This window comes from Myodes glareolus, chromosome 13 (assembly GCF_982192425.1).
Source record: "Myodes glareolus chromosome 13, mMyoGla1.1, whole genome shotgun sequence".
NCBI lineage: Eukaryota > Metazoa > Chordata > Mammalia > Rodentia > Cricetidae > Myodes > Myodes glareolus.
The window spans coordinates 11,576,670-11,865,027 of NC_142038.1; the positions used below are offsets into that span (position 1 = coordinate 11,576,670).

The 288,358-nt window shown below is 42.2% G+C and overlaps 5 protein-coding genes, 2 long non-coding RNA genes and 2 other non-coding genes across 20 annotated transcripts in view; 4 read left to right on the forward strand and 5 right to left on the reverse strand.

The window, feature by feature from the left end:
• Positions 1-5,321: 5,321 nt before the first annotated feature.
• Pias2 (protein inhibitor of activated STAT 2) lies at positions 5,322-89,732 on the reverse strand. 7 transcript variants are annotated; one of them, XM_085676405.2, is made up of 14 exons: positions 89,574-89,732; positions 57,445-57,919; positions 48,506-48,590; positions 42,914-42,964; positions 42,718-42,808; positions 37,528-37,662; positions 35,245-35,350; positions 34,490-34,563; positions 30,727-30,887; positions 29,901-30,034; positions 27,722-27,893; positions 19,456-19,595; positions 14,709-14,746; positions 5,322-8,251 (listed from the first exon to the last, which is right to left on the reverse strand). In XM_085676405.2, the coding sequence occupies exons 1-14, from the start codon at positions 89,595-89,597 to the stop codon at positions 8,189-8,191; spliced, it is 1,749 nt and encodes a 582-aa protein (XP_085532531.1). In that variant the 5' UTR covers positions 89,598-89,732; the 3' UTR covers positions 5,322-8,188. The 7 variants fall into 7 exon arrangements, with proteins under 7 accessions (XP_085532531.1, XP_085532532.1, XP_085532529.1 ...); XM_085676406.2 differs by lacking the exon at positions 5,322-8,251 and adding an exon at positions 8,926-12,066; XM_085676403.2 differs by lacking the exon at positions 5,322-8,251 and adding an exon at positions 8,926-12,092.
• A 5,037-nt stretch (positions 89,733-94,769) lies between these two features.
• On the reverse strand, positions 94,770-95,069 carry LOC148119948 (signal recognition particle RNA). Its single transcript, XR_015734790.1, has one exon.
• A 24,294-nt stretch (positions 95,070-119,363) lies between these two features.
• On the forward strand, positions 119,364-187,682 carry Katnal2 (katanin catalytic subunit A1 like 2). Of its 3 annotated transcripts, XM_048419665.3 has the most exons (16): positions 119,364-119,506; positions 143,041-143,111; positions 144,003-144,169; positions 145,705-145,750; positions 151,515-151,629; positions 152,617-152,715; positions 155,312-155,410; positions 155,593-155,670; positions 159,339-159,437; positions 161,791-161,854; positions 161,979-162,097; positions 166,665-166,756; positions 170,605-170,715; positions 185,151-185,313; positions 186,522-186,624; positions 187,334-187,682. In XM_048419665.3, the coding sequence occupies exons 1-16, from the start codon at positions 119,456-119,458 to the stop codon at positions 187,471-187,473; spliced, it is 1,617 nt and encodes a 538-aa protein (XP_048275622.1). In that variant the 5' UTR covers positions 119,364-119,455; the 3' UTR covers positions 187,474-187,682. The 3 variants fall into 3 exon arrangements, with proteins under 3 accessions (XP_048275622.1, XP_085532534.1, XP_048275623.1); XM_085676408.2 differs by lacking the exon at positions 155,593-155,670; XM_048419666.3 differs by lacking the exon at positions 143,041-143,111 and having other exon boundaries at positions 119,372-119,506.
• Positions 187,683-195,245: 7,563 nt separating this feature from the next.
• Positions 195,246-227,553, reverse strand: Hdhd2 (haloacid dehalogenase like hydrolase domain containing 2). Of its 3 annotated transcripts, none has more exons than XM_048418999.3 (7): positions 227,435-227,553; positions 218,908-219,018; positions 214,659-214,867; positions 210,973-211,057; positions 202,004-202,220; positions 199,698-199,761; positions 195,246-196,576 (listed from the first exon to the last, which is right to left on the reverse strand). In XM_048418999.3, exons 2-7 carry the CDS (start codon positions 219,006-219,008, stop codon positions 196,473-196,475), a joined length of 780 nt encoding a protein of 259 aa, XP_048274956.1. In that variant the 5' UTR covers positions 219,009-219,018; positions 227,435-227,553; the 3' UTR covers positions 195,246-196,472. The 3 variants fall into 3 exon arrangements, with proteins under 3 accessions (XP_048274956.1, XP_048274958.1, XP_048274959.1); XM_048419001.3 differs by having other exon boundaries at positions 227,361-227,489; XM_048419002.3 differs by lacking the exon at positions 227,435-227,553 and adding an exon at positions 222,842-222,985.
• LOC125390679 (small nucleolar RNA SNORA40) lies at positions 216,492-216,611 on the forward strand. The gene has a single exon (XR_007228850.1). It is a non-coding gene; the product is annotated as a small nucleolar RNA SNORA40 (small nucleolar RNA).
• LOC148119949 (uncharacterized) lies at positions 227,521-228,480 on the forward strand. Its single transcript, XR_015734673.1, has 3 exons — positions 227,521-227,615; positions 227,948-228,071; positions 228,260-228,480. It is a non-coding gene; the product is annotated as an uncharacterized LOC148119949 (long non-coding RNA).
• A 4,145-nt stretch (positions 228,481-232,625) lies between these two features.
• Ier3ip1 (immediate early response 3 interacting protein 1) lies at positions 232,626-238,609 on the reverse strand. Its single transcript, XM_048419004.2, has 3 exons — positions 238,435-238,609; positions 233,534-233,635; positions 232,626-232,825 (listed from the first exon to the last, which is right to left on the reverse strand). Exons 1-3 carry the CDS (start codon positions 238,523-238,525, stop codon positions 232,770-232,772), a joined length of 249 nt encoding a protein of 82 aa, XP_048274961.1. The 5' UTR covers positions 238,526-238,609; the 3' UTR covers positions 232,626-232,769.
• Positions 238,610-238,612: 3 nt separating this feature from the next.
• Positions 238,613-241,703, forward strand: LOC146891868 (uncharacterized). Of its 2 annotated transcripts, XR_015734674.1 has the most exons (4): positions 238,613-238,759; positions 240,227-240,332; positions 240,859-240,942; positions 241,278-241,703. It is a non-coding gene; the product is annotated as an uncharacterized LOC146891868 (long non-coding RNA). The 2 variants fall into 2 exon arrangements; XR_014996897.1 differs by lacking the exons at positions 240,859-240,942; positions 241,278-241,703 and having other exon boundaries at positions 240,227-240,516.
• Positions 241,704-252,634: 10,931 nt separating this feature from the next.
• The window catches only part of Skor2 (SKI family transcriptional corepressor 2), a 42,980-nt gene continuing 7,256 nt past the window's right edge, over positions 252,635-288,358 (reverse strand). Inside the window, exons 4-8 of the mRNA XM_085699679.2 lie at positions 277,273-277,338; positions 276,795-276,893; positions 266,052-266,119; positions 258,731-258,796; positions 252,635-253,306 (exon numbers count right to left, since the gene is read on the reverse strand). Coding sequence (XP_085555805.1) covers positions 258,734-258,796; positions 266,052-266,119; positions 276,795-276,893; positions 277,273-277,338 — 296 coding nt within the window. The 3' untranslated portion in view covers positions 252,635-253,306; positions 258,731-258,733. The remainder of the gene's footprint in view (positions 253,307-258,730; positions 258,797-266,051; positions 266,120-276,794; positions 276,894-277,272; positions 277,339-288,358) is intronic.

Genomic DNA, 288,358 nt, shown 5'->3' on the forward strand with positions numbered 1-288,358 from the left:
AAAGTAGGGAATGGTGGCATGTGCCTATAATCCCTGAGCTGGTGAGGCAGAGATAGGAAAATCCTTAGGGATAGCTGGCCAGATAAGCTAGTAGCATCCATAAACGCCAGGTTCAGTGTCAAACTCTGTCTCAGAAAAACAGGGTGGAAAGCAATTGAGGAGGACTCCTTAAGATTTCTGGCAAAAACATAATACCCATACAGGTGTACATACACAAAAGAAGAGGTATATTGCTGAATAAATATACAGTGTTCAGTCAAGAATAGTAGCATAAACCTGACATCTCATCTTATACTGAGTATAAGTAGGAGGATCAGGAGTTCAAGGTTAGCATCAGCTACATTGTTGTAGGATAACCGTTCTGTAAGCTGTGAAAATATATTGTTCTCATTGGTTGATGATAAAAGCTGCTTTGACCTATAACAAGGCAGAATATGGCTAGGCAGAAAAACTAAACAGGTAGAAAGAAGGGCATCGTTGAAAGATCCCAGTCAGCCTCTGGAGAACAAGATATATTTAGAGCACAGGAAAAGGCACGAGATACGTGGTAAAACACAGGTTAATAAAAATGGGTTAATTTAGAAGTAAAAGCTAGTCAGTAATAAACCTGAGCTGTTCAGCCAAGCATTTTGTAATTACTGGATAATTACTTAGAAGTGGCTGCAGACCAGGCAGGACAGAAAGCCTCTGCTTACACTACATAATGAATTCAAGGTCAGTTTGGGTTACTGAGATTCTGTTTAAAGAGGGCAAAAAGCTGGAGATGGCCCAGGGGTTAAGAGCCCTTTGTGCTCTTGCAGAGGACCTAGGGTCAGTTCCTAACACTCACAATAGCTACAACAATCTGTAACGCCAGTTCCAGGAGATCTGGAATCCTTTTATGATTTCCTCAGTCACCAGATACACAAGCAGTATACAAGCAAACACATAAGTCTTACAGAACATGCACGCACGCACGCACACACACACACACACACACACGCACACACACAGTGGTGTTTAAATTAAACTAGGCTGAATAACTGTTCAGATTTTTCTGCTTATCTGCTCTAGAAAAAAGTGGTTAAAATATTTCTCCCAAATTACACTTATCAATGTATCAGTAGGATAAAAAGCATTTATGCTTGTTTTTATTCATTAGTTCACATATCAACTAATAGGATTAACATACAACCTTCATTCCACTATTCACTGAATACCATAAATATCTTGCCTAATAAAGTTTTGTATAAAGACCTTGCCAATTTCTTTTAGAAAAGTTAGAGCACCTTAAGGAAGGGAGTATTTTGGTCTTCAGAGTCAAGGAATATGTGCCACCATTAGCAGGGCAGGTATGGGGGCAATATAGACGGCTGGTCATACTGCATCCACAATCAGGAAACAAAGAGCAATGAACGCCTGTGCTCAGCCAGTTTCCCCTTTCAATGCAGTCTTGGACCCCAGCCCACAGAATAGATTAGCTAAATAATACCTTAGAGACGCCCCTAGCCTTGAGATTTGTTTCCATGGTGATTCTGCTTCAGAGTTTCTAATACTTTCAACACTACACTCTAAAAAATAGAGCATATTGGTAAAGAAAAGCAATTGGTAAGGATAATGCCAAGTTACTAAAGCAATTAAAATAGAACCTGGCTAAAATTAGTAAAACACAGTAAGTTTATTACTACTGCATTAGACTAATGTATTTAAAAGCAGATTGCTTTTAAACTCAGTCTGTGAATACAACTGGCATACACTTAAATACATTTGGACTGCTAACACTGCCTCAGTACTTTAATACTTCAGATGCATTCATGGTCCTCATGAGGTAGAAAATAATGTTTGGGTAAAAATAATGTTTGGGTAAATTGAGGGCCATTTATACACCTCAGACCGTAATAACCCAGTGTTAGCCACTTCTGCAAGGGAACAGCTCTAAATAGATGATAAGTACTGATATAGTATCTTTACATGTGTTTTCATCTCAAAAATGACAATCCCCTGTGCTGGATACTTCAACTTGAAACAGACTAAAGTCATTTGAGGAAGGAACCTCAATTGAGAAAATGCCTCCATAAGGACAGGCTGTAGGCATGCCCACAGGGTATTTTCTTGGTGATTTATGATGGAGGGCCCAGACCACTGTAGATGGTACCATTCCCTGGCTGGTAGTTCTAGGTTCTGTAAGGAAGCAGGTTGAGCAAGGCACGTGAATAAACCAGTAGGCAATACCCCTATGACCTTTGTAACAGCTCCTGCCTCCAGATTCCTGCTCTGCTTGAGTTCCTGCCCTGACTTCCTTGGATGATGAACTGTGATGTGGACATGTAAGCCAAAAAACCCCCTCCTTCCTAAGTTGTTCTGGTCGTGGTGTTTCATCACAGCAATAGTAAACCTAACTAAAACACCTCTAAAAGAATTCAGTGAATCCCATTTTATGCAAGGAACTTGAATCACAGTGTGACTGACTGCCAAAATCCCAAGTGGCAGAGGCATCATTCAAATGGGACAGACTGGCTGGTACAAAGCACAACACAACCAACATCATATACTTTGAGTGACAGAATATATTTTCAACTTTAGTATTTTTATAGGCTTCCTGAGTGTCTGAATGAATGGGTCTCTGATTCTTGTCCCTGCTCTTGGAGCTCTTTTCCTTCTGTTGGGTTGCATTTCGTAGCCTCAATGGCATGGTTTTTATTTTATTATATTGCCATTATCTCCTAGAAACCTGTTATTTTCTAATTGGAGACAGAAAAGGAGTGAATCCTGAGGGAAGGGATGGAATGAGTAGAGGGGAAACAGTAATCAAAATATATTTTATGAGAAAAGAATCTATTTTCAATAAATGGAAAAAATTCAAAAATTTTGAAAAAAATATAACGGATCAGTTGCAAATAAAAGTTAAACTATGAAATTCTTACAAGAAATATGGGCAGTAGTGGTACATGCTCTTAATCCCAGTACCCAAGAGGCAGGTGGACATGAGTTCAAGGACAGCTTGGTGTACAGAGCAAGTTTCAGGAAAGCCAGTTACAGAAAAACCCTGTCTCAAAAAACAAAAACAAAACATTCTTACAAGAAGCACAAGTAAGTTCATTACTGTATTAATTAGCATTTCTCTTGCTTTAATAAAATACCATGATCAAAAGCAACTTGAAGATGAAGGACCCCAACTCGTTTTAACCACAGTTATACCGTTTTGCAAAGGTTCACAGATAACAAGCTCAGGACCTCCGGAATGCTGAGCAAATAACAGGCTTAATTAAGGGCCTCCGGAATTCAGGGCCTCCGGAATGCTGAGCAAAGATACCTGAGGTTAGAGCAAGGACAGCCTTATCTGGCTGCAAGACAGGAGATTTATGGCCTGATCATAGAAACAAAGAAAGAGAGAGGATTGCGAGGCCTAAGTCACGTATAAAGCAGGGCTCGTCACGAGTCAGGGGCTGTGCAATCAGACATCTGGTCACCAGCCAGGAAAGGGGGGGCAGGATAAGAGGAACAGTAAACCACTGAGTAGTCCCCTCATTGTTATTTAGGTTAAGAATTTACCACCCTGCATCTTGCTTCTGGAAACCTCGCTTTTTGCTCTCCTATAAAAACCCCTCACCCCCAACCTGCGGCACGCAAGTCCTCCGAGAGACTTTGTCGCCCCAGGTACCTGCGTATCCAATAAACCTCTTGCAGTTTGCATCCGGCTGCGTGTTTTCGACTGATCTTTGGGCACGGGGTCTCTCCCGAAGGAAGACGCCCACAGGAGTCTTTCAAAGAAAGAGTTCATTTCAGCTTACAGTACCAGGTAAAAAAATCCATCACTGAAGGAAACTAAAACAGGATATTAAAGCAGGAACTTGGAGGCAGGAACTAAAGCGGAATCCATGGAGGAATGCTGCTTGCTTACTGGCTTGCTGTCCACAGTTTGCTCAGCTTTCTTCTCCTTTTCCTCCTCCTTTTTCTTTTCTCCTTTCCTTTTGGAGACAAGGTTTTTCTGTGCAGGTCTGGCTGTCTTGGAACTAGCTCTGTAGACCAGGCTGGCCTCAAACTCAAAGAGATCTGCTTGCCTCTGCTTCCAGACTGCTTAGACTAAAGGCATGTACCTCCAATAAGCTCAGCTTATAAAACCCAGAATTACCTCCTCAGGAATGACACTGCTCATAAGGAGGGGTGGACCACATGAATTACCAATCACTTGCCTACAGGCCAATCATATATGGAGGTATTTTCATTAAGATAGATTCCTTCTTTCCAGCTAACTCTACTGCATGTCAAGTTGACATAAAGATAGTCAGCAAAACTATCTTCAATTTGGTAGTGGTGTTTTAATCAAGAAACCAAAAACATAAGCAGCATGGGAAAGAAATAAACTAGAGACTATCAAAATTTAAAACATGCCCTTGAAGGAGCAGTATCAAGGAAGTGCAAAGATACTCCTCAGACCAGAAGAAAGTATATGCAAATTAAGGGCCTAATAAGGGCTTGTATCAACAAACAACTGAACTCTTAACTCAGTTAAGACAAACAGACCAATGAAAATGTGGGCAAAGGAAATGAATAGGTTTCCCCCAAAGTCTACATACAAGAGACCAGCAGACAAAGAAAAAACAAGCATCATCAAAACTATTATAACAGTCTCAGCCACTAGGAAGGCTACAATAAAAACTAACATAGGTGAGGATGTGAAGAAACAGCACTTTCCTAATTTCTGCTGGGAATTTAAAATGGTATGCTTTGGAAAAGTCTGGCAACTCCTCAAAAAATTAAGTAGTTACCAAATGACCCAGAAAATTCTATTCATAATTTTTAAAAAAACTCATATATTCATTCTCTATGGAGATAGCTCAATTGGTCAAATGTCTGCTATGGAATCGCTAGAGTTCAATTCTGAGTATCCATGTAAAAATTCAGGCATGGTAGTGTGTGCTTATAATTCCAGCACTGGAGAGGTGGCAAACATACAGTTCCTTAAAACTTGCTTGCCCAGCTGGTTTTGCTTAATCCAGGAGCCCTGAGTCCCAGCAGGGACCTTGTATGGGGGGGGGGAGACACCCCCCCCAAAAAAAAACAGAAATAAGGTGTACTGCTCCTAGGAACAACCAAGATTATCCTCAGGCCTCCACACACATACAGATACATACACAAATGTATAAATGTATATGCATATATGTGTATGTGGACGAGCATGACATTATTCGTAACAGCGAGCACATGGGGATAGCTCAAATGTCTATGAGAAAATAGGTAAGCAAATGCATATATATTCAACACAGGAGCGTTCATTTACACTTGTGAATGACTCTTGAAGACCTAGGCCAAATGAAAGCTACCACCACAAACACCACATGTTCTCATTTACAAACACCACATGTTCTCATTTAATGTACACAAAATACTCAAACAGGCACATGAAACAGGAAGTTGAATAATGATTGCCACAGCTGGGTGGGATGGGAGTGTAGTATGACAGATAGAAAAATGGCAAAGTAGATGCTATTGAGTATGAAATCCTTTCAGGCTGCTGTAGGATATGCCTATATTTTGTCTAGGGTCATCGGGTTAATTTATTTTTGTACCATTTAAAGTCCCGGGTCCAACAGTGGCTCAGTTTCCCAGCCTCAAGACTAAAGTGTATTTATGCATGATACCTTCCTTCCAACTAGCCACATCTATTACCTCTGCCACCCACTCTAAACATATTTCTTCTTTTGCTTTCCTCTCCTGGTAAATGCCTGCTACTACTGAATTTTCAACAGGTATTGATTGAATTTCCATCCTCAGCACAAGTCAAATGTAAATGGCTATCATTGCTTCTTCATTAACAAATATTTAAGGAATATCCACCATGCATGACATACCATGTTACTGTGGGATACAAGCAAAACCACTCTGCCCTCATGGAGCTTACAGTCTAGTATTGTGGTGAACCAATACATAAAGTCATTACCATTAGCAGGATATGAACAGGATGGTATGACGGAAGATACTAAGGGAACACTTACTCATGATCAGGAATTGGAGTGTAGTTCAGTGTTGGAGCAAATGCTCAAAGGCCCTGGGTTTCAAGACAATGCACCAAAATTGTTAAGAAGGAATTTTTTTAAAAAAAAAATCCATCAAGAATGATCTAGCAAAATTAGCCCCTGAACAGATGGCTAAGAACTGACTCACTACTTAGTTACATGATCTTGGACAGGTCATTTTGACCATTTCCCTGTTTGTAATATAGAGGTAACGATGTGAGTTTAACAACAAACTGAAGAACTGTCTCCCATAGGCTGATCTATTTGAAAGCTTGGTCCTTTGCTGTTGATGCTGGTAGGGAAGGTTACAGAAACTTTGAGGCAGTAGAACATTGCTGGAGGAAGTACAACATTCATTTCCAGCTTTGAGGTTTCATAGCCTGGCCTCACTTCTTCTTTCTACTTCCTGTGCTCAAATGAAATGGGACTAGTCAACTTCTTGATGTCCTGGCCATGATGAACTGTATCTCTTCTGGAACTTGTAAGCAAAATAAATTTTTGTTTTCTGTTGGGGTGCTTCAACAAAGTAACAGAAAGTTAAATACACTATCCATCAGGAAGCTCTCCAAAGCTGTTCCATGAGGCCATTCAAGTTCTCCCTCTTGTAGGCAATGTATCTACAACAGCAACCCAGCAGCAACTACCTCGTGAGTAAGCAGAATTGTATGAATGCACCAGTGAGTAAGCTGTGGAGTAACAGACCCTAGGTGGTACTGTTCTGTACCATGGTGATTCCCAAAACAGATGACTGGTTAAGGAGGGAACGGGCAACTGTGAGTAGAATACACACTACAGAGAAAAGACAAAAATAGGTGACAAAGCAATTTGAACTTAACAGCAAAAAAACGGAAGGCCTGACAGTTCTTCCTAAGTATCTCATGCCTAAACCGTCTCCCCTAAATGACGTGCAATTGTGCCTGTCAACAGCAGCATGACTCTCCCAGTGAGAGTAGAGCAGAAACCTGAATATACTCCTTCATTTCTGTGGTCTTCATCTAAAACTAGTCTTTAAATTAGTGTTACCTTGAGACCAAGGATATTTTATCTTTCAGTTGATTTAGGTCAGACTCTCTAGCTTTCTAGGTCAGGGTCAGCACTTACCCTGTCAGGAAACATACTGAAATCTGTTTCATTTGTCAATGAATGAGATACTAGTTTAAGTTCGTAGCACAATTACTAAGAATCCTTGACTTTTCAGAACAGGATTATAAACCTTCCAAGCCTGGAACTAGTCTCAGTACTTTATGGCAAGTACACTTTATGGTGACCAAAAGTAAAGTACTCACACGGTGGCAAAACTGACTGCTGATACATTGTAGGTCTTCTGACCTCGACATGCCTGTTGTGGCACCTGTGCACACACATACACACACTGAAAGAATACATTAAAAAAGAATGCAAAGTGAAAGGCAGTAGTTCTGTCTTAGCTTTACCACCTTTACAGTTTATGTTGGACTGCCTTTGTCTCAGGAAATCCTACTGGCATTAGGAGATCAGAAAGGTGAATGGACCTTACAAGAGGTGTTCACCATTTAAGGGCTGTCCTTAGGCACAAAAGGTTTAGAACAAAATAAAAATCAAAATTTAGTCTGACATTCAGATGGTATCTTCACAGTGCTAAGTAAAGTCATGTGAAAAGTCAGTTGAGTATCCACATACAGTATCTTCAGGAAAGTGTAGTCAGCTCTCCATATCCATCCATCCTGTATCCAAGGATCCAATCAACTGCAGAGTTCTACTGCCAGAGGAAGGGCTGAAACAGCACTTTGAGAACAGACTCCTTGTATTCCCTAAATAGCATTTATATTAGGCATTATATTCAAGCTGAATATATTTAACATATGAATACTATGTCAGTTTTATGCAAAAACTATGCCATTTTATGAAACTCTGGCATTGTGGATTTTTGTATTGGAGGATTCTGAAACAAATCTCCTATACACAAAGCAACTCTCTATATTTAAAATTGAGAGATTGGAGCTGAAATGATGGCTCAGGGATTAAGAGCAATACTGCTTTACAAGAAGACCTGAGTTCAGTTCCTACCATCTCTATCAGGTGGCTCACAAGTGCTTTGTAGCCACCAGTTCCAGAAGATCCAAGGCCTTTTCTGGCCTTCACACAAGTATACACACAGACACATAAATATGGTTAAGAGTATTTTTTTTTTCAATTTCAGGAAGCTTGAGAAATTATCTTCCAATGATTGCCTCATGGTCCACTTCACTGGGGTCAGGAGATCTTAATGCTGATACCTGCAAAGACAAATGTGTTCTATGGGAAGAGTAGCTATACTATCTTTCCATGCTATCTGCTGGTGTGTATTATGTACAAAATATAATAGCTGCCTCTAACGCTGGTTCTCTTCTTTGTCTCAATTCTCTGCAAAGAGCAAATACTACTGGCAAACGAGAAAACAAAGCATGACTAACAAGACAGGCAGTGAAGAACAAAGGGCCAACATGCTGATCTAGCGCTATTTGCTGCTTTTGTAAATTATGATGTAGCTCCTAACAAAAGGAAGACACAAACAAGTCATTTACCAAGAACACCAATCTCAAAAACAGCAGAGAGCTCTTTCAAACCTTTCTAACATGTTGCATGAAATATAGGAAAGATGCTGAGTGAGGCTCAATGATTCATTGCCTGCCAAATGGCAATTCCAAACTGCCACACTACCTGGACCCAGAGCTACTAAAAATCAATGTCAGACTCAAGTTAAATGAGGACTCATTTATTTTTAAAGGTGAAAAAAAAGATGGGAAATAAGTTATGACTTTCCGTAAAAGTAGAGATAAACTTGCAGGAAAACAATGTTTACTAAAATAGTACTTTTTTTCTTTTAAATAACCAAGCAAAGGAACTGAAAAAAAAATACCTGAGAATAAAAAAAAAGTTTATGAAAATCAACTTTACTTAAAAACACAAATGCTAAATGAGTATCTTTATTGGCAGCAGACAAAGGTGAGTGTTCAAGACTGACTCAAGGCATATCAAAGTCAAAACAGGCTCTTTCAACCCCATTCAACATGACTTTGCTTAAAATTCTGCATCTTCCCTTCAAATTCATTAAGACTACTCTAATGGAAACTTGTTTAACATGAAAAGCTATGATCAACTGAATCACATTCACTATCCCTGATATCACTGTCATGGTTTTATTATAGTATTATAGAACGGATGAAATACAAGGTCATACATTTAAATTCACCTGACCTATTTCATTTGATCTTTAGAATTATCCTAGGACATATACCAAATATTTTTAATTTGGGGGCCAAAATGGAAATAAAATCTAAAATTGATTCTTCTGGGGGCCAGAAAGCTAGCTAATGAAAGCAGTCTTCATGAATAGAGAGAGAGCTCTGTGTAGCAGCTACATTGTCTCAAGTTACCAAAGTCCTTCAATATTTCCAAATGGGGAAAGAAAGATAAAGATGAAAATAGAGGTTGGCCAAGAACCGTAAGCATTAAGCACAATTCCCTAAGTGGAGATATCTGAAGATAATGGCCACCTGGCTGACACCTAACACCAGGATGACCTCTTCATTCTATCTAGTTAAACAGAAATTTGCATTAACAAGACACTGCTAAGCAGCCAGATCTTCCTAAGAATGTGACATAAAGAGAGACTGGCTTTACAACCACAGAGCCAGGGGCGGAAAGAAAGTACATGCCTTCAAAGATACCTGCAAAGTAAGTCCCAATATCAATATGAAAACCTTTTAAGTCTATTTTAAAGGTGCTAGTCACCTGAAATAAAGTAAAACTTTTTGTAATTTCATTAAACACCAAAAATGAACACTACAACTGTTCCTGTGAAAATGACAAATGTACACAGGTATCCATAATAAGAACAAGGCAAATAATTTCTATTACCATCTTCGTTACTAATAAGACTTCATTGATTCATTGTAAGGGAGTCTTTGATACTCTAATGGGTAAACAAAATGATAACAACTCTGCATCACTTTATTAACAAATTATACTACAGAAGCCAGGCTACTATTTCTGATTACAGAGGTAACAGAAACTGCATCTGTACTTACAGTAGCAACATAAAGTCCTACAAGAAGAAATTCTCTATCTGGACTGGCTAAGAAAGTAAAAGCCAGGGGCCATAGGGCCAAAGTACCATTGCCTACTGTGATCACAGGGGCTGTTTTTGCTTTCCTTATTGTTGATGATACAAAAGTCCTATCAAAAGGAAAAATATAGGGTGCTGGAGGCAAATAAGAAGCAATATGGAGAACTACACAGGCATTTTGTACAAAAAGTACACAAAGGCCACAAAAACTCGAAAGATAAAACACCAAACAGGGACAAGCCAGCTCTTTAGAACTGTACCAATGCTAAAGTAATAAGCCCCTGTCATGAGAGGAAGCAGAGAGTCCTTATGCAGGAACTTATTTAAGAAATTAAGAGTAGCCACTAAAAAAACCCTATGCTTTAGGTTGGACATAGCATAGGTAGAGAAAGCTAGGCTCCAAGAAAGTACTACATCTTTGAGAACTGAAAATTAAGAAACCCAAATGAAGCGAAAGGAAACCAAGAATGCTGAAAGCTTCTACAGTGAAACCCAGTTTTCTGAGTGACTCAAACATATTGGAGGCACAGTACTTTCCAAAGTTCACCCAGAAGAGTCACATGAGAGGTGTGTTTTAAAGGCAGCAGTAAGTGAAATTTTGGGCCCCTTCCCTTCACTTCAAGTCAAACATCCCTAATTTCTGTGTCTGTGTTTTCACAAAAGACTTCAATAAATAAAAAAAAAAAAATAAAATAAAATTTTTTTTAAAAAAAAGAAGAATGAGATCTGGTATGACCCTCCATGGACTTTTCTTTAAACTTGAAAAAAAAATCACTGCTGAAAATGAAATTACATTTGTAAGAATTATGATCAAAGACTTTAAATATAATTTCTATATCCGTGACATTAAAATGTGAAAAGTTTCACCCAAAGTATTCTGTATTAGTATATAAAATATATGAAACAAATTAAATTCATAGGAAGAACTTAGTTATTTCCACTTCTCCTAAATATGTTCTGGTTCCTCCCAAGTACTAAATATTTCTGAACACTGTAAAGAAAATTCTACCAGCTATTCCAGTCTTAACTCGACCACATTCTATCCAAACACTTTATACTTTTGCTTTCTAAAAAAACAAGTCTCAAGATTGTAGAAAATTCTAGAATAAGAATGTATAGTAACCAAAAATAACACATTATATCATAGGATAAAATCTGCCTAGTGTTCTTAAACATAGTAACTATAAAGAGCAACCAAACCTCAGCACTTAACTCTGCATATACCAGCATATAATGTCAAAGTATAAATGACAAGAGAAAAACACAGAACACAAAGACCATTATCTTTGATGCTATCATGAAGAGTGGTAAACCGAAAGAAGAAAAGTAGAGCCAAGTTCTGGCTAGTTACTGAAACTTCATTACTTCAACAAAATAGAACACATCTCTATAGAAAGTATTCATTCAGCAAACATGATTTCTTCCCATCTACTTTTCCTTCATTCTGGATTAAACAGAAGTGGCTGTTATTATAGATCAGTGATTACATTTTCTTTTAATTAAAAAAGTTTAAGTATTTACATAACTTTATTGCTGTTTATTGTAACAAAAAATTGTTTGTAGAATCCAGCCAGTAATGTAGGAACTGAAATCCACTGCTCAAGAAGACACCATCGTAGATGAAATATATCTGATGCCCAGTGTATGGCATAAGAAAAGTCCTTGCTTGTCATCTGGTTCTTGCTGGAGTCATCTGTGTTCATTTCTCAGAAAGCGAAGAATCCATCTGACATTTCAATAAATATTAAATTGCAAAAAAATAGCTTCCATGGACTAGATATCCAAGAGTAGTTCTGATGAATGATTCCCAGAATCAAGTATGGCCGCCTTTAGTCCAGTGAGATGATGTCAGGAATGTTACTTCCACTGCTGGTTATGACCCCTGTGTCACTCCTGCTGCTGGATGAACTAACATGAGTACTGCTTTCATGGGGGCTGGTGGTGGTGACGGACGTACTGCTTGTTGTTAAGGGTGAGCTGAGACTATCCAAAAACATAGGAGGACAGTACTGCTTGAAACAAACAATGATGCTGATGAGGAAGAGGCTACATTGGTTTAAATAAATAGACTAGAAACTGTTAAAATACCTAGAACTGACAGGTACAAAATTAAATCCTCAGGGGATTTAAAAGTAACAAATTTCATATTTAAATAAAAGGTGGCATGGGCTTAGCTATTTTATATTCTTTACTGAATGCCACACATTTTTAATTGTCTTGAATGTGTGGAACTTGTTTGTTGGCCATATACACAGGGAAAATGCAATGTCAACAATGTCTGAAATCATTTCATGTTAAATACTGACATCCCTAATTATGATTTAAACTAACCTCAAAAACAACTTAATAATTGAAACAAAGTTCACTGATTTTTCAAAATTTAGAGTCAAACAGACCCTTTAAGAGTTATGTTAAGAGCAACAAGCTGAATGACGGCATTGGATTCCTCTTTAAACAAAGACAACAATACACTTGTATAATTAGCATGTCAACATTCATTCTGAATTTGAGGCTATATGGTAATTAATTATCACAGGATGTTGAGAAAATAATATCATAACCACAAATTTAATATTCCTTATAACACTTCTTAAGATCTTTCTCGAAATATTCTTATTTCAAGTACCCTTCCATCTGGGTGGCTGATTCACATAAAATAAAAACCTGAGCACAGTAATCTTAAATTATAAGGAATTAAAATAAGAACTAACTAGAATTTTATATTTCACAATACGATGTTTTACATGAGGCACAAATGCACTGACTTTGGTACAGGTAATGTCTAATGCTACTAAGTTTGTCTTCAGTTAGACTACAGGAAAAAAAATCAACAAGGATACCTAATGTTATGTATCCTCTATATCATTTAGACTCTTAGAGACAATGAGTTATGGACAGCAATTCAAAACTAACTGTTCAGATTACATGGTTTTCAAGGCGCATTAAAAGAAGAAAAAGAAAACAGCTGAGAGAACAAGTAAAATTGAGGCTGCCTGTCCATTCATTCATTCATTCATTAGTTATTTATTGATTGATTTTTTTTTTTCCAAGACAGGGTCTCACTATATTATCTCCGGCTTTCCTGGAAAGCACAACATATGCACTACATAAACCAGGCTGTCCTTGGAACTCAGAGATCTGCCTGCCTCTGCCCCTCAAGTGATGGATTAAACAGGTGATCCACTATGCCCCACTGAAGCTGCCTTTTGACAAAGAAAGTTACTGGTTTTTCAGATGGTTAATTTCTGGCTTGTCTATAAAATTAATGCCACCCATGAAAAATTCGACAGACATTCATAAGAAACTCTGACAGTGAAATTGTCAAGTATTAAAAATTCTCTAAAATCAAGTCAATTATATTGAAACTAAGGAAAATATTTATAAAAAGCCTAGATGATTCCATTAAAATCTGCTACCATTCAAGCTTGTTTTTTTCCTATATCATAGCACTAATCTGTAAAAATGCTAAAAGCTGCCGTTCTGTTGCCAATGGATTCTGTGCCTTGAATACTTCAGACTTGGGTTGTAGCCATTGCAACTTTTACTCTAGATCCCTTAAGTATATACCTGCACAAAGGGTAACAGGGATTATGGAACAACATGGAGATGTAAGAGGAAACCTATGGGTTCTATAGTCAATAGAAGTGAGGTCACTCTCACCCTCCTACCAAGTTAACAAATAAATCAGTTTCCCACTAAGCATGTAAATAAAACTATGAAATAAAAACCATGGGTTCCAAGATTATTTTTCTTATAAACCACTGTTCACATAAAAGTATGTAATTCTCTTCAGCTTGTAAAACTTAAGTAACTAAAACTTAACTAAAACTATGTAACTTCCCCTGTAAGGTCTTACTCATAATTAAAGTCAGGATCAGAAGAAAATCCTCAGTCCGTATATATCTTGGGCTCAAATTTCCTGTGTTGTTTGTCCAATCAGATGCAGATACTGAGGAGATAGGAGGCTCATACTGGACCTGCAGTTAGTCAATTCTGAAATTGCTGAGACAGGGACAATTCTTCCCCCTCTCCCTAGGTACCACTCAAGTGCTTTCTTTGGCTGTTCCACCATGCCCCTTTCACTTTCTGTGCTTTGTCTCTGCTGCTAACGACTGTCAGCAGAATCCATGCTCACCATGCAGTCTTAAGGTTGGAATTCTGAGATGGTCCTAGAATCTCTTTCCTTTAATTGAAAACACAGTACTTTCAACTGAAGCCTTTTCAAAGTCTGACTCTGTCTTTCAAACAATGATCCAGTCTCAGTCAGTGATCCAGATCTGATAAACTTTAGTTGTCTGTTTTATATAAATGCTTTTAATGTGTAGAACCTTAACTTCTATGCATTTAGTATTGCTGTCACTCATTCTAATCACTCAAGCCCTTTTAAGAAAGATAAACTGTTTATGATAAATAAAAATAGAAAGTTAAGTAATAAGAACAATAAAAAATAAATTGAAAACCAGTAAGTTTATTCCTTTGATAAAATAGTACAATTTTTCTATGGTACTTCCTTTCTATCCACATGAGAACCAACTGTCCTGATTTTATGCAACTGGTCATTTTCAGTTAGTATGATATAATCAACAACCAAATACAAATTAGTTGCTTAAATTCAGGATACATACCTGTGGATCAACTGGAATAAGGGAAAGAAAATCCAAACCTAGAACAAAAATGCTTTGTTAATAGTTGTCTCATATTGTGGAGACAAGAATTATTTCCCAAGATCATTCTGCATTTATAAGCCAGGGAACATTTGTGGCAAATGCTCACCTTTCAGCAACACCTAAGTTCTATAATCATAATTGGTGATATCTAATGCATCTAAAACGAAAGGTGAATACATTCTTTGACCAAACAACTGGAAAGACTGCCTCCTGACAACTCAAAAGCAACAGTCCAAAGATTTTCAGAGTTGGACTAGTTAATCAAAATCTTTTCCTTTTGTAACTTAATATAGCAAGAAGCAATAAAAAAGAAAAGCATAATAATTATCTTTGGACCATTAAAAACAACATACTTAGGTTCTTACAATACTTCACATTTATTTTCAGAAATACACGTTAGGTGTGTCTACTACCAATTCTCTAACAGATCCCACACCAAGAGTTCTACAGAGAACAAGGCTCTGCACAAAGCAAGCACTTGGGAACTGCCACTCACTACTAAACCAGTTAACACTCAGTAGAGTCTCACTCAGCTAATGCAATTTCTAAACCAAGGAACTGGAACTACAACTACATTCTGGAAATAGAAATGTGAAAAAGATTTTCCTTAAATAAATACTCCAGTAACAGTAAGCTATAGAAAAAAAAACTGTCTGAAAAGTTTCCCAATAATCTTCAAAGTAAACTCTGAAGACTTCCCTGTGTGATCGAATGCTTCTAAGTTATTTTAAAACATTTTTAAAAAGCACACCCTGGACGGAGGCCATTAAGTTAGGGCAAGGTTGCCCAGCAATTTGGAGGCAAAGACAGGCAGGTCTCTATGAGTTCCAGGCCAGCCAGGGCTACACAGTGAGATCCTGTTTCAAAAAACACAACAAACAAACAAATAAACAAAATAGGCCAATGTCTATTCAATTCCATAAATATTTATATGCTGGCATTTAATATACCAACCACATGGAGTGAAATTCTAATATAATACTATATCACTATGAAAATAGAGATTAGTAAGAAAGATAATGGACACATTTAATAAAAACTATGAACAATTTTAACTAAAAATATTTAAAGTGTCATTATTTCCTTATTTACAAGTGAGTGTATTTTAAACACTTATGATACAGCAGTAACCCCAGCCATTTGGGAGGAATTACTGAAACAATTTCTAAAGCATATTTTAAACTTGTTGGTATAATCTGTTAATTAGCTACATAATATAGAACTTTAAACAGATGAACAAAGCAAGCCACAATTCAATGTTGAAATAATTTACCCACTAAAATGATAACCAAAAGGTGATATATTTAAATAAGGAGATCACTTTAAATTATTTAATAAACCTCTCTGTTTTTAAATAGCAATTCAAAACTGTCTAACTTTTTTATGTCTTCTGAAAGTTTTATATGACCAAGGCATGGAATATCATTTAGTAAACCGCGTTGATTTTTATTCATTGCTGTTTTTAATTCATTGTTGCTCCAAGTGGCATAACAATCTGTTCAATTTTAAAATAGTTCCTACTTTTAAAAGACATTTTAAATTTTATTTATTGAGTTTGTCTGTGAGTGAATGTGTGTGCAAGAACCCACAGTGTTCAGAAGAGGGGGCACTAGATACTCTAGGGCTGCAGTTAAAGGTGCTGGTGAGCTGCCACATGGGCACTATAAAATGAACTCAGGTTCTTTGTAGGAACAGTAATGTTCTTGTCAGAAAAGGTCCTACTCTGTAGCACAGGCTGATACATGAACTCATTGACCTCCAGCCTAGTTTCCATTCTGACTTTCCATTTTTATGTTGATTACTCAATCTATTTTAATAACAAGCTAAAGAAAATACTACCATTTCAGAAGATGTATCACAAATCAAAACAAATTATTTGAGAACGCTCATTTTCCCCAATGTTCAACTGTTGCCACTTCGTGACTCTAAGTGGACATGAAAGTTTGATAAAATATTACTACCATCTCTGTGGTCTCCTATACAAAATGTACACTGAGTGCCAATGGTTCCCAATACTGGTTATTTCAACCCAGCTTTCCAGATGGACTGACATTTTCTTTACTGGTTCTGCATGTCCCAGCAAATGCAAAATCTATTTAGAAAAGCTTTTAGATGAATTTGATCTATTTGTTTTAATGTCTCACCTACAGATAACTAGACTACAACTTACGCATGCCAATAAGATGTATAAACATTTTTCTAAAGTTTCGTTGAAATTCAGATTACCTTCCAAGAATCACACAAACTCCAAAAAGGGTTTAATGTGAATATTTCAATGAAAACATTCCCATGTAGTTTGAAAGTAATCCCTACTAATAAAAGAATAGACTATCATCATTTTTATCATTTAAGAACATCATTTTGCATATGAAATGGTTTCAACAGTAAAATTTTACTGCCTTGTTAGGAATACTATTTCCTTATTTTATTATGTTTCAATTGTAGCAACATATTGATAGCTTCTTTTTTGTCCTCAAGTATTTCAGTTGAAAATGCTGTTATCTTTAACTAAAAAAAGATGCTATTAAGAATTCTAACAATACAATTTATGCTTTTAATACTAATAAAGTTGTAATTTTTAAATTTTAAATTCATTAATAAAAAGGGCTGATCGTTTACTTTTTGTCCCCTCATTGACAAACACACAATTTTTCCTTACTTGAGCCATAAACTTCACAAAGAATAAATGCTACATGATAGAATATGTAAAAGGTTTTAGCACTTTAAAATTTAATCATACAACTTTTGAGCACCATTCGCACCTGACAATATGGCACTAGCAATAATAAGGCAGACATATTTTTTTCTTGAAATAATCAAGCTGTTTTCCACTCCATAAATACAAATTATGTTTTATTTTGTATTCACTGTTGCACAGTATCAGAAGATGTTCCAAGCTGCACTTCGTTATTAATATCATTTCTTCTTTGTTCTCCTGCAGATTCAGAAGATTCAGATTTATGATGTTTAAAAAGAATGTCAGAATCTATGAAAACTGTCTTCTCTCCATTCTTGTTGTTCTACTTAAATTTTTACTATAAAGCTATTAAATTTAGCAATAGCGAAACTTCACATTATGACTAATTACATAAAAATTATACAGTAGCTCACTAATTACCAAAAAGTGCATAGACAATAAAACAGGAGTAAAAAACTAAACTTCTTAGATGTCTAATTGCTATAAACTTTTAATAACTAACAATTTTTCCTAAGAATAACTGGATCTATTCTATTTAAGCTTTTCAACTGCTAAGAAAGTTTTTCAGTATTTAACCAGATTATTGGTTTATCAATATCAGCCTTGAATATAAGTATGATTTCCATAAACTTAATTTTTTAAATATAAAAGTCAGACACATTTAAGACATACCACCACAAAAAATAAAAAATTCACTTACGCTCAAAATCAGAACATTAATTCTCCCAAATTTAAAGAAACCATTCAGACTCTCATAATATGCAAACTAGCAGGACTAGTGACTCATACATTTTTTTGGTATTTCTACGAAATAGAGGTTCGCTTTAGTAAACGGAACTGTTCATATCAAAAACTAACTTTCAGCTAAAGGTCTTAAGCAAATCCTTTAGAAATACAAACTTCTAACACGTACAAAGACGATGAACATGCATTCGTCAGTTTAGCCAAGGTTACAACATACTGATTATTAAGAACTCTATTGTGAGACTGTGAACCCTCACACTACATCCTGGCAGTCTCTGCACACAATGAGTGTGTTCTGACTGGTCTTAGACAGTCTCACAAAGAATGTGAAAGTACAAAAATCACAAGCTGAAAGTGAAGCAAACATATGTTAATCTCAAATGTCATTTGATGGCTTTTAAAAGACATTTTTGGTAGGTATTATTTTTCATCTACTCTTTCCCACTAAATTTTATTCAGATAAAACTAAATTCAAGAGGAAAAACTATACAAGAATAAAGCTATCACTTTAAGAATAAAATGAAACAAAGATCAAAACCAACTTCCAAAAAAAACAGGAGCAAAGTGTGTTAAATTAAAATCATTAATAGATAGAAAACATGAATATATGATGTACTAGCTATAACTTTGCTCAGCCTTGACTGACAAAAAATATATATTTAAAAAAAAAGCCTCTCGGCACAGAGGAAGAAAGAAAAACGACTGGGAGGCTGGGGTTAAATTTTATATCATGGTCTTGGCTGCATAAATTCTTCTACTAAGGTAACTAAAGCAAATTTGAATTGCTAACATATGATTATACATATGGAAGTATCTCCAAATATTAAGACCTACTTTAGGGAAATACATGATTAACTCTATCCTTACAACAAATAAAATTAACAAGGTGAAGATCACTAAGCAAAAACAGGCCCAAATGTATTGAAGTTTTGAAGAAAGACTTTTAAGGAAACTCTGTCCCCTAAGCTTCCAAGAAAAAGCCTGGGTGCAAATTTTCTACAATTTTACAAAAACTTCCTACTTTACTCCAATATATCCTATTATTAGAAATCTATAGATTCTCATTAATGAAAATAATAACAGAATATGACATGCTAAGACAACAATACTTCTACATGAAGTCTTGAAATTTCTTTTAGCGTTTACATTCAAAATTAATTTATTTATATGTATGTATGTGTATACACACAAACAAGTATTTGTTCTGTTGATTAAGATTAAAAATTATAACTAAATCAAAGGAAAGAAAACTTCTCCACATACCTGGCAAATCTGATGACATGCTTGACACTGGCGTGTGGTGGAATGGTACTGAGTAGTCTGTTAGTGAAGGTGGGATAGCAGCAGGATCAACCGAAGTCACACTGGGCACCCTTACAGAAGACGGCTGATACATGAGAACCCTGTTTTAAAAAGTATGGGAAATTTCAAATAATCCAGTTGTTAGTTCACAAGAAAAAAGAGTTAAACCATTGGGCACTCTCAGATGTGTGATCACTTAGTCTCAGTCATTCACTATATAATACTTCTCTATTCTATTCCCATCTTTCCTAACAGCCTTCATTCTAACATGAATGCATCTTGGTTCTAAACACTGACTGTTGGTGTAGGAGCAAAGTGGAATTAAAATATACGATAAAGCAGTGGTTCTCACCCTATTGGTTGACCTTTGGAGGTCAAATGGCCCTTTTCACAAGGGTCACATAGCAGATACCCTGCATATCATTATGATTTATTTACATTATGATTCAAAACAATAGCAAAATTGGTTATAAAGTAGCAACGAAAATAATTTTATGGTTGGGGGGTCACAGCATTAGGAAGGTTGAAAACTATGATGTAATAAATCAATACTTTAATTCAAAAATAGAAAAATACATTTTCTGCTAATATAAACATAACATATTATATGGATAATAACAACTGGTCTATCAAGACATTTAAGACTGTTGGGTGTTGGTGGCTCACACCTTTAATCCCAGCACTTAGGAGGCAGAGGCAGGTGGATCTTTGAGTCTGAGGTCAGCCTGGTCTACAAGAGCTAGTTTCAGGACAGGCTCCAAAGGTACAGAGAAATCCTGTCTTGAATTCCTCCCCGCTCCAAAAAAAACAAACAAACAAACAAACAAAAAAAAAAAAGAAATTTAAGACTAAAATAAAATAGATGGCTATTAAGGTTTGCTTAAATTGCTGGACACAATGCACATGCCTTTAATCCCAACATTCTCCAGCATAATTTACATAGTGAGTTCCAATCCAGCCAGGACTACATAGTGAGATCCTGTCTCAAAAACAAAACAAAGAAGAAATAATGAAAAGATTTTAAAATAAGAACACCTTTATGAAAATACTAATACCAGTTTAATCAGTCTCTTCAGTTTTAATTATCTAATCACATTTCAATTACATAATTTGAAATCTGGATGTGATCTGAACTAAATTAATTGATTCTAAAGCTAGCCAGTCTGGTGGTACAATGATACAATCAGAAATTAAGAGAAAATGACCAGTCTTTGGGATTTAAGATCTTTATGATGTCCAGAAATAAGAATGTTGGCTACTACTGTAATATACTGCCACTCTACTTAGAGGACCTATGCCTTGAAGAGTTATTCAGGATACTACAAATACAAATCAAGCACACAACAAATACTTTACAATCTACTTTATATTAAAATATGCATACTATATAATTAAGCAGCATAATTAATAGGTTAGCCTATGTTTAGAAGGCTAGGCTTACAGAGAGATTGAATTCATATTTACCCAAATTTTTTTCATAGCTTGGAAAAGCCACAGCAACATTATGAACTGTTTACAATGGACATGGGTATTTTAGCAACAAGTATGAAGATATGAAAGAGAGTAAAATATCCAAATTAGCATCCCACAGTTGCCAGTTAACACCAAATTCAAAAGACCAAGACTGAAGCAAATTAGTATGAAGATGAAGGCAGCACAATTCTCTGGGCAGGGGATGCACCACCACAAAAGTCTGAACAGTGACCCAAGTCTGTAACCCTAGCATTAGCAGCATTTGAGAGGCAAACATCAGAAGTTCAAGGTCAATGCTTTCCCAAACAAACAAAACAACCAAAAAGGAGGGTAGGAGCAGAGAGGTGGGGGCAAGAGAAAAAAGGCAAGAAAAAAAAAAGGAAAGAAAAAAATACAACTTCTTTAAAAACTTTATGGAAAACCATGGTGACAAAGTGGGACTAGGATGATAATCCAGGCATCTAGACTTCTATTAGCACAGCTGAAACACGTTTCAACTATCATACTTGCATGATTCTTCAGTCAAATTTAACCAATAAACTTCTATAATCTTGACTTAGTGTGAAAGCCTTACGTAGTAGAATACAGTTAGACTCAAGAGTCCAATTGGTTTGTGTCATGATATAAAGATACTAAAACCTCCCTAGCTGCTACTCCACATCACTTGCCAAAAACAGATACTGGAAATGCAGAAAGTATACATGCATGATTATACTGATAATTATGACAATAGCAAAAAAAAAGGAGAAATAAAGGTTATAAGAGTTCAGACATTCTGTAGGGCCATATAATACAGGCCCATATTTCTACATTCTATGACGGCAAGAATTTCAGGCCACAGTTTGCACCTGCCACACAAAAGGTCGTCACCTACCCTTTCCAGACAAACTGGCACCATCCTAAACAAAGGGTCAGGATAAGCTAAGGTAGCTCTCCTCCTTTTTTGTAAATTTGGGAGATCGCCTGGGTAAGAGGTGTTAATTCAGAAACATTAGATATGGTGGGGGGAAAAAATATTGGTTTTGATTAGATTTGAATGTAACTATGTCCTGATTATCCCACCTGGGAGTAAGAAAGATTTAATTTATTTTACAAGAACACACAATTATGAGACCATGGCTATTTTAGAGACACTCTGGAGTTTTAGAGAAAGTTTGAACTTTTTAAGTCTTGAATTTCTTTAAAAACTGGGACTTTTAAAAGTTTGAGTAGGGGCTGAAAAGATAGTGCAGCAGTAAAAATCTCTGGTCACTCTCCCCCCCAAATACAGCTTGATTCTTAGGGCCATGATAGCTAAAAACTGTAACTCTAGCTCCAAGGGATTCTGGCTCCTGAGGTACAGGGCATAGACATATATATACAGATAAAGTAAGCACACACACATAAAACAAAATAATAAAAATTGAATTATTTTATTTTGTGATACTATAGTAATGTCGTCTTGGGAACAGACAGTCGTGTCTGAACAGTGGTGTGCTTGTGTATCAGGATAACAAGGGGTCAAATGTGCTGGTTAGTTGTCAAGTTGACACAAGCTAGAGTCATCTGAGATGAGGAAACTCAACTGATAAAATGCATTCATAAATGACCTCTTATATGAGGGCACAATACTGAATGATCATTATGGGAAGGCCCAACACTGCAAGAGGTACCACTGCTGGACAAAAGGCCCTGAGTGGTGTTTAAAAAATAATAATAATAATAATAATAAAAAAAACAGGCTGAGGAGGTCAGATGAACAAGTCACTAAGTAGCCTTCTTTCCTTCATGAAATCCGCCTCAGTTCTATCCCCAGGTTACTCCTTGAGTCCCTGCCCTGACTGCGATGATGGACTGTGATATGAAGCTATAAGCTGAATCAGGCCCTTACCCTCCACGTTGCTTCGGGTACTCATTACAGTAGAAAGAACCCTAACAAAGACAAGTGTTTTCAGTGAATGGGCTCAACAGAAATAAGATGGGGTAGTAAAGAGGAAAGAATGAAGATACTGCTTATGACTTGAAGAGATTCAAGTATTGATTAATTTTACTGTCTCACAGTATTGCTTTCTTAATCATAATTTTTAAAAATGTAATCTAAGTGAAGAAAATCTCAATTAAGAAAATGTCTCCAGGAAAAAAGAAAGGAAGGAAAGAGGGAAGGAAGGAGGAAGGAAGGAATTAAGAGATATTATTTTAAGTGTACGGTATACTGACTGCATGTAAGCGTGAGTGTCTGGTGTCAGTGGGGGCCAGAAGTGGGCATCACAACATCTGCAAGTGGAGTGTTATAGCTGTGAGCCAACGTGTGGGAGCTGGCAAAAGAACCCAGCTCCTCTGAACAGCAACAAGTGCTCTAAACCACTAAGATATTTCTCTACAGCCCTCAGAAAACAAAATTTTAACTCAATGATGTAGGTGGGTCTTCTATCTATCTGTTGCTTTCATTGGTTAATAAAGAAACTGCCTTGGCTTTTGATAGGACAGCAGCTTAGATAGGCAGAGTAGACAGAACAAGATCCTGGGAAAAAGAAGCAGAGTCAGACAGACCCATGAAGCTCCGGCCCAAGATGGACGAAGGTTAGAATCTTCCTGGTAAGCCACAGTCTCGTGGTGATACATAGATTATTAGAAATGGGTTAATTAATATGTGAGAGTTAGCCAATAAGGGGCTGGACACAATGGGCCAGGCCATGTTTAAAATAATACAATTTGTGTGTTGTTATTTCGGGTGTAAAGCTAGCCGTGCAGGAGCCTGACGGGAACGCAGCCCGCTGCTCCTTATGCAACACAAAACAGCAACTACTAGTGATCAGGAAATTTTCCATGTATCACTGTTCTACTGATCTGGACTCTGCTAACTGTCAGATAAAGAATAAAAATTCAGTCAGTCAATGGTTCTCTTTAAGAATCAGAATAGTTCTGGGAGCTGGAGAGATGGCTCAGCGGTTTAGAGTACTGGTTGATCTTCCAGAGGTCTTGAGTTCAATTCTCAACAACCACATAGTGGCTCACAATCATCTGCAATGAGATTTGGTGCCCTCTTCTGGCCTGGATGCATATATGCAGGCAGAACACAGCATTCATAATAAATAAATATATCTTTTTAAAAAAGCAATCAGAATGTTGTGAGTCTCCTTTTTTGGCTTAATACCATCAGTCCTAACAACATCCACTCATCCATCACATTCCAGACTCCACACTACTCACTTTCCTGCTGTTTTTTCTGGGCTGCATTCATGGGCATTTCTCAATGATCAGCACCGGCTAAAATACTAAGTACAAACACATGTCCTAAATGGAGCAAAACTGGTATGGTATGTTTTTATACACTGTTTCTTTTATTGAAACAGTCTAATAAGAACTCAGTTTAAGCAGAAAGCCCATCATCATTAAGCTTATCAGGACACACTTACTGAATACTTTTAAAGCATCTGTTAACGTCCTTATGACAAAACCAATCATCAATGTAGTTTCCAATACTAAAGAACTCCTAGAAAACTCTACTTATCTGTAGTGAATGTCATTTTAATACATAATCACTAACTTCCTAAGATTGAGCTAAGAATTCTCATTTATACTTCTATGTGTTCATTTTTGTGTGTGTTAATGTGCAAATGTGCTTTAGGTATTAAGGATTATGTCAACTTTATGAAAATAATCAAGTAGCTAAAATTTAGACTTTTAAGATATACACTTTCAAGTATCCTTGATATAATTACAAATTTTCATCTTATATTTACCAGTGTTGTGTTTTTCTTTTCAATCTCCATAGTCTTAATATCTACCTCTGTGGTATGTGACCTATTCTGATGCATAAAGTGGTCATTTTGAACCTCTCTCACCTCACGAATGTGCTATCCCTCCAGTCTCATGTCATCCTCAAGTATGGGGTTAGCAGAGTACAGGACACATGCGGTCCTGTTGTAGTATAACAACAGGCACCATCTACAATTGCTTCAATTTATGAGTCAGAATCGCTACACAATTTTCAGTCACACATGAAATGAACCATAAGACCTGTCACTCAGTATTCCTCATCTTCTAAAGTACAGTTTCTTAAACTACGGGTAATGTTCCCAATGGGCTTACAGGCAAAGGTGTCTGAATAAACACCCAAAATTAAATTTGTAAACAGATGCATAATTTAAGGTTTTTTTTGGCAATACTCACCCACGTTCCACCATGTGACTCCATTTAAACCATTCTTAACACAAATACATATGCTATGCACTGCGCATGCAGTTAAACCATTCCAACATGACAGCTGAAATGCCTTGGCTCAATTTCATCACTATTATGACCTGTCACGTTTTTACTGTACATATGAGGTCTCTACTGTTACTAGAATATAATAATTATGAAAAATAAAACTTAATTTCTCTGTGTCACTGTTTCTCAGGATATAAGAATCAAATTATAACATCTTTGGATAATACTGTATTACATAGTTTGACTTCAAATATTTCTTTTAGAGTTGTCCATTTGAGGTTCATTTAAAAAGTCATTAAATGAATTTTGGAGTAGGATTAGGAAAATTTTCTCAACAATTTCTGAACTGTTCCTTAACATACTAACGTAATCTGATGCTAAGTATTTAATGTGAATGAATGTTCTTGGCACTGATTATGAAATTAAAATAGTGATCAAATCTAAAACATGTTGAAGATGTTCTATACCCAGCAACACCAAATATTTAGCCAAAATTTAGTGTGTATGTATGTGCTCCCCTGTGTATATGTGGAAGTCAAAGGCAGTTACCAAGATATACTACTCTTCAATGACCTATTTATTTTTTAAAGCAGGATCTCTCATTCAACCTGGCACTCACTGATTCAGTTAGACTGGATGGGCAGCCTGTCCATCCCCTCAAATCTGTGCTGAATCACAGATGCATAGATTAGATTTTTATAAGGGTGCTGGGGACCTAACTTCAGAACCACACCCACAGAACCATCGCCTTGGCCTCCCACTTAATTCTTTATGAAAAATTAGGCACACCTACCTCACTAGTATCACTTTGTTTCCACTTTTAGTAAATGGTAAAGTCATATATATATATAGAACTGCTTCTAAATAAGTTTATGACTTATTATAAGTAAATGATGTGCATACTTAGTTCATTATTCCTGGGATCACATAACAATTTCTCAGGCAAAAACTCATTATGAGGGAGCTGGAGATGGCTCAGCAGTTAAAAGCACTGGCTTCTGGAGGACCCAGGTTCAATTCCCAGTACATACATGGCAGCTCACAACTATCTATAACTCCAGTTCCAGGGAATGAGACACCATCATGTGGACGTGCAAGTAGGTAAAACATCAATGCATATAAGATAAAAATAAATCATTAAAAAAAAACAAAAGAAATATTTTTTTAAACCTACATGAACAGAAAAAGTATGAAACTCTTACACTTAAAATGACAGGGTAAAATTTAGAAATACTTAAAACATATATTGATTCTACACCTCTGTAAGCACTTCAAAACTGGATCTTCATTTCAGAAGTATCAAACAAATTATGCAAAAAAACAGCAATAATCAGTATATCACTAAAAAATAGTACATAGTTTCCTCACTTTGTGTTGTTAAAAATAAAAACTTATTCTAATTAAATAGGTAAAAGAAAACATAAGCCTGTGTTCATAGTGTGATATATAAATCAAGTCCAAAACATGAATACTTTATTTTAGGATTTTAGGGGAGCAGGAGCTTACGTTGGTCTCAGAAACACTACTATCACAAGTGTTAGCCACCACACAGCTTAGAATAAGAGTTTTAATAGTGCAGAAAGCAGCTCAACAGTTTTAAGCCTAGTATTTTTTGTTGTTGTTTTTGAGACAGGGTTTCTCCATATAGCTCTGGCTGTCCTAGAACTCACTCTGTAGACCAGACTGGCCTCAAACTCAAGAGATCCACCTGCCTCTGTCTCTCAAGAGCTGTGATCCAAGTAGGAAAATCGACATTGCTCACATCTAGGGGACACACAACAACAAACAAGTGAGGACGTGGGGTTTTCCCACTGAAATACGCTGAAACTGTTCTGGAGTACTGAGCGTACAATGATATGATGTATGCTTAAGATGGGTAAATTTTTGTTATTAAAGATGCAGAAGAAAATACTAAATAGGCTGAAGACACAGTTAAGACTAGTTGGGCTCCAAAGGTCCCAATACCTTCCCCATATTAGTCCCAGAAGGTATATGATAAGGCGCACCCACACGCTTGCCCGTATTTTGATTTGTAAAGCGGAAAGGAAAGATGATGAATTTTCCTTAAGGAAATACCATGTTCCTGATATGGTGGCCAGGTTATTTTATAGTCTCATGAAAGCCTTAACAGTGATCCTATGAAGCAGGTATTTTTCCTCATTTTAACAGAACAGAAAGTGGGTAAAAGTCAATCAAGGATTATAACCAAAGTCAGCTCACAAGTATGCAAGTGCCAGAAATGATCTGTCCTTCCAAGCCTCCTGCATCTACATTCCATTATACTAACATCCTTACACTGGACTGAGACACCAAATTATACGAGCAGGTTCAAGAATATAACACAAGGTATAAACACTTAAATTCCCACTTCCCAGAGACGCTGAATATTTTTATCAAAGTTTGATTTCCTGTAAATAATGTTCTTACTTGAAAATATTTCGACTATACCAAAAGCAGATGAAAATTCCTTCGATAGTGACTCTGCACAGACATATTTCAAAGCCACCCCAAGAACAACTAGTTTTAAGTGCAATGAACAAGAGTGAACTATAAACTGACAAACCCTTTGGTTGGACTGCTTTGTGTTTCTGACATAAAGATGCATTTCCTTTTGGCAGGAGGGTCTTCTTCTTCATCAGAAGAGCTCTCTATTGTTAAATCAATAACATCTATCTTCTTCTTATTTGCATCACTGGATACAGTCATTGAACAAGGTTTACTAAAGACACTTGTACCTGGAGGTAGATCAACAGAAAGAAAAAAGAAATATCAAAGATAAAACACAAACTAGCTCTAAGTCTTAAATGCCTACATATATACATGACATTACACATCCAGGGAAGACATTTTACTCTAGTAGGGACAGAGTCCAGGAGACTACCTTGTCTGTTAAACATTTATGTGAGAGTCAAGGCCATTCCTGACAGAGGGCAGAGCCTCCTTCACAGTACACTTATTCTCTCCAGGACTATCAGCAGGTTAGTACAGGGCCTAGTACTGCTCATGCTGTCTGTCTGGTTAGTAATTATTATGCAGGGTTAGGGAACTGGTATTATGCCATGTGACAACAGTGTGGAATGTGCACAGTAAGCTGTGTGTTGTTATACACATGTGGCACCATTATGTCAGAGACATCTGGCCTCAAGTATGCACTATCAGCAGCTGCATATTTTTACATGTAGCATCACTGAGTCAGAATCTGACATTTCAACTGTAGCAATTTTGCCCATATTTAAAAAAGAAAAAAATTTCAAATTGGTTACCTAAGTAACTCTGATATGAATCATCTAGTCATCACCCATTATGTTTATATAAGCAATCACATTTATCATGTTATGTAACATTACACCCTCTCATCTATGAAAAAAAGAAAGAAAAAGCATCACGTATTAATCAATAAAACTGTCTGTGCACATTTTTTTAAATTATGTATACAATATTCTTTCTGTGTGTATGCCTGAAGGCCAGAAGAGGGCACTAGACCTCATTACAGGTGGTTGTGAGCCACCATGTGGTTGCTGGGAATTGAACTCAGGACCTTTGGAAGAGCAGGCAATGCTCTTAACCTCTGAGCCGTCTCTCCAGCCCCTCTGTGCACACTTTTACATAATAAGGGCAACCCTGGCAATTTATCTCTAAGAGGTCTGTGACAATCACAACAGAATAATGAACATAGTCATAAAGTCTTTATTTTCCCTTAGTATTCAGAAAATCAATTACTTTTTTAAGAATTTCAACACAGAAAAAAGTCAAATGCAATGAATTCAGAGCTTGAATGTGTACGTGGACTTCACTTCCTCAAACTCCTTCAGTGTGTTCTTTAGTGCAGGTTAGTGTAGGAGATTAAAAACAAGAGCACACGCGGGGTGACTAAAGCTATGAAATCCCTCTACCAAAAACAAAAATAGAAGAATTTGTTCAATAACAGCTAATTCATGACCACTGTTCTTCACACTAATAAATGATATAAAACCTCCCTAACCACACTGGGTTCTGTAAGGATACAAAAAACAATGTGTAACTTTTCTTGTTTGTTTCTCAAGTATGTATACATAGTATGCATGCATACATATGTGTCTGCACATATATGAGCATACATGTGAAGGACTGAGGTTAATATGAAGCACATTCCTCAATTGTTTGCTACTTTATTAACTCACACAGATTGAACCAATTTGGTTACTTAGTCTAGCTCAAAGGTTCCCAACCTTCCTAATGCTATAACACAGGTCCTCATGTGGTGGTGACCTCCAACCATAAAATTATTTTCATTGCTAGTTCATAACTGTAATTATCCTATTGTCATGAATTATAATGTAAATAAATACCTGCATATTTTGATGATGTCACACAAACTCAAAGGGGTCTAATCTACAGGTTGAGAACAGCTTTCCTTGGGGATTCCTGTCTCTGCACTGGAATCACACTAGGCTTACACATGGCCACCCAGCCAGTATGGGTGCCCTGAATCTGAATCCCAGTCTTCAAGCTATACCCATCCTCACAGCTTCCTAACTTTTGATACCTTTTACTTGTTTTGCACATAAAACACTTTTAGAAGCTGGTAAGATATTTTTAAAAGAAGAAAAAGAAGGACCGATGGCCCAAAGATAAAGCTAGCTAATTAAACCCTAAAAATATTCCTATTTTTTTAAATAGTTAATATTTAATAATTAAATATTAAATAACTTAATATTTAATAATTTGCACTTCTTTGGACACTCCTGCCATTCAGCACATACTTTCAATTTTTGTACAGGGCTGGCTGGTTACTTTCATAGCTTCTTTCTTGGGTCTCATTGGACACCAAGAACCATCTTCTTGGAACTTGATCTCATCTACATCAGAACAGTCACTGAGAATTTCCATGAAAAGCCTGTAAATCAATTAGAAGTACATACATGTCATAATAGTCAAAGATGGAGTAAGAAAATAGTATACACTAAAAACAAAGTAATAGTGCAAGACTTTAAAAAAAAACTTTTTTGGAACTCCAATTACTTTACACTTTATGATAATTACAATTCCTGTTTATGGGAGGGAGGCAAAATGATGGATGGATGGATGGATGGATGGATGGATGGATGGATGGATGGATGGATGGATGGATGATGGATGAACGGACGGGCGGACGAACAGGAATAGAAATCAGGTCTATTACTGTATATAATCATACTTAGGTACATATATATATATACATATATATGTACACATAATTAAAAACCAAATAAATCTTTACTAAAAAGACTTATTAAAAATCAGTTCATATAATTTGCCCGATTCTAATACAAACAATATAAGAAATCACATTTAGAACTTAACTCCAGAGTCAAAATAACCTAAGCACAGCCTTAAAACTTAGCAGCTATGTAACCACTTGTCCTATTACTACTTAGTGCTTTGATTTTTTTTAAGACAGCGTCTAATTATGCAGTCCTAACAAGCCTTGAATGCAGAGATCTGCCTCATCAGCAGGCTGTGTTTTGTTGTGTGTCGTCCCCGCCCCCACTTTTTCCACCTATTTCTTTTTTGAGTTGTTTGGCCAGTTAGAACCAGAGCTACACTTACCCATCTAAGATTAGACTTTCATAGGCAGCCTTTTTGTCACAAACGGGACAAATCCAGGTAGGCTTCTTCTCATTCATTTGAAGATAAAGGGCAGCATCGAAACACTGCAGGTGTGTACAAGTCACTGCACGGCATGGGATTGTCAGCCTCATTTTCCCTAACTACAAAACAGAGAACACAGAATGAAAGCGAGCTCAAACAGGACAAGAAGGCCTTCAGGAGAAGAGGTACTCATAAAGGTCTCAATAGCCAACCCAAGTTTGTTTTCATAAAGATAGTTTTATATTTTTATTTATGGGTAATCTCAAGATTTCTGAAAGATCATTTCACTTTAGTAATGTGCAAGTCCAAAGGCAGAGAAAGACATACACCAAAACAAAACAAAACCCAATCCTGCATCTTACCTGGCCCTAGTCTCTCTATTACGGAAAGCACTGTTAGACATTTCTTGCATGCCCTTTCATGAAAGTTCTAAGCAGAAATCAAACATGTATTTTAAAACTCATTTTCTCACAAACAATGGTGCATTTTACAAAATTTTATATCTTACTGTTACCCATTAGGTACTACATAAATCTGTATATAAAAAGCAACCACTAGAAGTTAGAGAGCAAGATCAATGGTTCAAAGCACATACTGAAGTTGAAATGACCTTAGTTCACTTCCCATCAACCTCATGAGGTGGCTCACAACCACCTGTAACTCCAACTCCACATGCCTCTGACCTTCATGGACACCTGCCCTCATGTGAACACAAACACATGAACACACGAACAAACACACACACACACACACACACACACACTTTAAAAAGTAAATCTTGTTTTAAGCTACCACAATACAAAGACATCACAGTTTACTTAATTAGTAGGTACTTAAGCGTTTCCCACCTTGTATCACTATAATGTTATAAATTAAGTACCTCAAAACGAAATATTTTTGGATCAAAAAGAACTCTTTGTGATCTTTGAACATTGACAAACTACCTTAAATAGAGTAATCTAATGATTTGTAAAATTCCCATACATAAACAGGCTTGACTCCGTTCAACCATTATCACCAGTGTTAATGAATGTTTGATTTCTACCAGTCTGGTTGAAAAGAAATATTTCAAGACAGTTGTGAAGTACATTTCTCTTATTTTCAGTGTGAACTGAAGCGTCTTCTACTTTTAAGAGCTATGTATGTTTCTAAGAACTCTCTATGCACTGATTTTTTTCACACAGTCACTAAATTTATTCAGAGGAGCTCTATACATATAAGCTTCATGTGTAACATAAATTTCAAATATTCATGAAAACTTTTACAATTTACTATTATATAATCAAATGTGTCAAAGTCCAGTATGTTTCTATATTGCTCTGCTTACTTCTTAGAAAAGAGGTCCACTGACACCCACACCTTCATTAGACCAGGTGAACATTCCTTTTATAACCCTTAAGACCTCCCCACATGTCATTTACAGAAAATATCTCCATTTATGAGCAGCTCTTCTAACAAAGGATAGTACCTATATCTATTCCTGTATATCCCCAGTGCTGGCTCAATACCAGCTCATAAAGTGTTCTCAGAGTTTGCTGACTAGGTAAGAGAATGTATAAAGACTAGAAGGGAGACAGAGAAAACAAGGGCAGGAGAAAGGATTCTTAAAAAGTTAGTAACCGAAGCCAGGTTGTGGTGGTACACACCTTTAATCCGAGCACTTGGGAGCCAGAGACAGGAAGAAGGGTCTCTGTGCGTTCAAGGCCAGCTAGTCTACGGAGTGAGTTCCAGGAAAGCCAGGGATACATGATGAAACCCTGTCTCTACAGAAACAAAAAAGCTAGAGACTTCACCATGTAGAATTAACCTGAGTTTAACAGAAAATGTGGTCTGTTCTCTTAAAGCATACATTTCCTTGTTCTTTCTTTGAAAACAGATTATCCCTTCGCTCTCCAGACTCTACTAAAGTTAAGAGCAACCCACAGTCCAGGAGCCACAAACTTCATTTCTATTTTGAGATAAAGCTGTAAATACTACAATAAACTACAGACAACTAGACTCCTGAGACAGCTAGCAGAGTTACATGCACATCCAAATGTTCCTCATTGCCATGATGTACCTCTAGTTTTTATAACATTAAATAGTAGAATACTGACCTAAGAATTTAATCCCTATTATTTCTGATTTTATTAAGTTTATGTCCTACTCAGAATCAAAGCTGACTAGATATACAACATTTTCAAGTATAAGATAAACAGTTTTAAGAATTTTTCTAAAAGCAAACTATCTCTGCAATCTTAGAAGGAATCCCTGTATTTATGTAGTACTGGGATAGTCCCTGAAATAGTCATATTCAATATAGAAATTCTGCATCAATATAAATGAGTTTACTTCTTTACACTATTAGTATGTGGAAAAAGCCATCAAAATAAGCTGAGTAAGTTACACTAACTTACTCAAAAAAATAGAAAATAAGACAGTGTAACTACTAATACATTTAGATAATTGAAAAACAGTTTTTAAAAAATGGGCTGGAGAGATTTAAAAAAAAAAACAACCAACTGAGTGTAGTAGCATATTTGTAATCCCAGTGTTGGGGTGGCAGAGAGAAGATTACTGGGTTCACTGACCAGAAACACTGCCCAGCAGGCAAGTACCAAATCCCAGGGAGATCTTGGCTCAAAAACTCAGAAGAAATAGTTCCTTAAAAAAATGACAACTTAGGCTTAGGTTGCCATCTGGCCTAACATGCAGACAGACAAGTATGCGCGCGCGCGCGCGCACACACACACACACACACACACACACACACACACACACACACACACACACAATTCTTTCTAAAAGAAAAAGCTTCATAAAGAAAAATGAATAAACAACATTTATCAAGACAGCAGGAAGAAAGCTATTAGAAACCAGTGCATTGACATTTTAGCCCAATCTGGCAAAAACTGTTGGAAACAAAATTGGAAGGATTACAGTTCTATTAGTGACCCTTTGGTTTGTGTTAACTATGCTTGAGCAGGATCCTCATCTACAAAATAAATATAATGCCTCACTCGCGCCTTGCTCCAACACTTACATGTTACAGAGCCCAACAATTATTTTCTTCCCTCTCCCTCTGACATAACTTCTCCATTAAATTTTTAAAAAGCATGTCTTACAAAGGTAGCAATCACCAAATGTTATCTAAAACTACACTAGAAATTCATGACTCAGTTTTTCTCATAAAGATCTTCTTGCTTGAAAAGGCTTTCTTCCACACACTTCATTTTACAGAAGCTTCAGCCACATCCTGACACTCCTCCCCACTTCACTTATCACTACATATAGTCTGCCTCTTTTTCATGGGATGTGTTCTCTAACTAGACTGTTTTTCTCTCAGTTAGCTCAGTGCCAACCACACATTATGCAGACAATCTCAGAGCAGCTGAATGATTTCTCACCTTTCTCTATGTAAGGAGATAAGAAATAAAAATTACTGTGTAACTTAAGGGTGCACTAAAAAGTTCTTAATATGCATACGAGACTGCATTCTTTACACCATTAATTATGACAGGTTTCCGAGCCTAAGGCTTCTTCTCTTGTAAGTCATTGCTTTATAATTGCTTAAAGGACACAAAATTCCCTAAAATATACTCATGAAGATATCTAATGGAAAAGGCAAAAATTTAGAAGTCTATCAAAATATTCCTTTATCTATCCCCACCCTAACTTTTATAAGATAACTAGTCATTTATGAAATGCAATAGCGATCAGAATATTTTGTCAGTTTACTTACAGGACACATCAAGGACACTCGAAGACTAGTTGTAGCAATTTCACTATCAGGATCTGCAGTAAGTTTTTCTTTAACTTTAAAAAGAAAATGGTAATAATAAACTTAAAAATTAATGATAACAGAGAAAAATTACAGAAGATATTTGAAAATTCCAACCCCCTTTGAATAGGTGAAGAAAGACAAAATGTTGACTATTAATGTAGTAAAAACACAACCACATTTCCGTTATTAGATTAAGGAATCACCAACAGGCAAACTCTGCATCACATACTGAATTTTTAAGATTTATTTTAAAAATTAAGGCAACTGGGAGGGAAGAGTTACAAACAAAAAAACCATTGTTTTAGGATTTAAGAAAACAATTAGGAGAGGAATAAGGAATGGAGCAGGGGCCTGCGCTTTAATGTTTTCCAACACACACTCATTACATTTTTATTAGACTGCATTAGCTGTTTCCAACAACTGGTAAACTTGCAGACAGAAAAGATATATTCTTTATTTCCTCTAACAACTGATAACAATGTGATATGTCTGAGGCTTCTTTCACTAAGTAATTCAAGTTACTTGCTACAATCACATGAACATACATACTGTGCATGTGGGGGTGGGATGTGTCTGTGTACACATATATAGTGTATATATGGTATGCATGTGTATGTATATATTAGTGATTAATATTACTGTATATTTTTATGTATGTAAGGACTTCCCTTCATCAATGTGTCTCATATGTTTAGTCTTAAAACATTACTTACTTAGCGCTCTGGAATGATCAGGATTCCTAATACCTTTCATTTTTAATCTCTGTAATAACATGGCTGATGTAAGCTGTCGTACAAGATATACAGACATGGAGTAATTCTATAAAAAAAAAGAAAATCTGTTTTAAGGACAAGACAGTTTTTTTTTTTAACTTATATAAAATACAAATGGAAGAAACTCCAGACTCTACAGGTAACACTCAACCCCCAAAAGAGAGTCAGCAACTAGGACAGGAACAAGATCAACTAAGCATTTAGGTTTTTCTCACTGTGAAATTACATTTCAGTCACTTGTCATTTTAAGACTTTCATGAATGGTAAATAGTGTGGACAAGTGCTTTCAGATTATGTTTTCTAACTCAGTAAAATGAGTAGCTTGGGGCCACTCAGAGAACATTTCCTCCCATAGCAACAAGAATTTTGTTTTTATTTACTTATGTAACAATGCTTGCTTTCAAACTTTCATTTGAAAACAGTTCACACTGCATAAACCAAGTTCAATGAGTGTTCTAAATTAACACTTCAAATTTAGAGTGTCAAAGTTCTAATTCTTTCAGAAGAGACTACCTGTTACATGGCCTTAGGCAAATTACACCATAAAGGCTATATTAGCTTTTTTCTGAAGAAAAGACTAACAAGTTAACTCCACTCCTAAAGAGCATTTTACTAAGGAAGGACAAATAAAACACAAAAACAAATTACAAAGATAAAAACCAGGAGCAGAAACCTCCTATGTCTGATTCTAAACCTAGATATTACAAAGAGAAACTGCTGTTAACTATTTATACAGGCCCGAGGGCTAAAATACTCTGCTCTGCCTCTTCACTCCATAATTCCACTCAATTTCACAATGGAGAAACCATTAAATAATTGCCAAACTAAATACTTCTAAATATTTTTGATGTTCTTTTAAGTATCCAAATTCCAACAGCATTGCTTAAATTTTAGGTTCAGTGATTACTTTAATTAAAAGAGAAAGTATTTCCATTATACAACAAAACTAGGATGTCTACAATGACTCTAACCATTTATTTAAAAATTTAAGCTATTTACAGATCTCTATCTTGGTAGCTAAAATGAAACAAAAAAAAAATCCTACAATAAACATAGAGCTCAATTTCTGCTCATAATACAGGAACATCACATTTTATTTCCATGAAATGGGAACACAACAGTTAACACTCAAAAATGTTTCTACTGTCTATTGTATAAACAGCGAACTCAATACAAACTGTCTGCTTTAGCCAATATCATAATTGATATCTTCATTTTGAGACTGAGTATCAGTAGAAAATCATGCTCATCAACCTGAAGCAATTCTGATTATTTTATGGCATAGCCTGGATCTTAACTGAACTACTAGCTGCTTATTTAAAGGCAAGAACAGATATCTGATTTTTAGTGCTTTTAGTGTTTTTGTTAGTGGGTTCAATTCCCAGTGTCCACATGGCAGCTCACAACTGTCTGTAACTCCAGTTCCAGGGCACACAGAGGACACAACACCCATGACAAAACACCAATGGACAAAGAAAAAAGAAAAGAAAAGCTTCTGAGGTTTTGTTTTTTTTTTTTTTAGACAGGTTTCTTGAACTCAGAGATCCGCCTGCTGCTGCCTCCCAAGTACAAGGATTAAAGACGTACACCACCAACCAGCTAGGAACAGGTGATTAACAGATCATTTTTAAGTATGAGTACTGTTAACCATTTCCCACAAGGACCAATAAGCTGTTTTATGATCTTCTTCATAAGTACATTTTCAGGTTGTAAAAATACTTCTTAGACACACACCAAGCTTAAATTAAACCACTATTTGAAGAAATATAAACATACATATATTTTTACTGTAAAATGAAAACAAAATTCATGAAATATTATAGTTAATCTCCACATTATCATCACTGCATAGAAAAAACTGCTTTTTAGAGGTTATAGTCGAAAAACAGAAGGAAATAACGTTCTTCAGTTTCAATATGAAGCATCCTTCATCGGCCCATGTGTCTGAAAGCTTGGTCCCCAGGTGGGAGTGCTGCTTTGAGGCTGTGGAACTTTTAAGGGGTAAAGCTGAGATACAATGCAAGGAGCTGCTTTTCTACCACACCATGATGGACTCGATCAACTCCAACTATGAATCACAATACGCTCCTCGTCATTGAAGGTACTTTTTTCAGGTATTTTCAGAGTAACAAGCAATCACTATACAAAGTTGGCATCATAAAAAAAAGAAATCAACTCCCAATGAAGACATGTTTTCATCCTACCCCGGAAAACAACTCTTACCTTTCCAATTTCAGATGCCCAAGAAATAGAAATCTGATTTGGCACAGCTGAAGACAATCTAACTAAAGATGTAATATTCAAGGGACGTCCAGGGCGCTTCTGTTCAATCCCATTTTTAGGTGGTGGTGCATAGCCCTATAACAAAAAATTAATTCTAAAGTTTCTGTATGACTTAACCATTTCCTTCAAGATACAAACAGGATCTTGCCTAATTTTTGTTAATTATTAATTTTATCTTACATACAAATAAACCAGAAAAATAAAAACCCATATTCCACCATTTAAATTAATGCTGACATTTTGGCATACTGGCTAATGAATCTTTTTACAGAAAACCAATCTATACGGATAAATTCATACCTCAATAATAGCTCATCTAAAGAGGGGCTGTCTCCTCCTGCCTTATATTCCACTCTCCACCCAGTTATATCACATCCTGTTTTCGCCTAGGCGTCAAGCACTGGAATTAAAGGGGTGAGCCACAACCACTTAGCTCTGTTTCTCTTTTAGATTGATTCAATCTCATTTAGCCCAGGGAGGCCTTGAACTGCCTCTGTCTCCCGAGTGCTGGGATTAAAGGTGTGCACACCATCTGGCCTCTATGATTAACTAGTGGGATTAATTCTGCACCCTGATCTTCAATAAGCTTTATTAGCTATAGTACAAAGTATCACCACAGGTTTCAGCCATGTTGAATTATATACCTTACAAAAGATAAAATTCAGACGGGTACAAAAGCAGAGCTACAGAATATACCCAAGTAAAACAGATCCTGAGAACATCCTTCACTGTGTTTTGTCACGGCACAGGTGTTGGGTTCACAGGGTCCGTGGAAAGAAGACTCAGAGACACCTGAAGAATGAATTTAGCATCTCACGGCTGTAGGGGGATCCAGGCTCTAAGGACTGAAACACTTTTCCTTCACCCAAAGCATTTCTATTGTCCTTCGTAGTTACACTTTAGCCAGGTGATTTTCATATGCTCTAAATAACCTGGCAAGCTTCCACAGGGAAAATGCTAAGTGTAAATTCTCAATAAAGGAAGATACCACGGTGTTCCAGGTTTCCGTCCCCAACCAACTTCTGCATAGGCTTTGTATCCTTGGGAACTTTCTCAGACAAGATTTTCATAGAGCACCAAGAGAAATAAAAATGTATGAGCTACACAAAAGATAAATTAGGGCTAGGTGTTAGCACTCTCAAGCCAGAACAAGGCTGTAGGCTCAATCAACAGTACTTACTGCCTCATTCTCTCCAGTGTGCGTAAGGCTCAGCTTTTATTTCTTTAATCTTGTATAAAATGTGTGTGTGCACGCATGCGTGGCATCTGCAGAGCAAGGAAGAATCTGAGGCAAGTGCTGGAATCTGGAATTGGAGTTCCAGGCCATTCACTGTGACATGCCCTTTGTGAAAACTGAAAACTAAACCCAGGTCTTCTGCAAGAGCATCAAGAGTTCTTAATCACTGAGTCATCTCTCTAGTCCTTGGGTTTGGATTTTTGGATACAAAATTTCATAGGGAATGTTGTGTCCTTCTATGGTATCACATCATGAAGCAAATGAAAGCTACTTGTCCCATGTAGCTTTCAATGATTCATCAACCCAAGAACTTTACTCTGCACTCTCCACAATAAGATTTCCCATCAAGGGGCAAATTTCTTCCTCAAGCTGCTTTTACCCAGGTATTTATATTATAACTGCAAAAGGAAAAGAAACTCAGACTGTTGGTGAGTTCCAGGTTAAGCAAGAGACTCTGTCTCGAAAAATTAAATGAAGAATAGAGGAAAACATTCCAATATCAACCTTGGGCACATGCACACCCACACAGAAATTTAAAAATTAGACACGTAGCCAGTTCAGTAGATAAACACTTGCTGTACAAGTATGAAAACCAGAGCTCTGGTCCCTGGAACACAGGAAAAAAACAGGATGGCATGGCAGCCTCCTAGGATCACAATACTCAAGAGGAGAGACAAGATTCCTGGAGCAAACTGGCAGCAATTGGTAGCTCTGGATTCATTTAGATGCCTTGCCTCCAAACATAAAGTGGAAAGTGATCAAATAAGACACCAAACATGAACTTCAGGCCTCTACATGCATGTACACACATCAATCTGAACACATGTCAACATGTGAACATAAAATACTACATACTTGCACATAACATATACATTTAAAGAAAAAATGAAATCATCTTTAAGTGGGTAAAATAAAGGTGCTTTTATCACTTACTTGATATGTGGGAGCTCGAGGACACAATACTATCAAAGCAATTAATATTTCTTATTCCATTTACTTTGTGCATGCAATATACCAGCCATCTGCAATGGGTCTACAATGACTGGATATTGTAATAGAGACACATATGTAAGGACTTGTGCGAAGTCATAGACAAGTTATGTTCAAACTTACCATGGAAAATTCCATAATTCTATCAAGATTATCCCTGCAGGATCTGTTTTCAGCAAATTGAGATCAAGGCAAGAACAAGTCACAATCTTTTGTGCCCTATTAATGCTTTTTACAATTAGGTTAAGGTCCCACAAGCTATAGAGCTCAATTCAACCCCCAAAGATCCACTGTATCTTTGAGGCTGTAGTATGCTTACAGGATTTCATGAACCTCAGAACCCTGCCAAGTACAAAGAGACCCTACATTTTATTATCCCAATGACCAGTAATTGGGGAGTAACAGGTATTTTGAGCAGTTTTTCATCAGCTCCATGTGAGCTTATGCCATCTGTTCCCTAAGATTTCCCACATATGGTGACACACATCTGTAATACTAGAGCTCAGAAGACAGGCAGGTAAATTAAAACTAGGACAACCTAGTCCACATACCACATATCAAGCCAATCAGGTCTCAAAATAACAAGAAAGAGGCTTTCGTGAAGCTTGTGGAGTTGACGCAAAATGTCAACCACCTGTTGCTTTCCCTCTTTGAAATGTGTCTGTATTTCTCCCAGTATTCACATTCTTCCTGATAGCATCCCTGGCTCAAGGGTGAGTGTCAGACTCTTCAGACAAAGGGTGCTGTATATAGAACTGCTATCTCTACAAACAGCCTAAAGTAAGAACTTAAGGTCATTGGTGTTTTAGGGCAGACACCAACATTGTCTAACAATGTCACAGGAATACTCCAAATATTTCATTTATTTTGTCTCAACTTGTCTAGAAGAGTAACAGAGACCTGTCATAGTGAAGTTACAGACCTCATTTAAATACTAAGCCAAAGCATGGTACTGACTGGGCCATTCAGAGTTTTGTGAAACTTACACAGATACACTGCACAGCCATCACAGTTACTATAAAAATGTCAAGTTTAGGAAGATCTGATACACTGCAAACAAATTCCACCAATGGCAGTCATATCACATTGGATAGGCTGAGACTGAGTCTATAAACACGCAAAAAGGCTCCAGTTTTATCTTTCTTCAAGGACAGTAAAAGAATTAAACAACGAAGAGTCAAACAATCTTAGCACATAATAAAAAGTAAAACGTAAATGTAGGGGGAAAATAATCACATAAAGTGTGCACAGAATCGTCCTATGACTTGTGATTTTGCCAGGCTTCCTTTTTTTCAAACATCCAACCACCCAACTGGCCATCCTTCAGCTCAAAGGAGAGGTGCTTCCTCCCCTGGTTCAGATGTTTGTGCAATACACTCAGAAAAGACAACTCTTTTGACTGTTAATGCTGAAGTCGGAAATCCAAGAGGCAAAATGTCCCATGGTTTTTGAGTCTCACAATGTATCTCAGACTAGCCTTGAACCTTAGATCCTTCTGCCTCAGGCTTCCACAAGATGGGATTCCAGGTGTGTTGCCATGTCCAACTTACATGGCTTTTGAACATGTACAGATCATGTAAGCAATCCTCCCAGATCGTGTGGACCCAGATTCTTTAATTTCCCCTTTGTCCTCAAAGGACTGTCTCAGGCTTCAGTCTCTCAAACGTCTTCTACAAGAGTCAGTTACTGGTACAGCAGGGCTTAAGCTCTGTAAAATTCATTGAGTAGGCCAATAAATGTATTCGTCAGGTAAAGGAGCTTGCCATATAAGACTGGTGGTCAGAGTTCAATCTCTAGAACCCATATAAAGAAGGAGAGAACTTAGTCCTCAAAACTGTCATCTGACGTCTACATGTTCACCATGGCACTCCTATGCAAGCACACGCACATACACACATATAAAATTCAAGGGATAAGCAATTTTTCAGGTCCCACAGCAATGAATAAGACAACTGACACGCTTAGCAACTACGAAAGGTCGGTTTTCTTGGGGAATAGAGGGTAGCCTGGGTCATGAACAGTAATAAGCACTTGGTTCTTGGAGAACTTAGATTCCTGGACTGCACTGTATGACTTGCTCAGCTTCTCAAAGGAATTACTCACATACTCATTCAAAGTCAAGTCTCAAGCCAAGCAGGGATGTCACACAGCTTCCTTGTCTCTAATAGTTGCTTTTGCTGAAAAGGCAACTTGGAATAGCAGTGGAGTCACAGAGGATTTCCATGACAAAAATGTACATCTCTGCTTTGTAGTGCTCAATAACTAGGCTTCTGCCTTGCTCCTGAATTACAGTATTGGTAGCATTCTACATACCATTCCAATTTAGTGATGTATTCCAGGCCACAGTGGGAAATAACACATAGTACAGTTCAACAACTGAAGTGTTTGTTATTTTAAGATGCAAGGATTTGAACATTCCAGTAATCTCAGCCAGAAACATGCTATCCAAGTTCACACTATATATATTCCAGAAGTTGCTTCACTGTTAGACAACAAGCCGCCAATCAATGATTCATTTCCTGGGATCCGAAGCATGATTCCTTGGGATCATCAAGGCCAAGCTTAGAATCCTGGATTCTGTTGCTATTTCTGCTTTCCTTGATAGACTCTACAGGCCAAACCCAGTTAATCCAGAAATTTACTACAGCATGCTTTTGTATGCTCAAGTGCGCCCAAGTTCAGCAGTTAGATATGACCTGAGCCAGTTAAAACTTGCTTGAATTCTAGAACATTTCAGGCTTATCCTTCTTAATCTTCCTTAGGCCCCAAATCAGCCATTTATTTATCCAAAAAGTTATAAGCATGTCTCTAAAGGTGGCTAGAAACAAGTTGTCACTGTTCCCACCCTTACCAGTGTTTACACTAAACTTACATAAAAATCTGGTGAACTGAAAGCAACTTACAGGCAAAGGAAAGAGTTTCCCATTTACTTTTATACACAAACTATTGGGATAGTTATCTTCTTGAGGGCAACTGGTCTCTGCCAAGCAAAGTCTGTATTTAAAAAAATAAAAAATAAAAAATTGTTAGAAAACCAAAACATGCTTACATGTTTTAAAACTCCAATGCACATAGCAATTAGGAAAATATCAAACTCACCGAAGCTGAACTTGGACTGTATAATCTCTCCTGCCACCTGGCAAAAAATCCCTATTGACAAGAAAAAAAAGAAAGAAAAAGAAAAGAAAGAGGTTAAGAAAGATCAATAAAATTTCACAGACCAAGCACCCTGTTAAAGCTGGGGTGCTGTTCAACAGTGAGCAACTACACCCACCCTCTATCCTAACCCTTGCAGGGGGGCAGGATTTAAGGAGACAGGATAATCCCTGAGACTTGCTGCCCAGCCAGTATAACTAGAATAACAAGTTCCAGGCTCACAGAGAGACCCTGGCTCAATGAACAAGGTAGAGACAACAGAAGAAGAAAACCAACAATGACCTCTGGCAACCACACAGATTGTCATGAGTGAGTTCATGGGTGATTATGTGTACACACACACACACACACACTTAAAAAAAAATTCAAAATGACCCTAACCAAACAAACAAAAACAATGCAATAATTATAACCCCTACTTACTAATCATTCTTCACATCAGTTTTGAGGTATATTTTCAGTTCATGGGAACTTTGGTGATACAATACTTGCTTTAATACATAACAAATTTAGCCCGAAAAGAACATTCTAGGTTCTGGAGAAGTTTACTGAATTAATCTACATGCTTGGTTGTTCTTCACCTTGACTGAACATTCTAACCACTTGGAGACTTTTTGGTATACTATAGTTTCATTCATCAGGTAATTCTTATTGGCTTGAGTATATCATAGCTTTTTAGAGCTACAAAGGTGATTCTTACACAGAACTAAAATTAATGCCTACAGTTTCAAAATGATAATAAGGGTAATTTCATAACCATGTATCATACCACAAACACAGAATCTTTTATTATTTCTGGAATATTTAGTATCAGAATGGAGTCTACACTCAAGATGAACTATTATTTTTTAGGAAATGATTAAACATGCAGAATATCAGACCTATACAATTAGAATCTGCATTTTCACAAGATCTCCATGGGCTGGAGAGATGGCTCCATGGTTAAGAGCACACACTGCTCTTCCAGACACCCAGATTCAATTCCCGGCACCTAAAGCCCAACTCCAGAGACTTCCAACTCCTCTGGCCTAAATCGGCACCTGCATATACTTATAATCAAGAAAAAGAAGAAAACAAAACAAGATCTCCAGGTGACATGCATGCACATTACAATTCAGGAAAAGTATCTTTCCTTGATGGATGTCTTAGGGTTACTGTTGCTGTGATGAAACATCACAACCAAAAGCAATTTGGGGAGGAAGGGGTTTATTTGGTTTATATTCCTGACCCATAGTCCATAGAGAGAAGTCAAGGCAGAAACTGAAACTGGGCAGGAACCTGCAGGCAGGAGCTGATGTGATGCAGAGACCGTGGAACAGTGTCATTAATTAAGAAAATACCTTACACTCTTACCCACAACCCAACCTTATGGAGGTATTTGCTCAAAGTTCCCTCCTCTTGGATGACTCTACCTTGCGTAGAAAAACAGAAAAGGAAAAAACTAGCCACCACACATGGTAGTATATGCCTGAAATCCCAGCACAGAGGTATGAAGATCAGAAATCTAAGGTTATCCTTAGCTAGCCCTCAGCTTTGGGACCAGCCTGGGCCTATATGACACCCTGTCTCAAAAGAACACTTTTTAAATTCAATATATAAAATCTGATAAAAATGAAGTATCGCTCTTAATTATTGTTCTAAGTGTTGGATTGTACCAGAAAAAGTATTAGAGTATTGAGAAAGCTAGTAACACCTTTAGCCTTCACCTTGCTCACTATTTTTTTATTCTGCAGTTCCCTAGAAGGCACAGCAGTAATTACTTAAACTCTCTAATCCCAAATTTTCTGACCTGGGGCAAATGAGTCAACCTTTCTGTATCCAATGTCTTTATATGTTAAAGACTTCATCAAGTTACTGTGATGACTCAAACACTGTGATGATTCAAATGCCTGGGCTTAAGGTGTCTCCTGTTCCTGCTGCTTCCCTTTCTTTGGGTGGCCTACATCTTCCTCAAGCATTTCTTCAAAATATTCCAATATTCTATATATTATTGACCCCTTCTAAGCAATTCTTGATTAAATCATTCAAATATTCCACTTACTCAAATCAAACAATTCAGTCTGGGACCTGAAGCTTCAAAGATAAATGAATTAGTTATCCTTAAAGATTCATGCTAGTAGATACAACCAAAATAAAATATGACAATTACTTCAGGAAAAAGGGAAATTTAATTGTCTTAAAAGATCAAGCTATGTGCCACAATCAAATTAGAGCACATGACTGTACAAGAGTAATTCTCTTTCTGTTTAGTGCTTCCAAGCATGAGGGGATTCTCACCCAGAGACAGACTCATGGGAACTTTGTGAGGCTGGGAGCTCATGAAAGAGAAACGCCAAGAGGCGAGTGCAGAGATGCACGAAATGCACAGCGCTAGGAGAGAAGACTGGAAGCCATGCCCCAGCAAAGGGGGGAGGGGGGCACAGAAAACAGCTGAGAGGAGCTGCAGATGACTAAATATAAAGAAGTCCTGCAACATAGGTTTTTAAACACCAAAGGGAGAGAAAAAAAAACAGATTTATTTTTTGATTACATGGTTACTGGGGGCTGGAGTGATAGCTCAGGTAGCTTGCAACAACTTACAACTGTGTACATGCGGGCACACGGGCACACACACACACACTAACTCAGTAAAGCTCCCTAAAACACAAAAATTAACAGTGATCTTGTCTCCTCACAGCAACTCATCTGCCATGACTAAACCAGTTTATTTTTAATATAACACCTTGCAGTGCCAATGGAAAATTTATTTAAATAATTCAGTTCATTAACAAGACTGCAATCTGCCGTTAATCCCAACATTTAAGAGGCAGAGGCAGGTAGATTTCTGTGAGTTCAAGGTCAGTCTGGTCTACAGAGTTAGTTTCACAACAGCTAGGGCTACATGGAAAAACTATGACTCAAAAAACAAAACAAACAAGACCGCAAGCAGATGTGAAAAAGTGATTATGTCATTGCATAGCTTGCCTTGTACCTAGCAATCACTTAGTGTTGACCTTAAGCAAAGATTTATCACTAGATAAAGATATTAGTGATACATTTTTATATAAAATGTACTTTTTTCTTTGGTGGCTTAGTAATATCTCAAAACTATTACAAACCAGTTTATTTATGTAAACATTACCCTATGAAACCTCAAACTTTATAGATTATAAAATCTTGAGGTCTTTTTTTTTAAAGATATATAATTTTGTCAGGTGGTGGTGGCACATGCCTTTAATTCCACTTGGGAAGCAGATGCAGGTGGATCTTTATGAGTTTGAGGCCAGCCTAGTCTATAGAGTTCTAGGACAGTCAGGACAAACCCTGTCTTGAAAAACCAAAAAAACAAAAAACATTATGCAATTTTAATTAAAACACTATGATTAGTCATCAAATACACACACTTTCAAATGTTAGGTGGATATAATCATTTAGAAGCTCAACAATGCACACTTACATAATAAGGACTGAAATATCTATCTATAAATACATATATGTTAAGCACAGAATTTCCCAAAGTTACTTGCTACGGTATCTTTTCTCAAAAAAAAAACCAAAAAAACAAAACAACAACAAAAAAAAACACCTCATGCAACCATCTCAAAAACATTCTTAAGGAAGAGGTTATAAAAAAAAAAAGAAAGAAAGAAAGAAAAGACCTCTCATTTGATTTCACATTTTCCCTCTACTTTTCCCTATGGTCCCAGGACATAATTTAACCTGCAAACCCTCAGTTCTCTAAGGCTTAGTCTTGTGAGAAAGCAGTTTTGGTGGCTGCTAGTGCTGCTCTGCAACAGAGCACTTGCTTAGTTACCTCTGAGGTTCCCTAGTGCCACAAGAGAAAGAAAGAGGCCATGAATAATGTATTAACAGCAAAAATAACTGTCTACTTTTCTCACCCTTTTAGAAAAGGTTGTTTTCCTGAGGATTTTGTCAGCACTTACATAGTGTACTTCTTGTATGCATGTAAGGCACCAGAATCCTGGAACTGGAATTACATTTGGTTGTGAACCTGGTGAGAGCTACGAACCAAACCTGGGTTCTCTGCAAGAGCAGCAAGCTCTGAACTATTGTGCATTTCCCGAGGACCTGCAAAATGACTCCCTCTTTAACTGGACATGATCACACTACAGACTTCCCTTCTCTTTCCCTTTTATCTCTTAAGTGCACTTTTGCAGAGAAAGAAAATGACTTTGAGTTTCTTCTTTTAACTTAAATTAAATGCCACAGGACCTCTTTTTCTCCATCCAAACGAACAACAGTATTTCTCCTGATTGGGGGTATGTAATATTTAGGCCAGGGAGGCACAGCTAGTTTTTCCCTGAACTATTCTGGTTTTTGTGGTTTTACTGGTTTGTGGTCTTCCAGAATGACTCTAACCTGTGTTAAGCTGACATAACCTGGCTAGTACTGTCCTTTTTAAGACCAAGTGTCAGTGTGTAGATCAGGCTGGCTTTCAGCTCACAGAGATCTGTCTCCTGAGTGCTAGGACTAAAGACAAGGGCCGCCAGGCCCAGTCCAGCTTTTGTTCTTATCCAAGAATCATTAATGTTATTTACATTTAGTCTCAAAAATGTTTGTTTAGTTACTTTATCTTTGAGCTATTATCAAGTTCATTTTACTCTGAAAGAGAATTTCCAGTAGCCAAAGTTGGCCTTGAATTTGTGACCCTCTTGAACTAGGCTCACAGGCATGCACCACCATGCCCAATTTTCACAAGATCTTGTATTATGCTGCCCTATTTGTAATAAAATTTTCCTTTGAAATATCGAGGGTGATAGGAGTCTTTGACCAGCATACAGAAGTTCCAAGGTTTGTTTCCAAGCACCAGAAAAACAAATAAAACAAAAAAAAAATACACCGGCATGTGACTAAAAGATGCTTGAGGTTTAATTCAAAGGTTACAATATTTTTTAATATACAATATCTACTATTTGACTAATTTTTGTCAAACTATACTCACATTAGTTAAGAAATAGTCCAACTGGGACTGGCAACATGGCTCAGTGGCAGCCAATGCTAAGCCTAACGATCTGAGTTCAGTTCCTGAAGCCACATAACAGAAGAGAACTAATTTTGAATTCTTGATATTCTCTGACATCACACATGTACCATGGCATTTGCCACAAACAAACACACACACACACACACACACACACACACACACAAAATAAATGTATAAAAAGTTTAAAAAAAAGTAATAGTCAACCTTTATAGACTGAAATGTGAGAACCCAAAAGTTTATACATGGAAGTCTTCACTCACAATATGACTGTTTTTGTAACTGTCATTATAGATGCAATTAAAATTCTTTAAAAAAAATCCTTAAGGTAACAGAAAATGGTATCATGACACTGTCAGGTTGCATAGTGGAATGCATTACAACAGAAAAAAATTCATGTGTTGACACAGGAAAATGTATAAGCCCTACGGAAAGGCTTTTGGAGTAACAAAACATCAATACCTCAATCTTGGAATAAACTTATATTTAACTCACCCAGTTATTGACACACACATAACCTTTGAGAGAAAACGTATTTAAAATATTCCTCTTACCTTGATATGCATATCTCTCTAACTTGCTGAGGTGTCAAAGCAAAAATAAAAAACTTCTCTTGAAACCGTTGAATACTGCTTTGAACTGAGGAGGGAAAAAAAATTTAGTCAGTAACAAATAAGCACCTGAAATAACCAGGAACTTGAGAAAGTGTTTGCTAAATCCTGGAATGTTCAAGGTAAAATTTAACACTCTAAACTCTAGTATTGTGTGAAATTGCATTCATATTTAATTCTAAGCAGTTATCCAAATGAGCTTACTTTTAAATACTTAATCATTCAGTATCTAAAACATTAACTATACTGTGATATCAAAAATACAATAAAACCATTCAAGATGACATTTCATTCCAGACTATCTCATGAGAGTCAGAAACACTCTCTCCCAGTAATGCAATACAAAAAACTGATGTTTTGAGTAATTTCTTTATTGGTTCCTATTTCACTACTTTATATTTAACTACTCACAACAAACAAAAGAAAATCCAAATTTTCAGAACTTTAGGTAAATAGCAATTATTGCTTATAAAAGATAACCTAGCTAAAAAGAATTACATGGCAAAGTCATACTGTTAAACTACATTATTAAAAGTTAAAATGTATTGATAACTTCACTAAGAACTGTAACATATCAATGCTGTTGAATTAATTATTCACTGATGTTCATTATAGGCACGGTGGCACATGGCTGTAATCTTAGCACTCACAAGACAGAGGCAAGGGGATCCTGAGTTCAAAGCCACCTTGGGTCATATACTGAGTTCAATGCTACAAGAGGCCCTGTCAACAAAAATAACAGAGCCCACTGACACAACTGCAACATCACCCAAGAAAAAGCAAAAGTAACTTCTGTATGTTAGTGTTGCAATTACCCCAGATCATGAACAAGGTGACAACTACAATGTCAAAGGTCAAAAGGCCCTCCTTGTCAGTCATACCAAACCAAGAAAAATACTAACTTCTTGAGTAAAAAGCATGGGCACCTTATTGCAGAATTTATGCTTCTTAGAAATATAATAATGCTAATTCATACTTTCTCAGACTACCTCTAAAATGAGAAAGGGAGGGGCTGTGTAAACATTACATGTGAAGCAGCTTACATTACACAATATAATTACAAGACATAAAACAAAGTAAGAGCTTCCACTTCCTCAGTTCCTTCTGGCTCTTCTGTCCCTTTTGTATAGTTTTCCCTTTCCTCTGTTAATTGTTAAGTTCATCCATGGCCTCTTAACTATCAAATCTAATACAATAACCCGTATTATGATATTGCAAGTGACCACAAAGTGATTAGAGGCTATAAAACGCTTGCTTAGTACATACAAGGCCCTAAACCTAATCACTATCACAAAGTGAACCAAGTGAACGCATACAGTGTTTTCAATCTTATTTAATAGTATAAGCACTGGGTTTCTCTAGTCATAAATGTGAAAACATGTAACACAAGTACAGAGTGCCCAAAGAACAATAAAGTAAAAATGAGGTGTTTGTGTGCACGCGTGTGCGCACGCATACAAAAGTTTAAACATAAAAGTTTAAATCTTTCTCGATTAATATGAGAACACCTTTTTTTGACTTTTTATGACTGTTTTATAAACCAAATGTGAAACACATGTGAAGGTGTTCGGAAAACAGAAAATATACAGGTATATTTCTGGCAGTATGTATTAAGTCCTTGGGAGGGAGAGAGGGAGGGATGGAGAGAGGGGGGGAGAGGGGGGAGGGAGGGAAGAAGGGAAGAAGAGAGGGAGGGAGGGAGGAGGAGAAAGAAGTGAGGGAGGGAGGGAGGAAGGGAGGGAGGGAGGGAGGGAGGGGGGAGGAGAAAGAAGGGAGGGAGGGGGGAAGGGAGGGAGGGAGGGAGGGAGGGAGGGAGGGAGGGAGGGAGGGAGGGAGGGAGGAAAATGAGGGATCTGGAAAGACGGTTCAGTAGTTAAGAGTGCTCGATGTTCTTACAGAGGACCAAAGTTAAAGTTAGACTTTTAACACCCACAACAGTTCCAAAAGGTCCAAGACCTCCTTCTCACTTTGAGGATACCCGCATACACTCAAAAAAAATTAAAATTTGGGCCAGATGGTACACACCTTTAATACTCAAAGGCAGAGACAAACAGAACTCTGTGAGTTCAAGGCCAGCCTGAAACACATGGTGACTACCAAGTTAGCCAGGGCTACATTGTTAGACCCTTGTCTCAAAATAAGTAAAATAAATGAACTATTTCAAGGAAAAAGCTATTGTCTGATATATGCATTTTGCCACCTACTTGATAATGACTCTGGCTTAGTAAAATTTATAGATTAAAAAATTAGCATCTTAGCATACCTTGTTAAATATTCTAAATAAAATATAAAGTCTGTTAAGCCATCCAGTCCATTCTCTGGAAGTATTATATTGACATATTATATTAAGCTCGCTTGTATTTTGGTCAAGACTGCTCTCTAGAAGTTGTACTCAGGTTGGGAGTGGTTTGTAAAGAAATGTAATAATTAGTTTCATTAGGGGCTGAAGAGATGACTATCAGTTAAGAGCACTAGTTGGTCTTCCAAAGGACGGGGGTTAAATTCCCAGCATCTACATAGAGGTTCAACAATCTGTAACTCCGATTCCAGGGGATCCAATGGCCTCTTCTAGCCACCATGAGCAACAGGTACGCATACAGTACACGGACATATGAAGACAAATATATATATATATATATATATATATATATATATATATATATATATATAATAAATTTTAAAAGATTTTAAAGTTTGATAGGTAGATTTGTGGCTCAGTTTAGGCTAACCCGAAATAGTGAGTGAGCTAATGTATTACATCATCTAAGACTGTGCTTGGCTCCCATCCCCATCAATCACTGCACCTGTCATCAAAGATCACTCTTTTGCTCTTTATTAGATTGTATCTCTGAATCAAAAGTAAATGGGTGTTAGGGAGCAGACATGGGGAGGTCCTCCTAAAATTCAACAATGAAAATCAAAGTAGTCCAATTCAAAACCAGGCAAAGAATTTGAAAAACCTTTTCTCCAAACAATATACCAAATAGCTAATAATCACATGAAAAGTTCTCAATTACTACTACTAATTAGAGAAATCCAAGTGAAAACTTTAATTCTATACTACTTTATAGCCACTGTGTTGGCTACTATCCAAAATAAAGCACTCCTCCCAAAAACCAGAACATTTTGGCAAGGGTGTGGAGAAAATTCTCATGAAAATCTGAGTTCACAGCAGAGCAAGACAGTGTACTTGCTGTGGAAAACAGTACCGTAGTTGCCTAAAAATTAAAAGCAATTACCATATAATACAACAATTCTACTTTTGGAAAGAGATACTTATAGTCATGTTCATGGAAGTATTATTATTCACAACAGCTAAACTGTGAAAGCAACCCCATGCCCAGACAGACAAGTGGACAAGCAAAAGGCAGTATTATACACAGTTGTGTGCAGCTTTAAGTGCTAAGGACAAGCATGGAGGACATTATAGCAACTGTGAAATAAATCAAGTAGCAAAAAGCCATACTGTATGATCTTACTTACATGAGGTACTTAGCATAGTGAAAATCAGATAAGAAGGCAGAAATGTGGCTGTCAGAAGCTGGAGGAGAAATGGAGAATGACAGCTCTATGGGTTCACAAGATGAAAGGAAATAGAGATGGAATGGTGATGAGTCACACGAGAATACACTCTGAAAGCCGGGTGGTCCGGCTCAGCCTTTAATCCCAGCACTCAGGAGGCAGAGGCAGGCAGATCTCTGTGAGTTCGAGGCCAGCCTGGTCTACAAGAGTTAGGTCCAAGATAATAGCTATAGCGAAGTCCTGTCTAGAAAAAACAGCTGAGGAAAAAACCAACATTGCTTGAAATAAAAGGGGATATTAAAGTTCAAAAATTTATAAAGATGAACAAAGGTTAATATTTACATACAATGGTAACTGGAGAAAATAAGGCCATTATATTATCAAATGTTACCAAAATATCAAATTATATTTTTTATAATTTGGTTCTTCCAAACAGATGTCATCACTATATTAATAACCAACCACTACAAAACTCAACTGAAGAGGTCAAGGAATTGAGATTTCTTGTATCTGAGAAATAGTGAATTGAAGTCAGAATTATGAAAAAAGGAAATAGCTACTAATAGTCCAATTCTCAGAAGCCCTAATATTGACTTCAGTATTCTTTATCTTCCAGAGTCCTGTGGTCTAACGTCTTCTTCCCTGTCACTGCCCATTCTCACTGACATCACTGCTCGTGTCTACTGCTGCCATCAGGTTCCCATGAGAACATGCGTGGAGTTAGTCCTCTTCAGCGTCACGTCTATCACCATTCCTCTGCTAGAGGGTCCCAAGTCTGAATAAGCCTGTCTAAATTCCGTTCAGTACAGTCCTCCATCAACAACAATCTTGGCTCTTTTCCAAGCAAACCTATACTTCACAAGCCTCCTGAAGCCTATTTACTTTCTTCACTATTTGGTTTTACAATTATCCACTACAATTTCAACTTTAATTAGTAAGAGCTCTCTCCTTTCTTGACATAAATTCCAATTATTTTATATATATATGGATGTATATATATGTCATTACAAGTTTCCTCAAGTCTCTATAAGAAACCTTAATTGAATTCCCCATTAACTAGGGCAATGCAAAATTTGAGCATAATTTATAGTACTTAATCATAACTACATACTCAGTTGTTACTCTGATCTGCTCACTTTTCAGTTCTGGGGATCAAATTTAGGGCCTCACACATGCTAGAGAAGTCCTTGAACCCTAATCTACAGTCCAGGACCCTGCTACATTTTTACACACCCTCTCTGACATGTCTTGCTGTGTAGTCCTTTTGCCTCAGTCTTCCAAATTATAGGAATGTACACCTTGCTCAGCTTTGTTTTTTTCTTTTTCGCTATTAATAACTCCTAAACTACATAACATTCTCCCTAAAGTTATCTCATATTTCTTCTACCTTCCCTATGACTAGACTACCTCCAAATTACTCCAAATTACCTCAAATGACTATGACCACCTCCAAATTAATATTCATTAATTATCTGAGTTATTAAGATATGTCTGTGTTTTTATTTATTCAAATAAGTTAAGTCATTCATTTTAATGGATTTAACATTAATGAGCACATCACTTTCTATTCATTTGATCAGGAGCTTACTGAGCATATCCTAATATGAAAGACGTAAAAGATATGAGAAGAAGCTAAACTACTAACTTGACAATCTTTGAGATTAGCAAGGATTTAAAAAACAGTAATACAATGTGAGGAACCAAGAACACATACTGTTAGAAAGAATAAATTAACACAAAGCCTTTGAGGCTGTTATTAAACTTCACTGAACATCAAAATTTTAAATGTTCATGCTCTTGGGCTCAACTTTTCATCTAGGCATTTTTTTATCTTTCATAAATATATAGTTATTCAGAAATATAAGTAAAATGCTCAAAGATGATATATATATAGAACTGTAGCAATAGTGCCTGACATTTCATATACTAAAATATTCTAAGTGAGCAAAATCTGAAAATGTACACCAGACTTCTGATAGCACCAAGGTAACAGACCAAGTATAATCTAAAGACAGCATATATACTTCCAAAAGCACTAAGAGACTGTCCTGGTGAGAATCTCTATAGGGCAGGACTCACAGCTATCTGAAAAAGAATAATAACCCTCCTCAACAGGAAGACAACACAATGGCCCTGCAACACCAAGTCTTTTCAAATAGAGAATGGGAAAAAAAATAAACAATACATTTAAAGATGGTCAATTCTGAGATGTCGCTGCCTGAACCAGAAATGAGATTCTAGGAGACCTTCCCTTCCTGTGTTTCTGATGTTTATCATCTGAGAAGAATGGAAGAAAAGGAAAGTATTTGTTTATGGAAACTGTGACAAACATGAATACAGAGAAACACATGAACAGATTAGCTTGAGGATGACAATAAAACAGGTTATACACATTTCTAGCGCTATAATCTATTTATGAGCAAGATACAGGCTTTCTTAACTACTTTCCAAAATAAAGTATCTTCAGCTGAGCATAGTGGCACATCCCTTTAACCCCAGCACAGAAGCAGCAGCAGACGAAATTCTGTGGCCTTGAATTCTAGAACAGTCAATGCTACATTGAGAGACCCTGTAAAAAAACAAAAACAAAAACAAAAAAAAAAAACAAAAAACTTTCCTGGACAGTTGGTGGTGGCACAAGCCTTTAATCCCAGAAGTCGGGAGGCAGAAACAGATGGATCTCTGTGAGTTCAAGGCCACCCTGGGTTGATCCAGTGAAAAAGAGAAACAGCCAGGTGGTGGTGGCTCACACCATTAATCCCAATACTTGGGAATCACACACCTACAGGCACTAGGAAGGTAAAGACAAAAAGAATACAGTTGGGAGGCGAGAGGAATATAAACCGGGAGACAGGAGCTCAGGGCATTCAGTCTGAGGATTCGTGGAGACAGAATTTTGCCTCCCTTCAGTCTGAGAATTCAGTAGAGGTAAAAAAAGTCTCTCTAATGAATGGCTCCTTTACTTCTCTGACCTTTCAGTATTTACCTTAATTGACTCTGGGTTTTTATTAAGACCAATCAGAACTCGTGTTACAGGCATGTGCCACTCACTGTATTCAGCTTTCTGTTACAGTGTTTTATGTTTATTTATTTCTATTGTATACGCACACAACAGAACACTTGTAGAGGTCAGATGATAACTTGAAAAGGATCGATTCTCTCCATCATGTGGATTATAGATATCAAACTCATGTCTTGAGGTTTGGCGATAAGTGTCTTTGATCCACTGAGGCATACTGCTTCCCTCTAACAATAATTTTCAAAATAAAAAGTTTAAAGAAGCAAGTTTTCATATAAAAATTTCAAGGATATGTACTTTTTTGTGGTGTTCGACATTATTATTACATATATCTGTATGTGTTCACACACGAACAATCAGAAAACAACTTGCACTAGCTAGTCAGACATCTACTAGGTGGGTTCTAGGCATCTAGGTTCAGGTTATGATGTTCCATAGCAAACACCTTTTACTCTCTGAGCCATCTCACTGTTCCCAAAGATCTGTTTTTAATAGCATTAATAATGGCAAAAAAGTCAATGAATTTCTTATTTTTCTTACAGAATTTAAACTGTTAAAAATAAATAAATGAAACAAAGTAAGATACCAAGTAGCCATCTTGGCATGTCAACAATCAGTCCATTCTAACCTCATTACCAGTCCTATCTGACGACTTCATCTGAGTCACCAAGATATACTGTACCACCTACATACACACAAAATAATAAAAATATGGTAAGAAATTGCAAAGTTTATCAAACACCTTTTCCCACTTTAGAAAAAAAAATATGTATAAGATGCTTTTTTTTTAAGATCAATTCTTTTAACTATGTGTACGTGCTTGTGTGTGGATATAAAGGTGTGCAGGAGGTGTGCAGGTCACCTGGAGCTGTAGTGCAACTGCTGCGAGCCACCCTGATCTGGAAACTGAACTGGGTCTTCTGCAAGAGCAGTACTTACTATTGCCCACTAAGTCATCTCTTCAGCCTCTAACAGATAAACATTTGTTAGGAAAGCAGCTGAAAACTACATTAAACAAAAGCTAGGGCTCTGGAACACGATCAAAACATGATAGAGACATTATGGCCTTAAGTCTATTCCCAATTCACATAAAAGCAATCTGAGTCCTTAAGACATAAAAAGAATATAGGAGGTAGTTCTAGCCACAGGAATTAAGAGGGCAGAAGAATTAAACAAAAGACACACAAATTTGAAAGGAAAAAGTTAGCCAGGTGCAGGGATAGATCTGTAATCTAAGTTCTTGAGAGGCTAACCCAGTTAAGATAGCATTCCAGTCTAGCCTGGGCTACACACTAAGACTCCAAAAGGCAAACAAACAGCTAAGGATAAGCTCTATATTGGCCTTGAACATCCCTCCCTATTCAACTCACACACACACAACTCTTAAAAATTAGAAAGAAAAAACTAAAGGACATTCAAATGATGTAACATTTTTACACTAAATTTCAGTTATGACTACAACAATTCTTTACTTGTACACTTAAATGTTCAGCAGCAATACCTCAATTTTTTAGTTCTAGTTTGTTCAGTTTCATTGTCTCATTTTGCTTTTGAGACAGATCTTACTACACAACCCTGGTTGGGCCACTACTATGTACCCCAGGCTGGCCACATTCTCAGTAACCCTCTTGTCTCAGTTTCCCAAGTACTGGGACTATAGGCATAAGAAACATGCCTGATTTTTTTTTCAACATTTATCCACATTCACATGTGCCAATGCGGGCAAGGGCATATAAGTTAGAGCAATACCTCTGGTATAAGTCATGTGTGTGTGTCTAAGATTTTCCATCTCCATTTCCCATCTCCCTGTAGGAACACTGAGATTACAGAAGTATGTGTCAAGTCTGGATCTCTATGGGTTCTAGGTATTCGGACTCAGGTCCTCAAGCTTACTGCTTTTATGAACTAGGGCATCTATCTCCCTAGTCCCTTGATTTTGGGGATGGGGGTGACTTTGTTTTTGCTTTTGAGATAAGGACTAACTATGTAATCCAGACAGGCCTGAAACCCAAAGATCTCTTGGATTACTGAAGATCACCGTGCCTGGCTATCAGCTCTCTTAAATATCTGTAGCATTTATTTATCTGTGAGAGCATGCAAGCTGTGATACGCGTATGCAGGATCAGAGAACTTGTTCCAGGAATAGGTTCTCTCCTCTCACCTGTGGGTCTTGGTAACTGAGTTCAGACTCTCAGACTGGGCAGCAAAGGTCTTTACCCCATGAGCCATTTTACCAATCCTCAGTATTATTTGTAAGGCATTAATAGAAAATCATTAATAAATAGTTGCAGGCTGATTTCTTTAAAACATTAATTATAAAGTAATTTTTCTTAATACTTACCTAAACTTGTGGGCTTGATGAGAACATCAAGGACATCATAAAAAGGCAGGTTTTTTAACTGCACATCAGGATGGACAGGAGGAATGGGAGGAGATGGCTGCTGCATCTCAAATGTGGGCTTAGTGTCCTGAAGCAGCACAGAACCAACAGGAGATGATGGTGAATGAGGTGTAATTGAAGTAGAAGGCAACGAGTGGATTCCAGCCACAGCCAAGTCAGGTTCTACAGGTGATGAACTACCATCCAAACTGAAAACTGATGATTTGATTGTGGATAAATCAGAAAGTCCTTCGAGTGTCCGTGGGTATCGGCGTCTATATAATTCTCGAATTTTAATCTGAACCGCAGGGCTGCAGCCACTCTTCAATAAATGCAACGCCCTCATCAGGAGGTCATGTTTGCGCCCACTTTTATTCCGTCCAGCAAAGCCCAGTAACACTTGTAATTCAGAAACCCTAAAACTAGAAACCATATTCTAAAAGGGAAAAGAGAAAAAAAGACAAGTCATCAAAGTATATATTAAAAAACCCATTTAATTATACTGTAAAATAAGATTTTTCCTGATAGTAATCAATATTTACATATACCACACCACTTAGAATACTAAGATTCAAAAAGTTATCTTCTCTTGAAACTTCCATTTCAGTTATGTTAAATCAGATTTTGTTTTCTCTTATGTTGGAAACCTACTCTTGGTTTTAATAAACAACTTATTGTTAGATTATGCTCCAAGATAAATCCCTATTTGCTTCTTCACTATAAATTCTTTAGCCAATGAAAATGTTCTTTTTCAAAACTGAGACCTCCTAATATAAAACACAGTCTTTGTACAAAATTGCTCACTAATTAAACAAACAACAAGCTGGATTTTTATATAAGATAAAACTTTTAGTGTTGCTTAGTAAATCTACAAAATCCAGCTGTAACTAGTATCCAAAGCCAATGCACTTTTAACCCATATTCAAATATTAAGAAACAGACAAAATATTTTTTAAAGATACTTTAAAATATTAAGAATAAGCCAGACTGATGACGCACACATTTAATCCTGGCACTTGGGAGGAAGAAGTGCTGTGGGACAATGGTTTTACCCTGTAAACATTTGTTTCTTGAACTGGCTTAATAAAAGGCTGTTTGGCCAGTATCCAGGCAAAAAGTAGAGGCAGGGCAAAAAGAACAGGAGAATTCTGGGAAGAGGAAAGATTCAGTCTGCAGTTGTCACCCAGACACAGAGGAAGCAAGATGAGAATGCCTTACTGAAAAGTCTGCAAAGACAATGGTGTAAGGGTCTAGGAGACACAGTGGAAAACCTGGAACCTGAAGTCTACATATAGGCGACAGGGACCAAAACTCAGAACCCTGGGTTCTTAGACATGGTTTGGTAATTAAGAGCACTGGCTGGTCTTCAGAGGACAAGGGCTCAATTCTCAGCACACACATCAAGCAGGTCACATGAGATCTCTCTCTGCAGACACCTATACTAATATATACATAGCTATATACGTATCTGTGTAGTTAAAAATAGGACCTTTTAAAAGATGCTATTTTTTTAAACTTGGTTTTAGCAGGAGGATCTTCGTGAGTTTGAGGTCAGCCTGGCCTACAAAGAGAGTTCCAGGACAGCCAGAGCTGAGAAACAGAGTAACCCTATCTTGAAGAAGGAAGGAAGGGAGGGAAATGGAAAAGATGCTGAACTATGTAAAATATTGATAAAACTTCAGCAAGTGAGGGTTATGTGTGACACAACTTTTTCTGCCTTTCATGAGAGACACGAAACAGGTGTCTCTCATCTCAGATAGGGCCCCATGACAAAGTACAAATACTACCAAAGTAGAATTTGGTGAACCAATGAGCTTTATTGGTTACCTACAGAAGTATGGGTTAGGTGTTGCTTCAAAAGCAGAAATGATTCAAAGACAGCTGTATCATCAAGGTCCATACCAGCATGGGTGACAGCTGACAAAAGCTGGGAAGCCTGGAGCACACTGCACAGCCTGTAGGCAGCTCACCAGGTTAAGAGTGTCCTTTCTCATCTAAACCTCTTCCAGGCAGATGGTGTCATCTCAGTCGGCTTAGCAGCTCAGTTTCCTTTCCTCTAAGAGGATCTCTCAGATTTTATGTTTACTCTGGCAGGGAGAGACTTGGTGAATCTGGTCAGTTTCAGGAACATCCTGAAGCTTTTTTGAGTCCTATACCTTTCTACTTAAGGAGCTCCCATGCAGAATGGAATGTTTCAATCACAGAGAAAATAGACAACAGAGATGCAGATCATTCAAAAGAACTTTTAGGCAAAAGTCTGACAAAACAGTAGACTCCCAAACAACTTTTTCGTTTTCCAAGATAAATCACAACAATCTGCTTGCTATGGTTTTAATTAAGTGTCCTCCAAAGTCACACATTGTGCCTTTTCCAGCGTCTGGCCATCAACTGGGTCCTGCTGGGCTTATTTGTCCATTGCTTGGAGGGAGGATGCACGCTTGGAGGGAAGCAGGAGGATTAAGAAATGGCAGGTAGAAAAAGATAAAGATACAAAAGAAAAAACAGAGAACAGGATAAGAGTCTGGAGGGCAACCCAGTGAATATCCCAGTCCAAAGAGGAGGGAGAAAACAAAAGACTTCTTTACCAAGAAGCAAGGAACAAAGTAATCACCTTCTCAAATATCCAAAGCATTAAGTACCACACCCTAGTTCAAAATATCCTGTTAGTAGCCACACCCTGGGTCAATTCCTGTCAATAACCTTGAAGGAGCAAGAACAGGCCTGACCTTGTGGAAGGAATCCTTGTCTGTGGGCTCCAACAACATTGAAAACTTAGTCACCAACCATGAAGGTACAAGGAAATGGTAATTAAGCCTTTAACAAGTGGAGGGCTGGTGAAAGGATAGTTGGGATTGAGGCCACTTTCTTTCCTGACTGCCATGATGTAAGCAGCTCAGTTTACACACATTCCTTGAAATGATGTTCTCCCTCACCACAAGACATAAAGACATAAAGAAGGTATCAAGGAACCACTGACTTAAATCTCTGAAACCCTGAGCTAAAATAAATCTCAGGTTGATTACCTCCACTATGGGTATGACATATACAATGACATTCTTTCAAATAGTTAAAAAAAAAAATTATAGTTGGTAATTGCTTAAACTGAGTAATAAGAACAGACACTTTGCAGTCTTTGAAAAAGCAGGAATGTTTCCTGGTTTGATTAAGCATGTCAAAGTTGGGATAAGACATACAAATGCTATTAGTCTCCAAACTTTTATTCAAATAAATAAAAATATTAAAGTTTAAGCCAAATACTAATTCATATAAAAGGAATCCAGGCTCTTTGGAGAAAATAGTTCATTATAAGTACTTCAGGTTTTGGTTTAAGACTATACAAAATGAATTTACAATATTTTACAACATTTTATCATAATAGAAAACAAAAAATATATACAAAACTGAGGAGATATTATTAGAACACAGAGGAAAAAAAGAAAAGAAAACTAAGTGGTCTCAGCCAGAATGATGTAATCTGAGAATTGGAAACGAGTAATTACACTGAATTGAAACATTAAACATACAATAAAATATGCTCATAATGACGCTTAAAAACCTCACTGATTTCCTTTAGATGACATGAAAAAACAAATTATTACTCTAAAGCTTATGAAAAGCAAACCGTTTAAAAAAATTACTGATTTAAGAACAAAAGCCACAAGACTTGGATAAATGACAGAAAAGCATCTGATAAATTTTATTTATTCATGATATAAAAAACTTTCTTAATTAGGTAATGAAAATCTCGTCAACATGATAAATGACATGAGAAATCAATAGCAAATATCTTATTAAAGATGAAACACTGAATCATAAATCTAAGGCCCATAAAACAAGTATTATTTTGTCATTAAATATTATTCCATATGTAGGACCAAGCCACAAGCTCAACAGAGGTCTGAGTCTCAGTTGTTTACCTAAGGCAATACCTGGTTTCAAGAAAGACCACAAACTGAGCCTACCCACATATCACACAGGAAAAGACCACCCAAAGGAAATTCCTAATGATCCAAATGTTGTAGATAGGATCACCTGCCAGCACACACCCATCGCTTTTCACCAGGACACTAGACAAATGTCAGTCAATCAGGATTGAACGCGTCACCCCACACACTGCTAATATAACTCCTGGGTTTTGCCTTTAAATGGTGTCCTCTAGAAGGGCACCTTCTAGAGATAGAGAGATAGAGAGAAGATACCTTCTCTCGCTGCTGCGCTGAGGAAGTCCTTGCCAACTTGTAACACACACACTATAAACCTTGCTTTTGCATTTCAGTGAGTCGATCTCCCAGGTGGTCTATTGGGGTCCCCACGGACTGGGCATAACACATAAATTCTTTATGTTAGGTAACATAACAAAGGAATAGAGTCTTTAAAGTAGGAGCTGGAAATGTAGCTCAGGTAGTAGATTGTTTGCTCAGCATGTATGATGCCCAAGGTCCCATCCCCAGAACTGCATTAACTAGGTATGTAATCTGTAATACATCTGTAATCTTAGCACTTGGAAAACTTAAGGCTATAAGACTGAAGTTCAAAACAGTGTGAGTCACAAACCATGAACCTACCTCAAAACAAAATAATTCTAAAGAATTCTACAAAAAAAAAAAACTACAAACCAATATCCCTCACAAATACAATCAAAAATTTTAACAGAATAATAGTAACTAAAATACAGCAATATGTAGAAAAAATTATGGACACATCAAGTGGGATTGCTAGGGAGGAAAGGCAGGGTTCAAGAAATTAACATAGGGGGCTGGAGAGATGGCTCAAAGGTTAAGAGCATTGGCTGCTCTTCCAGAGGTCCTGAGTTTAATTCCCAGCAATCACTTGGTGGCTCACAACCATCTATAATGAGATCTGGTGCCCTCTTCTGGCATGCAGGCATACACGTAGGCAGAGCACTGCATACATAATAAATAAATCTTTAAAAATAAGAAAATTATTTTCTTTTAAAAATAAAGGAAATTATTTAATTTTCCTTTAAAAATAAGGAAATTATTAGTATTCCATTTTAACAGCTAAAAAGAAAAGTCATGTGAACACGATCAACACAGAATTATTAACAAATTCATGATTTTATAAAGGAGAAGAAGGAAAGTTCTCAAATGAGTGTGTGGTGCATGCCTGTAATCATGGTGCTGGAGGCTGAAGCTGAGTCAGCAAGACTGTTACAAGTTCAAAACCAGCCTAAAATACATAGTTTGTATCCAACCAAGGACATACAGCAAAACTTCGTCTTAAAAATAGGAATAGAGGGGGCTGGAGAGATGGCTCAGAGGTTAAGAGCATTGCCTGCTCTTCCAAAGGTCCTGAGTTCAATTCCCAGCAACCACATGGTGGCTCACAACCATCTGTAATGAGGTAGAATATTGTATACATAAATAAAATATAAAAAATTAAAAAAAAATAGGAATAGAAGGAAAGTACTCATTTGAAAAATAGTATCCACAAATAGCGGGTGTAATGGTCTGTCCTGTCCCCTTAAGAAACAAGCCACACCCACTCCCTTCCTTTTCCACTGATGCAAACAGATCTTCCTTCCACTTCCAACCTGAGTTCCTTCCTTTCCGTCTCTCCAGAAGAGGCAGTTTTTGCCTCTCTCCTTTCTCCCCATTTCTCCCATTCCACCTTCTGTTTCTCTCTCTCTCTCTCTGTGTGTGTGTGTGTGTGTTTCTCTCTATGTGTGTTTCTGTCTGTCTGTCTGTCTGTCTGTCTCTCTCTCTCTCTCTCTTCCCCCTTCTCCCCTTTCCTTTTCCCCTCCATAACCCACTAAATAAATGCACACTTTCTCTGCAAGATGTGCCTAATAAGTCTGTCTCTCATCCACCATGTGGCTCCCAGCCTGGGACCAGCTGCCTTAGTGGTCCGCTGTGGTCTCATGCCTGCAGCCCACTGCTGCCACTCAGGGACATGTGCTGTTTTATTCTTACAGTAAAAGCAGGGCCCTCAGACTTTACTAATTGATAAAGTGAACATTTTCCCCAAATATTAGAAATGAGGCAAGGGTAATGTGGAGGTAAGAATGATAATCCCTGGAGGTTCCTATCTTTGAATGTTTAGTTGAATTGTTTGGAAGGATTAGGAGGCATGCTGTTGGAAGTGTATCATGGTGGTGGACCTTGAGGTTCCAAAAGCCCAGGCCAGGCCTTCAGTCTCTCTCTGACTGCTGCCTGTGGATCAAGATATAAAGCTTTCAGCTACTTCTCGAAAACCATGCCTGCTTTCTGCCATAATAATAGACCCACCCACTTTGTAACCAAGACCATGTCTTGGTCATGGTGTCTCTCACAGCAACGAAAGAGTAAATAAGAAAGACCAAAAAAACTAGAAGAGCTGCTCTGAATGTTGCTTTTTTTTTTTTTTAAGAACAGACGGGAGGGGGGGAAAAAAAAAAAAAGAACAGACGGCTAGGGATGTAGCTCAGAGGTAGAGTGGTTGCCCAGTACATACAAGACATTCAGTAAGTCCTCTGCACCAAACCACAAACAAATGGCGAGGATATCAGTCTATTCCAGTTTACAACATAGCTTCAGTAATCAAGATGCAAGACTGAGTTGTATTAGGTGAAAAATGGGCAGGTAGCTCAAAGGAACAGAAAAGAAACCCCAAAACAGAAACTGATCTACACAAATAAGCCTAAGTTATTTTTGGCAGTAGTGTAAAAACAACTTAATCAATGGCATTAAAGCAACTGGACACACATAGGTAGCTTCAAATAGATCACTTCTGTATTTATTTGCAAGAACAAAACCAAATGACTTGTTCCTTGTTGGGGTGGGGGGAGGAATCTTCAGGATCTAAGTCAGTATGACAGTAAAAAGCAAGACACATAAAAAGAAAAGTGACATGCTAGACTTCACCAAAATTAAAACTTATGTTTTTCAAAAATCAAATCAACCCACTAAAAGCAGAAACAAGACAAGGCTGTCCACTCTCTCCATATCTATTCAGTTCTAGTTAGAGCAATGAGAGAACTAAAGGAGATCATGGGGATACAAAACAGAAAGAAGTCAAAATATTGTTATCTGCAAATGATGATAGTATACATAAGCAACCCCAAAAATTCTCTGAGGGAACTCCAATAGCTGATAAAAAACTTTCAGCAAATTGGCTGGATACAAGATTAACTCAAAAAAGCAAGATATCAGTAGCCCTTCTATATACAAATGACAAATAAACTGAGAAAGAAATTAGGGAAACAACCTTCACAATAGCCACAAACAATATAAAATATCTTGGGTTAACTCTAAACCAAGCAAGTGAAAGATCTGTTAAGATTAAAAACTTCAAATCTCTGAAGAAAGTAATTTAAGACATCAGTAGACAGAAAGATTTCCCATGCTCATGAATGGGTAGGATCAACATATTAAAAATGGCCATCCTCCAAAAGCAATCTATAGACTCCACTTAATCCCCAGTAAAATTCCAACACAATTCTCTTTTTAGAAATTTATTTAACTTTATTTCATGTACACTGGTATAAAAGTGTTAGATCTCCTGCAACTGGAGTTACAGACAGTTGTGAGCTGCCATGTGGGTGCTGTGAATCGAACCCGAGTCTTCTGGAAGAGAGAGCAGCCAGTGCTTTTAACTGCTGAGCCATCTCTCCAGCGCCCCACCCTTCAACACAATTCTTTATAGACCTGGAAAGGATAATACTTAACTTCATATGGAAAAACAAAAAACCCAGGATAGCTAAAACAATCATGAATAATAAAAGAACTTCTGGAGGTATCACTATTCCTGAATTCAAGTTGCACTACGAAGCTATAGTAACAAAAACTGCATGGTATTGGCATAAAAGCAGGCACACTGATCAATGGAATCGAATCAAAAACCCAGACATAAATTCATAGATCAGTGGACACTTACTTTTAGATAAAGGAGCCAGAAATACACAATGGGGGGGGGGGCATCTTCAATAAATGGTGCTGGTTGAACTGGATATCTGCATATAGAAAAGTGAAAATAGATCCATATCTATTGCCCTGGATAAAACTCAAGATCAAGTGGATCAAAGACTTCAACATAAAACCAGATACACAGAACCTTATAGAAGAGAAAGGGGGGAATATCCTTGAAAGCATTGGCACAGGAGACAACTTCCTGAACAGAACACTGATAGCACAGGCACTAAGTAAGTGGGACATCATGATACTGAAATGCTTCTGGAAAGCAAAGGACGCCATCAAGAGGACCAAACGGCAACCTACAGAATGGAAAAAGATTTTCACCAACTCCACATCAGATAGAGGGTTAATATCCAAAAAATATATAAAGAAACTAAATTATCAAGAAAACAAATAATCCAATTTTTAAAATGGGTACTGGGGCTGTAGCGATGTTGCAACGGTTAAGAGCACTGGCTGCTCTCTCTTCCAGAGGACCCCAGTTCAATTCTTGGCACCCATATGGCAGCTCACAATCGTCTAAAACTTCAGTCTCAGGGGATCCCGCATCTTTACATAGACATATATGCAGGCAAAACACCAACAAACATAAAATAAAAATAATTTTAATGTGATACAAATCTAAACAGAATTCTCAATAAAGGAAACCAAAATGTCTGAGAAACAAAGAATTATGCTTGACATCCTCAGCCATCAGGGAAATGCAAATCAAAACTGCTTTGAGATTCCATATTACATTTGTCAGAATGACTAAGATCAATAACACAAGTGACAGCTCATGCTGGCAAGAATGTGGAGCAAGGGTGAACACTCATTCATTCCTGGTGTGAGTGCAAATTCAGACAACCACTATGGAAATCAATATGGCATTTTCTCAGAAAACTGGAAATCAATCTTCCTCAAGACCAAGTTATACCACTCTTGGACATACACCCGAAGGATGATACATCCTATCACAAAGACATGTGCTCAAATATGTTCATAGTCGCTTTATTCATAAGAGCCAGAAACTGAAAACAACCAGGATATCCCTCAACTGAAGAATGAACAAAGAAAATGTGGTACATTTATACAATGGAGTATCATTCAGCTATTTAAAAATAAACAAATATGGCATCATGAAATTTGTAGGCAGGCAAATGAATGGAATTAGAAAAAACATACTGACCCAAACCCAGACCCAAAAAGACAAACATGGTATGTACTCACTTATAATTAAACAGAAGCTGTTAAGTCAATTATAATCATGCTACAATCCACAGACCCAGAAATGCTAAGTAACAAGGAGGGTTCTAAGAGGGACATATGAAACTCCCTGGGAAGGGGAAACAATAGATTTTGCAGGTAGACTGAGAACAGGAGAGATCAGGCTGAGGAGGGGAGGGAGTGGGGGTTGAGGTGGAAACCTAGACCAGTAGAAACTCTCAGTTTTCTATAACGGTGACTCACAACCGAAATCGGAAATTCTCTATAACCAGGCAAGGCTCCCAGAGGTGGAAATGGGACACCAGGCCAGACACAAAACCTTCAGCATATAACCTATCCCACCTACAAGATGTACTGGGAAAATAGACACACAGAACATGGGAGTGGTCAGCCAATAACTGCTCTAACTGCCCACACAAGAGAAAGCCCATGCCCAACACTACCTGGATGACCAGGAATGGGAAGATGGATAGCCCAGAGACCTATGATGGGGGAGAAAAAAAAAAATCAATAGAATGATTCCTAACAATACCCTTATATACTCATAGATCAGTGCCTAGCCCAATCGACATTAAAGAGACTACCTCTGGCAGCTGATGGAAGCAGATGCAGAGACCCACAGCCAAATTAGGAGAGAGAGCCCAAACTGAAGATCTCCATCAGGTCCTTCCCCTTGGAGCTCGGGGAACCCTGTGGAAGACGGAGAGGAAGAAATGTAGGAGCCAGAGGGGTCAAGGATAACAGGAAAACATGGCCCACAGACTTCTACTAAGTATAGCTTGTAGGGGCCCACAGGTCAGTACTAAATACCCATATGATATGGCTGTTAGCTTGATATTTTATGAGACTCCTGAAGGTGGAAGTAGAGAATGTCTCTGACTCTTTTGTCTGCTCTTGAGACTTTTTTGCTCCTATTGGATTTAATGCCTGTTATTAAAAACCATACTGCTCTGTATGAAAGAACGGCTTCAAAAGATTAAAAAACTTTCAAGAGAGATCATAAAACAAATATTCTGATAAACTTCCATAAATGATCAAAGACCAAAGCTAACAATACAAATAAATGGCATTGAAATTGAGGGTTTGGTAGACTGAAGAGTAGAAACAACAATCATTTAAACAAAATCTTAGCATTCAGTTTGTCCTCTTCAGAAGGTAAATGTTCAGCTTCCAGGGATTAGAACTTTATCTCGGGTAAAACAAAATGCAAGATAGGTTGGGTGTATAGGAAAATTAAAACCATATGTTGCTAACATCGCAATGGACTGAGGGGGAGGGGGATACGATCTTTACAGCAATGGAAAACACAGATAAAAATTCCTCCAATCTCAGAAACAAACCATAAACTAACATGTGCTTCCGATAAAAAATATTAAAAGGAATTATCAAGGATGTACATAAGCAGGGCATGACAGCTGCTGGTCTTTCAAATGATTAACTGAAAAACCTGTGTAGGAAGAACAATGGCCTTCGACTTCAGAGAAATTACAAGCATTAGAACAGCTCATACAGGAGCAGTTAAATGCTCAACATATTGAAGAATCAATATTTCTCCTATATTTGTTACTAAAAACAAATCTGGAAAATGAAGAATGTTAACAAACTTAAGAGCCATAAATAAGGTGATTGAGCCAATGGGCTCTTGACAGCCTGAAACTCCCTTGCCTTCTTTATTACCTAAGGGATGGACTAAAACAGTGATTGATTTTAAAGACTGTTTTATTACTATACCTTCGCAAGAACGGGATAGAGAAAAATTTGCCTTTCATAGTGCTTACTTATAATGATTCCCAGCCTGTTAAAAGGTACGACTGGAAGATTCTTCCACAAGGAATGTTAACACCCCAATTTATTTCAATATTTTATACAATAGCTGTTAGAACTAATTTGTAAACAGTTTATTCAATCTACACTGTATGGATGCTATCTTATTGGCTGATTCAGAAACAGGTAATTTTAGAAAAAATTTCTGATTAAGTGAAGAGAATTTTACCTTGCTGGGGATTATAAATGGCTCCTGAAAAAAACACAAGAGATCCTATTATTTAAGATATAAGATAGATTTACATAAAATTCAACCACAGAAAGTACAAATCAGAAGAAATCAATTACAAACTCAGAAATTTTCAAAAATTGCTGAAAGATATTAACTGGCTATGACCCACAACTGGATTAATAACTCAAGAACTAAATCATTTACTTCAAACTTTACATGGTGATAAGGACTTAAACAGTCCAAGAAAACTATCAACTGAGACCCAGAGAGAATTGGCTCTGGTAGAAAAGAAGCAAAGGCTGTGCATGCAGATCACTTAGATCCAGAGCTTGTCTGCATTCTGATTACTTTACCTTCTACTCATTCTCCTGTAGCAATTCCCATGTAGAAAAAAGATAATTATCTTAGAATGGATATTTACCACACAGAGCAAAAAAATTAAAAATCTATGTTAAAAATAAAAGATTTCTATTCTGAAAGGAAAACTGAGACTTTAACAAAGAGCAGAAATAGGCCCAGCAGAAATTGTAATACCTTTAACCAATGCTGAAATTGCCTCATTATGGGCAAAAAATGAATACTGGCAAAGAGCTCGCAGTAATTTCTAGGAAGAAATTAGCAACAAACATCTCAAAAGCAAGAAACTTCAGATTATAAAAAGAACCAATTGGATTCTCCCTTAAATAATAAAGGTAACATCAATTTCTGGAGCCCCTACACTCTATACTGATGCAAATAAATCAGGAAAGGCAGGATGAGTCAGGAAAATTAAGAAAAGTGGCTCAAATCCCTTGATTCAGTTAAGAAATCAGAATTATATGCTGTTCTCATGGTGTTATTAAACTTTCCAGAATCTTTTAATACAGTTATTGACTTTCAATATACAGAATTGTTTTACATATTGAAGCTGCTGAACTTATTCCAGGTGATGCAGAATCAACTTTGTTATTTACTCAACTACAACAAATAATCAGAAACAGAAATCAACTTTTGTATATATCAGATCCAATACCAGGCCCTCTAGCCGAAGGTAATGAAGAAATCGATTAGCTAGCCAGGTGTTGGTGGCGCATGCCTTTAATCCCAGCACTCGGGAGGCAGAGGCAGGCAAATCTCTGTGAGTTTGAGGCCAACCTCCAAAGCTACAGAGAAACCCTGTCTCCCCCTCCTCAAAGAGAGAGAGAGAGAGAGAGAGAGAGAGAGAGAGAGAGAGAAATAGATCAACTCTTAGTAGCAAATGTGCTAGAAGCCTCTAAAAATTTCATAAAAAACACCACAGCTTTGCCTTTTCTTCAAACACAAAAGTTTGAAGATTTTGTATCACCTGTCAACAAGCCAAGAACTTATAAGGAAATGCCCTACTTGTTCTTTGCATAATCAAACTCCATTACTTGCAGGAAGTAACCCAAAGGGTACTTAAAGAACTGAAACTTGGTAAATGGATGTGTTTAAAATTTTTCAGAGTTTGGAAAATAAAAATATGTGCATCATACCATAGATACACATTCAGGATTTAATGGGCAATTTTCTTTAAGTTTTGAGAAGGCTGATTCCTTAATTAGACAATTATTAGAAGTCATAGCCATTATGGGGATATCTGTACAAATTAAGACTAACAAAGCATATGTCTCTAGTAAAATGAAACAGTTTTTTGCATATTACAGGTATACCACATAATCCTACAGGATAAGCAGTTATAGAAAGATCCAATCACACTTTAAAAGATATGCTTAATAAACAGAAATGAGCAACAAAGACTCTGAGAGATAGATTACACAGTGCTCTATTGACTTTAAAATTTGTAAATGCTAATGAACAAAGAACATCAGCTGTGAAGACACTGGATAACAGAAAAAAAACTGCTTATTTAAATCAGCCTATATATTTTAAAGCTATATTGACATCAGAATGGGAACCAGGATGTGTGTTACGCTGGGGAAAAGGTTTTGTCATTGTTTCCTCAAAGAAGAAACGCTATGAATACCATTAAGATTTAAAAAGACTAGATTTGGAGAGTCTCTTGCTTAGGAGAGGCAATAGTTCTTCAAAGAGTTTGATTGGTCATTCAATATAAACTATTATAAGACTAATGGTGAGGGCTGGAGAGATGGCTCAGCAGTTAAGAGCACTGGCAGTTCTTTCAGAGGATCTGGGTTCAATTCCCAGCAACCACATGGCAGCTTGCAACTGCCTATAACTCTATCTCCAGGGGATCTGACACCCTTGCACAGGTATACATGCTGACAAAATACCAATGCACATAAAGAAAGACTAATGAATGTCTTTCATATGATTAGATAAGAAAAAAATTTTAATTATTAAAAGATAATACATTTTCTGTTGTCAAAAAAACCTTTTGCCTTAACAAAGATAAACTTGACAAAAAAAGGAACTTCCCAAAGATAGGGTTGGGGAAGCATTTTGTTTTTGTCGTTACAAGAGAATAAAAGCACCTAACTAAAGAATCTGAAGACCACTGGAAATATGAGACATCCGAAAGACAAATCACCCAAAGAAAAATATCCCAAGAAAAAAGGAAATCTGACAACAATGGTATAGCACATTTCCAACAGGATATCCTTTGTCTTCTAAAATGGTCATGCCTTTTAACATAAAACCATAGCCTTTTGCTATAACACCAAGATGTAAATCTGTTCCAGCTGTCATACAAATAGAAACTGTAGGTTCCTGGGAGAAGTTCTGCTGCTGTATCAACAAATCTGGTCTGGTGAAACTAACAGTCTCCAGAGCCCATTTTGACCGTATCTTCGATTAACTTACTGAGAGGGTTCTCCAGATATGCCAGCACCTGCACCAGCTCCTGGGATTTCACTATTGGTTGGTACCACCTCTCCAGGCTCAAATGGGCAACATACCCTGCAACTGAAATCTGGTTTTAAAGAGCATATCTGCTTTCATATTGCTCATTTATCTGTGCCTCTCCTGTACAACCAGGGTACTTCTCTGCCCCATTCTTTCTGGCAGTTAATCAATTTTCCCATGACTAGCCCCATTCATAGGTTCAATAATAACAATCTATTTTTTTCTCCTAGCAACCTGCCTTCTCAGCTCTCTCAAGGAACAGAGATGCCTGAGGTCACTAGGGTGGCAGTTAGCCTGATGCCTCTCCACCCATACCTCCCACCAACTCCCAACTCTCCCCTCCCCCATGTCACCCCATGCCCACCGACACGAACTGCCATTCATATACCCAGAGTCTGGGATGTTTGTGTTGTATCCAAAGAGTCTGGGATATATGGATGGAAGCCTCACTCTGGCCCCAGCCATCCATATATCCAAAGAGCCTGGAATGTTTGGGTGGAAGTTCCATCCAAATCCCCCTCCCTTTGAGTTGCCTCAGTCTAGACTCTGCACCAAATAATGACACCTCCCCAGAGATGCTCAAAACCACTACACAAGGTATTTAAAACTGCCCCCTGCCAGGAGAACAAATGTGGTTTTCCAGTCTCCTATTTAGGCGGGCTGGAAAGCCATCCAGGAGCGTTTGTATCCATTAAATCTGTTTTTTTTTTTCTAATTTGCTTTGATTTGGTCTGATCTGGATTATTGTGTCAGCGCAAGAGGCTTATTGAGGTGTAGAAACTTTTCATCATGTGCATGCCCACCCTCTTCTTGATGAACTTGAGTGTGCTAGTCCTTGAACACCTTGAGCAGCTCCAAGGCACACCTCATAGGGTGCAAAACTACACACCTCAAGGATTATGTCTGGCATAAACTTGTTGTGCTTGGTGAGGAATCCATGGCACCGAGACTGCCTCAACTTGCTAACATTCCTCCTCAACTTGTGGCCCTTGCTGAGGCCCATGGCCATAAGTAGCAGAGGACCATGACTGCTGCTCTCCAATGGTGGCCACAACAGGAAGCACCAGAAGACTTTTAAAATCTGTATACTTCAGTGATTGACCATACTGTTTCAAAATCAATCCTCCCCTTCAGAGATAAATGAATGAGTATATTTTCACACATCTGTTTGAATGCATGAAGTACCTACCACAAGAGCAGCAAGGCCAGAGACCAAAAAGAACAAAATTCTAAAACAAAGGAGTCTACAACGTTGAATCTTTGGACTTTTCCACAGAGATGTTCATTAATGGAGAATGGGGAATAGAAAGGTTGAGAAGTCAAGCAGGTCACATATGGTGGCACATACCTTTCTTTAACTTCAACAGTGAAGAGGCAGGAGGATCTGTAAGTTTGAGGTCATCTTGGTCTACACAGCAAGATCTTTTCTCAGAAAGAGCTCTAGAGACAGAGACAGAGACAGAGACAGAGAGAGAGACCAAGTAAGCATTGAGATGAAGCTTCTAGACATTCACTCAATTATGAATGGGAACAGTAAGGACTGAGTTGCTAAGCTATGATACTCAATAAGTTAGGTTTATTAAATGCATTTACTTGATTATAGAGCATACAGAAAGCATAAAGGTAGCATAGGTTTTTAATTCTTTAAAAAAGACTTTCAAACTTTTTTAATTATGTGTTTGTCTATGAGTAGGATATATGAATATGAGTACAGGTGCCCATAAAGACCAGAGGTTTCAGATTCCCTGGAGCAGAAGTTACAAGTGGTTATGATCTGCCTCACATTAGTGTTAAGGACCACCTTAGGTCACCTGGAAGAGAGTAGTGCACACTTTTAAATAATGAGTCCTCCAATCAAGATTTTAATTTTTATTTTCAAGATAGGAATTCTCTGTAGCTTTAGATTCTGTCCTAGAACTCGCTCAGTAAACAAGACACACAAATCCACTCTGCCTCCTGAGTGCTGGATTAAAGGCATGCACCACTACCGGCTGGAAAATTTTTTATTTTATATATATTATTATCATATGCTTTACCTTCTCATAAATCCTCCCAAATCCCTCTCCAACTCCCTACCAACCCAATTTATGTACTTTTCAACTAAATTTTTTTAAAAATCCATTTTACATTGGTCAACTACTTCTGAAAATAAGATCTAATCAGGGTGGTAGACCCAGTGACACTCCATTGGAGAAAACTGATTTTCTCTCTACAATTCTTGTTTTTTAATTGATATTTATTGAGCTCTACATTTTTCTCGGCTTCACTCCTTGCCTCTCCCCCCACTTCAATCCTCCCTTAAGGTCCACATGCTCCCAATTTACTCAGGAAATCTTGTCTTTTTCTACTTTCTTCTTTCCATGTAGATTAGATCTATGTAAGTCTCTCTTAGTGTCCACATTGTTGTCTAAATTCTCTGGGATTGTGGTTTGTAGGTTGGCTTTCTTTGCTTTATGTTTAAAAAAATACCTATGAGTGAGTACATGTGATAATTGCCTTTCTGTGTCTGGGTTACCTCACTCAAAATAATGTTTTCTACCTCGATCCATTTTCCTGAAAAATTCAATATGTCGTTATTTTTTTCTGCCATATAGTAATCCATTGTGTAAATGTACCACATTTTTCTTATCCATTCTTCGATCGAGGGGCATTTAGGTTGTTTCCAGGTTCTGGCTATGACAAACAAAGCTGTTATGAACATAGCTGAGCACATGTTCTTGTGGCACAATTGAGCATCCTTTGGATATATACCCAAAAGTGGTATTGCTGGGTCTTGAGGAAGGTTGTTTCCTATTTTCTGAGAAATCGCCACACTGACATTCAAAGAGGATGTACTAGCTTGCATTCCCACCAGCAACACAGAAGTGTTCCCTTTTCCCCACAACCTCTCCAGCATAAGTTGTTATTAGTGTTTTTGATCTTGGCCATTCTTACAGGTGTAAAATGAAATTGGAATCTCAGAGTTGTTTTGATTTGCATTTCTCTGATGACTAAGAATGTTGAACATTTCCTTAAGTGTCTTTCAGCCATTTTAGATTCCTCTGTTGAGAGTTTTCTGTTTAGGGTTGTACTCCATTTTTTTATTGGATTATGTGATCTTTTGGTGTCCAGTTTCTTGAGTTCTTTGTATATTTTGGAGATCAGACCTCTGTCTGATGTGGGGCTAGTGAAGATCTTTTCCCATTCTGTAAGCTGTCGCTTTGTCTTGTTGACCATGTCTTTTGCTTTACAGAAGCTTTTCAGTTACAGGAGATTCCATTTATTAATTGTTTCTCCCAGTGTCTGTGCTGTTGAGGTTTTATTTAGGAAGTAGCCTCCTGTGCCAATGCATTTACGCGTATTTCCCACTTTCTCTTCTACAAGGTTCAGTGGGGTTGGCTTTATGTTGAGGTCTTTGATCCACTTGAACTTGATTTTTGTGCATGGTGGTAGATATGGGTCTATTTTCATTCTTCTACATGTTGAAATCCAGTTATGCCAGCACCACTTGTTAAATATGCTTTCTTTATTCCATGTAATATTTTTTGCTTCTTTATCAAAGATCAGGTGTTTGAAGATGTGTGGATTGATATCCGGGTCTTCTATTCGGTTCCACTGGTCCTCCTGTCGGTTCTTATGTCAATATCAGGCTGTTTTCAATACTGTAGCTCTGTAGTAGAGTTTGAAGTCAGGGATTGTGATGCCTCCAGAAGTTCTTTTGTTGTACAGGATTGTTTTTGCTATCCTGGGTTTTTTGCTTTTCCATATGAAGTTGAGTACTGTTCTTTCATGGTCTTTGAAGAATTTTGCCAGGTGTTTGATGGGCATTCCGTAGAATCTGTCTCTCTACAATTCTTAAGTGTATGTTTTAAATACTATGTATCTATTAACAGGGTGACTTAGCCTTTATAATTTACTCTATTAAAATAATGGAGAGTTTATTGAAGCCACAAAGTAAAATCAGTAAGTCTCTACACACAAAGAATATGGATGAGTACTGCAAACAAGACTGTCATGTCACCTATAACTCCTCCTGAACACTTTAGATTACTTACAATGCCTAAAACTGATGTAGGTGGGTCTTCTATCTATGTGTTACTTTCATTGGTTAATAAAGAAACTGCCTTGGCTTTTTGATAGGGCAGAATTTAGATAGGTGGAATAGACAGAGCAGAATGCTGGGAGGAAGAAAGCAGAGTCAGGTAGACGCCATGATTCCCCTTCCTGAGGCGGACACTGACTAGACTCATGCCAGTAAGCCACAACCTCGTGGTGACATACAGATTATTAGAAATGGATTAAGTAAGATGTGAGAGTTAGCCAAGAAGAGGCTAGAAATAATGGGCCAGGCAGTGTTTAAATGAATACAGTTTCCGTGTAATTATTTCGGGTAAAGCTAGCTGGGACGCAGTCTGCTGCTCCTTTTACATAAAACAGTGTAAGAGTTATGCAAAGAGTTATCATACTGCACTGTTAAAGGGGAAAAAAAAGAAAAAGAAAAAGAAGAAAAAGAAGACAAAAGAGAATTGAAAAGAAAAGTAAAGGAAAAGAAGGGCACTAAAGAGATGCTCAGCAGTTGGGAGCACTAGTTACTCTTCTAGGGACCTCAGTTTGATTCCTAGCATCCACATGGTGGCTCACACCATCTTTAACTCCAGTCCTTGGGGATTCAACTTTTCTGACTTCCTTAGGCACCAGAGGCACAACTGGTGCCTCCTCAGGCAAAACACCCGTACACATACTTTAAAATAAAAAATAATAAAAGTTTACTGCAAACATATCCTATTATGCCTGCAACAGCCTCAAAAACCACTTACTTTGCCACAGATTTTTATTGCTTTATTTTCTCTTATGCTTAATTTAATCGAATTGTTATCTTATTCATCATGGCCTTAGGAGCAACAGGCTATTGGATATCACATATGTACATACTTAGTAGGCCATCCCATCAATATCTGGATAATGTGGTGGCACACACCAGGAAGATCACAAGTTGAGAAGCATCTTCAGCTACACAATGCTCAAGACTAGCCTGAGCTACATGAGACCATGTCTTGGAAGGAAGGAAGGAAGGAAGGAAGGAAGGAAGGAAGGAAGGAAGGAAGGAAGGAAGGAAGGAAGGAAGGAAGGAAAAAAAATAAAAATAAAAGGGGTCTGAGAGATGACTCAATGGTTAAAAGCACAAAAATAGTGCTTTCTCTTCAAAAGACAGGTTCAATTCCCAGAACACAAATGTTAGCTCACAATTCACTGTAAATTCAGTTCCAGAGGCACCAGTACCCCGCTTCAAGACTCTGTGGGTGCAGACTTTCATGCAGGTAAAACACCCATACAATTAAATAAAATAGGAGAACATTTAAGAAAAGAAAAACCCAACCAGGCAGTGGTGACACACACCTTTAATTCCAGCACTTGGGAAGCAGAGGCAGGCGGATGTCTGTGAGTTCGAGGCCAGCCGAGTCTACAAGAGCTAGTTCCAGGACAGGCTCCAAAGCTACAGAGAAGCCCTATCTCGAAAAACCAAAATAAGAAAAAGAAAAACATAAGTCAACACCTTATGTTTCCAGACAATTGTAAATACCTGTCAACTTATTGTTCAGAATTCGATGTTGAGTGATACGTGGGTATAATTTCATAATCTGAAAGGGGAAGGAAACAAAGGAAGCTAAATGGTGTGGGCTAGGCCTGTAATCCCAATACTCAGGAGTTAGAAACAGAAGGACTAGCAATTTATGGTAGTTTGAATGGAATCGGCCCCTGTAAACTCATTCAGAGTGGCACTATTAGGAATTGTGGCTTTGTTGGAGTGGGTATGGCCTTTGTTAAAGGAAGTGTGTCATTGTGGGGACAGACTTTGAGGTTCCCTATGCTAGGGATACCACCCAGTGTCTCAGTTAATTTCCTGTTGTTTGTTAGATGTAGGACTATCAGCTACTCCTCCAACACCACATCTGCTGTCCATGATTATAATGAACTAAACCTCTGAAATTTTAAGCAAGCCACCCCAATTAAATGTTTTCATATATAAGAACTGCTATAGTCATGTTGTCTCTTCACAGCAATAGAAACCCTAAAACAGAAGTTGGTACATGAGACAGGGAGTATTGCTGTGATAGGCCAGATTATGTTTTTGTTTGAAGGAATATGGACCTTGGGACTGTGGATTAGAAAAGCAGCTGAATGCTTTAAGTACTACTTAATGGGCCATAACAGTAGGAGCCCAGAAGACAGTGGTGCGTAGTGGCATTTCATTTGTATTTTAATAAATAAAACTTGTCTGAGGATGAGAAAAATAAAACAGCCACAACTGCCCAGTCTTATAGACCAGGCAGCACTAACAAACAACACCTTTTTCCCAGTAGTCACACTAGCTTGCCATAGAAACTAGGCGGTAGTGGTGCACACCCTTAATCCCAGAACTAGAGAGGAATGAGAAGAGACTCAGTCACAGTCTCATTCTGAGGTTTCCTGGAGGCAGGCTCACCATTTTTGGACTGAGGTCAACTTAAGAGCCAGAGGCTAGCTGTTTTGTTTTTCTGTTCTTCAGGTTGAACCCCAATATCTGTCACTGAGTTTTTATTAATCATGCTTCAGTAGTGCTGAGTGTGACTTAATGAATTGTTGGAACCTTCCTCAAGAGGGCTCAGAGAAGAATTTGTAGTATGTTCATGGAGATTGTTCTTGTGATATTTTGGTGAAAAATGTGGTTGCCTTTTGACCTTGTCAGAAAAGTAGGCCTGAGGTTAAAGTGAAGAGTTTTGGATTAACTCCCTTGGCAGAAGATATTTCAAGACAGCCAAGTATAAACTGTTGTGTGGATATTAGTGATAAATCTATGAATATTTATAATGAAAAGGAGCACGCTAAGCAGGATAAATTACAAAAGAAAATTTTGAGGAGAAACAAAGTCCCAGGAAATGGAATGGAACTAAGTCCTGTGTTCAAGGAGATAAACAGATTAAGAAATGGAATAAAGGAAATGGTAAGGATGTAACTGAACAAGAGGATCATATTCTAGCCCCAGCAAGCAGCAGAAATTGGCAGCTTCGGTCATGTGGTTCTGGCTTAAGAGTTAAGGATAGAACAAATGGAATTGCCTCCATACCTAAGGAAAGCCACTGAGGCCAGGCATGTGTCAGGGTGTCCCCTGAAGGGAGGCCTAAAGAGGCCATTGCAGAAAGCTGTAAAGTTAAAGCCTGGATTGCCTTGGAGACCCCAAGATGTTAGAGATGCTAAAGTCATGGGATACCTACCTAGGAGAGCTGCTAACAGTGAGTGGAACCAGCCCAAAAAAAAATAAGTGTGTAGCAGTCAACAAAGCTGGAAGGAGTTGGAGAACTGAAGAGTGTTTTGACATTAGAGATAATGATCTCCAATGTCAAAGTGCTGGAGTTTGCCCAGCTGATTTTCAGTCTTGCTTTGGTCCAGTATTTCCTCACTATGCTCCCTTATCTACATTTTGGAGTGGTAATGCATATCCTGTGGCATTATATGTTGGAAGTATGTGATCAGCTTTTTGATTTTGATTTTTCAGGGGATTATAGTAAAGAGATTACAAGAATCTCAGAAGAAACTTTGAACTTTGGACTTTTAAACATTGTTGAAACTGCTATAGACTGTGGAGACTTTTGAAGTTGGACTAAATGCATTTTGCATTATGATACTGTTAAAAGCTTATGGGGACAGGGAGTACAATGTAGTAGTTTGAATGTAATTGGCCCCCATAAGCTCACAGGGAGTGGCACTATTAGGAGGAATGGCTTTCTTGAAGTGGATATGGCCTTGTTAGAGAAAGTGTGACACAGTGGGAGTGGGTTTAGACGTTTTGTATGCACCGGATATTACCCAGTATCTCAGTCGATTTCCTGGTGCCTACAAGATATAGGACTCTCTGGTGTGGGATGTCCTCTCTATAACAGTCTCCAGCTGCCACTCAAACTACAGAAGTACCTGGGTTCCAAACACCACAAGACCTACCCACCCTAGACCTGGTTTGCTCTGTCTTCAGGCAGCTTCAGCCACATGTGATTCTCCCACACAATCCCATGTAGGATTTTCAGACAGACAGCTCCCTCTCACCTGTGGGTTGTGAACCCCTTCCTTGAGCTGCTGCCACACTCAGGCTTCTACTGTTATTGCAACTGTCACACACTCTCAGCTCATGGCTGTTCACCACCTGTGTTCTCTGCTCAGACACGAAACACCTCACATAACACCAACATCATCAGCAGATTTGGTCAGACAACTGGGAATTCTTTAAAGGGGAAATCAGCTTTTTTTAAAAAAAAAAAAAATCTGTTTTTCCCACATAAAAAATGGGAAATAATATGATGAAGTGAGTTAGGTCTCTGTATGATTACACAATGGTTAGTTTAAAATTGGAACAATTAAGTGAAGGAATAATCAATTTAATAGATATTGACATAATGTTAATTATCATTTTCATAATCTTTATAGTTGGTTTGATAATTCTTGGTTTATCTCTAAAAGGTGGTTGATATGATAGCCCAGATACAGGCCTTAGAAAAACCTATTAGAACACATATTAGAGATATTCAACAGAAGAATTTAATGGAAGACCAATCTCAGTGTTGCATTTTAAGGTTAGAGAGGACAGCCTAAAGTTTTCAAACAACCAAATTTAATTTATCCAGTCACCTTAGTGGAACAACTGCCAAATGATTGTTATCCCCAAGGCTGTGTGTAAGAGTTAAATGGAATCCTGTGGAAATGTTAGATATAAGGAGATTCAAAGAAGTGATTGTTTCATGTGGTATGCATTCACCTTTTGTGAAGCAAATGTTAAATTCATGGTCAGATTGTAACAGAATTATCCCTCCATACTGGACTTGGTTACAACAGTTATGGAACATGGTCCTCAGTGACAATGGAGGACCTGGTGGGAAGATGGGAGTAAGATCATTGAACAATATAGTAGACCTACAAGTATAGAAATCTCCCAAGACCGACTTCTTGGAGAGGGAGATTATGCTGATGTACAAAGGCAATCTGTATATGATGACCACTGCCTTGACTTTTGCCATACAGGAGCTTTGAATGTTTGGGACAGAATTGAAGAAGTAGGAAAGAAAATTGAGTCATTAACTAAAGTTAAACAAAGTCCAAAGGAAATCTTCACAGATTTCTTATGAAGACTGACTTCAGCAGTAAATAGAATGATACCAAATTCAAAAGCTAGACAAATAATAATTGAATCTCTGGCTTTTGAGAATACTAATGCACAATGCAAAAGGGGGAAAAGGGCTGTTAAAGGCAAGATCAGTACTCTTGGAGGAATAGATCTGAGATACAATCAATACTGAATCTCATGACCATGATAATACTTAAAAAAGAGATCTGATTTCATTCCCAGAGGTTTGAAGAAAAATCGAAATGTCAAGTGTTTAAATTGTGGTACACACAGTCACCTAAAAAGGGACTGTAAACAGGGCAGGGTATTCATAGAAACAATGATTTTTCTAAGCATAATTCAAACAAAATACCCCTTCTTTCTAGACTATGCAGAATTTGTGGCAAAGACAGGAACTGGCTAATGAATGTAGATCAGCAAATGGACAGTTAATGTAACCCCTAGCCATCAGGAAACAACTTGAGGGTCCTTTTGTAGGCCACCATGCCAAATCCAGTTCAGTATTTACTGTAATCATAGAAGTAACTCCTTCCCAGAGCAATTTAATCAGAAGAGATGATAGTTCATCAACCAGTGTGACCATTTAATCTAAACTAACTTATATAACTAACAAATGCTTCTGATTTGATCAAATATAACTCGCCAAAAGGAACCCTCCCTAAAATTAAGATTGCGAAAGGGTTTTGTTTTGTTTAATCTTTTAAGGAGAATAAAGGCATTCAGCTAAGGAATCTGAAGAACACTAGACAAATGAGATTGGTGAAGAAAAAGGACAAATCACCTGGGGGGTGGAGGGATGTTTCAAGAAAAAGAGTAAATTAGTCTACTGGCATGTCACATTTCCAACAGGATAAAACTTCATAAATCTCCCCAAATGCTGTTCTCAACAGATATATAATGCAAACAGTCAATGTAGTGCCAGTCTAATTAAAAATTGGGGAGGGTGGTTCTCTCCTCTCTAAACCCAAGTATGTTTGTTGTAAAACCCAAAATCTCTGTCTCATGTCAGAAGACCTACCTTATATGAAACTGAAGAAAAAAATTTAGGGACTATTGTTATTGCCACTAACCTCATAATACTTTTGAGTTTGATTCTTTAGGGCTTGTCTTGATATATAAATATTATCTCAAAATTTTAAAGATATATATATCTTTAAAATTTGTATATATACACACACATATATTATTTACATAAATATAATTTAAACTTTCTGCCATGATATTATCATATGGAGTATTAACTAATTCTAGAAAAAGCTATCATCTAGCTTTCTATACATGATTTCACGTTTGTGTCTCTATCAGGTAACTAGGAATTAAGTTTTTGTACTCTGGATATACATAAAAATATTAATCCTTTAACCTCTTTGAGATCTGCTGCATATGACGTTAAAATGTTGTTTTGTACAGTGAATCAAGATCATGCCCAACAGTGACCTTTGAAGTCTCCAAAAGGATGATGAGGCCCTATAATTACAATTCCACCAGGACTATGATAATACCACTAAGCTGAAAAACACCACCTGAAGACCAGTTTTCCACTACAAACTGCTCAGAACAATTTCAAAATGGCTAGCTGAGATGATCCAGCCTCATAGACAACTCTAGCCAGGACTTGAGACAAGTACTGCACTTTCACATTATGCAGAGACTGGATAACAAATGATACAGTTACCTTTCCCAGGACTTGACAATTAACCCAAATTTTTCTTTTCAGGAACCCCTAAGGATGTCACTGTCCCCAGAGAGCAGAAAGAAACTTTAAGACAGACACCCACATGCCCGAGGTAGCATGATGGTTTTTGGTCTTTCATTAGGTTATGGATATTTGTCATTGTTGAGGGGGCGGCGGTTGGTTACAAGTTATTATTGGTAATAGTCAAGAAAAAAATGAACAAAAAAAGATTAGATTCAGAGTTGTTTTTAAAAAGAAAAAAAGAGGGGTATATAGACTTAAAGGTAGATATATTGAGTCTACTCTGAAAAGAAAAAGGAGGAATATAAAAACAGGACAAAAGTGTAAATTATTGAATATGCTTTTCAAAAAACGACCAACATCTATTTTAAATATCTTACATGGGTATGGATCTTTGCATATTGATACAAATTTGAGATTAATTTTGTTAGAAAATACAGTATATACATTTCTAATTGTGTTCAAGGTATTGTACCTATCTGCTCACTTAACAATTTGATGAAAATTGCTAGTCCTTGAAAGTTACTACTTAGGATACAAACAAAAACAAGTTAGTAGTTAGTCAATACAAACTTGTAGTCTTATTGGGTATGTTTTCAAGGCCAAAGAGATATATTTTAGATATATAGGTTGTCTTCAAACACTTCAGATATCTACAGAAGATGGCATTCAAAATGTTTCAATAATATATTCTTTTCTTTTCTCTTTTTTTATGACAATAAGACAAGTCTGCTCCTAGCAGCGTCAATCTACTTCAGAGAAGATGACAGACATAAAAGAAACTCCATAAGGAATTTATTTTCTTTGTGATAAGTCACTGGGTAAGAAAATGCCCTTGCCTCGACTGTTGATAGTATGCTATCTAAATTGGACAAGCAGGACACAAAGGAATAGACTGCGAAATTTTGCCAAGATAAGGAAGAACAGCCCTTCAGAATATCCAGCTTCACAGAAATGTCTGTCAAATATTTTACGTCTCTTGCCGAAGACAGGTGCTCCAACATTACAGAGAAAACTTGGGTTCAGGCAGTCAGATATTTCTGTCATATCTCACATTTTTTGGAAGTTGCTTGCATTTCTTGCTCACATTTCTTGCTCACTCAGGTAATATTATCTTTTCTTGGGTCTCTGATGGACTTGAAGATTTTATAGTTATAGTTTTCTTTGTTATCAGATTCAGAAAAGGAATTCATTAAAGAGGTATAAAGTGTATACGACTGAGAGACATTAAAAGATAGTTTTGGTAATACAAGTTAGAACAGAAACTGAATTAGGTACAACCTTTTAAACTTATCAAGATAGGATAACGAGTATTTTCTCTGAATTTGTCAACTGCTAACAGACTAAACGTTGTAGATGTATTTATTGTCTGTATGTAGTTATTGTACTTACTGCATATAGTTTTTCTTATAATCTTTTATTTTAGAAAAAAGGGGGAAAGTGGTGAAACTTTGGTGATAGTTTGTACTCTAATAAAGCTTGCCTGATGATCAGAGGGCAGAGCTAGCCACTAGTTAACCACAGAGGTCTGAAGGGCTGTACAAACAGGAAGTGTTATGACTGGGTAGAGAGAGAAAGGAATATAAAACGGAAGGAGACAGCAGTTCAGTCTTTTCGGCTGAGGAGTTAGAAGGTAAGAGTTGGATGTGACTTGTTCCTTTCTCTCTCTGATCTTTCAGCATCTGCCGATATCTGGGCTCTGGGTTTTTACTATTGAGACTAAATAGAACTGTGGGCAACAGAAGTGTGTGGCTGGGGTTGGGCTTTGAGGTTTCAAAAGCCTAGGTCAGGGCCACGTGTCTCTCTCACTTCCTACTGTGTATCAGCATATAAAGTTCTTAGCTCAGTAGTTCTCAGCCTGGGGTTCAAACTATCCTTTCACAGGGGTCATCTAAGACTATTGGAAAACATAAGGTGTTTACAATCTGTAATAGTCACAAAATTAGTTATGAAGCAGCAGCGAAAATAATTTTAGGATTGGAGGTCACCACTACATGAGGAACTGTATTAAAGGGTCACAGAATTAGCAAGGTTGAAAATCACTATTTTAGTTACTGCTCTAGCCTATGCCTTTCTGATTCCCACAATAATAATGGACTAACCCTCACGAACTGTAAACAAGCCCTAATTAAATGTTTTATAAGAGTTGCTTTGGTCATGGTGGCTCTTCACAGGAATAGAAGAGTAACTAAAACAATCTTGTAACAAGTTAATTCACAAACTAGTTGGTCATCCCTTCAATTTAAGCATCTAGGCAGCCAAATAATTTCCCCAGCACATGAAAGCTTCTTAAATCACACTATCATAATCACCTTTGACTACACAAGCCACCTCTTCTTCTTTCCTTACTTCAACCCTTAGAATGGTTTCCTATATCAAGTCTGTACCATGATTCCAAAGCCCTGGCTCTAGTTCAGAGAACTCTGGTCAAAGCTCTAGATTCACTATATTCTCTCAGAAGAACAGAAGAAAACTATACTGATAACCTCCTAGTCACTCTGGACTGGAAGGCAAAACACAGAGCTGCCATATTCTGTAGCACACATATGTCACTAGCTCTGTCACTGTCTTGTCTACAGCTACCTTATCAAATGATACCTCTCATCCCCAACCCTTTACCAAGCCTAAAAAGTGGAAAGGACAGGGACAACTAAACCACACCAAGAAGGACGATCTTTTTTTCCAGTATAGGCACAGCATCAGTCCTATGCAACAACTAATGCTACACTGATCCTCAGCAGCGAAACTGCAGTATCCAAATCAGTCTAACATATCTCCCACTGCCAAGAAGAAAACCAAAAAGTTAACACCCATAATTTTACATGGTCCTATAATTTGTCATTTTGATAAGCAGAATATAAACTGGACCAGAAACTATCATCTGAGAGTCATCCATATTTCTTCCCCTTCTTTTTTTTTCATGTTTCTCTTGCTTTCTAGCCTGCTCTCCAGTATTCCTTCCACTTTTATGTTACAAAATGGTAGTATTTATCATTTAATTTATTCTATAAATTTCAGTGATTAGGAGTTCCACTTAAACCCAAAGTCACGGGGACAATGAAATCTAACAAAACCCTGAAGTCAAATAACTGCTGTTTAAAATTTGATTATTTTTACTCTCAAATTGGGATCTAGGTCACTTAATCTGTTTTATTTTCTTCACAGAATTATAAAAGTAACAGTGTATATATGAAATATCTGAACCAGAGTTCAGCACATACAGGAACATACTAAAATGGATATGTGCCATCATCATCATCACTTTTTGCACTGGGAAGTAAGATAACATGTCTGCCCTAAGCAGCTAAGGCAAAAACATGGTGGATAATCTTCCAGCATCTACTCAGCCTGCAACCAACCTTCCTTTTCTCTGAAAACCCTCAGAGGTCAAGTCTCTAGTGGTCATCTGCTGTGGAACTAAACAGCTGAGGGACCAGGAAGGACAGAAATCTGTCAACAAATAGTGCCAACATGGATAACTGCATCCACATAAAACTGGAGAGAGTTCAGGAAGTAATTCTAACACAAAAGGACAGTTAAGTACAGCTTCTTGGTAGCAGCATTTTCTCATTTTCTTGCTACTTGCTAGAGGCAAGTGGGTCTCATTTAAGAGAGGCTTCTTGACTCAGTTTTAGCTGCAAAAACCTTGCAGCTCTTTTAAGAGGATCTGCCACAAAGTACTTAAATGGTGTTTATAAATAGGTGATAGCATGCTTCTTGGTGGTGGCAGAGACCTTAAATCTCCATAGAGCTGTGGCAAAAAACATGGCTCCAGTCAGTACCTCCAGGAGGCTAGACTCTCAGAAAGATAAGGAATGGGTTGGATCCAGTCATCAAAGTCATGGCTTTAATCCTAGCCATATCTCTTAGCAAATTAAAGACTCATGTGGTCAGAAAAAGAGAGCTATATAATAAAGATAGATTCAGATAAAAAAAAAAAAACTCTAAACAGTTTGGAGTGTGTTTAAAAATATATGTAGGCTTGGGAGAGAAAAAAAAGGAAAAGTCTTAGAAAAGAAAGAAAGAAAGAAAGAAAGAAAGAAAGAAAGAAGCAAAGAAGGAAAGAGAGTAGTTGGGTGTGGTGGCACTTGGAAGGCAGAGGCAGGCAGATCACTGTGAGTTCAAGGACAATCTGGTCTACAGAGAGTTCCAGGACTGTTAAAGATGCAGAGAAACCTTGTCTCAAAAAGTCAAAAAGTAAAAGTAAAAACAAAACAAAACAAAAAAAAAAAAAACATGAGTTTAAAATAAAGCCACATAAGGATGAAAAATATACAAAGAGTCTGGATACTGTATGTTATTGTGTTGTCTTTCTGAGGAAGGAGCAACAGCTACTAAATGACATTTGATTATAAATGCTGCCTGATTAATCTAACATATATTTTGAAAATGCCTTGACTTCAAAATTTAAGTCAAAAGATATGTTACTTTGGAAAAGAGGTTTTGCTTTTGTTTCCACAGGAAATGAGAGGCTGTGGATTCCTTCCAGGTTAAGAAAACAGATTTGATCAAGAAAGACCCCCCTGAAGCAGATGGCCCAGATGTCTAAGTTGTACATCCAGAACACTTTCAAGACTGCTAGCTGAGATGACCAAGTCTCACAGAATATTCCAGTCAGGACTTGATCATAATTCTAAATTTTCTTTAGGTCCCCATAAAATTACCAGCACCCCTGATCAGCAGGAAGTAGCCTGGAAAACTACACCCACGGTCCCAAAAAATATAGATTTTGGATATTTATCTTTGTTTAGAGTGTGGGTTACAAGTTGTTATGGATAATGGTCGGGGGGGGAGGAGACTAAACAAGGAAGATTAAATTCAGAGTTCTTGTTTTGGGGGAAAAAAGGGGGGGAGTGCTGTGAGATAATGTTCATGTACGCATCACTTATATTGTATTGTTTTAATAAAATGCTAATTGGTCAGTAGCCAGATAGGAAGTATAGGCAGGCAGACCAGGAAGGACGTAGAGGTGGGGAGACAAGAACAGGAGAATTCTGGGAAGAATGACACAGTCTGCAGTTGACACAGAGGCAGTAAGATGAGAATGCCTCACTGATAAAAGGTACCAAGCCACACGGCTAACATGGACAAGAATAATGGGCTAATTTAAGATGTAAAAATTAGTTAATAAAAAGCCTGAACTAATAGGCCAACCAGTTTATAATTAATGTAGACCTCTGTGTGTTTCTTTGGGACTGAACAGCTGCAGACTGGGTGGAACAGAAACCTCTGGCAACAGTCATCTACTAAAGTGGAGGGAGCCAAGAACATTACCTGATGTAGGAGGGTCATCTGTCTATGTGTTACTTTCATTGGTTAATAAAGAGACTGCCTTGGCCTTTTTGATAGGCTAGTCCTTAGGTGGGTGGAGTAGACAGAACAGGATGCTGGGAAGAAGGCAATGAGGCAGACGCCATGGAACCAGCCGCCAGGTCAGACATGCTGAATCCTTCCCGGTAAGCCACGACCTCATGGTGGCATACAGATCATTAGATATGGGTTAATCAAGATGTGAGAGTTAGCCAATCAGAGGTTAGAACTAACAGGCCAGGCACTGTTTAAAAGAATACAGTTTCTGTGTAATTATTTCAGGGGTAAGTTAGCAGGGATTTGGGTAGGAATGCAGCCTGCCCCTCCATTTTACTACAACTACCTTTTACCAAGTACAGGGAGATACAAACACCAGGTGATTCCAGTGATGGGAAAGTGAAGTTTATCCACAAAACAAAATAGAGAAGAAAGAAAAGGGATGCTTTGGTTTGCACTACTTTCAAGGTCCTGGTTCCACTTTCATCTGAGTCCTGATGCCCTTTCCACCCTATACCATTAAAGTTAGTTTCTCACTTTAACCAGTGACATTTCTAACAGTTTCCCACCAACCAAAGTTAAAAACAAACAAACAAAATGAAAAACCTCCCATCCCCGGAAGAAAAAATAAACATGTTACTATATAAAAGTTAAGGCAAGGGTCTAGAGAGATGGCTCAGAGGTTAAGAGCACTGACTGCTCTTTCTGAGGTCCTGAGTTCAATTCCCAGCAACCACATGGTGGCTCACAGCCATCTATAATGAGATCTGGTGCCCTCTTCTAGCATGCAAGCATACATGGAAGGAATGTTGTATACATAATAAATAAATCTTTTAAAAAAATAAAATAAAAGTTAAGGCAATATTGCGGGGCAAAATGAATCCAGTGTTCAGTTTACTGTAGTGAGGCATGCCGTTTCAAGAGCATCACTAAACACAGGACAGGTACGGTTCAATTATCCTTCACAATCACAGTTCTCTGTATAAACTGATTGGGGCTACAACATGGAACGCTAACTTTTTACCGGGAAAGTCTTTCATTTCTGAAACAGGAGGAAAATGGCAGGTGCTGTGCAGTCCCTCACATTCTTTTGTTGGTGTCCAATCAGACTACATCCTTTCCTAACAAATAACAGTCTTACAAAGCAGAACAGTTTACCAGTGAAGTAAAGTAATCCAAACATCACCGTGCATGGCTAATTTACCCCAACTGGCTGCAGATTTAACTTCAAATCCAGACTTACATGTCTCCACTTTAAAACACAATTTAAAAAAAAAAATCAGGGTTTCTATCTGTAAACATCCCACATATGTCGTAATTCAGGATTTAATCCTGGCTTGGATACGAATAAGATTTCTCTGAAGATCAGTCTGGTGGAGGGAAAAAAAATCTTTTTTCTGTGTAACGTCCAGCCTCTGTTTTGGACCCCCACTATAAAGGTATCAACAATAAAGTTATGACCTTGTTCGGAGGCTAAGCTAAGAAACAGTTTTTCCTCAAGAGCAAAAGGAGCGCACGAACTATATGACAACACGGACCCTGATGGTACCTTACCATGGTTACAAACCAAGTGACGGGTCTAAGGCCGACTACGGAAGGCAGTGTTCCCAAAAGAGCGCGCTTCTCCCCACGCCGAGGAAGCGCCGGTGGGAGGAAGGGGCCTTAGCTCGTGACAGACCCGCCTCGACCACGGCGGGGCGCGGCAAATTCCTAAAGGCGACCACACGTTTCCGCAGGCGATCTTCACCGGTGAACGGCGAACACGCAGCCCCGGCGATCGCCGCTGCCCGCGCCCCGCCAAGCCAGTCCGCCGGCCCTGGGCCGCCAGGTGCGCGGCAGCCACCCCGGGGCCAACCGCCCGCCCTCGCCCGCTCCGTCCCTCCCTGCGCAGCGCCCGAGGATGCGGCTCCGCCAACCGGCCGCACGCCCCGGCGCCGCCGCGCTGCTGCTCCCGCCTCCCCTCCCCCCGCCCGCCCGCCCTGCGGCCTCCGCTACCCCCCTCCCCGCCGCGACGCTCACCCTCAACTCCTCGAAATCCGCCATTTTATCCCGCCCGCGGGCGCCTCAGCCGTCGCCGCTCCTCCGCCCGCTGCCGCCAAAGACACCGCAGCCGTCTCCTGCAACATCCTGCACTGGGGCGCCGCTCTAGACGCCGCGGCCGTCGCCGCCGCCGCGCCGCCAACACCGCCGGGCCCGTCACGTGACCTGTGCGGGGGCCCCGCCCCCGGCGCGCGCAGGCCCCGCCCCTCACGGCGCCCCCAGCCCACCGTGCGCGGTCTTCCGCCCGAGCGCCCCCCACGCGCTTCCGGTGGTGGCCTGTTCCCGCTGAGCGTCGCCGGCCTGCGTTTTCCCCGGCCCCCTCCTCCCCTTTCCTCTACGCTGGAACGCTGGCCACCACCGAGGCTCGTGGGAGCGGGCGGAACCGCGGCGTTCTTCCCGGACTTGGAGGAAGGCCTTGGCCGAGCCAGTGGCAGGGAGAAAAGAGGTGGCGGGACTCGCGGAAACATTCGGGAAGATTCTTACTGTGCTCTTCCCAAGGTGGCTGAGAACACGGGAAGCGGCCTCAGTGCCATCCCCATAGTAGCTGTGGTGGGTTAATCCAAGTATGGGTGATGGGTAAGCCGTTGTTCTAAGATAATGGTGCTCACGGATAAGATTTTTTTGTGTGTTTTGTTTTGTTTTTGTTGTTTGTTTCTAAGACATGCTATCACTGTGTAGCCCTAGCTAGGTTGGAACTCTTGTAAAACATGCTGGTCCCCCAACTCAGAGAGATCCTCCTGCATAAGCCTGAACCTCTTGAGTGTGGGTGCCACTCAAGACCTTTTCATTTCTGTCCTTAAACTATTCACCTTGGCTGCTTTTTTTTTTCTTACTGACCTTGAAGGGAATGTCAATGGCCAAAACAACCGAGTTGAAAGGTTTGTGGGGTGAGGTTAGGAGAGAAAGTGAAGTAAGAGTGCTCCAGAGAACCGTGATGGAGTTGAAAAGTCAGGAAAATCTGATAGCTGGGGAACAAATGAAGAGAGATTGCTGATGCTCCCAAACATGATGAAAGAATGGGGGGAAAAAAGATGGGTACCTGCCTGCTCTTGGGAGGCTGAAGGAGGAGGATCAGGAATTGTCAGTGTAGCCAGGCAGTGGTGGCACATGCCTTTAATTCCCAGCACTGGGGAGGCAGAGGCAGGTGGATCTCTGTGAATCCGAGGCCAGCCTGGTCTACAAAGCAAGTATCAGGACTGGCTCCATAGCTACAGAGAAACCCTGTCTCGAAAAAATAAAAAATAAATAAAAAAAAAAAAGGAATTGTTATGCAACCAGGTGGAGGCCAGCCTGGAGTACAGTGTGAGACTGGAGAAACAAAAACAACAAATGGCAATGCAGAATCAACTGGCTGGCACACACAGTTCAGATTTCATTGATAAGGCTGGTGGAACCCCCTGTTTAATACTGCTCCTACCTAAAGCTTCTTGCCATTTGCATTCATTTTTAAGTGTGGATCCCGGGGCAAAGAATTCCTACTCTATGCAATCTTGAGTTCTCAATTACATACTAAGTGCTTCCTTGGTCCATTTTAATTCAAATGCCTTCTTAAGGTTAGGTCACATAGCTCAGTGGTAAGCTCTTGTCTAGACAATTAGGCTCTGACCTCCCATTCCCCACCACAGGAAAACAAAAAACAAAAATCTAAACCCTACAAAGTCTCTTCTTAAATCCTTACCCACAAGCTAACTGAGCCGAAGCCTAAACTGAGGAAGGTATCTGTGTTCCAGTCAATGGAATGTGTGCAGCTGACTGAATAAGGTGTGAAAACAAAAAGCTGCATCTTAGTCACAGTTCTTCTACTGCTGTAATGCAACACCATGGCCAAGACAACTGTTATACAATAAAGCATTTAATTGGGAGCTTGCTTACAGTCTCAGAGGTTAGTCCATTATCATCGTAGTAGGGAGTAAGGCACCTTGCAGGCAGGTGATGGAGCAGTAACCAAGAGGTACATCCTGATCCATAGGCAGAAAGAGGGGCTCTAGGCTTGAAATGGACTTTTGAAACGTCAAAGCCCAAGTGCTGTTGGTTGTTTTTTACTCTTGGCTCTCTAGAGGAGAGGGGGCTATGACTCAGCTCCCAAATAAATACACAGAGGCTTTTTGTTTCTTATTAATGACTGGCCTTAACTTGATTTGTTTCTTGCCAGCTTTTCTTGTCTTAAATTGTCTTGTCTATCTTTTGCCCTTGGCCTTTATCTTTCTCTATTCCTGTATACCTTTCTTTACTTCTTTCTCTGTGACTTTGTGTGTAACCGAGTGGCTAGCCCCTGGAATCTTCCTCCTTCTTTTATTATTCCTCTCTGGCTCCTAGACTCCCCCCTCCCAGATTTCTCATATTTATTTTCTTTCCCTGCAAGTCCCACCAATTCTTTCTCTTGCTTTGATATTGTCCATTTGGCTCTTTATTAGACCAATCAAGTGTTTTAGACCAAGTAGCACAGCTTCAAAGAGTTAAACAAATGTATCATAAAACAGTATCATTAAAACCAGTGTTCAAAGCATAACACATCTTAAAATAATATTCCACAACACCAACTCCCAGTGACACACTTCCTCCAACAAGTTCATACCACCTAATCCTTCTAAACCTTTCAAATAATGTCACTCTTAGTGACTAAGAATTCAAGTGAGTCAAAGGGGCTTATTCAAAACACTACATTCTATTCACTGGCCCCCATAGGCTTGTATTCATTTCATAATGCAAAAATGCATTTAGTCCAACTTCAAAAATCCCTATAGTCTGTCAGTCCCAACATTATTTAAAAGTCCAAAGTTGAAAGTTTCTTCTGAGGTTCATGCAATCTCTTAATTGTGATCCCCTGTAAAGTCAAAATTAAAAAAAAATCAGATTACACATTTCCAACATATAATGGTACAAAATATGTATTACTATTTCAAAAGGGAAGAAAGGGGAAAGAGTCAAGAAATACTGGACCAAAGCAAAACAAAACCAGAAGGGCATACTCCAAATTCTGCATCTCTATGTCTGATGTCAAAACACACTTCAGCTCTCCAACTCCTTTCAGCTTTGCTGACTACAACATACTTCTCTCTCTTGGGTGGGTTTCACATCCTGTTAGCAGCTCTCCTTGGCAGGTATCCCATGACTGGTATCTCCAATACCTTGAGGATTTCAAGACAGTCCAATCTTCACCTTTACAGCTTCACACAGTGTCCTCTCTGGGCCTCCATGCAGGGACACCCCTGCCATATCTCATCTCCACAGCTCTCCTTAGTCTCAGACGGAAATTCCACACCCCCTTCTTGAATCTTTAACTCTATAGCTGGAACCACATGGCAGAAGCTCTGCTGTTTGCTGGAGCTGGCCCCCTCCTTTAACTCAGTTTTCATCAGCTTTTTGTTGAAGGTAGTTTCGTTCACTGCCTAAACTCTTTAATTCCATTGCACATCTTGGAAGCTTAGCTGGACAAGGGCTTATACTGAGGTTAAACTCTCTTTATTTCATTTAGCATCATGCTTTTCTTTAAACTTTTTATCTCCTCAAGCACTGGTCTTAGGTTCATTACACTTTCTTATGCTCCTTTTCTCCCCAAACTACATTTGTACTTCTTTGTCCAGCTTACTCCTTTCCATCATTACAGGCCTGCATAAGAAGAATTACTAGTAACCACAGGACAGGGTCAATACTAAGCTATCTTGAAATCTCCTCTACCAAAGCCATTAAACCAAAACTTTTCAATTTAGCCTCAGGCATATTTTTCAGACAAAGACAAAAAAGAAGCCACATTCTTTGTCAAAATATGGCAACAATGGTCTCTAGGCTATCAGTTAAGGATCTCTATATAAGCGGCTCTGGTACACAATAAAGGGGCCATTCTTGGGTCATTTTGGCATCAAGGATGATCTTTGTCTCAGTCTGTGAGTCTTTGTGTGTCTCAAAATCCAGCCCCTTGCCCGGTTCATGAGCTGTATGGTAGCTGATGGAGCGCAGATGGGCGTGGTGTGCTACATTTAATGTCTTAAAGTTCTAGTTAGTAGAGTAATGTTGGACATGTGATATCAGCTCGAGCTACCATTGGGCATTTCCAGGCTTAGCCTTTTAGATCAAGTGTGCCTTATGATTGGTTGTCAGGAAAATTGGGAGGAGTCAATGGTTAGCCATGAGAGAACTGTTAAGCAGGGAATACTTTGCTAAGGTTCAGAAGCCAACCTTATTACCAGGCCTCATGATCAGAAATGACAGAAAATGCGAATTGCCTTTGCTGGTACCTTTCTTTGAGTGCTTTGAGTCTCATGTTCATTGCCACCTAAAAATCCCAGAATGGGTAATTATCTCCCTGAAGCAGATTGGAATGCCTTTCTGAAACTCCACCTTTAATAGTCATGTGATAGCCACTTAAAGGAAAGTCTTAATGGTAAAAGGTATAAAACACACCTGTTACTTTTCTTCAGTGTTGTGAGTTGTTCAGCTCTGATTCAGATCTGTACATCTCACTTGTCCAAAAAAGAAGGGGGGTAGGATGGGGGCAGTGGTAGTCCACACCTTTAGTTCCAGCACTAGCCCTCAAGAAACAGGAAAGTCAAAGTCTGAGTTCCAGGCCAACCTGGTCTACAAAGCAAGTTCCAAGACAGCCAGGGATACACACAGAAAGCCTGTCTCAAAAACAAAACAAAAAAAATGATTGCCCCGCATTTCCTGGTAGATTGAACAGAAGGAGAATGTCTGGGTGGTGCTGTGGTAATGGGAAAGGATCAGATCCTTTAAGCCCTAGGGAGTCGAATTGAGTCCACCTCGAAGTGCATTTTGTCAGGTTCAAGTGGTGCCTGACGGTTCTACAGAGCCTGGAGAGTGAATGTAACAGCCAGGTACTCTAGGACATGGCCAGCATTGCAGCTTTCTCAAGTCACCCAAAGGTGAACAACACCCCCAGGTCAGCAGGAAGTAGTCTTGAGAACACGGTGTCCACATCCCCACCTCACCTGCTACCTCTTTCTAACTCCTCACCTTTTTTGTTTGTTTTTGTTTTTGAAGACAGGGTTTCTCTGGATAACAGTCTTAACTGTCCTGGAACTAGCTCTTGTAGACCAGACTGGCCTCAAACTCATGGAAATCTGCCTGCCTCTGCCTCCTCAGTGCTCGGATTAATGACTGAGCCACCACTTCCTGGCTTACCTTTTTTCTTTTTTTTTTTTTTTTATTTTTTTTCTTTAGAGACGGGGTCTCGCTATGTTGCCCAGGCTGGAGTGCAGTGGCTATTCACAGGCGCGATCCCACTACTGATCAGCACGGGAGTTTTGACCTGCTCCGTTTCCGACCTGGGCCGGTTCACCCCTCCTTAGGCAACCTGGTGGTCCCCCGCTCCCGGGAGGTCACCATATTGATGCCGAACTTAGTGCGGACACCCGATCGGCATAGCGCACTACAGCCCAGAACTCCTGGACTCAAGCGATCCTCCTGTCTCAGCCTCCCGAGTAGCTGGGACTACAGGCGTGCGCCACCGCGCCCGGCGCCTGGCTTACCTTTTTATAGCAAATAAAAAGGGAAGGATGTTAGTATTCAGGTGTCTGTACTGGCCTGCCCTTGGAGTTCTCACAGGATACATCCTCAGCTGCAGACTGTGCACATTCACTATGTTCCCTTTTAAAAGGGCCCTGCCCTTGCCAGTTGGTGGCGGCACACACCTTTAATCCCAGCAATCAGGAGGCAGAAGCAGGGAGATCTCTGTGAGTTCAAGGCCAGCCTGGTCTACAAAGTAAGTTCCAGGACAGGCTCTAAAGCCAGAGAGAAACCCTGTCTCAAAAAAAAAAAAAAAAAAAACAATTAAAGAGTCCTGTCCAGTGGTGGCACAGCCTGGTCTACAGAGTGTGTTCCAGGACAGCCTGAGCTATTTACACAGAGAAATCTTTCCTCGAAAACTAAAAAGAAATAAATAAGTAGATAAATAAATTAAAAGGGCCTTGCCCACCTCCCAGCATTCAGATGACAAAGACAAATGGATCTCTGTGAGTTCGAGGCCAACCTGGTCTACAAGGGTTCCAGGAATGCTAGGGCTACAGAGAAACCTTGTCTCTGGTGGTGGGAGTAAGGGGAACACCAGGACACCTTCCACATTAACTCTGTCACATGGTATTTTTCTCTCTCCTGCTGGTTTTTAAATTACAACACAGGCTAGACACAAATCCTCCTACTTCAGCCTTCTGAGTGCTATGGTTACAGATCTGTACTGCCACACACCTAGTGATTAATAACTTGGTATTTTATTTAACTTTGAAAATATTTGTAAAATTGAGTATTAAGTTTTCTTTGGAATGTTTGTTGTTGTTTTTGTTTTTTGGGTTTTCCTTTTTTCTTTTTCTTTTTGGTTTTTTTGAAACAAGGCTTCTCAGTGAAACAGTTGTGACTGTCCTAGAACTCACAGAAATCCACTTCTCTCTGTTTCCCAAGTGCTAATGCTGGGATTAAAGGCGTGTGCCAGCCACTATCTCCTGGCAGAATGTTTGTACTTTTTTGTTGTTGTTGTTCAAGACAGGGTTTCTCTGTGAAACATTCCTGGCTGTCCTGGAACTAGCTCTTGTAGACCAGACTGACCTTGAACTCTTGAACTCATAGAGATCTACCCACCTCTGCCTCCTGAGTGCTGGGATTAAAGGTGTGCACCACTACCACCACCCTGCCTGAGAATGGTTTTTTAGTAAATATTTTCCACGTCATTAAATTTTCCATATAGAGAATTGTTGCACGGGGTTAGCTCAATTATCTACTATTATTTTGTTTTTGGTGTTTTTTTTTTTTGAGACAGGATTTTTCTCTCTCTAGCCCAGGCTGTCCTGAAACTTCTATTGTAGATCAGGCTGGCTTTGAACTCAGAGATCCACCTGCTTCTTCCTCTGGAGTGCTGGGATTAACAGTATACACCACCACACCTGGTTTATCTATTATTGATTCACTTGTTCAGTAATAAGACTTTTAACGTATTTCCACCACAGACAAGGTGAGCCCTATGTTCTGTCTGCTTATTATGCACCATGCAGAGCGGGTGAACATACACAGGAGAACAACACACACGGCAAGTGGACACACAGCAGAGCAGGTGAACACATACAGTAGGTATTGTTCTTTAAAAAGAATATGATGATGGGATGTCCCGGGTGGCTCGCGGAGCAGCTTCTAGTCCGACAAGGATGGCTGTGGGTCCCTGCAAGATCTCCAGGGTGGCAGCGCCATGCGGCCAGGGGAGTCAGGCAGGCGGTTACGGCGGATAAAAGGCTCACAGGACATAGTATTATTTAAAGAAGAGGGAGACATTTATTGCTTAAAGAAGAGGAAAACAGAGAAACATAAGAGAAACATAGAGAAAAACAAAAGACACATGTACACACGACACGAGACAAACACAAGAGAGAGAAAAGATGGTGATGGGGGAGGTCAGAAGTGGCTGGGGGGTGGGCGTGGCTAGCTCTTAAAGTGATCGCAAAGGAATAACATTCCTGGATCCTTTTTATAATAAAAAGTAGAAGGTTAGACATTACAGTTTGAAGGAATTGGGGCGGCGAATTCTCAAGGCTGCTTCTGGCTGATTTGTGGGCGTCGTCTATCGTGGGGGGGGGGGGGGAGATCCGAGAGAAGCTGGGTGTTGGTCACATCCTGGCATAGTTGGTCTCTGCTCCTGACAGGACAGGTGTCTGTGGCATGGAAATGTCTGGTGTTTCTTGTACCTAGTTAGGGTATTGGCAGAACAGAGGACAAAGTTAAATTGAGAAAAAATTTTTAGGACCAGGGAATTGAGGGGTTTGTATCTGACCTGTTTATGATGGGTTCTTTAATTTGGCTCCCTGGAACTTATAAGAAAAACAGAAGTTTTATATATATATATTGTATTAAGAACTCCTTGGGTTTGTAAAAACAGAAATTATAATGAAAAGTATTTTTATTTGGTGAGACAACCTGGTAAAACCTCTTAGCTATTAGACTGTCAGAGATCTTTGAGAAGGATAAGATTTTACTTGAGTTACTGATTAAAAAATGACAGAGAATGTACTTGGTTGGCATCTAGAGCTACTTACTCTTTTGGGTCCTCCCTGGTCGCTGAAGGTTGCATTTGACCTTTGTTGTTTAATGTAGAGCCTGCCAGGTTTTAGAAGACCCTGTGGGCTAAGAAATCTGTAGGAAGACAGGCCTACCTTACCTGGGCAGCTAGGCTGTTGATTCCAGTGATTTTGTCCACGTTTGGAGGTCTCCAGTTTAGGTGAAAGGCAGTTTTTGCCCAATGGTCAGCGCTTGGCAGTAGAAGCAAACTGCAGATGAATGCTGGTCTTTAACGGTTTGTCTTTTGTCTTTCGGAGGAAACAGAGTGCTTGCTGCTAGGAGCCAACCTGTCTCTTTTTGTTATGAAAAGTTTTTTTTTAATTAAACATTTAAATATCGCATTCCCCAGATCTCTGAGCAGTTGAGGGCTGATTATAAGGTATAGCTGCAGTATAGACTCTGTCTGGAAGGTTGGGTCTGATTTTGACTGTATCGACTCTTAATAGGTAAGATTTACATTTGTAAAAAGACAGACAGAAAGAATAAAAACTGTTTGTAACATTAAGATTAGTGGCAGAACTGACAATGGTAGAAAACAGCTTAAAAGTACATACCAGTTTATGATTTTGTAGTCTGAAACGAGATGAAATGAACAATCATTATACATAGAAAGATTGAACAGGAATTAGGCAGGGTGCATGCCTCTGATGGGCCCTATCAGAAGCGCGTCACTATGCAAAACACCTGTAATCACAGCTAAGGAGAGGATTTCAGTGAACACTGAGGAGGGGGAGGGGAAAACAGGACATACATAACAGTGGGAGAGCTTGGTCGCGTGATCTGGCTCTCAGTGAATCTAGCGATAAAGTCACCTGACCGCAATGAACATGGCGGCGGCCACGTGTTGTGGCTTGAATGGAAAAACTGGGAATTTTAAAAGCCGGGGGCCGCCTAGTTGTTATCCAGAGTCTGAATCGTGAAAAACCTGCATAAACAGACAATTTAAGGCATATTTAGGCTGGTACGACTTGCTTTCCCAGATCAAGACCGTGAAAACCCCGCAAAAACCGTGGCATCTCGAGCCTATGGGGAACGGCTCCCCGTTTGAGATGTAAGCGAACATCCAAAACATGTGCCCAAGGCGTCCGAGGTGCCCATGTGGGATGCTAAAGGCCGAACCGGATCAGCCCTTCCATCCGTGAGAAAGATAAGAAAGAAGAAAAGAATGAAATAAGAGAGGAAGAGAACTGGGGAACCCGGGTCCCCAGTTGTGGGAATGCATGGGCTTAACAGGATGCAAGCCATAATGAATGCCAGCGACGGGGCGGAGAAGTACCCCCCGAGCCCAGAAACACCGGGAGGATCGGTCAATCCCGGGTTAAAAAGGCTCAGATAAGCTGGCTGGAGTGAGGAAACTTACAATTAGAAGCCGGTGTTGTTTGTAGGAATGAGTCCAGGCAGTTGGCAGTGTTGAGGAAGGCCCTCGGTCCCGATTCAGTCCCGGAAGTTGGTGCTCAGAGTCCCGGACGAAAGGTGAAGCTGGAACCCTGGCCCTTGGCGGGTGAATCTGTCGAGTCCGCGGCACCAAATATTGTTCTTTAAAAAGAATATGATGATGGGATGTCCCGGGCGGCTCGCGGAGCAGCTTCTAGTCCAACAAGGATGGCTGTGGGTCCCTGCAAGATCTCCAGGGTGGCAGCACCATGCGGCCGGGGGAGTCAGGCGGGCGGTTACGGCGGATAAAAGGCTCACAGGACATAGTATTATTTAAAGAAGAGAGAGACATTTATTGCTTAAAGAAGAGGAAAACAGAGAAACATAAGAGAAACATAGAGAAAAACAAAAGACACATGTAAACACGACACGAGACAAACACAAGAGAGAGAAAAGATGGCGATGGGGGAGGTCAGAAGTGACTGGGGGTGGGCGTGGCTAGCTCTTAAAGTGATCGCAAAGGAATAACAGTAGGTCAATACACACAACAGGTCAGCATACACAGCAGGTGAACACACACAGTAGGTCAATACACACAGCAGGTCAGCATACACAACAGGTGAACACACACAGTAGGTCAATACACACAGCAGGTCAGCATACACAGCAGGTGAACACACACAGTAGGTCAATACACACAGCAGGTCAGCATACACAGCAGGTGAACACACACAGCAGAGCAGGTAAACATATACAGAAGGTGAACACATACAGCAGAGCACATGAACACATAGCAGGTTAACACATACAGCAGGTGAACACACACTGCACGTGAACACACAACAGGTGAACATGACATTGAAACTTGGATTCCAGAGTTCCTGCCTTTCCTTGGCCATGTGTTCATGTACATTTGAAAACTGGAAGTCATATTTGTTAGGAGTTTTTCCTACGCAAAGTCTCTGCTGACGCAAATTCCCAATCAAGCCAAATCAAAACAAGCCAAATTAAGAAATATCCAGGTTTAATGGGATTCCTGCACTCTCAGGTGGCCCCAAGCAGGAACTGCCAATGGGGATTATATGCTGTGGGGAACAGGAAAATTCCAAACCAGCAGTCTATATGCACACTGAAAATCCAGGTACCTGGAAAGTATATCTCTAAGCTATTACAGGATTGTCTGAAGACTATATTGCATAATAACCACAAAGTCTCCCTTGCCCTTGGGAACAGGAAATCAGTGGCTCCCCATTACCCAGAACTGAATTAAATAAAGACAGTTCCCTGCAATGTCTGAAAGTCTGACAGTACCATAGAACACAACTCTCTCACCCTCACTTTGGTGGTTGAAAATCAGATAAGAAGAAAGACTTTTCAATCAGGTTTACTTATGGGAATACATCTTATTCATCAATATGTCACCTTGGAAAGGGGTAAGAATCAGTGGCCACCAACATCAGACTAATTTGTTTTCCAGCTGTACTGTACAGTCCAATTCCAACTACAATTTCAATTCAATCAGTTCATTTCAAGCTACAGTCCAATTCCAACCTATCCTTGATCCTCCACCACAAAATCTAGCCCCTCTTTTCTGATCCATTTTGCTTTGGAGAGCTGTGATTTTGTTGAAATTGGTGAAACCCTGCTTCACCAGTTGTTAAGGACAAGTGTGATCAAATTTGGGCAGTCACAAATTTTTACTACTCTTCCCTTCAAAATGTACTTTGACCAGTATATAATATGACAGACATCATGCCATGTGAGTCACAAGTGACAATGACGAGAAACAGTTATGCGGTTGAATGCCTGTGACCCCAGCACTTGGGAGACAGCAAAGGGATCAGCAATTTAAGGTCATCCTCTGCTATGTGAGTTCAGCCAGCTTTGGCAGTGCAAGACCCTGCCTGGAAAGCAAACAAAGCAAATTTTGTATTTCATGTTTTCCTTAATACTTTTGTATTTTATGCTTCTTTTTATGATCCTAAGGAAAATGTAATCATCTTTTCCACCAAACCCCAGACTGATGTTCTCTCTAGTTGACTGCTGGGTTATATAGATTTTGTCAATTCTTTCTAGGCTCTGAACTGAATAAGAAAAGCACTAGCTATAGAAACTCACCCCTAAACAAAGACACTAGGCAACATTTAGCAAGATATGCATGTCATCATTGTTGATGATAATGAATACAAATTCATGAATCGCATGAATGGCTCTAAAACACAATGATAGATTCCTTAAAGAGAACACTATTTACAGGATAAGAAAAGTATGTAAGTAAAAAATACATGTGAAAATGGACAAATCTCAAAACCATTGCTAAATTGGGCTGGGTATAGTGGTAGATGCTTCTAATTCCAGGGCTTGGAAAGCTAAGGCAAAAGGATCACACCAAATTCAAAGTCAGCCTATATAGTGAGTTCTGGGCCAGCTGGGGCAACACAGTGAGACCTTGTCTATAAATAAATAAGTAAATGTTGGGACAGTTGCTAATATTCATGCAAAATTTAAAAAATACAAATGTTGTACCTCTGTAGACATATTCATTTGTGATAGAATTTCAGCAGCATACATTGTGAAAGGTAAATACCAAACTAGAAGAGTGAGTAGCCAAAGAGAAGGTAATTAGATCTGTAATGCTAGTGTGGAGATTACACAATATATAAGATTGTGGAATAATATATATGTTGTAGAGTGTACACACATACACACACACAAATATGTATTGTGGGTTTTTTGTTATTTTTAAGACAGGGTCTCACAGTGTAGCTCTGCTGGCCTGGAACTAACTATCCTAACTATGCTGGCCTTGAACTCAGAAAGATCCACTTGCTTTTTCCTCCCTCATATGTGTGTATATTTTAATTTTCTACTGCATTTTTGTTTATTTATTTTGTGTAGGTGTGGGTGACCATATAACACATCATGTATGAAGAGGTTGGAGGATAACTGTGGGTGTAGGTTCTCTCCTTCCACCATGTTGTGATTTGGATGGTGATTGATAAATGTCCCTCATAACCTATGATATTTGAATACTTGGTCATTAGTTGGCATCCATGTTGGAGAAGCATAGTTGGTGTGGCCTCCCTGGAGGAATTATGTCATGGCTTCAAGAGTTTAAATATTTACACTATTTCACTTCTCTCTCTCTTGCTTCATACTTGCTGTTCAGTGTGAGCCTCAGCTTCTGCTTTAGCTGCTGTCTTATTTACCCTTCTGTTGCTATGGTAAAGAACCATGACCAAGGCAACTTACAGAAGAAACTTTATTTGGGGCTTACAACTTCAGAAGGTAAATGCATGGCTACTATGACTGGGAGCATGGCAGCAGGCAGGCAGGCATGGCGCTGAAGCAGTAGCTGAGAGCTTTCATCCTGATCCACAAGCATGAAGCAAAGAGAGCTAACTGGAAATTGTGTCAGCGTTTGAAATCTCAAAGGCCATCCCAGTGACACACTTCCTCCAACAATGCATTGCATCCTAATCCTTCCAAAACAGGTTCACCAAATAGGAACCAGGTATCCAAACATAAGAGTCTATGGGGGCCATTCTCATGCAACCACTACAGCTACCATGCCTAATACTTGCTTCCATGCTTTCCCCACCATGATGAATTCTTATCCTCTAGAACCATAAGCTAAATAACTCTTCCTTCTCTAAGTTGCCTTCATGGTGTTTTATCACAGCAATATAAAAGTATATAAAAATAATATACACCTTGTGGGATCCAGGGATCAAACTCAGCTTGTCAGGCTTCATGGCAGATGCCTTTCCTTTCCTTTTTTGTTTTTTTGTTACATTGATAGAAGAGTCAGAGTTAACTGGGAAGAGGGAACCACAACCAACACAATGCCTCTGTAAGACTTGTTTGTGGGCAAGCCTATGGGGCATTTTCTTGTACAGTGATTGATTTAGGAAGGCCAAGGAGCCACCCAACCCATTGTGAGATGGACAGATGACCTTGGATAGTATTTGAAAGCAGGCATAGCAAACCATGAGAATCAAGCCAGTAAGCATGGCTTCTGCATCAGTTCCTGACTCCAGGTTCCTGCCCTGAATTCCGTGGATAATGGACTAAAAATTGTAAGATGAAATAAATCCCTTCTTTCCTAAATTACAAAGGTCATGGTGTTTTAGTAAAAGAGTGGAAACCATAACTTTTTTTTTTATGAGACAGAGTCTCATTATGTTGCCTTGGCTGCTCTGGTGTCCTCCCTCTGCAAGTATGTGCTCTTACCCACTGAGCCATTTCTCTAACCCAACTGCCATATGCCTTTTTTTTTTTTTTTTAATTTACTGCGTGCTGGGAACCGAACTCTTATATTTTTGGTTGTGAGCCTAGCCTTTAATGGCTGAGCCTTCTCTCCAGCCCCTACCTTGTTTTTTTTAAGTTGTCTTGTTTGTTAAATTTGTTTGAGGGTCTTACTATGCCCTGGCCTAGAACCTGTTGTATAAACCAGGCTGTCCTTGAGCTTATAGAGATCCTCTTCTGCCTCTTGAGTGTCAAAACTAAAGGTGTACACAACTATGTCTACCTCTTACCTTGATTTGTTTGTTTAGATTTATTTGATTTTTTATTTATTGTGTGTGTGTGTGCACGCACGTATGCGCGCTTGTGTATCTGTGAGTCAGTGTGCACCATGTACATGCAGAAGTCCAGAGAAGAATATCAGATGTCCTAGAACTGGAGTTGCAGGTGGTTGTGAACCACCATATGGGAGCTGAATCAGGATTCTCTGTAACAGCAGTAAGCATTCTTAACTGCTGAACCATCTCTCCAGCCTCTCCTGCCATCTCTTAGTGTAGGAGGTCCTTCTGTTTATGTGTTTCTTTCATTTGTTAATGAATAAAGAAACTGCCTTGGCCATTTGATAGGACAGAATTTAGGTAGGTGGGGAAAACAACTGAATGCTGGGAGGAAGAGGGCAGAGTGAGAGAGAGCCGCCATGGAGCCACCAGAGTCAGATATGCTGAATCTTTCCCAGTAAGCCACTGCCACATGGTGATATACAGATTAATAATGACTTAAATCAAGATGTGAGTTAGCCAATAAGAGGCTAGAGCAAATGGGCCAAGCAGTGTTTTGATTAATACAATTTCTGTGTGGTTATTTTGGGGCTAAGCTAGCCGGGTGGCTAGGACAAACAAGCAGCCTCTCCCTACAACAATCCTTCCTTCTTTTTGTTGTTGAGTTTCACTGTTTAGCCCAGGCTGACCTCAAGACTAACAGTTTTCCTGCTTTTGTCTCCCAAATTCTGGGTTTGCAGTCATGAGCTACCATGAATGCTTACTCTCTCCTGTTCTCTACTTTGATCCACCAAACTCATTCTTAGTAGCAAGAATAGTAGTCTATCAGTAAATCACATCCAACATACCCTTATTTAAAACTTCATCAGCTGATGGGTGATGGTGACCCATGCCTTTAATCCCAGCACTCAGGAGGCAGAGGCAGGCAGATCTCTGTGAATTCAATGTCAGTCTGGTGTACAGAGTGAGTTCCAAGACAGTCAGGGCTGTTACACAGAGAAACACTGTCTCGAAAAAGCAAAAATAAATAAATAAAATAAAAAACAAGAATAAAATACATCAGTTTGAAAAGGAGACTCTAATTCTCTACCACAGTCCTTTAGTTCAAAGTTCCATTGTCCTCTTCACTCTGTGATCATTATCTGTCTTCTTCCACTGCTTTATTTTCTTAATGAAACAAACCACTATCTTAAGTCATATTAACTCATGGATTACAGGGGTAATAGTCCTAACATCTGGTCTTTTCTAGAAAATAAGTTTCATGAAGGAAACTTTGTCTGAGTCCCTTTGCCAAGAACATTGATTCATAACAAGTATGAAACAAATCTTTTTAAATGACTAGATAAATGGATGCTTCTATTTTCACTTAAAGGAGGGAAGACATAAGGCATGAGTTTCATCTGGAACTCAAAACAGATGTAAGAGGGAAGGAGGGGAGATAGTGGGAGAAGGAAGGTCATTTTTGTAGTAAACATAATCTAATAAAACACAAAGGCTGAACATAACAAGGGAATCTACAGATACTAACAGTGGCTAAGATCCACTGAGAACTATGTGTTAGGCATTTCCAAGCATTAGTGCCAGATACTTTTAGGTTTGAGGGGACTCATCAGGGTTGCTATTCCTCCAGTAGGCTCTTGCAGACCTATTTCTATTATGAGATCATACACTATAGCCAGGGCTGATCCATCTGTCAGCCAGAGAGAAACATTCCATGTCTTGTAAGTTTGGGCTGAGTGTTACACTGCTGAAGAGGATTTAAAGTGAGTCATGCTAATGGCAGGACACTACTGAGTGACAGGAACAGCTGTTGAAGCTGCTTTGGTCACAACCCTTTTTGAATTGTGTTGTTCAATACTTTCTGGCATAATAATCCAAATAACCACAGTCGTTTGTTCTACTAACATATACTCCTCTCTCTCTCTTCTTTCTGCTACACAGAAAAACCCTGTCTTGAAAAACCAAAAATAGGAAAAGAAAGAAAAACCCCAGGTTGCGCAAGCAGCCCAGAGGAGGGAGACAGGGAAGAGTAAGAAAAAGCTTCAGAATTCAAGTTAACCTGACTGGGTGGGTAGCCACATGGTGGACAAACACGCGTGCACACATGGCACTGAGGAGAACTCTAGAGAGAGAAATCCAGAGTATTGGGGAAAGAAGAAGGTTGAGCACAGTGGCGCCAGCCTTCAATCTCAGGCCTGGGGAGGCAGAAGCAGCAGAGGCAGGTGGCTTTCTGTGAGTTCAGGCCAGACTAGTCTACATAGTGAGTTTCAGGGCAGCCAGCCAAAGCTACAAGTGAGACCTTGTCTCAAAAAACAAGACAAAACAAAACTAAACAGAGGAGGGAAGGGGAGGGAAAGTTAAACTTTTCTGAGTAAGGACTCGGGAAGGTGGGCAGACAAAACAGAACCTCATGGTGCTCTGGGTTGCTGCACAGAGGGCAGGAAAACTCTGGTTTGATTTTATTTAGTCAGGATCTTACTTATGTAGTAAGGCCTTGAATTCAAGATTCAAAATTCTTCCTTTTTGTTTGTTTATCAAGACAAGGTTTTTTTCTTTTTCAAAAAAAAAAAAAGGAGTACAGCCCTAGACAGAGAACTCTCAAAAGAGGAATCTAAAATGGCTGAAAGACACTTATTTTGCATTTATAAAAAGACATTTATATTGCATTGCTGGTGGGAATGCAAGCTAGTAGAACCCCTTTGGATGTCAGTGGGTTTGTCTCTTAAAGGAACAGGACAGACCATTACAGGTTTCTCTGTAGCTTTGGAACCTGTCCTGTAATCAGCTCTAATAGACCAGGCTGGCCTTGAACTCACAGAGATTCACCTGCCTCTGCCTCCTGCCCTGCAAGCTGGGATTAAAGGCGTTGCCAAGATTAAGCCATGCGGAGGAGGGGGGCGGAGCACAGAGTCTCTCTGTGTATCCTTGGCCAGTCTGGAACTACCTAAGTCAACTAGGATGGCATCAAAGTCACAGAGATCCACCAGTTTCTGCCTTCCAAGAGCTGGGATTAAAAGCCAGCACACCTGGCTCAAAACCAATCTTGAATGAAACTGGACCTTTGCCTGTTCCATTTGTTCTTTGCACAGCTGCACATTTTATGTAGGAAAACAAGGCTTCAACAATACCCAGATGTTTCCTAGAATAGAGCAATGACAGCGCAAGAGTCCATCCCTGACCTTGTATCAGTTTAGACAGGCGTTAAACCCTACCTGTACGTGAGGAAGGCCATGGTTCTGTGGTTTAGGATAAATAAGAAAATGGGCTGGGTGTAGTGGCACACGCCATTGATCCCAGCACTCTGGGAGCCAGAGGTAGTTGAATCTCTGAGTTTGAAGCCAGCCTGATCTACAAAGCATGTTCCAGGTCAGGCAGGACTTCGCAGAGAAACACTGTATCAGAAAAAAAAGAAAGAAAGAAAGAAAGAAAGAAAGAAGGGAGGGAGGGAGGGAGGGAGGGAGGGAGGGAGGGAGGGAGGGAGGGAGGGAGGGGAAGGAAGGAAGGAAGGAAGGAAGGAAGGAAGGAAGGAAGGAAGGAAGGAAGGAAGGAAGGAAGGAAGAACATGGTACATGGAAGTAAGGCTTGATGGTGCACACTTGAAAGCCAGGGCTCTTGAGAGGTAGAAGCAGAAGGATCAGGAGTTCAAGGTCATCCTCTGCTTTGTAGCAAAGACAAGGCTGGGTTTGATCACCACATAAAAACATTAAAAAATGGGCAGTGGTGGTAAATGCCTTTAATGCCAGCACTCAGGTAGATCTCCACTGTGAGATCTGATCTACAAAAGCAAGTTCCAGGCCAGCCAGGGCTACACAGAGAAACCCTGTCTCAAAAAGACCAAAATCAAGCAAACAAAAAAGTTGAAAAACAAGTCAAAAAAGAAGGAAGAGAAGAAGGAAGAAAAAGAGGGAGGGAAAAAGTAAAGTGGAAGAAAGAATACAATACTGGTAAAAACAGCAAGTGACTCAGTCCTGTGTCAGAGTCAAAGACTCGGCATCGTAGGTACTAACAACTACTGTCAGAGAGGGATACATCAATACAGGAAGCCCCAAGGATGAAAATATTTCTCCTTCCTGGTGGCAAAAGGTTGGCAGGTTTGATAGTTGTTTTTAGTATCATAAAGACCCATTTTTAATAATTTTTGCTCAGAGATGGCTTGTAGGGAGGGAGTCAAAAAGCAAAGATTATGGAGATGGATAGATTGTAATGATTTTTTCCAGGATTTATTTATTTTTACTTTATGTATATAAGTATTTTGTCTGATTGTGTATTCATCACGTGTATATAGTACCCACTAAGGCCAGAAGAGGGTGTTGGATCCCCCAGGAACTGGAGTTACAGATAGTTGTGAGCCACCCGGTTGACTACATAAGCATGTGCTTGAAATAAAAATTAAATCCTTTTGTAAAATGCCCTTGCTATATCAAAAGGAAAAGAACAAGTAGAAGAGCGGGGTTGTTTTGTTTTGTTCAGAGACAGGGTCTCCCTCTATAGTCCCGGCTGTGCCAGAATTCACTATGTAGATCAGCTGTCCTTAAAATCCACATGCCCTTGCCTCCTGAGTTCTGGAATTAAAGGCATGTGCCACCACCTTTGGAAATGATGATGGGCTGCAGTTTTTCAATACTTAGTAAATTAATGTGGAGAAAGGCCAGTGTAGCCAAGCATGGTGGTGCAGTACTTGTGAGTAAGGAGGACTGCCCCAAGTTCTAGGCCAGCCTGGTCTAAACAAACAAACACACATACCAAAAAAAAAAAAAGCAAAAGAAATAAAAAGAGGTAGAAAAAATGTCTTTAATTCCTGTAGAACACTTAACTTTTTTTGCTTTCTTGTTGATGTTGTTTGAAGAGGGTATTTTTATTATTTATTTTTTAATGCTTATGGTCGAACCCAAGTCTAAAGCATGATAAGCTTGAACTCTAAAACTGAGCCCATCCTCAGTCTCAAAAGACTTTTTTTTTGTAAACAAGTCTTCGTCTTACATTTTAGTGTAAGCTGGTCTTGAACTCACTGTGTATTCTAGGTTGGCCCCAAACCTAACACAATTCTGCGTCATCATCTCAAATGTTGGAATTTCCTCAAATTATAGGATTGATTCCACCACCCCCCAGCACAAATCATTTACATTTTTTAAAAAATTTATTATTGGTTGTAATGAATTAAGTAAAAATCCTATGGATCCCAAGTGGCTGCAGTGGGCAGTGGGGGCAGGCAGTGGGCAGGGAGCCATGCAGCGGGCAAGAGACAGAGACATGGATAGGCACGCCATACAAAGTGAGGTTGGATATTTATTTAGTGGGTTATGGAAAGGAAGGGGAAGGGGGAAGGGAAGAAGGGGGAAGAGCAGAGAGAAACAGAGACAGAGGGGAGATGGGGAGAAGTGGGGAGAATGGAGTGAGGCAGAAGCTGCCTCTTGAGGGAGAGATGGAAAAGAGAGAGACTCAGGCTGCAAGCAGGAAGGAAGATCTGCCTGCCTCAGCTGCCTGGGTGGGGGTAGTGGGCACGACTGGTCTCTTAAAGGGACAGGGCAGATCATTACATTGGTGTATGGGGATTTTACCTACATGTATGTAGACGCCACATGTGTGCAGTGTCTCTGGGGACCAGAAGAAGATGTCAGATCCCCTGGACTGAGTTACAGGTAATTACTAGCTTCCATGTGGTTGCTGGGAATTGAACCCAGGTCCTCTGGAAGTGCAGTCAGTGCTCTTAACTACTAAGCCATCTCTTCAGAAACCCCCAAATCACTTTAAATATTCATTTAAAAATGTTTATTTTTATTTCATGAGCATTGGTGTTTTACCTAAATGTGTGTCCATGTGTAGGGTGTATAGGTATGAGCTGCCATGTGGGTGCTGGGAATTGGATCCAGGTCCTCTGGAAGATCAGCCTGTTAGCATTCAGGCATTTATACTGGCCTGCTCTCAGGGTCCTAGCAGGACACATCAACAGCAGCAGCCAAGATGTGAGTCACTGTAGCTAATGCAGCCACCAAGTAGAGGACTCTCCCTAAGTGCATGCACTATATCCCCTTATAAAAGGCAAGCCCTTCAGCCCTCTTTTCTTCTTCTTTCTTCTTTCTGCTCTCCCTCAGAGATCGTCTCTGCACCTCCCCCAGTAAGCTTCCCATACGAGCTGTTGCATGGTACCTGTTTGTGGTGCCCCTTGGCTCTAACCCACCATGGTTGCCTTCCCTTCCACTGCTAAACTACCACACAGCCAGTGCTCTTAAACTGTGGGTCTCTTCCTTCTCCACAGTCCTTTGGCCACCGACTATAAGGGCTGACACAAGACAAATAGCCTTGGGGAGACTACTTCAGTGTCACAGCTCAGCTTTATTCCAGATTGAAGGGAGATATAAAGGCTGGGGACAGTGCCTGGGGCATTACCTAATTTGCATTAAAAAGCACACTCCTATCAAAAAGGCTCAGTGTGGGGCAGCAGGGTCCTATAGCAAAGGGCCCAACTTGATTTCTAATTACCATATGGACAACAGGGGAAAAACTTCTGCAGGTGATGCGGGAGAATTGTCTGTATTCTGTCAATCATATTTTAATAAAATGCTGATTGGCCAGGCAGGCAGTATAGGCGGGAAAACCAGACAGGAAGTAGAGGTGTTGCAATGAGAACAGGAGAATTCTGGGAAGCAGGGAAGTTCCTCGGCCACTCGTGCGCAGACCACCGAAGAGGCAACATGTAAGCTGACAACTGAAAAAGGTACTGAGCCGTGTGCTAACGTACATAAGGATAATGGGGTAACATAAGTTATAAGAACTAATAAGTAGCCTGACCTAATGAGCCAATCAGTTTATAATCTTATGAAGTCTTGTGAATGATTTTCTTTGGGCTTGCCAGTTGTGGGGTACTGGGAGGGACAGATACCCCAACAAGCCGGCCCTCATGCTACATATGGCGCCCACATGGATAAGTGAATCCACAGAAAGCTTGGGAAAGAATAGAGTAAAGCATGTTTTCTTGGTAGCAGCAATTTCTCGGGTCTGCTCTGTTTGCTAGAGGCAAGCAAGTGCTCTCATCTAAGAGAGGCTTCCTGACTCAGCTTCAGCTGCAAAACTTTGTAGCTCCTTTAAGAGGTCCTGCCGTGAAACACTTTTTGATGAAAAGCTGAACACATGCTTTTCAGTTTTCAGCTGTAGCAGGAGAAAAGCTGTGCTGTTTTAAAATGCCGGCTTTCTGGGCTGTCCTGCCAGAGCAAACTGACTCTTTCAGGCAGGCAGTTCGACTGAGTGTGGTCTGTGAGCAGAATGCTGCAACTTGCTTGCTAGCAAGGACCTTGAAATGCCATAGAGTTGTGGCAGTGAACACAGTTCTGACTGGTATCTCAGCCATGAGACTGGAGAGCTGGGGAGTGGGCTGGATCTAGCCGTCAAAGCCACTGCTCTCCATATTGCTTAGTAAATTAAAGGCTCATGTGGTCAGAAAAAGAGAGATATACAGTAAAGAGAAATTCAAAGAGGAAGAAAACCTCTAAATGGTTTACAGTGTGTTAAAAATATATGCAGGCTAAAGGTTAAAGTCATTAAAAATAAAAAAAGAAGAAAACGGAGACATGGGGTGTGGTGGTACACACCTTTAATCCCAATGCCTGGGAGGCAAAGGTATATTGACCTTTGTGACTTCAAGGGGCAGAGGTAGAATGACCTCTGTGAGTTCAAGGTGTGATAGTGCACACCTTTAATCCCAATGCCTGGGAGGCAGAGGCATATTGACCTCTGTGATTTCAAGGGGCAGAGGTAGATTGACCTCTGTGACCTCAAGGTGTGGTGGTACACACCTTTAATCCCAATGCCTGGGAGGCAGAGACAGATCTCTGTGAGTTCAAGGTGTGGTAGCACACACCTTTAAGCCGAGCACTGGGGAGGCAGAGACGGAAGGATCTCTGTGAGTTCAAGGACAGCCTGGTCTACAGAGTTATTCCAGGACAAAGATATATACAGAGAACCTGTCTCAAAAGCCAAAAGTTAAAAGTAAAAATAAAAGAAATAGAGGTTGAAATAAAGCCACATAAAGATGGAAAATACACAGAGAATCTTGATACTGTGTGTTATTATGCTCTCTTTGAATTGTTTGAATGCTGAGGAAGGAGCAATAGATGCTAAAAGACTTTTGTTTATAAATGCTGCTGAACTAACCCAAGATAGGTATTTTGAAAATACCTTGGTTTCAAAACTGAAGTCAAAAGGTTTGTTACTTTGGAGAAGAGATTTTGCTTTTGTTTCCACAGAAAATGAGAGGTTGTGGATTCATTCTGAGTTAAGAAAAATCCAGTATGATCAAGGAAGGCCACCTGAGAAATCTCCGACAGGAACAGATGGCCCAGATGTCTGAGTCTACATCCAGAACAGATTCAAGACTGCTGCCTGAGATGATCAAGACTCACAGGATACTCCAGTCAGGACTTGATTATAACTCTAAATTTTCTTTATGTCCCCATAAGATCATCAGTGCCCCCAATCAGCAGGAAGTAGCCTGAAATACTACGCCCACATTCCCAACAAATGGACTATGGGTACTTTCCTTTGTTTAAAAAAAAAAAAAAGAGGGAAATGATGTGGGAGAATTGTCTGTATTCTGTCAATCATATTTTAATAAAACGTTGATTGGCCAGGCAGGCAGTATAGGCGGGAAAACCAGACAGGAAGTAGAGGTGTTGCAATGAGAACAGGAGAATTCTGGGAAGCAGGGAAGTTCCTCTGCCACTCGTGCGCAGACCACCGAAGAGGCAACATGTAAATTGACAACTGAAAAAGGTACTGAGCCGTGTGCTAACGTACATAAGGATAATGGGGTAACATAAGTTATAAGAACTAATAAGTAGCCTGACCTAATGAGCCAATCAGTTTATAATCTTATGAAGTCTTGTGAATGATTTTCTTTGGGCTTGCCAGTTGTGGGGTACTGGGCGGGACAGATACCCCAACAAGCCAGCGCTTGTGTTACATGCAGGAAACTGTCAAAGGTCACACTAGAGAGGTGAGTCAGGCAGCTGGGCCTAGGGGTCGAAAGTACCGGGTGCTCTCCCAGAGGACTCAGGCTGGATTCTATGCATCCACAATGAGGCTCAGAACCATCTGTAACTCCGTTCCAGGGGATCTGACACCCTCTTCTGACCTCCTTGGGCACTAGACGTACATGGTGCACAGACAAATGTGCAGGCATAACACACACACACACACACACACACACACACACACACACAAATCACAGAGTTGATATGGCACTTAGGCTACTGTGAAGCTCTTGTGCTCAATCAATCAATCCTCCTGCCTCAGTCCTCTGGATAGCTACGATAGTTTTCTTACAAAGCAGGGGAATTCTTAATTTATCTGTAGGTGTTAATGGTTTAGAAGGTAATAAATTGATATTTTTAGTTAATTACATTTATAAGAGTTCTTTCATTCCCCCGTCTCCTATGGTTCTAAGAGACAGTTTTGTTTCCAGTGGCCATTTGGCGAGTATCTGACAGAAACAAATGAGGGAGGAGCTGTCCTTTTGGCTCACTTATCAGCCCATTATGGGGAAAGCTACAAGAGGAGGCTCTGGCCCTGGCTGGGTATGTGAGGCGACTGACAGGAAGTAAGAAGAAGCCAGAACCAGGGCTTAGAGGCCTGTCCTTAGTCACTTATTCCATAACCCAGCCCATGCCTGTCAAAGTCCCCACAGCCTTTAAAACAGCTTTGACTGCAGGCTGGGGACTGAACGTTCAGAACAACAGCCCAAGATTGGGTGGTGTCCGGGGTGCATTTCCAATTCAAACCCTGACAGCCATGCCTGAAGATGTTCTTTGGTTGTTACAACTTGAAGGCAGAGTACCAGCATCTAGTGGACAAAGGGGAGAACTTTCTCCATTGCGCACAACTGCCCACAACAAAGAAAAGTGTGACCCCGGATGTTGGTAGTGATGAGACTGAGAAACTTCATCCAAACCAGCCAAATCCAGCTCCAGAAAGCTTCAAGAGAGCAAAGTGTGTGCTCATACTCATCATTCCCATACTCAGTGAAATTATGTGGTGAGAGTGAGAAGGAAACATGGAACACACAACAAGCCCGCTTAGGAGTTTATTAGAGGGGGTACATACACGCCTGAGGATCAGTGTGCAGAGAGAGAAAGATGGCGTGTCCAGCTTTTTAAAAGCTGCCTAGTGCATATGCTAATAAAGCAGATGACAAGTTCACGCATGCACACAAGGGTTTAGCTGAGTCCTACGTGGATGTAACCACGCATGCACATGTACGTAGGTCACGCAGGGCCCTTTAACACTCAGGCAATTGCCTGAGGGCCCATCTGAACATGCAGGGTTCTAAAACCCAGAAGTGCAGCCTTATCTGTGGTTGAATAATACACTCAGAGACAGGATGGGTCACATAATGAGCTACGTAGTGACACCCTGTCTCAAATGTTCGGAACTGAGGATTTGGTAGCATGTGCAAACACCTCAGATCTTTATCTCTGCAAAATTCAAACAAAACTTCCCACCGCGAATTCTAATTGGTCTTAATAATAAAAACTCCGAGTCAGATATCAGGGCAAATGCTGAAATATCAGAGAAGTAAAAGAGTCAACTACTTAGAGAGACTTTTTAACTCTACTGAATCCTCAAAACGAATGGCCAAGATCCTGTCTCTACGAACACTCTGACAGAATGGGTCTGAGATCCTGTCTCTACCCATCTTATATTCCTTTCTCCACTTCATTAGTGTTAAGATTATGCTTTTCAAGTGTTAGGAACAAAGGCATGAGATCCCAAATGCTGGGATCAAAAGTGTGAGCCACCATCGCCTTTATTTGTTAGAGCACACACACACACACACACACACACACACACACACACACACACACACACACACACAATCACTACAATCTAGGCTGGATTCGAACTCAAGGAGGTGCTCCAGGTTCAGCCTCCTGAGCGTTCAGAAAGCAGGCATGGGTCACCACAGCCAGCTCATGAGTGCTATTGATGGTTTCTAGAATAGCAGATCCCAGTGTGTTTCATTTTATTTTGCTCAGATCCTCAGGAAAAAGTTCTGTGGAAGCAATCACTGTCTATGCCACAAGAACTTTACGTATTTCCTAAATACAACTCGAAAATTAAATGACTGATTTACCCATGGACTGAAAACAAGATATCTTTTTCAAAGACATGAAAATGACATTAGTCTTGTAGGTCTCCATTGGAGCACTTGGGTAACCACAGGAATTATCAACGAGAAATATTATTTCAAAAGAGTCTCTTTTCTTCTGATCAGTAGTTCTGAAAAGTACTTAAAATACAGAGTAGACCGTATTGTAACCAGAGGTACAACTATCCAAGCTGTGTTATTCCAATTACAGAGCACAGAGATTTAAGAAAATGGTGAAGGGCCCTAGGAAGTTTTGAGTGGGAAATAAACATTGCTTTCTTCTTTAGTCCTTAGCCCTCCCCCCCAGAGGAGTGCTATCCTGTCCTTTGAAGTTTTAGGCTAGGCATTGCCTTCTGTCTACACATCGAAGTTCTAGATAGCATCCTTTCTGTTGGGAGCTCTTGGGTTTAGCCACTTAATTGCTGTGACTTTTCTCAGCTCAAGGTTCTTTTGTAAGTAGTGCTATGAGGACTCAGTGCCGTTCTCCCCAGAGAGCGATGCGTAACTAGACCAAGCAAGAGAATTGTCTTTATAATGATTCGTTATTAGTTATTCTATATCCAATGCATTAAGGGGGTTCACACTCTTAGTTTGCATGGGAGGACCGTGATAGGCAACACACAAACAATTCAATATCACAATTGTTAATCCTGCTAATACTAATACATAAGACCAATTCCTCACCTCCATTTGACTTATCAATTATCCATAAAGCACTCCTTAACCTTAATACAACTTATCAATTAACATTTCCTAATCTTACCAATTATCCATAAAATATCTCTTAACATTTCACACACTAAACACACGCATTAATACATCTGTGCTCTTCTAATTATCATTTGCGACACGCACTCCTTGTCCAGCAAGAAGGAACGATCACAAAATCAAGAATCCTTCTCAATCACAATTTATTGGAGCCACTTGATTAAAAAGGGGAATGGGGAAAAGGGATGACGAGAGAGAGAGAGAGAGAGAGAGAGAGAGAGAGAGAGAGAGAGAGAGAGAGAGGAAAAACCCAAAGGCAGCCGCTTTTCTAGGGTGAGAGGCTCGAATGCTGATTGGTTGATGCCATTCTGCTAGGGCCCAAGGCCACAGGACCAAGGCTCTGAAATGCAAAACAAGGCCCCAAGCACTCTGGCCTGCGCTGCAGCATCAAAGGATTTGTATACCTCCAGGCTGTAGGACCGCTGGCACTATCTCGCCAAGGCGACATCTTGGCGGCTCCTAACAACTAAACACACGCATTAATACATATGTGTTCTTCTAATTATCATTAATGAATTAATCTCAGATTTATGAAGTTCCATACTTGAGTGTAAATAGCATCACACAACCTGACATCCTCTGTCCTAGGCTATCAGTATCAACTGGACACAGAACGGTGGGGTCCTTCTCGTGTGGCAAGATTACTTTTGTTACCAAGGTTACTGGATGCAGCCTTCCCGTATGGCATAGCCAGATGGGTGTGGCAGCCTCTAAGTGGGCAAAAATGTTCTCTTAATATTTCTCCTTAATAATTTTCTACTTCACAAAGTTTTCTTACTTAATTTTCTATTGTCTATATTATACTTATCCTTATACTGTAGATTTCCTATTCTACCTACACTATAGATTCCCCTTTTTTTACTCATTCAGAGGGATCTGTTTCCATGCTCATTACACTTTCCCAATAAAAGTTTGCTTCATCTGCGTTGAGAATCACTTCGTTGTTTGTTTAAGACAGGGTCTCACATAGACTGCTTTAGACACTACCTCTCTATGTAAGCAAAAGTGACCTTGAACTTATGTCTCAGCCCCTCAGTGCAGGAATATCAGCATGCACTACCGGGCCTGGTTTATTCAGCTCTGTGAATTGAACCCAGCTTCTCTTTTTATTTATTTATTTATTTATTTATTTATTTATCTATTTATTTATTTATTATGTATACAATATTCTATCTGTGTGTATGCCTGAAGGCCAGAAGAGGGCACCAGACCTTATTACAGATGGTTGTGAGCCATTATGTGGTTGCTGGGAATTGAACTCAGGACCTTTGGAAGAGCAAGCAGTGCTCTTAACCGCTGAACCATCTCTCCAGCCCCTGAACCCAACTTCTTACGTAGTAGACAAGGCTCTAGTAACTGAGCTACATCCCAGCCTGATAATTTGTTTACTATAACCACTCTCATCAAGACTCTTAACCTTTTCTAGACAACTTGCTTCATTTTCAACATCAGGCTTTTGCTTCCCTGGAAATTCTTTCTAGGAACACAGGATACTTTTAAACAATATTTATTTTAATTTTACATGTGTGAATGCTTTGCTTGCATATATGCTTGTACACCACAGTCATGCAGTGCCTGTGGAGACCAGAAGAGGGCCTATCAACCTCTGGAAATGGAACTTCGAACAGTTGTGAGCCACTGTCTGTGCTGGAAACAGAACCCAGGTCCTCTGTAATGGCACAAGTGCCCTTAATCCCCGAGACTCCAGTTTATTTCCTTAATCCTCATGAACCAACCTTTGAGCTTCGGAGTTCTTGTCTGTTGCTTCCTTACCTGTCTTGGTTCTCATAGACCTGAAGGAGGGCCTTGCTCAGGATGAGATGTTGACTTGGTGCTGGGTTCAGGGTGTTTGCAGGAAGTGAGCTGCCAAGTAACACTTTCAGTTTCCTATAAAAGCTTCCCCTTCTCATTTACAACTTGGCTAGCCTGTGTAAAAGCTCTACCTTTCAACCAATCTTGTCCTCATTGGTTAATTCATGTGTTTAGTTCTACTGGGGATTGGATTCAGGGCTTTCACAGAAGCTGGGAAAATGTTCTATTACTGAGCTAGAAGACCCAGCCCATTTTGGCTTTTGACACATCTTCCTTACTTAATCATTACAGCCTTCTGTCTCTTGGACAGTTAGAGGCCATTGTAGTTTTTTAATTGGTTTGACTTTAATATCATTGTGTATCTAGGAATCCATAGGCCAATTAGTAGGGGACAGTATGAGTGCACGTACCACATACCAATTTAGTTCATTATCTTCTACGGGTACAGTCGGAGATTACCTCCAAGCAATTATAATAGTAACATCACAGACCATTAGTCACAGGTCATCATAACAGATATGTAATAAAGAGAAAAACTTAAGTATCATGATAATTATGAAATGTGGCATGACTATAGCAGATGCTGGGGAAAATGGGACCAATAGTTTCCTAGCTACAGGGCTGCCACACATCTTCAGTTTTTAAAAGCAGGGCTAAAAGGATGGTTTAGTGGTTAACAGCACACACTGCTCTTGCTGGGGACCAGAGGTTAGTTTCAGCTCTCACGGCACCAGCTCACAATTACCTGTAACTGGTTTCAGGGGATTTGACATCTTTGACTAACTCACAGACAGACACATACACTTATATAACTAAAATGAATGCTTTGAAAATACGGTTGCTCCATAGGGCCACAAAGAACTGCACAATAACATGCGGGAGGACTCCAAATCACGTAGTGCTTGGGTGTTGTAGATGTTTAATAAAGTATAGATGTGGGAGGGGGAGGGAAATGGGAAGAGGTGGAAATTTTTAATAAAAAATAAAAAATTAAAAAAAATAAAGTATAGATGTTAGTACTTCTAACATAATGGGCAACAGCTTTAAACAATGACAAATTTGAATAAGAAGACTGGGTGTGGTTGCTAATGCCTATAATACCAGCATCTAAGAGGCTGAACAGAAGGACTGCCACATGTGAAACCCTGTTTCCCCATCCCAACTCCCCTGGAAACATGAGTATAAAATCATTTGTTATTGAATTTTACAAATAGGAAAGAATTTAAAAAAAATTCAGGAATAATATGTGTTGAGTAGTGTATGGGAGATGAAGTAATGAAGAAAAACGACTAGTTATTCCAGAATGTTCATAGTGACTGCGAGGCGACTCATTCAACAGTTAAGAAGGTAAGCTGTTTTTTGCTTGTTTGTTTGTTTTATTTAAGATTGAGGACACTTGAGTATTTTATATCTGAATGAGAGAGAATGGACGAAGAAGGCAGGAAATAACAAAGAAGGAAAACTCCATGGGGTCAGAGGCCCTCTTCTGGCATGCGTGGGCACCCCCCCCACACACACACATACAAATAAATTCTTTTAAAAAATGTTCTACTGCATTACCTTCGAGAGGTGGGGGTGGGGGAAAGAAAGGAAAAAAGGGAAGACAATGAGGCTATAAATGAGTTAATATATTAAGAAAACGGAGGGAGAAAAATCGCAGAGCCTGTGGATCTCGGACTGATGTAAAGAGAAGGGAAACGAAAAGCTTGGTGCGCGGTTGTATTCCTGAACGCCTCTGACAGCCAGAGTGTTGGCAGTCTTCCACCTTGGGGCAGGATTTCAAAGAAAAGCTGGGGGAACTCCCTAATCTTTACCCTTTGAAGCTGAGGCGTGTGTCAAAACCTAGCCATTGGGCCACAACCGCCTCAACAGCTGCCCAGACCCAGGGCAAGTGCGAATTGGGAGAACCCAAACAATCACAACGCCCGCCCCCTTTCCCTACCAATCACAACCTCTCAGTGTCTTGATTGACTGAGATCGCGCAAACGCTCTGGATCAAACGTTTCCTGTAACCTTGACTGACTCTTTAAAGAATCTGTCTGAGGCCGGTGATTGGCTGGGGAGTCTGGGTCCTGGCCAATCCCAAAGGGGGCGGGCTAGTTGAGCGTCGGATTTCCAGCTGCTGTCCTTAGACACCGGTCCGCTGGTGGCGGGCTTCTCTTCACTCCTCGTGGACCCTGGCTCAGTGTCTAATGGAGCTTTCTTATCAGACTCTCAAACTCACGCACCAAGCGCGGGAAGCGGTAAGGAAAGCTTTCCCAAACAAGCAAGACCTAGGATCATGCCAGAAACTCTTGTTGCAACAGGCAGATTCGCGAGTCTCCGGTTGCTATGGTGACAGAGGCGGCTGCCCAAGTGGCGCAAGCGCAGTGGCTCTAGTTTCCCCTGTTGAAGGAGGCTGGGTTTGAAGTGGTGATCCCTGCAGGATAAATCTGGGATCGAACCGTTGAGGGTTTGGGGATGAAAGTCGGTTTGTTATTACGGAAACTGAGTTTTAAGGGTCAGGTTAGGCTGCTTGTGGATGTGAGTTTGGACCTGCGCAAAAAGAGACTGACAGGTTGGGCGTGGAGATGCAAGCTTTTAACGTTAGCGCCCTGGAGGCAGAAACAGGCTAGTAGTTCTTAACTGCACTTCTTAACTAGTGCAGTTCAGCCAGAGAGGATACATAGTGAGACCTCGTCTCAAAAACAAAACAGAAAAACAATAACAACAACACAATGACATTGTTGAAAGCGCCTCCTCCACCAAAAGGAAAACAGACACACATACACACACTCACACACACACACACACACACACACACACACTGACCTGAAGGTAGAATTCTAGGTTTGGATGCTCAGCTTTACCAAGGCTAGAGCTCATAGGCACTAATTCGCTCTCCCAACCCCCTTCAGGGTCTCCTTGTGAAGTAGGAGAATTGGCTGTGATTCTATTCACACGAGGGTTTTGTGAACTTACAATACTTCCCATGGTTTCCTGTGGTCTGGGTCGTCTGCTACCACCAGCAATATTTCCACAACAATGAACATGAATTGAAAGCTTACCATAAATGCAGGCACCGGCCGTGAAAACAATAGTGCGTACTGGGGGGCGGTGCGGGGGTGGGCGGTGCTGCGGGTGCCGGGGCAAGATGAATAAAATTAAAGCTAAGAAAATAGGGACATCTGGCGCCTGCTGGGGGGGGAGTCAGGATGGGTCCTTTTTATTGATAGCTTTTAAAGCTCCACAGGTGACCACTCCATTATGTAGCTCAGGCTATGAATCATTGCTCTAGAGTCTTTTTACCTTAAAAAAGATATTTGTTATTTTTGTATATGAATATTTTATCTGTGTATGTCAGTGCATCACCTGTGTTCGGTGCCTGCAGAGGCCGGAGAGTGCGCTGGAGCCCCAGAGAGTGGAGTTACAGACGGTTTTAGCTGACATGTACGTGCTGGAAATTGAACCCAGATCCTCTGGAAGAAGAGCCAGTGTTGCTCTTCTTCAAATTATTATAGTTATTATTTTTTACCCGGTTTCCCCTCCCTTCTCTATTCCCAGCCCCTCCCTCCCACTTTCCCTCTGCCCCCTCCCCTATCCACTCCTCCTGCATTTCAACTGAGAAAAGGGCAGGCCTCCTATACATACCAGCCAAATATGGCATATAAGCCTAGACACACACACACCTTTCTATTAAAACTGGGCAAGGCAACTCAGTATGAGGAATAGGGTCCCAAGAGCCAGCAAAAGAGTCAGATACAATCCTTTTTCCCACTACTAGGAATCCCAGTAGAAGACCACACTATACCACTGTCACATATATGCAGAGGGCCTACACAGTCCCATGCAGACTCCATGGTTGTTGATTTAGTCTCTGTGAATCCCTGTGAGTCCAGGTTAGTTGATTCTGTGTTTTTTTTTTTTGTTTGTTTGTTTTTGCTTTTTTTGTTTTGTTTTGTGGCATCTTGACTCCTCAGGGAGTCAAGAGTTCTTAACCACTGAACCATCTCTCCAGCTTTTCTACCTTTGAAGTGCCGATAATACCACACACACACAACACACATCCTTTTGTTAGTCAAGTTCTATAAGGAGTCAACTGCCCTTGGAACTTCCTCACCCAGGAAGTTTAAACCCACTCCACACTGAGCCTGAACTACCAGCGTCAGAATCAGAAGCACCACATGATGATAAAGCTGATTCTAGGGCTTCAACGGGACTTGCCGAAACAAACCGAGATGGGGCTTGTGAAACTGGCGTCATACACACGTGCCAAACTGCTCCTAAAGCACTCTGCTCAGTGGACTCGTGTCTTAGAAAGACGCTGCTCAGAGAAGAAGGATGCTGAGGACTTGATACAGCCAGTGGGGTAGGCTAGGTGTCTTCATTTGTTCAATAGCTGACCTACAACCTCCCTTATCAACACCTCTACCTTTTCCATCTTCCTGACTCTGAGATCGTGCGACAATATACACCCAGTTATCCCAATCAAAATCCCAGTCATCCACAGTTTCACTTATAGAGGGGAAAACATTACCAAATATTCTTTATTCTACCTCTGTAACGTATCTTTAATAGTTCCTGTCACCACCCACGTTCTGATGCCCAGGGAGCCCTCGCGACTGCCCCATTACGCTAGCCTTGCACTTTTCTCTGTTGGGTTTGCTCCCTCCAGTCTTCCCTCAGTGTTACTCCGCTGCTGGGATCCTTTTAATGACTTTCCATTACACTTGGAAAAGCAAACCCAAACTTTAACAGGACATACGGAGCACGACAGTGAGACAGAGAACCGTCTGTTCAGGGTTCATCCTCACTGCCTTCTGCTACGTCTCCCATAGCAGCAGATGCGTTCTTTCTGATCAGAAATATTTCCAAACTGCACAGTTTGCGCATTGTGGTTAATGCATTACCTGTTGAGAGTATGTAACATACTCTCAAAAACGAATTTTCTGAAGCTTAAAGACAAAGATCCGAGTCTTTTTTGTTTATTTCGTCGTTTTGTTTTAGGCCCTAGATGGCGCTAAAGCAGTGTTTAGATGAGCTCAGGGTTGAACATGGCAAGATTGTTCTGCTTAGGAGTTCCAAGGAGGGGGAAAGGTAAAGCTGGAGGAGGTGCGGGGGGAGGGGGGTGGTAGGGAGAGGCGGAATCCGTTATAAAGAGAACTGACTGTCCACCGGAATTTCGGTCCCCTAATTCAGATACTGTATTAGGATTTCCAGAATGTTTTCTTTAAGATAAGTATCTTGTGTGGTCCAGGATGTTCTCAGATTTGCCATATGTTATTTAAACAAAGGAATCCATGCCCTTAGTTCTGAAAAATAATGTAGCATAGTTTAAGATACTTTTCTCTTCTCGCTCCTCCCCTTTCTCTCCCCTCCTTTAGGAAGAATTTATAATGAAAAAATAATCTAGAGATGACTCTAGGTCTAGGGGGGAATGTGTATGGGTTATGTGCAAGCACTGTTACATTTTACATAAGACATTGGAGATGCACAGATTCTGCCATCTGAAGGGGATCGTGGAGCCAGTTCACCCTCCATCCCAAAGTGTGTGTGTGTGTCTGTGTGTGCAGGCATATTTGTATCTTACAAGTTTTGGTCCTTTGGAGGACCCTGATAAATACAGGTTTGTATCACAAGAGTCTGTGAAATACTGATGCCATTGGTGTCTTTGGGTGGCAGATTTTCTCTTACAGTATTTTAAATTTAGTGCTTCATTAAAATTAGACTATATGCAGGGGTTAGGAATATAGCTCAGTTGATAGAGTGTCTTCGTAGCATGCATCTCCAACACAACATGGACTGAGTATGATGGTGAATGCTTGTAATCTTAGATAGGTGTTCAGGGTCATCTTTAGCTACACAGTGAGTTTGATGTCAGCCTGAGATACCTGAATGGGACCTTGTCTCAAAAAAGAAGAAAGAAACTAAAATAAGATTGCATACAATTTGTGTACCTCTGCCAGTTTTTTTTTTAAAATTTCTTTCCAAATTGAATATAAGAACCTTTAAAAAGCTCTGAGACCAGGCAGGTTGTAATGAGCAATAGCATAGGTGTTTTAAATGTGAACACATGATTAGAAACAAATAATGACCGGACCAATGTCCAGGAATGGTTTTTGGAAAACCTTGTGTACACACACTCATGTGTACACTCAAGATAACTGGGACACGAACCCAGTCTTCCTTTTTCTCACCCAATCTCAGCTGATTGGAAGAGGCCCTTCTCCTAGGGTTAGCTCTTCTTTCTCATGTACTTTTTAAGAGGTTTCTGCTTTGCCTAGGGTGAGCCTTTTGTATTAAAAATTATTTAATATATGTTTAGCTAATTGATTAAGCAGTTGACTAACTTTTAAAATGAGTGTTAAATGCCTTAACTTTTATTAATTGCATGGATCCCTAAAAAAACAAGTAATTGAAAATCTAATTACTTCAGTGTTTTCCTTCAAAGAACTGAGGCTTATTAAACTTTAAATGTTAAAACATTTAAGCATCTATTGAAATACCAATAACTATAAACAATGTTCAGTTCTAAATACTAATTAAACAAGTTCTAAATCACCATAAAGCTAGGCTGAATTGTAAGTAACTCATGCTTTATGCTCTGCTCTGTCCTTACACAAGGAAAATTAACTACTTCAACGCTGACCACTGCTGCAGCATTGTGGACATGTTCCAAACTCCGTGGCTTTAAAAGCTACGCGCTGGGATGCACAGCTGTAATCCCAGCACCCTGGAGGCAGAGGCAGGAGGGCTGCTGAGAGTTCAAGGGTAGCCTAGGCTACGTATAGTAAGTTCCAGGCCAGCATGGCCTATTTATAGCTAGACCATGTTTTTAAACAAAACAAAACAAAATAAAAACCCAGAACATAAATAAATAAAGTGCTGTTATTAAACCACATTCTACTTGTAAACCTGGACTGAGAAAGGGAGACTTATCAGAGAAGCCGGAACACTTTGCCAACATCATGCTGTACTCATGGAGATGTATTACCATCACTGCGAATATCCAGGTTTTGTATTAAAAACATCCTTACTGGCTTTCTTTTGCACAAATAACTTAGTTTTTTGGGGGGGAAGGGAAAGTTGAGATAGAATTTTTACAATCAAACTCACTCTGTAGATCTTGCTATTCTCTAACTTTGAATGATCCTCCTTCCTCTGCCTCCCACGTACTGGGATTACTGCCATGAGCCACAGTGTGTGATCAGGTTTTACTTCTAACCACCAAGAAATAAAAATCTCATCACCCAGATATATCCTTTTTTATATTTTATTTTTTGTTATGTGTATATATGTGTGTGAGTGTGTGCAGGTATGAGTGCAAGTATTCGTGGAGTCCTAAATCCCATGGAGTGGGACTTAAACAATTGTTGGTGCTAGGAACTGAACTAAGGTCCTCTGTTAGAGCAGTGTATGCTCTCAACCATGGATAAAAATATTTTATTTTTATCTATATGTCTGTGTGTCTGCTGTGTGTGCAGATGCCTGCAGAGGCACAGGACCCCAATAGCTGTTGTTCTAGGTAATTGCTAGTCACCCAGTCAGGGTGCTGAGATCTCAGGTCCTCTGGAAGAGCTGTAAGTTTTCATAACTTATGAGCCACATCTCCAGCCCTACCCAGATACATTTAAAAACTGGTTTGTGGCTGGGCATAGTGGCACGCACCTGGTAACCCTAGCACCTGGGAGGCAGAGGCAGGCAGATATTTGTGAATTCAAGGCCAGCTTGGTCTATGTAGAAAGTTCCAGGTCAGCTAGGGCTACAAAGTGAAACCTTATCTCAAAACACTGGTGTAACCTTCTACTCTGAACTGTGGTACTGGTTTCTGAATTAGCTCTCTTGCTGTAAGGACCCAAGTTTGATCCCTAGTACCCATATAAAGAGAGGAGAGTGGTGGTGAGTGCCTATAATCCTAGAGCCAGACAGGCAGAGACAGGAGGTTCCCTAAACCTTGTTGGTCAGTCAGTCTAGCCAAATTGACAAGCTCCAGATTCAGGGAGAGACCCTGTCTTATAAACAACAACGGGCAGAGCTGGAGCACTTAAGAGCACTGACTGCTCTTCCAGAAGTCCCAGGTTCAATTCACAGCACCCATGTGGCAGCTCACAACGGTCTGGCTCCAAGATCTGACACTCTCACACAGACATACATACAGAAAAAACATCAATGCATATAAAGTAGAAAAAATTTTAAAAAAGCAAAAGAACAACAACAAAAAAGCCTAAGAGCAGAAATAATTAAGGAAGAAGACACCTGAGTGGATCTCTAGCATGTACATGACTGTAAACACAAACACACACTCACACGCGCACACACACACACACACACACACACACACACACACACATGCACACACGCGCACACACGAGCAAAGAAAACTGAACTAAATAGGCAATGCTGGACTACTGTCTTTAGACAACGTGGTGAGATGATTTTCTACTTGGGAGCAGTGCCTGGACACAGGCGCAGGACGGAGACCTTGGAGCATGACAGGTTTGATGAGTCAGATTGGAGTTTGGGGTGCTTATCATTGGGATTTGGGGATCGAAGAGTCCTAGAGAAGAGAGAGCTAAAAATCGCCCCCATAGTTCTTGGGTTTGGGCTGAATACTAAGTCGCACATGGCAAACTCCATGTGTGAGATTGAGAAAACCAGTTACCAGGGAACTGTAAAAGGCACACTCATTGGAGCTCTCACTGGGAGATGTCTGAGTTCTGAAGAAACCTCATGAGTAGAGATCCCAGAAGAACTGCAGAGGGACAAGCAAAACTAGCTCAGGGAAAGCTTACTTCAGGCGCTCTCCCCAACAAGCCCGGAAACAGCTACCATGTCTGCCAAAATAAAACAGTTTCAAAAAATGCCATAAAGTGCTGACCCTCTGAACTGTGCCAGTGGCCTGTGATCACAGCACCTGGTAAACTGGGTTAGAAGTGTCTCTAGTTCAAGGCCAGCCTGGACTACCTGGTAAGTGTTGGGTCAGTCTAGACCTTATGTTAGAAGACAGCTAACGGTGCCTGCCTCTGAGCCTGACAGCCTGAGTTCAGTCCTCATGTCCTTTGTGGTTAGGGAGAAAGCCAACTCCCCTGGATTCCCTCTGACTCTACTTGTACCCCCACCAAAATAAATACAGTTTATTTTTTTTAAAAGAGAGAAAACAGAACGAAATATCTTGATATCCTCAATGTCTGTACCTGATGAAAAATTGCTACAGCCATAAGAAACAAGAAAATCCAGGATAAAAACAACCCAGCACCAAATTAATCTAGGAATATTACCAAAAACAAAATTAGTAGAATTGGACTTTAAAAAATACCTAGTCAATGGGGCTGGAGAAATGGCCCAACAATTAAGAACACTTGTTACTCTTGCAGAGACCTGGGTTCAGTTCCCAGAATTTACACAGTGGCTCATAACTGTCAGTAACCGTCATTATGGAGGATCTGATGCCCTCTTCTGGCTTCCATGGGTACCAGGTACATACATGGTACACAGTCACACGTGCAGGAAAGACATGCATAAAAATACCCTGCCAGTATATTTAAGAATAAGAAGGAAAACGGCCACAGGCAGGAGAAAAGCACAAGGCAGAATAAAATGGGAAGCTGGGTGTATGGCACACACCCTTTGCTTGCTTTTTGAGACTGAGTTTCTCCATGTAGCCTGGCTGTCCTGGAACTCACTCTGTAGACTAGGCTGACCTCTACCTTCCTAGTGCTGGCATTAAAAGTGTGCGCCACCAATCTGGCTAACCCCAACATTCTTGTGGCAGAGGCAGGTGGATCTCTCTGAGTTCAAGGCCAGCCTTGTCTACATAGTGAGACCCTGTCTTGGAAACAAAGAATGAAATGGGACTTCAAGAATTGAAGATACAGTACTGCACCTGAATGCCAGACTCCCTGGAGGGCGGGAGAGGTACATCAGTGAACTGAAGAACTCACCCCAGATATGATCCAAACCGAGTCACAAAGAAAGGACTGAAGAAAAAATTGAAGGACATGTCCCAGGGGAATGCAGTTCATATCCAAGAGTGAACTTGGGGAGGGGAAGTAAGTTATGACCAAACATGTTCATATAGATCATAAAACACCCCAAAGCATACAGGAGAAACACTCGCTGACTTTGACAAAGGAAGCTACGTTGTGAGCAGCTGCTTCGAAGCCAAAGTGACAAAGAATTGAAGACAGCTTCCAGCCAACAGGTGACTAGGAACAGGTCCTCAGCCCTGAAACCCATAAGGAACTGGATTCTGCTAATAACATCCAGACAGAGGGGCTATCTTACAATGATAGGAAAGTTCTAAATTTCAGGCAGGTATTGATTATGTGTGTGTGTGGTTCTTAAAACTCATTGATCTGGCTCCCCCTCCCCGTTTTATGTGTCTGTGTGTACCTGAGTGGAAACAGGTGCTCATGAAGGCCAGAAGAGAGCATCAGATACTGTGATATTTGACAGACTCATAGATTTGAATGCTTTGGGAATGGTATTAGGAGGTGTGGCATTGTTGGAGTAGGTGTGGCCTTGTTGGAAGAAGTGTGTCACTGGGGGCAGACTTGGGAGTTTTGAAGCTCGGCCAGGTCTAGTGGCTCACTGTCTCTCTCTGCTGCCTTCAGATCCAGATGTAGAATTCTCAGCCACCTCTTCGGCACCATGTCTGTCTGTGTGCCACCAGGCTTCCTGCCATGATGATAATGAACTAAATCTCTGAAACTTAAGCCACCCCTAATTAAATGCTTTCCTGTATAAAAGTTGCTGTGGTCATGGTGCTTTATTTTGTTTTGTTTTGTTTTTTCACAGCAATAGAAACCTTAACTAAAATAGATATCCTGGGACCGGAGACGCTGGCAATTGTGATATGGGTGCTGGGAACTGAAGCCAGGTCCTCTGCGAAGGCATCAAGTGCTCTTAGCTGCTCAGCCTGTTTTCCCATCCTCTCTGTAGTCTTCACTTGGATGCATTTGGTTGTGTAGAAGGGTTAGAATTGATATAGTAGATGTTGTTGTTGTTGTTTTTCCTGTTTTTCGAGACTGGGTTTCTCTGTAGTTTTGAAGCCTGTCCTGTCACTTGTCCTGTAGACCAGGCTGGCCTCGAACTCACAGAGATCTGCCTGCCTCTACCTCCTGAGTGCCTGGATTAAAGGCATGTGCTTCCACTGCCTGGCGATATAGTAAATTTTTAAAAAAGATTTATTTGTGTGAGTGTGTGTGTGTGTGTGTGTGTGTGTGTGTGTGTGAGAGAGAGAGAGAGAGAGAGAGAGAGAGAGAGAGAGAGAGAGCAAGCATGTGAATGTACACCATGCATATGCACCAGGCAGTTGTGAGGGGACCACTGTGAATACTGGGCACTGAACTCAGGTCCTCTGGAAGAGCAGCAGGTATTCTTAATCACTGAGCTGTCTATGCAGCTTTAATACAGTTTGATTTTTAGAAAGACATAAAGATGCAAACAGGCCCAGTGCAGGAGCACACTTTTTTTTGAGGGGGAGGGGATGAGACAGGGTTTCTCTGTAGCTTTGGAGCCTGTCCTGGAACTCACTTAGATCCACCTGCCTCTGCCTTCCGGGTGCTATTGAAAGCGCTCACCACCACCACCACCGCCTAGCTCAGTAATACACTCTTCAAATCCTGGGGCTTGGTAACTGAGGTGGAAGGATCTACCTTTGAGAGTTCAAAAGTAGCAGGGCTGCAAACAATAGTTTGTTGATAGACTTTGTTGGCATTTGTCTACATGTTTCTAATACTGTCACTCAGGGGACAGAAGCAAGAAAATCATCGCTAGTTTGAGGGCAGCCTGGTCTACATAGCAAGTTTCAGACCACCTAGGGTTACATAGTGAGACACCTTGTCTCAAAATGAACAGAAAAGTCTACAATAAAAAAAATCAATGCCATTTTTTCTACAATTGGCCCTTTCCCAGTTTATTTCTTTTCTTATATTGTATGACAGTTTTCACAGGGAGATAAAATGTCACACACACACATGCACACATACGTACACACACATACACACTACTCACCCCAGAAAGGGAACCACGGTACCTTGGTGAACGAATATGTTTTAATTGGGATGCCTATAGGAGTAGGGGTGAGGCGTTACTTAAAGGAGCAGAGATGAGCCCAAAGCAGATGCATGGCTGCAAAGCCCACCCAACATAGGGCTCCTGAAAGCTGCAAACCCGGAGCTCTCCGCACGCTTTTCAGGCCGCTCCCTGCGCACAGCAGAGAACGTGCAGTACCGTTTTAATGGTCCAGGCTTACTTTGTTTGACACAATGCTCTCCGATGCTCTTTGGTCCACACATTCTTCTGCAAACGGCAGGCCAGAGGAGCCTCCTCCAGCAGCTGCACTGCTCAGCGTCCTGCCCCAGCAGCGTTTTCTGCAGCTGTCACTTTGGAAAGGGGCCCTCACAAATCTTGTAAGTTCAGTTTTCCCCAGATTTGTGAAGTTTGATGACCTCCCGAGTCTCGTGAGTGCAAACCCTCTCTTGGAGAGAATGTTCCAGTATGGAGGAAACAGCTATATAATGCTGTAGAGGAACCAGCCATCAGGAATGCCTTATCCCTTTGCATGTCATAATAGCATGTGTGTTTTTTATATTTCTTTCTACAGAAGAGAGTAATTTCTTCATTCTGTGTCCCCTTATTTTATGACCTACCTTGAACGTCTTCTACATGTATTAACTTTACAAGATAGTGAGCTCATTATGATGTTTCACCCATGAACAGAATACACTTCAGGTATTTTCCACTCTTACAACCCCTTTCTCATCAATTGTCTCACTTCTGCTGGGTTCCTTGCTCTTCCTAAATTGCCTTTTATTTACTTACTGAGTCAGGATCTTACTGTAGAGCCCTGACTAGCCTGGTTCTTGCTTGGTAGCCCAGGCTGGATTGACTTTCCACAGTCCAGCGTTCTGAGTCTTGGAATTATAGGCACTCACTACCTTACCCTACAAAAAACAAACAAACAAACAAACAAAAAACAAAACTAGATTCTTTGGAGAGAACATGTGACATTTATCTTTCTGATTCCAACTTACTTTGTTTAGCACTCTAATCTCCAGGTAATTTTGTTGTTAAATTTATTCTTAAAAATAAACATATAGTACAATTTGTATATATATTGGTATTTAGCTCCATGAGTTCTGACAAATGTATACAGCCATACAGCAATCCTAACAGACAGATTTAGAATGGATCTGTCATCTCAACAGAGTCCCTCAAGCCTGGCTTAACCATTTGAAACCCCAAAGCCCACCCCCAGTGACACACTTCCTTCAACAAGGCCACACTTATTCAATAAGGCCACATCTTTTAATCTTTGTCAACTATCGCCACTCTCTAATGACCAAGCATTCAAATATATGATGCTATGGAGGCCGTTCCTATTCAAACCACTACAGAGGGTGATTCTGTGAGCATCAGACAGGCATGGCATGCTGGAGCAGTTTAGCATCCTGATCCATAAGTTGGAGTCAAAGGGAGAGACTAACATGGATTTTTATAACCTCAACCCCACCCCCAGTGACTCCCAATCCTTTCCCAAACAGTTCCATCAACTAGGGACCAAGCATTCAAATACATGAACCTGTGGGGGCCATCCTCATTCAAACCACCACTACCACACCAAGTAGGAAAGATGTATTTGTTTTTCAGGACACAAAATATTAGTAACTCTGAAGGGAAAGATAAAGTAGTCTTAATGAAAACGTTGTGTTTATAAAAGATGCCTTAAGGAGAGGGAGAAAGCCACAGGCTGTCGGAGGCGGTTCTGGCAATCCAGGAACATCCTGGTCCAGTTTCAGGGACTGAAATTTTTCTGGACCTTGCACAGAATAGGAAAAGTGATGATGTGTGGAACAAACATGTAACTGAAGCATTCAGGAGACTGGGGTGGGAAGCTCATGAGTTTAATGCAACCGAGGTTAAATAGATTGTCTCCAAAACACTCCAAGCAAAACAGAACTGGGACAGGAAATTGGGCTGAAGCAGCTTGACGGCTTTGATTTAATTCTAGGACAGAGCCCGTGGTGTCTTACAGGTCTCCTGACTTGCTGGGTCCTAGATTCAGCTTTTGTGCCCGGCAGAATACACCAGCACTTTAGAACTCATTGTGACCAGCATGGCCAGCCCCTTCCTCTTCTTCTTCCCGGGCGAAGAGTGTTTTTCCACCTGGTTGGAAGATTATCTACTGGGGCAGGAAGTGGACTACTGTTGGCCTGCAGCCTGGGTAATGCAGGGTGTGACTGTGTACCCTGTGGCTCCAGTGGAGACCGTTTCAGCGCGCTCCGTACGTGTGGACAGGTTGCAGCTTCTCTGGTGTATTTTCACACTCCGTAGGTAAATAAAACCAAGCTCATGTTTTTACTAGTGCTTTTGGAATCATTTTTAAACTTCTTTTTTCCTTGAGTGGAGTCTGAAGTTTTCGTTGTCTTTTTCTTCAGTAGCTAGTCATAGGTAAAGTATACCTCAAAGACAGGCTTCCCTGGGACCTTCCGTGCCAGTTGGGTATATGGGGCTTCTCTTTCTGTGACTTAGGGATGCATGATATATGTTTCGACCCAGGCACCCGGTCTGCTACCATCTCTCCTCTGTTCAAACAGTTTGTACCTAGTATATTTGGGTCAAATTGGGTTTCCTCCAAGCACTTTGGCACTTCTGACGGTCTGAGGCCACCTGCTAGGCCGGCAAACATTTAGTGACCTTGCGCTCCCTTCTCGGTCTCTTTCCCGGCATCACTAGAGGGCGCCAGCGGCTCCTCCTGTCCCCTGATGAGCCTTCATTTTCGTTTTGAGAAGGCTTTGTAGGGTTTCTGATTCTTCTAACAGGTGACTCCTCACCACCCTCCAGGCCGACTCCCTGTTCTTGCTCTTACTCGTGAGCCCTCTCCCCTGAGGACCTTCTGGAGTCCTGCCTGTATCAGAAGGCATTGGGTGGCCTTTTCCAGGAATTGCCTGGGAGAGGTGGGGCCAGGATTCTCTAGGGATCGATTGTGGTTCACTGACGTGGGAAAGGGACAGGACAGGTAGACCAAGAGGAGGCCTGGTCCAGGGCAGTCATAAAAAGACTCCTGGTTGGAGGAGAAGCTGGGCTGGTGTCTCTGCTCCCAGCGATGAGCCCTCTATAAGTCCCTGGTGCTCCCGCTTTCTGCCCTCGTTGGGTCGAAGTTTAGTTATAGAGGTTTCCTGCGCTCTCTTGTTTTGCGGTTGGCACTGAAATTAGGGTTCTTCTGAAGAGTGTCCCTTGGGTGCTTTCCACCATGGCTCTCCTCAAAGTCCTGTGAGCCGGGAGCAGGACTTGGTCCCAGATGAGCTAGCTTCTTACAGTTGACTGCCAAGTCCTTGGCAAAGGAGCCAAGGAGCTTGTGCGTCATCTTTCTGATATCCGTCTGTAAGAATGCCCGCAGAGATGGACAAGTTAGAGTTTCTTCGAATATTTCCCCAGCTTCTGAGAGTTACTGTTGGCAGCCAGGCAAGCAAGCAGCTTCTTTCGGCACTGCTCCAAGCACCCATCAATGTCGATGGTGTAGTCTGCTCCCGGCAGCAAGGTTGTTGTTCCTCAAGCTCACAGATGGGCAGGTGGGTTCCTGGCCCCTTGGTCGTGTCCTGTGCAGTGCTGTGATGTCCAAGACTGACCAAAGCTCCAGGGTTGAGACCCGCACCTTATGTATCTACCTTGTTGAGGCTGTGAGCCATGCCCTAACTTCAGTTGGTGGGCTGCCCTGGTCAAACCCTGCTGTAGGAAGTTTCTTGCCCACTGCTGAATTGTTGATTCACCAGAACTTCATCAGTAATCAATGACCACTCTTTGCTGGGGAAGGGGGCTTGAGACAGGGTTTCTCTGTGTCTCAAAAAACCTTGACTGTCCTGGAACTTGCGCTATAGACTAGGCTGGCCTCACACTCAGATCCATCAACCTCTGCTTCTTGAGTGCTGTGATTAAAGGTGTGTGCCACTAGCACCTGGTTTGATGACGCTCTTAACAAATCCACCTTAGTGAGTTCTAAAATCCCCATAGTACAAATAATAATAAAAAAAAGCATGGTCAGAAAAATCCACCTAATTTGCATACACCTACAGACCAAGAGCTGAATCCTAATAGTCTAGGTCCAGCGTGAGCACAGAAGTGGGAAGCTAGAGAGAAAGGGGCGTGTCTCTAGACCAAAAGTATAACCCTGTGTCTGGTTTCCTTCCAAAGGATGGATGTTCTGAAGACACATGTCGAAGAGATTCTTCTAGCCAGGTTTGGTGGGGAACACTTTTAATCTCAACACTCAGGAGGCAGAGGCAAGCAGCTCTATATGAGTTCCAGGCCAGCCAGGGCTACGCAGAGAAACCCTATCTCAGCATATACACCCCTCAAAAAACAAGACAAAAAATGAAAAACTAGAACAGTGGAATGGGAGGCCAGAGAGAAAGCTCGTCAGCCTGGAACACCTACTCACACTGACAGGAGTTTGCTAGTGCTCACAGCAGGCAGCTCACACCATCTGCACCTCCATCTCCAAGGGCCTCCAGCACCTCTGGCCTCTGCTGCCGCCTTCACTCCCAATGCACATATACACGTAATTTTTAAAAATGTAAAACTAATCCAGTATTGTAGTTTATGTCTGTAATCATAATACTTGGAAGACCAAAGCAGGAGTATTGTTGCAAGTTCAAGGACAGTCTAGACTGTATAGTGAGTTCTAAACCAGTCTGGGCTAGAGTGAGACCCTGCCTCCCTCCCCCAATAAAAAGTCAAATCACAGAGTCTCGTGGTACAGACCTTTAATATTAGTAATCAAGAGATAGAGGCAGATGGGGCAGAGTTCTGGGCCAGTTATAGCTACATAGTGAGACACTGTCTTGAAAAGTTTTAGAATTATTAGAATTTATTAGATTAAAAGGTCTTGTCTGCCATTGCTGCTTCCAGTTCCCTCAGTATTATAAGCTGGCAATTCAAATAATCATCAGTTAAGTGTTCACAGTTTAAAAGCTGATAGTTGGGCATGGCAGTATACTTCACAGTTCTAGCCCTTGATAGGTAGAGCCAGGATGGTGATAGTTTCAGACCAGCCTGTACTACCCAGTGAGTCTAGGCAGCCATAGTTGTCTAGTGAGTTTCTGCTTCACAAAGCAAAACTATGCCAGAGGGTGTGACTAGCAGAGAGAGTGCATACACACAGACAGGTAGCAAAATAAAAAGAAAATCATCATATTCTCTTAGCCCAGATAAACGTAGATGCATATCTGACTGTTTTTTAAGTTCCGGCTTACTTTTCTATCGTTATGGCAAAGCATCATGGTCAAAGTAACTTATAGAAGAGTTTATTTGGGGCTAACAGTTTCAGTGGGTGAGTTCATGGCCACCACGGCAGGGAGCATGGGCGCAGCAGGCCTCTGGAACAGTAGCCGAGAGCTCACATCTGATCTGCAAGTGGTAGGCAGAGAAAGAGAGCGCTCCCCCAAGCCTAATCCTACCCAAACAATCTCACCAAGTGGGAACAAATATTCAAATAGACAAGCTGAAAGAGGCTTTTTCATTCAAACCGTCATACCATTTTTTTAAAAAAAAAATTTTAGTTTTTGGCTTCTTATTCAGAGGTATATGTATGTGTATTTGCAAGTATGGAAAATTTGTGGGAGACACTCAGTTCCTCTCTCATGTGTGCCTAAGGGATCAAACATGCATGGTAGGTTTGGTGGTAAATGCCTTTCATCGCTGAGCTAGTTCACTGTTCCTCCCTCCTTTTTGAAACAGGGTCTCATCTAAACCAGGCTGGCCTTGAACTTTGATTTCCCTGGCTCACCTCCCGAGGGGTGGAATTACAGGCATGGTTATGCCTGACTCCAGTGCACATCTCTGTTGGACTTACAGTCCCAAGCTTTCAAAAACAGTGTAAATGACCTTTAGTCTAAATCCTGTTCAGTGTTTAGTAACAATAGTAAGGCGTGGGAATTTTTCCTGCTTCCAAAGACTTTCTGTTTCTTCTCTGCACTCCCAAATCCAATAACCAACTCGTTCTTGTATTAATCATTTTCTGTTGCTGTGGTAAAGCAGCGTGACCAAGGCAGCTTCTTAAAGAAGTTTATTTGGGGCTCACAATTCCAGAAGGTTAGAGTCCATAATGGCAGGGACAGCATGGCTGCAGACAGCCGGCGTGGCAGGGCAGGGACGGCATGGTGACAGACAGCTGGCGTGGCAGGGCAGGGACGGCATGGTGACAGACAGCTGGCGTGGCAGGGCAGGGATGGCGTGGCAGGGCAGGGACGGCATCGCGGCAGATAGCCAGCATGGTAGGGCAGAAACGGCATGGTAGCAGACAGCCGGCGTGGCAGGGCAGGGATGGCGTGGCAGGGCAGGGACGGCATGGTGGCAGACAGCCGGCGTGGCAGTCAGAGCAGAAAGCCGAGAGCTCATATCTTGAACTGCAGCCATGAAATGACACAAGGCCTTTCTTCTCAAAGTCTTCCCTAACAATGTACTTCCTTCAACAAGGCTGCACTGCCTAAACCTCCCCAGACAGCACCACCATCTGGGGACCAAGTGTTCAAATGCCCAAGACTACAGAGGGCATTTTTCATGCAGATTATTATAGTTCTCATGATTGTGAACCAGTCTCCCTCCTCATTAACGCCCCTGGTTGAGCTCAGGATCTCAGGCATGCTAGGCAAGCCTTCCACCACCGAACTCTGTCTTCAGCCCTTTTTCTAGTTCTTATTTGAGGATAAGCTAAGTTACCCAGTTCTAGTACTTAAGACAAGTCTTTATTTCTGGCCTGTTGCTTCAGCCTCCCCCAGAAGCCAGGGTTACAGGCCTTCACCACCACCACGTCTACTTCAAAACTTCCTTTTTTATTCAGGAACACAGTTGGTCAATTCTGGCTCTGTATTAAATACAGTAAGTCTCTTTCCCAGATTCTGGAACATTCTAGTTCCAGTTTTAGAACTAGAACATAGTTCTAGTGTTCCGTTGGGGTGTGCAGCCTTTGAAATTTAGGAAGTTTATTGGAAGAATCAGGGAGTAATTGGAAAACAAACAAAAACAGATTAGAACCTATGGGTACAACTACTCAGGCTTTTGGTTGAATATTTGATGCGGGGGCTGTAGAGTAGAACTATAATAAAAATCATTTGAAAGAAGAGATGTGTCCTTCTTAACTGTTTGTTTTTGAGATGGAAAATTCAGTGCCGAATTTAGATATTATTACAGAGATTGAAACAAGCTCATGCAAATTAATCTCCACTGCACCCGTAAAAGGAAATTGAAAGCGCTAATGCTGCATGTGGTATACGTACAGTAGCATTTCCTAAGTATCTTTGGGGTCTAAATCTGGGAATGACATTCAATGCTTCCTTCTCCTCGGGCTACAGGATCAGAGGATTCAATTTTGAAGCTGATAATGGAGCATTTTTGTGGCACAATAGCCCACAAAGGAAAAGGAGGGAGAAGTAAACAGCCAGATCATTGAAACAGACAAACAAGACCCCTACATTAGATATTCACTCCTGGGATTCTTTTTGTTCATAGATAGAAATTAATTGAGCATCTAATTGTGTCCATTTCTGGGGCACACCCTCAATTACACTTTCAATTGACCATTTGTTGGTGGTTCATTCTTGGTTTTTAATTCAGAAGATGATTTTCTCTGCTAATTTGAAGGGAATGAACAGGAAGACATTGTAGGCCTGGCAGACTTTATACCATCAATTTAAAATTTTGTGAGTCAGGCATTGTGGCTCAGGCTCATAAGCAGAGGCAGGGGAGTCAGGAGTTCAAGAGCAACCTTAGATAGAGAGCAAGTTCCAGGTTTGTAATGGATTATTTAAAATGCTGCAGGATCCCCGGTGGCAGCAGGCAGCAGAAATGCTGCAGGTCCCCAAAGGGTGGCAGCAGGCCATGTGGTGGTAGGCAGCGGGCCCTGAGAGCAGCCAGTCCCAGGCAGGGACTTGAGTGGTGGCTGGTCCAGGGTAGGGAGACATGCAGGGGCGGGTAAGAGACAGAGACATGGATAAGCATGCCATACAGAGTGAGGTTGGATATTTATTCAGGGGATTATGGAGTGGGAAGGGAGAAGGGGAGAAGAGCAGAGAGAGAGAGAGAGAGAGAGAGAGAGAGAGAGAGAGAGAGAGAAGACAGAAGGGGGAAGTGGAGAAGTGGGGAGAGGCAGAAGCTGCCTCTTTGAGAGGGAGACAGAAAAGAGAGGGAACTCAGGCTGGAAGCTGAAGATCAGCCTGTCTCAGCAGACAGGGGAGGGAGTGGGTGTGGCTTGTCTCTTAAAGAGACAGAACAGATCATTACAAGGTTAGCCTAGGCTTTTTACAGAAGAATCTGTCTCGAAATTACCAATAAAAAAAAATGGGGGTCATATGATCAAGATGAATTGTGGACATGTATAAAATAGTCAAAGAATAAAAGACATTCAAAACCAACAAACAATTCTGTAAGACCATTGCACACTACAGAACCACCTGGGAAGAACCTCGACTTGGCCTGTGGGCATGTCTCTTAGAGATTGTCTTGATTCCCTTCATTGGTGTGTGAGGACCCGGCCACTGTGGGTGGCACTGTTCCTGAGGCAGGAGACCCTGAGCTATACAGGAAGGAAGAGAAGTACCTTGGCCATTGCCTCCTGCTGGCATCCTTTTCTCCCCATCCTCTACTGTGGATGGTGACCAGCGTCTCCAGCTCCTGGAGCTGTGCCTCCCTGTGATGAACAGCAGGGGAACAGAAGCCAAAGGCACCTTCTCTAAGTTGCTTCTTGTTAGGGTATTTATCACAACAGCCCTAAAGCCAGAACAGCCCCATTCTGTGTTGGACAGAAGTGCATCTTAAATATTTCCCATTAGATATCTGTATCTCCTTTCCATTGTATTAAATGGAAAGTTTCTGTCTATCATGTTTTTAAAGTAAAAGCTATTTTATTTCTAAGCAGTGACTCCATCTGTAAGCTGCTTCACAGTCTATGTAACACAGAAGCTGGAGACTTTAACTAAGGCCTCTGTATTTTCACATCTCTAGCCCTTTGGAAGCCATGTTTAAAGTGGCCCCATTCTCAAATGAGAGTCTATCTGAGTAAACTAAAGGGTATTCTGTCATTTCTACCTTCCGTTACAGACAACAGGACTGTGGAGTCTGTGGGTTTAGCAAATGAGAAATAAACATAAGTAAATATTTTTGGAGAGAGGTCAAATGGCTTCTGTCTTCCAGGAATGCAATAAAAACTGCCCATGTCTCTCCAATACGCTATCCTCCAGTTTTTTTTTTTTCTTTTGAGACGGGATCTCACTGTGAAGCAGGTCCCCACCTCCTGGGATTGTAGGCATGTGCCATTGTGTCAGGCTTTCTGAGAAACTAAACTGTGTTCAGATCTGTTTAGGATCTCAAGTTCCCTCCATCTCAAGAGTAAGGGGTTTGTTGTTAGAGCTCTCACCTTCTTGATCCTGCGTTTTCCTAGGTTGGTGGGTCAAAATGCTTAAAGAGTCTACATAGACTGTTAAGAGTCTGTCCACTGTGAGGCCCACTCTCCTCCCTCTAGAGAATGCTGACCTACAGTGTGTGCGTACTTCCCTGCCGTCAGAAGAATTCTTCTAGCACGTGTTGTGGAGCCAACTTAGTGGTCATCAACTCCTTTAGCTTGACTTCATCCTGGACTGTTCTTATTCCTCCATCAGTTATTACTGTTTCGTGTAGTAGTCTGGGTTGGCATCTCTGCTTTTCAGAATTTGAAATTCATTCTTCTTTGCCCTTCTAGCTTTTAAAATTTCTGTTGTGGAATCTGGTATTATTCTGATAGGCCTGCCTCTGTACGTGATTGGGTGTTTCTTTCTCGCACACTGCAGGACCCTTTCTGTTCTATACATTCAGAGTTTTAACTGTGATATGAAGTGGGGCGTTTCTTTTCTGGTCCCATCTAGTTAGTGTTCATATATGCCTGTTGTATTAGAGGAGCCTTTCCCAAGATTTGGAAAATTTTCTGCTATGGTTGTGTTGAAAATATTTTCTATGCCTTTGACATGAAGTTGTTCATCTTCTGTGCTCATAATTTGCAGATTTTATTTGGTTTTGTGTGTGTGTGTGTGTGTGTGTGTGTGTGTGTGTGTGTGTTCCAAAGAGCTTGCCTGCTCTGTTCACATGTTTAAAAAAGTTATCATTGGCCAGATGTGGTGGTGCACGCCTTTTATCTCAGTACCTGGGAGACAGAAGCAGGCAAGCATCTAGGTGTGTCTATGAGGGATTATCTAGATTAGGGTAACCAGGGTGGGAAGACCCACTGCATCTGTGGGAGTCCTAGACTAAATAAAAGACAGAACGTGAGATAAGCGTTAATTGCTCCCTGCTTCCTGATTGTGGCCACAGTGCCACCAGCCACTTCCAACTCTCGCTGCTGTTCATTCCCTGCCCTGTGATTTGTCCCATGGGCACAGTGCTACCAGTTGCTTCCAGCTCCTGCTGCTGTACCTCCCCTACCATGATGCAGTCCCTGAAATTGTAAACAGAATAAACTTTTCTTCCATTAAGTTGTTGTCATTTAGTATTTTGTCATAGCAACAGGACAAGCAAATGACTTGAGGAATGAAAGTTTCAAAGGCAGTTAGTTACAGCATAAGCTCCAACCTGAAGCCGACTGAAGATGGAGGTGTTGAGGGAAGTCACTGCCTCAACCAGTCTTTTCCTGTTCTTGGTGTTGTATCCAAAGAACTGTACAAGAGTACACACAGCAAAGCAACAAGAAGTTTTATGTAACAAGAAGGAACAAGACATACTGCAAAGGTCCAGCAGTCTACTTGAGCTAGAGTGCCTAAGACCATTAACTACTATTTGATGTATCATGGGTCTAGGAGTAGGAGTCAGTTGCTAAGGGATAAAGTGTGGGTGGTTCTCTGTTTTGATTGATAGGCTTGAGCTATGTATGCGGGTGCTGGGGCAGCGGGTGCAAGGGCAGCGTATGCATGGGCAGCGTGTGCAGGGGCAGCAGGTGCTGGGACAGCGTGTGCAGGGGCAGCGGGTGCAGTCACTGTATATGCAATTGTGAGGGGAAGGGAGAGGGAGGGGAGGGTGTGAGATGCTTAATTCTCATCTAGCATTAACAGGGAAGTCATATTTCATGCAGCTGATGTATTATTCAGAGGCATGGAGCAGAATATTAGATTAGTTAAATAGTTGATTTTTTTCCCCTATAAGAGAGTGAGTTTGTGGTTAATGTAGTAGAATTTGGTATGCAAATATTTTATAAGGTAAAAAACTAAAAATTTTATAATAGTATATTATTTTCAGTTTTTAAAAAGGTATGAGCTGGAGAGATGGCTCAGTGTTAAGACTACTGGCTGCTCTTCCAGAGGTCCAGGATTTGAAATCCAGCACTCACAGGTAGCTCACAAGTCTGTAACTCCAGTCTTAGGAAATCCTACTCCCTCCTCTGGCCTCCATAGGCACTGCATGTGTGTGTTGCACAGACATGAATGCAGGCAAAAGACCAATAAATATAAAAATAAATAACAATTTTTAAAAGTCATGCTTACTGTGTGTGTATGTATGTACATGTGTGCATGCCTGTGTAATTGAGTGTGTGTTGTAGAGATCAGGGGAGTCCATTCTTCCACCAGAGGGACCAAGGGATTTATCTCGGTTTGTCCAGTTTGGTGGTGAGTTCTTCACCTAGTGATGTCTCCCTAGCTTCCATTTGCAGTTTAGAAGGAAGGAAAGTTTGACACGAGCTACAGGGTGGGTGGACCTTGAAGACCTTATACTAAGTCAAGTTTACCAAACACCAGAAGACAACTATTGTGTGATTCTACTGTGTAAGGTGTAGACCACAGAGGCTGGCACTGGACCTTGACAGTAAGGGACCCAGGACAGGCAGGGTCACAGAGACAGGAAGTAGAACAGTGGTTGTGGAGGCTGGGGAGGCTGGGGGCAGGGAGCTGGTGCTGAATGGGGGGGGGCAGTGTCAGCTGAGGGAGGTGAGAGCACCCTGAAGATGGTGGCGGAGATGTGGGTGTACTCAGTGCCTCTTCCCTAGACACTTACGTCTATTTTATTACAATAGAAAGTCACTCACAGGAAAAAGCAAACAGGTTTGGTGGCTCCAGCCTATAGTTCTAGCACTTGGGGAAGGGAGACAGGAGTGTTAGAGTTCAAGGTCATCCTGAAGCACTTAGCAAGTCTGAGGCCAGCCTGGGTGATAGGCTCAAAAATGAAAAAGGAATAAAGTACTACTGCTTTTTGAATAATTAATTATATGCATGCTTTTATTTTATAACATTAGGTTTTAGAAAGCTATGAAGGTCATGTGTGTCATGAGTGTTTGTATATAGATTAATATTTTGACACAGGGTTTTCTGTGGCCCAGAGTAGCCTCATACTCCCCATGCAGCCAAGGATGATCTTGAGTTTATGACCCTCTTGTAGTCTGTCTTTTAATTACAGGGATTACAGGCATGTATTTTTTAATCCAGTTTTAGGTTTAAGGCAGTGCTGGGTTTGGGTCCAGCTCTCTGTGCATGCTAAGCAAGGACCCTGCTAACTGAGCTACACCACCAGCCCATGTACATAGATTTTATGACATAATTTGGACTACATAGAGGCCATTTACCCCCCCACACCTACTTATCTTTGGTCTCTTTAGATAATGATAGCTATTTTTAATTAGGAGAAGTGCTATTGTAGATAGATATTTAGAGACTGTACCAGGAGAATTTGGAATCCCAGAGAACTAAATGTGCACATTAGCACTACAAATAAAGGCACAAATTCATCCAGCTTGGATGATGGTCTTATCGTGCTGAAATTTCCCTTTCCTGACCCTGTTCTGCTCAGTAGCCTGTCTGGGTTCTTGATATATGGTCATGGCTCAGGGAAACCCATAACTGAGTTGGTCCAGGAAGTGGGTTGCACTCTGAGTGAATTAAAGATATATTTTCATGTGATGTGTGTTGTCAAGCTGATTTCTAGGTCACAAGTTTATTTTATTTCTAAAATTTATATTATCGTTTTGTTTGTATGGGTGTTTGCATGCTTGTATATCTGTGCACCATGTGCATGCAGTACCCCTGGAGGCCAGAAGAGGGCATTGGAGCTCGGGGATTAGGGTTTGTGAGCCCCAGTGTAGTGCTAAGGTTCAAACAACCATCCTCTCAGGAAAGTCATTTCTCCAGCCCCCACACGTTTATTTTGTAACCGTGTTTTTTAGCCTGGTCTAAATAGCAGGGGAACGTGTTGTGATTTCTGCACGAGAGGGACCCTCACCCATGGCAGGTGAGGAATGTGGGCAGGAGACAGATTTGCCATGCAGATCTTGAGTGTGGAGTTTATTGAGATAAAGGAATGGGGGAGAAGAGAGAACGGGAAGAGAGACAAAAATCTGCCTCCTCAGAGAAAATGGCAGAAAGGAAGAAAGAGGGAGTGGGAGGTCTCTTAAAAGGGACCTTTTGCACCTGTGTACAGACTAGGACCCTGGGCTGGTCAGGGTACTGCCTGGGTGCATCCTGCCAGATGTCGGGGCAGGCCAGCATAATGTCTGAATCCTCACAGTATGTATATTTATTTCCTTCTGGTTTTAGACAATAAAGGCTGTCTAGCTTGGCAGTAAGTTCAGCTTGTCACATGAAGTCCTAATTCAAGGCAGTGTCTCTTAAATCTACCGATGAGGCGCTGGACCGAGGAAACAGCTTTACGCAGCCTCGGAGACCACAGAGGCGGGCCAACCTTTAGGCCAGGCTGCTCGGTTTTGACAGATCGCCATTCCCTCCAAACCGTTATTTTTATAAAGCGCTTCTGTGTCCTGCCATCCCATCTAAATTTTCCTTTTTGTTCACAGTATGAGATGAGAACAGAAGCTCGGCGGAAAAACCTTCTCATTTTGATTTTGCATTATTTAACACAAGAAGGGTATGTTATCACAGTCGCTTATGGTGACTCCTCTCCGCTCTGACCCTTTAAAAGCAGAGAACAGACGTTAATTTTGGAACAGCTTTGTGTTTACAGAAAGATGAGCAGACAGTATAGTGACTCCATGTATAGTCTCTCCCCACCTGTTTCCTACCTTACTATTACTGTTAACAATATTACTATTATTATACTAATATTATTTGTAGTGTTGGCAGTGGATCCCAGAAAGCACTCTACAACTGAGCTCCAAGCCAGTCCTTTGTTATTAACATCTCGAGTTAATTCAGTTGGTTTGTTATAACTGGCGAGCCTGTACTAATACAATGACATTCTCCAAGTCCGTAGTTAACTTCACAGCATTTTACGACAGCAGCAGAAAAGTGCCCAAATACACATATATTTAGCAAAAAACGAGGAAGGGCAATCCAAAACAGTTTCCTAGTGGACTGGCTTATTTGACCGTCAGCACTGTTGTGAATGACAGTGTTTGGATACATTTAACATGTGGCTCAGTTACATGTCTGTAATCTCAGGGCTTCAGGGGCTGTCACAGAAGGATCATGAGTTCTAAGACAGCTTGAGCTACTTAATGAAACCTTGTCCCTAAAACAACCAACTTGAAAACAAATAACAAAACCAAACCCACCAGCAAACAAAAAGACCCCTCCTCCATACAATAGCATTAAAAAACCCGAAAACAAAATCCAACACAAACCATAAAAGCCTATGTAAGGTTCCTTCTTTAGAAAAATCTCATCCTCGCCAGCTTTTGTCTGACGTGCTGCTTACGGTCTGCTTGCTCTTAGTGTTGAATCTCTTTGGATCCGCACCCTCTGCTTGCTTTGATCCTTTACACCCAGACTTAATCTTTTCTCTTCTGTAAACTGCCAGCTATATCGACACGGCTAATGCGCTGGAGGAAGAGACTAAGCTGGGGTTACGGCGCTTTGAAGTTTGTGACAACGTTGACCTGGAAACAATTTTGATGGAATATGAGAGCTATTATTTTGTAAAGTTCCAGAAGTACCCCAAAATGGTTAAGAAGGCGCCAGAGCCAGGTACATAGCTTTGGTATATATCAGAATACACATCAGAATGGTATTTCCAGTGCCCACATCTGTAACCCCAAGATCAGGGAGGTGGGGGCCTGAAGATCAAAAGTCTGAAGACCAGCCTGGCCTATCCTTCCCCCTAACCAAAGGTGTTCCCAGGAACATGGCTATATGGTTCCTTCTGTGCCTGGAAGAGATCAGAAAGTTCTGGAACCCATCTCAAACCCAGAACTGACTGTTCAACATGATTGCCTGATTTTTTTTTTTCTGAGACAGGGTTTTTCTGTGTCCTGGAACTCACTTTGTAGACCAGGTTGGCCTCAACCTGAGATCTGCCTGCTTCTGCCTCCCAAATGCTGGGATTAAAGGCATGTGCCACCACTGCCCTGCCGACTGCCTGGATTTTGACATCCTCTAGTCTTTGTGGAGTTCGTTTGAGGACTGTGTTTTAGGGTAATGAAAGCAAAGCCCCAGTGTATTGAAGGTGCTCTTTAGAAGAAAGACCAGCATTGACTTCTGGAGTGATGGAAAGGGTTGTTGGAAGACAATAAATGACAGAAGACTTCTTGTTAGGAAGACCTATTATCTATCTTGAAAATAACATGGAAATGAGTATTGGTGAAGCTAATAGCTCATGTATAGATAATGAAATGCTTTTGAAAGCCATCAATCCAGATGGTGATCAATATAATGCAAAGACCCAGGATAGGTCAGCAGTCAAGGAGGCTCTAAAACCGAGGGCCTACGTTTGCAGTAACATTGACTTAGAAGTCTGTAAGTAGGGGAAGTAATTACAAACCAAGGGAGATCATTGTCCTGTTCACAAGGCACTTGTTAAGCCACAGACGTTAACATTTCATGTAGGGACCAGGAAACCAAGAGGAATGTCAATTAAAAGTAGCCAGGACCAAATCTAGACTTGGAGGAGGTCTGCAATTTTAATTTTCTTTTTTTTTTATTTTCTCTGAGCTCTCTTCCAGTGAAGGGTTCAGAGCTCAGCTTATTTGGCTGGTTGTTTGATCTGGGCACTGGCTCCTGCACAGAGAGGAGCCCTGTTCTCAAGGAGCTGATTTCTGGGTGGACTGTCCTCATCTAGCCTGGCACCCGTTTTCTCCTGTGATATTGAGCACAGTGGCTTAATTCGAAAGGTCAGTTGGCAGAATTTAACCCAATCAATGTTCCTCTCAGACTCATGCAGTCCTGGAGTGCTATGTGACCCAGAAAACAGTGGCAAATTCGTGAATTCTCAGTGGAGTGGCAAGCCATTGAGGCAGCCTGTTGTGGGCATTGCCCCCACATGAGCGGCCTGCGATGCTTTTCCTGAGGTCTGGGTGTCTCTCTGTGTGTCTCTGAATGCCTGAGAAGCTGTGGTCCCTTCTGTTCTCTGGGGCCTTCAGTTTTCATTAGAGCAGCTGTCTGTGGTTAGAGGCTGAAGCGCACAGTGTAAGACCGTGGAAGAACATTGTGAAAGAACAATGTACCTGAAAGTTTGTTTGCTCTCTTGTAAGACTAAATTCTCCCCCATGTTTGTTTTTCCACAGTAGAAAATAATTTACCACCAAGAAGTGGAGGGAAGAACAACAGAAGGTAAAGTGATTCATGATTCGTCATCATCAATGTAACCTTTTTTTTTTTTTTTTGAGACAAAGTCTCTCTACACAGCTCTGGTTGTCCTGGAACTCCCTCTGTAGACCAGGTTGGCCTTGAACTGCCTTCTGAGTGCTAGGATTAAAGGTGTGCACTGGCATGCCAGGCCTGATCAGCTTAACGCTTAAGAGTCTGTGGGATCTCTTTTCTAAAGAGTCTCCAGTGCAGCTCCGTGACTGCCAGCAACACCAGACTGAGTCATGTGACCTTGGAGTCCCCTGTTGTCGCCACTGTCTGGACTTGAGCCAGTGTCTTCAGATTCTCCCGGGGTCACTGCACATTTCTCTCAGTGATATCCAGCCTTTCCCGGCCACGCGGCTTCGAAAGTCCAGGTCTTCAAGGCTTAAAGATTGATGCCCCGTTCCCACAACTGCTTTTTATAAAGATGGAGCAAGCTTCTGGTTTATGCCCCTGGGTTGGCTGGCTTGGGGCAGCAGAGACTGTAGGATTTTGCTGGTATAAAAAAAATCTAAAACTCAGGGGCAAATGAAAGTACAATTCTGGCAGGAACTCCACTGTATACTCAATTTATATCATGAAAAAATTATTTTCTAAATCTTAGAATGTGCCAGAAAAAGGAAACTCAGATTTAGATAAGTAATTAGGTCTTGAGAGGTGTGCGTTCTCTGTGCCCTATCAAGGGCCTCGGTTCTGTGACTTCAGTTCCCTGTATCCAGTCTGATAAGGAAGAGCCCAGAGTCCTCCACAGGGCTCTCGGCATCCTCTGTAGCAATGGCTGGTTGGAGCCCGTGCCATAACAATGGTTGTCACTGTCTTCTGCTTGAGCCACCACTGCTTTGCCCTGTGCTTTCGGGACAGTGTCACTGCCTCGATGGAGCACTGCTGCCCTATTCATAGTTCCCAGGAAGCTAGTCGGTCTCTGCTGATGCTAAAATGGCTTGTGCATAGCAACAGCGAGGGCATTTAACAAGCCAGCCTTGGCATGCACTTGGGCTCCGCTTGTCCTTCAGTACATTCATGCCTGCTGTGTGCTCAGGGCACAACACTTGGTACATGCATGTTGGCCAGCAACATGTAAAAGGAAAAGGAGGAGCCAGTGGTATGCAAAGCCACTTGGGGTTTCCTCAGTTTTTCTGGGTTGATGTCTGTGTGTGGCAAGCACCAGGGATAAACCCCAAATGCTTAGTCAGGGAGGAGAATCAGGAAATCAGTGGGCAGTGTTTCTGGCCACTGTGGGCTTTTAAAATTTTTTAAAGAATTTTATTTTTGTTTATGTGTGTGAGTGTTTTAGCTGCCTGTAAGGATGTGCACCACACCTGTGCAGTACCCACAGAGTCCAGAAGAGGGCATTAGATCCCCTGAAACTAGAGTTACAGGCAGTAGTGATCTTAGTCACTGAACCATCTCTCCAGCTGCTCTGGGTGCTGTTTTATGCTGAGATGCTCACTCTGTAACAGGGTGTGTCATCTGGTTGACTACCAGTCTTCCAAGTGTTCTTTCCTAATTTTGTGCCTAGCACCAGAGATTTCTCCCAGTTATGGATCTGCTGATGATCCAAGGGCGGGAAGTTAACTAATGAGACAGGTGACAAAATTGGGGTCCCAAAAGGCTTGAGAATTTGGGGGAATGTTATTTGAAGGTGTGATGTTTTTGTTTATGCTGCGTTTCTCTAACTCTGTGAAGCTGTGATTCTTCGCCTGTCTAAAACACCTGGTGGTCTAATACAGCACTGAACAGCCAATAGCGAGGTGGGAGCAAGGATAGGTGGGGCCGGCAGGTAGAGAGGATAAATAGGAGAAACAAGGAAGAGGGGAGCAAGAGAACAAAGAGAAGAGGACATCAAGGGCAGCCACCAAGCTGCACAACGAACTATGGAGAAAGAAATAAAGGTATACAGGAATAGAGAAAGATAAAAGTCCAGAGGCAAAAGGATAATTTAAGAAAAGCTGGCAAGAAACAAGTCAAACTGAGGTCAGATATTCATAACTAAGAATAAACCTCCATGTGTGATTTATTTAGGAACTGGGTGGTGGGCCCCCACAAAAGCCAGAAGAGTAAAACATCACACAACAGAGAATTTGTGGGATGGGCCTATGACAGTGGAATTTGATGGAATAAAGTTCAGGATCTAACAAGTCCCTTCCCCACTGCAAGATCAGAGACCTAGAAACCAAGTTAACAGTAGGGCAGCATGCTCAAGTGAAGTGTGATTTCCGATGTGGTCTCAGGCCTCATCAATGGATAAACACTGTCCCAAAACTAGGAGGTTAGTTTATTCTGGTCTAATGACAGTGGACAGAGAGGAGCTAACCAAGACAAGAAGGCATCTGGGAGCTAGGTGACTTTAGCAGTGATAGGAGCAGCCAGGGGTATGGCTGGAATGCAGCACAGCACAGCCCAGCCCAGCCCAGCACAGCCCAGCCCAGCCCAGCCCAGCCCAGCCCAGCCCAGCTCAGCCCAGCCCAGCCCAGCCCAGCACAGCCCAGCCCAGCCCAGCCCAGCACAGCACAGCACAGCACAGCACAGCACAGCACAGCTCAGCACAGCTCAGCACAGCTTAGCACAGCACAGCACAGCTCAGCACAGCTCAGCACAGCTCAGCCCAGCCCAGCCCAGCACAGCACAGCACAGCACAGCCCAGCCCAGCCCAGCCCAGCCCAGCCCAGCCCAGCCCAGCCCAGCCCAGCCCAGCACAGCTCAGCACAGCACAGCACAGCTCAGCACAGCTCAGCACAGCACAGCACAGCTCAGCACAGCTCAGCACAGCTCAGCTCAGCACAGCACAGCACAGCACAGCTCAGCACAGCTCAGCACAGCTCAGCACAGCACAGCACAGCTCAGCACAGCTCAGCACAGCACAGCACAGCACAGCACAGCATCTCCTTTGCTCTCCTAAGGGCTATGTTAGCTGCTCTCTCACCACTGCAACCAAATACCCAGCAAAAAGCAGCTTAGGGGAGGAGGGCCTTATTTTTGGCCCAGAATAATGTGGTTTGTCATGGTGGAGAAAGCATGGTGGCAGGAGTGGCTTGGTCTCTGGAACTGGCCAGTAAGCAGAAAAAGGACAGTTGGCTTTCTCCTTTTTGTCTTTTTGTTTGTTCTAGAACCCCGACCCATGGGATGCTACTTAATGAGTCTTTCTTTGTTCCGCCAGTCAGCTCCCAAATAATGACATGGAGACTTATTATTAATTATGAAAGCTTGGCCTATAGCTTAGGCTTGTTCCTAACTAGCTCTTTCAACTTTAACCCACTTATATTAATCTACCTTCTATCATGTGGCTGCCACTCCTGTTGTCTCCTGGTATCTCTGCTGGTCTAGATTCCTCTCTTTCTTCCTGGAAGTCCTGCCTATACCTCCTGCCCTGCTATTGGCCATTCAGCTCTTATTAAACCAAATCACAGCAATGTATGTTCACATAGTGTACAAATATTTCACAACAATGCCAGTGCTTACATTTATGGTAGGTCTTCCCTTCTCTATTGAACTCTGAAAACAGCCTCACACACATGCCCCAAGGTGTACATGCCCCTTCGGCATTTTTTTAATTTATTTTATGTTTATGAGTATTTTGCCTGCACTTGTGCAGTGCTTGCAGAAGTCAGAAGAAGGCATTGAATCCTCTGGAACTGGAATGACAGACAGTTACGAAGTGCCACATGTGTGCTGGGGAAGGCCATTAGCATCGGTCCAGCCCCTCACCAGGTGTTTCTTATAGTCCAATCAAGCTGACAGTCGTAGCAAGAGGTTAGACTTTCTCAGTAGAATTCTCTTGAGCACAGGACTGATGGATAAAGTTAAGGCCAAAGTAGTTTGATTCTACATTCAGAAGAATTTTATAATTATTGGTGTTTTTGTCTTGAGTCATATCAAAGCAAACTTGATGGTTCATTTTGCTGTTGGCAGGAAATCAAAATGGGAGGACCAGAGTTCTGGACCACTGAGAGACCCAAATGGATGTTGAGACTTGCATCTGTGTTATGTGTTATATTTTATATATTATATATATTATATTTATATTATATTATATAATATGTTATATTATATATAATATTATGTAATATATTATAGTTATATTTAAACCAACCCTATTAGTAAAATTTGCATGTATGAAATGCTTGATACTCATTTTATGATTATTCCTTTTTTGTCCCCGCAAAAAGCCTGAAGGACAGATTTTTTTAATGTCTAGGTTAGAGATGAAAAAAGATGCCCTATGAATGGCCCATGTCCACCTCTCATGAGTTGAACATTAGGGTGTGGACACCAGTAGTACTATTGACCTAGTATTTATATTAGAGATGATCAACTTTTTTTTTCATAATGAATTGAACTGAGGCAGAAGCTGTCTGAGATCATTTAGAATATGAGAGTCGTTCCTCTAGTGACTCTCCTACAGATATCTTGCAAAGAACTGAGAGAAGAAAGCAGCCTAAGGCATCAGAGCTCATGATGGCCTCTAAGAAGGTCCTGCGTGCTTTGACCTTGTTTTCCATTGCAAGATGCAAACATCCCAATACCATTTTTTGCCTACTAATGAGGATGTACTGAACAGACTAGTTCTGCCCCTTGTAGTGATATGTGATGCACACTCAAACGTGTGTGCTCTGACTATTGTGACAATAGCAGACTCCCATTGTCCCCTCCATTTCTATAAACCCCATCTTTACCAGCCACTCTTCTGACTTCCAGCCCCGTCACTGTGTTTTTCCAGACATGAACATACTGATGAGAAATCATTTTGCAAAGATGAGTGATTTGTGACAGCAGACACAGACTAAGTTTGCTCTCTTTCCACAGTGTTTTATTATCTATGTGTATTTGTGTGTATCTGTGTGCAGTTACCTGCAAAGGTCAGAAGACGGTGTCGGATCCCCTGGAGATGGAGTTACAGGCAGTTGTGAACTGCCAGATATGAGTGCTGAGGGCCAAACTCAGGACCTCTGGAAGAGCAGCCCATGCTGTTAACAACTGAGCCTATAGGAAGGATATTCAGTGTACAGGGTTACAACTCAGACAGAGCCCTAGATCTTCAGGTGTTTCATAACGTGAGAGGACGGACTGTCTCCTCCCCCACCCCAAGGTCTCCCTGGTCTGATGCTTGGAGGAGAGTGGGAGACGTTAGCAGTGGGAATATTCTTCCTTAGCAGTAGTCCTCAGCCTTCCCATGCTGCGACCCTCTAGTGCAGCTCCTCATGTTGATGACCCCAATCGTAAAATTATTTCATTGCTACTTCATAACTGTAATTTTGCTACTGTTATGAATTGTGATATAAATATCATCTGGTATGTGAAATATTTGAGATTTGACCTCTGTGAAAGGGTCGTTTGAGTCTCAAAAGGGTTGGGGCCCACAGGTTGAGAACTGCTGTTCTAAAGTCTTGTTTGTTTTTAAAGATTTTTTTTTAAAAAAAATTCATTCGTATGTGTGGGTTTTTAAAAACTAAAGCAACATGCCAAGCATGGAACCTCTATGGTGTGACGGAGAATGGAAGAGGGTGGATTGGGGGTCCCTGGGAAGGGTGGGCACCCTAGCTTGGTTGAGAGGAGCCCAGTGAGTAGCCAGAAGGAAGCTGGAACCAGGTCAGCTAGGAGCAAGTACATGGTGCAGCTGCAAGAGCCTCATTGTGCTGTGTGCATGTGTCTTTCGAGAACTCCTTTTAAATGTGTTACACTAGTTATTTACTTACCTTGAATCAAATGGTTAGAATGCGTTCATGAAAGTTTTTATTTCCTTCTTTAGGGTGACAAATGACAATTGTCAAAATCTCCCCAAGATCTGTCAGCAGAGGCTACGACCCAAAACCTCAATAGTGAAGACAGGGGACACCAAATCTGTCAAGGACCATTCTAAACAGGTCACGATGGCTGCTTGATGTCGTAATACCACACTTGGCTGATAAATGGCCTCAACAAAATTAGCTTATTTCTTTGTTGCTTTTGAAGTTCTCTTTTTAAAATTGCTGTAGTTTAATTCAACTGTAGAGTTTCCTGAATACTGTAGATGTTTTAGTATGTTGGGAAAAAAAATGGAAGAAAATGGACAAATTCCTAGATTTGCCAGCTCCTTCTCTAGTTTCAGCTCAGGGTGAGGGTATTGGACAGTTTGGGGCTGGCTGATAAGATATTCATAGCTGAAATAAGTGCAGAAAGGTCTTCCCATCCCAAATGTGTCCTCTGGCTCCCCAGTGTGGTCCAGGAGCAGTCTAAGATACAGCTGGGCCTTGGCACCTCCTGCTGGGCTTCTGCATGTAGGGTTACTCCTCACCCCTACCACAACACTAGACTTTCTAGAAGGGAGGGCAGCAAGAGAAATGGGCCCAGTAGATGGGTGAAGTCAGTGGCTCCTGCCTCAGGAGATCTACGTCCAGAACCTTCTTATCTAGGGCAAAACATTCCAGGTTTTAAAGAGCAAGGGACAGTGGAAATCAGGAGAAGGAACAGCAAAGGTTACTGCTGAGGACTAGTGGGGTGGGAAGAAATGATTGTGGGATTCAGTTGGCTCGAAGAGGGTTATAGCTGTGCCTAAGGTAGAAGGAGATGACGTGGGACAGGTGAGTTCCACAGGGGGCTGGGCAACTCTGCCGAATCCCCAGACTTGGTCAGTCTTGGCCAGAGGAGAAAAGACAAGCTAGAAAAGACTTGTGGGAGTGGGCTGAGTGCAGGTGTTTGTGCACAGGCAGGGCTGCTTAGAACTCATGGTCTGGAGTCTCTACCTCAGGGAACAGCTCCTTCCTCGTGACACAGGAACACGGTTAGTTGGTTCTGCATAGGGGATGGGCAGTCAGAACCTGGGTATCTGCTGCTTCCACATCTGACTTCTCATGGCCTTCCTTTTCCTCCAGGAGAATGTCAATAATGCTCAAGTAGAGAATGCTGACTTTGGCCTAAACATATCAAAAATCCAGAAGAACGGCACAGAGGAAAAGGCCCACCCACGAAGAGTAAGTGGGACTCAGGACCCTAGGGTGGAACAGGGAGTTTGTTTCTCTCTAGAAAAAGGAAATCACGTGATTTTTGCCAAACATGACCACAGCAACAAAAGCATGAAAGGTTGACTGTGGGGTAAGGGAGAATCAGAAACCCGGCATGCAATTCTGATCTGCCCGCTCCTTTCTGGAAGGACCTTCTAGAATGATCCTTCTCTAGGGACCACAGGCTCCTCGTTTGCAAATGGACATTCAGAAGAGAGAGGGTTCCTTTCAGCTTAAAAATTCAGTGATCAGCAGGGTGTAATCAGGTGGTAGAGTGTTTGCCTGCTGGTCACAAAACTCTATGTTTGCTCCCTGCTATCAGAAATGGTTAGGAGAGCACAAAGAGCCCTGGGATGACAGCAACAGACATTAGTGTGCTGCATTTGAGTGAAGGACAGCCCCGGAGGGTCCCGTGCTTGTTTGTTTATGATCCTGCCAAGGGTAGTTGCTTAATGCCCTCCTGCTTAGAGGCACGCTCCAGACTTGAGTACAATTTATTTGTGATCCATGAAGATTAGTTGGTTTAGAGCTGATCCTGTGTTTAATAAATATTTCTGCTCCCCTCCCCCTTTCCTTCTTCCTCCTTCTTGTTTTTTATTTTGCTTTTTGAGATAAGGTCTTACTAGCTGGCATAGAACTTACTTTATAGACTAGGCTGGCCTCGAACTCACAGAAATCTGCCTGCCTCTGCCTCCCGAGTGCTGGGATTAAAGGTGGACAGCACCAGCTATTTCTGCCTTTTTTTTTTGTTTTTTTTTTTCTGATGAAACTCAGGTCTGACTTTGTAAAAAAGTAGTTTCTCTAAGAGAAAAGTCCCGGATGGGGTGGATGTAGCAAAGGTAGGGGTAGTAGACCCTTTGGCAAGAAGAGTACATGTTTCTCCCGAGAGACCCTCCAGGGTGTCCTTCATTAACTCTTCTCCTTCAGCCAAGTTGTTGAACCATGGGTTGCTGCCCTGCACACAAACTGGTCATTGTGGTGTGTGCTGGAAGGGCTACCAGGCACACAAAGCCTGGGGGTTGCCTTCCGTGGCCTGTATGGCTCCCTGGAGGCCTCAGAGAACTGATAAGGAGGGAGAGGATGCATTTGCCTTCCCCCAGAAAAATGCTTCCTTGTTAGTCCTCAGTGCCTTCCTTAAATTCCAAGTCCCCTGTGGTGTACCTAGCAGTGTTGTGGCTTTAGTCTCTTGTGAATGTCTCACACTGATATAAGCGGTGTCTCTGAGTGAGTCCCAAGGAAGGGACTATTTAACCCAGCACTTAACCTTTGAAATAGTCTGGCTGTAAATTCTGTTTGTAGTAGAAATGGCTTTGTGTAAAAGGTAGATAGATTTTTTTTCCCTCCCAGATTTTCAAATGTTCATGGGTTGGGTGACAGTGCCTAGGAGTTTTCCCCCTAAGAGGGTTTCTCATCATTGTCTTAGGGACTCTAGCATTGGATTCTGACGCCTTGCTGAAGATGTCAAAAGTATGTTGTTCTTTGGAGTACAGGCTGGGGAGTCAGTGCCCAAGCCCACAGTGCTGCAGTGGTTAGGTTGTGGTCAAGCCTTATGTTTTTTTTTTTTATTTGTTTGTTTTTGAAATCTGTAAAATGGAAACCATAGCACTGCCTGCTTTAACTGTGAGGTTGAAAGGAGAGCCCATGTCCTCGCTGCCGCACAACAGACAGTCGGTAAACTCTACTGGTTGGAAGTGTGTCCTACCTGCGCTCCAGGAGCTTGGAAGATTATGTTAGTTACACCTTCTGTTGTGACCAAATGACTGACAGGGGCAGCTAAAAAAAAGGGAGGACATGGCTCCCTGCTTTAGGGGATGTCCATCATGGCCGGCAAGGCATGGCGGGGTTTCTGTCTGTGGTAGTGAGAGTCTGGGATTGAACTCCTTTCCTGGGGTCCAGCCAGGATGCAGAAGCTAGACTAGAGTTAGAGGTAAGTGTAACAACCATCAAAGGACCGCTGGCAGTAGCAAGGTCTGCCAGGCAGGCGTCAGAGCCGCCAGTGCCAGTAGGACCAGATACTCAAACTCATGACACGATGGAAGACATTTCAGAATCAAACATAATAGCAAACATCTGGGTTCGAGTCCTGGCCTCAGCCTACTGTTAGTCTTGTGGCCCTCGGCAAATTGTTTAACTTCCCCGGCTTCACAGGTTAAAATGTCACTCACCACTTGCAGGGGTGGCCTGAGAACCTTGCCTACCTGTCCTGTCCCAGGCCGTGCAGTCAGCACACGGGCCTATCTTTACCTGCGTCCCAGTGGGTTCTTCTTGCATATGTAACGTTTTCAAGGGATGTGGTCAGACAGGGCAAGTAGCCACATAAGGAAGCAGATGTTGAGTGTCAGAGATGCAAAACGTCCATGAATTTTACTCATCTAACTCCATTCTGAAGAATTATTTAGTTTTGTTTTTTTACACAGTCCCGGCTTTTGCACATCATCTTATTCAGCAGTAGCTCAGCTTTCCCTTGAGATGAAATCTGCCTGCCCTACAAGGGTATAGATACCCAGCTCTAAGGCTACCCTGCTCTTGTGTGTTTATGGCTTAAATAACCATTGCTCCCTTTTAGGGCCAAATCATTGACTTCCGGGGGCTGCTCACAGATGCTATCAAAGGAGCCACCAATGAACTCGCCTTGAACACTTTCGAATGTAACCCAGACCCTTCGGTAAGTGACCAAACTGCCCAAATCTCGTGGAACTTCTAGGAGTATCACCCCGAGTCCAGGGAACTGTGAGATTTGGTCAAAGGTCATTGCAACCAGTCACCGTTAGTTTCTCCAAGATCCCACTTTCCTTCCCACATCGCGGAGCAGTTTTGTAAGGCCAGCCTTTCTGCTCCTCTCCCCAGGAGCGGCTGCTGAAACCTCTGAGTGCATTTATTGGCATGAACAGTGAGATGCGAGAACTGGCAGCCGTGGTGAGCCGGGTAAGATCTGCTGTTCAATTCACAAATTTATGGAGGCAGACCAGGGCTCCTGGAGCATTGTGGGCTGCTTCTTTTATTAATAACAATAAATATGATCATTTATTTATAAAGTGCCCCCACTTGCAGAGGCACTCATATAGTTTAGAGGCACAATAATGCATGATAAATAAATTATAGAATCATAAAATTACAATAGAAAAAGCCCACCATCCTACTATAGGGGCCAAGAAAACAGACAGCAAAAAAGATGCAGAAAGGGACGGACAGGTGAAAGGCTTTCTGGCGGGCCCCAGAGCCGGAGAAAGAGGGTTCTAAGAAAAGCACGGAGCACACGTGTGTTCTGTTTAAAGAGCCCCAGTCTGAAAATGCGGGGTCTGGGAGTGTGATGACCTCACACTTGGAAATTTCCTTGAACATAGCCAGATTAGTAAGAAAGATTTTTTATTACTAGGCTAAGGATACTTCAAACTTGCGCCGTGGAACCTAAAGGAGTGAAAATGAATGGCCAGTGATGCAACCCCGAAACCCTTTGACCTGAGCTTGATTTCTGGAGCCTTCTCTTTCTAGCTAGATGGTTTTAAGCAAACTTCTTAAGCTGAGAATAGATTATTGATTACAGATGACTTTTCTAATTTCCACTGATCTCAGTTTAATTGAAGAGGGAAACTGAGGTAGGGTCAAAAAGATTCTTTAAAAAAAAATCCTCCAAAAAGCGTACAGTTGCTGAGCTGCGAGGGCATCTGCTTCAGTGGACGGATGTCCACTGCGCTACCAGAGGCTCTGAGGGCCTGCAGACAGAGGCGGGTGACTCAGGCCCAGGCTTACCTCAAGAGACTCTGGTTGCATCTGAGTGCATCTGGGGAGCAGTAGGAAAGGGATGGAGAAGAGGGAGCTGGAAGGCACTTGGAGCAAAGCTGGGGAGGAGAAAGGGGCAGGATTCTAGAGGAAGGGTCCCTGAGCAGTATCCAGGATGGAGAACTGGATAGAGAGATGAAAACCCTGGACTAGCATCCCTCTCGGGGCACAGGTCATCCTGTGTGCTGAAAGGCAGTTTCAGTGAGGCGGATGTGGTAACGTGATAGAGAAGAGAGACAGCTATGAGGTTTCCACCAGTGAAGCAGGGTAAAGAGCAAGCCTGCCGGGATACACGAGGAAGCAGAGGCTGATGCTCCTCATACCCCCAAATATGAAGTCTCCTTCCTGTCTCCACAGAAGGGTAGCATGACTGAAGTTCAAAGTAGAGAACAGAAGTGACCTGACGCGATCCCACACTCCCGAGGAAGGGGACACAGCTCCTTCTTGTATGTTTCCAGTGATGGGAAGATCATTTCCTCATGAGGCAATGACAAACGACTTTGGATGTGTACAAGGAAGAACTTTGGGTTGGGAAATTAAACATCACCTTGTTAAACTCAGCGTCTCCCCTAGACTATGGAGGGAAATGCACTTATCTACAGATTGTTCAAATACCAAAGTAGATGGAGCCTCATTGTGTGCCAAGATTTCCTAAGAAAGGCCTTAATAAGAGATGTGTGCTCTCCCCAAGTTTTGGAATCCTGAGTTGGGTGTGATATAATCTCTGTCATCTCGCACTCAGAGGATGAAGCAGGAAAACCCAGCCACACAGTGTGTTCCAGGCCAGCATACAGAGTGAGACCCTCTCTCAAAACATAAAATTTGAAAGACTGGGTCTTTTATTCACTACCCTGTCCAACAATGGACAATATACATCACGTATGACCCAATCATTTCCAATAAATACTGTGGTGGTGTTTTGTGTTTTACCAAATAAAGCTTGCCTGAAGATCAGAGTGTGGAACTGGCCACTAGTTACCATAGAGGGCAGGTAGTGGTGGCTCACATCTTTAATCCCAGCACTCTGGAGACAGAGGCAGATGGATCTTTCTGAGTTCAAGGCCACCCTGGGCTACACAAGATTGATCTAGTCTAAAAGAGAAAACAAGCCTGGCGGTGGTGGCTCACATCTGTAATCCCAGGATTTGGGAGTCATAGGCGTTTCATCCCAGCACTAAGAAGGTGGAGACAGGAAGGGGTATGGCTGGGCAGAGAGAGGAATATACGACAGGAGGAGACAGGAGCCCAGGGCATTCAGTTTGCGGATTCATAGAGACAGGACCGCCCTTTGGGTCTGGGGTAGGAGTAAGAACTAGTGTCTGGCCGCTCTGCTTTTCTGGTCTTTCAGCTTTCACCCCCTAATATCTGACTCCGAGTTTGTTTTGTTTTGTTTTTATTTCTTTTGAGACAGGATTTCTATGTAGCTTTAGAGCCTCTCCTGGAGCTTGCTCTGTAGACCAGGCTGGCCTCGTCTGCCTGTCAAGTGCTGGGATTAAAGGTGTGCACCACCACTACCTGGCTGGATTCTGAGTTTTTATTGATAAGACCAATTAGAATCCAAGCTACAGCCAGGCGGTGGTGGTGCACTCGGGAGGCAGAGGCAGGCAGATCTCAGTGAGTTTGAGGTCAGCCTGGTCTACAAAGTGAATTCTAAGTCAGTCAGAGATGTTACTCAGAGAAACCCTGTCTCAAAAAGAAGAAGAAGAAGAAGAAGAAGAAGAAGAAGAAGAGGAGGAGGAGGAGGAGGAGGAGGAGGAGGAGGAGGAGGAGGAGGAGGAGGAGGAGGAGGAGGGAGAGGAAAAAAAGGAAAAAAGAATTCAAGCTACAAAATACCAAAATACTTCTCAGTAAAGTGGAACTCCTGGTGGGGAACCCTGGGGGGAGGGAAGTAGCCGTAGGACCATAACATTTTTTGCCATTTTAAAAACATACTTTTATATTTTTGAAACATGTGCACATAGCACATATTAACACACACACACACACAGAGACACACACACACACACAAAACAAGTAGATAAACAGTTTCCAGGCTTGTTCTTTACTCAGAATGACATAGGAAAGGACCTTAAGAAAAAGTAATACGCCAGACGTTGTTTGCCTGAAATAGCTCCGACGGAGAAGGGCCCAGAGCGATTGTTCAGAGGCATCTTGTGAAATTGAAATTGGAAAACTGTAAATTAGTAATCAGTAAAAGCGACTTAATTGATTGCCCTGGGGTGGTCGCTACAGGGCTCTCCCGTAAGAGGGGAACTGCGCACGCACTTGGTTGTTGGCCTCCTCGAACGCTGCAGAAGCAATCGCTCCAGCTGGAAGCAGGGAATGCTCACTAGGGAAAAGGGAAATTGGTTTCAAGGGAGCATAGGAGAAGTCTCTGTTTGCAACAAATTAAGAAAGTGTTTGCCAGATCAAATAGCTAGACAGATGCCCAGCTATGGTAAGGATATGCTTTCCACTAAAAATTAGGGTAATTTGAAGGCATTTCTTGACTGTGGTCATAAAGTAGCACAGGTTGCTATTGGCTGATAGCAGGTATAGCTCACTCTTATACCTACCCCCCCCCAAAAAAAAAGTACCATATTTTACTATCAATATTTTATTCAGGGAAAATCATTGACTACTTTCCCATCTCTTTGGTAAAGTAACCCCAACTTATCATGTATGCATAGGTCTACATTATAATACTCAGGAAGCATATTTTTTTATCATCAGCACATTATATCCTATTAAGTCTGGTGTTCTGTGCTGCCATGTTTGTTCCAGAAGTGGAAGAAAACATCAGTTTTAACAAAATAATCAAATGCATATTGCAGGACATTTATCTCCATAACCCCAACATAAAGTGGAACGACATTATTGGACTGGACGCGGCCAAGCAGTTAGTCAAAGAAGCCGTTGTGTACCCAATAAGGGTAAGTATGGGAAGTCATGTTTCTGATTGCTATCAACTAGACAAGCTATGTCAAGAAGAGACGGTGTGGTGACTTTTCTGTCTGTAAAATAGCCTTTTGACTCGGCCACTCTTGGTCAGGGCTAGAGCATCACACCCGTCTGTGCTATACCAGTTTAAGTCCTGTTCCTGTTGCAGCTCTTGCAGAGGGGAGGGTCCCAGCACCCACATCAAGTGGCTTGCAGCTGCCACTATAGCTTCCCATGAGTTATAACACTATAACTCTAGTTCCAGGGCACTGCCTTCTTCTGGTCCTCAGGCACTTGTATGTTACTTGTGCATACTACCACAAAATAAAAATAAATCTTTCTAAAAAGTCACATTCTATATTGGTTCAAAGTGTCTGCTCAGTGGTAACTGAAGACGTAAGACAATGTGGAACACAGCTTTTCAGATGCTAAACACTGACCACTGGCTTGCTCCCTAAGAGTGTGCTCCCTGTCGTACACATACCTCTCAGGAGAGGCCTCTCATTTTGTCTCTATGGATCTGACTCAGACCAGCCCACAGGGGCTTTGCCTCGGCTAGACAGACAGTCCCTTCCAGGGCCATGACCAGCAGCACCAGCATGCTGTTCTCATCACCTGCCTTTGACTGTTTTCTACACACCTCACGAAACAGACTGACAGAAGAAACAGCACACTTCCAGAGGGGAGAGGAGGTGGTCAGAGTATTGCAGAGTGCTTGCTATCTGACAGGCCACCCTGCCACTCGGGGCCTTAAAACAACAATCTTTGGAACAGAAATTTGCTTGTCATTCTGTGGGTGAGCAGTTTAAGCTGAACCCAGCCAAGCTACCTCATCTGTTTCCACATAGTATCATTTGCCTGGCGCTCCCACACATCAGCCAGAGTGACTGGGGGACCTGGGGGAACAGTTGGAGTAATGGGCAGCCAGGTCTTTTCATATGGCCAAATCCTGCAACAAGCAAGTTCAGCCTTGTTCACAGGGTTCTTAGAGAGAGGGAAGAAAGATCATGTCCTAACGTGCGAGCTTTTTCATGGCCCCCCTTCCATTTGTTCATCTTACATTTTCAAGCCACTTTTTATATTTTCTAGCATCCCACTGGGCAAGGTCAGAGGGCCAAGAACCAGTACAGGTGGTGGAGAACTCTACTTTCTTCTGTGGGAGGCCACTATACAGAATTTGTATAATTTGTGGACTATAATTTCCTAAGGGCAAGATTACACATTCATTAAAATAACAACAGCAACTGTGTATTACTACCTCTGACTCCATGAAGTTCTTGATTTTGCCATACTTTCATTCTAAGGAAACAAAAAACATTAAATTCAGATTATCTCCCCCCCCCATCCTGCTCAGATGGAAGTAAGAAATATATTTATTCAGAGCTAAGAGTGAAACCATAGCACAAAACTTTTGAGAAGAATAGAGCATTTTATCGGCACCCTGGATATGCTATTTTTCATTATTCTGGGGAACAAACCCACAGCGTTTAACGTGGTCGACAGAGAATCTACCAGGGTTACATCCCCTCCCCCGTTTCTGGATGTGCTATTTCCATGGCATTATAACCTCCACAGGCGATGGGAGTGTGTTTGCCATCAGTACCAGTGGGACTCTAAGAACATGAAGTCATTTCCCCTGTCTTCCACCAGTCCTGTCCAGTTCCTAGAAGGTTTGAACTTGAGCTAATGGAAGAAACCCAACTGAAACCTGTTAGCATCCTCTGAGCCTCAGTATCCTCAGCCTCTGCCACAGGCTTCACCATGGAGCTTCCCACGGGTACACACCTTTGTGGGCTGGTTCTAGGACTCATCTTGGGTCTGTGTCTTCTTTATGATTTTAAAAAGGAGCTGAAGGCTCCACATGGAGAACATAGAGGGAAGGAAATTATATACATAGAAATAACTGTTGTCACTGGGCGGTGGTGGCGCACACCTTTAATCCCAGGCAGAGGCAGGCAGATCTCTGTGAGTTCAAGGTCAGCCTGGTCTACTGAGTGAATTTCAGGACAGCCAGGGCTACACAGAGAAACCCTGTCTTGAGAGAGAGAGAGGGAGAGAGAAGAAATAACTATTGCCACAGAGAAGAAAATAGCTGCATATCCCTTTCTTTTCTTTATGTATGTATGTACATATTTATTTATTTATTGCTTTTAAGAAGCCACAAAAATTAATTCAGACATTTACCCAGTGTGAAAATGCCCCGAGACAAACAAGATCCACACAGAGGAGCGGACCTTTAAAAAGTGGGGCTAAGCCTTAGAGGGGCTGTTTTGCAGGACCTCCTGCCCTGCCTGCAGGATGTGCAGGCTGATGTACTCATGTTCACCTTGTTCTTTGTTCTCCAAGTACCCACAGCTGTTTACAGGCATCCTCTCCCCTTGGAAAGGTCTGCTGCTTTACGGCCCTCCAGGTAAGCGCATCTTTCTGTTCTGCCTGTCAGCTGGGGCGAAGGATGTCTGTGGGAGCCTGGCTGCTGCCGTCAGTGAGGCAAGGAGCAGAAGCACCTGCTCATGGTCATCCTCCTGTGTCCCTAGGTACAGGAAAGACGCTGCTGGCCAAAGCGGTGGCCACCGAGTGCAAAACGACTTTCTTTAACATTTCTGCCTCCACCATTGTCAGCAAGTGGAGAGGAGATTCAGAAAAACTTGTCCGGGTAGGAATTCTTAAGATGTTTAAAAATCAGTTTTCTTGAATATCAAAGTACAAAATTATGCTAGAGCGTGTTGGTTTTAAGGTGGTATATATGTTAGCCTCTACTTGGATTGTGACTCTTCAAAGCCCAGGAAGTGGATTGACTGTCACATGTGGGTATTAATCATATTGCCATCAGCAAAACATGGATTCCCTTCTTCTGGAATTTTACCAACAGCTATTTTTTGATTTACACAATTTAGGATTAAAAAGCGAGAATAAAAGTCTCTAAAGTGGCCTACTGTTTTCTTCACTCAAGAACCATTCATTATTAAGCATGTACAGTTTATCCAGTTAACATTTAGTGTGAGGCCACTGCCGTGTGCCAGACCCTACACTATGCACTCTGTGGAGGAATTGAAAGACATAAACCTTAATTATTCTTTCAGATGTTCTGAGCATCTTTTCTTCCTCTGCTCATTGCCTGCACAGTGTATTCTCTGTGGATGTTTCCATCTTTACCATATCTTGTTCCCGGCCCATGGCATCTCTTACACTCTAACATTTTGCTGTATCTTCCTGTCACCCTAAGAGAACAGCTACTGTGATGTACACCTTGCCATAAAGGGGGAGCCTTGCCAGGAATCCTGTTAGATTGTTGCCTCCTGTAGAAGGACTGATAAGTAATCAATACTAAGTGAATGTAAAATTTACTTTCTGAAAAGAAATCACACTAAAATATTACTCTGGAATTATGGTCCCTCATAAAGCTAATTTCCAAATGATCGTAGACTGCTTAGAAGACATAATGGGATATTTTAGGAGGGTTGGTTAAAATTAAGACCATACCTATTATTTATTACTTTGACTATTCATTCATTCATTCTTTCATTCATTTCTAAGGATTAAATGTAGGCATTTGCATGTCAGGCAATTACTATAACACCAAATTAGCCCTTAGCTCCTTGTTATTGTTTTCAAGTTGTTTCAAATGTTTAAGTTTTTATGGATTTTTATCACTCCCTCAACATTGTATTTCTTTTCTGTTGCTCTGTTTATTTTAGTGGTACTGTTTTGAGACAAGGCTTTTTTGTAGATGTAGCTCAGACTGGCCTTGAACTCATGTCTTTTGGGATCACCTCATTGTCCTAGGTGCTGGAATTATAGGTTGTGTACCACAGCGCCTGGATCAAGATGAAATCTATGAAAATATTTATCTACATTTTCTCCTTTGATCTTTATCTTGAGGCTGTCTCAGACCAGATCCCCAGGTACTCCTGTTTATCTGCTGTGTGTGGATCCCTAGGGTTCTGGTCAGTTCTGTTTCAAAGGGCTGAGGTTCTATTAACTACAATCATTATCAGCCTAAAGCTCTTTGGGATGTGTGTGTGTTTAATTTCTGTGTGTTGGGTAACAGTAAAACAACTCACAAAAGACGCCCTCCCCTGAAGGGTAGAGATTTATGTCCTGTCACAAAAAGTGTTTGGAACCATGAGCACAAGATACTGCAAAGGGTTTAAAGAAAGTTCCCAGACTCCCCGGACAAGCCCCAGGTGGACAAACATGTACATTTAGATATTTCATGATGATCCTCAACATAGATGGAGAGAAAATGGTTTCTTATTTAGTGTTGAATGTCTAGAAATGCCAATCACAGGAATGTTCCTTCTTTGTATTTTTTTTTTAGCTCAGGTTTTTTTTTTATTTTCTGCTTTAGTATCATTCCAGGAGTGAGCAATCCTTCCTGTCCCAGGTCTCCATCTCCTTCACCACATGTTTAAAAGAACCTGGCTTTCTGGAAAATGCATGAAAGCGTACATTTCCTTGATTTGGAATCTATGAACTCATATTCTCAAGGTCACATGGCAGGCCCCTTACTGAATGAGCCACCCCCCAGGCCCCTAATATGAGCATTTTACAAGTTACTTTAGAAGATACTTATATTCTTTTTTCTTATGAAAAATACATTTTCATTTAAATATTTGAAAAACATTCAAGAAGAAACTGGAAACCTCTGCCAACCTTGAAGGGTCTTATTTCCTTGTAGAAGTTATTTTTTCCTGTTCTGTGAGATTTTGGGAAGTTCCTCACCTGGGGAGGTTTAAGCATTCTGTCCACCCCTTCCTGTAAAGGTTTTTAGGGAAAGCAAACCCTTTAGGACCTTCCCCTCAATCAGAAAAACGTTTTCTCCCATTTGTTTCTCTTTCTATTCCAATTAAGGAGTTATTTATAGGGAACCTTTGGGCTGTGAACCCCCCTCCTCTCCTAATGCTCCTGCCTCTTAGGAGTTGAGCACTATTGAATAGCTGAGTGATCTCTTTAGCAAATGCGTACACCTGTTGATGCTTATATCTCCCTCCCCCTCATATGATTTAACTTCCTCCAAGCACCTCTGGATATTTTAGACTAAAGCTTCTAGAAGCACTTACCAGGATTCTATTTATTCTCTGGGAATGGAAACTCAGTAATTTGAGCAATATGGAGACCTAAGCCCTAAATGCAGTTAGTTCTTCTAACTTTATGTTGAAGAGGCCCTTGGTCTTCTACACCTGAGTAAGCGCTTTAAAACTGTGTGTAGGTCTGATATAGGGTTCTAATATCCTCTTTTTCATTAAGTCGATTGGTGTTATTGTAATCACTTTAAAAATCAGGTATAATTGGGCTTCTCTTTCTGTGACAGGAAGAAAAGTGACTTGTTCCTAATTGGCTGGTCTCCAGTGTATGAGAGAGGTGTTTTCCCAGAATTGCCCTTTGTTTCATGACTTTTGCTCTGTGTGTGTGTGTGTGTGTGTGTGTGTGTGTGTGTGTGTGTGTGTGAACCAATGTGCATTCACCCTGCTAAATACCAAATAAACAGTTCTACCCAAGTGTCAACCAATGAGTTTTTGGAACACAGATGACTGACATAGAAGTGAAGACATCTGAGTCACCAATCATCATGGAGGATGCATACCTGGTGCTCCCTAGGCAACTTGCAGGGAGTTCCGCCAATCACACAATCTCCTCTCTGTACCAGTTGTTCTTGCTTCTACAACCATGGGGATCAGCCTTTTAAATCTTGTATTTCAAGGGTTCCCAGAGCCTTTTAAATTCCCTTGATTCCCTAATCCTTGTAAATTCCTTTTACTACCCTAGCCTGTAAATTCCCTTTATTCCCTGAGCCTTTTAAATTTTCATTATTCCTTGAGTCTTGTAAGTTCCCTTTACTTCCTGAGCCTGTGAGTTCCCTTTACTTCCTGAGCCTGTAAATTCCCTTTACTTCCTGAAGACTTTTATGTTCCCTTTATTTTTTGAGTCTCCTTAGCTTCTGTCCTTTGTCTAGGAGGGGATATTTCCATTAAAGGAAACATCTACACACAGTCCTACTCTTAGTTTTTGAGAAGGAGCCGGGGGTTATGAACCAGGATTCTGTGACAGGGAAATGCTGACTCATCACCTTGGACTCATTGAGTTACGGGATGTGAGAGGTTTCCTCCTTGGTGACAGAGACACCTCAGAGGGATATTCTGCCACTCCTGAAAGCCACACCGGAGCATTTCCCCTCTGTTTATCCTGCGATGCTTTCCTTATGCTCAGTGACATGGAGAATAAATCCCCCAGGACAGCTGAAGAATCTCGGATTTTCTGCTCAGCACTGCTGCGTTCTCCAGCCATCCAGTGAAGAACTGAACATGGCGCTCGAGAGATCAGCTACAGGATTTTAAAAAAATAAAAGATTTAGCTCTTTATACTGCTCACCACGAGTATATCTCCCTGTCGAGTTCTTTATTTTGTTTTTATGTCTGTTCTCTTGCTGGCTGCTTTCTTGTTCTTGTTCAGTCTGTCATATTTTACTCTGGAACGGAACGTCTTATTCAGTTAAGAATTGCCTTTGGGAATCTGCTCCTCTAGCATTTGAGAGGCAGGGCAGGAGAATCCCCTGAGTTCACCAGCCAATCTGAGTCATACTGTGAGTTCCAGTCTAGCTGAAGCTGTTTCAAGAACAACAAAACCCTGTAACAATAGCAAACAAAAGGAAAAAGGTGTACAAAGAACCTGATCCTAGCAAGCTGTGTTGAATTGCAGTGGGGCCCTGTGGAATCACGTGGGGAGCAGAAAGGACATTTTCAGTTTGTTATCCATGAGTGTCCTTTTCCTGAATTTCTTCCTTCTGAGAATAATCCTATTTTTCCTAAAGATAAAGGGGAGAAAGTTACTATATGATTTTATGTATCCTAAGGATGTTTGCGTCCACATGGAGCATGTTATTGGCAGGTGTCCCGAGGGTTAACGAGGCAATTAGGAGCTTGGGAACTGAATTGTATCTTCAGCTCTCATACTTATCATTTGGAACCTTGAACTTGCCACCCACTCTCTATCAAATGATAAATGGAAATAATTGGACCATCCATCCCCCTAAGGTGGAACTAAGGAGAAATAACGGTGATGGTTATAAAGTTGCCCCAGAGTACTGGTAGAGAGCAAATGCTTATTATTCCAGCAATTATAAGCTTTTAATCTGGGAACATTTGAGGGCTAAAGTTTACATGTGTGTCAAAGACTAACTTAAGAATATATATTTGACCCCGCTCTTGCTTTTGCCCACTCAGGTGCTGTTTGAACTTGCCCGCTATCATGCCCCCTCCACGATCTTCCTGGACGAGCTGGAGTCTGTGATGAGTCAGAGAGGCATGACTCCTGGGTAACAGACGGGTTTGGTTTGGTTATTTTTTTTTTGGGTCATCATTTCTCCCCTTTATAAGTGTGTGTGATGGTCGGAAGCCCATCGATGTTCACCAGCAGAATGAGCCTATTAATAAGCCCACAAATTTTCTGCAGACACATGGAAAGGTCTTTAAATTAGATCCTGTTAACTGAGTAGCTGATTTAAATAGTTTTTATAACCGGAGGGAGCACCATCCCCCCTTCCCCACAGAGTGGCTTTCAGGCCTGAAGATCATCCAGCCGCAGGATCCCAGGCTGCCATGATGGCCTGGCTGCCTCAAAATAACCTCCTCTGGAGCCGGAGGGCTGCCTGTGGGGACTGGGGCTGGCCCATGCAGCCACAGGATCAGCCGCTTCTGCATTACATTCTCTGGAAGCAGAGGAAACTGATGATTCTTGGACATCTGTCACATGCATTATTTCTAAAGATTAAGTGTTCAAAAATGTTCCCAGAAGGAAGGAGCGCCTCTTGGTTACAAATGCTTCCTGGTTATGCGTTCAAAAGGGCAAATAGGGCTGTTTGTTTGCCTGCTTGATTTTTGTGTGTGTGTGTGACATTGTGTGTGCACGTTTGTGTTGGTGCTTGTACTGTGTGTGTGTGTGTGTGTGTGTGTGTGCATGTATAAGTCAGAAGTCTCTTTCTGCATTTTTTTTTTGTATTTTTGAGAGAGAATGTGCCACTGTGTCTGGCCTTTCATGTGGATGCTGGGAATCAAAACTTAGGTCCTCAGGGCTGGCATTTACCAACTTACCTATCACCTCGGTCCCCATTGTTAAGTTTTGAAAATTTATTTTAAAATATTTTATTAATTGAAATTTTCATACAGTTTGTTTTGCACACATTTGCTCTTAGTTACTCCCTTTAATTTTCCCCCAGATCCTCACCACCCCTCCCTCCTTTTTTTTTTCTTTTTTCCTGAGACAGGATTTCTCTGTGTAGCCCTAGATGCCCTGGAACTTGCTTTGTAGACCAGGTTGGCCTCAAGCTCAGAGATCCACCTGTCTCTGCCTCCCGAGTGCTGGGATTAAAGGTGTACACCACCACAGCCTGGCTCGTGTCTTTATTTTGTGAAAATTATTTATTTAAAAATTCATTGACTCTGACTTGTGCTGACTATATACATCCGTTGGAGCATGGTCGACTTACCAGGAGCCATGCCCTTAATGAAAACTGACTTTCTCTCCCCTAGAAGCCATGGACTGTCCATAGCTCCTCAGTTAGGAGTGCGGGCTCAATGACTGGCTTGCCCTTGCGCAGGTCTGGTGAGGCACTCAGCGCTACCGTGAGGTCTTGAGTATATCTGTCCTGTCATGCCCAGAAGATGCTGCTGATTCTGCTTCTCCCTGATCCCTTCCTACCCCACCCTCTGAAATGGCTTCTGAGCTTCAGGAGGGGAAGGCTGGGCTGAGCTTCAGGAGAGGAAGGCTGGGCTGAGCTTCAGGAGAGGAAGGCTGGGACAGATCTGTCCCATTAGTGACCAAGCACGCCACAGTCACTTACTCTCTTCACTTTGACCAGTTTGAGTTTCTGCATTAACTACTGTCTCTCACCCAAAGAAACTTCTCTGAATTACGAGAGCTCCACTAATCTATGGGCAGAGAGTTAGGAATTTAGAGTACAGTTTTATACTATGCCCAGTTAGCGAAATCATAATAGTAGGTTGACCCCTGTGGTCAATGAACTCCCCAACCTTGGGGTATTGGCTGGATTTATAGTAACAGGCATGCACTTTCTCAGTGAATGGGGCCTTAACCTCAATCAGAAAGCAGTTGGTTATCTCCATAACATTCATGTGACTATTGTCATATCAGTCATTACTGTAGTTTACAGGGGTCATAGCTGGATAAGATTGTTGACTCCCAAGCCAGGCATAGTGGTGCACACCTTTAATCCCAGCACTCAGGAGGCAGAGGCAGGTGATCTCTGTGAATTAGAGGCCAGCCTGGTCAATATCATGAATTCCACATCAGCCAGAGATACAAAAACCCTGTCTTGGAAAAATAGTAACAGCCAAAGACTATTGACTGCCGCTCCCTCAGCATCCTACATAGCACCCTCTGGAGAGTGATCCAGTAGGGAGGAAGCTTCCTATACTAACATGATTTCTCAATGTGCTATGACCAATGTGTGTGCTGTCTTCAGCCACAGGGTTTTGCAGTCAAGTTCTGATGGGCACTCAAGAGCAGTAGCAGTAGCCTGCATTGTTTTGGGTTCTCTAGAACACCCTTGACCAACAATAGAGGAGAGGAAAGTTCGGGACTTTTTATTTGACAACCGACGAATGGGTTCCGAGATGAGTATAATTCCCTGTGAGGGACAACTCCAATTAAACTCTTGTATGTATTTGTGTGTGTGTGTACATATATTTATGTACATGCACATACATGTGCTCACACACATATGTTGTATGTATTTTGATCTCATTCTGACAATAAAGATTGATTTGAGTCAGAGAGTGGAGCTAGCCATTAACTGACCAAAATTAACTATAGAGATTTTGGGAGAACTGAGGACAGTTAGGAGACAGGAAGTAGTAAGGCAGGGCTTAGGATCCCAGCCCTTTTGGATGGAGGAACAGAAGAGATAGGAGATCTCAGGTGGCTTCTCCTCTGCTTCTGTGTTTATTCAGGCTCTTACTCTTACTGATATCAGATATCTTACTGATATCTGACTCCCAATTTTTATTGATAAAGAATAATTAAGTAAATGCATCACACATATATATGAAGCATAAAATAGTAAGTTTGCATATAGCTTTCCCAAACATCCTTAGAGTTCCCTTGTATCCTAGACTGGCATTGAACTCAATGTATAGTTTAGAATGATCCTGAACTTTGATTCTCCTGCATCTGCCTCCCAAGTGTGGGATTACACGTGTGAATACACGTGCTGGGGATTGAACCCACGGCTTTGTGTTTGCCAGGAAAGCACTCTCTCAACTTGGTTGATTTGTTATGATCAAAGATACTCTTTGAAATTTTTATTAAATTTGGCACCTCAATCTGGAAATATAAAAAACAGGTGTCTGGAAAATTTCTGTGTAGCTGTATTTACTAGTGACCTTTAATAGTCTGTTAATTGAGACAAAGCCCAGGCTAATAAAAGGCAAAGATTTGCTTGTTGGAAATATAAAAGTAGAATTAGAAAATAATTTGTAAAATTTTATCCAGTGGAAACCACTTTCCCAGCAGGAAAACAGAAGAACGAGGCTGCAGGCAGGAGGGGTGGGCTTTAGGGCTGACTGACATGGTGGACCTGCCAGGATGGGTGGGCTTTAGGGCTGACTGACATGGTGGACCTGCCAGGATGGGTGGGCTTTACGGCTGACTGACATGGTGGACCTGCCAGGATGGGTGGGCTTTATGGCTGACTGACATGGGATATGAACCTGACCTTACTGTGCCTTGTCGGACCCCACTGCAGCCCTCTGCCTTGCTGCATCAGCCTGAAAGGAGCAGCCAGCTGCTCCCAAGCCACAGGCCCCTGCATGCTCTCACTGGTCTCCCCCTGCAAAGACGGGCCTCTCTGGCCTGCCTCAGGGGTGACTAATGGGCATTTCAGGTGCTTTATTTTCACATAAAAAGTAATAAAAAGGTAAATAATACATGCAATGATGATAAAGTGAGGGTTGACACAGAACTAAAAGAAAATAATAGAAATTAAACGTAAACCAGCTGTGTCTACCTGAAATGCCCATTTATTTGCTATCAGAATGGAGCCTGTTTTTCAGCCACAGGGCATTGCTGTGAGTGCCCCTTACGTCAGGAGGGCAAAGGCTGTGCTGTGAGACTGTGAGAGGGCATCCTGTCTCCTTGTCTCTGCAGGGGAGAACACGAAGGGAGCCTCCGAATGAAGACGGAACTCCTGGTGCAGATGGACGGGTTGGCCCGCTCGGAGGATCTCGTATTTGTCTTAGCAGCGTCTAACCTGCCGTGGTAAGGCATCAAGAGAACACGTCGCACGTATGTTCGTGATCCACTGAATACAGATAAAGATTTCAGGGAGAGCTATAGGAGGAGGCACTGAAGTAACACACAAAACTGGATCCCTAGTGGGTGTGGGTGACAAGGAGCCAATCTCCCGTGGCTATAAAGACCAGTGTGAAAGTGGGCAGCGCCAGTCCCAGGGTTTGGGCCCTAAACTGTGTAAGGGTAGAGTCGAGCTCATCCAGAGGCACGCATGCGTTCATCTCCCTCTGCCCCTGGCCGTGGTCCTGCCACCTGACTGCCCTGAGGTGATAGACGGTAGCCTGGAGTTGTGAGCTAGAGAAGCCCTTTCTCCCTGAAGTCACCTTTGTCAGTTTTTTATATTATTATTAAAGTAACAGAAATTAGGACATAGGAGGGACTATAGGTTTTTTTGAATCAGGCAGAGGTTTTGCGTAGACCTATAAATGCTTAATATCTCTAGTTCTCAAAGAACATTTCAGAAATAGCGGCTTGATTTTTATTGGTATTAAAATTAAAGTTTTTTTTTTAAGTTAGGAGAAAAATTCTTTCTCTAATGCCATATAGTAAATAGAAAACTAAATAATCTCTAATTGAAAATATAATCTACTCTCAGAGTTTCCTATTCAAACTGTATCCCAGAGTGGTTTAAGAACAATTCTAGAAGAATTGGGAAATAAGAGATGTTGATTAGGGGAAAACAATATCTACTCAGAGAATATATTTTTAAAATGTTATAATGCTCTTACAGTTCTTGGAACATTTTCACATTATTATTTTTTATGTCCCGGATAGGGAAGGAGATGCATAAGAAAGCATTCTTAGAGGGTGACCAAGGTCATGAAAGGCAAATCAGCCGGTGGTCAACAGCAGTGAACAGGGCTGTTTCATCCCACTGTGCCCTATAGCAGTGAACAGTACAGGGCTCTCTCACCCCACCCCAGACAGCAGTGAGCAGAGCAGGGCTCTCTCACCCCACCCCATACAGCAGTGAGCAGAGCTGGGCTCTCTCACCCCACTCCATCTCCTTTTCCATATTTAGGGACAAACAGAAAGCTCCTTTGATCATGCTAATCCTCCGGGTCCCAAACAAGAAGAGACAGAGACCAATTTTAGGCAATCCATGTTTAATCTGTTCCTTTAGATATGTTCGCAGTCTGAACCTGGCCCACCTCCCTACACATCTGTAATATGTGTTCTCTTGTGCTCAGATGACTAGCATTTAACATTTAAAGATTTGTTTATGCACAATGCTAAAAGTGGAGTCCAATAGAGAATTGAGATTTCAGTGTTTAACTAAACATCTTTGGAAGTCATTGATTGGTGTTAAGCTTCCATTGGTGTTGCAATGGCTAGAGTCACGATGGGATCACCCGTGTTAAAATTCCATTCAGCCAAACTGGGACAGTTGTTACTTAATCTTCTAAGAAATCAAGAGAGATCACATGACAGATTCCTAAACAGGCCAGTTTCACATAAATGCTTCAAGGCTCTGGGTTGTACCCCCTGCCTTGCCACCGCCAGACACAGCAACCCACTAACTGGGCGTTGGCCAGTCAGTTGTTATTTTCTTTCTGTTGTTTTGTGTGTGTGTGTGTGTGTGTGTGTCCTTGTCCTCTACTTTCCAAGGATTGTTACTTTCAAATAGTTCCAAACTGCTTTTGCTTTTGTGCCTTTGTTCTGCGGCCTGGTGGCTCTGGGTGTTTACTAGGGAGGGTGGGAGACTGTATGGCTCCTAATACAAGCGTGGCAGGTCTGTACCTTGAGAGACTTACACACACATTTTCCAGAAGAATAGAGAGCCCTCCCCTCCATGTGAATTCAGTAGCTCCTGCAATGTTCTGTGCGACTGATTGGCCGGGGTCCGCTGTTGTCTTCGTGCTCCTTCCTGCTCTAAGTACTCTAGGCTAAAACTGGGGCTGATTCAGTTCAGCAGATTTTCTTCACATGTCACCTCAGTATCGGGAGCATCACTCTGCATGGCATCCCTAGGTGACATTGTCTTGTTTCTCACTTTTGGCGATGCCATGATTGATCTGTGGGTTCAGGTGTATTGGTCTGGTTCCTCTGTGGTACATCTCTCTGAGTTTAGCATCCCTCGATCAGGGTTGCCTCAGTGCTTAAGAGTACTTGTTGCTCTTACAGAGGATTCAGGTCCTATTCCCAGCACCCATGTATGGCTCACAATCATCTGTGCTCCAGTCCTGGGGGATCCAGCGTCCTCTTCTGACCTTCCCCCATACCAGATAAACATATATGTAGGCAAAACACTCATACACGTAAAATATGTTAAAATGGTATTAATGAACCTTCAAAGCTATTCTTTGTATTTTGATTAAAACTCTCTGACCTATAACCTTAAACTGAGCATGCTCAGAAATGTGGACCTTAGCGAGTATACTCAGAAATGTGCCTTCCCCTAAACGTGCTTTCCTCCTTGAATGTGTGGGTGACCTGGATGAAACCTTCATGTTCTGCTCAGGAAGAACAACGCCTTGCAGAAACCCTGGTGCATGCTTGCTCTTCCTCCCCTGCAATACCAGCTCTGTCCCCGACTTTTCATCTTCTCTTGGCTCTGGACTCACCACGACACGACCCGTTGCTGGAGGTGCCGGTTTTATCACTGCCTCTGGACGACAGCTAGAACACTCTCTGTAAGGGAGCTGTCCCTCACCCCACCGGGCTGCTTTGTTACCCCAAAATGTCGACAAAACAGGTGTCACCACTAGCAGTGAGTGAGCCCCCTCCCCCTACTTCTCCAAACTGAGAACTACACTGTGGCATTTTGCGCCTTTCTGGTTTTTGTTTTGGCATGATCGTATTTTATAGCCCAGGCTGACCTTGATTTTGAGGTCTTCCTGCCTCTGCCTCCGGGCTGCTGTGATTACAGGAATGCAGTGTTGCCTCTGGTGAGTCTATGAGTTTTGAAAACCACTTTCTTGAGCACATGCTGCACAGCTCATGGCCAGGGCTTCTCAGTGGTCATGCATTTGATTGTGCTGTATCTTTTCATTTTGTTATTATTATCATCACTCTTTGTATCATTTAGAAGAGATTAAAGCCAGGTTCTTGTCTGCCTATGTTCTGAAAAAATGCATATCTGTTATTATAGGGTGTAGCAGAACTCTCTAGAGGAAAAGAACCAATGTCTATCATTAAACGGGATTTGTCCTGGGCCCAGTTGAACACACCTATTATCCCTCCTGAAGCAGAAGCAGGGGGATCTCCGTAAACTCCAGCTAGCCTGCTCTGCATACTGAGTTCCAGGACAGGGCTCCATAGTGAGACCCCGTCTCAAAAACAAACAAGAAAACAAACCAAAGGGATGTGTTCGCTAGAGTGACTTCCAACTGATAACAGCTGGATAGTCCAACCCTGGCCATCTGCACACTGGAACGGTGGAGAGCCTGGCAGCTGCGCAGTTCATCAGGTGGAGGCCTTAGCAGTTCCAGTCTGTGTGGAAGACCTGAAAGAGCCCATGAATCACTGGTCCTCTTTGGAAGGCCAAACAAGCTAGAGTCTGACGTCAATTAGAGATGGTTCAGCAGCTTTAGTGACGTGTACTGACCAGCAAGAAGCTAGCCAAGCAGGCCGAAGCGGCTCTGCATTCTCCTCAGGCCTTTTTATACTTGGGCCATTTGATCTTGAAGAGGGTCTTCTCTCAGGTAGCCCTCCCTATGAATGCCTCAGTTCACAGACCTGCTCAAAGGCTTGTCTCTTAGCCTCGTTAAGTGGACTGATGAGATTTACCATCAGGCAGGAAAGACAAACCTAGATGATGTAAGCCACTCACTCAATGAAGCCTCTCAAGGCAATCAAGAAAGGCAAACAAGAAAGACCTGTCATGGTAGATAGTTCTAGCACTTGGGAGGTGGATATAGGAAGGTCAAGAGTTCAAGGTCATTATTGGCTGTGATTTTGAAGTCAGCCTCAGCTACATGAGGGGTTTGGGGTAGAGAGAAGGTTTGTTCTAAAATCTCTTGTGGTAACAATTACATAATCCTGTGGGTGCACTGAAGCCATGCGCCACATAATGGTGCCTCAGGCTGTGATGGGCGGCATATGCAATGGTCCCACAAAGTAACAGTGGAGCCACCGAGGGTCCACGCCACACAGTGAGAGCACTTCCCTCTCATGTCTGTTGATGCTGGTGTCAGGAAGCTGACTCAGGTGCTAACTGTGTGCACAGTCCAGGGCATAGCATGCACAATACAGGGCATAGTAAAGAGAACACACAACTGTTACAGATCTACATGTTTTAGTAAACGTGTTTGCTACTCTAGCCTTTGATTATTTTAAAAGCTACAACTTCTAGCTATTTAAAAACATTTTCCTGTGACTAGCACTCCATGTTTATAGGAGCAACCTCACACATCTTGCATTTATCTCTTACACAAAAGATTGCTCACCATAGAAATTGTTCTGTTTGACTTTTTTTTTTCCTTAACAAAATACCAGAATATCCTGGAGATCTTTCCAAATAAGGCCACAAGTTCTTCCTTACTCCTTATATAGTTACGTAGTCCTCCATTGTGAATCTGAAAGTTTCTCTGTCACTGGCCATGGCAGCAGGGTCGTTCCTACTCCTGCTATTGCAGACAGTGAGGCAGTAAGGAGTGGGCATGGATAGGCCACTTTTGTTTCCACCAGGGCAGCTTTGGGGTAGCTTCCTGGAAGGAAAACCACCAGGTCAGAGGGTAATGCACATGGAATTATGGTGTAGCTGCCAAATTTCCCTCCATAGAGGTTGTGCCGTCGTGCGGTCCCACTAGTGTCTTAGTTTCATTACTTAACATTATAGTGAGAGCATTTCCAGTGTCATTAAATAATCCTTGAAAATTGGATTTCATAATGGCTGCCCAGAATTCCCACATGTGGACTATACCATCATTTAATCATTCCTTTCTGTCGGACATGTATGACGTTCCCAAACTTTATTCGTAAGTAACTCGGAAATGAGCTTCCTTGCATAGGAACGGGAGGGAATAGGGAGAGAGCTCAGTCAGTAGAGCGTTCTTAATTTCAGCACCGGGGAAGTGGAGACAGGTGGATCCCTGGAGCTTACTTGTCAGCCAACCAAGGCTACTTACTGAGCTCCAGGTCAATGAAAGACTCCCTCAAAATGGGGGGTGCACCTGAAGAATAACACCCCATAATTGTCCTCTTGCCTCCACACATTACATGCACCCCCAGCACACATGAATGTACACACATAAACCCGTGTGCACACATGTACAAAACAGCACCTTTGGGTACAGTTCTAGTTGTTATGAAAGATATCTGGAGGTGGAATTACCGAATGAAAGGGCTTTGTGTTTTAACTCCCTTGTGGCGTACTGCCAATCCCTTTAATAAGGAAAACTTCTAGGAAGAGGGAATATTCTTGATGAATAAGATTTTCCTTGGCTTCAGGATCTCATTTCATCCAAGCAGTCTAGCCTGGGAAAAGAACTAATTCAGAACAACCATGTGAAACCTCAGTCCTGAACACCAAATTCCTCACAGTTGGGGCGGCTTCCATCCAGAGCATCATTCTGGCATTGGCAGTCCTTTGTCTGTCTCAGCAGTGAGCTGGCTCACAGCTTGTGCTCACCTGCCTGGCTGGTCTAGAGCATGGGAGAGGGCCCAAAGGAAGCAGCAAGGAACCGATTCTCCATGTCATCCGATGTGTAAGTGAGCAAAGAGAGGCATAAAAAATGTTGTACATTTAATATTACCACTTAATGTAATAGCGATGCTAAGAAATTTAGTGAGCGTAATTAGGGCTAATTTGACCTGCCTTGATTGTTGCATAGCTCAGGCCTAGCGGTCCAGAGGGAATGAAGTGCTGAACAGGGCTATTAAGGCAAATTCCATCTAGAGATGTCTACTTAACTCTATGGTAGGTTGTACAAACGAGGTGTGGGGGCTGTGAGTGGCATGCGGACTCTACTGTCTCCCTTGCTGCTTGCCAAATGGCTAGAAATTACAGAAACTATAGTGGTATAGTTTTTGTGTTTTAATAAATAAAGCTTGCCTGAAGATTCGAATGCAAAGCAGGCACCCTAGTCAGCCATACAGGCCAGGCAGTGATGGCACACACCTTTAATCCCAGCAGCCACACTAGTTAGCCATAGAGGCCTGGCTGTGGTCATGCATGCCTTTAATCCCAGCACTAGAGAGGAATATAAAATGGGAGGAGACAAATCTCACACTCAGTCTCAGTCTGAGATAGATAGAGGTCAGAGCCAGTGACTGGCTGCTTTGCTTTTCTGATCTTCAGCTTGAACCGCGATATCCGTCTCTGGGTTTTTATCATTCGTGCTACAAGGAGCCCTCTAGGAGAGCAGATGCTGGTCCAACGAAGCAGCTAAAAAGCTAGACGACAACTTTCTTCTAATATTCAGAAAATAATAAGAGCTGAGAGACTCCTGCCCTACAAATGGTTGGTTTGGGGGACACCAGCAGTGGCTCACATGGGCCAACCCCTTGTGACAGTATTTCCATTTTCTAGAAGATTTAAAATACTCCTAGGATGCTGCTGGCCTGGCCGTCTTTCTATTACCAGTGTAAGAGGACTTCTTCCCATATGGACGCCCCTTTCTATACCATGCACGTTTGTGATGGGAAAGATCAGTCCATGTAACCTAAGTTCTTTTCACAACAGCCACCGGCATTCTGAGCCCAGGGGAGGAGAAGTACTCTCTGAGGGTCTGTCTTCCAACTTTGGGCTTTGACCCAGTCCACCTTTTCCTAATGTGGTCTACCACAGGTCAGTAAGCACAGTACAGAATGCAGGACTTTGCTGGGATAGCAGAGTGCTCACCGAGCAAGCAGGTGAGGCCCTGGGCTCCATCCGGCACAGCAAACAAACAAAACTGAGCACAAGATCGAGTGGCCTGACACACTCCAGGGGTACCATGTGCTCACACCATGCACGCGGTGCACATCCAGCAACAGAATGGAATCATCCTGTGGGTGGAATTGTATTATGCTATGGGCTGCTATGTGTTTCAGGCTTGATGTACTGTGATCACCTTTGCAAATTTGCTTAATTCTATAAACAATTTCATTTATGTTAGTGTCTCATCGTTTACTTGACTTTTCTTTGGGGAAGGGATATATATATATATATATATATATATATATATATATATATATATATATAAATTTTTTTCCATTGCTGACTCTGCTCCATCCTCGCCACCCCTCCAATCTCTTGTTGGGAGGGGTACCCCCAGCATCGCATGGCTAGGTTAGAGCAGATAATATGAACAGGGTTTTCTGTCTTACAAAACTCCTTTTTCTGATCCTCTGGCTGGGGAGAGCAAAGTTTTCTTGGTGCTTTGTGCAGTTTTGAGTTACAGGCTTCTCCAGTGAACCATCAGGACAGATGAGAGACAAGAAAGTCCAGGGCACTGGTTGCCATGGCAGTTGCTAAGTGCTGAGGTCCCCAGCCAGTCTGCCTCCTCTTCCTGACTTTCACAGCCTCCTTTCAGTGGTTTATGGTATGAAAGTGGTGGGTTGCAGTCCTTGGGGTGACAAATGCAAGTCTCTTGCTCATCCTTTTGAGTCACCTTCTTTCTTTATACATTTTAAACATTATTTTATTCTCCAGTCAATGGAGTGTAGTTCTGTTGTTAGTTTTTTTTCTTCTGGATTTTAATTATGGTGGCTGTTACATGTAATTTTATTAGTGGTTTATTCGTTAATGGTAATTTATTAATGGTTATTTTGTAATTTTATTAATGACATAGATGTTATCTATGGGAGTCATGCATTGGAGCTCTAGAGAGAAAATTTGACTGTTTTGGGTTGTGAGTCACTCTGACTTAATTTTTCTTTTCTTTCTTTCTTTCTTTCTTTCTTTCTTTCTTTCTTTCTTTCTTTCTTTCTTTCCTTCTTTCTTTTTTTTTGGTTTTGGGGTTTTTTGTTTTCTTTTTTTGTTTTTGTTTTTTAGACAGGATTTCTCTATATAGCTTTGGAGCCTGTCCTGAAACTAGCTCTTATAGACCAGGTTGGCCTCAAAATCACAGAGATCTGCCTGCCTCTGTCTCCCAAGTGCTGGGATTAAAGGCGTGCACCACCACCGTCCAGCTTCTGACTTAATTTTTCTTCTCAGTTTAAGATGTCTGGGACGATGACAATGAGGCCAATAGGTTTGAGCTATCCATGAAAACTTTCTCTCTCCGGAGTGCAAGGCAGAGACCCGTTTAGCTGATGACTTCAATGCTAATGGGGAAACATCTTAGCCCACGCTGTCATAATGGGCATGTGGATATTAAAGCTAATCAAAAGCCTTTACTGTGTACAGAGAACTTGCTCTGAATTTGAGGCAGTGACTTCTCTTTTGACAAAGTGGGAAGGAAGTTCCTGTAAAGAAAATAATACAAAGATGCCAGCAGCACCCCAGTTACTGCCTTGCCTTCTTCCCTTGTGGTGCACCCAATAAAGCACACACACACACACACACACACACACACGCACGCACGCACGCACGCACGCACGTCAGAGCTAGAATGGAAAATGGATCCGTCTGGGGACATGTGTAAGCAGGTAGCCTTCCATGTGGGGCTTACTGTAGAAGACAGTACTTGAACCTCTCACTGCCTGTGATCTGTCAATGCTGGCTCCTCAGCCTGCTCTCCCAGGCCTGTCATGACCATCTATTTCATGGTGGACTGCAAAGATTTGCCTGCTGAGTGGATGTTCACTCTTCTATTAACGTACCCAGCTAGCTTGAACTTGAAATACTGTAACTGTTGAAGAAACAAACTTAAATTGTACTTGGTTCCCTCATGCTGTAAATTTCGGAATGCTCTCAGTTCCAGGGCCATGCAGTACGGTCGAGGCCTGAGGGGGATTCCTGAAGGTCTCTGATCTAAGGCATTGCCGCTCTTGGTAGTGCTCAGCGTGGCAAGGGGTAGAGCGTTTTGTGTTTACAGCAGGCAGAAGTCTTATGCATCCCATGCTTACTGGTTGATTTGGCCACTGATGAGCTAGAAGTACAGAGTAACCAGGAAGAGGGAGTCACGAGAACACAAATAACTAGTGTAAAATCTAAGTGCAAGGGCCAGGCTGAGTCTTTTCTGGTGGCCACAAGTTACATTTTTATATAAATATATTGGTATAAAGAATGATTTCTGGGTACATTCCATTTGTCCTTTGCTTCTCCCTCTTATGATTCTATGATTATTGATGTCGCTAAGAGTGCATCCATCAGGCCTGGCAGTCGGAGAGTTGCACTTATTTTGTACCCACAAGCAGTTTTGAGGTGAATCTCTCACTTTAGGGCATTAGTTGATCAATATAGACATCTATATTGAATAATTGCTTTCCCACCCCCACCATGTGATCCTGTTGTCTTGATCTTTCTCTAAAGAAGCCGTTCAGTATGAGATGTGGACAGGAATTAGGTAGTGTCCAAATCAACACTTGCTTGATACCCTCAGATGTACCATTCTGTCAAATTCTTCTCCCTGCATATATGTCTTCTAGAACCTTCATGCCAGGTCCAAACTGGATTGCTTATCCTGTGCACCTCGTGTGCATGTGCAGAGGGGACCCCGAGCTTTAGCCTTGCCACCCTGGTGATTCCCTTCCTTCTGCATCAAGTCCTCTGGTGCTTGGATCCTGCCCAGCTTTGCTTTGTTTTGTCATTTAGGCTTCACGTGTTAAAATCACCTAGACTGCCGATCCAGAGCTTGATCAAGCTATAGATTATTTTTATTAGAAATTATTTTTCTCCTCAGAATTTTAAAGGTATAGGTCTCTCTCTCTCTCTCTTTCTTTCTTTCTTCCTTTCTTTTTTTCTTTTTTTATTTACTTTTTTATTTATTATGTATACAATATTCTGTCTGTATATCTGCAAGCCAGAAGAGGGCACCAGACCTCATTACAGATGGTTGGAAACCACCATGTGGTTGCTGGGAATTGAACTCAGGACCTTTGGAAGAGCAGGCAATGCTCTTAACCTCTGAGCCATCTCTCCAGCCCCCGGCATAGGTCTCTTTTAACATCTCACATTACTATTGATAAAGTTTGTTGTTATTGGTTTTAATTAGACGTGATCTTGTTCTGCTGCCTAAGCTGGCTCAGAACTTGCTGTGTTGCCCAGGCTAATCCTGGCCACTTGATTCTCTTCCTTCAGCTTCCCATATTCTGGAATTACAGCTATGAACTGCCATGTGTGGCTTGAGAAGTGTTATATCTAACCCATTGTATGTCACTTGTCTTTTCTCTCTGGAAACTTTTGCCATTCTGTTTTGTTTTTAGTGTTCTGAAGTCTTACCATGAGGCAGTTTGGGAGTCAGTGGGCAGAGAACCATGCCAACCCCGGTTTTCCAAGTCATACTGCCAGTCCTGAGTCATCAGTAGCCCAGGGGAACTACTTACCCTTTTAAAGCCTTTGTTTCCTCATCTTCAAAATGCAGGTGACAATAGCATAGTCTCATGGTGTTGCAAGTGGGTTACCATCTTTAAAAATGCTTGGAACAGTCATTTAGTAAACGCTGTTTAAACATTAGGTCTCATTAACATTTCAAATGCAGAAAACCTTTTACTAGGAATGTGGAACATCCAATCTCATGTCTTCTTCATGAGATTCCTCTGTTACTTTCTCCAAAAAACTCCTGGTATTGGGCTGTTGGTCTTCTAGACTAATCTCTGTAGATGGAGACTGCTTGTTCGTTCCCAGATGCCCAGACCCGAAATAATCACTCAGAAACTGTATTAATTAAAACAGTGCTTGGCCTATTAGCTTAGGCATATTCCTGACTAACTCTTATATCTTAAATTAACCCATTTCTATTAACATGTATATCGCCATGTGATTGTGGCCTTCCAGTAAGATTCTGTCCAGCATCTTGTACCTGTTTCCTGCAGCGTCTACACGGTGTCTCTTTGATGCTGCCTACTCTCTCTCTCTATCTCTTTCAGCCTGGTTATATTCTGATATGCCATTGGCCGAAAGCAGCTTCTTTATTAATCAATGTCAATATAACATGTTCAGAGCATACAGAGGGGAATCCCACACCAGTTCTCATTAAAAAGGAATCTTTCATTCATTGAGTATGATGGAGCTAGGAAACCACAACCAAGAGAGTTGCTGTTAGAGCTGCAGAACAAAGAAAGACGCCTGGGGCCTACAGTGCATGCCAGTATACAGATAAAGGGCTGTTCCTGCAGGTAACATGAATCGTAAATGCTCTGTTTCAGAGTTTGAAGGGTTTCTGGGCATATCGTGGTACTTGTGATTGACTACTGTCATTGTTCCTAGATACTGATACAACTTTATGAAACTGGTTTATGTGTATGGGTGTTAAGCTTACATGTTTGTCTGTGAACGGCCTGGTGCCGGTGAAGGTCAGAGGGGGCATCAGATTTCCCAAGGCTGGAGTTACAGATGGTTGTGCGCCACCATGTGGGTGCTAGGAATCAAACTGGGTCATCTGGGAGAGCAGTCAGTGCTCTTAACTGCTGAGCAATCTCCCCATCCCTGAAACAATGTGTGACAATAAAGTTTTATTAATTTTATCTAAACCGTTAATTTTGTTCAAGTTGTATATAATAATCAAAATAGTAAGGGAACAACCCTTTTCTTTATCCTTTTGATTTTCTTTCTATGTGTATGTCTTTCTTGTTCTAGGACATTGCTACTTTTACATTTTAAACTTTCCTATGTGCTCTTAATTTAATCTATTTTGTGTTTTGCTGTTTTTCCCTCTGAATGATTCTTTTTAAATGGCAATCTGATTTGCTTTGTGGATATTACGTGTTTCTTCTATTTTCTAAGAAGAGGTTTTTTTTTTATTGTTTTCCTTAAGATTCGTTCCCTGTCTACTTGTTCTCAGTGCTGTCTTGCATTAGAAACCACCCACAGAAGCAGTCTCTTTGTTGCCTCATCGTGTCTATGAGCACACTAAAAAATGCCTGAGAAAGCTCTGTGCCCGTGGGGAGGGTTTGTCCATGTAGCTACATGTGGAGGACCTGACAGGGCTATTGTGTTGGGAAACCCTCAGCAGCTGTGTCTTCTGGGCTTTCTTTTGGGATGCTCGAACTGCAAAATGAAAACTCTTGTGGTCTCTTGCCTGGAAGACAAGTGCTTGGCTGCCGGTCATCTAGGAGCAGGAAGATGGCGCCTCACTACATCATCCTAGCAACACAACACACTGTTTCAACCTGCTTGGTGTTTCTGGGAGCAGAGACTGCACTTTCCCCCCCATGCTGGGTGTGGGGGAGGCAGTTCTCTCCATAGGATGCAGGGAAGGAACCTATGATCTCTTTCTTAATCTATCTTCTCTTTTTCTCTTGGTCTTCACCTTGGCCCCAAAGGAAAAAGATGCTGCCAATTCCAAGTCTCTGGTGTGTGTGTGTGTGTGTGTGTGTGTGTGTGTGTGTGTGTGTGTGTTTCACACCAGGCTCTTGGCTTTCTTCACTGCTCGAATAGAATGCAGCGTCTCAGCTCTCACTGAAAAGTGTGCTTAAGGATTTTGTTGTTGCTACCAATTCTTCTAGTTCATTTGCCTGCGTAGGTTTATGCTGATTGCAAACCCTTTCAGTGTTGTTTGGGGTGTTGCAGGAAGTGGGGGTAACTGCATACCCTCCAAACACCATCTTAGTTAAGTTAACGTCTCCTGCCCTCTCTCCTTTCACAGTACCTCTGCCCCTCAGTCTCCTGACGGCTGGAATACAGGCCACTCTCTTGTTACTTTTTAGCAGTGGTTAAGGTGGATGAACACATACATCTCCTCATTCCTATTATAGAAAACTGAATGTTTCCATGCTTCTAGGAGTCTGAAAATTTAACATATGAAGAATTCACAGATCACACACACACACACCAAACTATTAATAGGGATGGCAAGCAGAGGTAACCAAGCAGCCCCCAGGGTGAGGAAAAGCTCCTCTCCACATAGTGGTAACATAGAATGCCACAGTGATTCCTAGTAAAACATCTGGGACGGAAGCAACATTAAATCACTACATGAACAATGATTCCTTCCAATAAAGGGCACTAGCAGAGTCTACTGACTGAAAGAGTGTGGGGAGACCATGTAATGTTAGTGGCTGCACACAGAATGTCTAATACCTATTGCGGGATGTGCCCTTTATAACGGGAAGTTCGGTCATCATCCGATGATCTCAGTAATTGACACCATGTCTCTGATGGTGAGACATACATATATGTATCCTGATGTGCTGTAATGCAGAAACATGGTGCCTGAGAAACAGACTCTCCATAGTGAGTACCCTGGCCTAATCAGGCTTCTAGTGCTTTCAGTCCCAGCTTTCATCTGGAGCTGGTGACAGAGGACCTGCCACACAGGGCCACAAGAAAGACACGAGACGAATTTAGGATGCGAGGCATTTTAGAGTGAGCCCGTCCCTTCTCTCTGGGACAGAGAGACTGGCTTCAAGTAGCAGATTTGGGAGACGTGACTGCATACAATGCATGTTCATTGGATTTGGCTGGAAAATCCTGAAGAGAGATTTGTGTCGTGATGCCGTAGAACTTAGAGATGGGGCCAGGGGTGCGATCTGTTTACCTTTAGCTTAGGAGCACTATATGGGAAGCTACGGGAGGCAGATGTGGCCAAGTACTATCTGCTGTTGAGTCAAGGTGGCAGGGATATAGATGGATTGCATTCTTTTATTATACTTTTCTAATGAATTTTTCACATTAAGAGGTCTAGGAAGACTACCTACTAGTGTGAAATTGCATAAACTTGGCCTGATGGAAGCAGGAAAGAGGGTTTCCTAAGGCTATGTTGGCACTGGGCACCTAGGAAGGAGGGTGTTGGTGCTGAGTTCACCAAAGCAGTGGAGTGAGATGGTTATTCATTCCAGGATAGGTGAGTCTCAGAAAAGTTAATATCCTTCCAGGAATGCTCAAGCGATGGTAAGGAATAGTTGACTCGCTGGCAAGATCAAGTCCAGCAAGCCATATTGAAATCCCAATGAGCTATCACACGCTTAACTGCTGTGAATGTCCTCTGCCCATTGTCACTAAAGAACCTCCTTCCCACGAGAAGTCCTGAAGGTGTGCTCTCTGTCTCCCTTCTTTCCTCTTTGTTTTTACCAATTTTTCACATCTTAATTTTTTTTCTTCAAACATCATGAAATAACTGCCCGGACTACCGAGTTAAAGATACAGTGACGATTAAAACACTGAGTTGCTTCTTGTAGAGCTAAATTGCACTTGGAATGTAGTTACTGGGGCCGGTGAGAGGACCCCAAGCCTGATGACCTGGGTTTGATCCCTGGGACCCACATGGTAGAGAGAACCAACTTCTAGAATCTGTCCTTTGACCTCCATGCATGTGCCATGCACCCACACACAACAAACAAACAAACAAACAAACAAAAAGTGTGAGAAATCTATCTTCTGTCTGTCTGAAGCACTCTTTGCTGCTCCACCCATTTCCTGTCCTCTTGTGATACAGGGAGCTGGACTGCGCCATGTTACGGCGCCTGGAGAAGAGGATTCTGGTTGATCTCCCTAGCCAAGAGGCCAGACAGGCCATGATCTACCACTGGCTGCCCCCTGTGAGCAAGAGCCAAGCCCTGGAGCTGCACACAGAGCTGGAGTACAGCGTGCTGAGCCAGGTGGGCAGTCTTAGAGGGAGCCTCCAAGCTGCCCAGGAGGGCAGTGGAGCCCTCCTCATGAAAGAATGGGCTACAGGAGACTGGGCTACAGAAAGTAGGAGCTGTGGGGAGGGGCATGGGATCCAGATTCAGAGAGCCTACGATCAAATCCTGGCCCTGCAGCATATCAGCTGTGAGACCCTAGGGACCTCACATACTCTCGGAGCCCAGTTACTTCATTTCTAAGACTCACAGTGGGTTATTGTGATCAATGAACTGACGAATCCTTTGCAAAGAAAAGCTCAAGGTATGTATCTTGTTAATGCTCTTTGGGTATTGTATTAATCAGGGTTCTCAGGAGGGACAGAACTTAGAAAATGAGTATATGTATATTTGATATATATGTGTGTGTATGTATACACATATGAAGGGGATTTATTAGAATGGTTTACATCCTATGATCTAGCTACTTCAACAATGTCTGTCTATCAAAGTAAGGCCCACAAATTCAGACCACGGGGCTGGATGTCTTTAGTATACTCCAGAATTCCAAAGAATTCTGTAGTTGGTAGTTCTCTCATCCAGTGAAGGAATGGAATGGATTTGCTAGTGAGGAGGAGCAGACACAGAGAGCCAGCTTCCTCCCTCACGTCCTTGAATAGGCTACCAGCCGAAGGCGTGCTGCAGACCTTCCCACCTCGAAAGATCTGAATTTTAAAAGTGGTTCTCCCCACTTCAAATGATTTAATTAAGAAAATATCCCTCCCAGATACACGCAGCTGCTTCAGTTTTAGTTAAGCCCAGATGTAGTCAAGTTTACAGCCAAGAACAGCTACCACAGGCATCCAGTCCCAGGATATCTGCTTTGGGTAGACTCTTAAGCCTAATGCTTTCTAAAGGCCCTCAAAACAAGAATGGCCTTGTTTAACACATGAACCAAATGTCCACTCTAGCCAATGTAGACTTAGGGTAAGGGCCCCACTAGGCAACACTGGGTGGCATTTCACAACGTCTTCAAAGGTATGAGGAAGCTATCGCCCAGATGGACAGTTTGCTGGGCATGTTAGCATCTCCTCTCTGTCCAGCATTGCTTACTCAGAGATGCTGACATAGTGAACAGGGATGACAAAATTGTAAGCCAGTGTTCTGCTACTGGATCCTGCCTACAAGAAGGAGTCAGGCGCCAGCCTTCTGCCTGCTGACTGACCCTGGCTCTGTGGCTCCCTCAGGAGACGGAAGGCTACTCAGGCTCCGACATTAAGCTGGTCTGCAGGGAGGCAGCCATGCGGCCTGTGAGGAAGATCTTCAGTGTGCTCGAAAGTCATCAGTCAGGTATGGCTGGGACCCACAGCGACGGTGGGCTTGGTAGAGAAATTTGTGCCCACGTATTCCAACTCTTGGAGGGGTGTGGTGGTTCATGCTTGCCCTCCCAGCCACTTGGGACCTGAGGCAGGATCAAGTTTAAGGGCAGCTTGGGTTACATAGTGAGCTCAAGGCTAGCCTGGACAAGTTAACAAAAATCCAAATTCTAAAAGGGACTCAGTTTAGTGGCAGAGCGCTTCTTTGCATGCAAAAGTCCCACCCATTCTGACCAGCAGGTGGAGCCTGGAGCCTGGTTTTCCAGGCTCTGTGGCTTTTAACATTTGTAAGCTCTCTGGTGAAATCATCATCTCCCCCCCCCCCCCATGTACTCAGCTGCATCCTCTGCTGCAAGATTCCCACTACTGTTCCCCCCCGCCCGACCCCTGGCACATGCTGACATGGGGTCAGATTTAGCTGAGATATTGTGTAAATAGTAAATAGTAATTTGATAACAATATATTTAAGTCCCTTTTGGAGGCAGGGTGGTGGGGTAGCTGGGGTGTCAGGGCTGAAAGCCTCTGGGTAGAAAGGTCCCCCTCAGCCCTTTTCAGATGTGAGTTTGAGCTGCATTAGCCATCAAGAACAGGATATCGTGAAGTCTCCAGACCTGGCCCAGTAACCTGTCAAGAACGCTTGTCACCGTGAGGTGCTGTGCCTTGACTGTTGTCTTTTTGTCTAGAGAGCAGCAATTTACCCGGGATCCAGCTGGATACTGTGACCACGGAGGACTTTTTGGATGTGTTGGCTCACACCAAGCCTTCAGCAAAGAATCTGACTGAGAGATACTTGGCCTGGCAAGAGGAGTTTGAGTCTGTGTAAATAAAACTGTACTCAGTCCGACCTGGTCAGAGGCTGGGATGGAAGGGAGGAGAATTTTCTTGAACACAGAATGAATCTGGACAAAAGTGTTACTTTGTAGATGAGATCTTGTGTCATGGATGTCAGCAAAGTGAAGGCTTTGGTTACGAGTGTGTGGGTCAGGCAATGGAGGGGTTCTTACAATTCCACTATAAAAATTTGAAGAAGTTTCTAATGGTATTTCTTATTTGTGAATTGAGGTCTTCATTTCGAAGAAAAGTATTTTCTTAGTCTCTTTTCTTAATTTCTTTCTTGTTGATACATTCTCAAGCCTGTCTGGTACCATCAGAATCTCCTCTCTCCCTCCTTCCCTCTCTTCCTCCTTCCCTTTCTTTCCCTCCACAACAGGGTCTCTGTAACATGAGGGCCGGCTTGTTGGGGTTTCCGTCCCGCCCGGTACCCCAACAGCCGGCAAATCCCAAAGAGAAATTACACACAGGACTCCATAAGGTTATAAACTGATTGGCCCATTAGGTCAGGCTACTTATTAGTTCTTATAACTTATCTTAACCCATTATTCTGATCTATGTTAGCCACATGGGCTCAGTACCTTTCTCAATGTGACAGCTTACATGTTGCCTCTTCGGTGTTCTGTGCAGGAGTGGTGAGAGAGTTTCTACTTCCAGAATACTCCCAGTCTCTTTGTTCCACCCCTACTTCCTGTCTGGCTTTCCCGCCTATACTGCCTGCCTGACCAATCAGCATTTTATTAAAATATGATTGACAGAATACAGACAATTCTCCCACACCATTTCCCTCTTTTTTTTTAAATATATGAAAATACCCATAGTCCCTTTGTTGGGAATGTGGGCGTAGTATTTCAGGCTACTTCCTGCTGGTTGGGGGCACTGAAAATCTTATGGGGACTTAAAGAAAATTTAGAGTTATAATCAAGTCCTGACTGGAGTATCCTGTGAGTCTTGATCATCTCAGGCAGCAGTCTTGGATCAGTTCTGGATGTAGAACTCTGTCATCTGGGCCATCTGTTCCTGTCGATTTCTCAGGTGGCCTCCCTTGGTCAAAGATGATTTTTCTTAACTCTGAATAAATCCATAGCCTCTCATTTTCTGTGGAAACAAAAGCAGAATCTCTTCTCCAAAGTAACATACCTTTTGACTTCAGTTTTGAAGCCAAGGTATTTTCAAAATATCTATATTGGATTAATTCAGCAGCATTTATAAACAAAAGTCTTTTAGCAGCTGTTGCTCCTTCCTCGGCATTCAAACAATTCAAAGAGAGCATAATAACATACGGTATCAAGATTCTCTGTGTATTTTCCATCTTTATTTTAACTTCTATTTCTTTTATTTTTACTTTTACTTTTTGAGACCGGTTCTCTGTATATCTTTGTCCTGGAATAACTCTGTAGACCAGGCTGTCCTTGAACTCACAGAGATCCTACTGTCTCTGCCTCCCCAGTACTGGGCTCAAAGGTGTTTGCTACCACACCTTGAACTCACAGAGATCCACGTGTCTCTGCTTCCCCAGTGCTAGGATTAAAGGTGTGTGCTACCACACCTTGAACTCAGATATCTGTCTGTCTCTGCCTCCCAGGCATTGGGATTAAAGGTGTGTACTACCACACCTTGAAGTCACAGAGGTCAACTACCTCTGCCCCTTAAAGTCTCAGAGGTCAACGTACCTCTGCCTCCCAGGCATTGGGATTAAAGGTGTGTTCTACCACACCCAACTACTCTCTTTCTTTTTACTTTAAGAACTTTAACTTTTATCCTGCATATATTTTTAACACACTATAAACCATTTAGAGGTTTTCTTCGTCTTTGAATCTCTCTTTACTGTATATCTCTCTTTTTCTGACCACATGAGCCTTTAATTTACAAAGCAATACGGAAAGCCGTGGCTTTGATGGCTGGATCCAGTCCATTTCTTAGCTTTCCAGACTCATGGTAGAGGTACCACTGGAGCCTTTTACTGCCACAACTCTATGGCGTTTCAAGGTCCCTGCCAGCATGCAAGCTGGAGCATTCTGCTCACAGACCATACTCAGTCAGACTGACTGCCTGAAAGAGTCAGGGATTGCCCTGGCAGGACAGCCCAGAAAGCCGGCATTTTAAAACACCGCAGCTTTTTTCCTGCTATGGCTGAAAACCGAAAAGCATGCGTTCAGCCTTTGATCAACACTGTTTAAGTGTTTCGTGGCAGGACCTCTTAATGAGCTGCAGGGTTTTGCAGCTAAAGCTGAGTCAGGAAGCCTCTCTTAACTGACAGCCTTGCTTGCCTCTAGCAAGCAGAGCAGACCTGAGAAATTGCTGCTACCATACCAAGAAAACATGCTTTACTCTATTCTTTTCCAAGCTTTCTCAGGCTTTCTGTGGATTCAGATATCCACGTCTGGGCGCCATATGTAACATGAGGGCCGGCTTGTTGGGGTTTCCGTCCCGCCCGGTACCCCAACAGCCGGCAAATCCCAAAGAGAAATTACACACAGGACTCCATAAGGTTATAAACTGATTGGCCCATTAGGTCAGGCTACTTATTAGTTCTTATAACTTATCTTAACCCATTATTCTGATCTATGTTAGCCACATGGGCTCAGTACCTTTCTCAATGTGACAGCTTACATGTTGCCTCTTCGGTGTTCTGTGCAGGAGTGGTGAGAGAGTTTCTACTTCCAGAATACTCCCAGTCTCTTTGTTCCACCCCTACTTCCTGTCTGGCTTTCCCGCCTATACTGCCTGCCTGACCAATCAGCATTTTATTAAAATATGATTGACAGAATACAGACAATTCTCCCACACCAGGTCTCATTGTGTAGTGCTGACTGGCCTGGAACTCGCTTTGTAGACCAGGCTGGCTTTGAACTCACAGAGATCCCCCTGCCTCTGCCTCCCGAGGATCAGGGTTAAAGTGCTTCCCTAACACATCCAGCAGTATGCTTTTCTAAACAGCTGAACGCCTCGTGACTGTTCTCCCTCTGCTCTAGGGAAAGACCTCCATAGATGCCCCCCCTCTTCAGTCCCTCTTGCCCTAGCTGACCACCATGACTAGTGTCCTGCCACCATACTTATTGCCTCTGAGCCCTTTGCTTCTGTTTTCCCAGGGAATAAAGGAAAACCTCCATCCTGGCTACTCGGGGCTTCTGGATCCCAATTAGTTTGTTAACTAACTTTCAACCACGTGGCTTCTCAGCCCTGCCTTACATTTCACTCTCCTGGTTCTGAAGGACGGAGTGTGTCTGTGGATTTTTTGGCCTTGTCTTGCATTTGTTACTCAGTTGGGCTACAGTCCAGCTGCTTTGTGTCTTCCTCTGTTACATCTTCTCGTCTGCATTCCCTCACTGGCTGATCTCATGGGTTTATAATTTCTCTATTCTCTTCCTTTCCTTAGTGGGGGTTTGAGAAAGGAGACCAGCTAAGACAGGATTGCTCTGGAGTATCTACAGTCATTTGTTCTTTATGTTTCTGAGTGAGTGTATGTCACATGTGCCCAGATGCCGTGGAGGTCAGATGAGGGTGTCAGCTCCCCTGGGTCACCCTTAGCTACAGTCACAGGCAGTTGTGAGTGGCCCAGCATGAGTGCTGTGTACCACACTAGGGTCCTCTAAGAGTGCAAGCACTAACCACTGAACCATCTCTCCAGCTTCCTATTTATTAAATTAAATGTATTGGACAGTTTCATACATGTGTATAATGTATTTTGGTTATTTTCGCCTTCCCCTCTGTTCCCTTCCTCTCACTCCCATCACCTCTCCCTCCCTGTCCCTTGTTAATGTCTCTTTTGTTTTATTACTCATTGAGTTTAACCAAGGCATGACCATGGGTACAGAACGATCCACTGGAGCTGGTGGGCTCATCTGTGGGTGCATGACTGAATAATGATACCTCCATAGCATCCATCAATAAACAGTAGCTACCCAGAGAAGGATAGATACCCATAAGCCCCTCTCAATCCCTGACTGATCGATAGTCCCAGTCTCTCCCCTACCCCCACCCCGAGACAGGGTTTCTCTGTGTAACAGAGCCCTGGATGTTCTGGAACTCACTCTGTAGACCAGGCTGGCCTCAGACTCACAGAGATCCACCTGCCTCTGCCTCCCAAGTGCTGGGATTAAAGGTGTATGCGACCAGCCAGCAATAGGCCCAGTCTTGTGAAGCTCAGTACAGGTGCCTGCAGCTGCAGGAGTTGATGATTGTAAAACCATGGCATTCTTAGCAGAGTGGTGTGCAGCCCATCTCCCTATCACCCAGCTCTTTGAGATGTTCTCTGAACTATATAGAAGGGCCTATAGTTATTTTTTAGTGGGTTAAAGGTTGGGACAATAGCTCAGCTGCCTTGCCTTACCAATATGAGGACCTGAGTTTGACCCTAGCATTCACATAAAAATGCCAGGTCTAGGGTGCATGCTTCAAATTCCAGTGCTGGGGAAGTAGCAGAGAGGGAGGAAATGCTGGCTTACTGGCCAGGCAGGCTAGCCTCTTTGGTGAGCTCCAGGTCGATAAGATCCTGCCTCAAAGGGGGTGAGGGGTGTTTCTGAGGTGACACCCGAGGTCATCCTCTAGTCTCTAGAACATAGGTGCACTTGAAAAAGATTATACACACATTATATATATATATATATATATATACATATATATACACATACACATATATGAAGTTGTATGAGAAGTTGACTTCTTAGTAGTTGCAATAAATAAAATTTAACTTAACCCAATATGTGGGGTATTTTGTTGTTTATCTGCAATAAATCAGAGCTCACAACACTAATGCCTATGGTAGCAAGGAAACTGATACCACATGAGTCAAGCACAAGAGTGCAAGGCAGAGGCGGGGAGGGGTGAACTGGTGAGGGCCAGTTCTCTCTGAAGGACACAGTAGTGAGTCAGCTCAGACCCAACATCTGCCAGGTCTAATCTTCCCAGAAACAGTGGTGAGTGCCTTGCGTCTGAACATCATCCTCAAATGGTGACAGCTGGGGTTAGTCACCCTTGCTCCTGTATCTCTCGCATCCTGTAGACATCTAAGTGGACCACACTTAGCTCCAGCAAACCCAGCCTTTTTGTCGATGACTGTCTTCCTCATCTCTCACCAGCCGCCGGTAGCTGCGACTCTGGGTGTCCTCCTCAAGACCGTGGTTTGAGGTTCTTTTTTCATTCCTGCTGATTTAATGAGATGTTCTTTAAAACAGTGTAGGCCAACAGCTACCTGAGCCCCAGAAGTTACAGAAACTGTTCCCAAGCGCCCAGCTTCTGCCCTCTTATGGGAAGTCTACCATTGCTTTGACTATGTCAGAGTCCTTTGTATGACTAGGTTTGTTTTTATACGCCTCAGTGCCCTGACTTGCAGACACTCATCTTAGGAGACAGAGCTGTGCCTGCTCTCTTCCTTCTGCTTTAGCCACAGTAAGCATCTAATAAATACAAATTTCTCAGGCACATCAATCACGGAAATAGTTCCAATGCCTATGACATGAAAGTAAACACTAGAAGCTACTCAAAGTTGTTAGTGACCTATGCAGTTCCTATGATTTTTGATCTGGTGCTTCACTGCTGCCTCTTAAAGACAGAAATGTGCTTCTAGCTGGTAGGCCTTGATGGCTGCTCTCATAAAAAGCCAGCAAAGCTCTCCCTCGTGAGTTTCCGAGGAGAAACATCTTGGTGATTGATGACAAACAAACATGATAATGTAAACATGGCTCCACGCAAATGACTGCAATATGAAGAAGGGATTCATTCTGCCACTCAGGAAGGGGTGTTTTGGTCAAACAGATTAATGCAGTTTTAAAAATTTTTTACTGCAGGTGCCTAAGGACTTTAATTTCACGTTACTGGAACCACTGATCCAAAGCTAACTGAACATAATAAATACTGAGTGTTTCCACCTTCCCCGCCCTCCAGGATTCTGGAGTTTGAAAGTGTGGGATTAAGGGAGAAGCGACAGAGCTATCATCCCAAGGTAGCACCTGACATCACACCTGGGGACATCACACCTGGGGACATCACACCTGGGGACATCTGTGGACCTGTCACAATGGGGTGGCCCCTTTTCTGGGCAGAGCCATCACAGCGGGCTGGTCTCTGTCATGATAGACGTGGTGTGTCAGGCAGGCAGAATCCAGCCTCTAGCTGTGTGAGTCAGGAGCGACAGGAACCCGGCCACTACTGGACTGACTCCCACTCCACCAGTGTTTTCCGTGCTCGTGACAACCGTCGGTTCCTATCGTGCCCCATCATCTGCACCTTTCCACGCTCGTCCATCTGCTGGCCAGTGTGGATCCAGGCTTTTGCGTCAGCACAACATAGCCCTTTAATTCCGAGGTGGCCTGTGTGGGACTAGTGCTGTCCCAATGGAAGCTGGAGTCACTCTGGGCTGTCCATGGGGGGGGGGGGCGCAGGTTATCTTGATCTGAGGTGGTGGGAAGTGTGTGTTCAGGGTGGCATCATTTTCTGGCTGAGATCCTGGATTGTGTAAGATGGACAAACGCCCTTGAGAGGTATGGTGCTTTCTTTGAGTGGGGATGTATTGAGGACAGCTGCTTCAAGCTCCTGCTGCCTTAAATCCCCTACCACAAAGGACTTGTACTGTGAGCTATAAGCTAAAACCTTCCTCCCTCCAGTTTCTTTCATATTTGTGGTTGTGAACCTAGCCTTTAACGGCGGAGCCCTCCCTCCAGCCCCCTCCAGTTTCTTTTATCAAGGCATTTTGTCACAGCAGCAAGGAAAACTCAGACAGCTGGTGGAGGAAGCCCCTTAAACACTTGGTTACATTTCCTGCAGGAGGCCAAGAGACAGCTGAGACCCTTACTGGAGTGTTTCTAGCAAGTCTAAGATATAAAGCTTCTGAGCTATCCTGGAATGCTGGAAAGGCTAGTTAACAAGCCCTAATGTGTGTTAAATATGTTACAGAAACACCTCGAATCAGATTCCCATGGTCCTCAGAGACACTGTCCTGTCTCCAGAGCATCGGCTCCACTGTTTCCTCATCATCCACAGTGAGCCTCCAAGTATTACATTCCTGGAATATTTAGTTAATTTCCACTGGTTCAGTTGTCTGTGTGGCAGCAGACATAAAAATGACTCAGTCTTGCTCAGTGAAGATATGTGGGACGGCTTGAAGGCACTGTTACAGGACGGCCTGGGCAGGAAGCCATGAGGCTCCACTCCATCTTGCAGGTGGGGCAGTCGTCAGAGCACAGGGGTCCTGGGTTCCTAGTGACCTTCGGTAGTCTCCCTAGGTTCTCAACTAGAAAGCCCCTTAGGGTAAAAGCCTTGTCTTCTACTCTTACTATTTCCCACAATAACAGAAGCCAGCACAGCGTCAGTGCACAGCAGCTACAGAATATGAGATCTCCTGAGCAAGAAACTGCCCCTGGCACCCCAATCCCAGACCACAGATGGATGTGGCTCCTTGCCCAGGCGCCAGGGCAGTGCTGCTTTCTCGCCGGCTGAGCTATCACCCACATGCAGCTCTTCCCGAGGTCTGTGCAGCACAGCATCTGACCCTCAAGACCAATCTCAGCCCTTGCAGGTTCTCTAGGCTGAGTACTGAATATGGGTTCCCACGTTTGATGCTCACAGCAATGCGGTGTGGGGAGGGGCGAGGTGACTTACTCTTGCTTGCAGCCAAAGGGCTTGAACTCACCAGGCTCCTGCAGCTGTACCCCCAGCCACTGCGCACTTCCTTCTGGCTGGGTGTGGCAATCAGGTCACATGGTCACCTGCACTTGACAATGTGTAAGTACTAAGTTGGGGCATTTGTAGAAAAGAAGGAAGCACTTACTAAAGTACATTTATTCAGCTTTGTTCCCTTCCATCCAAGACAGAGTTGATCTCTAAACAAGCATCAGAGCCTGAGGCTCATTAACATTAGTGTGTGCCTCAATAAGGTGAGCACAGCAATGATGCACAATTACATTCTAATAATTCAATGCCCAAGAGCCCTGGAAAACAATTGCCAGGCCTCGGATTAGCACAGCATGCAAATGCATCGGGAAAATCATTACCTACTTAGTCTCCTTCGTTTGGGTGGGTTTAACATGAGACGAATAATCCAGGCACCGAGACGAGATCTCATTTTACCACTGTAGTAAGAAGTACATAAAAGCTTGAATCTGTCCCAATAGCTCCTACAAGATTTCTCCCATAGTGTCAGAGGCAAAAATAATGAAATCTTGCAAATGTACAGTTAATAGGTCCCCACTGGACACTAACTTCAAAAATGCACGGTCTATAAGACATTAAAGGCTTGATTTTAGTTTCTGCACTGTTCCTGTTAATAACAATGTCTAATTAAAACATCTGTAAAATACTGATAGTTTTAATTTTACATAAAATTTCCAAAACAACTGTTACACAGTATAATAGGTATCTGCAATGAATAGGTTATTAATGGAAATATTATTTTAAATTAAATTCGGGTTCTAAATTTAAATTAGTCATCTCTGGCTAATGAAGAGAAAAAGAAGTCATCTGTGCTGGGAATACTGTGGAAGATTTCCTTTCCACATCTGTTAGAGCAGCTTCACTGGATCTCAGCAGAAGGACCTGCCAGGCTGTTTGTCTTGCATTCTTCTTGGCTCTTCTGCTGGGCTTCAGAGTTGAACTCTGCATCTCGCTGGCAGCCTAATGCACCTTCCAGTGCATCCCTGTGTGATGCACCGTGCTCAGACGATCCCCTCATTTCCAGCAGAGAAGTGAGGACAGCTCCTCTACTCCTGCAGGAGCAGCGTTCTCCTACCCCCAGCCCAGTGAGCCTGATGAATATTTTAACAGGAATGGCACAAAATCTCGACTCTCCCTTTCTTTGGGTCTCATCTTCTTTTACAAAACAAAACAAAACAAAAGAGATTAGCAAGGCTTAGGGCTGGCTGCAATTCAATACCCCTCTCTCTAATTAATGCACAATGAAGAAGGTTCCACAGGATCAGCACTGGATGGCGCTGTCTACTGGTGCCACTGTGTTAGAAAGGGATCCAACCAGTCCAGAGGACGGAAGATGTGGGTTCACAGGAGATTCTGCAGAATGTGGTCCACAGCATGAGGGAAGCTCTCGCAAGTTAAGTAGGGAGGTGGATTAATTTTTTCTTCATCTGCGGCCCGATATTTCCCTGAAATGAAGACAAAGTCAGTGAACAAAAGCTACAGCTAGAATGCCAGGTTCAGCACACCCAGGAGCACCCCTAAATTATCAGAGAATCAGGACTCCATCTCCCCCAAAGCACTCTCCCCTGAGGCTCCAGGAGACAAGGGGTAGTTTGGGATGGTCACATTCATAGCTTTCCCAGGCCTTCTGATCTCTCACAAAGGGTAGCTCTAGGTATGGGGTCACCTCACAGTTGAGGTTCCCTTCAAATCACAGAACCATCTTCTCTCGACCTTCGGTCCTAAAGATGGACTGCTGATTTAAACCAACGGAGAGTAGATATAAAGCAGAGGCCAAGTGCAGGCCCACCGCCTAACTTGGGGCTCTCAAATTCATCAGTCCACGCAGGGGCTGTGGGGGAGGTTTTACAGCAAGGCCCCTCTTCATCACTCTGACAGGGCCCAATGGATTTCTGAGTCTCCCTTCCCTCCCTCCCCTCCCAACTAGCATCCAGTTATCTCCACTATGTTTACAATTTGTAGCTACCCACTTGTTTAATGACTCACCGCAACAGGGGTTGTGAGTTTTCTAGGAGCAGGGATTATGTCTGCTCTGCACCCTAATGGATTCCTATCACCTAATATCATGATGGCCACATGGCAAGCATTCCCTAAATATGTCTTTAAAAAATGGGCAGAAGAGAAGAGAGGGAAGAAGGAGGAAAAACAGGTAGCTAGGCTTCACCCTCAGGGAGAGGAGAGTGCCTGCCACTTGCCTGTGGCCTGCATGGCTGCAGTGCATTTGCTTTCTTTTTCTGTCTCCTCTTCTATGACCTCTATTTATTCTTCAACTTTACCAGGGTTTCTCTGCCTGAATTTAGTTAGCTCCCTCACAGAACAGACCCCTGAGTTCTGCAGTTCCCTGATCTGTCAGAGGGCGGTTCTTATTCTGTCCTGCTGGAGTTCTTTCATCAAAGGTCTAAAGGTGATTAACACACACCTCACTCACGGCCCCTCTCAAGGTGCTAGCTCCACACAGCAAACTACTGTTTAGCTCTTTAGCTGAATCCTGCTGAGAGCAAACTTGCGGGCAGCGCCTACTTGGCATGTTAGTGACTGACTGACTATACCACCTACTTTCTAGATCCAGCGTACGCCATGGGCTTCTGGAGTGTTCCTGCTAGAGCAGTTAGTATGAGGGTTTCTACACGGCTCAGTGACACAGTGGTGTAGGACTATGCCAAGCTGTTGCCCACGTGACACAGTGGTGTAGGTCTATGTAAAGCTGTTGCCCACGTTATGTGTCTGGCACAAAGCAGGTGCTCAATAATGGTGGCTGAAGGAATGAAGCAGAGAGCCATCTGCCCCATTCACAGCAGCGGCCAGCGCCTGTGGGTGCTATAAGATAGAGGCATCTCACAGTTCTCTGTATCAGTATTTCACATCCTAAACAGAAATGAATTCTGGTTAGGACAAGTCAGAAGTCCTTTTAACCAACAGCTGAGCATACGAAACTGACATATGCTACCACTAAGACGCAACATTGCTCAAGACAGTCCATGAAAAGCACTTCTTACTGAAAATGGATTTAGATGTTCAGAGTAATTTAAAATTCTGGGATAGCTAGTGCTTGTCCACTGCACTGCATTGAAAGTCATCCGCGCCGGCTGTTATTGTGGTTTAGAATGATGGGCTTCCTCTTAGTTCTTCTAAGATCAACAGTAGGAATGGCCTGTTCTCGTGAGGGTTAGAGTTGCTTTATTCTTTAGGACTAACTTAATGCAGTGGAGATAGGCTGCTCACAGACCAGCTGGGGCCGATGGGCCATTTACGGTACTGCATAGATCCAGTTTGGGTGGCTAGTAGATAAATATTCTTAGTTGTATGAGCTGAAAAAAGGAAACATTCATGGGCTAATAGCCAAAAGCAAAATCAGCTATCCTAGGGCCTTTCAGTGGTGGGAAAGTGAAAACAAAACAAAGGGAGGAGGATGGACACGCTATTCTTCTTGACTTCTCCCCTGCTTCCTCGCGGCTCACACCATAGGGCTGCAATGCTCCGGGGCGGGAGAAGATGGAGAAATCTGGAGAGATGCTGTGTTAATTTTGAAGTGATGGCGTTTACTGTCTGCACGGCTCCAAATGGCCCCCACGCACACAGCGCCTCCTCGGCTCTTTCTTACTGAACTGTCTGACATTTTCCAATCATCTACACATTTGTTTCTGTTGCTAAACTCAAAGCAGCTCTGGAGAGATCACACTTTGGTGGTCACTGTACTGTACTAACTCTTCCGTGACTCCATGTTTCCATTCTTGCTTGATCCATCTCACACAGCTGTCAGCACAGCTGAGCCCAGACACAGGAAATTAACCACTGCCTTGCTGTCAAAAGACTGGGTTAGCCGCACCTGCCAAAGAAGGCATTTCCTTTTCCCTAAACTTGAGAGACTGTGTGAAGGAAATGAATTTTAGGGAAATAATTTGTAAACTCTTGTTTTTGTCTGGTGCTAAAGTTCAACCCCAGGGCCTCGTGTGGTCACGCATTTTACTACTGAGCTGCACTCCCAAGCTCCTGAACTTTTGACCATCAAAACAGAACAAGTTATGAGACAAGAAAAATGGTTTCTGCATACACTTTTAAAGAGTGCACAATGAACAGATAGGAACATCTAGCAGGCCTGTTCCTAGAGATCAACTCCCTCATCGTCCAGCCACACAATACACACAATACAGGAGTTATTTTCAGAGCACCATGACCCAGGCCTCCTGCTTCCTCTGCCATGAATCCCAGTTCTAGGAACCCTACACAACTGTGTGCGGTTCTCTGTGAGTGTTCCAATGCCTCTAGCCAGCTCTCGCTGGCCAGCACAGCATCCCTCGCTGCCTTTTCCCTGGAACCTAAACTCATTTCCTTTCAGCTTGATGGCGGGAGAGAGCCAAAGTGCCAAAGAGCTCTGCCACTTCCGCCAAGGCTGCAACTGTAGCAACTGTGACCCCTGATAGCCTGGTTCCAGGGAGACCGGGTTTCCTGACTGCCCCAAACTCAAGGCAATTCTGCACTCTCTGCCTTCCAAGTGCTGGGGTTAGAAGTGTGCCACCATGCCCCACCCCATCCTTATCTGTGAAGTCACATAGAGGAGATACATACCAGTTTTGACTAAAATGCCCAGCATGCCAGTGTTCTGAGCTCCACCAACATCATCCCTGCAATCCTGGAAAAACAAAGACATTTAGACCAGAGTTTTCACTTGGCTTGCCAACAAACTCCACCAATGACTGATTGGTCACCTAAAATTCCCTGAGACTTGGTTAGGGTTTCTATTGCTGCGAAGAGACACCATGACCATGGCAACTCTTAGAAAGGAAAACATTTAATTGGGGCTGGCTTACAGTTTCAGAGGTTTAGTCCATTATCTTCATGGTGGCGTGCAGGCAGACATATTGCTGGAGAAGGAGCTAAGAGTTCTAGATCTTGATCTACAGGCAGCAGAAGCAACCTGTCCCACTAGGTGTGGCTTGAGCATATATGAGACTTTAAAGCCTGCCTCCAACAAAGCCACACCTCCTAATGGTGCCACTCACTATGGCCAAGCATTCAAACAAACGAGTTTATGGGGGCCGTACCTATTCAAAACACCAAACCCTGCTTTTCCTCTTTTTCTTAAAATACAAGAAAATAACATATGTATAAAGGGTTAAGGAATTCTGTCTAACATTCTTGGGAAGGAAGCCATGCTGGAGAGCAAGATCAGGGCAGGAGGTAAACATTACATCAGGAACCCCAGTAACTGAACACAGAACACAGTGATGTCTCCATGCTTCTCACATGCTTGTTTCTGAAAGGAGACCATGAGAAACCACATCCTTGAGAGGTAAATTATCAAGTTTCAGCCAGTCAATGAACCAGACTTACAAAATAACTTTTCTGTGGCCCAAGTGTCTTTCAAGCCCACCCAACCTGCTAGGATCAAGTGAAGCAGTATATGTAAGCAGACTGTCTGCATTCATTTCACACCTGGGAGTCAGGTGTCTGGAGGGAGCTCCTTGGACCAATTCTTACTCAAGACAGAGATGAATATGCCTGGTGGGGCTGGCACATACCTATGGTCCCAGTACTCAGGAAGCTAAGGCAGAAAAATTGATGGAGCTCAGAAGCTTGAGGCTGGCTGGGAGGCACAGTGAAATTCTATCTTAAAAAATTCCCCACAAATCTAAAACCTAGCCGACATATACTTGGTTGATTTTGACAATGGATGTGGGGTAACTAACAATTCAAAGTCTGGAAGGGGCATCAAGACAATCAACCGTGCCAGTTCATGCCTGAACACACACTCACTTAGATCATGCCTGAAGACAATTCTTTTCTATAAAAAAAATCACTATTACTCAAAACGGTCTATGGAAAGTGATTCTTCCCAAACGCCGACATCTTCCTTTCGGGTTCCCACAGCTGAACCTTCCCTGTTGAGGAAGCGAGGACGGGGAGGAGCGGAGGGGAACTGCCCGTCTCCTGGGTAATGGCAGCACACTGCTGAGCACTCCTCATGTTTCTCCCTCCTATCCTGCATCCCTTGGGCTTTTCAGCCCCAGACAATTAACCTGTCACACACATTTGTCTGGGGATCAGGTAGAATGCCAGGAGAAAAAGGTGGGACAAAAACCATAGTTTCTCAAACGACGATCGAGTTCAGTGACCGGTCCATCAACTTTCTGGAAGACTCCAAAAGCAGAAGGTGACACCAGGAGGCCTGCTCCACTTTCACCCCTGGGACTAAGGCCCTAGGAAGGGCAAACCCTGAGATCTACATGCGGCAGGGCTGGGTGGGAGACCTACTTTTCTAGGTTTCCGTGTCCTAAAGTGTAAAATCTTAGTGGTTGCTTCCTGCCGCATGCTGTCATGTAGGGCTACAGTGAACTGTTCACACCAGCTTACCACACACAGCACACAGCAAATATACCGGCTCAGGTCGTGAGGACAAAAGCCAGGTGCACATCACCACTGGGGACTATTGAGGGCCTCTGCTCATTCCAGGCTCCGCCCCACCACTCAAACAGCTGAAGTGGTCAGCATCCCTTGCTAATGGATACAGTGATTGGGTAATTCCCTAAGTATATGCTAAAAAGACAACAATGATAGAATTCTTTCAGTATAGGTTGTTTTCTGCATAAGCTACATTTAAAAAATGAGATCTGTATTGGGATTTTCTTTAGCAGAATACATAAAGCATTTAGCTGACTGGAGTATAAAGGGTTTTTCATATATATATATATATATATATATATATATATATATATATATATTCAGTCGCTATGGAGACACGTTAGACACATCTCTATCTTTACCAGAATACCACTGAACATCCACAGGAAAGCTGCTACAGGAAGCAGGGATTTGAAGCTATATCTCAAAGCAAGAGAGATAACTCAGGACATCTCTTTGGCTCTAATACTTACATCTCCTATCATGACGGCCTCCTCTGGGGCACAGCCAGTGTCCCTCAATGCTTCCAGAAAGAACGTCTTCTCTGGTTTCCCCACGACAATGGCTTTCGTGTCTGTGGCATACTCTAAGGCGGTCACGAATGGCCCTGGTCCCAGGGCTAAGCCATCTTTTCTCTTGTAATACCTGGCCTTGTGGATAGCTATCAGAGGGGCTCCATCCAGGAGTAACCTAGAGAGATGGAGGAAATGGAGATAGGCTAAAAGCAAGTCTTTTATGAGCGGGGGAAAACGTCAGACTTACAAAGTGGTTTTACTCACATCCACAGAAACAAATAGTTTCTTATTAACTTTTAATGACTTGCTGTCTTCTAATGAATTCACAAAGAACTGCTGGGAATTACACGCAGATACTAAAGAAAGGTGATAGATTATTAAATTTGGGATTGCTTCAACCTTTTACCTTTAGTGATTTTACACACTTTACCCAAATCACCAGGGAAAGAGAATTAAGAGAACTACAGCTAAATAAGGCACTGGAGGGAAGAAGCTTAACTTAATGAGACGAGTTGGTTCCCTTCCCTAATGGGAAGCAGGAGGCTCCCGAGCCTCTGAAGACACCACAGGGTTGTTGCTGCCGTGATGAAGGAGCCCACGCACCGAGTACGTGCAACTCTGTCTCCTCTACTTCAAAATGTAAGTTGCTTTTTACTTTACAAGCTTAATAGAGAATTCTCTAGTTTCTCCTTGTAATTTTACCTCTTCATAGAGCCTTCTTACTGCTCTCAACATCGCAACCAGGCCACCATCCCGAGACCCACTGACCAGGTTTGAAGGGCAGCCCACCACCAAGTCTAACACAGGCCTATCCGTACTCTCATACAACAGAGGTGTAAAGGCTTCCCAGCAGTGTGAGAAACAAGCTCTATGCAAAACTAGGGAGCTTAGGGACTCAGGCAAAAACATTGAAAATCTCCACAAACTCAATACCTACCTCTCAAATCTGCCCCCATCCCAACAAAACAGTGTTAGCCAAACAGAGGGAGTCACATTTGGTTACTGTGTAGTGGATTGGAGACATGATATTATTACTTAATCTGATTTTAACCATAAAATAAATGACCTCACTAGCTTAATTTACTTTAAGTCATCTACTTAGTTAAAATATTTAGTATGTCCATGGAGGAAGAATTCATCACATCTTATCCCTCACAATTATGAGTAATTAAGCGCTCGGCTATGAAACTGCTAAATTATTCTTGTCAGTGGGCACAGAAATAACTTCCTGTGGGAGATGCAGAATTCCGACATTTATGATTAAATATTTTATTAAGTAAAAACCAATGCCGGACTATTAGAGAGGTTTACTGTTAGTTACTACAAATTGCTCACAGAACAGGACAGAGGCTGCAAAGCCCCTCTGCTGGTCTTAAAGAACCACAGTGCTAGCAGTGGCTCAGCAGCCCAGGATGACTCACCTAGCCCCGCCTCCCAATTCCATTTATTTGTTTCTCCACCACGGAACTGAAATTCTTTATGTAATAGACCTCAAAATTGCTTTCCACTTATAGAGCTAAACTAAAAACTCATTTGATTTAGCTTAGTTAATATTTTATTATATATTAACTGGGGATGAGAATTACCATCTTGATCGATGTGTATACTTAATTTCGAGTGTCTTCCCTGGAAGGGCTGAACCTGTGGGTTCCTCTCCATCTCTCTAAGCCCCGAGCTGTCTCCATAGAGGCTGGGAAGGTGGCTCTTGTCTACTGCTCTCGGCTCAGCATGAGCCTCGCTGGATCTTGGAAAGGTTGAAGCACATTTAAGTAAATGTTTTCTAGGCACAGATTTAAAGGTCTTTTGTGGTTATTTTTCAGAAAATATGAAAATAGAGCCAGACATGGTAGCACACATCTGTATTCTCAGAATTCCTCTGTGGAGGCAGAGGCAAGAGGATCTCAAGTTCAGGGCCAGTCTGGACCATACAGTAAAATGTTGTGTCAAGGAAAATGACAAGTGTATTAAAAGCAACTACTTTCTTCCCTGAGTGCTACTGTATCTACTAAGTCGGCAACAATGGGGCCTTTCTATTTCTGTTACTAGAAAGAACATGTTGGCATGAAATGTGAAACTTCTGAACTATAAGCCTATTGTGGCATACAAAATAAAAGGAAAAGACAAGAAAGCCTGATACCAAAGCCTCTGCCTATAAATTTCAGTCCAGCAAAGAAAAAAACTGAAAAATATCCTAGCTGGGGACAGAGTCACACAGAAAACCCAAGGCAGCACAGTAAGAAATAAGCTGCCCGGAAGCAGATGGGGGACTACATCTCAGAGCTGCAGAGGACCTTAGAGGGACCTTGTTTCACAGAGAGCCAGGACCAGGGTTAGAGCTAGGAACTCTCTTAGATACACTACACCATCTTTTCAAGTAGCTGCTCTCTGGGGCCAGGACCACTCTGCCGGCATTTGGGGTGAAGATGGGCTACAGTCTGATCTGTCAGACACCCACACATCTAACAAGCAGCCTCCCTCACCTAGTCCCTCCCTGACTGCTCTGTCCACCTCAAGAAGCTTACTCAGTGACTCAAGCCAGAACCCACTCATTCCACTCTCACCGTATTCTGATCCACTGAATTCAAAAACAAAAATTAAAGTATCTTAAAACATTCTTCTTTCACCTGAACCAGACACAACAGCCTCCCCGCAGATCGGCAAGCTGCTCTTGCCCTAGGATTCCAATCCTCTGCCCGGCAACAGTGGGAGTCTATCATGTTCCTCCTTCTTAAGACCTTCACTACTTCTCACTAGAGGCGACAGGGAATGCAGGTCACACAGTGGCCAGGTCTTCCCTATCACCCAGTGCATCTGGACAGTGTTCGTCTGATTGTTCCTCTCATTTCCTAGGAAAACCCTACAACTCTGTCCTGCTTCGCAGACTCAATGTTCCCACCACCGAATGGTCCCACATTGGTCTGGTTCACAGAGCTTCTCTGACAGGTCTGAGCTTGAGTGTTAGTCATAAAGGAGAGCATTCCCAAGTTCCTCCTTTGAGTAAGCGAACTTCCTCCTCACTTGCCCAGTAGTTCTATCCATCTGCTTGGTCTGTCTTCCTCACTGGAATAGAATCTCCAAATTGGCCTTCAGTTTTATTCCTCACTATATTTTTGGTTTAAGATGACCTCGTACCTCTCACAAAATGGTTCTGAATTAAACTCCAAATAAATTAATATACATTTTATTTTTATAGGCTGGAAGATGTATTATCATTTAGATGCAAATCCATATATTTAATAAGGAATCAGTGAATGCCAGTGATCTCCTAAAAGGTTAACTAACAAGCTGCTTCTAAAATTTATATGGAAGTGTGAAGGCTAAAGTATAGCCAAGGCAATCATACAGTAACCATGGCAGTGTAGCCATGAGGAATCTACAAACACACTACATACATGGTCACTTGGTTTATGTCAAGTCTTTCAGTGGGGGAAAGAACAGGTCTCTTTTATAATGTTTCTGAAACAAGTGAATATGTATTAAGAAATGACTCCATCAGTGGGCAGGAAATGCACACATTCAGCTCTTGGGAAGCTGAGGCAGGAGATCACAAATTCAATGCCAGGCTGGGCTAGATAGGAAGACCCTGTCTCGGGCCTCACTCAATCACTCATTCTTACCTCTTCTGAGTCTTAAGGACTCAAAAAGATCCCATACGTAATAGTTAAAGGCAAAACAACAGCTTAAGAAGAAAACATAGTATCTCCATGTCGTTGGGGTATAAAGAGTTATGAAGTGAACCAGAAGAGTCACAAATTGGACCCCATCAAAATGAAGAACTTTGTGCTCTCATATTAAAAGGAGAGCAAAAAGGCAAATCCAGTACGGCCTACACTATCTGCAGTACCTACGGAAACTAACACTGGTAATAAATAATACACAAAAACCAATCACACACCCGGTGGGAGTGGTGCAAACCTCTAATCTTAGCACCTGGAAACAGAAGCAGGCAGATCTGTGAGTTCAAGGCTGGGCTAATCTACAAACTGAGTTCCAGGACAGACAGAGTTGTTATACAGAGAAACCCTGTCTTGAAAAACCAAGATAATAAATAAACAAACAAATGAACAAATAAATAAAATAAAACACCAATTACACATCAATACAAAAAGTAACTCAGCCAGAAAAACAAAAGATGCAAATGGGCTCATCATAAAAGAGGCTGTCTAACACGCAACAACGAAGGGTTTTCTAACGACACTACTCATCAGAGAAAGTAAGACCTCACCGTGCATACCAAATTCCACACACAGTCAACGATCTGGTGAGAATGTGGAGCAAGTGCAGCTAATGAGAATGCTAGACTTAGTGCTAGCACTGGGGAAACTGGCAACACGGGCTAAACTAAACCATCACCCATTTCACTATCTGGCAACTTCATTCCTCAACATATACCCAAGATAACAAATGTGTATGTCCCCAGAGACATGCAGAAGAATGTTCCAGGAGCAAAGCTGCACACAAAGCAAGAGCCCAGGAAGAGCAGATAAAGAGGCCTGGAGAGCGCAGTTCAGGTTACACAGCTTCTGTGTAAAATCTTCTGGTAGCATTTTCTGCATTCCTCATGCCCAAAGCTTTAACTTCTTACTGTTTGAACTTGTAGGAGTTGGTTCTCTCCTTCCACTATGTGGGTTCCAGAGATGGTCCTCAGGTCATTGGGCAGCAAACACCTTTAGACACTTAGCCATCTTGTTGACCCTTTTTGGACTTTAATTAGGACTGCATAGTAGAAAGCTATTTCAAAAATAGAACAGTCCCACAAAAAATTTCTAATTTGATCTTGATGCCACACTACTCTGAAATTGCTCCTGCCCCAGGGTTCCAGATACCTAGGTTCAAGAGTACATGCAAACCATACCCACAGAGGCCATAACTGCTCATCTTCCCGTCCCCTTTGCTCTCCTCTTCTGATTCATAATTAACATGCTGGAACACTTAAACCTGATTTTTGTTGCTATTAGAGAAGATAAGTTCCTAAGGAAATACTCTTCTAGTCAACAGCAACCTTAACAATTTCCTCCCACCTTGTTGGGAAGAAGGAAGGTTCGGTGAGAGAGGGAGATGAGAAAGCAGAATGGGAGGTGAAAATGACTCCATTTCTTTATATGAACGCATGGAACTATAAAAAAGAAATTAAATGATATTATGAATGTTCTGCCTATGTGCCTGGGAAGGGCCTATGCATCTGGAGCTTCCTCTGAAAGGGCAGCCAGTGTTCTCAATGGTTGAGTCATCTCTCCAGTTCACCCAACTGTTTAATAAAAAAGAAAGAACCCCCCCCTCCAATCCAAAACATACCCAAATCTTCACAGCTCTGACCCTGGGAGAGTACTCAGACAAGAGAGAGGTGATCAGCAGAGCTGCTTCTCAGGCAGGCATCCCCTGCGTGTCTGAACGTGAGGTTGTGATGCCCTGTATCTCTGTGTACTGTGACATTGTTCTAGTATATACGACTATGTGCACAGCAACCACCGAACTAGCTATGTGCTAAAACACTAAATCACTGATTCTTTCTAGGTGACAAAGCAGATAATTTCTAGTTTACTCTTTCTTAGCCTTTATAATTTTCTGCAATGGAAACATGCAATTTCCATGATTAGTTATCTTTTCGTCTTATTAATACTAGGATCAGGTTAGATTATTAAGTAATCTACCTACGTAGTCTTCCTTCCAATTGGTCCATTACTTAACGGCTCAAAGACTGAGCTTCTACTTATGATCATAAGACAAATAGACTTTTCTGTAATCAATTAAGACTGCTGTGAAATTTAAAAATATAACTATGTTCATATTAATAAATCATACAATATTTCTAAGAAAGAAAGAAAACTGGTGAAGAATTATAAAAGATAATAACTAATACTTCCTACCAGTTCGGAATAGCTACATATGCAGCACAGATGAAGAAATGCATGGGAACAGGAGCACCACACTCATGGTCCTAACACTACAGTCACCAGGGCGTGGGCGCGGGGGCAGCTGTGGGCGCTATCAAATGCATTGGTGATTTCTACTTCTTAAAATAGACAACAGGTACAGATTACTACCTCTTCCTGCAGTGTGCATTAAGGAAAGAGGAAAGAGGTCACCACGGGTTCTTGGGATTTGAATGTTTTAGACAAAATAAATCCAGATCATACGCTTTTTTTTTTTTTTTTTTTACAGCTGGTTTATATTCGTTTCCCCAAATCAATTCTTTAAAATCACTCGCAATTTCACTCAGGCAGGTAAGACAGATGTATGTATGTGCCATGCATTTTAGAGAGGCCAGTTCATTAAAAATATAATAGAGATGAAACAGTGTAATATGAAATTTGATGCATCTGTCTTGACGCATAATGCCCGCAAAGGCAGTTATGCAATGGGCTTTAGCATCCAACGTTTATTCTCATTATCAACGTGAATAGTAATTTAATCGGTGGTTCATTTGAGATGTCTGTATTTGCCACATATAATCCAAACAGCTGCAGCCACTGGGTGGAAGGCACAGTCTCTGTGGGAACATCAATATGCAAACAAGGCCAAGACCTAGAATCTTCGTTAACTCTCCATCCAGCTGTTAAGTGCGTTTGTGAAATTAGAGTTGACCTATAAGTACACTGTAATGCTTTAAAATGTGGTGTCTGGAAAAATCAATATGGTTAGGAAAGTGTACTAATTAGACAGCATCCGAGCAATTACAGAGCCAGTATTATGTCAACATACATTTTATTACCCTGAGTCTAGTATTCATTTAAAAGAGACCTCCCAACTTCCTATTAAATATGTCCTTCCCAAATTACCAGCTAAAACCAATCAATAATTTCTTCTTGAAATCTGTGGCTAGATGAATGCATAAAAGGTAACAGGAGTAAGGAACAATGCAGGCTTCTATTTCAAATAAAGCCCAACTCTGATATGGCTGGAGGTCTTACAAAAGGAAGGCAGACAATTCCACAAGAACTAAAGCAGGACAATGAAAGTATGTGAAGCATAAGATATTTAATAGCATATACTGTGAAGTACTTTCTCAAGCCATTCGGCAATTACTAGACGAATTTTAAATAAAGGTTTGAGCATCACAGTGCCTACAAGAGCTGCAAACAGTGGTGATTTTCAAGGATTAATCCATTAACCAATGATTCACAATGATCATGCACAGAGCAAAAAAACCAAAAAAATGCCGGCCCTCAAACTGCAATTTCTGCCCATTCAGATTTTACATGAGGAAGGCTATTTTCCAAAACTGACAGTAAACAATGTAGCCAGATGTGTAAACCAGCTACTGTGTTTAATTAAAGCTTCTTACTAGGCATACACATGAATAAATGAATTCTACATCAAGAATATGATAGGGTAATTCTTGTATGTCCATATATTGGAAAGAAAAATTAAAAAATAGTGTTCTGTGGTTAAAATACTAGATGTCTACCTGGCCATTGTTTGTTTTTTTCCTTCTTTTGTTTGGTTACTTTTGGTTGTTGTTTTGAGTTAGTGTCTTGTTTCTCAGGCTAACCTTGACCTCTACGTAGCTGACTGAGCTTCTGGCCCTTCTGCCTCTGTCTGTCTGAGAACTAAGGACTTTGTACCTGGTAGGCAAGCACTCTACATCCTTATCAAACCATTGACATTTTTTGTAAATTGATTCAATATATCTTCTGTAATATTTTTAACTATTCATCTGCCATAAATGCAAAGGCAAATTATACTGTTCAGTTGTTCGATAAGAAAAATCACAATGAGAAAATGAAAACTTTAAGGGGTAAAAAAAAAATCATGATCTTTCTTGAGATCAGATTTGTAAGTAAACCCTGTCCAACTTATTTTGGAAAGTAAGAGAACAAGTCCATGGTTTTCTTTCTGGAAGAAGCTGCAGGAGCTCACGCAGCTAAGCACACACTGGATTGACAGCACTGGCGTGCATGTGACTGTGAACATCTGGCTGTCTCACCAGCTCTCAGCTATTTGCAGAGGCTGGAATCTGACATCCTTCTGGATTTACTCTTCTTCAGCCCCCATCCTGACCTAGTGATTCAGCAAGTTATGCAGACACTACCTGAGCCTCCGTCTTTACACCACAGCCAGGTTCGAGGGCTGTCCTTCATTAGCACCACTGTCAGCTGTCTGACAACGCGGTCAGAGGGTCCACTCTTCATAGCCTGGCTTCTCGTGAAGGGAATCACCCTCACTGTTCTCAGCTAAGGAGCTGGATGTTTCTCTCTCTCAGTGGCTGGCATTGTCAGTGGAAAATGCCAACAGTAATAAAATAATAATAATTATAACAACCTACTTCTTTTCCAGCTGCAATTTTATTATGAATTCCTATCCTAGAACACTGCTTCTATAAATAAGAGGGAAAATGATCACCAGGCATTAACATCTAGAGATCAGAAAAACGAACAAAATGAGACGATGCAGGTAAAGGTGCTTGCATCAAAGCCTAGAGACTTAAATTTGATCCAAAGGACACACATGGTGAAAGGAAAGAGAATCAACTTCTGAAAGCTGTCTGACCTCCATGCAGTGACAGATGTGTGAGTGAGCATGTTTGCATGTATACACACACACACACACACACAAGAAATAAATGTAATTTTAAAAATTAAAAACAAAGGTGGGCACGGGCAAATGCCTTTAATCCCAACATATGGGAGACAGAGGCAAGTGGATCTCTGTGAGTTCAAAGGCCAGCCTGGTCTGCATAGAGCGTTCCAGGACAGCCAGAGCTACACAGAAAGACCTTGTCTCAAATGAATGAATGAATATAAAACAAAACCCAAGATAGTTAATATTATTTAATGTTGACATAGAAGTGACCTGGAAGATGTTTGTCCTCATGTGTAATCCAGGTAGTCAGAAATTAAAACAAAACAAAACAAAAATCTCATGTGCTAAATTCTAAAGAAGAAATGAAGGAAGAACACAGGTCAGAGGAAAAGTAGCTGACTTACCGAAATGCTTGATTCAGAAGCTGGTAATGGAAATGTTCTGGTGCCAGGCCAATGACCACAGCGTTGGGGTCACCTGTTTGTACTCCTGGCAATGGAAAAAGGAAGAGTTTAAGGCTGCCACACTGAGTGACAAAATCTCCAATTATGTGCACATTGCTGTCACCATAATTTGAAGTACATTTTGAAAATCTAAGACTAGAGAAAAAGAGGGAGGGGTGGGATAAGGTGAGGAGGCGGAAGAGACATTATTATTGTTCCATATTCTTTACACATGGTTTTATAGCTATTGAGTATCTAGAATACTTGCATTGAAAATTATAACCTGGCATTTGCTGGGGATTCCTGATTTCTGAATGTTTTACTGATTACAGCCAGGAGAACATCTATGAGTTTTATCAGAGCATCAGTGACTGATGAGGGAATGGAATTCTCAGAGGCAAGGGAAATTAGACTTCTAATTGGCACATGCATGACAAACATGTAATGCACCATCATATAGAATTCTACAGCTTTATAGTAATTTCCTAATCTACCTTTAGTTTCATACATATTAAAGCATGTTTTTAGGCCCTGTATCTAATAACAGGACTTCAGATATGACAAACACATTTACCTTTATAGTGATAATTTATGTACCTTCATACACATAATTTTGCATACACTAATCCACTTTGCCCATCATTGTGTTCAGATACCCATTTTCAATTTTCTTTCTTACTAATTGCCGTGAGTATTAAATAGCTTGTTAACGTCTGTTGAGGGAACAAACTAAAATAACTGCCTGTAGTGAAAACTGAGTAGGTTTAGTGTTCTTTTTCTTAAAATCTGCCTTTGAAGCAGAGATAGTGTTGGCAAAGATATTCTCATTTTCTTAAAATATTCGCACACATTGATTATTTTCATGTATATAAACATGTTCCAAGAGGTACAGTCCATCACTGAATGGCAAGATTTCTTTCAACCCTGACTGAGGATTCTGCTTTTACGTCCCAATTCTAGCTTACTGCTGCCACAACAGAATCTAGAATTTTAATATTGTTTTACTATAGTCAGAAAGAAAAAAATCAGATTCAAAGCTTGTTCTGTTATCCCTCAGTTTATTCAGAAACAACTATGTTGATTACAGAAACTGGTCTTGGTTGGTTTTCAGTTGCTCAGCTCCTGTATCACATTGGCATTAGAGAATGTGTTGGCTCGTGTGGCATCACAGGGGCAGAGGCAGAGAGCACCGGAATAATGGGTTTCCTTGTAGCTAAGCAGGGTGGCCTAAGACTAAAGCTCTGCTAGTGCAGAGAAGCAGGAAGTCACTCCTCTGAAGAAGTGGCTACCAACCTTATCAGATTCCAGCTACAGAGTTGTTGGGGCCACAGGTCTACCCCGAGATCGGCAGGGACATCAGGGGCACCTGATTAGTTCTGTGGGTGCTGCTGCACATTGCTTCTGGCTTCACAGCCCTAAACACTAACTCTTCAGCTTCCTTGACAGTTCTGCGGGCTACCACATGGCCTTGTAAAATTTTACACTTTAATTGTGTGTCTGTGTGTGCTTGCGCACACCAGTCATGGTGCAAGTGTGGAGTCAGAGGACGACTGCAGGAGTCAGTTTCCCCTTCCGCAATATTAGTCCCCTTGGATCAAATCCAGATTTTCAGGGGCACGTGCCTTTATCCATGGAGCCATTTTGGTAGCCCATGACCTTTCTTGTTCTCATGAAATACCCATAAACACACGAAAGTAGAGAGCTAGTACTATGAGCCTAGATAGATCTGCCATTCTACCAATCCATCCCGTGTTTCTATAAAGTCCATAGAGAAAATCCCAGGTTATTGTATTATTCCACTCTTTCATATTTCAATATTTTTAATCAATAATGAAAATATTAAAAACCTTACTATAAATACCAGAAAGTCAACAGCTCCTAATATCATCCAATACTTGAACTTCCCCAAACATCTCAAACTGTTTCTTAACATAGGGAACGTCAAACTGGCAACCTACAATCCCCATGTGGCCTTTGTCTGTTATCTTTTATTTCTCGTTCTGTAAGTTCACTTCCACTCCTCGGTGCGATTAGAGGCTAACCCTGGAGAGGCCAAACACTCTGCATCTGGCTGATTGTAGTAGTGTTTAAGTTGTTCCTTTATTCCTATCTTTCCTCTCTATAGGTCCATATCCAGCTGGTTTATTTCATAGGCGATACTATGAATTTCCTACTATATTGTGTCATGAAACATGATTCTGGTTATTCTACTTGCAGAGATGCTGAAATTGATCAGTGGAGACAGGGGCCGTTACCCACACCCCTCCACTTTGAAGGTCACGTCACCCTTGCCGCTAATGCTTTAAGGTCTATTGATATTCTTGCCTGTTTCTTGAGGGCTTATCAAGTGATGATGTTTAATTCTGTCATTTCTACCTGTGATTCTTCTATAAAGAACTTAATTTTTGTCAAATATTTGGCTATTCTAACATATGGTTTAACTGAAGAAGTAAGGAAGTGCCTGTTCCAGTTTTTCCAGAGCCAAGGAGCTAGAGCCCTCCCACACCATTATTTTCAGTAGTGAAATATTCCCTTCTAGGGTTCTCCGGACACGCACTCATTATGAGGTCTTTGGTAGTTTCTTTACAAACATAATGCACCAAGCATGACTCATCTACTGCCTGCCAAGGCAGGGAGCCGCCAGCCACTTTTTCAGGAGCTACAGAAGGGAAATGGCATCAGACATCACTGCTCGAAGGCATGTTCAGCAGAAGACTGGACAATCCGGAAAATTTTCAGAGATGGTAATGTATTTTCTTTTTTAGTTGAAGATGGTCAAAGTTAGTGTCTGTGTCTTTACAAGTGATAATTCTGACTGGTATCCAGGTGTATCTCCTATTAGTACAGGTCTGGAGGTTCTGACCAACCTGTAAAGCTATCACGTGGAATTATAATTAGAATATTCACATCTATTTTGTACACTGTATCAGTCACAGTCTCGTCTAAGATAACAACACAATGCAGCAAAGCTTCATATAACTAGGACATTTCCTACAGTTACTGTTTCCAAAGTGAAAACAATTTGCTCTTTATTGAAAAATATTTCCTATTAATTGCGAATGGCATCAGTTCCTAAGAAGGCCCTTATTTATCTCATTTAACCAAGAGAAGAGAGCACATCCTGGATTAGGAGTTTTAATACTCAAAATAATTCTTTTTTTTAAGCCATGGCTCAAAATTCACTAACAAATTATGAAATTAATTTAGCATATTCTAGCATTAAAAACCAAACATCCCAAACAGATAATACAGCACATGTCACAAAGTCAGAGTACTATTTAACACACAGAAACACACACACTAAACAGCCAATCTCTTATTGTGAACGGTGGTGAGAAAGAATTGAGATACATCAGCTCAGATCCAAACTCTATTCACACAGCAGGCGACCTGGCAAAGCCGACCTCAGGAGTGCAGGAGCGGCTTTATCTCCAGTCCGCAGGGGCTCCGTATGCGGGGGAGCTGGCTGGCCACGTGGTAAGGGGTAAGTCACGCACTGCTATGGACAAGGCTGTTTTCTGTTTTCTCAGTTTGTTTTGTGGACCATTTCAGTGCTAACAAAGTAACAGAGAACTCTAAGGAGATGCCTCCTCCACATGATCTCAGGTGTGAGAACTTGTTTCTAACTCCTTCTGAGTATCTCTCACCTGTGAAATCAGGCAGTGCCCGGTCATCAACCAACAGCATGGGCCTCACTTGCTTCTGCTCTACTAAGTTCCGGGCCGCCGTCAGAGAAGTGAAAATCTCGTCTTCGGAGATGTCAAACTCCAGTTTCTTCAACCTTTCCAGTAGGTCCTGCTTGCTTTCTTTGGTTGTATTGGTCACAAACCTAACCATCACAGAGGCAGCACGTAACCTGGAGAAGACAGACCGAGAGTGAAGAGGTGCTTTGGCCTCATGGGCTATATATAATACTGCCTTTTTTTTTTTTTTAAATAATCGCCCAACGTTTACAAACTGTCTACACTCTATGGGCAGTGCTTCACCTCCAAAAGCTGGAATATTAAACTTTGAAAGTTATGTCCACTTTTGTGAGGCCTTCTGGGCTCCAGCTGCCCTGTGCTGTGGAGTTTAGTGAAGAAACAAAGCCCCACCATCCTCATGGGTCTGAGAGGTGAGTTATCTTAAAGACTACCCACTGATGGAACATGACAAAACTAGGCTCAGGGAGGCGAGTAACTTCACTGCTAGGCAGCAATGCGGGTATGACAATGCTTCTGTCTTCCAGCACAGTGTTTTATTTCCCTTACTTAAAGAACAAAGGATGCCCAGTTACTAGAGACCTGAGAAAGTATTCTGGAAGCAAGTGACATAAGAAAAAAGAACCCAAACAAGCCCAATAGAAAATCCAGCACGTCTCACAAGGTGTGCTGCACCCCAGTGAGCCGCCGTGTTTATAAACAGAAGTTACTTGGACAGCTCAAACAAACGCTCAAAACTGGTTTTCTAGCTGGGCAGTGGTGGCTCACGCCTTTAATCCCACACTTGGGAGGCAGAGGCAGGCAGATCTCTGTGAGTTCGAGACCAGCCTGGTCTACAAGAACTAGTTTCCAGGTCAGGCTTCAAGGTTACAGAGAAATCCTGTCTCGAAAAAGCAATAAATCAATAAATAAATAAAATAAAAAACAAACAAACAAACTGGTTTTCTTGTCAGATCCAGGAGCTGTTAGCTGTACTTCTACAGAAAATTTGAGGCTGCTCTGGGCTCTAGTGAATTTAAGGCCAGCCCGGGCTACACAGCAAGGCCCCATCACCTCTTGAACTGCTTACATGCAGGATTGATTTGATTTTATCTGCTTTTGAATAATTGGTTATGGTTTCAGAAAAATAATTTGTGAATCTGGCCTTCCTTAAAAATAATCTTTTCTTGGTTCAATAGTGTTTTAACATAAAATCTAGAAGAAATTGTAATTTAACTATAGTTTAGAATTCATATTAATGGCCTTGCTTTTTATGTCTTCCCCAGAAGGCTACAAAAGCATAAAAGTACTAAACACAATTTAAAGCAAACAAACGAATAAAATAGAAAAGAGTTCACCCAAAGAGCATTAAATAAAATTATTTGATTAATTCACTGTAATCATGATTACCTCTATAATGTCTGTGTAGTAGTTTTTCAGCAAAACACACTAAATGTGGTGTTTATCTCATAAAAGAAACTGACTACTTCAACATGACTCTTATCCCGAAAATGGGAGTTACTATGCAATAACTACACCCATTTAACAAACAAAATCTTTTCCTGTCCTTCACTTCCCTTGTCTCCTTGTTTCTATAGAAACCACAGTGGTAGGGGCCAGTGCAAAGATTTCCTTGGGAGGAAAACCTGCCAGAGACTGAGACAGAACAACGGATGGTCCTCCTGCCTGACAGAGTGCTGGCTCATAGGCCACACAGCCTCACAGAGGTGTCTGTTCAGCAGGGATAAGATTTTTCTCTCAATCTAGAGCAGAAAACTACTCTTGAGAGCAGTGAGACCTAGTACTGATGTGTAGTTTTGTTGAACTTATGGACAAAGACTTAGGTGGGAAAATAAGGTCTCTTTTTCAACCCGGAACTCCTTGTCAGTATGGGTTTTGATATACACATAGAGGAATATGATACTTAAGACAATTAAAAGTAACGGAGGCACTGACAATAGGTTTCCACCTTGAACATGAGGTCTGGAGTTGAAGGTGCCTGTCTTACTGTGACGAATGGTGTTGGCTTCAGTGAAGCACTGGCATAGCCCACAGGTCTGTAGTCTTCCTCAGCATGACTGACAGCTTGTGGGAATATTACCTGAGCTCAGCCGTGCTAAGAAGTTGCACAGGGTTCATTCTAAAATGGATGCTGAAGTAAACAGCTTCTAGAAATTAATGTTAATAATCCCAGATAGGGAATGCTGACGTTGCCATCAGTATTTCCATTGTTCAAACGTAGACCAAAGAAAATCAAAGAGAAGAACCGTGGGCTTGGAGGGCAACTGGAGTAAACATCAGCTCACTCTAACTGGAGGCAACCTGGAAGAGAAATCTCAAGCTCTGGCTCTGGAGAAGCTGTGGTGACTCTGACAAGTAGTAAAGGAATCACAGAGGAAATCCCTTAGAAAAACACTGGCTGGAGAAATGGCTCAGCAATTAAGAGCACTGGCTACTCTTCTAGAGGTCCTGAGTTCGATTCCCAGCAACCACATGATAGCAACTCTATAGTGGGATCTGATGCCCACTTCTGGCTTAAAGTCGGTAGAGCACTCATACATAAAATAAATAAATCTTAAAAAAAACAAAGAGTTTAAATAGTTCTGCCTAATTTTACTTATTTTTATAAAGCCCTTTATACAGTGTGTAGAAAGTCAGCATTACTGTTTAGAGAAACACAGCTTCTCAAGTGTTTTTTATGGAGGAGATAAAAATTAAGTTTAGCTGTTAAAAATAAACAGAGCTGGGATGCCCCTCGGTTGGAAGAGTGCCTGCCAGCGTGCACAAAGTCCTGGGTTCTGTTCCCCAGTACTGCGTATGCTGGGCATAGTGGCACACACCAGCAATTCCAGCCCGAGAGGTTGAAGGAGGAGGCTCAGAAGTGCAAGGCCACCTTTGGCTGTATTTTGAGTTCAAGGCCAGCATGAGATACTTGAAAGCAAACACAGAAGCTCACCATAGAAGACCTGACTCAGAGACTATGCCAAGGGATGCAGTCTAGCTGGGCACCCAGTTGTCTACTGGTGTTAAACACTGCTCTGCCCATCATTCCTCCAATTACAAAGTTAACGTCATGACTCCAGATGAACAGGACAACTCCACCAAATGAGCACCAGCGACACTGGCATTCTTGTGTCTAAATGGAGAGGGAGGATGGAGCCTCTGTCAGCTCTTGCCCTCATACCCAGCAGTGGGGATACTTGTCACTGGATTTTCAGGTTAACAACACACAGTGAACATTCTAAGGTTTGAAAATGACAAGTACTAAATTTTATATTGCTATTTTGAAAATCTCTAATTTTGTTCATGACACCTGGAAGCAAACATCCATATTCAGTTGACGATGCGTATATATGTGCACATGTGTGTGGGTGTACATGTGTGTACATACATTAGGCCAGAGGACAACCTCAGGTGTTTCTCCTTCGGTGCTGTCGACCCCTTTTGAGACAAGTCTCCCACTAGCCTGAGGGTTGCAGATTTGGCTAGGCTGGCCTGCCAGTGAGCCTTGGGTCCACTACACCTGGCTCTAGGTGGGTGCTGGGGACTGAACTCGGGTCCTCATGCTTGAAGGGCAAGCATTTTCTTTAATGAACCATCCCTCTAGCCCCTCGGTTATCTTTAACATGCTTTTACCACACATTCTCTGCTTGTTCCTAGACTTGTACTTGTTTAGTACTGTAATTGATGAATCAAAAATATAAGACAGTCTTTAATCTTTGGAAGTGTTAAGTTTAGTTGAAAGGAAATACTTCAAAAAATTCCAAGTCTTTCAAGCAGTTTTAAATTCAGCGTTAGATTTGAGGAGCTTAGGAGGCTGAACACGTCTGTGTGCCTGTATATATATTTCAGCTGGATTCCAGGATTCATGTGATTTTTCCCCAGTGCTATTTATTCTATATTTTTAGAATTAAATTATTATTTCAGGTTCTTGAGTCTTCATTCCCAATTTACATTATCAATCTAAAAAACCATACTGGGGAGGGAGGAGAGAGAACACACAGACGAGAGCCAAAGGCCAGACCTAATAAAGGCAGGGGAACAGTGCCTGAGGATATTACAACACATACATCTTCGAGCTGAACCCAAGGCAGCTCCTCCACGGATGGTGAGCTGGTGAGACACCATCTCAGGGCCATCCATTTAGCTAATGATCCGCCCTGGTAAAGCGGCACTTAAAAACGTATTTGTCATCTGAACCTGGAGGATAGCTTGCCTTTTAAGAGCTTCCTGTGCGCCTGGCACAGCTGCATCTTCAATGTGAAGTGTGCCATTGAGATCTACCAAAACAGCTTTTAACGCACGGCGCGCTGCCATCCTTCACTCCCTAGGAGAGAGCAAATGAAATTAAAAATACAGTTTAACAAACAATGGACAATTAAAAACTGGTAAGCAATCAAAAATACCATCCATTTCCAGGAAGATATTGCTTAGTGCTAAACTGCTTTTCTAAAAAAAAAAAAAAAAAAACAGCATTTAAAAAAAAAATCAAAACCGCAACATTTAACGCATGAAACTTTTAATAATGCTTGGTTTTTATGTATTTTCTTTTTAATATTGAGTTAAAACTTGGAAGGGAAATGCTAAAATGAGATGCTACTACCTCATTTCAGGTTTCTCAGAATAACTGGCGGACGGTCTGTGTAAGCATGAGAACAGAGAAGACAGAGGCAGGAACGCTGCATTAACAAGGTCTTTTCAGTTTTGGTTATGGACAATTAAAACATCCGATTGCAAATGCTATGTTCTGAACTGGTGTGAGTGGCCAAGGAGCTGCCAGTATTTATAGGTCACTGAGGGTAGAAAATCAAGTTATATAGCTAATAAATAAATGGTATATATAAACACACACACAAACATATATAAGTGTATTTAAAATAAGGTCTCATACAGTCCAGACAGGCTGACCGTGCTCCTCCTGCCTCTACCTCCCAGCTGTGCACCACCATACCTGGTTCCTTCAATGGTGGGGATGGGATCCTGGGCTTCATGCATGCAAGGTTAGCATGCTAACAGCTAAGCTACATCTCTAGTTCCATGTAGAATTGTTTGTTTGTTGTTTTTTTGAGACAGGGTTTTTCTGTAACTTTGGAGCTTGTCCTGGAAACTACCTCTTATAGACCAGGCTGGCCTTGAACTCTCTGAGATCCACTGCCTCTACCTCCCGAGAGCTGGGATTAAAGGTGTATGCCACCACCAACTGGCTCCATGTATAATTTTTAAAGATCACTTCCTCACTTTCTAATGTGCAACTTTACTTTGCACATTTCCCCCTCATTTAATACTTAGCTTATTTTGACAAGGTCTTGTTATAGCCCAGGCTAACCTTGGATTCACCATTCTCCTGCCTCCTAAGAGCTGGAGCTACAGCTCTGTACTACTATGCCCAACCCCTTAAATCTCTATTGTGAGTTATGGGATCTAATGATAAATATGGTTTCTAGATCACGGGGGAAGTGGGCTTAAATATAGAGGTTCAAGAGAAAGAATATTTGAGACAGGGTTTGTTTTGAGACAAGGTCTCTCTATGTAGCCAGATCTGGAACCATTCTGTAGACCAGGTTTGCCTCCAGCTGACCAGCATTACAGGTATTTGTCACCATGTCTGGTGATTTATAGGTTCTTTTTTTTTAACTAGCTAATCCATTCATTAGTCACTTCTTTTTTTTCCTATTTGTTTCTTATCTTTACAAGGTGTCCTAATTAGGGTTTACTATTGCTGTGATGAAACACTATGACGAAAGAAACTTGATGAGGACAGCACTGCTCATCACTGGAGGAAGTCAGGACAGGAACTCACACAGGGCAGGAACCTGGAGGCAGGAGCTGATGCAGAGGCCATGGAGGGGTGCTGCTCACTGGCTTTCCCTCCGTGACTTGCTCAGCCTGTTTTCTTATAGAACCTGGGACCCCCAGCCCTAGGACAGAACTACCCACAATGGCTTGGTTTCTCCCCTATCAATCACTAATTGAGAAAATGATTTATAACTGGATATTATGGAGGCATTTCCTCAATTGAGGTTTCTTCCTTACAGATGACTCTGGCTTGTGTCAAGGTGACATAAAACTCATTGGATACAAAGAACACTGTCAGTTAAACCAAAAGGTATTAGGGACAATAAAAAATCATCCCTTTTATCTGTCCTTCCACTTCAGAATAAGATGGAGATAGTCAGTCAAAGCCTCCTGTTTACCTTACCCAAGTCCTCTTCTCATATAATTAATGCTTTACATTAATGAAGATATAAAGTGTGTTACACTTAGCAATTTGACACATCATTGTCTATCATGTTAGTTGTGTGTAAGTAACTATAGGTAGCTTTGGACATTTTCACTACTGTTTTCTACTATATGAATGCACTATAATTATGTTCTCCTAAAGTAGTTTCCCTACTTTACTATAGCACACAGCATATCTGCTAACACATTCGCATGTCCCCTTGTGGGTACCTGTGAGTATTTCTCTGGGGTCCTGCAGGGTCTGCAGGTGTACACCCATCCTCCCTTTATACAATTCTGTTAAGTTGCAACCATGGTGTCACATTATACACTCAGCACAAAACTCCAGAGAAGAATCTGTTAATTTTAAGAACACGGCTGGGTGTGGTGGTGCAGGCCTACAATGCCATCTCTGGAGTTTCATAGCATTCTCTGTTATAGAGTTGAGTCTGAGGCCAGCCTAGCTACATGACACCCATCCTAACTCACCCCAGGAAGGAAAGAAAAAAATAAATTCTGCTTGTCTTTGCCAAAATCCTACTGGAAAAGAAGAGACTGCAGAGACCAAAAATTAAAATATATATATATATATATATATATATATATATATATATATATATATATAAAGAAAAGCCAGCAGTCAGGGCTGGAGAGATGGTTCAGTTCCCAGAAGCCATATGGCAGTTCATAACTGCCTGTTCCAAGTAACCCAGTTGCAAGAAAATACAACATTCTTTCAGAAAGGAATGGGCTCCTGACTGCACACAGATACACTTAGGCACACATAGACACATATAATTATAAAAGAAAGTTGCAGTCAACCGCAGCTCAAGTACAAAATCCTCTTTTATGAGTCTTCATGACATTCTATTCGGTCTTTACTGTGACCTTAAAATGAATATATGGCTGTGCATGCCTGTGATTCTAGCATTTGAGAGGCCACAGCAAGATCACAGCAAGAGACCACTCTGGGCTGCACAGCAAGTTCATGATCCACATGAGCTAATTAGCAAGGCTGTGTCTTATAACCAAAAGGTAACTAAAGGTTATTAAAAAACAGCAGACTGGAAAAATACCTGTATTTTTATTAAATACAGAAAGACCTGTATTTAAACAACTGTCCAAATAGTGCCAGGGAATAATCACAAAACTGATGGTTTTAATTCCTCCAGAATCTTCCAAAGGTCCTGAGTTCAATTCCCAGCAACCACATGGTGGCTCACAACCATCTGTAATGAGGTCTGGTGCCCTCTTCTGGCCTGTAGGCATACACACAGACAAAATATTGTATACATAATAAATAAATAATTTTTTTTAAAAGAAAGAGAAACACTAATTACTCCAGAAGCACCCAAAGGTGTAATATTATTTTAAAGGCCTACATCTTTTATTTGTTACCATTTCCGTAACATGTCGTTCTTTGGAGCTTTACACATGTGAGAGGAAGGAAAACAGAACTTAGATGCTCCAGTCAAACTTCACAATACACCTACTTCTTTCAGCCAGTCCTCTTAAGCCCTGGCCACATATGCCAGGCTCTCTCTTCTCGCCTCTGAACCTTTACAATTACTTTTAACTGAACCACAAACTAGTATTTGACAAATGAAACTTTGGTACCTGTGGGCTTGGTCTCAAGACTGCTGAGAGATACAAAAGTCCTCAAGTCCCTTTTCTAATGTGGTACTTGTTCACAGCCACCCCCTCCAACTAGACAACTGGAATCATCTTTCAATACAGGACTTAAGACAATGTAATAAATGCTGTGTAGCAATGTATACGGAATCCCTTAGGGAATGATGACAAGAACTTCACACTGTTTATCATAAATCAAATTTTATTTCTCCTTTAGAGTATTTCTTGTCCTCCCTCCCTTTCTCCTTCCTTTTTGATATTTCTAGAACAAGGTCAGGCTGAGTTGGCCTTGTACTCACTAATTGAACTCCCGAGTGACGGACTTGCTGGTGCCTACCACTGCAACTGACTTCTTAGGAGTAGCTCTGATGGGCAGAAGATGGAATGCACAGATACAGACCCTGCAGATAGGAAGGGCCATGCAGTGATGAATGAAAATCAACCTGAAAGAAATATAAGAGCTTCAAAGGGAGTCTACAGTTGTGTTCTAATCTGGCCAACACTGTCCATTGCCACAAATTAGACAGACTCTCTCTCCAAGAGTTATAAAGTGCCGGACCACCGAGGTAGCATCCAAACAAAACAGAATAAAAAACATAGATGACTGATGAGAACTGTTCAGTGCGAAGAAGAGCACCCTGACGTTCACACCCAGAAGAACCTATCCAAATACTGCGAAGTGCAGTAAAAGATTCCATTTTAGTTCTGGGACCTTTTGGGACTTCAAACTTCACCCCAACCCCTAAGGAAAACCAAAGGCTGCGAGACCCCTCCTAGGGGAAGTATTAGTTAATGGAAAAACCCAAGTTACACAAAACTGCTAACTGCTACCTATACCCTCACCTGTGGTTACACAAAAGATGCTGACCACATAACTTTACCTGTCAGTTGGATAACGATGGACCAATCAGTTAACTTTCCAAACAGCCCCTGCAGTTAGGAAAGGGTCAGCAGATGTCCCGAGGACGTGACCAAGGGACCATTGCTATGGGTGAACAGACACCCCCCTCCAGCCCCAGACAACAACAGCTTATCAGAAACTAACAGCTGAGCTTTACCTAACCTTTAGCCAACTGTGATATAGAGTTAAGTAATTTTGTACTTTGAAACTGCAATCCTATGACTGCTTTGTGGTTTTTGTTTTTATAAATCCCTTACAATAGTAGGTGGGGTTCTCCTTCCTCTAGCTGCTGTGTCAGACTGCGGGGCAGAGAACCCGTGCTAGCCTGCGTACAATAAATGAAATCTTGCTTTTGCATTCGGAAGAGTGTGGCTCCGTGGTGGTCTTCTTGAGGGGGTCTCAGGACTTAGGCACAACATCTGGGGGCTTGTCCGGTAATACTCCAAGACCCACTATCAAGCCCTGCTACTTAACACAGCCAGAATAATGTTCCAAGTCCCAACAGCTCTCAACCCAGCTATGGTAATGCCAGACTCTGGCCTCTAAGCCCCACTTCATGACTGTTCCGGAATCCTGGCCCAGGATGCAGAGGAGACCTGGTTTATGGATGGGAGCAGCTTTGTGTGGAATGGACTAAGGTATGCAGGGGCAGCAGTGACTACAATGGATGAAGTAATCTGGGCAGAACCAATGCCATGGGAACCTCCGCTCAAAGAGCTGAACTAATAGCACTGACCAAGGCTTTAGAATTGGGACAGGGAAAGACAATTAACGTTTACACAGACAATTGCTATGCCTTTGCCAAAGCCCACATTCACAGGGCCATATACAAAGAAAGGGGCCCCCTACTGCAGAGGGAAGGACTATCAAGAATAAGACCGAGATCTTGGGTCTCCTAAGAGCCCTAGGGGGGCCTCGAAAACTAGCTATTATACATTGCCCTGGCCACCAAAAAGGAAACAATCTGGCCGACAGAACAGCTACAGAAGTGGCAATGACTCCTGTCCTGGCACCAGTCCTGGTGGACCCCGGACCACCAGCTTTGCCAGATGAGCTGAAATACACTCAGGAGGATTTCATGGCATGGATAAAGACTCTTCCCATGACACACCACTCTAAGGGGTGGTGGAAGTCAGCGAACAATAAAGTAATACGACCCAAACATCTTGGCCTCCAAGTGCTGTGGAAGATACACTGAGCCTCCCACATGGGAATCTGCCGAATGCAGGACTTACTAAGATATTCAAACGTAAAGATACAAAATGGAAATCAAATGATAGGAGACCTGGTTAACAACTGCCAGGCCTGCCAGGTAACCAGCACAATCTCTAACCCTAAGAGCCCCGGGGGCTCGGGTTTGAGGAAAGAAACCAGGTGCGTACTGGGAAGCTGACTTTACAGAGATCAAGCCTGGTAAGTTTGGACACAGGTACCTTCTAGTTTTTATAGACACCTTCTCTGGATGGATGGAGGCCTTCCCAACAAAACATGAGACTGTGCACACTGTGGTTAAGAAAACATTAGAAGACTTACTACCCAGGTATGGATTTCCCACCATGCTGGGATCAAACAACGGGCCATCTTTTATACTGCAGGTAAGCCAGAACCTAGCCACCATCCTGGGGACTGACTGGAAATTACACTGTGCATACAGACCTCAGAGTTCAGGCCAGTAGAGAGGGTGAATAGAAATCTAAAAGAGACCTTGACTAAATCAGCCTTGGAGACTGGCACAGACTGAGTAACTCTCCCTTCCTTTGCCTTATACAGGGTGAGAAATTCCCTTTACCAGATGGGGCTAACCCCCTTTGAGATTATGTTTGGCACCCCCCCTCTCACTATCCCCAGCCTGCACTCTGAACTGCTAGCAGAGATGGACGACTGAGATGTGCTCGACTCCACTAAGAGATTACAATGGACCCATAAGCATATTTGGCCAAAGCTCTGGGCCTCATATGAATCTGCTAACACCCCCCCCCCACACCATACAGGTTTCAACCAGGAGATTGGGTCTTCATCCGGCGCCACCCTCAGGAGACCCTAAAGCCAGGATGGAAGGGCTCGTTCGCCACCCTGATGACATCCCGAGGGCCCTAAAGATGGATGGAACGGCAGCCTGGGTTCACTACTCACATGCCCGCCCAACAATCCATTCGCCCTCCAGAAGGACTACAGAGATGGATGGGAGGCCTCGCAACTCCCCACCAACACTTTAAAGTACAGCTCAAGGAAAGGCAGCGACCCTGCTGATGCCCATCTGCCCCCCCCCATACTGGTGGGGGTTCACAGCCGTTCCCTGCACCTCACTGCAATCCTGTGACTGCCTTGTAGTTTCTGTCTTTATAATCCCCTTACAACAGTAGGTGGGGTCCTCCTCCCTCCATCTGCTGCACCAGACTGCAAGGCAATAAACGAAACCTTGTTTTTGCATTCGGAAGCAAGTGGCTCCATGGTGATCTTTTCGGGGGTTTCAGGACTTAGGCACAACACCCTGAGAGCATCATTGGGCCTGTTCCATCTTCATCTGAAAGCGGTTCTTTTCTCTGTAAACCACGAGGGGCTGTACCAGCAGCCCCAAGGCTAAATTCAGTCAGTCCTACCACCTTCGGTTTTCCATGTAACTTCTCTTTATCTTTAAAACTATCTTAGTTTTAAGATCACCTCTTAACTACTTTAAGAAAACCCCAAACCTCCTCTTCGATGGTCTCTTAGTCCACTCCCACATCATTACCTGGAACGCAGGAGCGGCTGTAGGAAGGAACAAAGGAAGATATGAATCCTGCCTACAAGAACTTGGGAGAATTTAGCTGCTTAGCCTGTTTCTTCACTGCTAGGAGTATTCGACACCATGAACAGTGCTCTACACTGGAAGAAGCAGGGTTCTGTATCTGAGATTGGGAAGGGAGAGCACTTAATGATGCAATAAGGACTCTAAAAAATCACCAAGGTAAATACGATGCAAAGGTTGGGAATTTGAGAAAACTACCAAAGCAATGATATCTGACGTATATAATTTTAAAATCTTGTGTAAATATGACAAAACATGAGATTTCAAGGAAATCATTCTCAGCGAGTTTTCCCAGTAATGCCACCTGGACGCTCGGGACTAAAATGCCTCCATTTTCTTACAGTATCCAACATTTTGGGAAACCATGTGTGTGTCAATAAATGATGTTAGTATTCATCCAGTCATTCTCCTATTAAATCATCTGCAGGATCCCCATTCCCTCAAGCCGAAGTCCAAACAACGAACAGTGGTGTACAAACCGGAGCCCTTCACCTCTTCTACCGATTTAATTTACTCCCACATCCACGTTCTCGCAGCTTGCTCGGCCGAAGACTTCTGCTTTCCTCATGGGTGACGGTCTAAAACTGCCCCTATCCTTCCCATCCTCCTTCCCTCTGGCCGCCTCCTTTAGTGCTCAATCTCGGGTAGCATTTCCTCTGGCTAACTTCAACTTCTCTCCGGGCCTCTATGGGTTCCCAGTATAAAGTCTACCAGCCTTGCCCCGCCCTGCCTGCATCTCCCTCTAAACGGTAGAGCTCTGTAAATGGAAGGGCTGTTGCCTTTTCCTATGAGGACGCTCAAAAGCGTCTTAAATCAACTAAACTCATGCATTTATCTCTGAATTGGGAAAACCTAAGAGCAAGGACCTCTTTTTGCAAACTGAACTGCAATGGCTTCCACCTCCTCGGATCCTGCCGTCCGCACAATACAGGGCAGGACAACAGAAACGACCACATCGTTACCACCCGCCTTGGGAGACTGAGCCCGAACGCCAGAGCAGACCCTGGGAGACCAGCTCTGCGCACGCGCAGAGCGCAGAAGGGGGGCGGTCACCAGCGCGACGCGGGGAGGCCCGGCCCGAGCAGCTCGGCCCTCTAGGGTGGCGCTGGCGTTTCCCTAACCCGCTCACAGGGATGCGCCTCCGGCAGGGGCGCGGCCGCCGTTCCGGAGCCCTCCGCCTCTTGGTTGCGCGCGCCTCCTCACCCTCGCTGCCCCGCAGTCCTCTGGAAAGGCCAGGGCGACACCGTTCACAGCGCCTGACCCGGACGGAGTCCCGACGCGCCGGAAGTCCCGCCCAGCGTCCCAGCGCAGCTCCCGGGGTCTCTGGGGCGCCTCCGGGGGTGAAAAGGCAAAGGTCCGCGAGCGAACAGTGTTGGGAGCCCAGGTTCGCAGGGGAACTGTCACTTCTGCAATTGCTCAGTGTAGCACTCCGTACCGCAGCACCATTGCACAAACACTGCTTCCTCCCTCCTTCGCTTCCCGTAGCTTAGGCTTCACACGTCTTCTATTTTGGCACTTAAAGAGCGTTTTCTTGTGTGCCCCAGTAACTTCAGGCCTCTACATCTTCCCATCATGGCATCCAAAACTGTGCCTTCAGCTTTTCTAGTCCGCTTTTCCTTCCATGAGAGCTCCCATGGGCCTTACCTGCTTTTAGGGGAGCAAGATCTTGGTCCATTTGTCTCAGCCTTCCTTACCACCCCTTTCTGCACACATTAGGAGCCACTACTTATGAAGCTGTTTGCAGAGCTTATCCAAGGGAAGGACTCATTCTTAATGGGGGCCCTACCATCCTACGGACAGAGGTCCTGGGCTAATCACAAAGGGGTTGGAGAGAAGCCAGGTGAGCTAACATTTGTCTCCGCATCTTGTGGCCGAATGTGACTAGCAGCCTTGTGTTTCTGTTGCCGTGCATTTCCCCTTTATGATGGACCGCATCCTTAAACCAAAATGAATCCATCTTGAGTTCTTTCTGTTAGGTATTTCGTCACAGTAGTGAGAAAAGTGATTAAGTCATGAATTAACTTTCAGGAGCAGTGTGATGGGACGGTTACACATATGGAACCTCTTGGGATTGCTGCTCTGATGCTGGCCCAGAACTCACATGATGGAGCACCATCGAGCACTTCCTCTACCCAGTGTTGCGGTCGCTAGTGTTATTGAGACGGACGAAGGAGACCCACCTCTGCTCGGGGAACGGGTTGGAAAAGTCTGTTAAGACCACTTTGTGTATTAAACCGCTCTTAACGTGAGCACTCCCTTTGTAGCGAGCCAAGACCCCAGGGAACAGGCAGCTGTGAGTAAAAAGGCTGAACCGGCCACCCAGACTTACCCATGCCAGCACCAGTCGTCTGGAACATTCCACAGATACTGTGGTGGTTTGAGTGATAATCCCTTTCCCCCATGTTTGCACGCTTAGTCTCCAGTGGATGGACTGTTTGGGAGGGAATAGGGTGTGTGTCTTTGTTGGAGGAAGATTGTCAATGGTGGGTGGGTTTTGAGGTTTCAAACACCTGCCAGGCCTAGTTTGTCTATCTCTGCCTGCAGCCTGGGCATCAGGATGTAAAGCTCTTCACAACTGTGCCAGCATTGTGGTTAGAACAAGTGGACCCTCTGGAAGTGTAAGCAAACCATTTTATAAAAGTTGCCTTGGTCATGGTGTCTCCTCGCAGCGACAGAACAGTGTCTAAAAGTCCTGAGATAACTCTGATGGCTATTATTGGTTGTCACCTTGACTACATCAAAACTCAAGCTAGGGACACCTGTGAGGAATTTTTTCTTTTCAGTTTTTCAAGACAGGGTTTCTGTGTAGCTTTGGCTGTCCTGGAACTCTTGATGTAGACCATGCATTTTCTTTTTCTTAGTTAAATCATTTGAAGTGGGAAGACCGACCTTTAATCCGTATCTTTTGAGGTGGGACGATCCACCTTTAATCTGGGCCACATCTTCTGCTGGCAGCCTATATGAAGACACTGAAGAAGGAAGTTCGTTCATTTTCCCTGCCTGCTCTTGCTGGCAAGTCCATTCTTTCACTGACATTAGAGCCTGCTTCTTTGGGAATCAGGCATGTACTGAAGACCAGCTGAGACAGCCAGCCTCGTGGGGTCAACAGCTACTGGATTCTTGGACTGCCCATTGGTAGATGGCCATTGTTGAACTAGCTGGCCCACAGTCTGAAAGTGACTAGGTTGTAAGCCACTCTAGAGAACCTTGAGGAATACACCACCCTGTCCTGCCTGAATCCCCTACCTTCTGAAGGTGCAACCCGAGGCAAGTCTGGAGGACACATTTATACCTGACATTAAACAAGCCTGGGGCAAAAGTTGTGACTGTGATTGACCCAAACACAAGCCTCAATGGCTGTAGCTGGTGGTAAGGGCAAAGCTGTGGTTCAGCCAAACATCCCTTCTTGGCTCTGGAAGCAGGCTAGGTTTACTGAGTCAACAGGAAGACACTTTCCTGTGCTATCTCTGCTGGTACTGCAACATCTGGTGTCATAAAGGGCTCCTCTTAATGGACTTCCTTCCTTCAGTTGTGTAGGGTGGGATGGTAATGCCAAGAAAGAAGCAGGAGAGTAATGGTGGCATTTATGTAGCTCAGCAGGCGGTGAGGTTGAGTTACAGAGGGGCAGCCAGCTGCAGCTAAACAGCCAGAGCAAGAAAAAAAAGGGAAGGGCAGCACAAAAGAGCAAAGGGCAGAATGCTAAGACAGATCAAAAACTAATAAAAGCCTGTAGGGGGCCGGAGATATAAACTGTAGGTTTGGCCACTCAGATAGTTCATGAGAGCAGCCAAGAAACTCCAAATGCACAGACCTATACAAGAGCTGCAACACCAGCTGCTGCCAAGGGCTGAGACCTAGGCCTGTCTGGTTGCTATGCTGCCACACACAGTTGGCAACTTCTGAATCTTGGCTTTGAAGGCTCACACCAGAGCTGTAACACCAAGTCTGCAGCCCTTCACTGTGGACTGCCCCTTCCGCTCTCTGCTAACACCTAGAGAACCGGTGACTGCCCAAGACCAGCTCCTATGGAGCCTCTGCTGTCAGGGCATCATAGTTCTGTTCCTTCGTAGTCTGGGTCTGCAGTTCATAACCAAAACCTAAAAACCACTACACTTGAGTAAAACTGTGTTGTGAAAATTTTAATATCTAGAGTAATATGAATACCCTTTAAAAAGGAGCAAGGCACAGACATTGGTCAGAGCGAGGACCATAATTACTAAAAACATTTTGGAATCTAGAAGGATCACACAGTTAATCCTGAGAATGGTCAAGGGGGAGGATATGGGAGGGAACTGGGAATGTCAGGCTACTAGACTAGAAAAAGACGCTGCAGTTTTTCGTTTTTTACAATTCACTTTCCTTTAAAAATACATGTCAGAGACTATCTTTTTGTTGGTTTTTTCTTCTATTTTTATTGAGCTCTACATTTTTTTCTCTGCTCCCCTCCCTGCCTCTCCCCTCCCCTTCAACCCTTCCATGGTCCCCATGCTCCCAATTTACTCAGAACTTGTCTTTTTCTACTTTCCATGTAGATTAGATCCATGTATGTCTCTCTTAGACTCCTCATTGTTATCTATTGGGACTGTGATTTGTAGGCTGATTTTCTTTGCTTTACGTTTAAAAACCACTTATGTGTGAGTACATATAACTGTCTTTCTGGGTTACCTCACTAGGAATGTTTCCTAGCTCCATCCATTTGCCTGCAAATCTCAAGATGACACTGCAGTTTCTCATCCACTCCAGGGAAATCAAGGCCCAACCGATGTCAAAGCTAGATCATGAGCTCGGCTCCAGAAGCAAGTGTTCTGGAGCCAGTGCTTCATGCTCTCAGAACTGCTTTGCTCCAGTACACTGGTCCTGCCGGGCTCCCAGGAGAGTGACCTTGAACAATATTCCAAACTAAATTAATTGGAAGGTGCGTGGTTATGTCTTATATGAACAGGGGGAGTAGGACCAAAGTCTCTTTCTAAAAATTTTGTATGACTCAGTACGTAGATTAGGAATGCCCTGAATTGATCACTGTTTAAAGAGCTGACTAGGGGCTCCAACTTGGATTTAATCACCTTTGATGTTTTTAGAAAATAAAACTGGGTGTGAGTCACCAAGACTGGTCTATTAACTCTTAGTCTGCAGGACCATCCTAGTACTGAGTAGGCTAGTTCCCTGTAGGAGCCAAGCATTCAAATGCTCTTTCCTGGTCCAGCTGCCAGCCCTTATGTCCAAATGAAAGACCAGTCCTCTCCAATTAAGAGATGACCAGATCTTCAGCACAGGCTCCAGCTTTAGAAGTAACTCAAGCCATAAAAGCTATTTGAGGGTTCTTCTTGACTTATATCAGCAATTCAGTTAATTCACTGAAGAAATACACAAATTATGAATATTAATTTTATTACAAATTTATTCAACAGTTTAAACACGTGAACAAATTAATAACACTAGGTTTATACTAAGGCACAAACCAAATGCATGAGTTGGAAAGTCAAATTTACGGAAGTTTTCCTATACAGAAAAATGCCATCCCACTCCTCTGAAATACTGTAACTGAAACATTTCATACAGTACTTGCAGTTTAAATCTTCCTATGTAAAACTGTACTGCAGTATTATGGGATGAGCAAAGACCCTCTCAGGGTTGGCCCAAGACATTAACAAAAGACACAAAACCAAAAAACAAAACATAAAAGTTATCGAGCATAAATGGTCTACTGACAGACAGAATGGCAACCAAGAAGTGTACCTTAACCATGGTACTCCACCAAGACACGGGAGGATGAGCGCTTCACGATAAACAGCCTGCTCCAACACTTACTTTGTGAACGTGTGGGCTGATTTTGCCAAGTAACAGTTATACTGATTTTTATCAAACAAATCATCGTTGTAAACAGGGAAGACTGTCTAACAATGAAAATATTTAAATACTCTGGTCTCACTGTTCAGGTCAACAACAGCTTTAAAGAAACTTAAAAACACAGTCACCAAACAACTGATTTACAGAATTGGAATTCTTCCTGAAATCAGGGTATTGTCTGATATGTAGTTATGTATACATTTCTTTATAGCAGAGATGGTGTAGACTAATTAACCAAAGAGATCAAAATAAGTTACCCAAACTACTAATTGGTCAATTATATGTCATTGTTCCTTTAAAAAACTCTTTAAGTTTATATAGGAAGTTAATTATTCTTAGGTCATATCTAAACAACAAAGGATTCCAACACTTTGGGGCGAAGTCCATCCCTGAGCTGTGAGACAGAACAGTATCTAACAGGCAGAGGCAGCAGCCCTTTAACAACCTCTGTCCATTTTAACCGCAGCAGTGTGTGCAGTCCTGGAGCGTTCCTGCCGCCGATGAGCTCCCCTTTGTACTGAAACTACAAGTGCAATATTGAGAAAAATCAGGTAAATAAAAACTGGTTTTATTGTTAACTTTACATTTTTGTCAACTGCAGGATGAGCCTGCTAAAACATGGCTATTCCAGTCACAATGGAAATAGTAACTTCTGGGCGTCTCTTCTGAGTCTCTGGTTTCCCAATGACGTTCAGCCAAATAACAAAAGCAATACAATAGTAATTGAGTTTACTATTATCAATGGCACTGCAAGGAAAAAAAAAAAGTTTGTTACTATAAAAAGAAAACAACAAAAAAATAGAAAAAAGCTAAACAGTAGCAAGTAGCTTCCAAGGAGGATGAAGTATCTAAAAACTACACCATCATAATCATAATGTAATAGTAATAATAGAAAAATTCACTATCATAAAGCTTATGCTATTTTCCTCTGTACTCTAGACTGGCCTGGAACTCACAAAACTTCCTTTCCCTGCCTCCCAAGGGACAGGATTACAGGTGTGGATGGTGCTGGCGCAGCTCTGGGAATACAGGGGACCAGGCAGATCCACACGGCTGCACACTTGAGCAGAAATACAGTGCAAAGAAGGTTCTGTGGTTTCATTAAAAAGAATAAACTCACGAACAATGCATCCCAAGTTATGATTAAGACATGAAAAGTCTCTAATCTCAATGTTTAAATACAAGGTGCCTGCACTCTTTGACTGAATTGCTCCACAATATTTTCCAATACAATGCCAGATACAAAACCTTTCTACATTGCAGCGTGGAAGTCACTAGTAACAGGCCATCTCCTAGAAATCAGATGCAATGGAAGAGACCAGCAACCTTCAAGCAGTAAACCCAGGTTAAAGAAGAAAGAGTTCCCACTACAAATGAGAACCCAATAGTTCTCACTCTCAAAGCTTTGCTACTTAAATTGTAACACACAATTGTAACCTAAAGGTTTCTTCTTACCTCTCATCACAGTTCGTACAGATCGAATCAGGTTCATGAGCTGAGATTTAATTCCTGGCTCCTCTCCGAATCCGCCAATTCCCTGGTCTGTTCCCCAGCCAACTGTACAAGAGGAAGATTAGTTGAGTTAAATGTATTACGTGCTGTCTTATTTCCTCATTATTATCTCTTAAAAGATTAGTTTGAGTCCTGTAAAGACAAAGTATAAAGTCATACATTTTAGAGTAAGATATTGAGTTCAATAGTTTTTTCCCCTCTTTTGATAGTGGCAACAATCATATTCTCTTCTTTCCACTTTGAGTTTGTAAAATAATCTACAGTCCAAACAATCCCATGGTGTTCAAGTCACCGAGAACGGCTACTGTTACAACTTGCTTATTTTTTTCTTTAAAATGATCAAAGGACCCTTTCTCAGCATAGAACTGAAAATATGCTAGGGCGAATAATTACTAACACAATTAAAAAGTTATATCATCTAATAAAGTATCAACAGGAAAACACAGTAGCCAGGAATCACGTGGGAAATTTTAACATGTGGTCTGGGCACGCCTTTGGAGCACATAGTTTCCCATTCTCCTTGATCGTTCTTCATTTTTGCATTCTGAGCCATTCTCTGTAAATGAGTCACCTCCTCCGTCATTTCACCCTTTATCTACCAGTTCTCTTTTTGTTCCTTTCTTCTAAAGACCTGTCCTCATTTCAGCGATTCGTCCTTCTCTTGTCCTCATTTCAGGTCCACTTTACTCTCACATGACTACAGAGTTAATTAATTCCCGGCATGCTAACCTCTAAATGGAAAGATGAAGAACAAGTCTATCATATACACTAGAGAGCCCAAGCGTCAGGAAACTCACACCTCATCAGCTCTTATTGGGTTGACATAACAGTTAAATAATGGCTGTCTGCATTTTTGCCCTGTTGTGGCATGAAACCAATCTCAAATTCAACTTCACAAAGAAGTTGATTCCCCCCCCCCCCCGACACACACACACAAAGTCTGGCTGAGGGTTTGCTTCTGGCCCTTCAGCTCTCAAGGGCGTCAGTGGTTTTGCTTTCACAGTGCGCTCCATCACAGTTGTTAGTACCACACTCTCAGGATCTCACTGTTTCAATCCCTTTACATTTTCTTTAAACTCAGAACTCAGTGACAAGGTCAGGGAAAGCATCCAGACTTTCACCAGCAAGCATGCTAATAGCTGAGACATTTTCTTAGATGTATGGCTGCTTGAGAAATTTCCTATTTCTAGTTTGATAAACATTACTTTTCATTTTGTGTGCATGTGTATGTGCATGTGTGTGTGCATGTGTGTGTGTATGTGTATGTGCATGTGTATGCATAGGCTAGAGGTTAAAGTTTGGCGTCCCCCTAAACACCACCCACCTTATTTGTCTTTGAGACAGATTCTCTCAATGAACCTGTAGTTTGCAGACTGCACTAGAGTAACTGTCCAGCAAGCCCCGGTGACCATCCAATCTCTGCTTCCCCAGAATGTGATTATGGGCACAAGCCACACCTGGCATTCATGTCCATGCTGGGGATCAAATCCTTCTCTTCCTTTTGTAGCAAACACTATGAGTCATTCCCAGACCCCTTGACGAACACCATTTAACAGAGGACTGACTTTTTGAATGTCTTTCCTCTGCTGATTGTGTTGGTCATGTGATTTCTGTTGTTACTATGATAAAATGTTGAACGGATCCTGCAATTCTGGACCTAGGACATTAGCCTAGAGAGACCTGCAGGCACCAGGCTTTTAGAAAACACTAGCATTTTCCTTTGTTAGGCAACAATCACAGACCCTCAGTAATTTTTTTTATCAGCCTGGGATGTCTCCAGGCCTGAATTCCAGCAGACCTGATACCCCTTCCCTCCCGCCCTTGTCCGTTTGCTATATAACAGCCTCTGAGAATATAATAAACCGGGCGGCTTGATCAGAAACACTGTTTTGCCATCATTTCTCGTGTCTCTTGCTCTTCCATTCCTCTCCCCTAGGTTTATCAGGGACCACCGTTCGCATCCAGCTGGCCGGGATAACTTAGCTTTCCAGACATATTCCATTGTGGTAACATCCATTTTTTCAAAAACTGTTGGTTTTTAAAAGCAGGGTTTCTCTATGTAGCTCTAGCTGTCCTGGAACTCACTCTGTAGACTGGGCTGGCCTCGAACTCAGAGATCTACCTGCCTCTGCCTCCTGAGTGCTGGGATTAAAGGAATGTGCCACCACCACTCAGCTCAAAAACTGTCATTTTAATGAAACTCCACTGTGTCCACGTTTTCTGTTTTGATCCATTAAGCTTTCCTGAAGCTGTTCTGCATCACTTAAACATTACGTACTATAGGAGATTTGTAGCTCTGAGTATCAATTCTGTATTTTCTTTCTAGTACTTTATTTTTAATGTGCCCTTGTGTAGTCTGTGCCGTGCCCGCAGATGTCAGAAGAGGATGTCGGATCCCCTTGAACTGGAGTTACAGATAGTTCTGAGCCATCATGTGGGTGCTGAGAACAGTATCTGGGTCCTCTGTAAAAGCAACAAGTACTCTTAACCACTCAGTCATGTCTCCAGCCCTTTCCTCTAGTAACTCTGTCTCCTCACAAGGCTTTATTTATCATTTATACTTAACACATTCAATTCCAACCTCTTCCCTGGCTCATTTCTACTGTCTCCGATCCACCAGCTACTCTATATCTATTTGCACACCCCACACACATCTCGAAGCGAGCAGGTCCAGACTTATTTCATCACTGTCTCACCTCTGGACCTACCGCCATCATCCAGTTTCCCTCTGAATTTCTTACACCATAAAGATATTTCACTCAGTGACTTAAGACAGGAAGCTAGAACAAATTTTTGGCTTCATCTTTTTCTCCCTCATCACTAGTATCTGATATGGTCTTTGTGTGTGTGGCTGGGAGCAGCAGGGACTGAACCCAGGGCTTATGCACAGGAGGCAAGGACTCTACCAATGAGCTGTATGCCCAGCCATCTTTTTACTTCCTAAGACAGGGTCTCACTAAGCTGCCCAGTGGCCTTAAACTCACTTTGTAGCTCTGTCTGGCCTTAAAGTTGCAAGCCTCCCCAACAATACATTCTGCCTTGTTTTCTAGTCTGTGCTAGTCTCCCGGGGCTGCCTTAATAAGGGACCACAGATAATGCTTAACACAATAGAGATCACTTTCTGAGTTTTGGAGGCCAAGTCCAAAATCCAGCAGAACTGGTTCCCTCTGGAAACTCTGAGGGATAATCTCATCCAGGCCTTCTCTAACATCTGTCTGGTAGTTGCTGGAATTCCAGGGTTCCATGGCTTGAAACCAAGCCACTCCAATCTCTGCCTCTGTGACCACTTCTTTAAGGGTGTATCTGTATGCTTCTGTATCTTGCTCTCCTTATAAGGATATCGATGACTAGATCTAAGGCCTAACACCTAATCCACATATGAAGAGCTCAATTTGATTACAAATTTTCAAAGATGTGTTTCCAGATAAGGTCACAGCCACAGGTGCCACGGAGTCAGAACACAATCCAACGCGTCACACGATCAGGAAGAGCTCTCTGTGTAGTCCAGTGGTAAAGAAATGGACTCTGGAGTCTGTGCTTAACTGTGTCACCTTCTTCTACCCATGTGACCCTAGAAGTCACCAGTTCACTTTCTGCTTTAGATTCCCTACCTGAAGGCTGGAATAAAAACTCTAACTGCCTCACCGAGCTGCAGTAAGCTCTCTTGCACGCGCTCTCTCTCTCTTACACACCTACACACACACACACACACACACACACGTAAAACACCTAACACAAATCCTGCACACAACTACACGATTACTGGTTACACCAGTATTAAGGCTGTACTCATCTACCTGCCATCAGTGAGAAGGCCCTTTCCAAATCCACTCCTTTCCCTTCCCACCCCTTCTCCACGCTGCACCTAAGAGAACTCAGTAACATAAACCTGGCCATGGCATGTTCTTAGTTACAACTATTTCCACCTACTTTGGTTTTCCTACCAGAGTAACAGTATTCAAGGCTTCAGCCTCCAAAGTGGCCCCAATCTTTTCTTTCACCTAGTTACTATTTACTCATTTACCAGACTTCAGGTCAGACACATCTTTTCTCAGGCCCTTTTTCAGATTCTCAGGCTAAGATGACCCTACATCTTTCTAATATTTGGCACATCTGTTAATCATTTTAAATTAGATTAAACTTCATCTTAAGGGCAGGTGATTGGTGTAACCTGCTTCTGTTAGAGAGGCCTGGCACATATTCGTGTTCATCTCTTCCGGAGTAATAAATGAAATGCATCATTCTTGCCTGTGGCTTTGAGTTTCAATGATTCCAAGGACACAGTTGGTATATTGAAACAAATGTCTAACATCACGTAGTCCTGTCTGTTTTGTCCTATACAGCAAGAAGCAGCTGGACCAGTCTGGCAAGAAGATCTAATTGTGAGGACGAAGAAGCCATAACGCGTGCGTGTGTCTTCATTTGTATTCCTCGATTAGAGCACGGTCGTTGGCACATGGTATACACCCAATGGGCGTGTTTACTGCACGCCGTGCACCTGGAACAAGGGTGGCTGGAGCCCTTGCTAACTCCTTTCACCATCAACCCTACCTCCCACCAACGTCTACTGCCCCCATCAGTCATTCCAACGACGAGCACGCTGAAAGCGCCTCCACTCCCAGCTCTGAACTCAAAACTCCTCTGCCAGCTTTCCTCTATAAAATCGGTAACAACACCAACAAAAATGCAAGGATTTGTCTGAGCGAAACACGCGGGGGGAAACGAGTCGGGGCTCCTCCGCCGCCGGCCCCAGGCCCCATACACCTACCCCGGCTCGCCGCGCGGGGACGCCCCTCTCCCAGACGCCCCGCCAAGTCCTAGCCCCACCCCGCCCCGGCACTCACTGTTCTTGAGGAAGCGCTCCTCGTGCAGCACGGCGATAGCGTTCACGCACAGCAGGGCCGCCTGCAGCAGGGAATATAGCGTGAAGGCCATGGCCTCACCAAGCAGCTCCCTGGCCTATTGACTCCTTCCCAGACACCGCCCGGGACGTGGCGCCACCACCGCGCCCGGCTACGGGAGCCCGCGCGGCCCAAACCGCGCTCACCGAGGAGCTCCGCCCCCTCTGACTGAGCCCCGCCTCCTTTGGCTGAGCCCCGCCCCATGCCGCGTCCGCGACAGAGTACCGCATCCTGGGGTGAGCCACAGGAGTCTGGAACACTTGATACGGTAATCATTCTTCACAGACAGGGGCTGAGAAAACAGATGTAGAGTATCACGCAATTTAAGTGTTCTTTATACAGTTAAAATAATAGGAACATATTTGAAGCAGATTTTTCTAGCAATTTTTCTGCCTACTTTTGCTTTTTTGTTTGCTGTGTCTGTGAACCACGCGTGAGGCTTGTGTTGTGCATCTCTTGAGCCCAGCTGCCCTAAGAATGTTCCTAAGAATTGTGTGAAAAGTTTGTGTTCAGATTTTACTCCTGAAAAAATGGAGACTGTCAAAATGTTTAAAATTATTGACATTATTCACAGAGAAGCGTTCAAACTTGATCAAACTCTAGTCAGAAAATAAATAATACAGAAAGCGAAAGGGAGCTCTTTCAACCACGGCCACATGAAAAGACTTGTATATATTAACATCCCTAACTGTTCATGGCTGCAGCCCTAGGATGGTGACCGAGTCCTCCTTGATGAGTATATCCAGGGTTTTGTTGTACGAAAACAAAATTAACTGAAACAGGAAGTGATGGACCATGGGTGGGCGGACTGGAAGCTGAATCCGAGCTGTCCAGAGCAGTGCCGCCCTACCGTAAAAACTAGGCTCTTTCCTCTGGGCTTCTGCCACTTTCCTTTATAAAATTAGGTGATGGTCATCTTTGAGACCCTTTCCACTTTAAAAATCTAGCAAAATCAACTTGGAAGGTAGTATACACGTTCTGCTGCTGTGTTATTTGATTTATTATTTCTCAAAATTCCAGGTTTGTAGCCTAAACTGCTAACAGCAGATTATATCCTGTAAAAGAACCGTTGCACTGGGCGGTGGTGGTGCCCGCCTTTAATCCCAGCAGTCAGGAGGCAGAGGCAGGGGGACCTTGTATACAGAGAGGTCAGAGCAGCCAGAGCTACACAGAGAAACCCTGTCTCGAGAAACAAACAACAAAGACAATTGTTGCTTTATTTTCAAAGAAATTCAAAATCCTAGAAATTGTATCACACACACACACACACACACACACACACACGTATGTATAAAGTAGATATTTCAGTTCATTTACTTATTTAGGGACAGGGCCTCACTGTCTACCAGTAGCTGGGCTGGCATTCTCTGTGTAGACCAGGCTGGTCTAGAACCCACAGAAATCTACCTGCTTCTGCCTTCTTAGTGCTGACTTCAAAGGCTTATGCCACCATACCCAGCTCAAGTTGTTACAATTTATAAAGCTCTGCAAGGAGCTTTATAACTTTTGTTGGTGCAAGTCTTTAATCTCAGCCCTTGGGCAGAGGCAGGCAGGTCTCTGAGTTCGAGGCCAGCCTGGTCTACAGAGTAGTTCTAGGACAGCCAGGGCTACACTGAGAAACCCTGTCTCAAAAATAACAAAATAAATAAATAAACAACAAATAACTAAAAGTCTCTCAAAGAACAACAGAAAAGAAACTAAAAGAATGTTTTTGTTTTTGTTTTTTATCTTTGAGGGCTGAGAGTTTTAAACTGATTGTGGTCTGGTGCTGTACTTCGGATGGACGTTTGAGAGGTTTTATGGACTCATGCTCACCACCCTATCAGATATTCCTGCTGGAGGTGAAACTGTCTTTACAAAGTCAGACAGTGATGACTTTCCATTTCCTTCAGGGTGTTTCGTTTGTTTGGGGTTTTCTCTCTGGGCAAAGAGACAATAGTATGATAACAGTTTGTTATCATATGACATCTTACTATAATAACTTTATATAGTATATACTATATATGCTATATAACTTATAACTACTGATTTGGAGTCAGTGTTTTTATTTGCTTCTTAAGAATCAAGGAATTAGGGCCTTCTATAATCAGTTAGTTTCTTCCTGCAAGAGAAAACAAGAGTGTGTAAGGATAGGGCTTGACCAGAACATGGAAACAACCTAGGTGCCCCTCAATAGAAGAATGGTTAAAAAAGGTGTGGAACATATATACATTAGAGTTTTACTCGGCAGTTAAAAACAATGACATCTTGAATTTTGCATGCAAATGGATGGAAATAGAAAACGCTTTACTGAGTGAGGTAAGCCAGACCCAAAAAGAGGAACACGGTATGTATTCACTCATAAGTGGATTCTAACCATAATTAAAGGTCTTTCAGCCTATTATTCGTGATCCTAGAGAAGCTAAATAAGAAGATGAACCTGATGAAGATTATTTAGCTATCCTCCAGGAGGTAGGAAATAGACAAGAGTCCCAGGTAACCTCGGGTGCATGGGGGGGTGGGAGGGTCGATGGAGGGGGAGAGGGCTAGAGAGAAGGGAGTAGGGGAGGAACGGGGAAAGCTTGGTGGCCGGGGATGGGGGGGGAGGGAGGTAGGATGAATATGGGATCAGGGAAGAATATATTTCAACTAAGGGAGCCATTTTAGGGTTTACAGGAGACTTGATTATATATGGGATCCCAGGTCCAAGGAGAAATCCCCCAGATTGCTCTCTGGACAGAGGAGAGGGTGCCTGAATTGGCCGTGGCCCATGACCATACTGATGTATATTTTGCTTATCACCATAGATCCTTCGGCTGGCGAAGGACGGCTATGCAGTCGGAGGCCCACATTGGAGCAACGGATTGAGCCCCCCGAGGTCCGGAGGGGGAGCGGAAGGAGGAGGAACATGAAAGACGAAATCAGTACTGCGAGGGATGCTATCACCCACTGATACAAGGGAACGGATCTGATGAGAATTTACCAGGGCCAGTCGGACTGGGACTGAACGAGGACGTGATCTAGCCAGATTCTCGGAATTTGGCCGGATTCTCTGACTGTGGCTGGCCCGGGGTCTTTCTGAAAAGCCATTGACTATGACACTGGGACCTGTTTCCTCTGCATATGCTGGATTTTGGGGATCCAGTCTGTTTGGACGCTCGCCTTCCTGGACCTGGAGGGAGGGGGAGGGAGCTGCAGCTTCCCACAGGGCAGGAAACCCTGACTGCCCTGGGGGACGGAGGGGAAGGAGGGGGGGAGTGGGGGGAGTGGGAGGGTGTTGGGAGGGGGGCGGAAATGGAAACTTTTATAATTTAATAAAATTTACTAAAAAAAAAAATAAAAAAAAATAAAATTGTTTACAGCAATATTAGGAAAAAAAAAAGGATAGGGCTTGAGAGATAGCTCAGTGGTTAAGAACATTTAACTATTCCTGCAAAGGACCGGTTTTGGTTCAGATCATACCCAAGGCCACTAGCGTCTATAACTCCAGTTCCAAAGGATCCAGCACCCTCTTCTGGCCGATTCTGGAACTGCATATATGCGTCGCACCAATATCCATGCAGGCAAAACTACCCATACACACAAAATAAAAATAAGCGAATCTTTGAAAAATAGAGTATGTATGAGTGAATTCCACAGCTGAAAGGAAAATTCTAGGACTGTTCCTGGGTCTCTCTTTCACTTTTACATCCTGCATACAATCCAGCAGTAGATCCGGTTATTTTTTACTTTAATAAACACTGTGGTTTGAATGTTCTTTCCAAAATGTATGCTGAAATTTAATCAGCATTGTAGTGCAAAGGGTGCGTATGTGTGTGTGTGATGTGTATATGTGGTGTGTGTGTGATATATATATGTGGTGTGTGTGTGATATGTATATGTGGTATGTGTGTGTGTGTGTGAGAGAGAGAGAGAGAGAGAGATGTGTATGTGTGGCGTGTGTACATGAGTATGCAGGTACAGATGCCCAGGCTTATGGTGCTAAACCCAGAGGAGGAGACTGAATGTCTTCCTATCATTCCTTGACTCATTCCCTTGATGCAGACTCTTGCTGAACCTGAAGCTCAGCTAGGCTGGCCAGCCAGAGAGCTCCCAGATCCATTTGTCTCCGCCTCCAGCGCTGAGGTTGCAGGCACAGGCAGCCATGCCCAGCTTTTATGTGGGTACCAAGGGTGAGAATTCTGGTCCTCATGTTTGGATAGCAAGTCCTCTTGCCTGCTGAGCACAAACCCATCTGTGGTGGGATATTCTTTTAACTGGGCAAAGATGTGTTACATTTGTTTATGCTGAGGACTATTACTTTAACTGTGTAAAGGTGTGTTACATTCATTTCTGCCGCCTTTGTTAAGGAGGTAAAGATGTGTTACATTTGTTTCTGCTGCATTTGTTTGATTATGAAGAGATGTGTTACTGTTTCACCCTGCCTCCCTAAGGCACCTGATTGGCCTAATAAAAAAAAGCTCAACGTTCAATACCTAGGCAGAAGAGGGATAAGCAGGCCTGACAGGCAGAGAGAATGAGAAGGAGGAGACATCTGAGAAGAATGAGAGGAAGAAGAAGAGAAGAGAATGAGGGAGAAAAAGAGGGACATGCCCGGGGTCAGCCAAGCAGCCACCAACCAGTGGGTACAGAGTAGGACATACAGAAAGAAGGGTGAAAAATCCCTAAGGCAAAACATAGATGAAGAGAACAGGTTAATTTAAGCTACAGGAAAAAAAAAAGTGCTAACCAGAAACGAGCATAAGCTGGGGCCGAGCATTCACATCTAATAAGTCTCTGTATCAGATTCAGGAGCTGGCTGGTGGCCCCAAAGAGAAAGCCTGGTGTGTCCATCTGTGGTGGTTTGACTGAGAATGGCCATCAGAGCCATATTTGGACACTTGGTCTGCAGTTGGTGGAACTGTTTGGGAAGGATTAAGAGGCCTGGCCTTATTGGAGAAGATATGTCACTGGAGGTGGCCTTTGAGGTTTTAAAAGCCGATGCCCTTCCCAGCCACCTCTCTCAGGCTCAGGCGTGTGGATCAGATGGGCGCTCTCAGTCACTGCTTCAGCATCAAGGCTGAAGCTGTGCCGCCAATGCTCCCTGCCATGACAGACTCGCCCTCTGGACACTCAGCCTCCATCAAGTGTTTCCTTCCACCAGTGTCATTGCAGTGGAAAAGCAGCTGAGACCCCAGCACTCTAAGCCAAGACTTTAGGGTGAAAATCCAGACCCTGGCAGCTGCAACAACTTAGGCCTGGCTAGTGGTCCCATGTGCACCAATTACGAACACCAGAGTAGAGAGCTAGGAAACTTAGTTAGTGGGATTACATTCAGAAGAGGAGCAACTGTGCATAACTAAGCAGTCCTGCTCAAGATGTGGCCCCACCCATCGCTGGCCCAATGGTTACGGTCTCTCTGGGCCATGCTGCAAGCTGGCCTGATAAACTGCTCAGAACGGTGTGAAATCTCTTTTTGTCTGACAAGTTCCTCTCCAGGGTAGCACCAGGGCTTCTTTCGCTTCCTTATTTTAGTTCTTTGGACTTCACTGTTTCAATCATCTGAGAGTCAGAGGAAGGCCATGTGTGTCTTTGTAGAACATATCCTTTTCTTCCAGCATGGGTACAGGGCCATTGAGAAGCAATTCAGTCATGAGGACTCTGCTTGGGACTAGGTTAATGCTGATATTTCAAAAGCCAGTTCATTGTAAAAGGGTAAATTCATGTCTCTTTGCCTATCTACCATGACACAGCAAAATTTCCTCACCAATTGCTAGCTCTTTAATCTTGGGCTCTCTGGCCCCCAGAAACGTGAGCCAATCTGTTTCTCCTCATAAAGGGCAGAGTCTGGGGTGTTCTAACTGCTCCACCTTCTCATCAACTGCAGTCTTGGTTTGAGCTGCCATGGCCTCTTGTGGACCCTGTGAGGTTGCTCTCCAAGCAAGCTCCTGTGTCCTGGGAAGGTCCTCCCCTCTCTCCATTGATTCTTCCGAGAGCATCCTAAGTACTTCTCAGGAAATCAAACAATGAAAACAAGTTCTTTGTGGGGAGAGTTTGGGTCGTCTGTCCCATAGAACTCCCCACAGTTTTGTATTCCCGCAGTCTTGTCTGAGCCAAATCACAGGAGAAAAATTAAAATGCTAACTGAAGAAAACAGTCATTGTATTTACGCTGCCTAAAACCTTCCCCTGGCAATGAAAACAATGAGGTTATGGTATGTTTTTTCTCCCTCAGTTAGATCTTAGAAGAATTTTTCCATAAACTTTTTGACTTGGCCCTTTCTCTTTCTGGTTTTGCATCTCAGCATCTCTATTCCTGCAGTCATTAAAAAATAGCCCATGGAGAGACATATTATGTGTTATTTATTAAAAATTTAGACTCAGTGTGAAGTCTGACAAAATGGATTATTCTTTAAACATTTTTGTCCTGGTCATGTATAGATATATTTATTTTCTTATCTATGTCTGCAATGGGAATCAGTGGTGACTGAAGTATGTTGGCTTTTAATCCTGTCATTCATAATGACAACCCTGAGTTTAAATGGGCTTAGGCAGCAGAATTCACCCAAATGGCTTCTATCTGGGTCAGCATTGGACCAAAATAGAAAAATGCCACAAGTGAGCTCCATTCATGTTTGTGGACACGTACAAGCTATTTTTACTATAAGACGCAAATGAAACCATTTGCAAGCTGAAAAATTGTGTGCTATAAATATTTTTGTAAGTAGAACCTTAAAATGGAAAGTTTCTTTAAAAAATAAAAATGAATCACTGTACCTCTGGTATTAATCCCGAGTAACTACGTTGAGCTGACTAATTTTAGGAATAAATAAAATCAGAATTGAAAAAATTAAAGAAACTACTTAAATGTTTATAACTTTTTCATCCATTCATTTATTTGTTCATCTTTTTCATTCATCAAGAATTTATTGAACCTTAGGGGCTGGACAGATGCTTCAGAGGCTAAGAGCACTTGTAATTGTTGCAAAGGATCCAGGTTTGGTTTCCAGCACCCACGTGGTGACTCAAAACCATCTGTAACTCCAGGGCTAGGGTATCCGCTGCCCTCTTCTGACCTGTGGGTGTACCAGGCACACATATGCACAGACGCCCATGGAGGCAAAATTCTCACACATACAAAGTAAATAAATTTAAAAATCATTTAAAGGAATTTATTGAACTTTAAAGAAGTATGTTGTTACATCATGCAGGGGGCTGAGGGAGGTGCAGTAGGGTAAGCACAAATAATCAGGTGTGTTTCTTTTGCTGGAGTGGGAGAGGCTGCCTGCTAAGAGAAATGAGCTGTAGGCTACAGGCATAAAGTTATAAAGCTGCAGAGATTCAGTGCTAAGATGGGTGGGACATGGAACAAAAGGACAGGTTAGGACCGGGCTGGGCCTCAGGGTCATCTAAAGGCTTTAAAATGCACGTAACTGTCTTCAGTGAGAGGTGGGGCATGAAGCACACAGGGGTGGGACTTCACAGACCCCTTCCTGCTCTGTGCTTGCATGGCTTGCTCTTGAGTGGGCCGTGTGCATACAGGCACAGTGTTGTGAGCTCATGCAAAGAAGGGCCATCATGCCTTACAAATACTGCTTTGCTGCAGATGCTGGCTCTTAGAATCTTTCCTCCTCGTCTTCTGCAATGATCCCCGAGCTGTGTGTGTGTTTGCATGCATGCGTGCATGCGTGCATGTGTGCATGCCTGCCTGCCTGCGTGCCTGCCTGCCTGTGTGTGTGATATGGCTTTCCCCTGTAGAGCTGAGCACCTCAGTCTGTACATTGTGTGTCTCTGCTTTCATCATCAGCTACTGCAGAAGAAAGCCTTCCTGAGGAAAGCTGGCAGAAGCACTCATGTACAGGTGTCTATTGTAAGCATGGGTGAATTCCTCAAACAACAGAGATTCCAAAAATAGAAGGAGAAACTAGCATCATCACCTGTATTTGTTTCCTTCCTGAGCCTTGCAAACTTCATTTGCTTCCTGAGTTTTAAGAAGCCTCCTCTCAGGGGGGAATGATTCAATTAGGAGGAAATAGGTACAGAAGATTCATCCTCAGAAATTTTGGTGCACACGGTGTAGATGGGGGTCAGCGTGGTTCACTTACCAGTGAGCAGTGGTATTAAATGGTAAATTTCAAAGATTTACAAGTGTCACTGGCTCCAGGTTCAAATCCTTGCTTTGCTACTTAATAATTTAATATCTTAACCCTGAGATTCAATTCTATAGGCCCCACTTCGTAGGGTTATTGAGAGGATCATATGAGTTAATAGACCAAGAGATTCATCACAAAGTTTAGCTTACTGGGAAAACTCAGCTGATGCCCGTTGCTGCTACTGTGATTGGCTGCCAAGTAACTGGATGATCTCTCCATTTAAACAGAGAGATGAGAAAACAAGGACATTTAAAGTTGCAGTTTCACCAGTAATAGTGCTGAATTTGAGCAGTATTTAACCATGTTTTAAAGTACACAATTTGGGGGAAACGTTGAGCCTTTGAAAAAGCCATTCTCTAGAGGGCTGTAAAAGCTATTTAAATCACTACAACTAATTACAAGGAAGTATAAATCAATAAACTTTGCTAAATGGTCTAAAATATAATAAAGGAAACCATCATTAACAACCACCCAGGAAGCCACTGTCCTTAGGAGATGATGTAAACGCTGGACGAGAGCAGCGGCTTTTATCATTTGAGAACTGCAGGCCTTGCTTTCAGGGACGCTCTCGCTGTCGTGTGGAGTCAAGGGGTTTCGGGACTCACTGCGGAGCTGACTGAGACTCCTGAGACCACTATTTCTAAATCACGCGCGTCTCTGTCCTAGAGCAGGAAAAGGTGGTGCCTGTAGAAAGGTGTTCCCCAAGCATCCTTCTCAAGTGAAAACCAATCCGCTTTGATGGTCTCCTTGAGACTGCAAATCAGCTCGGACCGTGCTATTGGCAGAGCCTCAGTTCCTCTCTCCCAGGCGAGCCTCCAGGCTGTGGCCTGATTTACCAAACTCCGCCTGCTACCCTACGGTTCAGGAGAACTAGTTACCATATGAGGCTTGTTTCTTGACACCCTGTTTTTTCCTCGGTGTTCTTTTTATCCAAAGGCTGGAACCTGCCCACAGAAGCCATGCGAACAGCTCCATTCTGAGTGTTGATTGACAATCAGCTGCTCTTGACCTTGCCTGTGCTATGGAGCTCTGGCCTTGTTGGAACTGGCTATGCACCTGGTTGCATCTCTGCTTGTGTCGCCGTGAACTTGTGAAGACGTTGCAGAGTGTTCCTTTCCATCTCAGTTTCTGACCTAGCAGATGGCATTCAGGTCCAGCTCTGTGCTCTACTGTTTTCAATGGATGTTTGGCCTGTATGTGTGTCTGCGCAGCATAAGTGCAGTGCCCACACAGGCCAGAAGAGGGCGATGGATCCTCTGAAACTGGAGTTATTGTCATGAGCCATCGTGTGCTGGGAATCAAACCTGGGCACTCTGGATGCCCATCCAGTGTTCTTAATGACTAAACCAGTTAAGAACAGTTTCTCTGCCCCCTACCTATCTCAATCTGCCTACTCACAAGGAGAAGCTCTAAGAATGTTACAGGCATTGGCTCAGTGCTATGGTGGGGCCAAGAAACCGACAAGAAAGCTTCTTGTGGAAATAACTGGGCTAGGGTTGACTCTGCAGCGAGCTCACCTTTTTACCCATTACCTAAACCAAGCGGCAATGAGTTCACAAATGATTCAGCATTAATATCCTCTGGAACACTGTTGTAAGCAAGCGCAACTGCTGGTTGAACCACAGCCCTAAATAGAACTAAGGGTTTGCAATCAGAGGCAACAGAAAACTTAATGTGTCTATTGTTAGATAAAGAGTACCCTTCCCTTCCTCCCTTTCTCTCTCCCCCTTTCTTTCTTCCTTCCTTTGGTCCTAATATAAATTATTTTGTTAGGAATAAACTGTTTTCAAAACCACCTGTACATGTAGGTCCTTGAGCCCTTGTGCCCATAGAGCACTATCATGAGGAAAGGTAAGTTCTGATTAGTTTGTTCTTCAGCAGTTAGCCTTTCTAGAGAACAGAATGACCAAGACACAGTTCAGACTCCTTCGGACTGATCCACCCTGTTCATGTGGGTAACCATACAGAAAGAAAGGTCCATCTTATCATTATTGTTTTTCAAACTCAAGTTTAGTTTCAAATGGAGATAATTTTTCTCCTAAAATACTTAACCCTTTATATATCTACAAAACTTGGGGTTTGGAAATGCTCTTTGCTGGTCCACTTAGATCGTTTTAAACGCAACTGGTACTTTCCAACAATCAATGTCCTGGCTTATTCGTCAGTGCTAAAGCATTATGTTCAGATTGAGATTTTCCATATTTTTTGGAGCAGCTTCCCTCCAAAATTAGAATACCCAGGACAGAACACCTGCAGGACATGACTTGACAATTTGTGACTTTCAAGTGCCGCTCCAGAATTTCTGTGTTTGGTTGAATATCTCATTCTTCAAAATGGTCCTTGGCGGCGTGAACTCAGGGTGATCTGCGGTGGAGACCCAGAGTGAGTGCAGCGCTGCCAAGTGTAACAGCTCTTCTGTGACTTAAAGGACCCACACATGAGCGAGGGGCTGGTAAGGGAGCAGAAAAAAAAACACATTTAAAACTTTGCTTTTGATGACTGCACATCCAGCCTTGATGCTTGCATTTTAACACCCATATTAGCAGCAAAGCTTTGCAGTTTGGGAAACGTATGTTTGATGGGTGGAAATGCTTTTAAATCAGTTGGAATAAATCTTGCAGAGAAAAGACATGATGTAGCAGGATTAGGCATACAGTCAAGAGGGGCAAAGGAACTGTCATTGGACCTTGGGATCAGTCGGACGACCTCTAAAGGACATGGTCACATAGCTGCCCCACATGACAGAATTCCTTTTCTCTGGCTGTCCTCATTTCTGTTGCTGTGATAAATACCATGACAAAAATCCACTTAAGGAAGAAAGGATTTATTTAGCTTACAGTTCCAGGCTGGAGTCCATTCCTGTGGGAGAGTCCGGGAAGGACTTGAAGTGGCTAGCCACATCACACACACAGCCAGGGCAGAGAGAATGAACTCACACATGCCTACACTCGACTCGTCCTTTCCTCTTTTATACAGTTCAGGACTCAAACCCAGGGAATGGTGCTGCCCACAGTGGGCTGGGGCTTCCCATCTCAAAGAATAGAATCAAGACCGTCCTCACAGACATGCCTACAGCCAGACTCAATCTAGACAATCCCTCATGGTAGCGTCCCAGGTGATTCTAGACTGTCAAATGGACAAAGTAAACGTCACTAACATTTCCCACTGTCAATCAAGGCTGTCTTTAATTCTCTTCTCTGGCTGATCATGTCCCTTGTAGCTAGGGTAGAGTTCTCCCTCTATTGCCCACGCTTACTGCTCCACCTAAGGAAATTGGGATGGGACACCCCCCCTTTTTCCTTGCCTTCAGCAAACTGAAGCAATTACTTGGCCTTCCTGAGGACTGGAAGCAGCAGGCTAACGTGTCTAACAGGAAGTGCATTATGAGTTGGGAGGGCTGAAGGCTTTGCTTCAGCCTTTTTTTTTTTTTGATCTTATCATTTAATTGGGCATTAAAATCGAGAACACTCCGTGTACCGCCCGTCTTATTCATTAGCCAGCTTTGGGCTGACTTTGGATTTTGATGATGCGACAGTGGAGGAGAAGAGCACCACATTGCTCTGGTGTCATTTTGGAGAGCCAAGAACTTTTATTTGTCCTTCCTAAGAGTGGCTTTACTTTTAGCCCTTCTGCAGCGCTACAGACGGAGGCCCTGTCGGTTTCTACAGGTTTCTCAGCTAGCCCAGGCACATCCAGTGTTAGCTGGAGGTTTTTCTACGATGCTTCTGGGCTCTGGTGAGTTGCTTTACACTTGCATGGAGGACTCTTGGGTTCTAGTACTTAAAGGGAAAAGAGAGTCAAGTGAAAATACCGTAAGGTGTGGTCTCTTAGGGGCGGGAGCACTCAGGGAGAGGCGTGCGGTGGAACGGCTCTGAAGCCTGGGATTTAGAAGAATGGGAAGACACCAGGGTAGCATCTGTCCTTAGGTAGAGAGACCACTGGTATCTGCACTGAGTGTGCTCATCAAGTCAGTTCAGCACTATGTTAGGGTTGTAACTTGACTCTAGTTATCAAGTTATCCAATTCATATTTCCATTTTACTTCATAATCACTTGCTGGTATTTGTGCAACAATAACTGGGGCATTTGGGGCTTCAATCGGAAACGAAAGAATGACGTTTAAGACTGGTTTCTTGAACTGGTGTCTCCCCCGGTCCTGGTCCATCCTTACAGGGACCAGTCTTCAGGGCAGCATTTTCATCAGGCGGCTGCAGGGACTATTTACATATGTCTCCCATGTGTCCTCTTTCTTCATGAGCCAAGAAAATAGGTACAGCTGAGTAGGATTCTTTTGGTTTCATCTCCAGGCACTAGCCTGTGGTGTTGCTGCCTGGGGTTGACCTTAGAAGGTAGAGGCTCATGGGAGGAAGTGAGGTTATTAGGGGTGTACCCTTCAGTGGAATATTGGGATCCTGGGCCTCCCTGCTTTTGTCTCTTGGCATCTATATGGTGCCTCTATACACTTCCGCCACAGTGTGATGCCTTGCTATCAGCCCAAAGGCAATAAAATCAGCTGACCATGGACCAAAACCAATACGGCAAAGTACGGTCTCTGATTCTTCTGTTTTCAGTCTCTCTCTGTCTCTCCCCCTCCATCTCTGGCGTGTGTTCATTCACATGTGTGAGTGCAGTCATGTGCACACCAAAGTGCATGTGTGGAGGTTAGAGAAAATCCTCCAGCACTGGTCCCTACCTTCTACTTTGTTTGAGGTAGGGTCATATCCATACTGTATATACCAGGCTAGCTAGCCCATGAGCCTCCAGGATTCTCCTGTTTGGGCCTCCCATTCATCTTAGGAGCAATGGGATTGTAGAAGCATACCATCACATTGAGATTTTATGTGGGTTCTAGGGCTTCAAATTCAGTTCCTCCTTACTTCTGAGGTGAGTACTTTACCCACCGAGCCTTCTTCCAATCCTTGAGAAAGTTTCTTAAAAGATATGTACGTGTGTGTACTTGAATATATGTGCACCATGTGCATGCAGGGGCCAAAGAGGCCAGGAAAGGGCACTCTGTCCCCCGGAACTGCAGTTGCGGTGTTGTGAGCCATTTAACATGGACGCTGAGAACCAAATCCAGATCCTCTGCAGGAGACCAAGTGCTCGTAGCCTCTGGGCCATTTCTCCAGCCCCAACTTTTATTTCTTTTTATAGGTTCATGTATTTCAGATGTTTGTTACGACATAAGAAAGCTAACAAAATGTTTCAGTGGAGATAAAAACATTTATCTATCTCAGGAAGAAGTTGGGGACACTTCCTTAGATAGTTCATGATAATAGAGCTGGTGGGTAAAAATATTAAATATCATAAATATGAATTTTTAAATTCGCTTTATTATTATTATTATTATTATTATTATTATTAGTGTGTGTGTGTGTCCACATGGATGTGGGGATGCCCACATCAGCCCACATCTCTGGATCTTTAATTACAGGTGGTTGTGAATAGATGTATGTGGGTGCTGGGAACTGAACATGGGTCCTATGCAAGAGCACCAAGTGCTTTTAACTGTTGCTTCTCCAGCCTCATGGAGATGCCTTTTAAGTATCTTTTAAAGTCTGTCAAGGGTTGCCAATAGCGGTGAGTGTCTTCAGTTAGGATGGTTTTCAACAACTTCAGCAGGTCATCCACGGGGTCATCCACGGTGGACCCAGAGCTACCTTAGAAATCACTACTGCAAAGGGTCACAATTTTGGTTCTTCTGCTTATTACATCTAAAAAATTTTTTCTTTATCCAGAAAACTATTATATGAATTTAAATTCACCATCACAATCAGGAGGAAGCCATGGCACTAACTCTGTCACCAAGTCTGGTAGACTGCCTGACAGGAATTTAGAAAGATCCTAGGGTCATGGCATCGTTCCCAGATCTGACAGGGTCAAAGGCTAGTCTAACCTTTAATAATTGTCTGTGAAGGAATTCTGTTTCCAAAAATAATTTATTCAAATATTTTATGCCAAAATAATTCTAAAAAGCATAGTTTCTATGAGTTGCCCCCAAGCAAGTGTGCAGTTAACTCCATGAACACATCTATGACTTCATAGTTTTTTATTATAGACTTTTTATCCACATGAATGTTAAAGAAACTACAACAGAGTTAAATACCATTTTTGATAACATGATTATATTCTTAATTACACTCAATATTAAACTGTAAAATATTTCCCAAGGAATACAATCTTCATACAGCAGGCAAAGTACCAGAGAAGACAGGGCCATGTGTGTCTGTCCCAGCTTGCTATGAAAAGTGGTTTTGTCTAAATGTAAGTCCCCATTCTTGGGATCGGTTTTCTGTTTTCTTTCCACTACAAGTCACTTCCGTAAAAGCAAAGGGCAATCGTGGGTGCTGCAGAGACCACATGAAGCCATCCTGGATTCCCCACCCAGCCTGTTGGCCAGCAGCACTTCCTACGCTCTGGGTTTAGTTATGCTTCAAAAACACAAACATTCAAACTTTGGTTCCACCAAGAGATGTGACAAGCATCGACGGCTCTGGTTGGCTCCCCCCTCCCCCCACTAATGAATGATGGCCACAGTCTATTTTACATGGCTGTCCGTGCTGCTGTGAGGCCACTTGTCCTTGGCTACTCTTGAACCTGATTTTGATTCCCAAGCCCTTTCAATTCGCAGTTCTTCTGCAGGTCCGAAGCGCTCAGTGGAAGGCTGTATCTTACAAGAGAACGAGAGTAAATGTGTGTCTGTCACCTGGGATAAGACAAAAAAATAAATAAATAAAATGGCACATGACAACCTAAGCATGACACAAACAGATAATGAAAACACTTAGTGATAGGGAATTTTTTTTATTACAGTTTTAATACATTTCAAATAAATGTGAGTGTGTGTTGTATGCTTGTGTATGCATGTGTGTGTATGCATGCAGGTGCACATGAATGCCCATCAGTGTGTATGTCGAAACTAGAGGTCAATGTTGACATCTGGTATATGCATGTGTATAGGCTGTTGTGTGTGTCTGCACACGGGTGCACATGCATGACCATCAGTGTGTATGTTGGAGACAGCGATCAATGTGGATGTCTTCCTAGATCACTCTCCACCCTAGTTTTTGAGGCAGGGTCTCTCACTGAGCCTGGAGCCCCTGACTTGGCTAGACTGGATAGTCAGTGAGCTTTGGGGGTGCACCTGTCTCTGCCCTTCCAGTGCTGGGGTTTCCAAAATGCACAGCTGCATGGTTGATGGAGATCTAAATGCAGACGCTTATGTGTGTGTGGCAAGCATTCTGCCAGTGAATCCATCTTCCCAGATCCTTAATATTTTTTAAAAAATGTAAATGCTCTAGCATCTTTGCTTGTATATATTTGTTTGCTGTACTAGATTATGCATCTCTGCTGACACTGAAGCAAACCAGAACTGTTAGTGAAACCAGAGTGCGCTGCTTCACTATGCCTTCTTTGCAGTAAAGGTATCTGATTTGCTTTAGAAAACTCCAGTTTCCAGCTGTTGGGCATGTATTAAGCCAGCCTGAAAAGACTAGTAATTTAGCAAAGAGGTAGACAGTCTTAACATGGGGGCAGAAATCACGTTTTCAAACTCCCCAGAAGTGTTCAAAGCAGCAGTTAGTGATAGAAATAATTCAAACATTAGGCAAAATAAGGTAGGTCATCATCTGAGGGTCTGTTACACATGGTCCTGATCCTGCTTTAATAAAAGTAGCTTCTAGAGAGATGGCTTTAGTGGCAAAGAACATATGATGCTCTGGTGGAGGACCCAGGCTGATTCCCAGCAGCCACATTGGGCTGATTATGTGTGCCTGTGGCTCCAGCTCCAGCGGATCCAATCTCTTCCTCTGGACTCTTGTGCACCCCTCACATAACTCAAAATAAACTGACATTGTATAAAATTTAAAAATAACCAAACCAACTCTTCAGGGAAGAGAGAGAAAACAGCAGAAGTCTGGGATGCAAGAGCCATCCCCAGGGCTATAGAAAAGGAAGAGACTTTGCCTTCTCTAATGTACGGGTAAGAGCAAAGGCAAAGACAAAGGCATTGGACGGAATTACTCCAGGCGACAAAGGCTACTATGTCATATTTAGAATCCTGTCTGCTCCTCATCAGCCCTAGCTAGGATCCAAGGAAGGCAGGAAAGTGGCTAAGTGGCGAGCAGTCAAGACTGAATGCTGGTGTTATCATTTGCTAACTCTGTGACCTCCCTATGCCTCAGTGTTTGAATCTATGAAATGGGGGCTGGAATGTGATCTACCTTCCGGTCTTATGGCATCTACCTTACAGGGTTGTATACCACAAGGGTAAAGGAGCAAAGCATTTGGTTCCCAGTGGCACAGTTACTGCTAAAGCAATGATAGGTACCATCATATCTATCACTAGATAGATATGCTGTCTTGGAAAATGGCGTACCACTGTAAATGAGCCTTTCGATGATTCACTTCCCACTTAGGGAAAACAATTTCATTATTTCCTGGTAAAGACATAGGTGTTTCTACCAGTGACATGAACTGCATTTGTAAAATTTTGAAGGTTATTAAAAGAAAATGAACATAAAGTCAAAATTAAATCAATGTTGACGCAGTAACATTTTCTATTTGGGGTAGAGATCGCATGCCGGTGGCACTGAGGTGTCTGGCAGGAGCTGCTCAGAGCAATAACTACAGGCGAGGAACAACATCAGAAGTGACTCCAGACTTGAAAATGGAGAGAGGGCTCCGTGGTTAAGAGCACTGACTGCTCTTGCAGAGGACCAGGTTCAGCTCCCAGCACTCATGAGGAGGCTCACAACCATCTCTAACTCCAGTTCCAGGATGGCACTTTTGACCTCTGTGAACTCCGGCACATACACGGCACACACACACACACACACACACACACACACGGTTGCAAGCATGTACACATGCACACGTGCACACCCACACTAAAATAAAATAAAACTAAATAAAAATGTTTAGAAGGGTTCAGTGAGTACCCACATAACTCTTGGACATGTTTCTCGACTCCTTCCTGCTGCTCTCCTGAGCTCACAATACAACAGACTAGCCATGCAGAACAATGTCTAACCTAATGGGGCTTGTTTTAGTAGCTGGTTTAGAGATAAATAAAGGAAACTACCCTTTACACAGCTGGTTGCTAAACAAATAGAATTCATTGCCCCAAAGGGGACTGTGCCTAGGTTGAAGAAAGACTTTAAATAAATCCACAGATAATGAATATACCAAGGGCGAGTTAGGAGTGCTCGATGCACGCGCCTTAACCGTGAGGCTGATGTTAATAAGGGTAACTTGGTTCTTCCAGTGGATGACAGTTAGTGTGCTGGCCTGGGTAGACACTTTAATTTGACACACCATGGAATCTCTTATGTTCTAACAGAGGGCCAATGACGACCTGTGGAGCAGTGATATGTGGCAGTGCTTGCTCGGCTGATTAAATGGATTGCCTGTGGTTTTGAAAAGCTTCCTCCCCTTAATATTCACATTGGAATCCACTGGGTGGCATGGATATTACCTTAAGGGTCACTCTTGCACACGATGTTAATGCATCAGGCCCTCATTTGGAAACCTGTGGTCACTCAGCAAGACAGAGCCTGTCTCTCTGCCTTGCTGTAACGATTTTTATCTCGTAATCTCTCTCGGGGTAACTCCTTGCAGGCTCCACACATTGAAAGTCGGAGGCTGCCTCTAACAACATGGTCATGATTCTCTGCATGGCTGAGTGAGCTAAGCAGTTAAGTAACCGCTAATCTTTCGAAAGCACCAGGGTCTACTTAGAGAAATCCCTGTTGTCTGCGAGGATGGAAACAAAATCAGCATGGAGGAAGCATTAGTTGCTAACCATAAATCAATCTCTTTCTCCACCTAGCCATATGCTCTGTCATTGTCAGAGATTTCAGGGCAATGCGTCTTCACTAGGTAGGTGCGAGATGGGATTTGTGACGAGCAGGGAGGATGAGCTGGGAGGTGGAAGGAATTAAAGAACTCATTGAAGCTCCTACATATAAATCAAGCCGCCCTCTAATGGATGAATCTCACAAACACTGAGCCAAACATTCAATACACTGTCTTTGACATGAGGCTCACAAATATGCAAAATGAACTCACACTGGGGGCAAGAAGTGGGAGAAAGGCTGCGAATGAGGCAAGACTGCCATCAAGGGCTGGAAACCTAAAAGTGGATTTATCTTGTCTACAGTGACTCAGCTTTGATTGTGGACACCATCATGTATGCGACTTCATAATGTGGAGGCTTTTCTAAATGTGTGTTAACACAAGGTTCTTTTTAAACACCCATGCTATTTTCTCGATGATTTGGAAGACAATTAGTTTGGCATTTCCAATATTTACCACAATTCATTTGGGTGAGTCTTGTCTTGATTACCTTGATATTCTCTGACTTAAGAGTCACGGAATCTGAACACCATAAAAATTTCCATTTGTTTTACTAGTACTAACCTGCTCTACTATATATGAGAAAAATCAATCAAACAACTTTAGACCTAGTACAAATACTTCAGCTGACAGCCAAACTCACAAGCACATTTGAGTTTAGTTTTATGGAGACAGAAGCAGAATACTGCTACTTCCAATACTTCTACTTTCTTCTCTGCTAGAACAAGCTGTGCAGGCTGGAGTAGACCAACAGTGTATCTAAGGCAGCCTGCCTTGGCACCTCTTCCTAGCTTTGCAACACAGACACATGATGTCTCATGTCCTTTCTCTACACTTCATTTCCCCAAGGACAAAGTGAAGAAGGGAGCACATGAGTGTTTCATGGGGTTTGAGGGGAGATGATATGTGGGATTATCATTGTCGAAACAAAGACTGAAATGTACCCCGATAGAGATGGTGGCAAAGACGGTCATCCGCACATGGCGGGTACACAATATGCGGAAGAGAAACACGGATGACAGGAAGGACGATGAGCCAGATTTGTAAGGACCACACCCCCACCCCGCAAAGAGACTCTAGTGAGCTGAAGACAAGTTTCAGGGGGAGGGGCCTCTCAGTGTCATCTGGAGGGAATGGATAAAATGTACTTTTTGTCCATGAGCAGGAGGGAAAGCTACTGTAACCTTGGGAGATGGCTCAGTGGGTAAAGTGTGCTTGCCGCGAAAGCTCAAGAACCTGAGTTGTCTTCACTACCCACAAAAAAACTGGGTCTGGTGGCGCATCTCTGTAAGGCAAGCGCTGGGGTTGGGGGATGGGCAAAGACAGGTGGATCATGGCACTAGCTTCTTGCCCGCTAGTCTAGCAGAGGTGGTGAGTTCTGGTTTCAGAGAAGACAGAGTATCAAAAAGTAAGACGGAGAGCAATCTAGGAAGACAAGCCAGCATTGACTTCCGACTTCCAGGAAGGTATGGATGGACAAGTGTACATGCACACCTACACGCATATACCATAAAGTCACACACACACACACACACACACACACACACACACACACGGGGGGGGGGTTGCGTCTGGCAGTGAACTTGCAATCCTGATGGTTAGGTCATCCTAACCTAGTCGTGTTGTAGTTTTGTAGTCTGACAGTTCTAATGAATATGTGTGTATTCCTCAATAGACCTAAAAGACTGCTTTTGAAATTCTTAGGTATTCCCTGATTATAATTAGAGATTCCGCTGCCTGCTTTTTTTTTTTAAGTTTAGATGTTTTTCTTTTAAATTGTTGACAGAAATGTGTCCATGAAGCTGGTTTCATTTGAAAGAATGAAAGGTTTGGCTTAGGGAAAGGCCAGATTACTATTCCCTACAGGATCTCCATGGCTTGTGTGACTCCTCAGTTGTTCATGTCACCACGTTCAGTGAGTCACTGAAAGTCACACTAGGGGAGACTTTTGGAAACAGCAGAGAGAATGAGATACTGTAAGAATGACTGTTGACGTTTCGAAGGGACATGAAGAAAAAGAAACTTCAGAACAAAATGATTGTCGCTTCTAAAGATTGGAGAGAGAGGTTCTTAAATTTAGGAGTTTGCTGTGTCATTTCTCAGAAACACTTAGCCATTACTTTAGGAAGTCAGGGCCTGGGATAAGGAGTGCACTGGCATATTGACTTAAACACAACTTTCTCAACCCCTCGGGCCAATACAAACACTTCATTAAGGAACACCCCCAGCATCTGCAGGAAGGATTAGGAAGAACCGTTTCCTCTGGCAAGCTCACCTTTTAGCTTTTGCTGAGATGGGCACCAAGCTTCTCTTTTCTGATCAGACTTGCTGCATAGGGGATCTGTAAAATAGAAACAAACATGACCATCAAGCTGGAGACACATACTTAATGGAGAACCGTCATCGCCCCTAACAACTTGAATGCCCTTGGATTTTCCCTGCTGAGAGTCGCTCTGCTCAGCTGTGTGAGGCTGCCGGGTACAGCTCCAGCCTGCAAAGTGTGGCAAGGACAGGACAGCAATCACACACCAGGTTGTTGCTACCGCTAATCACTGAGGTTACCCGGAGGCGTTTTCTTTGTAAAAAGGTTTTAAGGTCTTTGTGTTTAGCAGTATGGTATTATTGTTATTGGAAAACTGAATTACAATGTTGAAATAGGTCCAAGGTCGCAAAAGATGAATGCGATTGCAAACTTGTTCAAGATAATCATGCAGTTTAATTAGAGTGTTTTCTTTATAAAGCTGTCATTGTGGATTACAAAGAGGTCTAAGCATAAATTATTACTTTGGGTCAATTCTCAATTACTGATGAAGGGAATTAGAAACAAGTGCACTGGGTGGGAGGCACGACCTGAGAACTCTGTCTGGGTGGACCTGGAAAGTGTTTCTGAATGGTGGATTGTGAATGAAAGCCTACCACATTTGATACACGACGTTTCATTAGAAAATTCACATGCCTGAGAGAGACACATGCATTATTTACATTCGCGTTCCTGCTAACCCGGTCAGACAGCTCTGCCATTGTTTTATTCTAACCCTGATCAAGCATCTCTGTCATTGTGTTACCTGCTTGCATCAATAGGAGGTTAAATTTAGAACTCTAAATTTGCATCTATGTTACATTGGAGGGAATAAATATTCAGCCCTTTTTGATATTTTATTTATTTCTATTTTGCTTTATGGTTGTTGTGTCTGCTTGGTATATCTCTGCACCAACTGCAAGCAGTACTGAGGAAGCCGGAAGTAGATCAGATCCCCTGGGATTAGGATCGGGGTTATGCTGGGACTTGAACCTGGGTCCTTTGGAAGAACAGCCAGTGATCTTAACAGTTGAGCCATCTCTCTCCAGTCTTTTAGACTGTAACCCAAAAATATGACTGTTATATAAAATCAGTAAGGGAAAAAATACAATCATTTTCCTTCAATTAAATAATACTTCTCTCCCTCCATCCTTCCATCCCCCCTCTTCTTCCTTTCCTCCCTTTCTCCCTCACCTTTCTTACTTTCTTTCACTTGTACCTCAGGCTGAATTCAAACTCGTGATCCTCCTGCCTCAGCCTGCCAAGCACCAGAATTAGAGGTGTGCACCAGCGTACTTAGCTTTGGAATATTTTAATAATTCTATGGTACACATCTCCCCACCCCAGAATTTTATTGGGTATCTGATTTGCTTTCTTGCTTCACTGGTTCACATACGAGCCTTTATTAATGGAGAGAGCCTGTGAGCTTACACGCACGTGGTGGCTCAGACGATAAGCAGATAGACCTTGTCACTTGAATCAAGCAGGACTTTAATTGACAAAAGGAAGATGAAAACAAGCACCTCACCACGATGGCACATCACATATTGGATAAAGCGAAAGCAGCAGCATTGAAATGAACGATTCACACGACAGCAGAAAATGCTCAGCGCTCTAACCTCATGTTTTAGGACAAGGGTTAAGATCATCATCTCGAGAGCTATGACAAGGGCAGTTAGGTGGGGACCTATACCATCTCTTCTTGTAGGAGGTTATGCTATATCTGCTATTCACAGCGACAGATGAGGATTTCCCATTCTGCTCTAGGCCTCAAACAACACAGGTGGCCTCTCTTGTCAGCTGCATTGACAGGAGAGTCCTGAATGGGATTTTATTATTCCGGGCAGCAAGATCTGATGCAAACCCCTGAGCGTGAGAGTGAATAGTGAGATGCGCTCGTCCCATTTTCCTGCTCACAAAGGGCATTTAAAATGATGGTTAGATGCTGCAGGACTTGGTAAGGGTCTGTTGCATCCCAGGCACCATAGGAGAGACATTCACACCGCCTGGACCACTCTCCAAAGTGAGTAAACCACATCCCGACCCGGAGAAAACCACAGGAGTGATGATGCTTTTGCAGCCAAGTCACATGTCTCCCCGTTCACTGTCCCTCCGTTCTTTCCCTCTCTTGCTCACATCTTATCTAGCTGAAAAATAAAGAGGTGTGTGTGGGGGAGGTGTTTCAAATAACTGCACCAGATTCTTAGAGCTCCAGGTTAGAACTTAAATTGCCGCAGAGTGTTGTCCTCATACAAACGCTGGGTCCCACCTGTGTTTCCGTGGAACAAGGACTAAATGAAAAGCAGGCAATAACAAAAACAACGAGCAGAAGCATCTGGGCCACCGCTGTATGCTTTAAATTCCAATCCCTGAATCATAAATGATAAGTAAAGATGATAAAACAGCCCACTTGTTGCCGAGAGCTGTGTTATTTTACTGGTTCCAAGACACACTTTCCCCTGCACATTTTAACGTCTCTGGAATCTGTGGTTTCTTAGAATTAGAGTTAGAAGCTTTTCTTCTTTTTGAGTCATTAGGCAGTGGTGCCTTGTACCGTCGATGACTTCTAAGATTCTATATAACATAATATTATATTTACAGAGGTCAGCAAATACTCCTGACTTGGGAGTTTCATATTCTAGAGACTATGTTTAAGCTAGTCATTCCTGTGGAAGTCTACTACAGAACTTACAAAAGCTTTCTTTCCAGTTTTACCACTGTGGAAATCACCAAGGTTTAGAACACTTTGAAATGTTACCTACTTTATATCTTACCCAGCTGACCCTAATAGGTCAAAAGTAGTGGGGTCTCACTGATAGAGATTTCAAGTTTGTGTTGCGGGAGAGTTGGTTTGAGCTCAGATACTCAGATGAGTCGATATCTCAAAGCCAGAAACATGAGAAGAATGCCCCAGGGTGGAAGGACAATGGAGCCATTGTCAAGACACAGGGCACTTGATTACTGGTGGAAAAAAGATGCATAGCATCAAAGTCTGCCTGCTGCTATAGAATCTGGCGGAAGCTTCTATGGGAGGTCAGAGTTTTCATCAAGCCCAAAGCTTGCAGGGACCTTCTTACCACATATGCTTAGTCACGAAAGCAAAGCTGCTTAAAAAGCCTGGAGATCTTTTTGTAAAAGCACAAGACAGAAACGGTTCTATTCGCATTTTAGGAAGAAGATAGACAATGCAATTTAAAGAACTTTCCGGTTTGAGTCTGGGGACATTTTGTCAAGTTCCCATCCCAAAGAATACTGGACGCTGTCCGAGGAAAGACAGTTATCACTGGGAAGCTGTGTCCCTGCCTCACTGGTGCTCACCAATGAGAAGGGTTTACCGATCCTCCATGAAGAGCTACTGTGTTCCTCTCACAGGGAAGCGGTAAACTGAGTTTACAAGTCCCCCACGAATGAAACATTAATACTAAACTTATTGCTTGAACATTATTTTAATTCAAGTCTTTTAATGGGGAACTTGTGTTTCCTTGGCTGCGTGTCACTGCAGTGTCCTAGAACAACAGCAGAGGGCACTTCAAGACTAGGACATCACTCGTGTCTCTGCGGCTAGCAGCAGCTGCCAGGCAAGTTCAGGCGCTGAGTCTGGGCCTTGCCCTGGATCAGGAGCTCTGGACCAGTAGTTGACAGCATCCCTGAAGAGCTCAGGGTTGGAAGAGTGTGCCTTAGGCAACCCTGCAGCGATTGCTTATACAGACGCACTTTCTTCAAGAATGATTGTCAAGTTAGCAGTGAAGAAGCAAGCCAAGTCCTCGCTATAAATTATTACATACTCAAGGACGTAGGTCAGTTTCAATGGAAAGTTATGCGCTGAGTAAAACATCCTCAGTTTCTTTCCAACCCTAATAGACGACAGATTTGACTTTTTAAAACTGAACACATTTCTCCCAGAATCGTAATTTACTGTGACTTGAGAAGTCTTTTGCCTTTTATTATGCTAACACATTTTTACAAACTTGCTAAATTTTAAAACGTTTGCATTTTGTTCATAGCTAGAGGAATGTCTTTCTTTGTTTTGTAGAAATAAATCTGGGTTAGTAAAGAAGACACTTTAAGGATTTGAAAGCTCAGATCAGGAATGCCAGATTCTTTCTTTCTTTCTTTCTTTCTTTCTTTTGTGCACACAAGTAATAGAAAAATTCAAATTTTAAGTATCGTTTTAAGAGTCAGCTTGTGGCCATTTACAAATGGTAAGCAACCTAATTCTGCATGCGCTTTAACATTAGCATTGCAGTATATGCACATCCATTTCTAAATGCAGAAGGAGGCTCATCATTTGACTATATAGCCACTGCATGTGTGTATTCAACAGACTGGAAAAAGAAGACACAGAAACTATAGTCAGGGGAGGACCTAAAAATGTAGGAGCCAAAGAAATTCATGACTTTTCTGTATATGGCAATGATACCCAAAATGCTTTCTGTGTATGTATTTTGAATAGGAGCACTGTGTAACAACACAGAATAAATGTGCTTGTGCATCTGCAGGAACCATCACCAAATATGACGGTTTTAAATATTTTAATTCTCTGGAATTGAAAGGCAGGCTAGGTTGTTTCCTCATCTAAGGAAAAGACGGCGTATTCTGCGATTCTATGCTGTGTAGACTTTGAATATGAAATGACGCAAGTCGTTTGCTCTGTCTGTTACCAAGGAGCCCCGTTCATAGCCACACTGACTGATTGGTGAAAAGACGCTCCCACTAAAATGCTGTGAGAGCAAACCAAACTGTGCCACTTTGCAGCTCCTCGCTCATCTTCAGAGACTCTCAGCAGATACGCAAGGCTGCATAAGGAACAAGGTAAATAATAGTTCAAACAACATTGCTCTGCTGTCTCCTTTCTAAAAGCAAACAGAGGGATAAAAATAAAAAAACAAAACAAAACAGGTCCTTCCTGCCCAAAAGCAACTCTGACACCAGGCTTATTTTGTTCCACTGTTTTGAGAAGGGCCATGCTCTTCTCCTGGCCGCTCGTACTGCAGTTCACGTGACTTTGGATTATAATACAATCCTGTCACATTCAGTCTACCAGCAGCTCATTTCTGGGAGATCTGACGCTCAGAGAAGGGGCCGTGGGTCCAGGCTGGTAGACCTTATAGCATGTCTGCTAGTGGCAGGCAGGGCAGTAATAACACATGAGCGCCTCACTGTAATTCCCAACTGTGCTGTCCTTTACTGGGGAGTGGGGAGCATGTGAGGACATCAGGACCAACCCAGGAAAATCTAGAAAGAATGAGAAAGAATAGCTGTATTGTGTGGGGTTAGGTTGGGTGCTTGGTGCAACCAAACGTTCATTTCAAGTGTTGAAGGCTGTACACTATGTTGGGTGTTGGAGGCAGCTCCACAGTCCTGGGTGTCTTATTGTAGGGGACCCAAAATAGAGGGAATAAGGAAAAATCAGTCAAGTTTGTTTCATTAATTTTCAAGTTGCGTGCCTACAACTTTGTACCCAAAGGAGTGTGTGTGTGTGTGTGTGTGTGTGTGTGTGTGTGTGTCCGTGTCCGTGTCGTGTGTGCATGCGTGGTTCATGTGTGTTGGGGAGGTCTTGGCTCTCCCAAATGGTTTCATTAACCCCAGGAGCCCTTTGCTACCTAGTAGGGCATGAATAAATAGCATTTGCATGTTTAGTAATACCAACTTGTATCTTTCTTGAACGCAGTACAAAGATCTGATACACTTTCTATTCTAGCAATAGTACATGCTTGCTATATGCCTATATCCTTTCCTCTGTCAAGGGAAATTAAGACATTAAAGCTACCCAGGTGGCCTTGAAAAGGGACCCTGAAATAAGTGCCTAACTCCCGTCCTAATGCTCATCTTGTCCTGTTCACAGCCGCCCTGAAATCTCAGTTCTTGTTTGTTGGATGGTAATTTCTGTTTTAAAAGCCAGAAAAAAAAAATGCTGTAAGCAGATTAATTCAGGCCTTAACATCCTGCCCCATCTGCCTCCAGTCTTACACTGACATTCTTCCCCCGGAGGGAGAAAATGACCAGCATGTTCTCTGTAAAGAAGTTTAAGCTCGTATTGTCCAACATCAAAGGCTGAGAATAGTAGATACATTTGTTTTTACCCTCCGTATGGAGTGTATTATCAGTCAAGACTATCCTCAGCTTCCCAGTGGATTTAGGTGTAATCAAAACCAGCACACACACACACACACACACACACACACACACACACACACTGCCACCACCACTACCACTACCACCAACACCACCACCACCACCAACCCACAGGAAGACCCTGCGTAAGCATTATCTGGCAGAAAGGTTTTCTAAACCTGGAGCTATTAATGAGCACCTGAGACCAGAGAGACCACAGTGAGGGTGTCACAGTTATTATAAACCCCACTTTTAGCTGAGACCCTCATTTAGAAAATGTAATGAAATCCAAGGTTGTTTTAAAGTAGTCCCAGGAATCTCTGTGGACATGGGCATGCTTGCTCCTTCCATACAAAGACACAGCACTAACCATCTTCTTCAAACAATCCCGACAAAACTACATTTGGCTCTTAAGACACTTTAGACATGCACAGTGGCCTAAGGGTAGAAGAGATCAATGAAACGCAATGTCAAACAACCCAAATTATGACAACCGCATTTCCAGAGATCAGCGTCTTTAGCCAGGTGTTTAAAAGTAATCTCAAAAATATTCTGTATAAATTATTCCCTCTATTGCTTGCTCTTTGGAAAATGAAGAAGCTTGGGAGACTTATTTAAAGATCCAGGGCTTATACCAGATGTATCTCCATGGGACGGAACAGTGAGGCATTCTGAAAGCAAAACCTCAAAACCAAATCTTCCTGACTGCTGCTGTTTCCCATTTAAAGAGATCACTTTGAGAAAGGATGAGGCTAGAGAAGAGCCCTTCATTTGGAAACGATTTGCTTCTTTTCATCACCCATCGAGTGCACGTAATTGGTTAATTGTATATCTATTCTGCTCTATTGACCATGGAGGGCCTGGCTGGTAGAAGGTGCGGAGGGCAGGAACTGTGCCCTTCTGTGAGTTCCTGTTCCATCCCCACATGGTGCCTGCTCGTTTGCAGCATGAAAGTGTGCTCCATACCTCTGATTTGCCCATGGAGGCGATGCACACATGGGAAGCAGTTACAGATCGAAGAAACATACTGACACATCTGTTTACTCTGGGTCTACGTAAATCCCGTGGTAATTAGCATCTTAACCAGCTGGGAGGGAAGTGGACCAACAGTGTGGCATGCATCGAGGGCTTTGAAAACAAACCAGCGACCTTACATGTGTCTATAGGCAGAAATGGCTCTTACAATTTGTAACTGTTGCACCATTTCTTCTCGGTAAGCCAGCTCCCTTTTCATCTGATCCTGGAAGTTATCTGGGGAAGAGAAGAACAGAAAGGGAATTAATACTAGTGCAGAACCCACATTTAGTGTGCAGTTGGTCCTCCAAAGCCTAGACTCCTGGTGCTGTGGAGTGAACCAACTTCAGATCAACAACGTAACAAGGAAGATGGAGTAACATCCACCCACATCTGCCTGTATCAGTGATGGAGACATCCACAGAAGGATTTCTAAAACCCTCTCTATTGAGGACCCCGTAGGACCTCTTTTCACCTGAGAAACTTGTTTCTCAGAAACTTTTGTGACCCACATATGTAGATATATAAAATAGGTAGACAAGCCAAATACTGATGATATACAAAATATATAATCCATAAAGAATTTTATTTTAAAACAACTCTGTGGTATACATCTAACTTCACAATTTATTGGTGACAAAATCAAACCTGCTACACAGGTAGATATATATGCTGGCCTAACTTTATGTAGAGTGAAATGTTGGCAGAATATTTGATACTATACGATATTGTCAGCATTTTACATTTGACTGATATTCTGAATCTTGTAATTATCAATGCTGAGAATATGGTTTTTACATAAACATGCACCACAAAATGTCAGATGTATGCTTTGGAAATTCTATCCTAATCCCAAACCAAAATTCATTTGTTTATTATTTTCGGAAACCCAAGTCAGCAACTCAAGCAACAATTTTTAAAAAACAAACATCCTTACACGATATAATCAAAAGACACATTAAATTGATCTTTATATGATGAAGAATGATGATAGGGAGGTATAAAAAAGTGCTCGGGTTCCTGGAAAGATATCTTAGAGGTTAAAGGCACTGACTGCTCTTCCAGAGGCCCTGGGCTCAATCCCTAGCATTCATGTGGCAGCTCACAACTGTCTGTAACTTCAGTTCAAGGGGACAGCACATCTTCTGGCCCCCACTGGCACTTGACATATATGTCAAGTGCATAGACATATATGTAGGTGAAATACCCATATATGTAAAAAAGTTTTAAAAATTTCTATAACTAAACCATTTTGTTTAAAGAGCCAAAACTTTGTATGGTGATTATGAAATTCAAAGCATGCAGCTCCTGCGCAGAGGTGTTCCTGTAGCGTTCCTTGGCGCTGCATGACTTGGTCCGAGGTAGTGATTGAATCATGCAACATGACAAGGACAAGTCCTGCCCCCAAAGCCTTGGATTCATTGTGCACTTGATTTTGAATTAACCTTTGCTCATTTAATGTTCAGAAATCTTTTACTGTTGCTCCAAATTGCGTGACTCCCACGCTCACGTATGTGGCCCCGAGTGAGGGTTGTGACTGACGGTTTGCTGTATTAGGTGTAGTCCAAAGTATGTGGGAGGATATCCTCGGGTTATATGAGAACACCAAGCAATGCTATATGACACTGGCACCTCCACAGAATTTTGTTATCTGCAGAGGGTTCTGGAGCCAATCCGCCATGGGTACGGAAGGATGAATACATCTGAAAAAATATGACCGACAGTGCCCTAGAATCTGCTACCCCTTTGAGGCCTCTCCTCTCCTGTCCTGTCCTCTCCTGACCTCACCCCTCCTCTCCTCTCCTCCCTTCTCCTCTCCTGTCTTCTCCCCTCCTGCTTTCTTTCTTTTTAAGACAAGATCTCACTGGATAGCCCTGGCCAGTCTGGAACTCTCTCAGTAGATCAGGCTGACCTCAAACTGTTGTTGATATTTCTGCCTCTCAAGGGGTGGGGTTGCAGACACATGCCACAGGTCTGTTGCTTTTCTTTCCTTGTAAGTAAACAATTTAGTTATTTGAAGATATATTCTCAACAATGTAACTTGATTAGACTGCACAGGAAATTCTGAGACATAAGAGCAGCTCGTTCCTTTTACAGTACCGCATCCTCCATTGAGTCTATTTCCTCGCATGTAAGAATCGCTCAGAAATGAGCAGTGTAGTTGGGTCCTCTACTTATGCATAGCACGGCGTGGAAGGCACCTAGAGTCTGCAGCGCTACAGCTACAGCGGAAGGAAGGGAAGGGATGCAGGTCATAGGGCGCTAACCACAGGGAGCGCTGAGTGCTGTGTAAGACATGGAAAATGCTTGTCCTGCTCCCATGCAACTTAGTGCCCTCCTACTCCAGGCTGACTCTACAAACAGCGAGCCTTCTCACCCCATGCCAGCCTTGCTGTGGTCTTCTTTGGTCTCATGAGGGCTGTAGGCTTGGCCACAATCCGAGGAAAGAGGGGCTTTAAGAGACACCTGACTCCAAAGTCAGGTGGAGGTGGCACACACTACCATCACACCTTTAATCCCAGCACTTGGAAGACAAGGGCAGGCAGATCTCTATGAGTTCAAGGCCAACCTGGGCTACAGAGCAAGTTCCAGGACATCCAGAGCTACACAGAAAAACCCTGTCTCAAAAAACCAAAAGAAAATAAGGAAAGAAAAGAGAGACTGCTGTGTAAAGTAGTATTGATAGTCTATGTGTTAATTAGTTTAATTTTACATAAATGACTTCCGAACCTACAGCACAGCATGGCATGCTCTCCGCGTGATGTTTTTTAAAATGCAGTCTTATCTAACTTGGCTCTTTCCCCTTATAAAAGAAAGGAGCGTGAATTCATACTGCACTTGTGACCAACAGGCGGAAGCTTGGAGAAGCCAGAAACCACCACCAACTTTTCCTTTCTTCTTTCTTTTGCCTTTCCAATCAAACAACTGGCAGTGAGCCTCTGTGTTCTCCCTCCTCCACCTCCTCTCCCTCCTCCATCTCTCCCTCCTCCACCTCCTCTCCCTCCTCCACCTCCTCTTCCTCCTCCACTTCCTTTCCTTCCACCTCTTCTTCCTCCACCTCCTCTACCTCCTCTTCCTCCTCCACTTCCTTTCCTTCCACCTCTTCTTCCGCCACCTCCTCTCCCTCCTCCACCTCCTTTTCCACCACCTTCTCTCCCTCCACCTCCTCTTCCTCCACCTCCTCTCCCTCTTCTTCCTCCACCTCCTCTTCCTCCTCCACTTCCTCTTCTTCCACCTCCTTCCACCTCCTCTTCCTCCACCTTCTCTCCCTCCACCTTCTCTCCCTCCACCTCCTCTTCCTCTCCTTCCTCTCCCTCCTCTCCTTCCTCTCCCTCCACCTCCTCTCCCTCCTCTCATTCACAGTTGCCTCTTTCTGAACAGGTTTCTGACTGACCTCAGGCAAATCCTTTTTATTTCCTTAAAATTCTGCCTGAAAACTCTTCAGTGGTTTCCTAGCATTTTCAAAGTAACAAATCCTAAGTCTCCAGGTGCCTATCAATAAAAAAAAATGGTCTTTTCATTTTCTTGGCATTTGCCTTTCTATATGATTAGAATTCAAGACATATATTATCATTCATATTTGAAAACCATCCAGTCCCTACTTTCACTTCCAAATGCAGTATAGGGATCAGTGTGGGAAGACTTTATAGTATAGGGTAGAGGGATCAGTGTGGGTAGATGGCAGGGAGTCTGGAGGAAGGGATTTCCAGAGCAAAGAGGTAAACAGCACCCTAGGGAGGCTTGGGGGGGGGGGGGAGGGAAGGGGCACTGCAGGTGGCCTGGCTGACTGCAGCAGAGGGCAAGAAGGAAATTTCCAGAACTCTGCTGCCCGTGAAACCACTCTCCAGTTTTCAAACAAGCATTGTGTTCCCTGTCTCTGGATCCTTGTTCCTGCTGGGGTCTACCCTTACAGCAAGTACCTCCATTGACCTCCATTCCCAGTTCAAACACTTCCTCCCTGTAAAAGTCTTTCAGTTTTCTCGACTCTCCTGCCAGAATCAATTACCTTTCTTTTGGACTCTTCCAGCTAGCTGCCCAAACCGCCACTAACATATCCATAATATGTGTTACTAGTTGGGATACATCTACCTCCCAGTTGGCTATCTAGTGAGTTCACAGGACAGAAAGGTAAGTTTTACATTCTTTAAAGATCTCCAGGCCCGCAGCAGTCCTCAGCAGGCGGGAGGGAGAGCGACGAAATGGAGCAGAGACTAAGAAAATCAAAGCCATATCAACGGAGGGTCAGGCTTGGGCACAGTGGGCCTTGGGCCTTCCTGGAAGGAACAGGGTGGGGATGACGGCCCTAAGGAATATTCTTACTCTAGCATTTTAAGATCTGATGACAAAGCAGACTGGTTTGTTCAGGGTCCAAGCACCCTTCCTGCCAGGAGGGCTTGATTCTGATACGCTCTGATGACAATTAGAGGGGCCCTGTGAGAAGTCAGGAGCCACAGTCTGGGCACCAGGCAACAAGAGAAGCAGCCCCCACCACAAACCGCACTGTCTCCATGCCTTCTCCCACAGTCGGCTCCCAGAACCTCCACAGTAGCCACTGAGTTTCTAGACATAGAGTTTCATTCTGACTCTCCTCACAGTAGACCCTCCTTTCATCAGCCGATCTGCCTAAAGGGATAAGAGAGGGAGGGGCGAGGCTAGGGAGCAGCCAGGGGCTGGTCACCACCTGGGGCATTTCCCTGGGAGGTTGGGGGGGGGGGGAGCTGAGGTGGAACAGCCAAGGGCAATTTAGAGTGGAATCCTGGCAACTAGACTTTCCCTAACTCTCATCAATGCTGACTATGATGCAATGAATACAGTTCCTTGAAAGGCAGGCGGGTTTCACCAAGGGTTAGAGAAAGGGTGGTTTGATTTTCTTAGACTGGAGTGGGAAAGGTCATCAGCGGCAGAAGGCCAAGAGCAAAGTATTTGTTGATCTTTTTGTTTTGTTTTGTTTGAAACCAGGTATTGCTGTTTAGGCTAGCCTTGAACTCACTATGTAGCTGAGGCTAACCTTGGTCTCCTGATCCTCCTGCTTCTAGTGCCCTAGGGCTGAGATTATAAGCACGTGTTACCACACTTAAGATTGATGGATTTGATTAGCCAGAAATTGAAAACTTCAGTTTGAGAACAAATCACATATTGAACTTCCCACAAAACACCATAGTTAACGTTTAAAGATAAGTTTAAGGAATATTGGCTACAGGTCAGACAACTAATATTTTACTATTTAATGGAATTCTACATGGAGGAACTGTATGTATCTCAGGGTAGAATGCTTGCCCAGCATGCATAAGGTTTTGGGTTCCTTTCTCAGTATGGAGAAAAGAAAAAGAAGTTCCTACAATCCAGTAACAAAGTAACACATCAAAAGAAATGTGGGAAGAGGCAATGTAGAGAAGGCTCACAAGTCACTTTAGAGGATGATAAAGAAAATGTGGTCAGTGCCCTGGCCGGGAAGACCAGGAGATAAAAAAGAAACATGCTGCATGAGGAACCAAGGACAGGAAGACAGACCAGGGCATCCCTTCTGGGAAAGGACTTGAAGTTAGATATTAAGAGGCTTCAAGTCCGTGCCCATCAGCAGAGCAGTTCATCTGGAAACATCACAAAGAGATACCCGCATCCTGTGCAGACTTAGCTGCAATGCCACCCTCATCTGAAGCTCTGGACCAGACTTGGTGTCCAATGTATGTTTCACACTCCTTTTTTGAAAAAAAAATCATTTATTTTTTTAATTTCAAATATGTGTACTGTATTTATATTATTTCCCCTCCAACTCCTCCCATACAGCTTCATCTCCCAAATTCATTTTCATTAATATATTACATTTTAATACATATATTTTCTTTAACACATACAATGGATTAATATATAAAACAGCCTGCTGAGTCTATTTAGTGTGGCTCACATGTATGTTTTTAGGACTGACCACTTGGCATTAACTAATTAGGGGGTTCATCTCTAAAAAAATATGCAATACTTTTAGTAGAAAGACAGAAAACACTAAAATGTTAACTTTTGTGGGGGGTGGCTAGGTAACATGACCATTAGTGATGTTCTTCTCTTCCCTTTGTATTTCTGCCTAAATTTTTCTGTGATAAACATGTGTATGACTTCTGAGATTAAAAGATTGCCAATGTGAAAATGGAGCATGTTTTTAAAATGTTGCTACTTTCAGCCACTGATGAGGAATAACTGGGGATGAGAACTCACTAAGCTTACTCCTCCAGTGAGAGGCAGCTGAGAAGGCCACTGCGGTGCACTGTGGAGCACTGTGCCAGCCAACATGGTGGCCGAGAACACTTCAGAAGCACAGTTTTCCGGACAACAACAGAAAGTGTACAGTGCGCATCCCTGGGACTGTGAGCCAGAAGAGCACCATCTGGCACATCTGGCACATCTGGCTACTAGAAGGCTCTGCTCACAGAGCACTGGGCATGTGGCTCATCATCTTTACCTTTGTCACGGTTCGCAAACAACTCTGGGGACTTTTGATCTGTCGGTATTTGGAAGTTCTCTCCTATGCTCACTTCCAGAGGAGACCACAAAAAGAGAGGCGGGAAGGTGGCGAACCACTGAGTGCAAAATGAAGTCTTGCAAATAAGCCACAACGCGGACCGTAGGATTCGTGTGGGTGGCAGTGAGTTTGTTTTCAGTAAGAAATAATCAGGGGGCTGTGGGGATGCTCAGTGGGCAAAGGTTACCTTGTGACCTGAGTTCAGCCCTCAGAAACCATGGAAAAATGCTAGGCATGGTTTTACAGATATCTAATCCTGTGTTGGGGAGGCAGAGGCAGGAGGATCTCTGGGACTGGCTCACCAACCAGTCTGGTCTAATTGGTGAGTTTCAGGTCAATGAAAGACCCTATTCCAAAGAAAAGAAAGGGCTTTCCCAAGAAATGACTCCCAAGATTGTCTTTGGGCTTCCACAGTGTGTGTGTGTGTGTGTGTGTGTGTGTGTGTGTGTATGCATATGCTCCTGCTTGCTCATTTGTCTACCCTTGACACACAGACACACACACACACACACACACACACAGAAGAAAAATTAAAAAAATAAGTAACCAGTAAACCAGAAAAATGAATGTGAAGAGTGATTCTTTATGAATCACTAAATAAGGGCACTTTGGAGGAATTCTCACCCCCACAAAGCTCTGCTCATTAACATCCCCTAAAGAATGGACCGACCTGCCCACTCTCTTCTCTGAAAGGCTGTGAGTTTGTCTTTAAACCCGCAAAATCCAGAACATCAGTCCAGCTGAGCCACCTGTGCTCAATAGCCTTCGCTGAGCCAGTATTTTCCTTCAGGGTCAAATACAACATGAACACGTGACTCAACCACATCCTAAGAGCAGTCGGAACCCACGACACACCGGAGTCGAAGGCGGCAGCAGAGGAGAGCTGAGGGGAAAGTCATGAAGAACATGGAGAGAGATACATCCGGGACTCCTCTAGGGAAGGGTGTCAGGGTGGGGAGGTTTCCCGGTGGTGGAGGACCTGAGAGAGGAGGCCTCGAGAACTAGAAGGCCAGGGAAAGGAAGAAGAGGGGCCGCCTCCGTTTCCGTGGCCACTGGAGCAGAGAGGGGAAGAGGTGGAAAGGCGCCAAGGCAGATGGTGCCAGGTGGGGGCTTTCTCGGGCAGGAGCTACTGTAGATGCTTAAATAAGCAGGGGGGTTGAAGACAGCTTCTTGGGGGCAGAACTTGGTGTCAAAGGTGGTGTTTTAGGTAATGAGAGGGTTGGAGTGGAGAAGGATAGTGGACACAGAGCATCCATTTACTACTATACGGCTGGAAAAGGGTCTAGGGAACGCGCCCCGGGCAAGCAGTAGCGTGTACTGCAGCCAAACCTGGACCCTCCCTCGGAACCCCTGTTCTCAACCTGCTCTAGTGACCAACTGCCTGGCATTGGGATTCTGTCCTCCTCCGGTGTTTCCCCAGCAAGGCCAGGGTTCTGGAAAGCCCTTCTCCACCCAGGGCGGGATTAGCATGCTACCCCACCCCCAGACTTCTGCTCTCCTCCAAGGATGCAGGCTCCTCCTTCTCCCCTTCCTCCTTCTCTTTTTTCTTCTCCTTCCTCCCTTTCTTTTTTTCCACCCTCTCTTCTTCCTTTTTCTGCTCTCCCGCTGCCTCCTTTCTCATTCGCTCTCACATCATCTATTCACTCTGTGTCCGGGACTCATTTCCGTGACTCTGCTCAGCCCTCAGAACCACACAAAGACCACACAGCCCAATGTTTAGAAACTCTCCATGCGGTTGAGTCACCCCCTCCTCACCCTGCCTCAGCCTCACCACCTGGGACTACAAATGACAGCTATTGTATACCTCACTTGAGTCAAGTGGACGCATAGAACTTTACATGGATTTTGGTTCTTTCATCCCGTGGGGCAGGAATTATCTGCCCCAGTTGGCAGTTTCTAAGGTCAAACAACCTGTGAGGAGAAGCTTGCTTGGGTCTGGTAGATTTTAGAACCTGCATTCCTAATGGAAAAACCCTACAGATTCTCAGTGCTTTAAAGCACCAGGATATTCCTCTCTCTTTCTCTGTCTCTCTGTCTGTCTGTCTCTCTCTATCTATTTCTCTCTGTGTCTCTCTCTGTCTGTCTCTGTCTCTCTCTCCTCCCCCCTCAACATGGTTTCTTTGTGTAACCCTAGCTGTCCTGGATCTCACTATGTAGATCAGGCTGGTCTTGAACCCAGAGATCTGCCTGCCTCTGCCTCCCAAGTGCTGGGGTTAAAGGCGTTCACCACCGAAGATCTGTCCGCCTTTGGAAAAAGGCTTTTCAGACTTCTGCAGAGTCTCCTGCGCTTCCTCCAGGTGTGGCTTTCCAGAGTTTAGATTTTCCTTCCTCACCAGTGAAGGCTGAGTCTGTGCTGGCCTCACTCAGTTATATTTAGTTAACAAGCACGTAACACATATTTGCTATTTTCATCGTGCGAAACTACCTTTTATTTTTGGTGTGTCTAAGCCATGCATTATTCAAAGTTGGGTATACACACACCACTTTCTTGGGGAGTGGAGCAGATTACAGATTTCCAAAACTGAAAAATGTTGCTTATTGAAATATTTTATATTCAATAAGGCATTCACAGGCTGACTCACTTCAGCTCAGATCAAAATGATGACGTCTAGGCCTAGTTTTTTTTGTTGTAGGGTTTTTCGCTTTTTGTGTGGTGGTGGGGACAGAACTCAGGGCTGAGTTATGCCCTAGACCAGTCTAACATTGTTTTAACATACATGGTTTGTGTTAAAGGGCAATGTATAAGTATATACATCACTGTGAGTTACTTAATCCCTTAAATGATTATTAATTAGCTGTTACCCATAGAAGAAATTATGATCACACTGGCCTCATGGGGAAATGCGAAGGTACTCTTGGGCTCCACTGAACTTGAACCCACTCTGCTAGATCTTAAAGCAGCGATTCCCCAGCTCCACCCTTAGATCAGCCCGGCTATGTGTGCTGTGGAGACCACAAGTTACATTCTTTCTCAAGCAAGACCCCTATGCCTCACGTAGCTTCATGCAGTTTTGTGATGTCCAGATTTAATTACAGGAGACATGCTGACATTTTAAAGAATTGTCGCAGAAAAAAATTGAAGTTTGCATAATATAAAAAATACTGGGGTTGGAGAGCTGTCTCAGTGGCTAAGAGCATGTTCTGCTCTTGCAGAGGACCAGAGTTTGATCCCCCAGTCCCATTGTTGGGCAGCTCACAACTGCTTATTAACTCCAACTCCAGGGTGTATGTCATCTCTGGCTTCCTACATTCACGTGCACATACACAGGTACACACACACACACACACACACACACACAGATACACAGACACACAAACACACAGAAAGAAACACACACAATAAAATAAAATAAATCTTAAAAAATCGTTTGTCTGCCATTTTCTCACTTTCATTTCTCTAAAGAGGGGAATGCAACTAAACACAACTTGAGGAACGCTCCCGAGACCACGCCTACCGCTCCCGGCAGGTGAAATCTTCAGTTTTCCACACACACCTACCGTGAAGCCTCTCTAAGAGTCTACAGCTCTGGGAGCAAAGTGATAACCTGGAGGCTGCCGGGTTTTCTGCTTCCCACTGGAATGGATTTGAGAGTGTAAAACCGCTAAAATGATACCGATTTAATTATAGTAGTGCCCTTTAACCCTGGGTTTGCTTTCCTTGATTTTGCTTATACAAGGTCAAGTGTGGCCTAAAAATACTTAGTGGAAAATTCTAGAAATAAACAATTCATAAATTTTAAATAACTTTTATTATAGTATAGATGGTCATAATTGTTCTATCTTTGTCCTTGGTTATTTTTACTAATCTCTTGCAAATTAAGCTTTGTCATACGAACGTGAGAAGAGGGGGAAAAAGGGTACAGAGAAGGTTTGCGACTATCTGCGAGTTTCATGCATCCAGTGGGTCCTGCCAGGCAAATCCCCTCAAAACAAGGGGCAGCTACTGTAATCAATAGAGTTGTGGCCCTCAGATTGTTCACATCTTTATGTTTATACACATCAGTGGCTAGCCAGAGCTATCTGAGAATGAAGGGTAATTGTCCCTTTTTTCTCCTATTCAGAAAGTAACAAATACCAAAAGATCATTATATATTAAAATATATAATCTAGACATATTTGAATATGTGAATACATTTCATACTGAATTACGTGTTTACATACATATTTTTAAATGCACAGACACAGCTACCCATATATCAGAAGACAAATAGCAAATTATTTTGAGTCAATTCAAAGCACAGATAAGGGATTAACAGGTATGATTATGATCCCAGCTTGGCGTGGGAAGGCTGTGTGGGCATTGTACTTAGCCACTCCGGCTGACACGACACTCTTAAACCTAACCGTAGAGATTCCAGCAAACACCACACATGGAATGAAAGGAAAGGGATTCCTTACTGAACACCGGGAAGGATGTGTTTCCTTTTAGCACTTGGAATTCTTGCTCCAGTCGTCTCCGTAAGTCTATTTGCTCAAACAAAACCTTCTGAAGTTCCTCTAGCAGAGAAAGGAAGAAGAGCAGTTTACTAATCTTTACAAACAGCTCTCCGGAGAACTGTTACACAGGGCAATTCGTTATTATAAGACAAAAATATTTTACCAGTTTAAAAAACGTTGCATAGACACAGGATAGATTTTGTGCAGAAATCCATGAATATAAATCAATGTAATATATTATTTTAAAGTATCATATTACAGTGTCATGTATTGATTGATATGTATGCATTAATCTCAATTATATCCACCCCATGGTCCATATATTATTCATATGTTGCTTGTCAAGCTTAAAATATGGTGCAGAACAAAAATATCTTCTTATTATCTCTGTACTCTTTAAAAGCTAAGAGACGTATACAACATTCAAACTTGTCTTTACCTTTCCCCATGTTCTCTACATCCTTTTTGAGTGAATGAGGTGAATTGGTTTCTTGTGTGTGTTCACCTTTAAAAAAAAACACAGGAAAAATATTAGTTTGCAGGGACTACTTTCCCCTAACTTTTCTTCTTATTTGTTTATTTATTTTACATCTAGAAAAAGCGTTATTTAATATAACCTGACATTAGGACTAAATGCTGCTCTTGCGAATGGGCGCCACGCCTCTGGTTCACAGAAGCCCTCTAGGAAATGAGAATAGAGCCTACTTGGCTGTTGGAGAACAGGATCACTGAGGTGAGGACACCTGCTCTCCCTGGAAGGCCCTTGAGAGCACAACAGGCAAAAGTTTCCTAAACTTTCGGGCCCCCTAAATTTGGGACAGCGGAAAAGAAAGCATGGAGAGTCCTTGACTTGTTTTAGTCCTGTGCCTGGAGGGTTTCCTGGTCATTGGTAGCTGGCTGGAAAGAAATGCACACTGCAAGCAGAGATGTGAAGCGTAAACCTATTGTTTGTAAATATTTACTTACTCAGCCATAGTCTCTTAACTACTCATCTGGAACCAATAAAAATGATCCTGAGAGCCGTGGTAACTGAGGGTGGAGCCCAGAAGCGAAGCACAGACTTGGAAGCACTAGGCCTCTGCTTCAACACCCCCTCCCCCCCCTGCTCCCAAGCCAAACTAAATAAGCCAGCCATCCGGACCATAAGTGAAGGTCGGACTGCACGTGCTCTGTATGTGCTAACTAGAACAACGGCACACTAAATAGCGCATTCACTACAGTAAGTTGTGTCTTCAAGAGTCGGAGAATACACAAAGGTTTAACCCATTCATTTGGCTAATTAGATAATTGTGTTTTCAAATTTCATGCTAATGTCTGTGACAGCCACATGGCTGATTAAGCTTCTGCTTTTGTCTGAAGAGGTGTGCCCATGCCGGTAATGGTTCTCCAAGAAGGTTTTATGCATTCCTCGCACTAGTTCCCAGAGGTGAGGCACCTCCCATATACCTACAGATATCCGGCACGGGGTTTTGCCTAACTCCTCTTTTTCTTCACCCACTAGTCAATGCTGCTGGAGGCAAAGGTCCTGTCTCTTCTCTAAAGCCAGTTGGTGCCTAACAGGGGGCTGGTCGTACAATGAGCCCTCAGTAAATTGTCTTCTGTTGTTCCAAAAAACAAACAAACAAACAAACAAACAAACAACAAACAAGCAAGCAAACAAACAAAAAAACCCAGGAGGACATAAATTCTAAGTCATGGCTCCAGCCAGAATGTATCACTTCAATTCTCTTCTCGCTATTTATTCCTTTCCCTCAGAAAGAAAAGAAGTGTAATGGCCCCCGGGCACTTGTTGGAATACTGGAAGATTTCACTGCCAAGTTAAAATTTCTATAAAAGATGAACAGGATTTCTTCACAAAGCAGCAACTTATGCCATGGACGGACATCTATATTCTACATGCTGACTCTCTGGAGTGTGTGAAGATGCACAGAGATGTACATGCTTCTCTTTAAAGGACTTATATGTAACTGAGTCATACATTTAAATATTCCCAAGAAGACGCATACTTGGGGGTGGGGCCTATTACATCCGCCACACGCCCACGTTCCTTAATGGAAGGCATTCTCTAACAAGTAGAATATAGTCACACAACTTCATTCTGATACATCTCGAACATGACCTCTCTCTACAGCTTCAGGCACATCCTGGAACCTTGACACCTTGGTTTTCTTTTCTTTGCAGTGAGGAAAATACCTGTGAAGCATTCTGATTGTAGACCCAATAGAATCCCTAAGAAATCTGCTCCCCTACTAGAAAAGTAATAGGTTGATAGTAAACCATTAATATGCAAACCGAGCATAGTGGTGTTTGAAACAAAGATGAACGTGCGCTAGGCATAGCTCTGCCTGTTTGCATCAACTGACCAGTACGGAAGTTCCCCCGATGCAACGCTGGATCTAAACAGAGAAGAGCGAGCAGGTGCCTGCCTCTGTGCGTACTCACGTGTGCTAAGATGGCACCGTCCCATTCTACAACGTTCTCAGTCTAACTTTCAAAACGTGGCTTAGATGGGACGTGAAACCACATCTAGACGTCACATTCTTACCATGTTGTAGACCAGGTTTTTGGTTCCTTGATATATTTTGGTAACTGTTTATCTTGTACCACATTCCAACTGGATGGATACATTTAAAAATTAAAATAGATGTAGCTATTTTTCTTTTCCCCTTCGTAATTACTAGCATGATATTCACAGAATCCCCCTAAATCAATAGCTAATTAATAAACGGAAGAATACTGACTACAGGAAAATCTGCTGGTGCCATTGACCATGGACTGCCCTTTCCATCAGCTCTGTGGAGGCTTTATTAACATTTCGCATTAGTGTCTATTTCAAATAGAGGTTTGACTGCAACTTCTGAGAAAAAAAAAAGGGCCAATTTAGAGCTTAGAAGATCTAAATGTTCCCTTTCCAACGAGCTTCTGCGAAGTGTCTAGGTGTTAGGTAAATAAGGACAGCACAGTCTCAGCTGCGCATTGTGCATCTTTACTGGACTGCCACTCTCCGCATTATTGCTAATCTGTGAAAACCAGATTGTTAATGGTGGTTAAAAATGACCTCTGGGAGCCTGGATGTTTGTTCACTATTACTGCTAATGTTTTCCATCTGGTTGGGGGAAAAAAAGCAGTCTAATACTAGATTAAATAAATGTGATTTAGTTGACAACGGGCCTCCAATTTTTATAAATATTCCATCAGGTTAGATGCATTTCACTTTTCAAAATTAATGAATGGGTTTGGAGACATCCCCAAAATTAAAATGCTTACCTTCCTTCCCCCTACACTCATCTTTTAAGAAGCTATTTACAAGCAGAGAAGGTGGGAGAAGCCGAGAGACCTCAGTGCCTTAGAGATAGAGATCGCATATGGAATGGATATCTTTCTCAGGGCCTTGGCCTCAAACATGTCAGACAGTAGAAGAAAACCCAAGTAGTGTGAAGTAAGAAAGGAATGAACCATTAGTGTACAAATGCACTGGTGGAGGGATGAGACCCAAAGTTGCTGCTTCGGGATGCGTCACCTTCTTGTGCTACCTTCATGAACCCATGAATGGTGCTCACCACAGCTGGGAGTGATCCAGGCAGGACCAACCCCATAGCAACCAAAGGCAGCCTGAAGCCCAGGTCTGGGTACACAGTTCCGCCTTCCCATTCTCTCTGGGGTCCTCCAGCTCAGGTGGCCTCACGTTCTGGGAGATAGTTCATCCTGCCCCTGGTTTTGCCCACACTCAGCCATCAGAAAATGGACAAGAGGGATGGATGTGAGGAAGTACCACATTGCAGTTGGCATAAATAGTAAACCAAATGCGCAGGGGCTAAATTTCACACACATAGTGTGGCGATTTATCAGAAAATTAGGAAATGACCTTCCTCAAGACCCAGCAGTACTACTTTTGGGTATATATCCAAAGGATGCTCAATCGTGCCACAAGGACATGTGCTCAACTATGTTCATAGCAGCTTTGTTTGTCATAGCCAGAACCTGGAACAACCTAAATGCCCCTCAACTGTAGAATGGATAAGGAAAATGTGGTACATTTACACAATGGAGTACTACACAGCAGAAAAAAATAATGACAGCTTGAAATTTACAGGCAAATGGATGGAGCTAGAAAACATCATATTGAGTGAGGTAACCCAGACCCAGAAAGACAATTATCACATGTACTCTCTCACAAGTATTTTTTAAACATAAAGCAAAGAAAACCAGCCTACAAATCACAATCCCAGAGAACCTGGACAACAATGAGGACTTTAAGTGAGACATATGTGGACTACATGGGAAGTAGAAAAAGACAAGATCTCCTCAGTAAACTGGGAGCATGGGGACCTTGGGGGAGGGTTGAAGGGGAGGGGAGAGGCAGGGAGTGGAGTAGAAAAAAGTGTAGAGCTCAATAAAAATCAATAAAAAATTCATACACATATACACAAAAAAAGAATCAGTGACTACACCAGCACAGCCTTCATAGGCTCAAGAGTAATCACTTTCTCTTGGACATCGTGGTATACTCCTGTTCAAGGACCTGTAATGGACCTGCTGGTCATCAATGCGGAAAAAGTATCCACTCTAAATTCCTCTGGAGTTTCCAGGTCTTCTTATAACCTGTGTTCCTGCCCCCCCCCAACTCATCTGTCCGTACTGCCAACACAGATCCTTCACTGCATCCATGCCTGTTTCTCACTGTGGATTGCTTTTTTTTTAAAAAATATTTATTTATTTATTTATTTATTTATTTATTTATTTATTATGTATACAATATTTTGTCTGTGTGTATGACTGCAGGCCAGAAGAGGGCACCAGACCCCATTACAGATGGTTGTGAGCCACCATGTGGTTGCTGGGAATTGAACTCAGGACCTCTGGAAGAGCAATCAGTGCTCTTAACCTCTGAGCCATCTCTCCAGCCCCTGTGGATTGCTTTTGCCTTGTACTGTCTGTCTTGCCTAGAGAGCCTGACCCTCTTCTCACTTTCTATTCCAAAACAAAACTCCATCCAAGTCTTCTTAGCATGGACTGAGGATTTCTAACTCTCTGTCTTTGAGAGGATGTTTTGAGGCAGTTCAGATTATGGGGCTGATTAGCTCATCAAGATAGATCCCTTATAAATGGGATCAGTGCCATTGTCAGGACTGTTTCATCATGTCCTGTATAGTAAGGAAACTGCTGTCTGCAGATCTCCTGAGAAGTCCTCACTAGACACTGTGGTCTGCTGGTACCTTGATCTTGAACTTCACAGTGTTTAGAGCCCTGAGAAATAAATACTGTTTAAGTTAGCGAGGTATTTTTGTTACAGCACCCGACAGAACTAAGACACTGCTTCCATGACCCAGTCTCAGACTCTGCAAATGCGAATGATGATCGTGCCCTTCCTGAGCCGAAGTTCTAAATGTCTTTCCTTTACCCTTCGGCTTCCTGAATAGGAGCTTTGCTCTCTGGAGGCAGCAATACCCATCACCCTTCCCCAGGGATGCTGCAAATGCTTCCTACAAATGCCCGTCATACTAATTTATTCCAGCTTGTGAAAGGACCACCAACCAATGCTATTGTAAATCTTCAAATGCCACAGGGATGTTTAAACTAATTCTTATAGTTAAACCTAACTCTTTTAAGTGGAAAAAATACATTTCAATTAATTTTAAAAAATTAGACTAAATTAGGCTAACTGTATTTTCAGTTCTGTTGGGAAGTTTGTGATGTCCCAATAAAAAATAAGTTCTGCTCCTGTCTGACATTTTCAAAGTTTCTGTGTGAAAACACATAGTGTGAATTCTAGCTAAAACATGGAAAATAGTAATTAACATATATATCTGCCATGACTTCCAATAAAAATACCACATATTAGAATTAATTAACTTTACTACAATAATAATTTTATTACAAAATCTTTCATCTTTCTATTTATGTTAATGATTTATTTCTATTTTACTGGCTAGAGATGAAACGTAGGCCCACATGCAAGTTAGGCACACACACATCCCCAGGCTCAGTGACATGAGCCACATGAATAGATGAGATGATGTGTTCTGTTGATGGGCACAGGACAGAAGAAGAAGCTAATAACACAGACGCCATTGAAACTCTCTCTGATAGCTCGCTTTCCTAGTGCTGAAAAGGGCGAGGCAGGCTTCTGGAAGAGGAAAGGCATCAGTGGTCTTAGTACCGGACCCTGCTGTAACTCTGGCTGAGATGTGACCTACAACCCTGGCGCAGTAGTGGCCAGGCTGTTTACAGAGGCGACAAATTGAACTCTCCTGCATTTCAGACCTGCTCTACAGGAAAGAATTCAAGCCGGGCATTGTAGACATGGCCCAAAGCATGGCTAGGGAATTTATTGGTCCTCGGTGGAGACCCTATTCTGTGACTGTGCGGTCAAACTGCCTTCTAAAGATTTATGTTTATAGTCATAGATTTGTGCTGCTCCCAACCTTGCTCAGATAAGCTTTTTACTGAAGTGAGCAGTGGCCAACGCGGAGACTCTTACCTGCTCAATGAGTGCTGAGAATGAGTGACTGTGGGGGCTCAGCATACATGGGACACCCTCCCCACCCAAGTCGCAGAGAGTGGAAAGAACGGGCCAGCTGGAGGACTGGGAGGAGAGCTCTGACAGGCTGTCTTCTGCATATGATGTGACTATTGCACACTGGAGCTCACAGTAGCTGTGGTTACCTGAACAAGATCCGTGCAAGACCAAGCCAGGTAAAAATTCCAGCAAGGCTTAGGGAGGGAATCCCAAGTTCCCACCCCTAGCTGAGCAGCTGCTAACAGTTACTGGCTGGTGGGGAGGGGGAGTTACATTCCTTTAGGAGTGTGGTCACTGGTAGTAGGTTCTCCAAGCCTCTCTGAATGATCCCATTGAACTCAGTGGGGTAAAAATAGCAATAAATAAGTAAACAATTATAAAAGGAGGACATGACTTTGGGAGGGAGATATGATGGAGGATCTGGGGAAAGTTGGAAGGGAGTTATGAGAGGTAGATATAATCAAGAAATATTGTATACATGTCCTAAAATTTCAAAGAATAAGAACAAATCTTTAAATTTTGGATTAAATAAATCAGATTTAAACACTGTAACCTGCATGTTCAGGTTAAATACCCTAGAATGCAGGGTGTTTTATCTGTGTGGGACACAATATCAAATCCAATTTTTAAAATAAGTAGTAAAAGATTTGGCTTTTGCCTATCCCTTCTACTGAAAGTCCCCCCCCCCACACTCCTTGGCTTAGCTATCTCCTCAAATTCTTCCTCGAACCACACACAGCTCTCATGGGCTCTGCCAGGCAGCAGCCCCAGGAGCCAGCACATTGCTCCTCCCGATATGGTTACTGAAAACACTTGGTGAAGACTCTTGGTGAAGATCTTTTGGGCAACATGTTTGCTTGCATAGGAATAAAGCATGTATCCTCGGAAGGTCACTTCAGTAGATACACACATTTGGATTGGGGACAGCTTCTGTATATAAGATACACATGTGTTTTCACTTTCAGATGGCCGTGTCCGGCAAGCAAATGCTTCAACAGCCTCTGGGGACCCATGCACTCCTGTCTGTGTTCTGTTCCTAACACACTGCCACAGCATCTGCACCTGAATGGATGCTCTGCTGCAACCCCCCCCGCCCCCCCCCCCCCCGCCTTCCAGCACTCTCTCCACAGGGCCCAGAATTTGCCAAACAGGCCTGTTGAGCTCCCAAAATAAACACCGAATTTTAATAACTGATTTTTAGCTTTGTAAGCTGGCTTAAGACTTTTCTGCACCGTTTCTCTTTTCCTTGTAATGTATCTTAGAGGTACATGTTAGATTGAGTAAAAAATTAGTCTAAACTAGAATAATCGAACATTTAGCACATTTACAGAGTTTTTGAAAGGTTCCTTGCACCCAGGTGTAAGAAAACAATTATGGAGGCTAGGGAGATTGCTTATCAGGTAAAAGGTGAAGGTTGAAGTTCGAATCCCAAACACCCACTTAAACAGGTGGATGTCATGGCTGGCCTGTATCAGAGAGAGAGAGAGAGAGAGAGAGAGAGAGAGAGAGAGAGAGAGAGAGAGAGAGAGAGAGAGAAAAGATCCCCTGCACAGGCTGGCTAACTGGACTAGAAGAATCAGAGAATTTTGGGTTCAAATGAGAGAAAGAGACCCTGCCTCTTTGCATAAGGTGGAAGCTGATCAAGGAAAACACTCAATGATGACCTCCAGTCTCCATGTGTGCACACACACAAGTACACCCACATGCACAAAAATATACTCACAAATGCCCCGAAACACATTGCAAAATCATAAGTAATCATAGGAAGCGAAGTTAAATGACTTTCTCCTCTATCAGTGGAATACAGATGCCTGCTTATTTCTTGGTATTACACTAAACTTCTTCTCTGTGATGTTTGCTACTTTTGTAAGGTCACAAAAACAAAAGCCAAAAAACAAAAGCCAACCAACCAAACAAACAAAAAAACAAAGTCACCAAAGTGGGTGTACTAAAGAACAGGCTAGCTGAATACTGCCTCCGCTGGTGAAAAGAGATGGTTGGGGTGTGTGATGCCAGGGAGGTCACAATAACACCCAGCAATGGCGCACTTCGCGATGCATACCCAAAATGTATTATTGGAGCAGGGTGTGGCTACACATTCTTGTAGTCCCAGCAATCAGGAGGGACTATAAAGTCAGAAGGACCATGAATGTGAGGACAGCCTGCCTGTATAGAACAAGCAAATCCCATCACCAGCTGCATATATGTTACTTCTTACTTTGATTCATGACCCTTGAGTCCAATTTAGATTTTTCTTGAGTTTTAGAATTGATGCTGTGAGTTAACACTATGTAACATTTCGATTTGTTTTGCATTTACTTTTATTTCTTTTGTGTGTGAGGTGTGCATGTGTGTGTCTCTGTGTGTGTGTCCATGTGTCTGTGTGTGCCTATGGCTGGGAACATGCATGAATGTAACACATGTATGTGGAGGTCAGAGAACAACTTGAAGAACTTGGTTTGCTCTTTCCACCATCTCAACACTCATAATTTTTTTTCCTAGAAAGCTTTCTGTCGTTTTCTATCTCAAAGTTTCAGATAAATTAAAAAATTAGCATAAAGAAAAAATTCATAAATAGAAAGTTAAATACAGGGATTGTCTAATTCCGAGTACATATATTGAAAGTCTTCAAGAAATGTTTTCTAAAAGTAATATTCATAATAAATCAGAGGATTTATCATATTCTATAGGCAGATGAACTTAGATACTGAGTTTTATAATATTTTTTGTGTTGTTTACCCTAAGTTCCCTTACAAGTGAGAGAATAAAAATTCAGATCTACTTCTCGGGCTTTTAAGAATTTCTCTTCTCTCTCTCTCTTTTTTTTTTAATCATAAGCATGTTCTAAAATCGAATGGAATAATAAATCAGAGTGCCTCATGTGCTATATATTCATGAGAAGTGTAACTGCTTCTTACTATTCTTGGAAATCCATCCCCAGCATATTAAGTACACTAGAGAATCAAACCCGTGGAAATCCAATTGATTTTAAAACTTCTATACACATAGCAAGATGTGGCTGTGCTCAGAGTCCGAAGGTCTGGCGTTTCTACAATGAGAGGGACCGAAAGGCAGGAGGATGCCTCTTTCCTCATTTCCTTGACCTGCAATAGCTCTGAGCCCTCTGCCAGCTTACCCCACTGCATTCAATTTCAAATCACTTAACTTCACTGAAGTTATTCAAAGTGGAGATGCGGAACCCACTCTGGGATTGCAAGGAAATCCTGTCATCTGGTTTTGAGTTGGTAATGTTTTGACCGAGCTGCTCTCCGTTTAATTCTGTCTGACTTGGTGGGCTTTTAAAGTTCTACTGCTTTCTGGGGGAAGTTGGGTTGCCTAAGACCATCTTGTTTGGCCCTTTGAATCGTACACAATACAACATCTACTATGTGCGATGCTTTTCCAGAGAGGATTTAAAAACTCCGTTACAAATGTCAACTTCAAATTGCTAAAAATAGCATTGTTGAGGCTGACAGCTTGAAATAAAGGGGATCTTGAACTGAATGAAGAACAACTCCACAGAAATAAATGTTGCAGACAAACCGAATTTATATTAGGGACCAGTTAATGCAAAAACTGCCACTGAGGATAGACAGACATATCTGTGTCTTTACGTAACCACTGAAACTTTCTGGTAGTTGCAGTCATAGTTGTCATGAGAATGAAACACTCATATAAAAGCCAAACCTGACCACTGATTTACCAGACAGTTTGAATTGTTTTTTCTCTCTCTCTCTCTCTCTCATGATCTGCTTATTCAAAAGAATTAAATATTGTACTGGTAATCTTCCAAAATGATGGTTGAATTAAATGCTAGGAACATAGTTATGTAAGCCCCACTTGACTGTATTATTTTTTTCTATTTGGGGTTTTTTTTTTTGAGGCAAGGTCTCACTATATAGCATGGGCTAGCTTGAAATTTGTGGTCCTCCTGCCTTAACCTCCTAAGTACGAAAATTATGGGTGTGGCCTGGGTGGCATTTTATATACATTCCTATCATTTTATATACAATCCAGTCTGGCTGGTTTGTCTCCCGCTCTTAGTTGGAGCAACCAGAGAGCAGAGACCGGAGTTACAAACGGTCTAGCATGTACGGGGCATTCTAAGCTAAGTGTGGCGCAAGTAAGTAAAGTACACGGACTCATGTAGTCAGGAAAACCAATGACTGTCACATGGAAAGGAATCTCTCCACAGATGAGCAGGCACTGGGTGTAGCATTTTTGTCTGCTACTATCCAAAGCAGCAAGTCACATATACACATGGTCTCTTCGACTTTTTTTAGTTTTTGACACTGCCAAGTGAATAGAATCTGGTTATGACTACATGAATGAATACTAAAATACAGGTGCTCATTCTGGGATTTTCTCAAATTGTATTTCAATAGGAAGACCACAGGCTAATAAATTTTTACAAGTCAGGGGACAGCTGAGGGCACAGCATTTATAGTAGGGGCCAGATAATGCAATAACTGTCACTGAGAATAGACATATTTGTTTCTCTGCATAGCCACGGAAACATCCTGGTAATTACATTCATGATCACCATGAGAATGAAAATTTCATACAAAAGCAAAAACCTGCCTGCACCCCCTTCAACCCTCTGAAGTTTTAAACACACAAAGCCAGGAGCAGTGGTGCCCACTAGCAGTATCTCAGGGGGCTGAGGCAGGTGGCTTGCTTGAGTTTATGGATTTGAGATCAGCCTGGGCAATATAAGGAGACTCCACCTCAAAATAGATTAATTAATAGACGAAATGAAGTATATTTTCAGAGGAATCACAATAACAAACTTGTGGCCCAATGTTCTAGCATCAACTCAACAATACCCTCCTGAAAGTTGTGTATTTCGGTAGTGTGCTGATCCTGACCACTTCCTCTCCATTCCTCCATTCAATACAAGATAATAATATCACATAACCTACTACCTATGCACTTCCCTGAGTAATGTGAGGGTAAGATTGTGATATGGAAAATCAATATGGAACAAGCTTCTCTGGGAATCTGT

Bases quoted from the DNA above. Each gene is read 5' to 3' on its own strand.
- Pias2 (XM_085676402.2), bottom strand. From the start codon at position 89,597: ATGGCGGATTTCGAGGAGTTGAGG. The intron at 35,351-37,527 runs GTAAGAGTTGTT...TTTTTTTTATAG, and splicing joins GGGCATCTGAAATTGGAAAG to AATTACTCCATGTCTGTATA. The intron at 19,596-27,721 runs GTTTGTCAGTTT...TTTTTAAAACAG, and splicing joins CAAAGCAGTCCAACCAAAGG to GGTTCTCATGTATCAGCCGT.
- Katnal2 (XM_048419665.3), top strand. From the start codon at position 119,456: ATGGAGCTTTCTTATCAGACTCTCAAACTCACGCACCAAGCGCGGGAA. The intron at 145,751-151,514 runs GTAAAGTGATTC...TTCCTTCTTTAG, and splicing joins GGAGGGAAGAACAACAGAAG to GGTGACAAATGACAATTGTC. The intron at 170,716-185,150 runs GTAAGGCATCAA...CTTGTGATACAG, and splicing joins GCAGCGTCTAACCTGCCGTG to GGAGCTGGACTGCGCCATGT.
- Hdhd2 (XM_048418999.3), bottom strand. From the start codon at position 219,008: ATGGCAGCGCGCCGTGCGTTAAAAGCTGTTTTGGTAGATCTCAATGGC. The intron at 214,868-218,907 runs GCAAGCTATCCT...TGTCTTCTCCAG, and splicing joins GCACAGGAAGCTCTTAAAAG to GTTACGTGCTGCCTCTGTGA. The intron at 196,577-199,697 runs GTATGTATCTCC...TCTTCATTTCAG, and splicing joins GGGCATTTTAGTCAAAACTG to GGAAATATCGGGCCGCAGAT.
- Ier3ip1 (XM_048419004.2), bottom strand. From the start codon at position 238,525: ATGGCCTTCACGCTATATTCCCTGCTGCAGGCGGCCCTGCTGTGCGTG. The intron at 233,636-238,434 runs GTGAGTGCCGGG...CCTCTTGTACAG, and splicing joins GGAGCGCTTCCTCAAGAACA to TTGGCTGGGGAACAGACCAG. The intron at 232,826-233,533 runs GTAAGAAGAAAC...TTTTCCTTGCAG, and splicing joins TGTACGAACTGTGATGAGAG to TGCCATTGATAATAGTAAAC.